General features: G+C 41.5%; 3 protein-coding genes and 1 long non-coding RNA gene across 7 annotated transcripts; 3 read left to right on the top strand and 1 right to left on the bottom strand.

Annotated features, from left to right (window-relative positions):
• Positions 1-17199: 17199 nt before the first annotated feature.
• LOC121394329 lies at positions 17200-19807 on the top strand. The gene is made up of 2 exons (XR_005961672.1): positions 17200-18170; positions 18206-19807. It is a non-coding gene; the product is annotated as an uncharacterized LOC121394329 (long non-coding RNA).
• Positions 19808-47632: 27825 nt separating this feature from the next.
• On the top strand, positions 47633-106299 carry LOC108718307. Its single transcript, XM_018266046.2, has 3 exons — positions 47633-48004; positions 104124-104617; positions 106002-106299. Exons 2-3 carry the CDS (start codon positions 104130-104132, stop codon positions 106156-106158), a joined length of 645 nt encoding a protein of 214 aa, XP_018121535.1. The 5' UTR covers positions 47633-48004; positions 104124-104129; the 3' UTR covers positions 106159-106299.
• A 34130-nt stretch (positions 106300-140429) lies between these two features.
• Positions 140430-190341, top strand: chrna2.S (cholinergic receptor, nicotinic alpha 2 S homeolog). Its single transcript, XM_018266045.2, has 7 exons — positions 140430-140780; positions 145787-146186; positions 171771-171922; positions 172821-172865; positions 176128-176237; positions 188020-189058; positions 189736-190341. Exons 2-7 carry the CDS (start codon positions 146117-146119, stop codon positions 189859-189861), a joined length of 1542 nt encoding a protein of 513 aa, XP_018121534.1. The 5' UTR covers positions 140430-140780; positions 145787-146116; the 3' UTR covers positions 189862-190341.
• Positions 190342-197212: 6871 nt separating this feature from the next.
• On the bottom strand, positions 197213-278131 carry ptk2b.S (protein tyrosine kinase 2 beta S homeolog). Of its 4 annotated transcripts, none has more exons than XM_018266041.2 (31): positions 277889-278126; positions 234366-234601; positions 230239-230417; positions 228817-228904; positions 228081-228160; positions 227225-227287; positions 226398-226452; positions 223380-223520; positions 222167-222241; positions 221974-222075; positions 221775-221892; positions 221616-221655; positions 220877-220923; positions 220173-220220; positions 219640-219737; positions 219094-219178; positions 217308-217408; positions 216592-216707; positions 216355-216455; positions 216168-216257; positions 214685-214889; positions 210635-210743; positions 208842-208907; positions 205932-206057; positions 205297-205458; positions 204201-204239; positions 203328-203355; positions 202896-202942; positions 200643-200786; positions 199997-200077; positions 197214-198386 (listed from the first exon to the last, which is right to left on the bottom strand). In XM_018266041.2, the coding sequence occupies exons 2-31, from the start codon at positions 234555-234557 to the stop codon at positions 198171-198173; spliced, it is 3042 nt and encodes a 1013-aa protein (XP_018121530.1). In that variant the 5' UTR covers positions 234558-234601; positions 277889-278126; the 3' UTR covers positions 197214-198170. The 4 variants fall into 4 exon arrangements, 3 of the variants coding, with proteins under 3 accessions (XP_041421055.1, XP_018121530.1, XP_018121532.1); XM_018266043.2 differs by lacking the exon at positions 277889-278126 and adding an exon at positions 268285-268380; XM_041565121.1 differs by lacking the exon at positions 205932-206057 and having other exon boundaries at positions 197213-198386; positions 277889-278131.
• Positions 278132-288358: the final 10227 nt, after the last annotated feature.

Raw genomic sequence — 288358 nt, 5'->3', positions numbered from 1 at the left:
AGCAAGCAGGCACTGATCCAAAAATATGGAATCCAGGAGCCAATGTTTTACGTTAAAATTTGATTTTTATTTCACCTTATGATTAAACTGATAACGGCTTACGCGTTTCTGATTTTTATGATTAAGGGGCACATTTACTAAGCTAGAGTGAAGGATTCGAATGAAAAAAACTTTTAATTTCGAAGTTTTTTTTTGGGTACTTCGACCATCGAATAGGCTACTTCGACCTTCGACTTTGAATCGACGATTCGAACTAAAAATCGTTCGACTATTCGACCATTCGATAGTTGAAGTACTGTCTCTTTAAAAAAAACTTAGAGACTACCTACTTCGCCACTTTAAACCTACCGAGCATCAATGTTAGCCTATGGGGCTAACCCCTTAATAAGCTTTCTAAGCTTTTTTTCATCTAAGGTACAGATGCAGCCACTTTGGTTTGTCTGTTTGACACAGAATAACTAAACACAGATATCCCATTTATCTCATTTAACACAGAAAACTGTGTCACAACATCCCATCTAATTAAAGCATTCACCATTGTGAACAATGGTGCTTTGGTATGCTAATGAAAAGGTTAAATGCATTAAATGAGTTAAGATGACTTTAGATAACCCAGTTTCTTCAATTAACCATGAGTCATGACGCATTTAACTCACAAATCCAAGTGGCTTCATCTGTATATCCTTCGATCGATGGATTAAAATCCGAAGTATTTGCGGTATTTGCGGTAAATCCTTCGACTTCGATATTCGAAGTCAAAGGATTTTACTTCGAGGGTCGAATATCGAGGGTTAATTAACCCTCGATATTCAACCCTTATTAAATGTGCCCCTAAGTGTTCCTGGTTGACACGAAACGAGTAAGGCAGTAATCTTTTTAATCATAACATAAAAATCTTTTATTTTACTATAAATTTTGGCTCCTGGATTCCACATTTTCGTTCAGATCAGTGCCTGCCTGCTATGACGCTAACAATTAAAATGGACTTAGAACCATATGACAGATTTTGGGTACATCAAAAATATAATCCTGCTATACATGTTGTAATAATCTGGAATCTTAAACAAAAACAATCAATTAAATAATTTCCATTTAGTATCAATACAAGAATGATTATATTTAATTAGAAAAGTTTAATTGGTGCCTAGATTGGGCCCAATCAATCAGGTTCTGAAGGGGGAACAGACACTTGTATGACCTAATGGAATAATACTTTGCTAAGGAAATACTAATCATTGTTGTTGTTATACGTAATCAGTAAATAACATGTGTATACTAAATCTTGTCCTGTTAAGTTTCTATTTAGGGGCATATTTACTAAGGTTCGAATGGTAAAATTCAAATATGAATTTTCAAATTTTTTTTGGTCAAAACTCAAAAATTCTAATTTGAATATGAGACTTATCACATCTCCACCCTGGAATTATTTCTAATTCGACTACATTGGAGAGAAAAAATTTATGCGCGTCAAAAAAAATGTTGGTTCTTTTTGGGTTGGGTAGGAACTATTTGATTGAATTTTAGACGTTCTGATTTTGGCATAAATAACATACCTTTCGAATTGTAAATAAAATCGAATTTATTAGAGTTTAAAAAAATTCATATTACTCTAAAATTCGACCATTGATAAATAACCCCCTTACTCTTTATCATGCCCCCCCCCCGTAAACTATGTGCATCCCCTATTCTCTTTGTAGGATAAAAAAAACGAAATGAATCAATTAAATAATGTAGCACATTTAATATACAGTTAATATACATTTATTTTACCTTTCTAGCATTTTTATTTGTAATTTGAGATTATTTTACATAATCTTACTGGATGCAGTTTTTAAAATTCTTTCGGAGAAACCAATATAAACCCAGGATTGATTGAAGAGTCCTGGGTTCTAATCTAATCGATTGTTTGATCTTCCACAGTAGGTGGAAGATCAAACAAAGTAAAATACTGTAAATTAAAGGGCAAATCCCTGCCAAAAATGCTTAAATGATTTGTTCAGTATGAAAATTAAAAATGGGTAAATAGATAGGTTGCACAAAATTAAACATGTTTTCAATATAGTTAGTTAGACTGAGTGACTGGATGTCTAATATAATAGCCAGAACTCTACTTCCTGCTTGGCCAGGCAGTAACCAATCAGAGACTTGAGGGAAGGTCATATGGGTCATAATTGTTGCTTTTGAATCTGAGCTAATTCCTGAGGATCAGTTGCCACTGACTAACTCTGCTGGTTATTTTAGCATAGTCATAAATTAAAATAATTATTGCTTTATCTTAAAAGCATAAAATTCCTAGGCTAGAAAAATGAAATGAAATAAAGCTTGTGTCCCTTACCCTGCCTTGCCACACCAATGTCACTTTCTCTAAGATGCCACTTATTAAGGATCACTGTTGGGGACAAAATTTATAAAATAACATTCTCATTTTTTCAAGAAACAACTGATATTCATACGCTTTATTTATAGCGATTCAATAACTCTTCCTACAGATGTGGGGCCGGTTATCCAGAATTCTCAGGACCTGGGGCTTTCCGGATAACAGCTCTTTCCGTAATTTGGATCTTCATACCTTAAAAGTCTACTAGAAAATAATTTAAACATTGAATAAACCCAATAGGCTGATTTTGCTTCCAATAAGGATTAATTATATCTTAGTTGGGATCAATTACAAAGTTCTGTTTATCATTACACAGAAAAGGGAAATCGTTTAAAAAATGTTGGAATAATTGAATAAAATGGAGTCTATGGGAGGCGGCCTTTCTGTAATTCAGATCTTTCTGGTTTCCCACGGATCCCATACCTGTATAATCAATTTGATAGTAATAATGTATATATATAAATAGGTATTGGAGATAAAAATACAATGCTATTTCATGTATGGCCCTGTTTGACTAGCAATGCCCCAGTGATGTCAGACCAAGTCTCTGTTAGGCCATAATTGTTGTTGGCTATAACATTATAGGATGACAAATAGAATGATTATTATAAAAATTAAGGCATAGTAAGCCTTTAAAATCATTCAGTACAAAGGAAAAAAAAAATTAAAAAAAGAAAATGTGAATTTTCTCTTGCCAGGAACATTATATAATCATCTGATTAATCCTCTTTTGCTTCCTTTATTCTTTATCGTGTTATTGAAATCCATTATATTGAAATAATTACTTACAGGTTGCACTAGTTTCTCACTGTCTTGCTTCGGTTCAATAGCATTTAATTACAATAAAAATTGTTCTCTAGCCTTGAGGAATGTATTTTCTGCACTCTTGTTAGTCCTTCAGCGAGTACAATGGACTTCACAGTTTATATGATGCTTTGTGCCGCAGAAATCCACTCTGAGATGATAAAGGGCAGGAGAAATAAAGACAATAGACTGAATGCAGCCTTCTAACATACTGGCATAATGGGTATTTCATATAATGAACAGCAAATAGTGTGAGTTCATGAAAACATTTCATCTGCAAACATTACAGAACTTTGCTTTAAAGAGGAATTTATATATCGGCAACTTGTACGGGGAGTTTTATGAGATAAAACAATGCCACCAGCAGACTTTACCTTTTTGGGTTTATGCTGTGAGCCTCAAACTGATTATTTTGGGTCTAGCAGAATGAAATGCAGTAGAATGAGTGAAGATTTCCTTCCTCTTCTGCTGAACAGTGTGAATGAGTTAAGAAACATTTGGCAAATATATATTAAAAAAAAAACCCTCAAACTTAAAATTGTCCTAACTGTACTTGTCTCCCATTTATTCAGACCCGTTTTATGTCATCAGCACCTGCGTACTGGAATCTAAAAGTTTATTCTGGAAATTATAGGGCTTACAAAGTACTTTGAGGCAGAAGGATCTAAGAATAAACATGATGACAAATACCTAATGTTCTATATTAATAATGAATATAAAACAATCCTGGTAATTCTAAAACATCACTACCATAGAGTCCTTGGCAGCATGACGATTCCTTATACAGGTGTGGAATCTGTTATTCAGAAACCCATTATTCAGAATTAAGGGAAGGCCATTACCCATAGAATCTGTTTTAATCAAATAGTAAAGTTCGAATTTTTAAAAATTATTTCCTTTTTCTCTGTAATAATAAAACAGTCCCTTGTACTTCAACCCTACTAAGATATTATTAATCCTTATTGAAGGTAAAAGAATCCCTTTCTGTTTCATACATGATTTTCTAGTAGACTTAATGTATGGAGATCCAAATTAAGGAAAGACCCCTTATCCTTATGCCCCAAGCATTCCGAATAACAAAGCCCCTTACCTGTACCTCCTGGCAGGAAATTCAATGTTTCAAGTGAATCATGTCTTGTGATGTACAATTTAAAAATGTTTCAGTGTTTTTAAAATGAATAAGGTGATGATACAACCTCTTAGGGACTGGAGAAGGTACTGTATTAAACCCTTACTATTACGTGTAACTTGTTTGCAATTTTAAAACAAGATAAAAAAGGTATGTGTGTTATGTCTCTGAGTTTTAAACAAGGGTCACAACAAATTGCAGGGCTCCCTTAAAAATATGCAAATAGTTTTGTTAGGATGTTTATTTCTCAGGCATGTTTCAGAGCAGAGTGTGTGTAGGGGAGTGCTTTGAATGGCTTGTTATTGTACTGCTACTATGCAATAGTGCAAAGATAATGACCTCTAGCCCCAGTGCAGTGAAGGGCTTCAGAAAATGCCAACGAGACAGAACTGATATGGATCAACTGTCAAAAAGAAATCTTGATTAGGTCACTTTGAAGTGACTTCTCCCACGCTGGAGAAAAAGAAATTCCCTGAGACTCTGTCCTAACACTATTAATTAATCCCAGACTGGAAGCAATGTGAAGAATATTTTGCTGTTATTTATGGCTAAGTGAACTGGACAGAGTTTAAGAGAAATATTGATGACAAGAAGTGTCAAGGCAAAGTCTGTGGCAGTAATGAAAGAACAGACCCCTGGCCTGTGTTTTATCAGATGCTCAAGTGGGAAGCCCTGAGCCACAAGTCCTTCAATAATTATATTTCACAAAAACAAAAAATGAAAGGGCCAAATGAAGGATAAATGTAAAGTGAAATACAAATAGAGACATGTCAATGGTCCCTGGAGACTACCAGTGTCTGCAGGCAAGACTGCTATAAATGGAAGCACAGAAGGATGGGGGGGGGGGGTTATAATGATGGGGAAGGAATGGAAATGAAGAAAAGAGCATATGGGTAAGTATGAAAAAAATGGAAAAATTGTGGAAAATTAGGGAATGGAAGATCTTAAGATGAAAGATGAACTGGGGGAATGGGAGATCAAAAGATGAACATTTGGTGGAGGAAAGAGACCCAATTCTCTCTGCCCCGCCCCAATGCTCTCTGCCCCGCCCCCGTTGTTTGGGTTTAGCAGGCAGCGAAAGTGACAACTAGCGTTTCCACCTTTTCTGGAAAAAAAATACTGGCTTTCCTATATATATTTATCTTTTTTCCCTTATTAATAACATTAGGGTCAACCATCATTTTTACCGTCAGGCCAATAAAATACCGGCCAGGTGACAACCCTAATTACCAACATTTGTCAAGCGCTAAGTGTATTTTTTCTCAGACCCACTGCAGAAATGATTCTCCTCTAGAATAAACCAAATTACAAAGTGTGTACTTGCTAGTGTTAATTCTGAGTAACAAACTCCTTCAGGAACTGTGGCCACATCTCCACATACACAGCTGTCTAAATGCACTACCCCCTTCCCCATAATGGTTGCACCCTAGGTAAGGGCCTTACAATAAGGGCACTGCCGAACAAACAAATGCGTATTGACGCTGACTAGTTTGCGACGCGTCCCGCGTGACGTCATGAAACCGAAGCTTGATAAGCGGCGGGCAACGCGGGAAAGCGGTAGTAGGCAGGGTACTCACCAGGGGAGGTGTGGGGAGTTTTTTTTGGCTGTTGGAAAGCCGATTGCGGTCCAGAGTGTTCTCTGGCAATGAGCAAACACTGATACTGATTACAGGGCTTGAGTAGTGAACTGGGAAATAATGGGGAGATGTGGGATTATTACCTGAAGGAGAAGCCTCGTTGTGTGAATCCAGGAGTGGGGCTAATGTCACACAGGCAGGGGAAGTGTGGGGGAAGGGTAGTGAACAAGATGAGGGCAATGACCTGCTGAAAGACTGGGATATTGGGAGAACTTGTGTTGGGGAGAAGTGGCACAATGTAAAACAAGGGGAGAATGTGGATAACTGGGAATCAAATGGGGGTCTGCAAGGGCCTGTTACAAAGGCTGGATGGGAATGTGTAAGGGGAATATTTGGGGGCACATTCTTCTGATAAAAGGGAACCAGAAGAAAATAACAGATGTTACGTACTTGTGTCCTGGAAAGGAAAGTTCAAATGGGAGAGGCGAGGGGCATTTTGTGTAATATGTACAATGAGAGAGATGTGGGCAGTGGTAATGTGCTGCATGTAATGTGCTGCATGTAAAGTGCTGCATGTAATGTGCTGTATGTAATGGGAACAATGGGCAGTAAGGAACTCGGAATGGGGGGGACAGTGTGCGTGTCCTGCTGGAAAGGAGAATTCTACAGCAAGACTAATAGATCTGGGGAGACTGCTGGTGTTCTGATAAAATGGAAACTGGGGAACAGTGTAATGGGTCGTGTTGAAGTTTTCATGGAAGGGATGAGTAAAGGTGAAATGTGGCTGATGTGTTTGTGTCCAAGCCTGGATTTGTGGAGATGCCACCAAGGCCCGGGCCTAGGGTGGCAGGATTTTAGGGGGGCTTAATGCTGCCCAACCACACCCACATTGGTTCATAAACACAGGGGATGCGCAGGTGATATGATAGGTTTTGAAATTTCCGATGCGCCAATCCCCATTGCTCTGGTCCCGGTGATGAAAATTTGAGCAAATAAAAGGGGGGCGATGAAGGCAGTGGGCCTAGGGGCACCCACTATGTAAATCCGGCCATGTTTGTGTCCTGCTGTAATGGGAAAAGAAATCTCAGCATGAAGGGTGTGAGGGAGGCAACATAAGAAACTTAATGATTTAAATGGTTAAAAGCTGGAGGAGAAAATTAGGCAGTGAGCACTTGGTCTGGCTGAAGGGGAATAAGAAAATGGGGAATGTGGAACCAGTAAGCAGGGTACTAAGCGCTGGCCTGTAGATAAGACCAAGCTAATACTAGTCAATGTACCAGCTTCATTTATACACTAGTTAAAACTCTTTTTATAAGAGAACGGTGCTAAATTGCAGTGCTAACAGTTGACTGGTCTGAGTCAATGAGTGCCCACAGCAGGGTTTGTGAATGAATGCTTCTGTTGGAGATGCTCGACTATAAACTTTTTCCAAAGTGGGACCCACATTAAAAGTTTTTTGTCGCCTTGGAATTCTGTGTCACGAAAGAGCTCTGTGTGCAGCCTTATAAATTAACAGTAGGGGCACTTTGTATAAGTATCACAATTCTGTTGCAGACATTTATAGGTGGTGTGCGGTTTCTGCAGGAAAGGGGGAATAAACAGTTATAGCAAAATCTGTGTAATGTGGATGTGTAGTCAGGGGTACTGCTGTAAGGGGGTGCAATATGGAAGGTTTAGACTCTAGGTTCTGCAAGAAACAATAAGGGAACTAATACATGAGTACCAGTCCTGCTGCAGGGGGGAATAAGGGCAGAACTGCAAGAATTCAGTCAGACTTTGACTGACAGGGCCTTGTCCTGCAAGAAGTGTGACTATTTTTGTATTGTATAAAATCTGATCTTCCAAACCTAATGTAGTGTAATATATGATCAGATTATTTTCTTCTCATGTGTCTACATTGGAAAGCATTAGAAAATCTGTTGTTTCACTGCTGGCTTTAGGTCTTAATAAAGTATTTTTAGAGCTGCAGAGTATCCAGTTAGGGTTGGAAGAGAAGGGAGCCAAAGGAGCCCTTCACAATGCAGTGTTCACATGCAACATGATAGGTTTTAACCTAGACATAGACATATCTATTTAACCCCATGGCCAGCTATACATTCAGAACCACTTGTTTAATAGCAATCATATGGCCTAACAATTCAAAATAATATATCCAGACTTGCAGAAAGCCTGGTTTTTTTTTTTGATTGAAGTGCAGGGTTTGTGCTTCAAGTTTTCCAAGTGAAAAAATTGTGCATTCAAAGGGAAGAGACTTTCCAAAATCTGAAAAAAATCTTAACCATCCTAGCCAAAGGACTTGTTAGGGGCAAAGGATTTTTAAAGGCTCATTTGTGGGCTATAAGGGCAAGGGCAGTCTGATCCAAAAGTTTCTGTACCCATGGGGAAAGGGGGAATGTTGGCCACACCCCCTCTAGATCTTTGGGGCCATGACACACGAGCCTGTGGCACCATTTCAACCAGAGCGGGAGGAAAAAATATAAGATGGTTACGTGACAAGTTATGAAATGGCTGAAGTTACATTAAAAAGTGGCATTGTGTGGACCCTGATAGATATCAATATCTGATATAGTATATCAGGATTATACTGATTGAGATATTGGAATATAACTTCTGAGGTGACAGGGCTTGGAGAGCAAGAAAGCACAGGAGGATAAGGATTAAAAGGAGCCAAAGCGCCCTCCATAATGCCAGACATGCGGCGAAGGCCTTCCAAAAAGAGGAGTTATTCACATGCTTTATTCTACACACATAGCACCACGTTAATACAAGAAATGAACAACCTTAGGAATTATGGGTGGAGACATTTAAAAAATTAAAAAACTAATTTTGACTTTGTAAAAAGCAATAAAAAGACCTCACTTAACCAGTTTGTTCTCTACAGATTTTTGTCTTCAGGATTTAAAAGGTTTTGTGAATGAGTTGTGGTGTTTCCCTTATTAATATCACGCTGTCAAACATAGATTATTATAATAAAAATTTGGATGTCGTACAAGAAAGGTAAAAAATACTGATATTTAAAGGGGGATTCTGTCATGGGAAGGTAACCAGATAACAGCTCCCTGGTAGAGATATAAGAACAGCATTCATTAGTAAAAATCCAGGTCCTACTGTAATCAGATACATTGAGTAGGAGAAACAATAGATCAGATCCCATTTGGAATTTTTTTTGGTTAAAACACATCACAATCATTTTTAAAATAACACCATGTACAGTACCACTGTCCGTGATACAGCGTCATTGTGATGGAAAAAGATCCACTAATATTCTTTTAAACAGAGAAGTTGTTAGAGCTGTTAAACTCTACAAGTCAGATGTCTAAGATTTGTATCTTATTTTATATGAGTCGTTCAGTAAGTGGTTACATGGGGTTTTGGAACTGTGAGAATGATGGTTAAAATCTAGTAAAACGAATATGATCCAAAGATAAAGTTACAATTTTCTCTCTGGGAAGTGGCACCTGATTTTGTGATGTACTTCTTATTTGTGTGACACTTAAACTATATAACAGGAATTTAAAATATTAATACAACTTCTCACACTTTTGAAAGCCTTTCCTCTGAGCATTGATTGAGATCCAAGATTTAACATTGTACATTACACTTTGAATTTTCAATGTTTGCTGCACATTCTGCAATTGTTAACACTGCCTAGTGGAAATAATGCAAATTCACATCAGACCTACTTCTCCTCAGTGTATTACCTGGTTAATGAAAAACTCTTGAGCTCAGATCTTGCCCAGTGGAGTTGCAAAATAGGAGGAGAATGGACAGAGCAGCAAAATAACGCATCAGATAAGGGTTATGATAGTTGATGTTTTATAATCATTCATGATCTTTGCTCAAGTACTGTTGGGCTTCTTAGTTGAATTAATAAAGGGTTCCTTCTTGATAGTCCCAATCCTAGTAATACAGATAATGTTGCATGGTTCACACATGAGGAAATTAAGGAGACTAGAACATGATAAAGGTGCGGGACCAGATGGTATTCAGATTAGAGTAAAAGAACTTTCATTTGAAGCAAAGTATAGGTGGTTCTTCACAGTAAAGTTGTGGAATGCACTGCCGGATGTAATTGTGATGGCTGATTCTGTTAATGACTTAAGAGGGGCATGGATGATTTCTTGCACAAGCAAAATGCCCAAGGCAATTGTGATTGTGTGTGTGTGTATGCTGGGTTTCATTTGGGGGGTTTGAACTTGATGGACTTTGGTCTTTTTTCAACAAGATCTAACTATGTAAAGGGTCTTGAAAAACATCCCTATCTTTGGTGCTTGTAAATGTCCAGTGTTTTGATCACACCATAATCATAATGAACTTCAATGGAGACAGATTCCCTGTAAGCATCCTGTGACACATTTAGTTTGAAGTACTGATGCACACAATCGAATATACAATCGAATATACCCATGAACGTTTGACATGACTGATACGTATTAGAGGAAAAGGTTAAAAACTGCCTGTAAGCAATTAAATAAATTTCTCAAATTGTGTTGGGCAAATTAATTAGAACACCTCAAAGAAACTAGACTTAATTTTGCAGCAACCACAAGTCTCTCAGATTCACACAATTTACTTCATGGGGTATGTCCTGCAAATAAAAAATGCTCTTGTGGACATTTTGTTTTCAATGTAATGTCTCTATCACCGCCATTCCATTCATATATTGAACTCCAGTGGACACAAGAACCCTTCAACGTTAAACTGTGAGCCTTCTAATATTCCATTAAGGTATTTGCAAGATTTTGAGGGAATTTGGAGGTTAGTGATAGATAGATAGATGTTTTGTAGAGCTTCATCTGTCGGCATTCTCAACTTCAGTTTAAGAGCAGACATACTTGCCCTATTGGCATAAGCCACTGATGTAGGTCAGAAATTCAATGTAACAACAAAAAATATGACCTTAAAGTTTCAGGATGTTGAAGTTCACCAGGGAACACTGACTTATTTTGGTGATGCTGTCTCCATTCCATCAGCAACCAGTTGGGCCTCTGCCTCCAGCAGATTATTTTTGCCAACACTAATATTTGCAGCTCCAATTTCCAAGGAAACATACTGTAGAACTTTGGGCAAGAAATTGCTGGCCAAATTGCTTAAAGATGAGTAGTTATACATCCCCCTCCCCTCTGTATATGCACAATTTGTAAATTTTTTAGAGGAAATAATCTTTTCAAGTGCTTGGAGAATGCTTGGCATGATTTGAGCAACAAGTTGAACAGCTTCAATGTTTGTACTCCACCTAGTGTCATTTAAGGCATACAGTGAACCAGCAACTCTACCAACTAGATGGGCTCAATGATTGTACCTTTGCCCTCTGCAATCTTTGAGGTTGATCTTATGCTTCCCCCATCTTGAGGTAATGATTTCTGTAATTTTGTCCAAACGTTGGGGCTTGTTGCCTTTTTCTACTCTGTATAGATAATTGGGTGGTATATTGATGTTTATCTGATATTACATTGTTGCAATTGCCACATTAACATTACCACCTTTGTCTGATGTGCATGCATTGTGTTCTTCAATTTTGTCACCAAAGTTTTTTCATTCGTAGTAGCAAAAAACAAATTCTCACTTGAAATACTGTTAAAGGTTAAGAAATATAGAAAGCACTCTGCTGATGATTCATATTCAATGGGTGTAAGCTACTGCAGCAGAAACTATATTTCTATCTTCACCTCTTTGGGGTATTATCAATTATGTCAAGAACCAGCCATTTCAATTGAGACTTCTGGTGTATTCTCATAAAAATGGCATGATAATGGGGTGTGTGAAGCTGTATACTTGTTTCTGATTTCTCCTAAATCCTTGGCAGAATGTTTGGCCTACATACTCTTTGCCGCAAGGGCATTTTAACACTATATATTGCATACTTGGTATTACAAGCTTGGTAGCTGAATATTAAATGCCCTCAGTAGGGTGCTGTCATTTTTATACTAGAAGAGCAGCATATGCAGCTGAAACAGGGAAAGTTGCAATTAAATTAGTTGGGTTACCTTAAAACAAACATGTTATGACTAAACAGAAGGCAAAGACTAAGGTGGTTATTTATCAAGGTCCGAATTTATCTCACTATTTCTAATATACAACTACGAGCAACTCTGAATTCCCGAATGGACCTTATGAAGAATAAAGCCCGAAAAAATAGGGTCGGGCAAAACCTCTGAGCTTTCCCTGAAAACTCAGAATTCAGTCTTCTGCAAATCCTATGATGTTTTCGAAGTTTTTGTGCCGAAACAACGAAATCATCGGATATCGGTACGGACATCAGCTCAGACACTGGAACTTTCCCCATTGACTTATAGAGGACCTCGAGAGCTTTTAGATGCCGGGGTTTCGTATTCAGAGTTTGTAGACCATCGGACTTTAATAAATCTCGAAAAATTTGTAGTTTTTTTTTGTGCTCCGAAAACTACGAATTATTCAAGGTTCAGATATTCGGAGCTTGATAAATAACCCCCTAAGTGTGAATAAATCTTGCAACACTATCTTCGTGTGTTGTATCCACAACCTTCACTACTTGAAATAATGTAATTAACATTTGAAACGGGATATTAAATTACCGTTACAATCTATACAGCTGTCCTTGATCAATATTTAAGATGTGTACAAGCCTCAAGCACTATGTGCATTCATGTAGCCATAAATTACATTAATATACATTGCATGCATGGACCCTATACATATCCCTACTCTCCCCCACATGGATCAGTTCTGCTCAGAATTGGTTTACTTGAACAAACTTTGTTGACATTTCATTAGCGTGGATTATCTGAAATGTTGTTTTTCTTCCATTGCTGTCTTGTCTCTTTCCACAACAATATAAATCAAATAATGTACATATTCATATAGATTGAATGAAAACAATATTGAATATTCATTATTCTAACACCTGCCCCATTTTATAGATGATTTATAAGATGGGACAGACCAGACTAGACCTCTGGTATTTTCCTCTCTGGAAGACCAAGCTTGAAGAACTGGTGTATATTGTTACTCCCAGTTGCTCCAAAATTTTAAATGGATCATCCTAGTTTATCACCGACTCAAAATAAGGATACATTATCTCATAGTTTGGATCAAGTACAAGCTACTGTTGTATTATTACAGAAAAAAGGGTAATCTGTTAAATTTGGATTATTTTGGAAAAATGGAGTCTATGAGAGAGACAGCCTTTCTGTAATTCAGTGCTTTCTGGATAACAGGCCCCATACCTGTACTTTCATTATATATATTGATTTAGCTCCGGCATTTCCTATTACTAATTTAGTTACTTTGTTTTTCATGTATACATGAAAATATTTTTCCACCCAAACTATTAGGAGGCAAGATCATTGCTTATTCAAAACTGTCATGTACAATTCTAAATGCCAGATCATGTACTTTTATGCAAGAGCAACACAAACCAGGTTATTAGTTCCAATGTACAGACCTTACATTACTTATAAATCTGTACAACCTTTGATCGGACCATTATTATAAATGATTGATGTTGGACGTAAGGCTTTTATTTACAGTTCTATGGATAAACCAGAGTTTAAATTATGTATAGCAAATTAAAACAATACAATGGACCTCACATATAAAACAAATCCCTGCAGATTATTCACATCATGTTTGTTTATTGATTTTTTTTTCTTAACAGTGAAACAAGTGAGGAGCTTGTTTCATACATATTTAAACACACAAAGGCTATAGACGACTGTTTTTAGACAAAATATAAGGTATTAAAATTCAGATTTTTTTAATGCTTTTCAATGTCCTTGGATTTTTTTGCCAAATCAATATTAAGCCGGACAACATATCCCATTCAGCTCTGGTTCATTATTCAAATCTTCATCTTAATGAGACCTAACAGTCATCTGTTTACCTTTTGTTTTATTGCCATGATGGACAAATCTATTTTCCTAAAAGAAAGTCTTTGAGAATTAAAATGGTAATTTGACACTGATTTATAAAAATATAATTTATTATAGAGGGACGCTGGGAGCTAGTGTTTTGCCTGTATGTGTATATTCATGCATTGTGCCCAGAGCTTTGCTTAATGTTGTGCAGCTCTTTATAGTGAGGATAAGAGAAGGATAAGAGAAGATGACTTGGTTGGCAGCAGTAGCCAAAAGGGTTGGGTGACCAGTCAAAAAAAAAAAAAAAAAAAGATACGGAGAAATGGGAAGTGATAAAAATAATTTCTATTGAATATTCTGTGCAGTAATATATTCTAAGGAAGCAGATAAACAGACCTAAAGCAAAACCAGTTAAACATATGCTAATACAGAATGATGTGAGAGACCTCCAAGAAAATGTACAGTTCAGCAAATTGAATGGAGATGAAGTCCAATGGAGGGTGGATGGACTCAAGTACTAAATTAATGCGTGCATTTGAAATTTGCATAGGTGACCTTATGTGACTGGCCAGACATTTTGGGGATTATCAAAATCCAAACATTTCTGATTTTTAGTAAAATAGTTTGACCAAATCAGCACAGGTTTTTCCCCTTACAGTATGTTTTTTTCTGAAAATGTCCTGTGAGTGAAAAAACTCAAACTCAACTTAAAAAAATAAAAGAAAAATTCGCATTGTATGAAAAAATTAATTGCATGAAACCCAGGGCAGATCCGGATATCTTCAGGACTTCTCCCATTGACTTCTACATGAACTCGGCAGGTCTGAGTTGGAGTACTTTTTTATTCAGACTTAACACCCTCTGGGTTTAAATTCCGAAAAAAAATTGGATTTTATTGTTAAAAATCAAAATTCGAGTTTTAGTGATGGGCGAATTTATTCGCCATGCGTGAATTCGCAGCGGATTTGCCGGCGTTGAAAATATAAAACGGCCGCCGGCATCAAAACGAGACGCTGGCGCTGTTTTGCGAATTTCTCGCTGTTTCGGGAATTTCACAAATTTTCCCGCGAAGCGAAACGGCGCAAATTCACCCATCACTATAAATAACCCCTTTATTGTTGACTTAGTGATAAATATTCCATTAGTGGTATTCCTGCAGTGTTCCTGTTATGAAATCTCTGATGCTGAAATCACAAGGAAAGGTAGGAAAAAAGAAAACAAGCAAACATTCCAATTTTCCCAAATAAAAAACAATTATAGAAGTATGTATATGTAAAATAGCCCCAAGTGCAGCCACACAAACCTGAGCATCGGAAAAATATACTACAAAGTAGATTTCATCTTCCTGGAAACCAGAGACATGTGACTTGTCTCCTTCTAAAGTTTTTTTTTTTTTTGTTTGTTTAAACCCTTTTCTTTGGGTCACCAGTCTTGGAATCTGTTTATAACACAAGAAAGTATTTAGAATATACAATGAGCTCATTTTAGAATTGAAATATTTATTATGGGAAGTAATTTTTTTCTATTAAAAGGGATCATGGACATCCATTTTTGTCCCGGGCCATATGTATAAGTGGGATGTCCCATATCTGTTTGGTTTAGGGATGCACCGAATCCACTATTTTGGATTCGGCCAAACCCCCGAATCCTTTGTGAAAAATTCAGCTGAATACTGAACCGAAACGGAACCGGCGTGGGAAGGATAAAAATTTTTTTTACTTCTTTGTTTTCTGACAAAAAGTCACGTGTCACAAATTAGGATTTGGATCGGCTGGGCAGAAGGACTCGGCTGAATCCAAATCCTGCTGAAAAAGGCAGAATCCCGAACCGAATCCTGGATTCGGTGCATCCCTAATTTGGGTAGCAGTGAGTTAAAAAATTAAGATAATTTAAAGGGACAGTAACATCAAAAAATTAAAGTGTTTTAAAGTAATGAAAATATAATGCCGTGTTGGCCTTCACTAGAACAACTTGCAATTGGATTTAATATCACGCCATCCCCAATTCATTCTGAAATTTTCCAACTGTATTGTATATGCCTTGATAGTCTCATGAACTCAATATGATTGGTTGTATTCAACATCACAATGCTCCCAAAGTGTAATTTTGATATGCAGGTGTTTGTAATTCATTAAAGGAGAAGGAAAACTCCAAGACAGTTTATTGCCAACAGATTAGCCACAATAGTGCAAGCTAGAACGCTATATTTATTCTGCAGAATGCTTTACCATACCTGAGTAACCAGCTCTAGAAGCTCTCTGTTTGTTTAGGATAGCAGCTGCCATATTAGCTTGGTGTGACATCACTTCCTGCCTGAGTCTCTCCCTGCTCACTCATAGCTCTGGGCTCAGATTACAGCAGGGAGGGAGAGGAGCAAACTGAGCATGCTCAAGCCCTAGCCCTGGAGGTTTAAGCTGAAAACAAGAAGTCTGATACAGAAGCCCATGAGTACACAATAGAAGGAAAGAAATGTGCTGTTTCTTTTGACAGAGGACTCAGAGCAACATTACTTTGAGGGGTTACTGGTGTATTTATATAGACCTTTCTGATAAAGTTTACTTAGTTTTAACCTTTCCTTCTCCTTTAAGTTTTCAAGGTTTTATTTTTACCCCATAAAACCCCATAAACATGAATGCATATTGTCACATTCAAGTTAGCTGAGACCATAGCCATGGCACAGTTTAAGCACAGAAATGCATTCCACCTTTAAGAGTTCAATGCAGCTTGGCTGGCTTTTATTTTTAACCAAAAATTGTCTTTAACAATCTTGCTTTACATATTAATCATCAGTCCAAATTCAGCACCCACATTGGTGTACAAAGTAACACAATACTTTCCAGCACTGACGGCCCTGATCTCTTCTCTGCATTTTTCATGTTAGACTGACTGTCCTATAAGTTGCACCTACATAATATGTCAGTCACAAGTCATCATTGCATAGTAAAGCCATACGCTATTTATAGAGGTATTTGACTGCTGGGTATTCCTATTTATTCCTTCATTCATTGGTCTCATACAAGTTGGCAATTATCTAAAAATCAAACCTTTCAACACTATCCATTGATGGGTGAAAACTCTTGCTAAGGTAGTGTTAGGGAATAATCCAAAGACCGGAGATCACCGAGGTAAAAGGAATAATCCAAGTTTATTATTTATATAATAAACATACACGAGCTCCGTGGGTTCTGATACACAAGTAGGTCAGAACTGAGAAACAAAAGATTGACCACACATTATATACCCTTCAGGAGAGGAACTTCAATGGGAAAAGGCCTCTCTAGGGAGAAAAGGGAGTATTGCCAAGTATCTATCATAGTGTCTCAGTGTACAATTATCTAGTGTTAGCTAGCTATGTGAACGAGAAGGGAGTAACATAGTGGGAGAGCTTCAAGGCCAGGGCACCTGCTAGAAGCAAAAGGATAACATAACATACTACTGATAAGGACCTTCTCAGATGGCACACTGTCTCCTGGGTAGTCTTGAAACAGTTCATAGAAGGGCCCCATGGGCACTTTGAAACTGCTCAGTCTACCTTGGAGGGGGGCTTAGGAATGCGAGGGGCCATCTAGGGCCTGCAAGACTTTTCCTTCCACAATCCCCCGTTTTGTCAGTTCTTCTGACAACCATAATACAAAACAAACAATTAAACATAGCATACCTTATAAATGCAATGCATACAACCTATATGAGAATACATCTGGTATATAATGTTCATACACTGTGGTGGTTCATTGAAGTCAATTTTTAGACTTTTAGTGTTCTTAAGATAGAACAGAACAGGTTTAGAAGAGCTTGCCTTTAGAAAAGAGTGAGACAATAAGGAGGTACAGCAAGAACAACAGCAACAAATGATGTTAGGTAGACAATAGATGACTAGAAGGATGACACCAACACAAACGAGGACATACAGAATGGTATGGGAAATCTTAGCACTGATATCTTGGAACCATGTGGATGGGTCCAACCAGGGGAAGATGGATTGTTCCTTGTGATTGGTTAAAAAGGTGTCCGTCCTCTGCTAAACCTTTACCAGGTGCTTGTCATCAATGTAATTACAACTGTACCTAACCCTCCTTGACTAGCTGGAAGATAATCTAACACTAAACAATGCGGCAGAACTTCCTTCTTCAATTGTTGGAGTTCATGACTTACTATCTTCAAACTGTTGTCATATTCATTAGTAATGTTATCAAGCAACAACATACTAGACATAAGGCTAAAGGCTTTCTTAATGCAACATCTATTTACCTTAGGGGAAGTTAAAGAGAGCTCTTGCCTTACCTTTAAAGATGCACGCTTCATTAGGAAGTGTGCTGGAATCTGAGCTATCTTAATATCTTTAGCTTCCATATACCAGGTGGGATGAAGCAATTTAGCAATCATACATACACCATGGGAGCCTTTTGGTAGCCACGGATAGGCACATTCACCACAAACAAAGTAATAAGGTGAAGGTAAAGTGTAAGGAGGTATAGATGATTAGCGGAACTGTTGATACAAAGGCCATCAGAACATAAGTGTACCAACTTACCAATATCCTTGGGCGACACCGTTTTATGAAACTGGAGAAGTGTCAAATTACCCCAAGGCCTGTTAACTATATCCTGACAGGATAGAGATTCTGCTACGTATTTTATACTGCGAGCTGACAAAGGATAATGTGTACATATCCATCAAGCAATAATAGTGTGGATGCTGCTATAACATACATTTTAACAAAAGCATTATCATTAGGCTCAAACAGTTATGCATATAAGTCTCTTTTGACAACCTTAACCTGATCGGTTGACGACATATTAGCCTCCGAAGTTGGTGAGGCTGCTGTTTGTTTACTTGTGAGTTGTCGTTGCCTGCAGGCTTTATGAGTGCTATCGTCAGCACAGCAACGAAGATAATGATGTGCAGTACGGAGACACAGATGATAAGTATTTTATCTGGCTTTGGGCCAAAGCATCTTGCACACAGAGACATGATGGTGCTGCTGAGGATCTTCACCCGATGGGGACCTACGTCTTTTGCACTGCACGTTAGGGTCCCTGGGACTTAGGTGGTGGAGGGAAAGAGGCGTTATTATGTCCTACAATTCCCCCCCACTTACACCGCAGGTGGAAGTTGAGATTTCGGTTTCCCTTCAACCTTTACAGCTGTTTCTGTGACCAGGAGTACCTGGAATGGTCATTTTCAGCGAGGTTGAAGATCTTTGGCACTGTGTCTCCTTATGAGGATCCAATCTCCTGGAATGAGAACATGTGGTTCCAGAACATCCGCTGGATCTGGTAATGAAGAATAAACTCGAGAACACAATTTGGTCAGTTCCTTATGTAACTGAGAAACATATTCAGTCATTCTTCCATAGTTCATGCAAAGAAGATGAGTAGAAGGAAAGTACGGAGCCATGCGTGCTTGTCTCCCAAACAATATTTCATATGGGGAGAGTTTACTTAGCCTTTGGGGAGTGTGCATGACAGACATAAGCACTATATCAAGGGCATCTGGCCACACAAGTTTAGTCTCTGCACAGACTTTACTTAGCCTGCTTTTAATAACACCCTTTAGACTTTCCCACTAGCTTGGGGATGAAATGGTGTGTAACATTTGATGAATCCCAATGTCTTTGTGCAGATTAATTACATAACCTGTCCCATGAAACGTGTACCTTGATCAGAGGATAATACCTCAGGCAGTCCATAACTGCCGACAATCTCTGCAATTAACTCATTAGCTATAGCTTCATCTGAAGCTTTTACAATGGACCCAGGGAATTGGTCAACACAAACAATTACATATTCATAGGTACAACATGTAGGTAACTGTAGGAAATCTATCTGCAATATCTGAAATTGTTACATTGGTTTAGGTCAGTGTTTGATAGGTGTTGGAATAGTCGTACCTAGATTATATTGCAAACAAATAAAACATAATTATACATACTTGGCTGCAATAGATGAGAACCCGGGGGCAAACCACATTCCTGACACTACATCACATATCCCCCCATAAAAAGTGTGGGTGAGATCATGTGAGGCAGCAACCAAATATGGTAACAGAGCACGGGGTGCAACAGGGCAATCACCTAAATGCCAAACAAAAACATCACCACTTGGAGTTTGTGTGCATCCGGCTTTAAGCCAATGTTCCTTCTCCTCAGGCTCTGCTTGGTCCTGAAGGGCTGCTAATACAGCGCTAGAGGGAACAGGAAGAGAAGGTTCTTTTACAACACATGCTTTAAACATTTTATAACACAATGCTGCTTGCTTTGCAGCTACATCAGCATAGGCATTATCTTGTGCTACAGGGTCAGAGGACGCAGTGTGGGCTTAGTACTTAATGACTGCAACCTGTTTTGGTAGCGGATTTGGCCCTACCGGATGGGCTGCAATAACAACTTCGTTAACTGCTCTGAGATCCTTAACAAAACGCCACTCATTCTTGCCGGGCTTTTTAATTGGCAAGATGGGCATATTTACAGGGCTAATCCTATGGTTTAACACTCCCTTATCAAGTAACCCTTGAATTACGGGGCAAATCCCCTATACCTTTGCCCTGGACAGTGGGTACTGTGAGATTTTGGGCGGGGGGGGGGCCCTTTGGGTCTACTTGTATGGACATCTGTTGGTGAGAAAGCCCACAAATCACTTAAAACACATTGTAATTTAGGAGGTACAGAATCTTCCTCCTCAGAAATTTCCTTTAGTGACAGAAGATTAGTAGTATCTAGTGCATTGGTCATCTCAGACACTTATGGAGGCAGGACAGGCACAAATACTGCATCCGGATTACAGTATATGGTGCACACTGGTTTAGAAAGGATGTTCCTACCTATGAAACTGTCAGGGATGGAGGCACTTAAAAGAAAGGCAGCTTTTGTGGATACAGGACCAATGGACACTTGCGATGGGCTTGTTTCTGCCATAGGGATAGGATTTCCTCCAACTCACACTGCCGTGACTACATTACCAGATAATGGCAGGTTTGAGTGAGTCTTTAAAACTGAGCGGGCAGCACCAGTATTCAGTAAACAAAGTTAGGGTCTTTTAATTAATAAACACTTCAATTAGGAGGTCTGGATGGTGATTAGAAGTGTTTGGAAATACTGGTACCGGGGCTGCGTCGCACCTTCAAGCAGGATTTATGAGGGATGCATTGGAATGTGAAGGGGCTGCATCTCCTGCAGGGAAAGGACTTTCTTTGGGGATATGCACTTATATGCATAATGCCCTTGATTATTACAATTAACACAAACAACTGTCTTTTTGTCACGGTTATCTGACCTGTTCTGCTGTCTGTTAGTTATTGTTTCTGGAGTTTTGGGAATTATCCTGGAAGTTGTTAGACTGTTGCTGAACGAGTAACACCTGCTGGGGCTTAAGAAAGGAGTTCTCAACTTGTGGCAACGGCAATTATCTTTTCTAACTTCTTATGCTTCCAGGCAAGACTATGTATGCTGAGGTTACTTTGAGGATCATTTAGTAGTCCTACCACAAAGGTAATAGCATACTGGACAGCAGACTCTTTGGCATCTTGGTTAAATTTGAAAACTATTTCCCAAGAAGCTTCTGAAAGAAAAAAAATTGGTGCTTATTGTACTTTTCAGAGCATGTAAACAGACTCCGACTTGGGCTGGGTCAACAGGGTTAGTATCTCAATACATTTTGTCTAACATTTGGTAATCCCCTGGACCACATGCTTATGAGCACCATTGACACACAAGAGTTCCTGTGCAAATTTGTGTGGATTAGTATGGGGCTGTGGAACATCTTGAAAAATCCTTCTAAGATCTGTGTGTTTTTAGTTAGACGCACTTCTGCAGCGTCCCCCGTCGCCCCCCTTTTTCTCTACTTTGTATTGTACGGGCGGGGTAGAGCTTAGCTGTGGGGCTGGGGACAGCCTGCTTGTCTGTATCTGAGCTATAACTTTCAGAGAACTTATTTCTGAGCTGTTTGTCTTTTTGGTGTAAATTTTTTTTTTTTTTCACTGTTCTCTATTATCTAACTTAACCCTTCTGCTATCAACTTTTCTTGTTCCTCTCTTTGCTTTCTAGCTTCCTTTGATTCTGAGGCACTTTCCTGACTTTCTAGGGCACATACTTGACCATTTACATCGTTTGCTGCCTCTCTCTTGCTCTTAGCTATTACGGGAAAACAACCCATCATAGAGTGGGGAGGCTGACGGCTCTATGTATGCCTTATGAGTTACAACCACTCAAGTCTGTGGGGCTAAAGCTTCTGATATATCACTGCTGTGCTGCGTATGTACTTAAATGCTTATACTCTTGTCTGGTGATCCCACGTATCGTTTGGGAGGAATGGCAAATGACTTACTCTCTGTAAGTGTACTCCACTTAGGCAAGTAAGCCACTACATCTTTGCCATATTCAACAGCAATCACACTACCTGGTGAATGCTCTACAGTCACTCTGCCTAGCGACTGTCTTGCGCTCACCCTCCTTGGTGAACGCGCAGAGGTGATCAGCCTCTGTTCACAATCCTCCCCGCTAGGGCGAGATGCTCCTAACGGAGTCTTACACTCATTCTGGCCAAATGCCTTAGTGAGCCTATTTCATCTCAACTAAAAAAATGCCCTCTTCCCTCAAGTACGCAGACTATCTTGGGGTATACTGGGGTCTGACCAGGTAAGTTAGTACAATTCTTATAAGCAGCAAGAGTATACAAAAGTTAGAACTTTTTCACTTTGCAATTAGTCCCCAATCACATGCACATTCATACAGGACACATGGTTAAGACAAACATAGATACCTCGAGTGATCACCTTGGGTCAGGCTGCTTGCACAGCAACACCCTGTCCGTTTGGAACCGGAGAAGAAAGGAGACAGAACAAGGTATGCTTACCCTGTGTGGCCACTCCTGTCCCGTTAGTTCTCCGGGTCCTCACTGTGGATGGGTGAAGTCAGCGTCTTGAGCCTGCCCGCATTATCTCCACCATTTGTTAGGGAATAATCCAAAGACCGGAGATCACCGAGGTAAAAGGAATAATCCAAGTTTATTATTTATATAATAAACATACACGAGCTCCGTGGGTTCTGATACACAAGTAGGTCAGAACTGAGAAACAAAAGATTGACCACACATTATATACCCTTCAGGAGAGGAACTTCAATGGGAAAAGGCCTCTCTAGGGAGAAAAGGGAGTATTGCCAAGTATCTATCATAGTGTCTCAGTGTACAATTATCTAGTGTTAGCTAGCTATGTGAACGAGAAGGGAGTAACATAGTGGGAGAGCTTCAAGGCCAGGGCACCTGCTAGAAGCAAAAGGATAACATAACATACTACTGATAAGGACCTTCTCAGATGGCACACTGTCTCCTGGGTAGTCTTGAAACAGTTCATAGAAGGGCCCCATGGGCACTTTGAAACTGCTCAGTCTACCTTGGAGGGGGGCTTAGGAATGCGAGGGGCCATCTAGGGCCTGCAAGACTTTTCCTTCCACAGTAGTGTTAACCCTTACTGCTAGTTTTCCCTTCCCTGCACCTTTCTCTCACTCTGTCCTATTTATTTAACCCCCTCTCTGCCCTGTTTGTTTTCCTCCTTTCACTGCTTGTTCCTTTATCTTGCCCTGCAATAATTGTGGAAAAGAAAGAACAGCAAATGTCTGTATAAATAATACCTAATCTGCTGCTAAAAGTATTTTATTCTTTTCTGGGGATAATGTGTATGATCAGTTAGTGTAAGTACCATAGTCATTTTATACCCAGTATTATGTTGTGTACAAACAGCAATCAACGTCTTTTGGGTTTTCCTTTGTAAAGTCCCCACATCTGTTATATGTTATACAATTCCACAACATCAGCTGCATTTATTCCCTTGAAACTCCCTGCACCTGATCAAAAACTGTTCCATAACAGCTGCATTTTACCTTGCAACTCCCTGCATCTGATCATAAATTGTCCCACAACAGCTGCATTTCCCCTTGCAACTCCCTGCACCTGATCATAAATTATCCCAGAACAGTTGCACTTATTCCCTTGCAACTCCCTGCACCTGAGTATAAACTGTTCCAGAACAGCTGCATTTTACCTTGCAACTCCCTGCACCTGATCATAAATTTGTTCCAGAACAGCTGCATTTTACCTTGCAACTCCCTGCACCTGATCATAAATTGTTCCACAACAGCTACATTTCCCCTTGCAACTCCCTGCACCTGATCATAAATTGTTCCACAACAGCTGCATTTCCCCTTGCAACTCCCTGCACCTGATCATAAATTGTTCCACAACAGCTGCATTTATTCCCTTGCAACTCCCTGCACCTGATCATAAATTGTTCCACAACAGCTACATTTCCCCTTGCAACTCCCTGCACCTGATCATAAATTGTTCCACAACAGCTGCATTTATTCCCATGCAACTCCCTGCACCTGATCATAAATTGTTCCACAACAGCTGCATTTATTCCCTTGCAACTCCCTGCACCTGATCACAAATTGTTCCAGAACAGCTGCATTTTACCTTGCAACTCCCTGCACCTGATCATAAATTGTTCCACAACAGCTACATTTCCCCTTGCAACTCCCTGCACCTGATCATAAATTGTTCCACAAAAGCTGCATTTCCCCTTGCAACTCCCTGCACCTGATCATAAATTGTTCCACAACAGCTGCATTTATTCCCTTGCAACTCTATTGTTCCACAACAGCTACATTTCCCCTTGCAACTCCCTGCACCTGATCATAAATTGTTCCACAACAGCTGCATTTATTCCCATGCAACTCCCTGCACCTGATCATATATCAGTATGCAGGAAAACAAACCTACAGCTGCTGTTCTGCAGTATCATAACATTAAATACTACAGACTGGACACACAGGGCAGAGGGTGGGAGGGGAGGGGTTTGGCTGCTACAGCTCCAGAGTTCAGCCTGTCAGTCATTGCTGTGACCACTTCCTGTGAGAGAATGAACAGACCCTCCCACTCTTCATTTCAGCCTAGACACTGAGCAGAGAGGTTCTCTGGTTGTAGGAGGTAAAATGCTTTCAAAACATTTTTCTTTCTGCATCATTACATGTTTTAAGGAAGGTCGAGTAATATGTCTGAATATGAAGGTTATATGAAATGTCCCCTTTAAATTACAACCTATCAAAATATTTGTAAATACCTCAAATTTAGTAGCTAAAAGGCTTAAAACCCTCCAAGTTTCATTAAAAATAATTTGCTTGAGGTAACCTCCATTATGGCAATGTAATTGGATAGTTTTACAGGGATGGGTTCTGTTAATCATACACACATTTTGGCTCCATATAACAGGAAGGCCACTTGTATTTGATCCCAACTAAGATATAATTATTGGAGGCACATCAAGCTTATTGGGTTTAATTAAATTGACATTGAAATGATTTTAGAGTAGCCTTAAAGGAGAAGGAAAGCTATGGAGGCATTTTATTGCCAATAGATTAGCTGCAATAGTGCAAGCTAGAATGCTATATTTATTCTGTAGAATGTTTTACCATACCTGAGTAATAACTCTAGAAGCTCTCTGTTTGTTTAGAATAGGAGCTGCAGTATTAATGTGGTGTGACATCACTTCCTTATTAAATGTCTGTATGTTCGCACACTCAACACAAAAATACAATTTAGAGAGAGCGTGGTTTGAAAAAATAGTTTTTACTTTACTTTTATACAGAAAAAAGCATTTTGCATAGATAACACCATACAAGGCAAAATTTATACAATGTTAAAAAACCACTCATTAGTAATACATAGCAAACAAGGAACAAGCAAGGAGCGGATACACCTACCAGGAAAATGAGAATGGCCCCAACGTTTCGGCACCAAGGCCTTTGTCAAGGGGATTCTGATGTTTACCAGGTTTAATGGAGGTATATATACCCTAATCAATTACTATCTGGGCGCTTCGTTAATGCGCGTCCTACACTTCCGGGTATGTGACGTCACTTCCGCCTACGTTACTTCCGCCGACATATCGTCTGACTTGGTGACGCGGCGCTATATTCTCATTGATGCAACCCGCATTCAAACAGGAAGCACGTGTATCTGTTTATCTCGTTACTAGGCAACACCTGCCGCATATAGCGCTATTGTTTACATCAGCCCAACAGATACCTTAATGTAGCGACCCAGAAAATCAACGGATCCTGGACAATATCGTTCGATATATTTCATAAACATATGTCTTATATGGCTCAAAAAGGTGCTATAGTGCAATATTAAATCACAAACAATGTGCAATTAAAAATCATATGACCAATATTAAAGATATATACACAGAGTCATGTGACGTTTCCCTATCATTTCTTATCACATGATATATCTAATAACCATGCACTTAAGTGGATTTAAAAATAGTCTACAATTAATAATATGCTATAATACATAGACCCATCATATGTGTAATTTAAAGTGACAACGTGCTCAACATCGTGTGTAATATCGTACCAAATTCTACCTCATAATTCATATGGTGGCCATGTTCAAGAATATCTTAGTGAATACAGAATATAAATAACAACATCAAAATATTTATATAAATAAATATAAATATGATATACTTAAAGTGACAGTGCCCATATTGTTCATATAGTTAAAAATCACCATGCCATATTTCTATAGATTAACATCTGTGTATGTATAAAATAATTTCAAGGAATAACTGCCATCAATATTGTCCCATAGGATCTGACAGAACAAAACACAAACTCATTTCACAACAGGCTGAGGTCATTCGAAAGATTATTGTATCTAATTAGTATCAAAAGAATAGAGATAGCTCCCTGTCCTCATTAAGACCATTGGGAGAAAGGGCCTGCAACTTATATATCCACTTCAATTCCCGTTGTTTGAGTAATGTTTCTCTATTGCCACCCCGAATTGGCATTTTCACTCTCTCAATCCCCATGAATCTCAGTTGGTTCACTTGATGGTGCGCTTCCATGAAGTGTCTCGCCAAGGGAGACGCAATTTTCCCAAGTCTCACATCACTTCTATGCTCCCCAATTCTGATACTTAGGGATCTGGTGGTCTCACCTATATACACTTTGCCACACGGGCACTTTACCATGTATACAACATGGTCTGATTGACAATTAATGTAGTCCATTACTTCAAAGCTTCTGCCAGTCATCGGGTGATAAAATGTATCTGTTCGCATCACAAAGTTGCAGTTGACACAATGCCCACACCTAAACATTCCTTTGGTGTTACTCAACCAGGTACCTTGTTTCTTCTGGGGTTCACTTAGTGCATGGACCAATTGATCCCTCAAATTGGTTGCTCTTTTGTACGCCATCATTGGTGGTTCGGCTACCCATGCTTCCAATTTCCGATCCATCTGCAAAATAAATGCCAGTGGCGGTTTATGATTTTTTTGACATGCCCTGATTGTCTAGAGTATGTAGTAACAAAGGGTAGCCTTTCTGACTTTCTACAAACTTTTTTAGATAAGAGGGTGTTTCTTGGTGTCCCTTTCACTTTCTCTCTCGCTCCATCCAACAGGTGAGTCTCATATCCTCTACTGGAGAAGTGAGCTACCATCTCATCTGCCCTTTCATCAAACTTAGCCTCCTCACTGACAATACGTCTAACTCGTAGAAGCTGGCTATATGGTAACCCCCTGACAGTAGAGGGTGGATGAAAACTGTTTGGGTCTAAGTATGTGACTCTATCAGTTGGTTTTCTATAAATATCTGTTGTCAGTTTCCCATCAGTCAGTCCAACTGTAACATCCAAAAAGTGTATTTTATTTCTGTCATATTCAAGAGTAAATTTAATTGTCGGAATTCTAGAGTTCAGATACTCCGCAAACAGTAACAGGGAATTCTCTGATCCTTGCCAAATAAAAAATAGGTCATCTATGTAGCGAAGCCACATCAATGTAGAAGGCCAAAATTCTTGGTTGCTATAGACAAAAGTATTTTCAAAGTGTGCCATAAATAAATTAGCATAAGCTGGAGCAACATTTGACCCCATTGATGTGCCTTGGCTCTGTTCATAGAATTTACCTTCAAAGAGAAAGTAGTTCTTCTTAAGGACCCATCCCAGGAACTGTAGAAGCAAATTCATCACTCCATCTGGTAACTCAAGGTTCTCCATTACCTCCGCAATGACCTCGATTCCCTGTTCGTGGGGAATGGAGGTATATAAGGAGGAAACATCCATTGTGCAGAGAAATACATCCGTTTCAATCAGTTCAATCTCATTCAATTTATTAATAAAGTGGGTAGTGTCCTTCACATATGACCTGGTACCTACCACTATGGGGTTAAGGACTGTGTCCAACAGGATTGATAGTGGTTGAAAAATAGACGACATCCCTGCAACAATGGGCCTCCCAGGTGGTTTTCGGAGGTCCTTGTGAATCTTTGGTAAAAGATAAAACACAGGTATAATAGGGTTATCAACTTGCAAGAACTTTCTCAATCTATTTGTAATGATGCCAGCTTCCTCACTGGTCTTTAGCAGGCCATCTATCATCTGTTTAAAATCCCTCGTTGGATCACTATCTAACAGTTTATAGTGTGATGTATTTTGAAGTTGAGACAACGCTTCAACCCTATAGGCTTCCATATCCATCACTACAATGGCTCCACCCTTATCAGCTGGTTTGATAATGATAGATGTATCACTCCTAAGGCACTGTAGGGCGTCACGTTCAATCCTGGATAGATTATTAGCTCTATTGCTGTCCCTTGTCCATTTAAGTTTGACATCACTTCCTGCCTGAGTCTCTCCCTGCTCTGGGCTCAGATTACAGTAGAGAAGGGAGGGGTGGGGGGAGAGATGCAAACTGAGCATGCTCTTGCCCAGGGCAATGAGGTTTAACCTGAAAACAGTTAGTCTGATACAGAAGCCCATGAGTACACAATAGAAGGAAAGAAATGCAGTATTTCTTTTGACAGGGAACTCAGAGCAACATTACTTTGGGGGTTTACTGGTATATTTAGATGGACCTTTCTGATAAGGCTTACTTAGTTTTAATCTTTCCTTCTCCTTTAAGGTATGGAGATCCAAATTATGGAGAGATCTAGAAAACTGAGCATTCTGGATAACAATACCTGTAGTTACTCTCCAGGGATAGTTATGACACCACTTCATAAGACATTATTTTGGGATTGGAATAAAATGATACTGATGAGTTTTAATGTAACTGACTGTAATATCTTTGCTAAACGTTTGGCTTCACCAACATCTGCTGCCGATAAAGTTGAGAAAAAATATATTCTGCGCTTATTTACATCACTTTATGGACTAGTTTGTCTGAAATATGACTCATGTTATAAATTATCCAGTGTTTTTGCTTCCAAGTGGCTGAGAGATGATTATGTTTGATGTATTTAGCAAATGACAGAGGAAGGTTTATTTATTTCAGAACTGTCTGCTCAGATAATGACTTATTACATAAACAGACCTGTTCAAAACATCAGTATTTCACTGGGGGGAAAAAATGAGTTAACCTGAATAAAATTGATCTTTGTATTTCCCAGCTCATGACTCATTATAACGATGATTTCAGTATATTGTCTCATTGCAAGGTCGAAAGGTGAAGCCTACTTGGTGTAATCCTGTTTTCTTATTATAAGAAAGTGGTAGACAAGGCTATTCATGGCCACCACTTGCTTGAAATTAAAATGTGTTTTGTTTTTCTAAAAGGTGATCACCAACCCGTGGCTTGTAAACAACATGTTACTCACCAACCCTTATTTTGCACCCCAGGAACATTAAGAAAAATAATTTAAATGTTAAAACTCAACAGGCTGGTTTAGCTTCCAATAAGGATTAATTATAAATTAATATTAGTTGGGATCAAGTACAAGTTACTGTTTTATTATTACAGGGAAAAAGGAAATCATTTTTTAAAGTTTTGGATAAAATGGAGTCTATGGGAGACAACCTTTCTGTAATTTGGAGCTTTCTGGATACCGGGTTTCCGGATAACTGGACCTATACCTGTACAATCATTTTGTGTATGAATGGTACTATAAACAATTGTATCAGACTTTTTTCTAAATTGATGGCATCATATACACATATAAATACTGTTAAATATAACATAGGAAGTTGAGTTGAAAAAAAGACATGTTCAACCTTTTAAGTCTATATATAACCTGCCTAACTGCCAGTTGATCCAGAGGAAGGTGAAAAAACCCATCCTATATATAACCTGCCTAACTGCCAGTTGATCCAGAGGAAGGTGAAAAAACCCATCTGAAGTCTCTCCAATTTGCCTCAGAGGGGGAAAAATTCCTTCCTGACTCCAAAATGGCAATGGGACCAGTCCCTGGATCAACTTGTACTATGAGCTATCTCCCATATCCCTGTATTCCCTCACTTGCTAAACACCATCCAACCCCTTCTTATACCTATCTAATGTATCAGCCTGTACCCCTGATTCACTTCCCAGCTCTCCCTGTAACACCCCTTTCCCTCCTCTAATCTCATTGGCTCCCTCCTGTCTGCTGGGAGGAGCTACTGGTGAATAAAGCATCCGACCCTTCCTTATACCTATCTAATGTATCAGCCTGTACCACTGATTCACTTCCCAGCTCTCCCTGTAACACCCCTTTCCCTCCTCTAATCTCATTGGCTCCCTCCTGTCTGCTGGGAGGAGCTACTGGTGAATAAAGCATCCGACCCTTCCTTATACCTATCTAATGTATCAGCCTGTACCACTGATTGAGGGAGACAATTCCACATCTTCACATCTCTCACTGTAACAAACCCCTTCCCAATATTTAGACGGAACCTCCTTTCTTCTAATCAGAATGGGTGATTTTTCTTTGAATGTAATTGTCAAGTGACTGTATTTAGAATCATAGTTTGTGGGGGAAATTGTTTTGGTGAGCTTGGGGATCAACAGGTGTTGCACAGGTTTTGATCAAAGGTACCGTATTTATTTTCAGACGCTGGCTCTGTGCCTATATTTTATTCATGCGCACAATCTAGCCAGCAATGATGTGCCAAAAGCATAGATAACAATACCTGCTCATCGGAGGTCTACCTTTTACATAGGATTACTTTCATCACTATAAAAGATTCCCCACCATTGGAACAAGGTTACCTTTAATAGTTAGGGGCAAATTCACTAAGATTCGTAGTTGCGCCAGGCGTAACTTCGCCGCACTTTGCCACACTTTGCCAGGCGTAGTTTCGCCAGCGCTTCGCAAATTCACTAAAATCCGAAGTTGCGCTCAGGGGTAGCGTAAGGTTGCGAAGTTGCGCTAGCGTTGATTCGCTAAGTAAAGCGAAGTTACGCTAGCGAAGGCTAATTTGCATACGGCGCCAAATTCAAATTTCAATGGAGGAATACGTATCAGCACTACAAATGGCTAGAAAAGCTTCAAAACATCAAATAAAAATTTTATTTTGCCCTACACATGTGCCCACTGTCTAGGTAAGTTGCCATGAGTCAGGAAATGTAGGGGGGAAGGAGGGGAGCCCCAAAATTTTTTTCGATCTTTTTCAGCCTATCACCCATAATGTAAAAAACACGCCAGCGTTTTTTGGGACTTAGAAAAATTTTTGGCTATTTTTGAAGCAATCCCTATCACCTCGCCTGGTCTGAGGTGGCGAAGGAAGTCTAGCGTAAAAGGTAGCGTTCAGTACACTGCGCGCGTTAGTGAATTTGCGTAGTTACGTCGCTAGCGAAACTTCGCCAGGCGTAAGGGTGCGACGTAACACTAGCGAAACTACGCCAGCGATCGTTAGTGAATTTTCGCAGTAACGAAAATGCCAAACGCTAGCGAAGTAACGCTAGCGTTCGGCGATTAGGGAAATTGCCCCTTAGTCTCTTAACACTGGACTTAAGCTCTTAGTCCTTGTTTGATTGACAATTGCTACTATTATGTGGTCTGGAAAGGATGAGAACAGGACTCTCTAAGTGTTCTTAAGTGTAACCCCTGGTGAAATATGTGACTTACCAAAGTTGTTGGACCCTTCAAATTGAATTGTGTAAACCTTAAATTCTCAGTAATTTAATTGTCTTGATATGCCTTAATCCAAATCAATTTTTGGAACCTTGCAGCTGCTACACATATTGAGCTTACAGTCAACAGTCCTGCTCTTCCTTTGTTCAAGTGTTAATTAAGATAACTATCACTTACTGCATTTCAATTCATGTTGGTGCCCTGCTTTTCAACTGTTAGGAATGAGAAATTACGGGAAACTGTTGATGTAGAATGTTGAGAATGACTCTCGAAGTGAATCTTTAATCACAGGCAACCGAGACAATGATTGACTACATAATAAAATATGTTTTCATGTTCGGCTAAGTTCTGGATGCCAAGTTAAGTAATGTTCTGCAGATGTCTGCACACTGCTACTGTCATTCAGTCTGGGTCACTTACAATCCAACACTCAAAGTGATGAGCCACTAGGCATGATTTTGTAATGAACTTCCACATTTCACCATTATAATTTTTTCTGGAAAAATTTGCTCAACGCTACTCCTAAATCCACAGTGCAATAACTATCTCACAATGGCTAAATGAACAGCTTTTCAAAATTGAGATGTCCCTTCAAATACCATCTCTATTTGCTATCAACAACCAGATCAGCTCATTACTGGATTGCAATACTTGCCTGGTAAGCAAACTCATGTTCCCTCTGCAGTTACTAATGTGCTTTTACAATTTGTCAAATTTAAAGGGATACTGTCATGGGAAAAAATTATTTTTTCAAAATGAATCAGTTAATAGTGCTGCTCCAGCAGAATTCTGCACTGAAATCCATTTCTCAAAAGAGCAAACAGATTTTTTTAAATTCAATTTTGAAATCTGACATGGGGCTAGACATTTTGTCAATTTCCCAGCTGCCCCAAGTCATGTGACTTGTGCTCTGATAAACTTCAATCACTCTTTACTGCTGTACTGCAAGTTGGAGTGATATCACCCCCCTCCCTTCCCCCCCCCAGCAGCCAAACAAAAAAACAATGGGAAGGTAACCAGATAACAGCTCCCTAACACAAGATAACAGCTGCCTGGTAGATCTAAGAACAACACTCAATAGTAAAAACCCATGTCCCACTGAGACACATTCAATTACATTGAGAAGGAAAAACAGCAGCCTGCCAGAAAGCATTTCTCTCCTGACGTGCAGGCACAAGTCACATGACATGGGGCAGCTGGGTAATTGACAAAATGTCTAGCCCCATGTCAGATTTCAAAATTGAATATAAAAAAATCTGTTTGCTCTTTTGAGAAATGGATTTCAGTGCAGAATTCTGCTGGAGCAGCACTATTAACTGATTCATTTTGAAAAAAAAATGTTTTCCCATGACAGTATCCCTTTAACCGTCTTTAAACGTTAGCCACCCTGTCCTCATGTACCCCCTATAAACTCAGACCTGGACACTTGGACGTATCCGTATGAAGGTCAAACCGTCACTGTATCTGACATTTTCTTTGCTTTGATCACTGCTGTTTGTTGACTATTTTACTTGGTGCCAGTTTCTTCTCCAGCTCAAATGCCTCCTCCCTTAATTAAATTCACTCCTGGTCTCTTTCAAAAAGTTTAATTTCAAGTTCATACTGTAGTTCAAACTTCTTCTGGATTGAATGATGCTTTACTGAATGATGCTTGGAAGTCAGGCCTTGCCACTGAATACTTCATAACAATCGCATGTAACCACAGAATAAATCATGCTTCCAGACCATCTCTTGCTAGCAACTGATTGTTGGAGCTTGATAGTCACTCTTTTTGATTTGAATAAATGACTTGATTACTCAAATCTAACCTGGCCCTGAAGATCCAACTAGGCTTGATCAGAACCATTCAGAGTATTGTAATACACAGTGTGACAAGCCGGCTGCCTGTACATGCAATTTCTGGGGGAATTAGTAAATGGTGGGCAGGGTAAGGTAAGCAGAGGATCCGGAGCATAAAGACACAAGCTTCTTCAGAGAAACACGCGTTTATTTTCCAGCTTTTAAATGACCCAGTCACTTAATCATACACAGGGGTGAGCATTGCAGCATACAAACAGAAATCATAAAATAAAACCCTACCCACTGGTCACTACCATCACACAATTGAAAAAGTCCCTAACTAGAGTGGGCCCCTTGTGGACTACCAGCCCAGGCTTGGGCTCACCCTGGTACTCAGGACCTTTCCTGATAGTTCAGCCTCCTGGCTGTGCTCACAGTCTTACCCAGACTCTCAATCCAGGACCTCGACCAGCTCACTGTCCCGGTCAACTACTGCTTTGTGCAGATGCAGGTGGCACCCCAGCTCCTCTGGGAGTTCCTAACACAGCCAGGTCTCCTACCTTCTGTGCCCTGCTGGGAGACACTCCCTAACACTCCAATTACCTTTAAATATGCTTTCCACAGGACAGCCTTCTTGTGGAAGGTGAGCTCCAATAACTACTGGATTTAGGCAATGGAGTGTCTGGCTCCTACCATCTTTAAACAGAGAAACCACTCTGTTTTCTGTTTATTAACTCCATTCCTGGAGCATACTGTATCTGTCACTGGGCAGGGGATGAAAGGCCAAACACACCGTTTTAACTGATTTCTGTGGTCACTCTACCACAAAAGTATTAATTAATAGCGCATGCATCAGGACAACGCCTTACAATCTTGGTGGGGGGAGGGGCATCTTTCACCAAACCATGGTACAATTTCTTCTTCCATGGGGGTTGGTCTGGGGGGTCCCTATGATGTATGAAATCTTCCAGTCTCTGTTTCTCTTGTGTACAAAATAGGAAGACCCTAGCAAATAGTGACAGGCAAGGGTCACTTTGCAATGAATCCGACAACGAGCATACTCGGGAATCTCAGAATATAGCTACGTTGGTAAATGGTTGTGGGTAGCGATGGGCGAATTTGCGCGATTCGCCGGCAGCGAATAAATTTGCGAAACGCCTGTGAAAATTCTTCCGAAAAAATTTGCGTGTGTAGAAAAAAACGGACGCCGGCGCCAAAAAAACTTGCGTCAGTGTAAAAAAAAAAACAGGCGCCGGCGTCAAAAACGAGACGCCGGTGCCTTTTTGCTAATTTTTCACGAATTTTCCGACAAATCGAAACGGCACAAATTTGCCCATCACTAGTTGTGGGTCCTTTGAATATTTGAATTTCATTCCAAGCAGGATGGCGTCTTGTGGTGTGCCAAATAAAACTAAAAAAGAGGAAGGATGTGGGCATTCCTGCAGGCCTCTCCGCACCCCTTCCCCTAGACCACCAGGACTAAATTAATATTCCAGGGGGCCTGGGAGTGACACTGGAGTCTGAGTCTTCTGAGACCTTGGAAGGTCTAAAAAAGTGATGTGGGAAGGAAGGATGTGGACATTCCTGCAGGCCTCTCCGCCCCCCCCCAGACCATCAGCTTCAAGGACTAAATTAAGATTCCAGAGTGCCTGGGAGTGACACTGGGGTCTGAGTCTTCTGAGACCTTGGAAGAATCTTCTGATTAATGGCTGTTGAGCCCATGGAAACTCTGAGGCATGGGGAATAGCAGATATTTGCCCTGTCAGCATAGAGTTACTTAACTTAAGGTTAACTCCTTTCTGGTGGAATTCTACCACCTCAGAGTATTTGAGAGGCTCATGCTCTGATTCCTTAGATCACTGCCTTCAATAGGTAGGGAACACAGATTGTGCTTAGATTGAGCATCAACATTTCAGTGCTTGAGCCATAGGCTTCTTCTTGCAAAAACTTGCAAAAAGAAAAAAAGAGAAACTCATGGATTTTCCAGCAAGCTTCAAGGACTCCATGGATGCTTCAGACACAAAGTCATTGATTATTTTGATATCCTGATGCAAGTCAGAGAGTTTCCCCTGGTCTTCTCTCTTAAAGGCTTCCTCTAATTATTGAAGCCAGATTATGTTGGCTCTGGACGCCAAAGCACTTTTTCTGCCTGCCTTAATTGGCAGCACTATTTAAGCATTACTTGATTTTGCTCCTGTATAGAGCATTCTCTGTTCTTCCTGTCAGGGAGACACCAACGCTGTAGGTGCCTCTTTGGTATGTATATAAGAGAAACAACCCACGGGCATCTCATTTGCTGAGATTTACTTTTTTTGAGTATGTGTGTCTTAAATAAATCTGGTACACTGTCACTTTGGCTTGACTCTTCTCCTTTCTGTTGTATCCTCTGTGATGACCATACACCCAGAGCTGATTATAAGAAATGCTCACTGTTAATTGTCTGTTTTTTCCTTTAGATATTATAGGCCATCACCCCAACTTTCCAATTCGTATTGCCTATAAACCATGATGTTCAAACTTTTTGCAAATTTTGGCAAAATTAACTTTTTTGAGGCATTTTTTCAAGAGGCCGGAGATGAATTTCATGCAACCACGTCAACCTGGGTATTACCTCAGACAATACTAAAACAGTAGTGAACCTGTGCCAAGTCTCATGGCCCTGATCAAATCAATTGTTCTGCCCTATATCGTTACCGCCCAAGTGTACAAAAATCACGGCTGGAAAACCCCACTTTGCCCTTATCTGCAGAATCACCGAAATGAAATCCAGCTATTTCAGGCCCATCCAGACCATATTCACGTTTATAAAAACCTAAACTAGTTGCGTAAGTAAGGGCAAAAGTTCGCATCCATCTTCGCCCGGGGCAGATATGAATAGCCGATCATCCAAATGAGGGGTGGGGACACTGCAAAAGAGATGATTATTGATCAACCAGGGCTGGCCTAACACAATTGAAAACACTTAGATGACCACCTAGCTAACTTTTTAATAGAAACATCACTGAAACCCAATAAAGCAGCCTGAGTAGCAGCCCCTATGTGAAATGAATGAGTTTTGTAATCCATGGACGACAAACCAATATGTTCCATGCAGCTGTGCAGCACCTTAGCAAATTGCTATTTGGTAAGATGCACCATCAGTATGAACGAATTGGAAAATCCTATCATACTTACTGTGATTTTTCTATAAATTACCTTCACCCCTCCCATACCGGCCTCCTTTTTATTTTCAGAACGGACTATAAGCTCTCTCCAGGGCAGTGAAAGTTGCCATAGGTTCAAGGCCTTTGTTAAGGCCTTAAGCACCAATACCAGATCCCAAGGCGGAACCTTATATCTTTTTCTTGGATAAATCCTCTGTACAGCCTGGAAAAATCTGATAATTAAAGAATCTTGAGTTCAAGATAAACCAAACAGAGCTGACAAGACAGAAACTTGTCCATTAAGCGTACATTAACTTAATCCTTTTCTAGCCCTTTTTGAAAGAATTCAACAATGTCTTCCAATGTAGCTTGATCAATTGGTCTGTCAAAACACCAGTTCAGGTATGTCTCCCAGATCTTATAATATTTATTTGAAATGGACAGCTTTCTGGCAGCAAGCAGTGTGTCAAAAGTCTTTTCTGAAAGACCTCTATTCCTCGTTCCTTCTGTCCCAGCGACGCAATTCACTGCTTCCATTGTCGCCACTATCTTCCCTATTAACTGCTGGCAAAGTAGGGCTGATGATGCTGGGAACCCGGAGAATCTCTTTACCAAGAACCAAATTTCTACGGCCTTCTTCTCTGGTAGCTGTATTAAGAATTTATTGGTGTCTAAAATAAACCCTAAGATTTATGATCCACCCATGTTCTCTTATAACCTTCAGGATGTTTTTGGTAGGAGTCTTAAGTGTCTCAACATGGGCACCAAGACTTTTGTAAATGTCCTGGGTGAAGTTGAAAGGCCAAAAGGGAGGGCCACAAATTGAAAATGTTGTCCTAGAAGAAAAAATCAGAGGAACTTCTGATGTGCAGCAGCTACTAGTATGTGGAGATAAGCATCCATCAAATCTATTTTTACCAGCCAATCTTGGCACCTTACTGACTGCACTGACTCCATTCGAAAAGATCTTACATGAAGAAATTGTTTGAGCTCAGAAATATTGGAGAATATACTCCCTTGCTCTGTTGGTCTGGGGGGACCACCGCAATGACATTTTTTTTTTTTAGTAACTTGTTTACAATTAGTTTTAATGCTATCAATGCTTCTGGTGTCTTTGGGGTTCTTGAAAGCAAAAATGTTTTGGTGGTGGTGGTTCTTTGAACTGTACGTAATAACCTTTTGACAAGATGTTTAGAACCCACGCATCCAAAGTATTTTGAGCCCAGGCAGCTTGGAAGTCTTCCCCCTACTTGAAGCTGCAGGGCTCATGTACCTTCACAAGGGCTTCTCACTTTTAACATCTTTTTTTCCAGACTGTAGTTCCATGTCTATAGGACTTGTCGTGTTTAAAGGACGGTCTGAAAGATGCTCTTCTATCTTTTCTGTCTTGGGGTAGAAAAGAAGATTCGCCAGCTGATGCTTTAGATATTATATTATCCAAATTGGAGCCAAATAGTAATTTTCTTTCCAAAGGCAGGGAATGCCCCCATCCAATGTTTAAGCCAAATGCATGCCTTTAGCTGCCAACATTACATTATCCATTGATGCCTCTGCAATGAAATCCTTTGTTGCTTTGATCTTTTCCAATGACTTGAGAATATATTCTCTGCTGGTCTTGACCCTTCTTCCACTTCCTGAATCCACAGTTTATTTACCATGGCCAGTGATGTAATAGCAATAGCTGGTTTACAAGCTACCCCAGCTGCCAGATACGATTTTCTTAGAGTAGCGTCCTGTCTCCTTTCTATTGCATCCCTTAAGGAGACCCCTTCATCCACCGGTAACGTGGTCTTCCTTGCTACTCTTGTGATAGAGACATCTACTTTGGGAGCTAAATCTAAATCCTTTACTCCTTCTTTCTTAAAGGGGTAGATCTTCTTGATTCTTTGACAGAATTTTTTATCTGGAGTTGACTATTCCTCTTTAACCGTATCCTTTGATTGGGAAGACCAAAGCCTTCTTAGTAGTGGATTTGAACATCAGGTCTGTATCTGTTTCCAAATTGAGGGTCTCCCTCATAGCTCTGATCAGTGGTTCTACCAGCTCCAGGTTAAAATTCCCCTCTTTATCAATCTGTTATTCCCAAAAGAAATCCGAATCGCTGGAGATAGGAGAATCTGATAGAGAAATTCCTTGGCTGGCTAACGTTGACGGCTGCGAAATCTCTCTTGACGTACTCAACTTAGATAAGACGTTTTCAGTGACTCTATCCACCATGGACCCCATAGACTTATCAAATGAAGCTTTCATTCAATATACTAGTGAAGACATCTGACCGGAGGCCAGATCCAAACATTCTTGACATAATTTCTTAGCGTGTAGAGCTGGATTGTTACAAGAAAAGCATTCCTTTCCAGACGACTTCTTCTGGAATCATCATCATCATCATCATCCCTTTGCCTGTTCAGGGGTACTTCTGTAATAATACACATTTATGAGTACAATTCCTATATCCAGAAATATGGGCTCATCACTGTCCACTCACCCCCTTGAACTTGAATGTTACCGTCTCCCAGAGCTCATAGGATAAGGATAAGGGGTGGGGGAGGGCAGCAAGTTAGAACGCTGCATACATAATGAACTCCCCATCCCTTCCTTGGGCTGTACTTACTGCAGTGCCTAATGTCCCATGAGAGGCCCAATCGTCTGCTCCTGAATTCAGCCAGAATAGCAGGGAGAGCTGAACGCCGAGGCGAAATTCAAACGTACCCGCGTGATGTCACTTTGCGTTACTTCCTCCAACCAAACAGCTGGTGCAGAGACATCTTACTACGAATGTGCCTTAGAGCAACCATATAGGGATTTTGTCTTCTTGTGTTACAGGCAAACGATGGCCATAGCCCAGGAACAGGATTCTGCTAGCACGCTCATAGCTTGTGCGCCGATCCTGCAGCTTCAGCGGGGTGCCCAGTCCGCCGGTACGGGGGTGAGTCTTCCTGACGAGGACAGGAAATAAAAAGGAGACCGGTATGGGGGCAGGGAAGGCAATTTATTTTTATTCATTTCCTGTCCTTCACGTGACGAGGGGGTTAACCCGTTAGTGCCCACTACCATGTAAAGGACCAGGAAAAAGCTCTAACAGGCATATACTGTATGAACAATATTGCTCTTACCCAGCCAGATGACCAAGCCTTTACCTGACTGATCCGTTTTGGATTTCCTAATCAGTAGCCTGATCTTACGCCTAACCACTGTAACATCACCACTCTGTAGACCTCCTGGGACCTTCTTGTTGCTAATCACTGCCTCGCTTACTCTTAATGCGGCAAAGAAAGAAAAACAGAACAGAACATGTTCAACTGAGATCTGTACTGTCCCTAAAGTCCCCTTGCCAAAACGTACAGCCATTAAACTCTGCTAGAAACTGATCCCAAATTGTTAAATCATCCTTCAACTCCATCAGGACTCTTAAATACCAGCTTGTATTTGACACACCAGCCATAATAGATACCAAATGCCTATTAAAAACTCGCCAATGGGAATAACTCTTGTTGCAAAGTTAAGATGACCAACTGAACAATGTACTTGTTTCAGTTTCACCTTTTTGGCAGCAATAGTGGCCGAAATCAGGCTTTTCAATTTTCCAAGTTTCACAGCTGGCAATCTAAACTCCCTCGTTTCTGAGTTGATTTCAATTTCCGAAGAATTGAATCACTGTTGTAGGCTGCACAGTTTTGGCAGCAGATGAAGGGGGTACCGATCAGCTAACTACATAAATCTGTGTAACAGGATGTAACACATCTCGGAACACACGGGGCCAACAAATAAAAAATCTCCAGGTAATACACCACTGTATTGCAACATGTCTGTAATTCAACTGCCCAATGCAGGAAACTTGCAAAGGCCTCAAAGTAAAAACAAGACAGTGAACATCCCATAGGGAGACATCGGTCAAAGTAAAACAAGCCATTGAAATGGAACCCTAGAATAAGGGTGATTGTCAGCAACCAGAATGCTGATTCTACATTACTTTTTGCCATCAATGCAACCCTGACCACATTGCTGTACTACTGATACAGCGCTGTCAAACGATGTATAGGATACCGTTGTTAGTTCACGGCCGATAACGCCATTGACCGAGTCTCCCAATGGAAAAGACAAGTGATGAATCAAGATACAAGCTTCCGGCTTCTTCTTAGGTACCTGATCTAATGGTGAAACTCTAAATTCTGCAAAGGGGACTTAAACAAAGGGATCCATGACCCTACCTAAAGACACTTGTTTTCTGATTTTTTCTGTGATCAATTGTAGATTGGCCCAGATAGATTTTAAGTTATCTGGGAAAGGTTGACCCTCTGGCTGGTCAGGAAAAGGAATCCAAAACCCAGATTCAAAACCCCTCTCGAGTAAGACTGGGTAAGACTGGGATTTTGGGTACAATCTTAAGAACGGGAGCACTGCGGTTAACTTCACTGGCGTTATTTGCTCTATTACCGGTTTCCTTAGATGCTGGTTTGGTCTGTCCCGACACAAATCACCTAATTCAATGAAAGGATGCCGATAAGTTTTTCATAATTGTGATTTTCGCAATTATATACAATACTATGGGAGATACATCGATGATGTTCTATTGATATGGTTGGGCACTTCAGAGCAGTTCATTCAATCATCTCAACTTAAAATACACCAGTGAATTCAACAAACAATCCATAATTTTTTTTAGATAACCTACATGGTGGAGTACTGTAGTTACTACTATATATCGAAAAGATTGTTCAGCAAATACGATCCTACAAACAACATCCTGTCACCCACAACATGTAATTGATGGTATTTTTAGTATTACCATCATCAGTAAAGGAAAACCTTTAGTAATACTCAGGTAATTTATTCAGTACAGAATACAACATAACAGTTTTGTCTGGGTAACCTGTTGGAGTAACACACAGAATGTCACCCAAGGACTTACCAAAGACCCACCTCTTGGTCCAGGCGTTATATAGCTTTCAGAAGGCATTTACAGTAATTGTGACATGGGGTACACGGAAATACCATACATGGTCTGGCGAGGAGACTTACTGACATATACATTTATACATCCCTGTACAATGTGCAGTTTTGCAACATAAGAGTTTTCTGGTCCCAAATGCCTGAGCTGATGTCTACTAATTTTAGACAGGATGGCGAAATCAGCTATTTAAGTAACACTTCTGCAAAAGGGCATACGAGACATGCTGACACTCTGGAATCTAAATAACAGAGTGGAGATCATTTATTTCTCTGGCCTGGTATCAATTATATGAGTGACCATTGTCCACAGTTGACCATTTGCCCTTATAGTCCACCCTGCCTTGGACCTTTTAGCGTTATTGCGTCATAGAGGGCGGGGGGTAATAGATATCGACCCTCTGACACTAGCCATTCATCTGTCAAAGGAAATAGACTGTTCCAGATATAAAAGAGATATAAAGAATACAAACTGACTCCGGCTTTACTACTTCGTGGGTCCAGGCTTGTGCCAGCCTCTTTCTTCCGGGGGTTCCTTAGCTGCTGGCTTGGTCTGTCCCGACACAAATCACTTAATTTAGTGAAATTGACACTTGATAGAGGGCCTGTGATGCCCGAAACATGTGTGGATTGCAACAAACTTGCACATTAGCAGTAATCCTGCATTTTGCCATTTTGTCCTCCACGTTGATGGCACTTAATTCAGTGAAAGGCAGATTGCCCGCCCTTGTAGTGTGCGCATTCGTACCTAAACACAATTCTCTTGAAACCGACAAACCGCCTCATTAAACGACCAACATGTCTTGTACTTAACTGTGACCTTTGCCCCTGGTGGAGGACCCTGAACCTGTAGTCTGGGAATTAACATGCCCATTCATAGGTCCATGTCCTTGGAGCCCCAAAGACTGGACCTCTGAATAGCCATCTTTTGCCTGAATTTGTCCTCATAAACAAACCAAACAATGCCCCCATAAGCCTTGTAGGCTTCCAGGATCATATTTATATGTTTAAATAGCCCAGGATCCAAATGTGGTTGCTTACTACATAGCATGTTCGCATAAATGCAGAACGATTGCAACCAATTCGAGAAGGTCCTGGCGACAGGCCTTCTATTTAATTACCCACCTGCTTATCCATCTCCGCCAGAAATTCCTTAGTCTCGGGCAGTAAAGAAAGAAGGTCCACATATTCCCACCCAGACAATTTTATACTTGGTAAACTGGGGAAGGTGAAGGCCTAAAAGGGTACAGTCGCATAAAAACTATAAACACAGTCTCAGAAACCCCTGCGCTTGGGGAAGGGGGGCATGGATGGCCAGCTTCAGGTTGCTGCTCCGGTGCCTGCCTCTCTTTGGAAGTCTGTACTCTCCGTGCTGGCGATTTCCTCTTGGCTGCTCTCTGCCGGCAGCACTGACTTGGTTGCCGTGGAAACCTGATGCGCTGGTGGTGGTGCTCCGCTGCTTGAACCTGGGTACCGACGTCTCTTCGCATGGGCCGACGTTGGCTTCCTCCCGATGGTGGGCTTGGGGAGTCCCTGCTCTGCGCAGTTGAAGACGCTGACTGCCATTGCTCCAGTAATGCTATAAGGTCTTCCTCCCCGGCCTTGTTCTGAATCCAGTGCAGGTGTCTCTAATGTATGCCCTTTTTATAACCAACTTTCCCAGGCTTTTCTTGTTACCATCTGTATACAAAACCTGCCCGCCAATCAACGTGCTTTGCTTCCCCAGCTCTTCTTAGTAAAACCCACCGGATGTTCTACCTACCACCAATATTAACGTGACTATATTGGATGTCACTTTCCCATGCCCCAGGTTCCAGGTAGTCTGAAAATTGTGTATGTATGTATCCACATCCAATGTTCATTCATCAAATGGTGTGAAAGTGTGTTCGCTAAGCCAGTCTGCTTTACTTTACAATAAATGTACATTTGGAAATCTCATTAAATGATAGTTTTATGGCAAACATCTGGGTGCAAGATAGATCTGCTGGGAGCCTTTAGACAACTGAGCTTCAGCTACGTTATTGCCATTTTATAGATTTCTGTATTATCTTCAGGCAAACAGCAATGAAAATAGCAGCTGTCGGCCAGTAGAAATGTTAAGTTAGAGATTGTCCCCATGAGGTCACTCCCAGCATGAAAAGCCCTAACCTCTTTGTTAGCATTGTTTTAGTAAAGGTCTGGTTACTTAAAATAAACAGGAACATGTGTTCTCCATTGTCCTGCTGTTCTCAACTTGTCATTTTGTAGGAGACGCAAGAGGGGCAATGCAAGAGTTGTACAGCCTAGGGGCAAGAACAATATAACTCCCTGTAGTATTCTTACTAAGGCACTTCATGACACTGCTGATCTTGTTGTTGTTACAGTGCAATTCTCTGTGTGTGTGTGTGTATACACATATATAAAATGCATATATAAAATGCATCTCGGCAAAATGTTCCTTCATTATACCAGCCAATAAACCATGTTAAAAGACACTGGTACCAAACCATGTTGCCCTGTACTATATCCCATGCTGTCCTGGGAGTAACCATACACAGTATTAATCATTTGCCCTTTTCTTTTATTATTCTTCCCTTGTCTATAAAGCTCACAATCTGAACTTAGTTACCTGTGCCCAGAAAGAATAATCACCAGGGATCAAATTCAAGCTTTCCATAGAAGGCCTCCAATTCTACCTCTTACTGTGATGTGCCTGCTTCTTACTCAGAAACTGATATGTTTAAGGTGCCAGATCATGAACAAACCAGATATGCAAAATAATCACCTTGAATCTGTTTCATTAATAGTGGGCTTGTATACAGGGGGATGTGGCTTTCACTGGTCACTTAGGCCAATTAACAAATTCTTCTTCCAGCCTCCTATTTTGTTAGCTACTCCCTGAACCCAAGTAGGTAAGATTTTAAGAGTTGGAGTGTAATGTATGGTATCCTAAAACCCCGAACAAATGCCAAGGTTCCGGTTGTGGCTCACACTTCGGTAGGAGTCCTCCACTACTCAGATGCTGCCATGCCTTAGAGTAAGAGAACCACGGCAAGAGTTCTGGGCAGACAAGGAAACCATAACATAACAGGAGGAACAGGGAACGTAGTTGAAGGACAGTACCAGGTCATTACCAATCAGAAAGTACAAATGGACTTGAATCAAGACCAGGAACTATCAGAAAATAGACCTACATTGGACAGTGAGTAATTGGCTGTGGCCCATATAAATATTTGAATTTAATGCAAAGCACGATGACGTCAGACACGGCGCACTGAATATAGCCAAAGATGCACAAGAGGCATGAGAAACTGGAAGGGGAGCAGAAGAATAAGTGAAGTTTGTGGTGGGCACATCATTACATGGAGTTTCCTTCTCTTGATATACTGTACCTACACCTACTGTACCTCTTGCTTTCATATTATACTCAAGGGTTCATCTCGATGGACAATTTTCTATTTCTCCAACCCACGTAAATAATGTAAGGCTTCCGTACACTATTTTGTGCTACTGCTGCTACGAGAGAATTTCCGAATGAAAATGTTTTCCTTTACTTTTGTTCTTTCTTTCTAACGTGCTCCAATCAGAAACTTTTAGATCTGAAACGTAAACTTCATAGGCACATGGTAATGAATTAATGGTGGAGGCTCACTGGCCTCAGTTGCTTGGAGGCCATGTCATACTTTTTCTTACAAGTGAAGGTTCCTTTTTCTGTTGAGAGTTAACCAGGAACAAACATTGTTTTCAAGAATGTTTTTATAGGGAAAACAAAAGATGTAGAGCAGAACCCCCATGTTATGTTTTTCAGGGGACTAGAACAAATGGTATAAAATCCTGGAAAATCACAGAAATGTATTGTGTGTTATTTAATGGTGGGATCTCAAAAGAACAATGTAAAATGGGGAAAGACTTAAAATCAGGTATGAAAAATTGACGTTTGGCTGTATACGCCATAGATTATTGTATGACCATTGCTACATGGGGTACATTGTTGGGGGACAATAACATATGGCGCAAATTGTCTCTTATGGATTGAGAATCACTGTCACCCAATTATCCCTGAAAGTAGGGAGATATGGACTTAGTAGGATTAGTATAAGTACTCTGCAACAGTCTGTGTAGGGGAGGAAAATTTGATATGAAGAAATACCCTGCTGTCTTTTCATGTCTCCAGTTCTAACAATGTTTCTCTGTTACTAAAGATAATCAAAGGGAAACGTTCCAGAAACTATTTGTGTTGAAATCATAATTTTTCCAATTCTCAAGCTCCCCCCCACACACTTGTCCCCAGACACGTTATGGTATGTAGCAGACATCTATCTGAAACCAATTAAGCTATTTTGGGGGAGTCCAGCCTCTCGGGAAAACGTGGAAACAGAATCTTAATTTACTCTGAATTTCTCTACTTTGTAGAACTGAACTCTCCGTGGTGCCTTTTTGTCAGACCATTGGAATTCAGCAGCCTATTCAGTACCCACGGCTGCATCTGCAGAGCGTTAACCTCCACCTCGGCCTGGCTCACAGTCTCTAATTTAGGAAAGCTAAACATCTTTTAAACCTAAAGCAAATCTTTTAAAATTACATGTTCTTGTGTGGTGCGTGTCATTATCTAGTACTCCTATCTAAACAGCAGTTCTGCTGATCATCCTATGGCTCTGTCTGACACAATGGAAAACTGGGTCAACTGAAGACCTTAACTGTGCCATATATAGTTCTACTGGCCGGCTTGGAAACACATGGACCATTCTGTATAACAATTGACTTACAGGATGAATAGAGCTTCGGTGACTTTTGACTTTGGTGACTTTTGGTGAGTTTAACTCGTTCCAAACATATACTGTATAAATTCTGTATTATATAGTATATATGAAGGTAAAATATTTTAATATATACTGTCTCTTCCTTTTGTGTGTCTAGATATGTTCTACACCCCCCCAAAACACACAGGCAACTAATAAAACTGACACTAGTGTGTGTGTGTGTGTGAGATTGAAAGCTCCAGTGGGGCAGAAACTAATGAGAATGTGATGGGTCCTTAGAGTGTGAACTCCACTTGGATAGGGATTGATGGGAATGATGGAGACATCTCTGTAAAGTGCTGTGGAATATGTTGGCACTATATAAGGATTGGTTAATAATTGGGGTTTTTATTAAAATAAATGCTTACAATAAAACAAAACAATACAATTCTTAATCTAACAGAATTAATGGCAGGATAAATAAGCTTTAGAGAATTCCACTTAAGATACCCACAACCAGAAGACTCCCTTCCCATTCCAACCTTATGAGGTGGCCAACTATCAAAGTCCACCCCATATTGACCACCTCCTGTCCCCACACCCTCACCAATCCCAACAACACCCAATGGATAGCCAGTTTCAAAGTCTTGTCTCTGTCCAATTTGACTTCCATTCCCCTCCACCAAACCAAAATATCCACAGCCCACAACCTCCCTAACCCCGTTCCCCCACCCGAAAGATGAAGACGACACTCAAAACAAGCGATAGGTTAGTAATAGGAGGAGCTACTCATCAGGTTTGGAATGCATTGACTCCAAAATGATTGAAATTAGCACAAATACCTTTTTCTATCCTTAACTTTATTTCCATATGCCGATTTGGGTTCAGCTGAATATTGAGTTTCCAGAGTCTGAATATTGCAAGAAGTATCTCAGATTTGTTTGCATCGCGAAGGATTAAACTACATGTGCCGGTAGTAGGGCAGAGTTGAGCAAGTCCAATGTAGTTCTATGGGTCAAAGAATAAAGCCACTGAAAGAAATCAACTGATCAGGTCTTTGTGTTCCCCGTCTTTATTTCATGCTTAAGGACTCACGGACGCCAACTCCCAGCACCTGCCCTGCTTTACACAGCTTTATAAATATTTCCCCAAGCTTTGCTCAAAGGGAATCTGAAAGATTTAGGACTTCAACAACATTAACATTTGGCCCTTTTCCAGTAACCTGCCAAAAACCTTGTGTATGAACTCATCCCCCAGATGTTTCCTTGCCCAGCTCCTGGCTGATATTGCTTTATATAAACGGGGGGGGGGGGGGATAGAGCGGCTCGGTGTGCCCCCTCATTACATCCTTTTATTATTGTTTAGCTTTGCTCCAGGCTCCTTCCTCCCAGGTGCCCCCCCCATATGTCAGTGTCTCTTTAACTGCACGTTTCATCTGTCACTCATTAGCATTCCACACATGTTAAGTACACTTAGAAAAATAAGTCCCATGTAGAGAAGAAAGAGGCACCATTCAGCCATTCATTTCTCTCCGGTGCAGCCGGCCAGCTGGAGCTCACAGACAAGTTTAGCTCCAGCCAAGCTCTCGCTCACACGTCTCTCTCTCTCTCCATAGTCCCAGGAATAAAAATCTCATCATGATCAAAAATATGGAAATGGCTGATTAAATGCAGACGCTTTGGGACGGCCGCTCTCTAAAGTTCCTGTTATCTGCCCTTTGATGTAATGTGCCAAGAGCTGGATCCTGTACCGGGACCTGGAACCTGTGACTTGTAAATTCTTCCAAGTCGGAGAAAAGAGAGGTAGGTAATATATAATGTGAACCCAAAGTTGTGTCCCATTATCCTCAGCAACGACATCTGGGTCTGGCATCACATGGAACTCTAAAGGCTCAGAATTGTGAAATGCCAACTAGAAACATAAGGGCAGCCCTGTGTGTGTGCCAAGGAAAATGTGTTCCTAAATGATCATTTTTAACAGATGAAGGGACAATAAAATAAAATAACATTTAATGTTAATGCATTAATTTGCACTGATCAATGAAGAATATTCAAGCCATACTCTGTAATACAAAATTATGGTGTATTTGCAGTGTAACAGTTTATGGGATTCCACATTATGTCACACACGTGGGACAGAATGTTCTGTTATACAGATAGCTAGAATCTCAGCTGCCATAAAGCAGGACAGGACTGCTGCTTACAATGGGGATCAGATAGGATCTGTGCAGCCACTGGGACAGAATGTTCTGTTATACAGATAGCTAGAATCTCAGCTGCCATAAAGCAGGACAGGACTGCTGCTTACAATGGGGATCAGATAGGATCTGTGCAGCCACTGGGACAGAATGTTCTGTTATACAGATAGCTAGAATATCAGCTGCCATAAAGCAGGACAGGACTGCTGCTTACAATGGGGATCAGATAGGATCTGTGCAGCCACTGGGACAGAATGTTCTGTTATACAGATAGCTAGAATCTCAGCTGCCATAAAGCAGGACAGGACTGCTGCTATTTCTGTATTTTGCATGCTGCTGCTGTGTAATCTAAACTTTCTTGACTCAGTTTTGTTGACATTCAATGTGAAAAGGATTGGGGGAAGTGGGTGGTTAAGTTCGCTGTGATTTGGTTTGATGTGGAAGTGTTGGAGTATGAAAAATTGGGGTTGTAATTTATAGGGGTCATTTATGTATTCAGCCTTAACTGTGGGTGCAATAAAATGGGCACAATAGAGGGTGCGTAATGATGTGATTAATTATAATAAATATAATAAATTAAGAGACTTTGGCCCAAACACACTCCCGCACTACTACCACTTGGCTGTGAATGTGTCTATTCTGCTGTTTCTGATGAATTGTGGGTAACTTCACCTGTCGACAGTGGGGAACCCTAGAGCAACTGCCACCCTGGACCCTGCGCTAGCTCCGCTGTTCCCATAGTGTCAATAGGCAAATAAGACCATGTCACCCTCCTCCCTTGTTGCTCGCGGTCGAAAAATAAAATTGGAGGGGCCTGATGTGCATTCTCTTTCCACTCTGCTGCTTGCGCCCCCCCTCAGGCCCGTGGTCCAGGCCCACCAGCGACCCAGGGGTCGGCTTTCTCTATAGTTACACAGTGTATGGGATATAAACGCAGTTTTGTACAATTGCTCCAAAAATTAAGTAACCCCCCCCACTCTGAAAATGCTCGACGCACCTGATTCATAAACACAATTGCATGGCAAATAGCAATCTACGTACAGCAGAGACAGTCACATGACTGCGTGGGAATTTCACCGCAAGAGCAAAATGCAACGACTTCTAAAATAAAAAAAACAAAAGTATTTCTGCAAATGGCCAAACCTTCAGCTAAAGTCGTGTGAGAACCAATGCTATTAAATCCCGTCCCTCAGGCCCCTATAACCAGCATGTGCTTTAAAGTTTTATTATGGCTTTAGGGGCCCCTGCTCTCACATCTCTTGCCTGTCCCAGGCTCTCCTTTGCTTTCAGCCTAAATATGACTTTTTTATTAGAATATATTATTTCCCCCCTGTATTTAGCTGAAGCATTGATAATATGGAGCTGAGCTCTTCCCTACAGATGCTTTGCTCCCAGCCCCTGGCTCTAATATTTATCTGGATCTCCCTGTGTTTCATTGCCGGGAGCAAGAAGTCGCCTGTCGGTAACATCCACTCGTCAGCCTGTTATATGGACTGGCTGAGATTTAAAGTCAAACTAGAAATATAAAATAACGGTATGGGACCTGTTATCCAGAACACTCTGGACCTGGGGTTTTCTGAATAACGAATCTCTCTGTAATTTGGATCTTCTTACCTTAAGTCTACTAGAAAATCATATAAACATGAAATAAACCCAATAGGCTGGTTTTGCCTCCAATAAGGATTAATTATATCTTAGTTGGGATCAAGTACAAGCGACTGTTTTATTATTACACTGAAAAAGGAAATCATTTTAAACAATTTGGTTTATTTGATTATAATAAAGTCTAATGGAGACGGCCTTTCCGTAATTCAGAGCTTTCTGGTTAACGGATCACATACCCGTACCAGGCAATTCCTATTTTTTTCATTAATTGCTCTCGGGTTAAGGTCAGTGACTTGCTATTTCTGCATTTGTTTAAAACAGGATTTCCACATTTAGAAAACCATAAATTCCACACATGTGAGACGTAACAGTTGATTATAGAATGAGCGGACTGTGTAGTTAGCATTAATTACTATCGGGAACACAACACTTTGGTTTTGAGCTCAATTCTAAACGGGGGGTCTTCCAGATAACAGATCTTTCTGTAATTTGGATCTTCATACCTTAAGTCTACTAGAAAATCATATAAACATGAAATAAACCCAATAGGCTGGTTTTGCTTCCAATAAGGATTAATTATATCTTAGTTGGGATCAAGTACAAGCGACTGTTTTATTATTACACAGAAAAAGGAAATAGTTTGTTGAAATTGGGATTATTTGATTTTGGGGTCTATGGGAGACGGCCTTTCATAATTCAGAGCTTTCTGGATAACGGATTCAGTGCCTGTATTTTAAATCAGCTAGTGATTTATAGTTAAAGAAGTAAACTTTTACAACCAACATTAATGGGAATTAGACCATTTGCTAATTGGCTTTTATTTTTATTTTAAATTTTTTTTGCAAAATGACAGACTGGGGGGGATGGAAAGGCGAAAGGGTTAATGAGAGACAAATATGCTTTCTTATTGATTGACGTCACTGACCCGGGCAACCAAGTAGCAAACTGTGTCCAGGTCTATGGGACTGACCCACTGCCAAACCTCTGATTCAAAGCATTGACTTTATATTTGGGATCAAGTTATAGCTTCTCTTCCCCATACTTGCCTTGTAGACCCAGAACTAAAGGCAGGAGATGGGATTAAAATATCCATATTCCTCTCTTAATTGGTCAGCCCTGGATTGAACTCACTTACAGAACATCCCCTATTTTTGGTGTAGAGAAAGAGACTTGGCAGTGGTTCATTGGTTAGCATAGGGAACTTGCATTTAGAATTGATCCATTTTGAAAGGCATTTTTATTGGTTCCTCCCTCTATATCCTAGGGTGTTATCTGTAGGCGATAGGGACCTTAGATGGTGAGCTCCCCTGGGAAAGAGAAGTTGTGTTGGATTGGGACTGACGTGGAATTAGTATTGCCTTTTTTTTGCTGTTTTATCTGATAATTAGTGATGAGTGAATCTGTCTGCAGATAAATTAGCGAAATGCATTGTCAATGGTCGTTTTTAAGCCTAACAATTTTTTTCTCATCACTGCGCATAATGACTTGGAGTGAGTGTAGGACTAGAGACACAACAATGCCCTGGGATACCTTCTCACACTTCCCTTTCCCATTTTCAGGAACCAGGCCAGGAGCCTAAAGAATCACAGTTTATTTAAACACAATATAAATATACACAGCGTCTCCCAGGACCTGCCGGATAAAGCTTCAAATAGTTCAGGCAGGGCTTTAAAACTGTCGGAAATGCAGACAATGGGCCAAATGTTTAAAAAGGCTGAAAGAGTCAAATAAATGTGGTGTTCCATCTGTACTTTAAACACTAGGTTTAATCCTGTGCTTCAGGGAGGCAAGATAACCATTAATTTAGAATATAAACACTGAAAATCTCTGTAGTGTCTCATGGGAACTGGCCTGTATATGTGTATAGTAAGGATTTTACACTTCCATAACCCTTCTCATTCACACACCCACACATGCTGTGCTGCAGGACAGTGACACTCATTGATTTAGGGGACCCAACAAGCAAAGCTGCACCCCCAAACCAAATTAGTATTATGTAGTTTTACAGGTGGTCAACAAAGTGTCTCAATGTCCTTTCTCTACTGCAATCTATATAGCATACTGCTGCTTCTTCTGGGCATGCTGGGAAAATATAAATGCTGTAGGTTCCCAATATATATTTTCAAATATCTCCTACCCTCTGCTTAGGGGAACTTAGTTTCTTCAACTTGGTCCAGTGTGTTCCTAGTACTTTGCTACAAAGTGGATGGTCAGTTTTCTTGCTTCCATGGCAAAGGGTACAGGTTGGACCTTGGTTTAACTTGAATATTCCAATATAGCGTACAGTATCTAGTGTTTTTCTTGAAAATGTTTCACCACTCATATGAGTGGCTTCTTCATTTCCTCTGAAGTTGTAGGGAATTCCCCGGCATTTAAACCCTTGAGGGTAGTAAAGTCATAGACATCCAATCACAATGGTCCAAAGATGAAAAATACATTTATTACAACAAATAAATATTACAAAAAACATAAAGGCCCCATAAGTGTAGGCCCTACGCGTTTTGAACCTTGAGGTCTTCATCAGGGGCAAAATTATAAAAAAAAACAAAAAAAGGCAGAAAGATTGTAATGTCTGTTGAGGTTTTATACCTTCATAAATCTGCACTGATGTGTCGGTCATGTCAGGAGCTTGGGCGTCTGACGTCACTTCCTGCCAACATGTGTTTACAGGCAGAAGAAATCCCCCACGATTTGGAACGCATATGTGTTTCAACAACCAGAAGTTTCGTCCTGGATGGAGCGCAATTGCATTTCAGTTTGTGCATACAATGTCTATGTATAACTGAGCGAGTCTATGCTCACGTATAATTTTTCTTATCCTGAATTGCACCATAGGGATAAATTATCAGGAGATATCCAGTAGCCCATCCCAAATATAAGGGTATCCATCGGTGCATATATATATATATATATATATATATATATATATATATATACAGGTGCAGGGTGGGACAGTACTCCAAGGATTTGAAGACAAGGATATAATGTCAAGAAAGTGAGCAGGTTTATTCAATCCGACGTTTCAGTTCCACACAGGAACTTTCTTCAGGGAAATACAGAACACAGTGCACAGTGCAGGGTTTAAAACAGCATAATGGCGCCAAGTCTGGTTGCTAGGCAACCGTATGTAACATGAAACATGCTGAGCTTAGTGAAAAACTAACTGGTGTAAAACATGGTGGTTTAAAACAACAGTACAGACCTCCTCGCTGGGTATAAGGCAGAAACAGAGAGTAGGGAGTAGTATAAGCGTAAATGAATGTACACAGAGCTAGGGGGCGTGTCCAGACGCCCAGGCAGTGATCAGTGGAGGTGGGGGCCCCTTGTGGCCAATCAGGAGACAGTGGGGCGGAGCGGAGTGTTCGGCCCGAAGGGAACACCCACAGGTAGTGACAACAGTCATTCCCTGGCAACCGCAGGCCGGAATTTGCATAGCAGGTACTCGGGTGTGTAGCAGCATGACAGTAACACACTCAAATGAGTGCGAATACTCTCAGGTCTGCGCATCACTCCCCACCTACATCCTGGCACCGGAACTTTATTCTGCTAAAGCAGCCGCACCACCTTCCTGTGTGCCCACGTACTGAAAACCTTGTGTCGCTCATGTGTAAGGAGCCAAACCTTCCGCTCCTTCGCCCGATACTCCCATAGGTCTGTACCTAAGCCCAAAAAGCGAGTCATGGATCTGACTGGGATTAAAAGCAACAAAGTTGCAACACTTAGCTGTGCCATGTATCCAGCTAGATTAGGTGGAAAAGGTTACTACAATATAAGGAGGGAAAAGACAACAGATGGATAATAACAAAAAGGGAAATGTTGCAAACGTAAAAGGGACATGACAAAGTCCAATGCATCGGATGTTCTAGATAAAACATCCAAGTGGCAATAGTTCATTAAGGCCACGTGGGGCCACAGTATCCAATGTGTAAATCCATCTGGATTCCTTCCTCAATAATGCTTGGTCCCGGTTGCCCCCCCTGGGCAAGGGTGGTTGGTAGTCAATGGCCATACATCTGAAAGTGGGCAAAGTGTGTCCCTCGGCTAGAAAATGTCTAGCCACCGGTTGAAGAGCCTTGCCTTCTTTGAGTGCTTTGCTAATAGATGAACGGTGGTTGGCTATGCGCTCCTTCAGAGTCATGGTGGTTTTACCAATATAATACAGGCCACAAGGGCACGTTATGAGGTACACGATGTAAGTTGAGCAACACCCGAGTCTACTCCGGATTTTGAACCTCTTCCCCGTATGTGGGTGAGGGAAGTCAGGTCCTGCATCTCTACTATATATATATATATATATATATATATATATATATATATATATATATATATATATAGATATATATATATATATATAGATATATATATATATATATATATATATATATATATAGATATATATATATATACACATATATATATATTTTTACTGTATAAATCTCATTATTCTGCACAATAGACAAAAGGTGCAATGTAATACGTTATTATTTTATATGTAGGTATGGCGTCATTAGTTTCAAGTGGTATCCACATCCAGAAACGGATACCCAAAGTAGACAATTAGATCCATAAGAATGAAGGGACATCAGAGGTAGTCAAATGGCTAAGGTCCTAAATGTATAAAGAAAAAAAAAAGGGGTGGGAACGAATTTATTAATAAAAAATAACTGTGAAAAAGAAAAGTAAATCCACAAACCTTATGATAGATGAGAAGTCTGATGATTTATGCAATCACAATGGTTCCATTGAACTTTAGTAAGGTGTTGGCTAAACTCACAGATGAGTGAAAGTGGGATCCAGTCACAATGGTACCATGATTCTCATTGAGTTAGGTGTTAATCTTTCAATGTAACAAACAATCACAGACACCCACCTTTGTTCAGGGATGGATTTTCCACGTTGACATAAATGGCCTCTTTCACACCTTTCATTCCATTGGTCCTTTCTATCCAAAATGTGCAAATTGATGTCCTCAAAGGAGTTTCCCTTTTCCTTGAGAGACTGCTGAGTCTAGTCCTGAGGAGGTAACCCTTCTATGTTGGGCCATTCTCTTACAAAGCAGTTGTTTTGTCTCCCCAATGTCGAGATCGGAGCACTCTTTACTACACTGGACAACGAAGATACTTTGCTCTATATGTGCTTTGATGTTGGGTCTTTAGGGTGCACCAACTTCTGTCTTATGGTGTTGCTGGGTTTGAAATATACATAAATGTGATCTTTCTTAAAGATTCTCCTAAGTTTTTCTGATGTTCCAGACACATATGGGATAACTGTTGTTTCAGCTGCTGTGCTCCTCTCGTTGATCCAACGCCTTACTGAAGTTCAATGGAACCGTTATGATTGGATGTCTGTAACTTTACTACCCTCTAGGATTTAAATGCTGGTATATTCCCTATCACTTCAGTTGAACTAAAGAAGCCACTCGGATGAGTGGTGAAATGTTTTCAAGAAAGACTCTAAATGTCTAGTTGCCTTTTACTTAATTCTACTAGATATAGTAAATAATGACCTGGATAAATTAATGGCCAATATGGTAATTAACCCAAGCATGCACCACAATCCCATATAAAATGGTTATTCATAGAGAGTCCCCACGCACTCAAATACCTAACCCACTTTTGGGTAAATTCAACTTTCTGGTGACTACGTGGTGGGATGATCCTAGAAAATTAAGTCTTATGGTTTCAGAATGTCATGACCCAAATTTTCCCTGAGACTGCCTCAACCATAGAGAGCACCTGTCCCAAAACATTCCACACAATCTTCCCTTCAATATCCCTTTCAGTACAACTGCATTGCAGCTATACAATAAGGCAGCAGAGCTCCACGGTCCTGTGTGCTGCCCATGTGGACTGATAAATGCAGTTGATTTTGGCAAGAACACCAATACACAGTTGTGTGCTTTTATCTTCCATAGTTGGTGGTCTCAGCCAGTATCTGGTTTCTTGGATTGTGACTCAACCTAAGTCTAAAATAAATGTTGACAGACCTCTGTGATCACAAAAATGTCACCCATTTCCCAAGATGAATTTGTAATTCAGATTATAAAACAAGAGCTTGTGTTTGATATAATGATATTAACACTTGAACTATTCTTATTATGCAGGGAAACGCTACCATATTTAAAAGGGTTGCACCCAATGATTTGTAAGAGTGTGGCCAACTTTGAAGTTAACTTGGATAGCACAAACCTCTAACTGATAAGAGCATCAAAGTTACAGACCAACCAATCAGAGCAGTGAAATGTTCTGGGCTGGACCAATCTCTAACCAGTTGTATCCCTTTAGAACGAGGGTCCCCATGTTTTTTTGTTTTTTTAATTTTGAGCAACATTCAGATGTAAAAATAGTTTGGAAGCAACACAAACATATTCCAGGGTGGTACAAAATAAGGGCTGTGATTGGCCATTTGGTAGCCCCTATGTGGACTAGCTGCTACAGGAAGGTTCTATTTGATAGGATACAGTTGAAGCCACTGGGAGCAACATCCAAGGGGTTGGTGAGCAACGTGTTGCACATGAGCCACTGGTTGGGGATCACTGCTGTATTAAAACATTAAATGGAATAATGAAATTAGCAGTTTGTTTCAGTACTTATTTTAGCATGATATCAGATTCAGACGGGCTCCTGTTTCTATGAAGTAATGGAGCTGTCTGCTGAGGTGATTCAGGATCTGAGCCTGCTCTGATTTTCTAATTTCTAAGAAAGTGTCCAAATTGGAACAAATTGGCTGTATCACATGTTTTATAAAAAAGGAAAGTGCAGGTTGGCTGGATGGTTGCTACACATGGCCGGTGATTGGAGCCAGAATCCGTTCAGACAAGGCTTTGATGCCAGATTTCTGTTCTGCATATGAAATCGGTTGATTCGCAGAGTCGTTCTGAATATTTATTCACAGCTCACTATCTGCATGACTCAATACTCCGGTGTGCCGCCACTGATGGTTTGCAGGTCTGTGTCACATCAGAACGTTCCTCTGGCAGAGCAATCAAAGACCCTTTCTGTAAAGCGCCACTTTGTGCAGAAACCTCCAGAGCGGTGTTAGCAGTTCAGTAGCACAACAGAATGTAGCCCGCAGCACAACAGAATGTAGCCTGCAGCTTTAAAGCTCAGCTAAATTCCTTCTTGGACCCAATGTGTGTACTTTTTATTATTTACAGAGAGGCAATGAGTGTGGTACTTCCCTTGCAGAAGGATCAAACTTTATCTAGACACTTTTTAAACTCTTGAATTTGAAATCAATCTTTATCATACTGTCACGGCCGATACCAGAACAAATGCCAAGCACCCTGGTCTCGGCTCGGCTTCACCAGTAGTGTGACTACCGTTGGGCTTCGGGAGGAGCCCTCCGCTTACTTGGGTGCCACCTGGACTTAACGAGGGGTGCAAGGCGAGATGTTCTGGCTGGCGAAGGGGCACGGCTGTTAGCAAAGTCTTTTTGGGCCGAAGGTGACAAAGTTCTATCACAGGCAAGGGGCTGAACACAGAATGGCCCTTAAATAGATTCAAATTTCGCGCCAAACGTGCGCCAAAAACGTGCTGGCGCAAATGCGCCAGCGTGCCTGTGCCTTTAAGAGGCACGCCGCGCGCGCCTTAGAATCCAAGGTGGCGCCGGCTCACGGACCATGCGGCAGGCGTCCCCGCCGATGGCGCGGCGGGCGACCCCGCCGATGGCGCGGCGGGCGACCCCGCCGATGGCGCGGCGGGCGACCCCGTCGCACAGGTAACGCCATACCCTTCACACAGGTAACGCCATACCCTTCACACAGGTAACGCCATACCCTTCACACAGGTAACGCCATACCCTTCACACATACCTTCTCTAATGAAATGAGCACTGGGCTAGATTGTATTAGGGTGTGCCATGTGATGCCAAAGCAAAGTCTGCTCCATGTTTCTCATACATGTGCTGTTTTCATATCTCCATCTCTACATATATGCAGTCCTTACTACCCCAGGCTGGCTTCCTCAATTACACCTGTAATTTGGTTACAGCATAATACTGAAGCTCTTTTATATCCCCTTGCCCCTTCGCTCACCCACCCAGATCACTTACCCCTGGGTATCACCCTGGTGCCCACTAACTACTTTTGAGACCTTTTCTATTTTTGATATGTACTTATTATGTAAGCTTATGGTACTATTGCCATGTTGGGGTGAAGGACTGCCTGTCTGTCACTGCTGCAGTGAGCAATTACACATGTTAGCCTGACACTTGCACCCTGACACTTGTTTCATGTGTCCACTGAGTCTTGAAACCAAGGATCCTGGAGTGTCTCTGTGGTGGCACCCTGTGGCCAAAGAGAATGTGACTGGTATAGACCTCTTGGGGGGGGACTAAAAGGTTTGAGCTGCAAGGACCCATTTAATGCTTCCTCCAAGGTATTTTTCCCCGCAATGAATTAAATTTTGCTATTTTGTCCCTTTCACATTCGGCACCTTGATTAGAATATCCAACATCCTCAGTCCATTTAAACATTGAGCACACTCCCAATTCATTTTTCAAATACTTACTTTTCCTTGTTCTTGAGAGACATTTCCATACCATTATTATGCTGGTAAAGGCACTATAAAGATGTCACCATATAAAACAATGAAAATATGTTTATGAAAAAGGCAAAGAATGGCATTTCATGACACACTTAGTATTAACTCAGCTCATTATTTGAAGGTACATTAGTGGTGCAAAACAATGTGAGCCAACCCGACCCTCTCCTTTGTATTCTTGAAACTTTCATAATCCATTTCCTTATATTGCCTCTAACTCTGGGTGTAAGGTATGTTGGCCCTAAGCTGGCCATAGATGCAAAGTTTTGATCGTACGAATATCCGTTTCGTACGACTTTCGGGCTGTGTGTGGAGTGTCCTGAGTGCTACAGATAATATCTCTGCATGTATTGCCGATCTCAGTGGGAGACTGTCACCAGCTTTTGTTGGACAAAACTTTCGTACGATTGCTGTCAGGGGCAGAACATTGTCTGATCTTTTCTACTTTATTTGATCTGAATGGTTACTGGCAGGTCTGGTGATGGCACCGAACGTCCGATATGATGGTAAATATGTACGTCTATGGCCAGCTTTAATCTTTAACCACCTCCATGTTCCCTTTATTCTCCCCAAGACACTCTGTCTCTAGAGCCTCTCCATGCAGTTTCCAGAAGTCTCATCTAGACTCCCCTCTTATGCTGGGTGAGTTCCAGTCTCAATAATCTGAAGGTAGCTGATCACCACCTTCACCCAAGCTCTCATGCTTGTAATAAAGGCCCATAAGGATTCTCTGCCATGCAGCCAACATGGCCAAACACCATTACAACCACTGATTGGTAGAAATGCAGCAGCCAATACAACACAATTTTGAATGGTATATTTCTGGCCTATGAAGTGTATGGACAGTCTCTATTCACAGAACACTAGAGATGCTGCTATTTAGCTTATAATATCACTTTTATACTTTGTTAAAGATGGTTTGTAGGTGGAGGAATGACCAATTCTGAGCCTATGAATTCTGCTACATGCCCCATTATTGTAAAGGATAGAAAATTTTATTTTTAGTGCTGTTATGTTCAGTTCTAGTATTTTCTCTTCTGGTTCAGGAGTGGGGCCCCAGGGTTCCTAGGGGAGTATAAGAACCACATGAGGGAATTTGTAAGTGCCTGGGTCACTCTATATACACACAATGTGACCTGCCATAAAATGCCCAAATGAGCTCACAAGCAGACTGCCTATTTGCAAACACTTAGAAGTTCTTTATGAGAATATTTACTTACTGGGCAACTGTGACGGCTTGTTAAAGAAAGAAAAACAGACTGAAGGAGGAATTTAGAACCACAAGTGTGTCCCAACCCTCTGTGTGTGTGTCTGACCTCAAACAAAAACAAAGTGATTATGCTTTCTGATATAGAGTAGAACTGAGCAACCTCTGTGTGACTAATACTTGGCTGGCTATGGAAAAAGGGGCTCTTGCTTCAGCAACTGGCCATGAATTGGACAACCCTGCCCTAGAGGATTCATGTTGCTTAGGCTCAAGTAACTATTTTTGTTAAGGTTTAATGATACTATATAGAATTTTGATTGGTGATATAATGAGAACATATAGAACTTTGATTGGTGATGATCTTTTTGAGATGTTAAACTGGAGTAAGGTAATGGCAGAGCTGGTCTTCAGAAATGTGAAAAGTCTTTTGTTGTTGGGCGATTGGGTGCAGATCTCAGATTCCCTTAGCTATATTCATATTTGGGCATAAATCTATTGTCCAGGTTAAGATCACCTTGTCGGGTATTGAATTGAGAAAATGGGCCGCACTTCTCCAAAATTAAAATCAGTCCTTTGTTTCTGGTATACAACCCTTAACCATTGGCTCATTAGGGGTTTTTATTTGTAAAATGTGCCAGGCTTTGTTTATTAAAAACATGGGTGGCTGCTGTGATACCAAATGGATGCTTTTAATTCTGGAGGAGTGTGTCCTTTTTTTCTTTTGTTGGTGCTGCAGAGTTTGACCTCCGCTTTGGATTGGCCTGCACTCTATCCTGGTTCCTTCACTGGTTACGCACAAGAGCGACGGAGTCTGTGCGGGTATTTTCCTTTATTTTATTTATACAGTGGTCAGCAATGCCCTGCTAGTGGGAGATTCATTTGACACAGTTGATATTGGATCTACGGGAAGACCTGTGCAGCTGTAGCCCTGTAGTTGGGCATTTCACACACAGCAGCAGGTACGATCACATTGTGTGACTTGCAGGAAAATTATCCCCTTTACTATGTGCTTCTACCAGCAGCGTGGGATACCCTGACTTGTGTAAATGTGGGTGCAGGGTTTACATCTTGCTTGCCGGCAGTGCTGTATTTACTAGTTCAGCTGGAACCTGCCTGAGGACAAGTTGTGGAGGTCAGCCCGACCCACAGGCTTCAGGCCGCCCACACATCACTAGTTTGAATGGATCTCATCAGTTTTGGGATCTAACTTTTTTTTTTTGCGCTCAAATCTCTGTGGAAGTAACATGAATTTTTTGTCAAGCTGATTTAATTTTTTTTTTAGTGGTGGTTCGCCCTTAAGTTATCATTTAGTTTGTTATAGAATGTCCTATTCCTGGCAACTTTGCAGTTGGCGTTCATTATTTATTTGCCTTGCTATTCTTCTACCTCTTAGAGCTTTCAAATAGGGGTCGCTGACCCTGGCTGCAAAAAACCATTGCTCTGTGAGGCGACAATTTTATTATTACTTTTTATTTCTTATCTTTCTATACAGTTCCCTCTCCTATTCATATTCCAGTTTATCATGTTTACCTGGTTGCTAAGGTAAACAACATCCTAGCAACCAAATAGCTGCTGAAATAGGTCAGAATGAGCCTGGGGAAGTGGTATATGACACCTATAATCTTTATAATCTTCCTCTATATAACACTGCTCCAGTCTGGAACCGATTATTGATTACAGAGCAGATTTCCTTGGGATTAAACTGTAGAGTTGAACCCATTAATATCCGACTGGTTCTGCCAGTAATGGACAAGTGCATCTTTATTTGTCCAGGGGCATCCAGTCCACTCGGCTGTTATGGGACAGTTATGGTGATAGTGGCCATCCTGATCTGTGCTTTTTGGCTTCATTTTTATTCATTTGTTTTATACAAAACTGCTTTTTTATTTGGGCAAATAAAATCTGGTGGCATCTGTAATCCCATAATGAGCCGACTTCCGAGTGTTGTTACAATAGAGACTTGCTGAAGGTTTATTCCCGGTATCTAATTATCTTTAAAAAGGGAATATTAAATGCTGTTGAGGTAGAAGCAGAATTTTAAACACAGACTTCGTTTGTTTTAAGAAACCAAATCATTACATCAAATCTGCATGCTAATGGAAAGCTAGTGGCACTTTTGAATTTAACTTCTTTCGTAAACTATTTTATTGCTTAAAGTGACACCATCATTTATGTAAAGTTTCTGGTATACTAGCATGTTAAAGGCGGTGAACTTTTTATCTGGACTAAAACAGTTATATGTAATGCTAATATGAATATCCTTCTCAATAATAATGGTTTCCGTAGTTTTTATACAACAGAATTTCTATAGTAATTCCCCAGATGGTAAAAAAATGGGCCTAGTAATGGCAACACCCAGAGGTAGTACTCACAAGTGAACTTGTCCCCAACACTAGCAGATCGGCACTCTGGTGTATTATGCCAATAATCTTTATTCTTATAGAGACCCTATACTGACAGTTGTGTACTATCCCCGCTGGTCTCCATGTTGGAGCCTGTGACTGCTTTACTAACTACCCAACCACCCACCCCAGCAACTGAGGTCCAAAAAGGCACCTAACACCTCTGGCCAGTCACAGCACTACTAGGTAAAACGTAAACTCACAATACCATGCAGCCGATTCTTCTTGTATTGTGAATTATACTGTTGAAGGAAAAGTAAACATTTAAAGGACAAGGAAAGTTAAACTAAAGAAGTAGCTAGAAATATTATACATGATGTTTTGTGCTTCTGTACCAGCCCAAGGCAACCACAGCCCTTGATCCAAAGATGCCCCAGTAGCTCCCCATCTTCTTTTCTGCTGATTCACTGCACATGCTCTGTGCTGCTGTCACTTACTGAGCTTACGGATCCAATCACAATATACAAATACAGTATAAAATTCCATATACAAGGCTGATTAGCCATCAGAATCATTAGCAGCATATAAACCAGTGCATCAGATTAAATGAGATGTAACCTTACTTTTTGATAATACCATTTCCAAAGACCCAAGCTTAGCTTCTCAACAGCAGCCCAGGTCCCACTGAGCATGTGCAGTGCCACTGACCCACACAAGATGCAAAACAAGATCCAAAATGGCAAGCTGCTGGGGGCAGATTTGAAAGCCTGAATGATTATTTTTATAGGGCTGCTGAACCTCAGGGCCGGTAGTAGCCTAGAATTTGTAGTCATATTCTTTGATGCTCTCATGTACAGTCTAATATACTGTATGAACATATTTTCTGATATGCAAACGTCCAAGTCCAACTAGTTCTGTTCAGTAAAGGATAAGTAAACCTTAAAAAGAAGTGAATGTAAAATTGATGAGGGGGCTATTCTATTCTAAGGAGAAAGAAAGAGGCTGATGTTCTTCTGCTTATGAAAAAAATGAGAAACCTCACATCTTTCCATAATTAGAAGCTTTTTGGATAAAGGGTTTCAGGAAAACGAATCCCATACCTGTACTAACAGTTTTTTCGGACAGAAAGTAAGGCTAGCGAAAGTTCGCTATGAATTGCTCGCGCTGACGAATTTTTGCTGGCGACACTTCCCAGCGTTCGTCTGCCGAGACGTAACTTTGCATTGTCATGAATAGGTGCATGCGCTGCGAATTAACGTATGATGAAGTTGCACCAAGTGTGGCGGAGCCTTCCAAGGTGAAAATTTGCCCTTTAGTAAATTTCTATAGAAAAGAAAAAGAATTGACCTAAGCAATAGTTCAATTCTTTTTCTTTTCTACATTGGTTTAATTATTTGAAATTGCACACCATGGGTTGTTTTCTATTTGTTGGTAGGTGCTCCCCAATACTCCTTACTTATTGATTTATAACTTTAGTAAATTTCCCCTAATGTCCTTAATATATTGATAATGGGTTTGGTGGAGAGGACCTCTTGTCTTTATCTGTATGGTTGAGACTCACAAGCTTTAATGCAAAATCACTGCTTCCCATACAGGTACAAGCATTTAGCAGCAGGCAGGAGAATGGCACATGGCCCCATGTAGAGACCTTGTATCTTCAGCCGACTGTGCCCCGATCTCCATTGAGTGATTGAGTAACAGGCCGGCTCCAGGATATAAAGTAGTTCCAGTTAGAGGAGCAGGTGCTCAACTCTCTGTGCCAAAAACACTAAGAGCGGAGAGAGATTCCTGTTGGCTCGGAGGCATTGTTCCAGCCGCATGGTATTGGCAGTGCAGCTACGGAATTCAGTGGGAGCTCATTAATTCTGCATTTTATATTAACAGACGTTTCCTGATGGTCGGTGCAGTTGTCAGGTCTCTGCTCCATGGAAGCGCTCCATCAGCTGCACCGTGTCCAGTTAGTAAAGCCTGTGAAAGTGCACGACTTTATCTCATTACAGTGTCCTTAAACCTCTTTTTTATCACTCCTCCAGATCCTTAAATTCTGTTTATCATTGTCCTTTTAATTGATTTTGCATTTGTTCCCTGATGATATTTAGATGGTATTTATTACACTTCTCCCGTTCACTTCCCCTTTCTCTTTATTTAGAATTCTCTATATCCCAGAGCAACATCTTCCTAGAGCCACCCTATAGGCAAGCATTTTAATTCTACATCTGCCCTAAATACTGCTGGGCCCCATGCCTGCTGCTGCTTCTGTTTCTACAGTGACCCCATGAAAAGAATTGATTTAATTTAAATGTAAAGGTTATAACCGGCATGAACAGGGATTGTTCTCCTTTAGATTAGCTTTTAGTATGATGTAGAGAGTGATATTCTGAGATAAGTTGCAGTTGGATTTAATTTTTTTATTTGTGGTTTTTGAGTTTTTTCGCTTTTTATTCAGCAGCTCTCCGGTTTGCAATTATAGCCATCTGGTTGCTAGGGTCCAAATTACCCTAGCAACCATTTACTGATTTGAATAAGAGACTGGAATGAATAGGAGAAGCCTGAATGAGTAATAAAATGCAATAATAAAAATAAATTTGCAAACAGAGGATTTGTTTTTAGATGGGGTCAGTGACCCTTGTTGGTAAGCTGGAATCAGAAGAAGAAGGCGAGTCATTAAACTGTAAAAAAAAGAAACAATGAAAGCCAATAGAAAAGTTGCTTAGAATTGTATGACATCCTAAAAGTTAACTTAAAGGTGAGCCATCCCTTTAAATTTGACTTGGGTACAGTCACTAGGTAAGTCCATTAAGTGACAACTCAATACAATATTTCCTTTACAGGCTCGACAAAAACCTTTGAATGAACGTTCATTTGTTTTTGAGGTTGAGCAAGCGGCGATTAAATGAACTTATTGATGTCGGCAGTTGTTGTGAGCGTTAATGAGGGAGAGTAAAATCAGACACAGTCACAATCTGACGTCTCCATTTGTCTCTGTTTGGAGAAGTGAGAAGATATTAGTGTCTAATAGCAGCCGTCAATACTGACCTGCACGGGCATCAATCTCATGCACAAAAATAGCCCAGGAGCTGCCTGTACACCCAGTCACATTGTTTGTTTTGTATGTATGACCACTGGGGAAAAATGGGCTTTAACACATAATAAATTATATTTATATTCCTGCATATATTATTTTTATCCCCTCTCTTACAAGGAAACTGTCTGTTAACGATTGTATGAGATCTGCCTGCGTCACATGATCTAGAACAATGAGCCCATTGGCTGTTCATAAACACAGGTATAAGACCTGTTATCCAGAAACCTGTTATCCAGAAAGATAAGAGTTACTGGAACATCATGTCCCATAAACGCCATGAAAATAAACACATTTTTAGAAATCATTTCCTTTTTCTGAGTAATATTAAAACAGTATTGTAACGAATCCTCACCCTGGTGGTCTAGTGGTGGTGCGGCGCCGTCTTGCTCCTTCCTTGGTGGGTTCCTAGTGCGTGCCGCGCGTGCACTTCCTTAATTTATAGGCGCATGCGCGCTGGCGGGAAATTCAAATAGCATTTAAAGGGACATTTTTTCTTTAATGATTGTCCATGATAGGATTTGTTCCTGGTGCTGTTAGCTGTTTCTATTCTGTTTGAACTTGATTCTGATTATCTGTTTTGACCCCTGCCTGGCTGTTTGACTACTCTGATCTCTGGAACCTGACCCTTGCCTGAAACCGACCTTGATTCTGCTTAACCCTCCTGTTTGATGTTCTGGTTTGACCTCTGCCTGTTATTTGACTCCGATTCTGCCTCATCCCATCTGTTTGATTACCTGGTTTGACTCTTGCCTGCCTGACCATTCTAGCTATCTGACTGCCTCGACCTGGCCAGTCTGACCACGAATCTGTCTTATGATGTTGTACCACGACCTTAGGCCTAACTGTCTTTAACAAATGTCGTGCCCCTTTGCTTGCCAGAACTCCTCGCCTTGCTCCTCTCAAAAAGTCCAGGTGGCATCTGAGTAAGCTGAGGGCTCCTCCCGAAGCCAAAGGCGGTCACACTACTGGTGAAGCCGAGCCGAGACCAGGGAGCTTGGCACTAGTTCTGGTTTAGGGTGCCGACCGTGACAAGTATCTTCTACTTGATCCTAACTAAGATATAATTAATCCTTATTGGAAGGAAAACCAGCCTATTGCATTATTTTTTTTGTACAGGTATGGGACCTGTTATCCAGAATGCACGGGACCTGGGGGTTTCCGTATAATGGAATCATTTGGATTTTGATCATGTAAACATTAAATAAAACCATATTTAACATTTTGGATTATTTGGCTAAAATTGAGTATGGGAGACGGCCTTTCCATAATTCTGAGCTTTCTGGATGACGGCTTTCCAGATAGACCTAAGGTATGGAGATCCAAATTAGGAAAATACTCCTTATCCAGAAGGTCGCAGGTCCCATAGCTGTCGTAAAGAAAGGAAAGACACATTTACATGAATAAACCAATAGAATGAATTAGTGAGCATTATGATGGCTTCCAGCTATTGAGACCACTAGACCAATACTTCAAACTCCAGGCCCAACCTCCTCAGGACTTAATTGCATTCATTACTCCGTGGGACTGGGTATAATATGATTTGTATTGGCACTATGCTGGTTTTGTATGTTACACTGATCTGCTTTCAAACAATTACAACGCCACTGAATTAAAATATTTGGAAGGAATTTGATTATACTCCAGAGCCTCAATCAGCCTCCATTGGGGAGGGGAGTATTTGGGGCATTTTTACCCTGTTAAATGGGAACTACAACCAATAAAGAAATTATCAACTGCATCCTGGTACTCAGTCCTGGCCTGGGAGCTAATGAGAATGTAAACAATGTTATCATCTTGTTGGCACCTCTTTCTTTACCTCTGTTTAAAAGGCACCAGTCACCCTAAAATATTTTCTCCGACCAAAGGCGTGGGCTAACTCCGGTTGGGGCTAACGGTAGTTTCTCTTTTTTTTTAAAAAAAACAAAAAAAAAAACAAAAAACACACAGCTGGAGGAAGCTCCTAGTTCGAGCGGCCATGTTGGGGCATGGGCATAATGAGTGAATGCCACAACTTGCCCATTTTGCACATGACGTCAGACGCTCATTATGGGCTGCACCGCATGGCGCTAGCACTGGGAGCTCCCTCCCGGTGTGAGTTTCCTGGTGCCGGCGTGGCCAATTAAAAAAATATATACCGTTACCCAACCAACCAGAGTGCGGGCACTATTAGCTTGCACCTTTGGTAGGGGAAAATATTTTAGGGTTACAGCTGCCCTTTTAATTCTTTCAGCATTGGTTCGCCACCCCAATAAAGAAAACCGCAGCAGGTCAGTATTACAATTTTTCTCTTAATATAAATTTGTGATAGCCTAATGTTCCCCTAGAAATTATCAAATATCATCCTCCTATCCTCATTACAACTGATTTGTCACTGATTTAACCCCAAGCCAGGAACTCAAAGTGCTAGGATATAGTTCACCTGCTTTGGTCTCCCTTCCCCTTTAATAAAAACAAGGTTTTAGATTTAATGTAATAGTGAAGTGACTTAAAATAACAGTATATAAAAATAGTTCTACGTGGCAGCCTCCTTGGAAGCTACAGTAGATTGTGGCACATTTTACACTCTGTGTAAAGCTCTGGAAATAAATCTCTATAACCTTCTCCAATAATACTTGGATGTCAGATCTGCAATGAATCATTTGTTCCAGTTGGGCAAGAAATGTTATACTGTAAAACCAAAACATGATTGCCATCTGTCAAAATCAGAGGCCAATTCAGTAATATAACTATCACTTCCAATCAGGGAAAGAGTTTGCACATAATCACAGGCATTTCCATGCAAATCCTCATGGGAACCCAACCAAGACGTGGTTTCATGGAATAGACGGGGGAAGATTTGTAGTGACCCATAACCTCTATCCATTAAGTGATTTATCCACCTGTCTTGGACCAACCAATTGAGACTTTCTGCACCCCGTTTTATGTAGAGCAAAGGGCGTTTCTGCCATAAGGCCAGGAGAGAACTTGACTTGTTGCATCTTTCAGGGCCGGAAAATGGTGTCTGAAGGTACCAACTCTCTACATACCCTTACTATTATCACCTCTATACCCAAACAGCGATGCATAGAGCTCAGGCCAGTGAGAAGGGTCTATATTGCAGCTAAACAATAGCATTTCTCATTTGTTACCTGCATTCTTGGGGGAAAGCTGACTTTTTGCTTATTCAAAGCAGAATATCCCAGCTATGTTTTTCTCAGTCATGTTTTTTGCCCCAATTACATACTTCCTTTATAGTTGTTTTTTCTTATCATGCAAAAACAAAATTAAAATCAAGAGATTGTAGAGTTAGTGACAACTTCACGTTCATATAGTGTAGACCTCTATCTTCTGACCCAGGTGGATGTGCCTGGTGTCAACAAGGTAGGTCCAGAAAAGTATTCTACCCTAGATAGACACCCCATCTAGAGAAAGTTGGGGAACAGGGTCCCTGTGAATGAGATTTTGTTAGATTACAGGTCTGGCAAATCTAGAAATAGCAACTTGTGCTCCAACAAGAATTGACAGCTGGAGGGAACCTCATAGGCATAACTGGCCTATCAAAAATAATACCTCAGTTGCTATGTGAGTAATAACTCTTTGATATGGTTTAATAATCCCTTTCATTTTATTTGCAAGAAGCCACCCTACTTTTATTTCTACACACCAAAAGGGAGGTGTAGCCGCACAACCCCTTCCCCCTTCTTCCTCCACAACACGAGGGCTCATCTGGGGAAGACTCCAGTTTGACCCATGTGTTTAAGACAAAAAATACCAAAAATTTTGGATAACTCAATTGAACTTTTTTTTGTCAGTAGTGTTTATTCGTAATAGAAATAGTTTAAAAAATATCTTTTTTTTCTTTTATGACAGTTTGAAATTTGGAAAGCAAAAATACAATAGCAGCAAAATAATCCGCTTGCCAGATGAATAAAAAAATGTTGGATTTTTTTTGTGCCAATTGACATTTTTTTTTGTGGTTTTTTTCTAATAAGACATAAATATTAAACTTTCGCATCTTTTTATTTGATATATTTCTTTAAGAAAAAAGCGACTGCCTCAAAAAATCACGATCAAGCAGATTTTTGCCACCACTTCATCTCTTTTAGTTTTTCTCTTAAATAAAAAATCATAGATAAACTCGCCACCTAAAGCCAACTGTCCGCTATCTACAAAAAAAAAATCAAAACGAAGCGTCAGAGGCAACTGAGCGCCAGGAGTTTATTAAAAGTTTTGTTTGGTGATTACAAAAGGTGTACTTTAGTATAATTAATGTCATTATTTAGACTTGCAATAAAGGCCTCATGCATTACAGTGGGCATAGACAAAATCCAGAAGCACACCAAAAAATAATTGCATGAAAATACGTGATTTATTTAGCCCATAAGCATTTCAGAAGCAAGGCAACGTTTCTGACACTTCCGGGCCCTTTATCAAGCCTGATGTATCAGAGTGGGCAGACACTCCATAAATGTGTATATTATCCAGGAAACCCCTTATTCTTATACAGACTCCCTCATCGGACATTGTTTGGTCTCACTCAAACTAGTTCTTCTTATCATTAAATGTTATGTGTAATAATTCTGGTTACGAGAGTTGTACTAAATCTGTCTCCTTTAGGATCCATAGATGTTGTCTATAGGGTTGCCACCTTTCCCCACTGGTAACTCTGGGCGGAGGGGGCGGGGTAGTGACCTTGTGGGGCGGGTCAGTGGGCAGAGCGATGACATGGCGGTTGATGATTACCCAACTGCCTCGTCATTCTTAGGGAATCTTGCCCAGTTTTCCAAATTAGGAAGACCAGGCAGTTTTGACTTTGACAGGTGGCAACCCTAGTTGTCTACATGGTGACTTTCTCCCAGACAGTTTGCAAAATGATCCAGCTTCCATAGGCAACAAATATTACTACCTAAATTTAAGTATTGAGAGAGAATGCTCCTAATTCCAACAGAGAGAGATCAATTTAAGCAGCTTCTGTGTTCTGTTATGTGAATTGGAGAGGATTAGAAGAACAAAAGTGTTGAATGTGCTAAATATATCACATCAGTTCAGCCAGAGCGTTTCTACATTAATAAATCCAATATAACAATCCCTTGACCAGCATTGTCTTCCACAACATGACATTCTAATGGAACCCCTGCAGCCCTAACGGCCAAAGCATTAACATTAAAGAGCGTTACATCAATTAAACCCTCCCCAAAATGAGCATGTGCTACACTTGCATCAAAGTTATAAATCCAAAAACCAATATCTACCTTGTTAAGCATCACCTGTAACGTCGGAGCCAGAGTAATGGCCAATCAATGCTTCACCCCAGGGCTTTTCCTTGGCAAATAATTGTAATGTCCTATTGATCAGCGGTGACTCTTTAATAAAGTTCACAAAATGTATTTGCGATATGCCATCAGATTTGCATGTAGTAATCCGTCTGAAGATAAAGAGCACGGGGCAGGTGCCTGGGTTACAAGGTCAGGCCTGATATTTTCTCTATAAGAGAGAACCACTGTTTCACATCAAATCATTCATTATAGTATCTAAGGAAGAACAAATGAGTAAAATTCTATTAACTTGGCTGTATCAAAGCCAATAAGTGTTTCTGTTGTATCATTAACAAGAACTGATACCTTTTTGTTCACTTGAGGTTCTCCAAGATGACGAATCTTGAGTTGCTTCTACATGAAGGAACTTTTTCTGCATCGTACATAGTTTATAGAATCAGGTCTGGCTGGGGAAGTTGTTTTAATATGCACTCAACCAATAGAAAGGGTAAGAATATCGGGTGGTCTAGTGGTGCAGGATGCCGACCGCGTCCTCTCTCCTTGTGCACCAATACATAATTGACGTGCGCATGCATTGATTCCGGATTTAACGTAGCCCTGCATCTGATTTTATTGCGCATAGGCGTGAAATTTCAATATTTAGAGGAGCCACAGCAGTAACACACTGCCCAACATAGGTCTGTTTTGCAGTAGCTCCTGGGTGCGATTCGGGGGGCCTTATTTATCAAAATTTAAATTTCTCGAAGTATTTTATTAAAAAAAAAGGTCAGACTAAGCTAGAGTCCATGATTTGACCTTATTTACTGTTTTATTAAAAAAGCACAATTTAATCCAATTGGGGGAAAACTCGATAAAATCCAGTCAAAATACGAATCGTACAATTTTTTTTTAGATTTTTTTCAAAATTGCTCACTTTTTTTCACGAAAAGTCTGAATTTTTCAGATTTTTCGGGCTAATTCAACCGCAGACCTCAGAAACCTACAAATAGGATAGGGACCTCTCCCATTGACTTCTATATGTTCTCGGCAGGTCTGAGATGTTGGACTTTCGGATTCTTACTTTTTGCAGCATTGGGCTTTAATAAATTCCCCCAAAAAAACTTTTCCCACAAAATTTTGATTTTAATAGTAAAATAAAACTAGAATTTTTAATTTTTGGCATTCAGACTTTAATATATAACCCCCATTAGTTTGTTGCTTGTCCTGACCCTAGCCTGTTTCTGACCACACTCTTGGATCATGGTTCTGTACTGCGCTACTGTTGTGTTTGACCCGGCCTGTGACCTCGACTACCCACTTGCCTCCTGATTTGGTACCACTGTCCAATTAGGATTGACCCGGCCTGCTCCACAACCAGGCTCCTTGTTCCCCATTCTTCCTGCTAACATTTGGTTTCTTGCCCAGAACCTTCTCCCTGATCCTCTCACTTTAAGGGTAGGACAACATGAACGTTTTCGGCACGATCCGACGTGTTGCGACAAAAGGAGCTGTGCCTCTCACTTTAAGGGTAGGACAACATGAACGTTTTCGGCACGATCCGACGTGTTGCGACAAAAGGAGCTGTGACAAAATGCATGCAGCAGAAACAAGGTAAGAGATAGAAATGTTGGATGAAGTCGCAGTGTTGATCATACGCAACACGACTGTTGGATGCTGCACGCTGCCTTACCTTATTTCTGTTACATGCGCTTTGTCGCATCGCATCGGATTGTGCAGAAAACGTCCATGTAGTCCTACCCTAAGACCCGAAGCGAAAGTCGCTGTTACAGGCTGAGCCGAGGCCAGGACGTTTGGGTTTGTTCTGGATCTGGAACACCATACATAACCGTTCTTAGAAGTTGCTCAAGCCTTCGTTTTAGCTTTCCATGTAACCAAAAATAAAAGTGCTCTATATGGACACAACCTATACAATGAGTAATTGTGGCAGCACCCAAAACACTGAAGGTAATAGGGCTCTGAGCAAATAAAGATAAGCTTTTATTGGAAGATTGGCTGCACCTGTCCGCATTCCATTTTTTATCACATCTTAAACTGAAAGTGAAGTCTTGAGGTGCAGCTGTTTCCCCCAATGTTCTGATGGACAGCACTACTTAACAGGCACATTTTTGTACCTTACCCCCCTATAATTCCATCTTTGCCTTGTATGTCAAGATGGCCGTATGCCACTTTAAAGGTCTGCAGGTACTACAGTATAGGGAGCTCTTTCTACTGCTGTTTTCAAAAGCCTGTAGAGATATGAGTAGATTTTGTCATATTGTTTGCACTGTCTATCCATAGACCTTACACGAAAATGTCCTACAAACAGCACAAGCCCCTGGTGAAATAGTTCTTTAGATTAAAGTTGCATGTTTGTGGAGAAGGATTTCAAGCTAAAACCCTCTGACTTTATAATTAAACCATACAAATGCTATAATGTGCTGCAAGTGGATTAGATTATAGGAGGAAAAGTGAAAATTAAAGCAATGAACAGTGTTTAATTAGAATGCTTGTGGTCCACCCAGGTCTCCTTTGATTCCATCATACTTAGTTTAGAGACGCAGGACAATTTATGCTTATGGGGAAAAATAACATTTCTCAGTCTTCCCCTAGAAAGTGTATATACGGTATATATAGAGGGAATGTGCCGGTACTTTGGGATGTAAATTAACGGCTCTGAGGGAGCAGGAACGCATTCAGGCTGCAGATGGAGAAGGTTACAGGGTGTAATGAATGTTTTCCTAGAGAAGTCTGCTGGGTGTCTCATCTCCAGATGCCGGAAATGTCATTAATAAGATCGGTGACACTAACAAAAATATACTATCGGTTCCTAGCAGCTGAAACCTTTCCTTGTGCTGGGTGGTCTTTGAGGGGTCGGTCATATCTATTACTCCAATTTCCCCAGACATGTTAGTAGGATGCGCCAAATGCATAACGCTTGGTTTCACACAAAAACCTAAGCCTCTGCTCATGATTCGACAGAGTCCAAGTTCATGAATAAGGAGAAACTCAAAATGATGGGAAGCTTTAGGCCCAGTTCCATAAAGATAAACTGTTTCTAACAAAACTAAACTGAAGAGAAGCAATTAGCCAGTGACTAAGGGGCCATGGGGCAAAATAATGGCTCACTGAAACCTACAGCCCCTGTGCATGCACCCCTTTACTTGCTCCCAACATAGCACATGACCCCTAGGCCTTTGCCTTTATTTATAATGCACAGTTGGCAACTGTCCTAATAATTTCACTTGATTAATGAGATCAGACAGTCTGGCTGAAATTCAGGGTGGGACATTTGCTTTTTTTCAGTTCAAGATGTGTAAATTATAAGAGAGCCGCTGAATATTTATTTCTTTTCAGTGGGGTTTATGAATATACCATGCCAATGAGATACACAGCTCAGAAGGCCTTGCACAATAGGCTCTGTAATGTATGGTACCTTTTATCCTATGGTAGAGCTGTTTGCGGAAGCGCATATGTGCAGACATCTGTTAATGCAGTGTGTGTAGCTGGGGGGGGGGGGCTAAATGGGGACACAGAGGCTGATATTTCTTCTCTACTAAAGTCCTAATATATTTACTTTGTTCCTAGGTCTGTCTGCCTCACCCTACCTTTTCTATTCTATTTAGTCCCCTGGATCTAGCCTACTGTACGAAGTCCTATAAAGTAGAGCTTCTGTACCTGCTGGTAGGAGTGATTGCTCTTTGGCATAAAATGTTATTGGGCTCTTTACATGTAGCCAGAGTCAGACTGGGGCACCAGGGCTGAAACTTCAAGGGCCCTCCATGCAGTCCTTCTGGCACCTGATGTCCAAACCCGCACTGCTTAACCTCTCCCGTGTGCATGACGTACTTCAATGCTTCTTGACTTTCCAGCTGTAATCAGGGTAGAGGGGAAGCATCAGCGGGGTCCTTTAAGGCCAGGACCCACCAGGGTTTTTCCCGGTGTCCCACTGGTCCAGCCCGGCACTGAATGTAGTGGCCAGACTGTCATAGCAGTCCTTCTTGGTCATCAGAAGTCAACCATATGCCTTGTGGGACACTGCAGTCTCTAAGATGAATGGGGTCCAGGTGGGATATGTAAGATCAGATGAGCCTACAAGTGGCATAACTAGTGTTCACCGGGCCACCTGTAAAAAAATCTTCCAGCCCATGGCAATCCCCAACCACCCCCTCCCAGGGTCCATCCACTCCCTGCCCCACGCCTCTCGCCCGCCATGGGGGGACTTCTTCCTCTATAGTTATGCCACTGGAGCCTACAATGTTCGCTACTTATAATTAATTGCATCAGTACAACAAAGAAACCAATTAAAAGCAACGGAAAAGGCATAAACCATATAATAGATCGGTTGCTGATATTTAGTGCAGTATTTATTGTGGCTGTCATATTCTATAGATAAAAGACTTTATTGCTGAGGGAGAGAAACCATTTTATAGGAATAATAGAAAAAATAGAGAAACACTTCAAGGCTCAAGCCATGCTTTAATTACATAAACAACTGAACAGATACTAATGGGGACATTGAGATATTTGGGGCTCCCTCTGGAACTGTAGAGGCTGCAGGAAGGTGTATGAGGACAATATCACATAACATGTGGGTGATGAGATAATAGATATTGTCATTCTGAATTCTTTTCCAGAGCAAATCATTTTGATGTATAGCCACACATACGGAGCAGATAAAATTAATTCTATGTTCATGGCTTGGCTGTGCAAGGGCTAGACCTCAGGGGATGCTCCAGAATATGATGCCCTTCACTTGAGGCATATGAGGAAAGGTACTGAGGCATGACATTCAGCAGGGATATAGAAAAAGGCAACTGAAATGGGCAGCATGGAAGAGAGATAATTCATTGCTCTGTGTAATGAGGTTTACAGTGAATTGTACCCTGCAATGGGTTCTTCTTAAAACAAAAAATCCATATCCCCAAAGGGATAGAGGCAGAGCACAACTGTAGATGCAGCAATGGCTCTATGTGGAGGGGAACTTAATAGAAAAGAGAACTTACAGTATTTGGATGTGAAATTCTAGTGTTTCTCTTGTCAAACACTTTTTAGAACCTCGTCAAGAAAGCAGATATTTTCTTTCTGGCTACCCAAGTTACATGATGAATCTGATTGTTAGCCCACCAACCAGGCAACATGGAGGGCTGTGCAGACCTGAGATATGAATCTGGAAGGGCATTCTCTTTGGCTCCATCCAAATGCCAATAGTTTTCTTTCTCGGGGACCATTTTGATTTGGGCATTCCGGAGTGAAGGCATTGTGGTGTGTTGGTGCCTTGACATCATGATTCAAGAGCCAGTCAACTGCACTAGACCCCAGGGTTTCTAGGAAAGACGTGAGGATATTGTATTTTGGGGCAAAATTCAAATAATCCAATGTCTTCTGTTAGGTCATCCTCCTGGTAGGTCACCTTACCTGTGAAGGTCCTCTACTACCCTAATATTCTGATATCGACCCTTGCCTTTCTGGCTGGCCTGCATGTTGCCTGGATTTATCTACCTGTCAGCCAAGTTCTCTCTGTGCTTCAGTATTTGCTCCTAACCCTATCTCCGTTATACTGAAGAAAAGCCATTTTCTTTTGTGTTCCCAGTCAGCCTCTTCCTTGATCCTCACTAAACCTCTTATAGGAACCAAGGAGCCCTGAAACTCCACTTTAACCCTGGGTTGTCTAATCTATTGAGCTGTGTGTATCCATCTTTAGACTTGCCAGATGGGGTACACCCCTTGAGATAACTTGAATTGAATGATTAAGAAGAGCCAGAGACTGTGATTGACTAGTTTATCCATCTGTCCATATGCATATATCTGTTTAAATGAAATGTACAAGACTTGTAACAGAACTGTTTCCCATACCCAGCATATGGAATAATCTTCCCTCCTCCAAAGTTTATTCCCTAAACAATGTCTAGCAATAGAGTTTTCTTGTCTTTTCTCCAACTCCGGGCGCCTGCAAGTGTCTTTACATGATGGATGGTTGGGGAGAATTTCATGACAGGCTCGGTGCCTCCTGGATACATCTGTCTAAACCCCATTCTGAACTCCTGACACTTTCACACTTACACCATCCGTAATATAAATTCTGCATTAAATTGCCTCTTCCGCAGGGCACAAGGAGCATTCTTCTCCCCATTCCATAACCATTTGCAAATGAGAGGAAATATATTCTTGGGTCAAGGAAATAGATAGGAAGCATTTAAGTGAAGCTTTAATGTAATATATTCTGGCATCATAGTGAAAGGGACACAAAAAACAGGGTAAAAGAGCAAACTTGCCAGCAACTGGCTGAGCAAAGAACATGCAACATTAGTGAAATAGATTCACCTAGTTGATTTTGTCAAGAGGCCACCATAAATATAAATTTTTTAAGTTTTTGGTAGGGATGCACCAAATCCAGGATTCGGTTCGGGATTCAGACTGGATTCAACCTTTTTCAGCAGGCTTCGGATTCGGCCAAATCCTTCTGCCTGGCCGAATACAGAATCCTAATTTGCATATGCAAATTAGGGGCGGGGAGGGAAATTGCGTGACTTTTTGTCACAAAACAAGGAAGTAAAAATGTTTTCCCCTTCCCACCCCTAATTTGCATATGCAAATTAGGATTCGGTATTCGGACGAATCTTTCGCAAAGGATTTGGAAGTTCGGCCAAATCCAAAATAGTGGATTTCAGCGCATCCCCTAGTTTTTGGGCTTAGAGGGTAAGGAAAGTGCTGGTTAACAGAGGTGAGGGGGGAAGAGGATTTTCCTCCTTTTCCACCAGGTTGATTGGTTATGACTACAAAAACCATTAACACATCTGTTTGTGTTATCAGTGAACATGAGGTGGATAGAATTTGTGCAAATTGGACCACAGAAGTGTTTCCTTGTGTTCCATTTCTGTTTCCTCACACCAATCAGATGTTGTCTATACCGGCTTCTAGCCAATCCCAACTGCCAGAAAGGGCTTCATCATATCTTCTATCATAACCCCCTCTCTCTTCTATGCTGTATGTATAAATGTTGATTCTTAATGTTCTTTAGAATAACAAATTAAGGCAATATGCTGCAACATTTGCTTTTCACCATTATTCAATATCAATTTCCCAATATACGTAAGTTCCAAAGTACATAATTGTTCTGTACCAGGAACCTCATTGGATTCAAGGATTAGCAAAAAAATATATTACTTGTATTATCCAAGGGAACCGTTTGACCTGCAGCTGGTCTTTTCCCAAATATATCTGCTTATCAGGGTACAGCCTCTAAACTTCTAATATAACAGTCACAGGGGCAAATAGTTATTGTTTTTGGATCAATCATATTCTTTGTTGACCAAGGACCATCTTCACAGAGATATGTGTTATCAGTTCCCTGGAGCAGTGGTTCCCAAACTTTGGCTGTCCTATTCTAGGGGTTTTAAAATCTTGAGGCCAGTTAGAGACATAGTTAAGTTGAAAGTCTTGGAAACAAATCAATATAGAGTTTGAGTGAACTCCTATCTCCAATTTGGGCTAAATGACTGATAAATCATTTTTTTAATATCGTTGTAACCTTGTTATGAGCTAAACGTGGCAGTGGCTAAATGTTGGCCTCAGAGATGCCCTAGAGATGTGCTCTGCCTGGCAAAGCATTTTCCTATCAATTGAATGGCAATAAGCTTTTTGTGCATTAACTGCAAATTATATCAGCCAATCATTGTTCTTTTGGCAGGCACTGCATCTGCCAAGGGCAGGAGAGACATTACCCTGTGAACAGCATTATTATTGCTAATCTCATTGGAACCGGATAGCTATTGGTTGCCCCACAAAGTATTACTGCAGATTGATTAAAAAATGGACATTGGAAATCAAACGAACTGCAACCCGATAAGACAGAAGGATCGATGTGTTGAACCTAACCCCTTCATATGCCCATATTGTTGTGCAATGCAGTCAAAATTAAAAACTCAATCACATCTGGGACTTGATGGTTTTCCGTTTATTTTCAATCAGTGTAAACATCTTTATGATTGAGTGGACAAGAGTCGATCTTTGGTTGGGTACTTTTATTACTGGTTTCAAATGTAGCGGTAGTGCTTACCATGGCCCCTTTATAGAAGAAAGAGTTCCGGAGTCCGTATAGCAAATTTAGAGGACTGAAGGGGTTTCCTGACAAGGTCAAAACAGAAAGTATAAAGTTAATGCCCATTATCCTAAATGTTGATGTTCAGTAAAGTTCCTATTTACGTTCAAGAACCACTTGTAACTTAAGGTATCCCAAAACCCAGAATTAACGGCAAGGTCACGGCTCACGATTCCGCCGCTGCCCTCCGCTACTCAGATGCCACCAGGTCTTATAGTGAGAAGACCAAGGAGAGAGTTTTGGGCAGACATTGGAACCCAACATATACTAGAAGGACGGGCAACAGGACATATAGTCAAAGGCCGGGTCGGTATCAATCGGGCAGTGCAGTATAAAATCAGGAATCAGAGACGAAGTCGAGATCGCAGGCCGGGGTCAGAAACAACAGTACAGCAATAGGAACGGCAGAGGTCAGGAGAGGCAGCAGACTAGGAATGGATCAGGGACAGGCAAGACAACTAGAAACACACCGAGGAACTAAGGAGATAGGCCTACATTGGGCAGTGAACTATCAGCTGTGGTCCTGTTAAATATTTAAATTTCACACCAAGCGCAAAGCCAGCAGAAACAGTGCTCAAGTCACATCCCGGAAGTGACATTTGTGCATTGGCCGTTCCCGCTCCACTAGACCCAAGGTATTCTTATACCACTGGCGCCCTGGTGAGTTATATAGTCCACTGCAATAACCTTCCTCCACCAGTACCACAAGGGCCCATTCTCAGTGTCTGCAGAAAGTTGCCCCTATACAAATAATAAAAGATGATTTGTAGACATCAGACAGACTTTTTAACAGAAAAAGAGACACATTTTTTTTCAAGCAACGTTATATTTACAGTAACTCTACTTGCTTTTTCATGCTGCAAAATGAAAGGCTTAATACTCCATTGGGACCACATATAAAACCTGCTGCCTCTGCTTGGTGCACAGCACCCACATAAAAACCCCTTGACCCCTTAAAGCAGATGCAGATTGGAACATAGAAATGCACTAAATTTAATCAGTGGTGAGTGTTGTCCTACATCGGCTACAAGTTCTAATCATCTCAAGTGTGGCCCAAATTGTTTGTTGTACTGGAAATCTGCTCAGCTCATCAGAAATAATACAGTCAGCAGGTTATAAATAATCTTCTTTAGAGGCAGTCACTTCAGGGCAACGGCCAAATAAGATTTCATTTTATTTGATTGGAAAATTGCAGATTTCTCTCTCTCTCCTGCCGTTTTTTTATGTTCCATTATGTCTGTGCCTCTTGACTAATCTTCTAAGGGAAAGGCAAAATTATTTTCTTAGCTTTACTTATAGCCCTGTTTATTAGGGGTGAATCTATGTTGTGAGCTCCAGGGTCCCACATTGGTGAGAGTCAATCAACACACTTGTGCCTAAAGCTTCATGTGGACGTCATTCTCATGATGGCAATGAAGACTTTTAATGACATTGCAGTCATCTTGCACATCTTCCTCTCACGACCACTGAAAGTATTGCTAAAAAATACTGCATTGTGGGAAAACACAGTGCAACTTGGGTGGGAAATTTTGTTATTTCTCACTTTATAGTTACATGGTTAGTTAAATCAGGTTGAAAAAAGACTCCAAGTTCAACCCCTCCAAATGAAAACCCAGCCCCATACACACACCCTTCCCTACTGTCACAAATGATATATACCCATATCTATACTAACTATAGAGTTTAGTATCACAATAGCCTTTGTATTATGTCTGTCCAAGAAATCATCCAAGTCCCTCTTATAGTCATTAACTGAATCATCACCCGGCAGTGCATTCCCCAACCTCACTGTCCTCACTGTGATGAACCCCCTACTCTGTTCCTTTAAATGAAACTTCTTTTCCTCTAGTCTGAAGGGGAGGCCTCTGGTACGTGATTCTCTTTATGGGTAAAAAGGTCCCCTGCTATTTGTCTATAATGTCCTCTAATGTACTTGTAAAGTCTAATCATGTCCCCTCACAAGCACCTTTTTTCCGGAGAAAACAACCCCAAGCTTGTCAGTCTCCCCTCATAATTTAACTCTTCCCTCCCTCTAACCAGTTTAGTTGCACTTAGTCTCTGCACTCTCTCCAGCTCATTTATATCCCTCTTAAGGACTGGAGTCCAAAACTGCCCCCATACTCCAGATGAGGCCTCACCAGGGACCTTCACTTGTGGTCGTAAGTCATATGTGACCCCCAGTATCTGGAGTCTATAAATCATTTTATCTCAGTAGCAACAAGACAGTCCTGCTTTTATTTCTTTAGAGAGGTTTCTACAAAATCTATATAGGTATATAGGTAAAATTAACCAGTTTATTAAAGCCAGGGGCTGGCGAGCAAACGTTGCAAGAACGGATACAGATGCAGACTATGGATTTCTAAGGATATCCCAGAAAGGAGATTGTTCCTGGATGGATTATAAGGACATAATTTGATTACAGGGCTCAACATATGTTGGCCTGGAATTTGTATCCCAAACAAGTCAATTTGATCTGCAGGCAGCTGAACAGTAATTAGCCTCCCTTGGCCAATAAGGGGATAACTGTGCTATTCAGGTAACTATGAATATACAGTAGGTGCCAGGACTAGGAGGTAGGAAATTGGGTATTTTTGGGTATTTTTTAAGTTATGAGGGAGATTAAACCTATGGATACCTACATAAGTAATGGACTGCGACAAAGGAGTAGCTGATACTGCTTTGTACCAGTGATTTATTGGCTAATAGAACAGTTATGATTCTTCTGCACAGGACATTTCTTGTTCATTGATTCTGAAAGGTCTGTGTATAATACCACTGGTAGCATGCAGAATAATTATTGTATTTTATGCATAGTAGGCTGCCAAGTGTCTCCACTGTGACTTCAATATCCTTATAAAAAATAAAAAAGTAGAGGTCTAGGGAACTTTTTTTGAAAGCACCTTCTCGCAGGTGTGTGCACACACAATAAAGGAGCTTCTCTAATACTTAAAGGCCAATGAACTCTATGAATGGTGAGAAGACCTTTTTTTCTGAATGTAGGGGTCTTGTAGACTGGTCTTGCAGTCAGTTAGAAAGTAGGTGAGATATTGCATGTGCCATGGCAGATTAAGTTAAATTGGTGGCAGAATTTTGGATCAAGTGATGCAGTTCTTTGTCAGACAGACCCTTATGGGAAGATTAGTGAATCCTTTAGGGGAGCTCCTTGTGAAAACAGATGTAAGGAATGTGGCTTCTTTAGGATTAGGTTGGCAGAAGAATGAAAGGGACAATGTTATTGATGTATATATGTGAATATCTAGATTGAACAATTCTCTCTGGTTGTTTCATCTTAGACTGGCTATTCAGTAGGCCTTGTCTAAGAGATGTGAAAAATTCTTTACATGAAGACTGAGCTCTAATTATTAGTCGTGAGACACCTTTGAAATGGGTGGATGGCTTTGTCTGAATGCTGTAAGTGTGGGATCCCTGATACCCCAACACAATGTTATGTGTGTATAGTAGAGCTGGGAAGCTTAAGAGAAGATCTCCAAGGAGATCAAAATGTCCCCTGTACGTTGAGAACAGGGACTTTTTTAAGACAGGCATGGAGTGAGGTTAGGTGGAACGTTTTTAGGTTTGGAATGGGCTTCAGCTGGCAGACAATTTCAAGTTGGGCTGGATTGTTAATTCTGTCCTGCTAATCAGATAGTCACTGACCGATGTAATATGGTAAATATAGGATGCTGTAAATGGAGCGTGATGTTTTAATGAACTCATCCTCGTTTCTACATTGTATGTTGGTGAGGCATAAAATCCTGCCCTCAGTAAAAGTCATACATAGGTCCTGCAGGCCTCTCGCTTCAAGCCTGTGCTTATACATGGGTGGATCATGGGTAGCTACAGTATGTGCCTGTCCTGTATAGAGCTTCCATGTGCTGATGATCTCCGTGACTCATCTCTGGTCTCAATAATGGAAATGTCATTCTATTCGCTTATAGCATTTAAATACATTTCTAAATATTTGCAGATGAGTTTATAGGTTGGCCCATTATCTCTAGCACTTTTTGCAAATTCTTCAACGTTCCATTCATGGTTATGAAGAGGGTTATATCAACAAGTTCACGTTACTTTCAATTTCAATGCCATGTAAGATCTGTCTATGGTCTACCGGTAGAATGGCCCAGTGAAACCATATTTACCATATATACTCGAGTATAAGCCGAGTTTTTCAGCCTCCAAAATATGCTGAAAAACTCTACCTCGGTTTATACTCGGGTCAAGCGCAAAAACAGTCGCCGGCGTCCAAGAATAGTCTCCAAGAATAGTCGCTGGCATCCAAGAATGGTCGTCGGCATCCAAAAACGAGACGCCGGCACCTCCGATGGGAGCAGAAACACTCAATTTTTTGATTGAAACTTACCAGAAGCTGCTGCATTTCTCTCCCTAGGCTTATACTCTGCTTATACTCGAGTCAATAAGCTTTCCCAGTTTTTGGAGGTAAAATTAGGTACCTTGGCTGATACTCGGGGCGGCTTATACTCGAGTATATACGGTATTAGCTCCAAAATGGATAAAATTTCAATACAGAGACTGCATTGTGCTAGTGGGTTATTCACTGCTCAGTTCAACTTTTTGGACACAGGCAGCTTTGGGGGGGGGGGGTGCAGAGGTAGTATAAAAAGGCAGGACATCTTTAAACCCAACACTAAGCCCTATTTCTTTAGTTCCATATTTTAGCCATATTATTGTATAGAGTTGAACTGTACTTGTTTCTTTCCATGGACCGGTGTCTTCTTGCTCGTGGCATGCTTGCTCGTGGCATGTTGTGCCAGTGTTTTAGATCCCTGGCAGTGCATCGATCCCACCCCCATGTTATTAATACTGTGTTTTTCCAGAGGCAGTGCATTTTACGGCTCCCATGGGTTTGCATTTACAGGAATATAACAAATCAAGCCTGCGTGCCATGCAAAGCAGCGTATTCTCTTTATAGGAGAGTTAAGTAACCTTCACAAACTAAATCTCTCAGTCACTGGGAAACAATTCTTATTCATCAAGAGCCAGCGGCTTCCCCTAGAGCATTTAGTAATAAGCCTGGCTTTTTAACCCTATGAGTGTGTAGTCAAACAAAGCTTGTGCCACGAGCGTTTCCAGTAGGCGGTTAGCTGTGGTTATTATCTTAGTCAATATGATAGATATATATATATATATATATATATATATATATATATATATATATATATATATATATATATATATATAAAGAGTAGTAGTGTTCTGTGCATATAGATGTATTTTATGACTCCATATCCAAAATAAGCCCTATGCTGCTATTTCAATGCCTTTTATTACTTTTGCAAAGAAACCCCTTGGAGCAGGAAAGTGTTGCCATGCAGTGGTTACTGTATCCATACAAAAACTTCTGTGGTTTATGGTCAGGAATGGCTTGAGCATCTCTATCCAAAGTCTGTGTTATTGTGCGACTGTAATTACCAAGCTGGTCTGGACGAGTCTCTGTGATTCAAGTCCCACGTTGGAGGTTTTGGGAGATTAGAGCCAGTCATGTGCTTCCAAACAGTTGGCCGGCCTTAAAACTGGGAAGTATCATTTTTAGTGAAGACTTTTTAGCTTTAATTTTAGTGAACACTTTTTAGGTTTATTGAAAGTTCTTTAAATGCCCCATGACTTGGACTAACACAGAGCTATGCGGAGGCCTATTAAATTAATCACGTCACCTTGTTAATTAGCACTAACAGTGTACATGGTTATTACCTGCTCATTTGTGAATGTGGTTTGAATGTGCCTGTATTCGATAGTGGAGGAGGCAAGCAACCATACAATTATCTGACTCCCTTTTCATGCACCTGACAGCCATATTGTTATTTGTTAAAGGTGGGCTGTGGTTGGCTGGTTAAATCTAGTCATATACTATTGCATACTTGGTCCAACTCCCATGTGACTGACATGAATATGTTGCATCACAGTTGCCTGAAATTGTAGGTATAAATGAGGCTTGTAGGAGATGGCTCGTAACTTTAAAAATACTGATCTAATGGAACACAACATCATCACCTGCTTTCAATACTAGTAAATGGAGTCCAAGTCCAAATCTGTGTCTATCAGTTTTAGGCTTCCTCCATCAGTGTGGGGCACAGTATTGCTGCCATGTGTGCCATTATCACATGCACACACTGACCCTTGTTTAATGTTTGCTCCATCTATATAGATCATTTAGGTGTGTTGGCATCCACACATTTATGTAGCACTTGTCACTGATGGGCAATGCCAAGATGTTACTACCAAGTACTGTACCCCTGCTCCATCTGTAAGTACTACTCTGTCTTTACTCTGAGAGTTCAAAAATGACACATACCTGATAGTTTGTTCATCGATGCTGTTCAAGATCAGACTGGGCCAGCCGGACACCGGAAAAAAACTCAGTGGGTCCCCCCAGGCTCAGACCTGCTCCCCGTGGCCTCCTGAACTGTAGCACTCCTGAACCTCCCAGGTACACACTAGCAGGTACATGCTAGCAGGGGTACCCAGCACTGCTTCCTATGGCCTCCTGAACTTTTGCGATCCCTAACCCCCCCCCCAGGTACACGCTAACTGGGGGGGGGGGTTTGTGGTTGGTGCAGGGGTCCTGTGGAGTTGGCTACATTGAGCCCAGCCCTCCCCCCCCCCTCTGATGCTGATGAGGGTTAGCTCCAATGTGGGGCCCTATACACCCTACATTACCCTGCTCCAGCCAACTGCACCCTTGTTCCTCTTGCAATAGATTGCAAGCCCTCTGTCTTTATCTTCTGCTCTTTATGTCTAGAATTCCATCCCTGAATTTATGCAGGAGAAACTCATCTTCAAATCTAAACTCTGATTTAGTCTTGGAAGGTCAACGGGTGCTCTGATTAACCTGCTGTTTGCGCCTGTAATTTACCTACCCAATTAGATTGTAAGCTGCCTGGGACTGGGACCCCTCCTTTATTCTCTGTTACCACAAAAGCTGTGACTGTACTTGTTATGTTTATTTACTCTGCCTACATATTAATATAATATATAATCATTTCTCAGACATGACTGTTTTAATGTTCATCAAGTGTGTATTGTTAGATGTAGCTTCTTCATTGTCCATCAGATATTTCCAGCCGTTGCATCATTTCTCATGTCTGGCTCTTTCATTGTCGGTAGGAAAAACAAAGATATTCCATCATTTTCCAAGTATGGCCGCTTGATTGCATCATCATTATTACATCACATCTCAGGCATGGCTTGTTGACCAGGAAAGAACAATTGTTCTATAATTTCTCATGCAGTTGTTTACAGCTTTATACTACTTTATATAAGGAATGTAGAGCAGAGAATAATGACAAAAGTCTTTCACAATCAAATCAATATAAATGGATCCTTGTGCTGATGTCAGCGCGCCTATGGCGGAGGTCACTTTGGTGACGTATTCTTTATTGACTCCCATAGACATTGTCATTCATTGAGTGGGGCCCCTTTTAGCCTCTGGTAGGTGCCACTATGCAGAATGATGGCAGGGTGCAAGGTTAATATACTCAACCATAACTAACAATGTTCTCAAAGAGATGGGTATACACTGACAACCTGTGTTTCTTACTAGCGGCCTAGTGATTTTAATATCCTCAGTATTGCAAAGATATATGAAATTAATCACAGTTCCCCAAATTAGTAAGAGCTACTTCTAGATCCATGTAGTTACAGAGGAGTTCTTGTTTAGTAATGCATTACGTCAATGTTACTTTTTCATGTGAAGCAAAATCCACTTGGTTAATGGAAGATACGTCTTTTGGAATATAGATTGAAAGTGGTAGGAGAGGGAATTAAGTCTCCGTGGAGAGGATATTATTTAGTCCCAATCTCCCTGTTGCTTTAGAAAAGGGAATTGTCATTTATGCAGATACTGAGAGCACAAGTAGCACAGGGCCATATAAGTCATTGCACTTTTTTTTTACACCTTCATTATTTGCTCTCCTGACTCACTGGATTACAGGGGGCAGTACTTCATTGTCCTGGCCAGTTCACATACTGTATATTAGGTACAAGGTAGAGTGTTCTAGAATCACAATTAGAAATGCAAAATCCAATTATTGTATCCATAATCCAATTATTGTATCCATAACCCAAAAGTCACAGGTGCTCTGCCTTGAGCCTTGTACATTGCAGCAGGAGCTCAATTAATAACCCATCAAAGGCAGAGGAGTAAAATTAAAGGATTTATTTGGTACCATAAAAAAGACAGCCGTACGCGTTTCATGTTAATAAACACATGTGGGCTTATTTATCAAAATTTTAATTTGTGAGGTTTAGGGGGTTATTTCTTAAAGCTCAAGAGTTTTTTCACAAAAAAAAAAATAGAAGTTTTAGAGACTTATTATGCCCCAAAGCTGCTAAAAGTCTGAATCCAAAAACACTATATCTAAAACCTGTCAAATTCATCTAAAAGTCAACGTCAGCTGTCTCCTTAACCCTTTGAAGGTTAGTTTTTTTTAACCTTCACAAATTTTGGGAGTTTTGGGGCATTTCACGCTGGTTTTCACTGGAAAACTCGATAAAGTAGAGGTATTTGAAAGTTTTAAACCTATAAACTCAATATAAGTGTATCAACTCAAAATATTCAAGATATTCATTAAAACTTGAACTTTTTTTTATAATTTTCAAGTATAAATATTAGTAAGTTAGCCAAATTTGTGAATGGGAGTTAGGTCAAGTTTGTTTCTGGTAAAATACAAGAAAAAAACTATTTTTAGTAAATAATCAGTTTTTTTTCTACTAATAAACCACAATTTAAAGTTAATTAAGTTTTTATTTATAAATGACACTGTTTACACTGCAAATAATTCACCATGTTAAATTTCATTACTAACCCAACAAGTGTATTTAGTTGTAATATTGGTGTGTAGGTGAATCTCAGGTCATTTTGCCTGGTCATGTGATTTCAGAAAGAGCCAGCACTTTAGGATGGAACTGCTTTCTGACAGGCTGTTGTTTCTCCTACTCAATGTAACTGAATGTGTCGCAGTGGGACATGGATTTTACTATTGAGTGTTGTTCTTAGATCTACCAGGCAGCTGTTATCTTGTGTTAGGGAGCTGCTATCTGGTTACCTTCCCATTGTACTGCTGATGGGGGGAAAAGGGAAGGGGGTGATATCACTCCAACTTGCAGTACAGCAGTAAAGAGTGATTGATATTTATCAGAGCACAAGTCACATGTCTGGGAGCAACTGGAAAACTGACAATATGTCTAGCCCCATGTCAGATTTTAAAATTAAATATAAAAAAATGTTTGCTCTTTTGAAAAATGGTTTACAGTGCAGACGGATGCTGGAGCAGCACTATTAACTGATTTTTGGGCGGGATTGTCTGTTTTCATAACCCTTTAAAAAGAACCCAAATATGTGTTAATTTATGATAACATTTGAATGTAAAAAAATTTGAATATAATTGTGAAAAAAACTTGAATACCTTACATTTTTCAAGTTTATAGGCTTAAAAAACTCAAATGTCAGTTTACAAACTCGAAAACTCGACTTAAAATTAAAAAAAAAAAACTTGATTAAAAACTAAAAAAGCTCAAAAATGGCTTGAATTTTGCCTATGACAACCCCATTGACTTCTACATGAACTCACCAGCTTTTAGATGCCAATCAATGTCCTGACTCCTAAAGATATCCAATATGAATGTAAAATCCCCGGTCTCAAAGAAATACTGCAAATATACATTTCTATCCGTTACCTGAAAAGAGTTTGGGAAATTGTAGTGAAATAATACAACATTCACTTTCAGATATAGTTTTTATAGACTCAAACTACTGTTACTGTTGCGGCTGCGAGGCACTTCCATGATGACCTTTTTCATGAATTAATTTGAAAAGGATGTAAAATTATCTTTTTCTTTGAAATGACATCAAACAGGAAAGGTTATCATCCCACACGTTATTAAAGTGAAGCTGTAACGTTCTACAATGGATTGAATGGAAATGCGCCTTCGGTAATGCCACTACTTGGATTCAGTTGGATTTGTTGGAACTGTCTCTTTATTGTAATACAGACTGGTTAACTGTGCCTCTCCCAGGGACCTGCTTCTTTATCAAACACTAACATACATAGTAACATAGTAAGTTAGGTTGAAAAAAAAAGTTCAACCTTATGTCTATATATAACCTGCCTAACTGCCAGTTGATCCAGAGGAAGGCAAATAACCCATTTAAAGCCTCTCCAATTTGCCTCAGAGGGGGAAACGATTCCTATCTGACTCAAAGAGGCAATGGGACCAGTCCCTGGATCAACTTGTACTATGAGCTCTCTCCCATATCCCTGTATTCCCTCACTTGCTAAACACCATCCAACCCCTTCTTATACCTATCTAATGTATCAGCCTGTACCCCTGATTCACTTCCCAGCTCTCCCTGTAACACCCCTTTCCCTCCTCTAATCTCATTGGCTCCCTCCTGTCTGCTGGGAGGAGCTACTGGTGAATAAAGCATCCGACCCTTCCTTATACCTATCTAATGTATCAGCCTGTACCACTGATTCACTTCCCAGCTCTCCCTGTAACACCCCTTTCCCTCCTCTAATCTCATTGGCTCCCTCCTGTCTGCTGGGAGGAGCTACTGGTGAATAAAGCATCCGACCCTTCCTTATACCTATCTAATGTATCAGCCTGTACCCCTGATTCACTTCCCAGCTCTCCCTGTAACACCCCTTTCCTCTAATCTCATTGGCTCCCTCCTGTCTGCTGGGAGGAGCTACTGGTGAATAAAGCATCCAACCCTTCCTTGTACCTATCTAATGTATCAGCCTGTACCACTGATTCACTTCCCAGCTCTCCCTGTAACACCCCTTTCCCTCCTCTAATCTCATTGGCTCCCTCCTGTCTGCTGGGAGGAGCTACTGGTGAATAAAGCATCCGACCCTTCCTTGTACCTATCTAATGTATCAGCCTGTACCACTGATTCACTTCCCAGCTCTCCCTGTAACACCCCTTTCCCTCCTCTAATCTCATTGGCTCCCTCCTGTCTGCTGGGAGGAGCTACTGGTGAATAAAGCATCCGACCCTTCCTTGTACCTATCTAATGTATCAGCCTGTACCACTGATTTACTTCCCAGCTCTCCCTGTAACACCCCTTTCCCTCCTCTAATCTCATTGGCTCCCTCCTGTCTGCTGGGAGGAGCTACTGGTGAATAAAGCATCTGACCCTTCCTTGTACCTATCTAATGTATCAGCCTGTACCACTGATTCACTTCCCAGCTCTCCCTGTAACACCCCTTTCCCTCCTTTAATCTCATTGGCTCCCTCCTGTCTGCTGGGAGGAGCTACTGGTGAATAAAGCATTCGACCCTTCCTTATACCTATCTAATGTATCAGCCTGTACCCCTGATTCACTTCCCAGCTCTCCCTGTAACACCCCTTTCCCTCCTCTAATCTCATTGGCTCCCTCCTGTCTGCTGGGAGGAGCTACTGGTGAATAAAGCATTCGACCCTTCCTTATACCTATCTAATGTATCAGCCTGTACCACTGATTCAGGGAGACAATTCTACATCTTCACAACTCTCTCTCTCTCGGCACTGTGTTTAGCGTGAATATTGTGTCAACCATTTTATGTTTATGGTTACAAATGAGGAGACAGCTGCTCTTTTAATATATCCGCCAATAGGACATGTTATCAACTCAATTTCTACTGATTGTGAGGGACCTGGGTGCTGTTACATAACATGGATTGCCAATAGACAGTTGTGATAGGATTTGGTGATGAGAAGACTGTTAGGGGACAGAATAATGGATTCCATAAGGTGAGTGAACATTGTGTATTAGGCATAATGACACTTTGCTAACAATTAAAGGAATGTCATTCCACAGGGAAAGGAATGAGGGAAAAGAAGCCTTTGGGGAAATTATTTTGGAATGAACAAAAACAGTGAGCATAAATAATTTAGATGTTATTAAAGTGTTATTAAGGTGACTTGTCTCTCTAGTGACCTATTTGTTGGGAGCAGTTCTGAGCTTTCTATAAAGATTTCAGTAAATCTCTTACCTTATCCCGCTTGCCTTCAATTTGATTGAGAAATATGTTTTTAATCAGGGCTGGAACGAGGGGCAGAGGCATGTGCCTTGGGAGTGATAAGAGGGGGATCACTCGGGTGGAGGGAGAGACAATGTGGCGGTTGGTGGGAGGGGGCAGCAGGGGAATAGAGGTGGGTGCAAATCAAACAGTGAACTGGGTAAAAGAGTAAGGCTTAAGGCCAAGTAGCATTTGTCTTGGGCACCAGCACTTCCTGGCTACCCCTCCTGCAATTTATAACATGTTTAATGGTAAATTATAGATCTTATAACAGTAATTGATCACCTGCTCTTTAAGATACAGCTCTCTCTATTGTGTATTTCCAATGGCTGAGATTTCTATCAATATCAAAATCTATTTTTTTCCCCTACAGATTGACTGAACTATTTTTTAAATATGTCTCCTCTTGTGCCAAGCCCATCTGCGGACACCTTCACTTCCCATTAAATGATATTTCACTCCTAACACAAAGCAGTCCCTCTCTGCACCACTGCTGTCACCTCCAAAGGCATAGTTGGGCAGTGGCATAACAACGCACCACTCGGCCCCTCTGCAAAAAATCCAGGGCCCAGTACAAACAGCCGCCCCTGACCCGGTCCCCTCCCACCTGTTAACCCAACTGCCCTCGGTTTGCCGTTCCCCACACACTGCTCATCGCTCCCTGACAGCTCACAATTAGGAGAGCGGCAGGGAGATTTCGCCGTAACTTTAGAGGAAGCAGACTCCGCGGTCCAGGCCCAGGCTTCGCCTATAGTTATGCCACTGCTAAGGGGGCTTGTGAAGTACAGCTGTAGACTGAATGATTATTCATACTCTGGGGGCTTAAATTGCTGTTCTAGTTACTCTAGGAACTATACATAGTAACATAGTAAGTTAGGTTGAAAAAAAAACACACGTCTTTCAAGTTCAACCTTTTTACTTTTTTAAACTGCCTAACTGCCAGTTGAGGAAGGAAAAAAACCCCATCTGAAGCCTCTCCAATTTGCCTCAGAGGGGGAAAAATTCCTTCCTGACTCCAAAATGGCAATGGGACCAGTCCCTGGATCAACTTGTACTATGAGCTATCTCCCATATCCCTGTATTCCCTCACTTGCTAAACACCATCCAACCCCTTCTTATACCTATCTAATGTATCAGCCTGTACCCCTGATTCACTTCCCAGCTCTCCCTGTAACACCCATTTCCCTCCTCTAATCTCATTGGCTCCCTCCTGTCTGCTGGGAGGAGCTACTGGTGAATAAAGCATCCGACCCTTCCTTGTACCTATCTAATGTATCAGCCTGTACCACTGATTCACTTCCCAGCTCTCCCTGTAACACCCCTTTCCCTCCTCTAATCTCATTGGCTGCCTCCTGTCTGCTGGGAGGAGCTACTGGTGAATAAAGCATCCGACCCTTCCTTTTACCTATCTAATGTATCAGCCTGTACCACTGATTCACTTCCCAGCTCTCCCTGTAACACCCCTTTCCCTCCTCTAATCTCATTGGATCCCTCCTGTCTGCTGGGAGGAGCTACTGGTGAATCAAGCATCCGACCCTTCCTTGTACCTATCTAATGTATCAGCCTGTACCACTGATTCAGGGAGACAATCCCACATCTTCACAGCTCTCACTGTAACAAACCCCTTCCCAATATTTAGCTGGAACCTCTTTTCTTCTAATCGGAATGGATGACCTTGTGTCAGCTGGAAAGACCTACTGGTAAATAAATCATTAGAGAGATTATTATATGATCCCCTTATATATTTATACATAGTCATCATATCACCCCTTAAAGGGATACTGTCATGAGAAAAAAAAAATATTTCAAAATGAATCAGTTAATATTGCTGTTCCAGCAGAATTCTGCACTGAAATCCATTTCTCAAAAGAGCAAACAGATTTTTATATTCAATTTTGAAATCTGACATGGGGCTAGACATATTGTCAATTTCCCAGCTGCCCCAAGTCATGTGACTTGTGCTCTGATAAACTTCAATCACTCTTTACTGCTGTACTGCAAGCTGGAGTGATATCGCCCCCCCCCCCAGTAGCCAAACAAAAGAACAGTGGGAAGCTCCCTAACACAAGATAACAGCTCCCTGGTAGATTTAAGAACAACACTCAATAGTAAAAACCCATGTCCCACTGAGACACATTCAGTTACATTGAGAAAGAAAAACAGCAGCCTGCCAGAAAGCATTTCTCTCCTAAAGTGCAGGCACAAGTCACATGACTTGGGGCAGCTTGACAATATGTCTAGCCCCATGTCAGATTTCAAAATTGAATATAAAAAAATCTGTTTGCTCTTTTGAGAAATGGATTTCAGTGCAGAATTCTGCTGGAGCAGCACTATTAACTGAGGCGTTTTGAAAAAAAAATGTTTTCCGATGACAGGATCCCTTTAAGTGCCTCTTCTCCAACGTGAACATCCCCAATTTGGCCAGTCTTTCCTCATAGCTAAGATTTTCCCTTTACCAGCTTAGTTGCCCTTCTCTGTCCCCTCTCTAATACAATAATGTCCTGTTTGAGTGATGGAGACCAAAACTGTAGGGCATATTCTAGATGGGGCCTTACCAGTGCTCTATACAGTGGGACCCCCTCCTCCCGTGACTCTCTGCCCCATTTAATACAAGTCAAGACCTTATTTGCCCTTGATGCTGCTGACTGGCATTGCTTGCTACAGACAAGTTTATTATCTACAAGGACTCCAAGCTCCGTCTCCATTATGGATTTGCCTAGTGCAGTCCCATTAAGGGTATAAGTGGATATTGTTACATCCCAGGTGCAGGACTTTACATTTATCAACATTGAATCTCATTTGCCACTTAGCTGCCCAGATTGCCAGTTAGTCAAGATCCTGTTGCAAGTGCCACATCCTGGATGGAATTTATTGGGCTGGATACTATACATTTGTTGTCCTAGTTGTGTAGGACTGTATACATCAAAGTAGAGCCTGCATATGAATTCCATTGCTCTACCATATTTATACTATTAGTTGCAAGACTCCAGTTTATTTTTAGGCTCTCCTATCATCTCTGGCCCCTAAGGCTAATGATACATATGACAGTCATAAACTTAACAGCTTTAATTCCCCCCCCCCCCTACTGCTCTCTCATTGTGTATTTCATAAGATCCACATGTCCTCCAGGATCTACTAACTAATCTTAAAAGCGTGAACAAAGTCGTCTTGCTATAGGCGGGAAAGGTTAATATTATTTGAGAGATACAGAATGCATTTGAGTGTATTCACATTACATCCGTGCTCTTGATACTTATTGAAATATTTTCCCATCATGTTTAATTCATTTAATTAAATTTCAGTTGAATTCACTGGACAGTAATGATATAATTATCATCCTCTGGTTGATTATGAAATGAAATAATCAGCTGGACGGTTTGTGCTTTACTTTCTAGCTGTGTGATTGGGTAATGGAAGGAAACTGCTCTTTATAGAATAAATGTTTATAGAAATGTTATGGCAGATACTAAATGGGATTCATGTTTATATTAAGATGATTGGTGCACGTGAATGCTTTCTGATTAAATTAAAGTCTTGTCAATGATTGTTTACTAAAAATTCTGCACCAGTGATTCCCTCCTTCCACTCAGATAATCATCGCGGTGCCTTCTTGCTTGTCATCTCAGTAATGATGCTCTTAGATTGCCCGTCTCTTACGTTTCCTAGATTACAAGCTCCTGGGGGTTGGAAAGATTTTTCTATTTTTACGACAGAGCAGAAGTATCAAAGAACAATGGTTTCTTTAACTTAAAATCCCAAGGTCACATTTGGGCACGGAGAACGATATCCCTGTGGTCATTGCCAACTTAATCTTATTAAAGCCGTGAGGAATGTCCCGTTTTTTTTATAGAGGAGGTGATTATCCGTGCACCAGTTAGCCTGAGCCCACTGGGCTACCTTGTAGCCAGCACAAAAGAATGAATAAAAGACTCATTGTTTTGCAGCTTTTGCATTATCTTCCTCTTGCAATGAGTGTTACATTCCCCCAATACTCTTTGTGAACTTAACCTGAACGCATTATAGTATTTCCTCTGTGCTCTGATAAACTTCAGTCACTCTTTATTGCTGCACTGCAAATTAGAATATCACCCCCTCCCCCCCATCAGCCCACCAGCACAACAATGGGAAGGTAACCAGATAACAGCTCCCTGGTAGATATAAGAACAGCACCCAATAGTAAAAATCCATGTCCCACTGCAACTCCTTCAGTTACATTGAGTAGGAAAAACAACAGCCTACCAGCACTGGCTCTTTCTAAAAGCACATGACTAGGCAAAATGGCCTGAGATGTCTCCTACACACCAATGCTACAACTAAAAAATACACTTGTTGGATTAGGAATACAATTTTAGATAGTAGGTTGAATTTTTTTTGCAAACTTAAAGTAAATACCGTATATACTCGAGTATAAGCCGACCCGAGTATAAGCCGAGGTACCTAATTTTACCTCTAAAAACTGGGAAACCTTATTGACTCGAGTATAAGCCTAGGGTGCATTCCAGTACACACTGTGTTGTGATGTCTGTACGTACTAAGGCCGCAGCTGTCATGTAAACAATATAAAAGCAGTGGATGGAAGGTAGGGAGATTTTATGGAGGGAAAACACCTTTGTGATTTGGAGAGAGAGAGAGAGAGAACACTGTAGTCCCCTATCAGCACAGTATTAAAGGACAAGGAAAGCCTATCAAAGATATTAAGTCATTGGACAGGCATACCTGTGCTGTGCAGTGCTGCACAATCCCTTCTGCATGAAGTCGTTTAGCTGTTTAATCCCATATGTTTAGAAAAAACATGGTTACTAGCAGGAAGACACACGCTGATGAGTGAGACGGTTAAATTCTTTGCATTCTTCTGTGCTGATAAGAGTGCCTGCCTGCTTCTCCCGGCTCATCTTTTTCATATAATACTGCAGCATTTGGCAAAGTGTATTCAAGGAACAGCGTAAGGAATGGATGTCACGCAAGGGAGGAAATATTGCTCATGCGCAGAAGCTTCTTTTGAAAGGAAGGAAAAAATGGCGCCTGCGTCGGAGCCCTCTTTTATAAAGGTATAAGATGAGACTGCAGTCAAAATACCCAGTTTTTGGTTAAATAAAGGTAGCGATTCAGTACAGCAGGGGATACTCTTTTACATATTTAAAACTTGTGTTGAAGTGTTTCCTTGTCCTTCAGGAGTATTTCATGAGCGTGGTTTGGGTGATTCTGTACATAGACCCGAGTATAAGCCGAGGTGCACTTTTTCAGCACATTTTGGCTGCTGAAAAACTCGGCTTATACTCGAGTATATACGGTAATGGCCAAAGAGTGGAGCAGGAGATCCGATAGGCAGGAGTCCTTTCCTCTCTCTGAAGACTGTATCCCAAATCTCTTCTGGTTACTCTTTTTTTTTGCCCCTATTGGCCCAGCCTACCAGCAAGTCGCCATTGCTCTCATGTATTTGAATGGAGACATACTGTGGCCTGGGTGATGGTATTATTTGCCCTTGCTGGCTCTGCTTATGTTGGAGCCACTGGGGTATCAGAACTTTATCCCCTTCCTTTATAGAGACCTTGGATAAGTCTTGAAATCTTTCAACTCTTTAGAAAGAGATCAGATCATCAGTAGTTTTCACATATACATCAGGGACACAATAAAAAGCAGGCCTGTTTTCTTATATAGACAGTTTAGTGTGGGGGGGGGGGAATAAATAAACTTTTATACTGAACAGCCTGCTATTTCAATATTACTTGTATTCATTTGGGGATCTGCCCCCTCAGTGAACACCACATATTTGAATGGGGAATCATTTAGGAGTGCACCACCAATTGTATGCTTTCTATTTTCCTAAAAGGCAGAACTTTTATTCACCTTTGTTTTATTCTTTTTATCCCTCCACCTTGACAACAAGTGTACACTATACATGGGATATAGTTCCTTGTCTCCAGAATATGAAGCCTCCTAGTACAAGCCTCTTTTAAACTGAACTAATCAAAATGTGTTAGTACAAGCCTCTTTTAAACTGAACTAATCAAAATGTGTTTTAAACAAATTCTTGTAGAGCTCTTGCTCACCGGACCCTCAAATCAGGTGCTCATTTTTGAATTCCTGGCTTGTTGACAAGTTTAAGAAACACAAAATTCTACAGACTACCTATCCATATGGTGCTATCAAATAGCCAATCACTGCCATTATTTGGCACTCCTTATGAGCTTATTCATGATGCTCCCCAACTGTTTTTAAATTTGAATGTGGCTCATCTGTAAAAAAGGTTGGCGATTTCTGCTCCAATACAAAAAAAATTCTGCCTCCCACCTGGCTCAACCAATTATAAAATATATATTTTTTTTTTCAACGTGTTGCTGAAATCTTACAACATCTGTTAGCATAAGTCATCCCTGTCTCATTATTTTTTTTATTACTATTTATATTATTTTCCATTCATGTTGGCTCCAATGTTGGTACAGAATATACTCCTGCTCATCGTGCCCACTATTAAACACACAATGCTCTCTGTACACTGTTTAAAAATTCCAGATGTGCACATTCTTATCCCTTTCATTCATTATAAGTTGATATCTTGAAGCCCAAAGTGATTTGACAGCTGGTTAAATGGCATAGGCTTAAGTGAAACATCTGTGAGCTGTGCACACCAGATGCATCTATAAAGACTGTTCTATTTATGTACTTGACAGCATGCATCGCCTTTTCACATCTTTACTGTGCACTTATTTTAGATGAAGTACTTAATAATGTCTTTGACTTAATGACTTACTTTGACTTAATGATTTTCTTCACCTAGAGTTTAGGAGGAAGCAGCATAATGAGCAATAGCAGCAGCCAAAACAAGTGTTGCCACCTGCAAAAAAGTTTAGCAATGGTTTCCTTGCCAGACTATTGTTGGCTGTGTTGACCCCTGGGATACAGAGACAGAAATGTTAGAAGAGGAACCACCTAAAGGTTCCAAGTAACTAAGGAGCGAACTGAGTTGAAGGTTTCAAGTAACTAAGAAACCAACTGACGTTTCCAAGTAACTATGAAACCAACTGACGGTTCCAAGCAACTATGAAACCAACTCAAGGTTCCAAGTAACTATGAAACCAACTTAAGGTTCCAAGTAACTATGAAACCAACTCAAGTTTCCAAGTAAGTATGGAAGCAACTCAAGGTTCCAAGTAACTATGAAACCAACTCAAGGTTCCAAGTAACTATGAAACCAACTCAAGTTTCCAAGTAAGTATGAAAGCAACTCAAGGTTCCAAGTAACTATGAAACCAACTCAAGGTTCCAAGTAACTATGGAAGCAACTCAAGGTTCCAAGTAACTATGGAAGCAACTCAAGGTTCCAAGTAACTATGGAAGCAACTCAAGGTTCCAAGTAACTATGAAACCAACTCAAGGTTCCAAGTAACTAAAGCCTGACCAGTCAGGTGATCAGAATCATCACCTGACTAGACCAATCTGAAATTAATGAATTGTATAGCAGGGAAAGGAAATTGATGGTGAGCCATTGGGCTGCAGATTTCCCTGAAGGAGACACATAGCTATTCTCATTACAGCCAGTGCTTAGTTGTACAACGGCTTCTGTTTCTTTAAATGCAGCTTAAAAAGGAGCGATAAATTCCAAGCAAAATTAATAAACTCTAGTTTCTGTACTTCTGCAAGGTCATTAAATCTTTTCTGCTTACAAATGCCGGCAATGTTCTGAAATTTAAAAACGTTAATAAAAAAGCAATGTTCTTTGATTTCAGTAAATGCAATATTCTACAATTCATGGAATATAAATAATGGCAATGTTCTGCGCTGTACAAGTTTGTTTTTTTTGTAACAACCTTTGTTCATAAGGACACATTTTACATTATTGACGTCCTTTTATATGCACCTACCAACATACTTTCATCACTTCTGCTCTAGAACATCCTTTTACTCTGCTGTTCATCATTCCGGAATATTATCTGACCCAACAGCCCTGCTTGAGAGCACCATGTTGCTCTTCCTTCATACTGTTATCTGTATTTTTAACCACCTTCTGATTCCCGCTATAAACTTTCCATTGTGCCGTCCATCTGTTCCATAGCTAAAGGGGTTACTATTTTCTCCTCTTTGTTTTGTGTGTTTTAAAATAGAATTCGTTTTGTAGCCCTGAAGCTTATGTTGTACATGGGGGTTCAACATCTTGCTCTTTGTTTATCATAAACACACAAGCATAGTTAACCAAAAAATTGTCTTGACGTCTCTTATACAGGTATTTGATCTGCTCTTTTTTAAAGCTGCTATTTAGTCTGTACCATAGGCTTTTTTGCTCCTAAATAACCACCAGTTGAAATGATAAAAAAAAAGCCATTTCCGAGTGCTGCTCTCTGTGATGCAGTATAGAGAATATATCGGGCTCATGCAAACCAAAGACATTCCCACTGGACTGCGGCAATGAATCAATTCAGAAGAACCACGGGCAAGGAGGAAAGCTAATAATTGCGGCACTATCAACAGCTGCTTCTAGCTGCGAAGAATCTGAGTTCCACATCCTCTCGATAATGTGTTTAGATTGGGTTTTTGTGAATCAGAAGAGCTGGCACTCGCATCTGACACCTTTTGTAAAGCCTATTTAGTTGTGTGGATATTTGCATTGGCTGTGATCCTTGCATATTAAGTGGCATAATGAATTGTGTCTACATCATCCAGTCCGGCCTTGTTCCAACTGGTCAGGGAGAGTGGGAATAGCAAACAATGACAATGTTATGGGAAAATAAATTAGAGAAACGTTTCACACCTGACCTTTTGTGTTTCATTAGAGTTAATCAGGCGGCGCGCTCTCGAGACGCACCTCAATTTGCAAATGCGAGGACATCGCTTACGCATGAGCCTGTCTTTTATTTGTTGCCTAAGTGACAGCACTTTTAATTTCTCAACCATTCCAGGTAGGGAAAATGGCAATTTCACCCTTTCCCCCTTCTGATCTCTGCGTACATAAGTTCTAATTTCATCTTTGTGGAATAAAACAAGGCTTCAGTTATCCAACAGATCTAGACGTTGTCAGTCATGGTGAGACGGATTGATAAAACCACTTAATTGCTAATTGAGAAGCGGAATCCTCTCTGCCAGAGCTATTAGCATCCCTCTTATAGTGTAAAGAATTGGAAAGACCCAGGGGCATAATTATTTGCCCTGTGATTGAAGGGAACACATTTCTTGCCTGTGATGTAGCAAAAGGCCAGATGAAAGGTGACAATTTGTATTCAAAGAAGCAGACGGTGTGCTACTGACGATTAAAAGTTGAATTTTGCTTTCAGATTTCAATACGTGAAAAAACTCCAAGATGGATGAGTTGTTCTGCACATAAAAAGTTCTAAAATATTCATAATCCCAGAGGATAGGGGAAGAGGGGTCCTGCGCTATTGCCCCAACCATATTGGTAATGGAGCAAAGGCTTCCAGAGTATTCCAGCAGGACTCGTGGGAAAGGACATATTCGTCTTGCACAATGTTGCCCTCATTTCATAAATAAATACTGAAACACAGTTACAACTTTCTGGTACACAGAAAATCAGCAGGACTGTTGATGCCCCCCAAATAGGCCTTTTGCCAGAGTCACCTTTATATCTGAATCAGTTACACTCATATCATGACTTGGCTTTTCCACCATCTGTTTCTGGGTTCTTCCTGCATATTTCACCAGTCTGTGTCCATCACAGTTCTGGAATTGTTCCATAGGTGTTGCTTATCCTTCACATTTCCATATCTTTTACCAATTAGAGTAAAAATATTGGGTCTGTGGATTTTCAATAGTCCAAATGGTTTAGTTCTTTAATTTAAGACTTGGTAATGACACATCATGTCATCTAGAAATGGTACAACTGACCCACTTTCCAAATCCTCTTTATGCAGATGCATACAGTAGATGCTAATTTATAGGAGCCTATTTTCTTATTCTGATTTGCAGTGGATTTATAGGGAATTGCAGTTGTAGCCTTCTTCTTGGTGTTCAAGGACACACCTCAAATGTCATCTCCACAGCTTCATCCCATGTAAATATTTGCTTGAATATCCACCTGGTTAATGAAAAGCATCAATAGCTGCAGGAGCCAACTTTGCAGTAAGGACATTTTCTTTCAGTATAATATTGTTTTAAACGGTGGTTGGTCACTTAATGAACCCCAGTAAGAGGCATATTCTCAGAGTTTTAGGGCATTCTGTAATTTTATCAAAAATCAATCTGCTAATGTCATATTAATGGCATTGATAACTGAAATCGGTCATTTGAGACTTTGCTTTTGAATTATTTAGCTTTTTGATCAGCAGCTCTACTATTTGGAATTTCAGAATTTCAGTTGCTATGGTCCCTATTACCCTAGCAACGAGGCAGTGGTTTGAATGAGATACGGGAGTATGAATAGGAGAGACCTGAATGGAAAGATAAGTAATAGAATGTAGAAATAACATTTTAGCCTCAAAGAGTTTTTTTTGCTGCGGGGGTCAGTGACCCCCATTTGAAAGCTGGAAAAAGTCAGAAGAAGAAGAAGACAAATAATTCAGAAACAATAAACTGTTTTGATGAATCTACAGAACTGGAAGTGGAATGACCGTGCCAATGGCATGTTCCAATCAGAAAAAATACCCCTCCAATTTTTAGTTCATGCCAGCTTTATTCTGTTCAAGTTACAATTTCATTCTGCGATTTTATTGTTTATTTAGGAGATCAAAGCCCTACAAACCTGATCCCTGTTCCTGACATCTTTTCTAGTTGAGTATCTATTTACCTTTGGGGCTGTGATGCCATTCACTAGACATATTGCTCTTTCCCTGTCTGTCACAGTAAGGAAGAGATGTAGCATAGTGCGAAATGACGAGGAATATGATGGAACAGATTGTCAGTATATTAGGAGCGGTTCCGGCTATTCTCCTGTATATATATATATATATATATATATATATATATGTGTATATATATATGTGTATATATATATATATATATATATATATATATATATATGTATATATATAGCATTGACATGTCCCCCAGCACTTTAAAGAAATCTGAAACATTCACATCAATGTCAGAGTCCAAGTGGAGTCAGTTCTTCCAACCTGTTTTTCCAAAGCTCAATATCTTTTTTTGCAGGGTTTCCAACTCCTAGCACCTATACCTAATCCAGTAATTTATACAGGTATGAGACCCGAATGCTCGGGACCTGGGGTTTTCCAGATAACTGATCTTTCAGTAATTTAGATCTAACCCAATAGACTGGTTTTGATTCCAATAAGGATTAATTATATCTTAGTTGGGATTAAGTACAAGCTACTGTTTTATTATTACACAGAAAAAGGAGATATTTAAAAAAAAATCTTAATTATTTGGATGAAATGGAGTCTATGGGAGCTGGCATTCCTGTAATTCTGAGTATTCTGAATAATGGATCCCACACCTGTACCTACTTTTTATGGGAAATGTTACATTGTTTGAAGGTCACGTCACCCAAAACAAATTACTATTCAACTATTATAAAGTGAAAACCTGATTGTTTGCTCTGATTTAATTAAGACTTGTGGCAAACTTTGTGATTTTAAGTATAAAACCACAGTAAAGGAGCTTATAAGGTTATCATTTACTCCAAAACTCATCGTTATTGGCCGTCAAGCCAAGACCCGGTTTACTTCTGTTAGACCATAAGGGGAGCATGTCACTCAGGTCTCAACCCAACCATATTCACAAGTTCTTTGTCACAATAACTATATTAGTGCTCTATAGATAACTCACTTGATAGAAAGAAATCCTTATTACCATATACAACGGCATATAAGGGGGAAATTTATCAAAATCTGAATTTATCTGATTTTTTAAAAGAAAAAAGTCAGACCAAACTAGAATCTACGATTTGAAATGATTAATTATTAAAAAAGCACAATTTAATCGGTTCGGGGAAAGACTCGATAAAATCTAGCAAAAATCTGAATCGTGCAATTTTTCGGGCTCTTTCCCAAAGTCCTAATTATTCAGATTTTTGCCCGAAATAGTCAAATTTTCGGGCTAATTCCAGCATAGACTACAGAAACTTCCAAATAACATAGGGACCTCTCCTATTAACTTATATAAAACCTCGGCAGGTCAGAGATGGCGGGTTTTTGGATTCTGACTTTTTGCATCTTTGGGGTATAAGAAGTCTCGAAAACTTTGAGGTTTTTTTCCCATTAAATTTTTGGATTTTATAGTCAAAAAAACTTGAATTTTTCAAGTTTTTAGCATTCAGACTTTAATAAATAACCCCCTTTTGTACCTTTTTTGTTACAAATCCCTCATCTTGGCACACAATTTATTCATGAGAAAATGAAAGGGAAACGCCAATAAAACAAAGACAGTGCTAAGTAAGTAGGAAAATGAGATTTTAAGCAACTTTCTTTTTATAATAATGAATTGAGTATTATATAGAGAATGTATTTGTTTTTCTTTAAACAGTGTGCGCCAGGGTTATACATGGGGACAATCAGTATAAATATCTCGGCTGAAACTATTATCATAGGGAAAGGTGTGGAACCATCGTGTCATCCCCTTGGCTTCCTTGAAATGTTTGCAATTTGTTAATCTTTACAAGAGCCTCCTGTGCCCATAGTATATGCGCATTAATACAAAGGGAAACTTACCATTTTGTGTGACCTTTTTGTGCAATGGACTATCAGTGGAAGCATTAGCAGTCCATTTCCAGCAATTAATTATCTCCTGACTTCTGAATCATTTCGTTTTCTACGCTGAATACAAATAGTTTTAAAAAGCCGTGAAATGAATTTGAAGTAAACAATATTTCATTTCATGGAAAGGTTATTGGTTGTGGCAAGCAAGGCTCTACTGTGGGATTTACTGGTCATCGAGAGCCTCCAGACTCCAGGTCTTATCGACAGTTCTGTATAGTAACATTTTTTTTTACCAGTTGTGGGGTCTTTGTTATATACAATATTGCTATTGAATTATTGATATTAAGGGTCCCTATGGCCCTGACCTAACTGAGCAGGAATAAGAATGTAAAGGGGAGGCACATTTATCAATGCTCGAATTTCAAATTCATGTGAAATTTTTTCTAACTCTAATAAATTCGAATATACTAGAAATTCTATTGGGAAGGGTTATTTCATAAAAAAATTGAATATCTCACTCGAACAAATATTACTGACTCGAAAACTCGAATCGAATTCGACTAAACTCTAATCGAATTCAACTAAACTCGAATCGAATTCAACTAAACTCGAATCGAATTCAACTAAACTCGATTCGAGTTTTTCTCCGGAAAAAAAACTTGAATGTCAGGAAGGCTACTAACATGTCCAAATTGGTCCCTGGACGTCTCCCATTGACTTATACATGAACTTGGCTGGTTTTAGGTGGTGAATATTCAGATTCTTAAAGGGCCAGAGAATGATAAATTGCAAAATTCGAATTAAAACTCTAATCGCGTTTGGATAATTCGCAATTCGAATTTGAGAGTTTTGACCATAAAAAAATATAAAAATCGAATTTGAATGTTCAATTTGACCCTTAATAAATTTGCTTCATAGTATAGTGCTGCTTCATATACCATTTCCAACAATATACTATTAAAAGCATGTATTTAAATTTTTATTTTTCCAGCTCAAAATGTGGCGCTGGTGGATGTTCAGCACAGTGTTGAAACTATGGATGGCAGTATCCATTAGCCTGTGCCAAAGTGGAGATGATGCACTAGCAGATTTGGGGTCGGGGTATATTATAGACACTCTACATGATCAGCCTACAGAGCCTAAAAGCCAACCTAGAAGCCATCCTCAAGACACAACCCACTGCCAACTTACTTTTACGGTCCCTCCTCAAGACCGATATGTGATGAAAGAGACACCTTCAGTTGTAAAGGAGGAGGCCACCCATCTACAGAACCTACTTCAGGACACCAACAGGGTGTTACAGAGCCTGCAGTACACCGTTAATGCTGATGCCCAGGATCTTGGCTACCAAGAGGTAATTGCTGAACACAACAAAGGAATTCGAGAGGACAACAAAGAATTCTATGGCACTTTAAGCAAAATAATGCAGGAGTTTCATACGCACATGGAGGATGATGCAGCTGATGTTCCAGATGAGAGAAAAATGTAAGGACACGCCAAAAGTTGGGTGATTTGTTTGTGTTTGCAGCAAGAATAGAAATGTTCTTCCTAAATGGTGGACAAGTCAATAGGTTGGGATGTTGAATGATCAATCGGCCATACCTGGTATAGAGTGATGGGAATGGATGTGGCTGCAGTTGAACCAGACTCATTACTGCAGAATCTATAGACTGATAATCTTTTTTTATGAATTTTAGATCCATATTTAGTTAGGCTTTGACAGCAACAGCAAGTGTATGAAAAGCATTTATTTTAATAAATGGAGACTTGTATTTCTATTGATTACATTTAGGGAGTCCTAACTTGACTTGCAATGGATCTTTAAGCCAGTCACCATATTGTATTCCCCTCAGTGAAGCTATCGGCACAGATTCCCTAGCTCAGAGATTCTTGCATTTCAACATCCAGCTAAGTGAATATTTACTGTATATCCAGAGGGAAGTTGACCAATACAAGACCCAGCAGTCAATTAACATATTTACTACAATGAATGGATCATTCTATTATTGCACATTGCAGAAATCATCCATCACCCAGACTGCAGCACAGAATTAGGAAAGTGTGGGAAATTAAATGACTTTGCTCTGCTCTCACAAAATCAAACCCTTAGGCTCTAAATCTGCTACATGACTGTCTCCAGCATATCCCAGCATGTGAAGGAATGCCAAGACCAAATAAATTGTAACCTACTCGCTTACCTTTCTTGACTGTTGGGTCATTGAAATGGTCTTATGAAAAGCGGGTTGGGTGTTGCCTTAATGTTAGGTAGGGGGTCATGCCCAAAAGGCTTGACAGACGCAAAGCTTGGAGAACAAGTTCATCTTCAGTATCATGATCCCCATTTGTATGAGGTACACATTAATATTTATTTATTACTAGTCACTTATAATAGTTCACTGTGGGTGTTGTGCAGAAATGTGCCCCAAACACTGCCATAATCCCTTGCAGCAATTAATCTTTTGGTGGTTATTCCAAATATTACCAGATGCCTAAACTACTCAGAAGATTTTGCTTGACCTCACATTTAGGATGGTACAGTTTCTAAGAGAAATAGAACCGATATTAAAATCTAATCTGCACTACTTGAAAGACTTATCCACCACAACAAGACTTTGGAAGGGAACACCACATGTCCATGTCACCAATGTCTCCGCTGTAGTTCTGTACTGAGTGGACTGATTATGTTTTTTAGTTAACTAGAACTTCCATGGGTGGCCAAATAGCTGACAATTTTGTTTAGTGGACAATTCAAAGCTTCCCAGCTCTTCCTGAAGACTGTTTTTGGAGTTTGGAGTTGTTGAGTAGGTAGGGTGGTTGAGTAGGTAGGGTATAAGAAAATGTAAAGCTCTGTTCTTATTTTTCCACTTAGGCTGAAAAGGAACTTCCAGATGATGGATAATCTGCTTCACACAACAACTCTCATAGCCGAAAAGCTTGACAGAAAGGCCGGAGATCTTGATGCTGCTTTCGAGAAGCAGATGGCAAGATGCACAACTTTAGCTTATCAAACTACCATGGGATCCTGACCGCATGATGGCGTCAATTTCACGGCAACTTTCTCAATGTCACTAATAAAATCAGTTCACCAACGATCTTTTTTTGTTTCTCTGTCTTAGAATTTAATTTCTGGAAAAATGTATGGGAAATTGAATAAATTGTACAACAAATATTTCCATTGTACAACGAATATTTCCTTTTGCTTATACTGTAAGTTTCAAATACAATTACTGAACGATGAAAACAGAAACCTGCAATCAAATACTTCTTTTACTCCTGCTTTTTTTTACATGTAACATTCTACCTTGGCATAAAAACTTGAAATGGTGATAATAAAAGGACAAGTATAATAGGTTAGCTTTGTTTTAAAGGGCATCTAAACATCAAATGGACTTTATGGTGTAAGGTGCAGAAATATGTTCTAATACCTCACACATAAAGCAATCCTACCAATGACACTTGCAAAATACACTAAAAATTGCTTGGTCTTTGTCACCAGAAGCTATTGTGGTTGAAATAACTCCCTAATGGGATTCATTTTTGCAAAAAGTTTATATCATGGTTTTGGGGACCTTTCTCCATTTACGCACTTATATCTAGTGGTTTGGTTCCTATTACAATACTGGCAGGGCACCAGTGTAAGTGATGGGTTGTGTCCCGTTCTTTTAGGGGTTGCTTCTCCTATTTTTGTAATTTTTTTCAGTTTGTGTGTATTTCCAAAGCACTACTTTTATTTACATTAAATCTGTTGGGACCTTAAATTGACTGAGTGGGTGTCAGTGGTAAGAATCAGGCTGACCCGAAAGTGAGGCCATTTAAAAGAGCTGGAACACTTGACAGGGATCAGGGCAATCGGGACCAGGGCAGGAGAGCGGAGCAGCCAGAGAGAATAGCGCATTGAATGAATCTACTGCACTCAGCAGGTAGTATACCTAATTTGAATATGATATTAAGCTCTCTATCTGGTTTAATAAATAGAGAAGCATCACATTCCTCTGGTGCACCTATGAGCACAGGGGTCAAATTACGCAATTGGGGGTGAACATGTCAAACTCCGTTAAAGAGAACATTTGGAAGGGGTAATATGTGGACTTATAGTCACTAATTCCCTCCTTTATACATTTTATAAAGTCAGACAAAAAGGCAGATACAGAGGAAGACAGGAGATGCCCAGTGGCAAGAACATCTAATAATTAGCTCCAAGCCTTTTGTATATTGGCCAGTTTTATTTGTGAGAAACAACCATGCCTTGCCCCCAGCAACATATTTATATCATATTTTTATATTTATATCATATTGGGGCGTCATGGATTCTATATGAAGAGCACTTTAGACAGAGGTTGGCTGTACAGGAGCATCTGATGTGGGGGAATAAAGACGTGGATCTGTGGCTTGGTATGCTGTGTTTTAGGCAACAGGTACCGGGCCCACAGACCAATACACCTCAAGTAAAGAACCCCAAAACTCCTCGTCCGAACATATAATAGCCAAACAATGAGTACGCTTTTCAAATGACAAGGATTTTGCTACAAATGCTACTTCTGCGCAGGGAATCACCCTGTTTTTTGATGCATCAGAAAGTTCACTAGTTCCACAGCAAAAGCAACCGCGGCCAACCCCAGAGATACTGTGGCCAGTCGTAGTCTCCAGTCTCCAGAAATGCTTCACTGGCTAAATTGCTTCCCAAATGAAACGAAGGGGCAGATAATAGAAGCTGGTTTTCATGAGGGGTTTTGGATCCCATAGGTCTCATAGGATAGGTCATGGTACCATTAAATGGCTTGGAAAATTTAATAACGCTAAACTGTGTCCAGTTAGGCTATTTGAGTCTTTTACATCAATTCGGCCCAAAATCTCAGGGCCGTTATTTATCCATGCAGATGGAACATTTTTGTCAGTTTTTCAACTTAATAGGGTGTTAGCAAAGTGCTTGGAAAAAGTAGGTCTTTCCTCAAGCGCATACAAATCACACTCCTTCCGGATAGAGGCAACAACACAGGCAGCTTTATGGGGGTGACTATATATGCCGGAGGTTTTGATTGGTTGGTCTGAGGTAATTCCTAGACCTTGTTGGCAAACAGCAGATTAGAGGCCATTGGAGAAAGTCAGAAGGAAACTGAACTACAAGATTTGTGAGAACCATAAACATGACAACCTATTAACATGTTCAACTGGAAGCACACGATCCAGGCCTTTTTTGCAGCGACAATGTACATTTAACAGACATTAGTCTTGATATTTTCAACATGGGACTGCAGGAGGCAATGGAAAAAACAATGGAAATTTGGGGGGAGGCCAAGACCTGAATTGGAGGAATAAGTTTAAGCTCTGAGGCCTGGTTGTTAAAGGCAGAGCTTATGAGGTAAAATTGCCATCTACTGAGACGTTAACAGAGGTGGGCTTATAATTGCTATGATTGCTTAAAAAATCGCTGTGGCCTATTTTTCTCCAACTAAGTTTGTTGTTTAGTTAATGAAATAAAGTGCTGTCTACCTAACCCATGGCAAGCAGAGCGGCGTTTAGCCATGAAGTAGGCATGGGGGGGGGGGTCGGCAGCCAATCGGGAGGCAAGATTGGGATTGGACTAATCAGCTTTGAGCAGGGTGTTGGCTCCGCCCACTCGCTTGGGATAGGTCAATTGGCCGGCAGAGGTGGGTATAAAAGGCAGCCACAAGTGCGGCTAGTGTCATTACCTCTTGCGGCGTAATCAAAGAAGGTTGAAGTGGAAAGAGCTCCAGCCCGCTCACCCACCCTATTCATTTGTTCTAACATCTCATTATTTTTAAAGGCAAACTGTGTGCTGGCAATTTTTCCTTTTCTTTTTGTGGCCCAAGAAACTGTAGCTGGATAAGGAATCTGAGCCTCCCATATCTGCAACCAGGATACTTTGGTGGAATAGCAGCCCTACTAACTGCCAAGTGTGCGACCAGATCTAGCAGACCTTTTCCTAGCATAGACTGTCTTCCCTCAGTAGTCTCCATGGCCTTCTTATACTGTCAGGGAACCCTACAGACCACCAGGGACCACTGGCCTCCTTTAAAGGACAAGAAACTAGAAATGTTGTACATTGTTTTGTGTTTCTGTACCAGCCTCAGGCAACCACAGCCCTTTAGCAGTAAAGATCTATCTCCAAAGATGCCCCAGTAGCTCCCCATCTTCTTTTCTGCTGATTCACTGATTCACATGCTCTGTGCTGCTGTCACTTACTGAGCTTAGGGAGCCACTCACAATACACAGTACACATAGAATAGAAATGTCACAATATAAGGCTGATTAGTAATTAATACACACAATTACTACATGGCAGCACAGAAACCAGTGCAATTAGCATCAGAATTGAATAATCAGCAAACCTGTAGCATCAGCTTATATTACAGCCAGGGAAGCTCATTTTCTGCTGGATAATTAATGACGAGCCCTAAGCTTAGCTTCTCAACAGCCAATCAGAGCCCACTGAGCATGTGAGTGTCACAGATACTTTCCAAGATGGTGACCCCCTGTGACAAGTTTGAAGTCCTGGATCATTGCTGCTATTGACAAGCTCAAACTTTAGCCTCCTGCAATAAGTTCACTATAGAAAATAGGACATTTTTATCGCTATTCATTTTTTAGTTCTCCTTTAAGGTTTAAAGAGGGTCAAGAAGGAATATGTACTCAGCAGGTGTTAACAAGGCTCAAATGTCAGGCATGGATTGAGTAACAGAAGAATACTCATGAGGCTTTGTCTCTGGAAGCCCTGGAGTCGACGGAGGTGACAACATCATTTGTAAGTGCCCAGACCAGAGAGTCCCCTTAAACATTTGCATTTACTACTTGGCTTAGTGGTCTCATTTAGCAGTGAGAATAGAAGAGATGAGCAGTCTGACTGAACGACAACAAACCAACCAACGGAATGATTTTTTTTAAAGTTTTAATTAGTTAACAAAATTCCATATATATTAAGACAAAAGGTACAATCTGGAATATAATGTAAATATACAGAATATAAATGTTTCTTATGTTCTGCTACAGTATTGTCTCCTTTAAGAATATAAGGTTCTGCACTTTTTATATTCAGACAATTAAATATCCAATATTGTGTATTCCAGCCCAGCGCAACTGTACCACTTATCAATATTCATTGGATGTTTCTTCCATTGTTTGGAAAAGGTCGATCTTGTGTGTAGAACAGGGACCTGCTCAGATGAACAGCGGGGAATTGTTTGCTTTTGCCTCCCACTGTCTTTCTGTTTAGTGAAATATAATCTCAGCGACTAGATGCAGAGACACAGGCCAAGACAATCTCCTTTCCAAAATGTAAGTAATATGTACAGAGAGAATGACTCATGCGCTAAAGGCACCCAAATCACTCACATGAGAGGGTCAAGAGATGCCTAATCAAGGGCTTGAATTAAGATATTAAATAGGAGTTGGTGCAGAAACAGCTCTGAATGTACAATGAGATATATGTAACTGTCAGACTGTGATCCCGTGAGCTCCCATAATAAAACCATGGGCTGATCCAGCACTAGAATGCATTTCACTGGCTCATATAGTGGCATAAACTCTTGCGTTCAAGCCCTTTCTGGTGCAACATTTGGTCAGGGCCCCGTTATCTGATATCAAGGTTACAACTATAGTTCCAGGGGTACCCAGGGCACAAATAAACACTCACCCAAAATCTCCCCCTAACTGACCTTCAGACTGGGCTCCCTTAGCTCATAACAAGGTTACAGTTATATAGAAACATTGGGGTTTCACCCTGCTATAGTTCCAGGGGTACCCAGGGTACAAATAAAAACTCACCCTAAATCTCCCCCTAACTGACCTTCAGACTGGGCCCCCTTAGCTCATAACAAGGTTACAGATATATAGAAACATTGGGGTAACAGTCACCCTGCTATAGTTCCAGGGGTACCCAGGGTACAAATAATCACTCACCCCAAATCTCCCCCTATCTGACCTTCAGACTGGGCTCCCTTAGCTCATAACAAGGTTACAGTTATATAGAAACATTGGGGTTTCACCCTGCTATAGTTCCAGGGGTACCCAGGGTACAAATAATCACTCACCCCAAATCTCCCCCTAACTGGCCTTCAGACTGGGTCCCCTTAGCTCATAACAAGGTTACAGATATATAGAAACATTGGGGTAACAGTCACCCTGCTATAGTTCCAGGGGTACCCAGGGTACAAATAAACACTCACCCCAAATCTCCCCTAACTGACCTTCAGGCTGGGCCCCCTTAGCTCATAACAAGGTTACAGATATATAGAAACATTGGGGTAACAGTCACCCTGCTATAGTTCCAGGGGTACCCAGGGTACAAATAAGCACTCACCCCAAATCTCCCCCTAACTGGCCTTCAGACTGGACCCCCTTAGCTCATAACAAGGTTACAGATATATAGAAACATTGGGGTGTCACCCTGCTATAGTTCCAGGGGTACCCAGGGTACAAATAATCACTCACCCCAAATCTCCCCCTAAATGGCCTTCAGACTGGGTCCCCTTAGCTCATAACAAGGTTACAGATATATAGAAACATTGGGGTAACAGTCACCCTGCTATAGTTCCAGGGGTACCCAGGGTACAAATAAGCACTCACCCCAAATCTCCCCTAACTGACCTTCAGGCTGGGCCCCCTTAGCTCATAACAAGGTTACAGATATATAGAAACATTGGGGTGTCACCCTGCTATAGTTCCAGGGGTACCCAGGGTACAAATAATCACTCACCCCAAATCTCCCCCTAAATGGCCTTCAGACTGGGTCCCCTTAGCTCATAACAAGGTTACAGATATATAGAAACATTGGGGTAACAGTCACCCTGCTATAGTTCCAGGGGTACCCAGGGTACAAATAAGCACTCACCCCAAATCTCCCCTAACTGACCTTCAGGCTGGGCCCCCTTAGCTCATAACAAGGTTACAGATATATAGAAACATTTTTGACCTCTTTCACTCACTACCTTACCTACCTCACCCTCCCACTCTTCTAGAGCTTTCTACAACCATCACCTGGTGTTGTACAATTGTTAATTTTACTCTATTTAATTGAATAATTTCCTCTAAAACTGCCCTTCTAAATATGTGGCAGGTTGTGGGGAGCTGTATGTCAGTGAGGGTTTGATCAGTAATACAGAACTACATACAGTAGAAAACATCCCAAGATATCTAGGGTCTCTAGAATGAGATCCCTCATCAAAATATGATGGGCAGTTGCTTAACTAGAGGCATGAGACCATGCAATTATGGTGGGGCCGGGAGAAGACCTGTCAAGGATCTCCAGTCAATGATCTGATAGAGTGCTTCATTTTTTTGCCTCGCAGTGGCCACTCGACATCTACAGAACAAATTACAACTTGAGGGCAGTTGGAAGGCAGAAAAAGAGTGATGGCAACTCCCACTGCCCAGACTCCTAGTTCTAGAACAACAACAATGTCGTTTGTCCAACACCAGCCTTTAGAGAACTGGTTGGAGCACCACATTGTCATCTGCATGTTCTGCTTCTCCACAAGCCCGACAGTAGCGGAGCTCAGGGGCTCCATGTTTGACGCTTCGTATTTTCCAGATCCTCTTATTTCTTTCCGATAATCTTGGAAGCTTTCCGACTCCAACTGCGCATGTGCCAATGGCTGAAGGTTTGGTGGTCATGTCACGAAGATACGGAAGCATCCGAACATGGGGGCCCTGAGCTCTGCTGGGGTATTCTGCAAATTTAGGTCAGCGTTGCTAATGGGGCATGTATTCTATTTGAACACTATGCAGGGAGGGGGGCCAGTGAAGGAGGTGAGTGGGGGCTTTTAGTTGTAGGGTGAGTTTAGTCCTCCTTTAAAGGGAGGTATCCTTGCTGAAAAATATCTGACATATTTCTGTCTTTGTCATAAACCCATTACAGTTGTTGGAAGTTGGAGTTCAATAACATCACCCACAGCCTGAACCATAAGAAGGACACATGGGTGCTACAGAGCCACATTTCTTTCACTGTTAATAGCAGACATTTGTGATCATACAACTCTTCTGTCTCCACTCTCCATAATAATCTAAGGGAAGCACATTGTCTAAAGCATAAACCTCCACTCATAAATGGCCAAGTGCTTCAATGGAGGTTCACCTGTCCCCACAAAATATGTTAGGCACAGTGTTTCCTATAGGTTACCATAGGAATCAGTCATAGGTGGAGTGTTGGCACTTGCTGACAAAATACCCAAACGTGCCATTATAAGAGGATGAAAATAAGATACACATCCATCTCATTCAATCTGTTGTCCAAGTGTTAGTGTCCATACATTAGTTAATTTCAGAAAATACAGGTAACTGTAACAAGCACCTTAAGATAGAACATCCTTTTCATATCAATGGTTAACCCCAATGCTTGTTAAAGGATCTGCTTTTTATTGTATGTTCCAGTTAAATTAAAATAAAAGCTGGGAGGGCAGTTGCTCCTCTAATCATGCACATACTGTGAAGCTGAACATTGTTTTATGTAGGAGGCCTGGCTAAGAATTTAGGCCCCTGCAAATCACTTAAAGGAGAACATGCCATATTTTATATAGTGAACTTATTGCACGAGGCTAAAGTTTCAGCTTGTCACTGTCAGGGAGCCGGGAGCTCCCTCCAGGGAGGTAGCCAGGATCTAGGAGGAAGCCCTCTTGAGGGAGCAAGGTCATGGTATCCAAAGGGTTAAGCAAGCGGATGGTCAGAGTCCAGGCAAGAGTTCAATGGCAGGCAGATCAGGATACACGGCCAGGGAGCAGGAATCAAGGCTGGAAACACAACAGGAACCCAGGCTCTATGGCAGCAAATCCTATTCTTGGGCGCCATTCTGGCATCCTGGGCGCCCTTTTATATTTGAATTTGGCGCCAAAACCAGCGTGGCACGCAGGTGATGTTGCGCCAGCGTGTTCACGCTGGCGTCATTACACTGACCTGTTTGCGCCTTCGACACTACCCACGTGGCGGCCATGGGTGCCGCCATTTTGGGAGCGACGCCGGAAGGATCGGGTGCACCGTCCGGAGCTCCTGGGACTGCTCCAGGCGGCGATCATGACAGTCAATAGCAGCAATGATCCAGGACTTCAAACTTGTCACAGGGGGTCACCATCTTGGAAAGTGTCTGTGACACTCACATGCTCAGTGGGCTCTGATTGGCTGTTGAGAAGCTAAGCTTAGGGCTCGTCACTAATTATCCAGCAGAAAATGAGCTTCCCTGGCTGTAATATAAGCTGATGCTACAGGTTTGCTGATTATTCAATTCTGATGCTAATTGCACTGGTTTCTGTGCTGCCATGTAGTAATTATGTGTATTAATTACTAATCAGCCTTATATTGTGACATTTCTATTCTATGTGTACTGTATATTGTGAGTGGCTCCCTAAGCTCAGTAAGTGACAGCAGCACAGAGCATGTGAATCAGTGAATCAGCAGAAAAGGAAATGGGGAGCTACTGGGGCATCTTTGGAGACACAGATCTTTACTGCTAAAGGGCTGTGGTTGCCTTGGGCTGGTACAGAAGCACAAAACATCATGTACAACTAGTTAGTCTTTAGTTCTCTTACTACTCTTTTATAATCCTACTACTCTCCTACATGTATTGCAATAATTACATTGAGTCTTGGCTTGAGGAGAGATTACTTCTGATACATTACAGTCCCACTTTGCCATGCAAAATTCTTTATTATGAATCAGTTGGTTTCACAAGTCAGAGCCAGCAGTGCAGAGAATAGCATGAAACTGATTTCAGTATCAATAACATTTAAAAATAACAATAAAAAAGCCCCTGAAAAGGTGTAATTAGTGTATATTGTAAAATTATTTAGAATACAGTTTCCTTTGTTATGGAAACAAAATTGGAGGTGAAATTCCCTTTCATGTTTTATTAAGGCTTATAGCTGGAGAAGCAACTTGTGTTTGAGACTGAGCAGAACTGTGATGCCAACAGTCGACCTTAAAACAAACTTAGAGACACGGGGGGCACTAGTGGCACAGGCCTGACCGTTTGGGAGAGTTGGGAATCAGAAATATATATACTGTATATATTGGTGTTGGGCAATAAAACCTACTGATTAGCAGGCAAATACGTAATGCTGAATAAATAAACCATAATAAAGACATCCTTAAGGGATCCTGTCATCGGAAAACATGTTTTTTCAAAACACATCAGTTAATAGTGCTGCTCCAGCAGAATTCTGCACTGAAATCAATTTCTCAAAAGAGCAAACAGATTTTTTTATATTTAATTTTGAAATCTGAGATGGGGCTACAAATATTGTCAGTTTCCCAGCTGCCCCTGGTCATGTTACTTGTGCTTTAGGATGGAACTACTTTATGGCAGGCTGTTGTTTCTCCTATTCAATGTAACTGAAAGTGTAAAATGTTACTATTGAGTGCCTGATCTACCAGGCAGCTGTTATCTTGTGTTAGGGAGCTGCTATCTGGTTACCTTCCCATTGTTCTTTTGTTTGGCTGCTGGGGGGAAAGGGAGGGGGTGATATCACTACAACTTGCAGTACAGCAGTAAAGAGTGATTGAAGTTTATCAGAGCACAAGTCACATGACTGGGGGCAGCTGGGAAACTGACAATATGTCTAGCCCCATGTCAGATTTCAAAATTGAATATAAAAAAAAATCAGTTTGCTCTTTTGAGAAATGGATTTCAGTGCAGAATTCTGCTGGAGCAGCACTATTAACTGATTCATTTTGAATTTTTTTTCCCCCATGACAGTATCCCTTTAACAAGAGTCAGAGAGAGAGCGAGACAAACGCACAGTCAAACCCCTAATGTAGAAGGATGAGTGTTAGTCTGGTTTAGGGAACAAAGGGCCCCAATCTGATCACTTGTGTGAGACACATTCACAGGGGCATTATGTCTGCCAAAATCCTTGCTATCTGCACCGAACAGCTTGAGGGATTGTGTCCAGGGGTTAGATGCCTTTTCACAAATATATTACAGAATTTATCCATTCAGACTTGTGACTGTATTTGTGTGACCAGGTTAATGTGTAGCCAACAAGCAGATTTCCACTTCTGCACTGACCAATAAGAGAAGCGGCAGTAAATCTGCTTTGTAGTGGTCACCTTGAAGAAAGAACAATTTTTACTTGCACCTCCATGTGACATCTCCCTGCACTCAGGTAGTTACAGTATTTGACTGGACGGCAACTTGCACCTCTCCTCTAAATGTCACCAGTGGTACAGGTGGGACCATGGGGTGGGAATAGCCGGAGAGACAAAATGTAATAGAAAAGGAGCAGAAGAAGACATGGTCAGATGGATCCCTAGTCAGGGCTGAAAAGGAACAGAAGAAGACATGGTCAGATGGATCGCTAGTCATGGCTGAAAAGGAACAGAAGAAGACATGGTCAGATGGATCCCTAGTCAGGGCTGAAAAGGAACAGAAGAAGACATGGTCAGATGGATCCCTAGTCATGGCTGAAAAGGAACAGAAGAAGACATGGTCAGATGGATCCCTAGTCAGGGCTGAAAAGGAACATAAGAAGACATGGTCAGATGGATCCCTAGTCAGAGCTGAAAAGGAACAGAAGAAGACATGGTCAGATGGATCCCTAGTCAGGGCTGAAAAGGAACAGAAGAAGACATGGTCAGATGGATCCCTAGTCAGGGCTGAAAAGGAACAGAAGAAGACATGGTCAGATGGATCCGTAGTCAGGGCTGAAAAGGAACAGAAGAAGACATGGTCAGATGGATCCCTAGTCAGGGCTGAAAAGGAACAGAAGAAGACATGGTCAGATGGATCGCTAGTCATGGCTGACAGCAGAGCGTCACAAAAGAAGGAACAGGTACAGGAATAAGATTGAGTCTCTGATTCCAGAAAGCACTTCCCAAGCATTTAATGTACTGTCCAGCCTGGGTACTATCTGCAAGAGTTTGTGTCCTCTCCATTTCTGCCGGGGTTTCCTCCGAGATGGTTCAACATAATCCACATGCTCTATGGAAATAACCATTAACCATGTTCTTTTATGGCTGTAAAGAAGTGTAACATGCATTATTGTAGTTAGGAGAGATCAATGATTCCTGAGCCGAGATAACATCAGTATCATGTGTATTATACACTGCTATATTGTCAGCAGCTATTACTAACTCACCCTCAAGGTTCATCTCATTCAAGGAACTACTTGTGGGGTTCTCATAACTTATTATGTGCTGGGGGGGGTACATTAAACCCTTCACCATGAATTAATACAGTAACGCCATAGGCGGAGGGTGACTATTTTTATTTGGGGAGGGTAAGGCTAATGTCACATGGCCAGTTTATTTGCCATAGATTTTGCATTGGCAGAGAAACATCTGATTAAGTCCCCTATTATGTGACATGGACAAACATTGTAATTCACAAAACTGAACACACAGGGTGGATTTTTGTCTCTAGCCATGACATATGACTCCAAGCCAAGAAACAGCCCCTCCACTTCACGCTTGGATGTGTCAGGCAAATTTTCGCTCTGGCGAACGGACGTAACTCCGCAAATTCACTAAGATGCGGATTTTACTGAACGTTACCTCTTTCACCAGACTTGTCTTCTCCAGCTCAGACCAGGTGAAGTGCATTAGAGTACATTGATCTTCCTCAATTTTTAGTGCCAAAAAACACTGGTGTCTTTTCCTTTTTTCAGAGTGATAGCCTGCCAAGGTCCATAAAAATTTTTTATAACCGGGTTCCCCCCTACATTTCCTAACATATGGAACATAAACTATACAGTGGACTCATGTGTAGGGCAATATAACAACTCTATTGTCTTTATTAAGGTTCCCTGGACTTGTGTAATGTATTTGCTGCAACATAAACAACCATGTAACTTCATCATTTCCCACCGTTTGCAAAGTAGGCAGTGTTAGCGCATCTGCTAGTTTGAGCTATTTTTCGTCTGGTCAAGTGTTGTGATGGCTGCGAAGCTTAGTAAATTTACCCCTTAGTGTGAGATGCTAAAATGAAATAAATACTATAAAATAAACAAATGGGAAACCCTTTAAGTAATTTCAAACAAACGGGAATAAATTTGAAAAGACAATGCCCCAACATGCAACAGAGGTAAACTTCCTGAGAAGTTTGAGAATTTTCTTTTCCGATAAATATTTCCATAAAGGGCAACATATGCGGCAGTCTATAACCAACTTACCTTGTTAAAAGCAACATAATATTGTTCAGAAGTCGTATGATCAGTACATGGCTGACACAGGCTTCACCCAATAAGATAAGAGTAACACGCAAAATTAACCATTTGTGTCCATGAGTTTAACTGATTAAAGCAAACTTGTCTCCAATGGCCCATAACAGAAAATAATTCTCAAAGCAGCAAAAAGTTTGTGTTTCTTTCTAACCAGATATAAATTGTCGTTGTATGCACTGGTCTGCATTATTGTAAAGGTTAATTGTATAGCAAAAGTAGAATTCACCGTTTGGACTGGATGTTGAGTTGGCTTTGAGTGTTTGCAGATGACACAAAACTATCAGCCCAATTAATTCCATCCAGGATGTGGCACTTGCAACAGGATCTTGACTAACTGGCAATCTGGGCAGCTAAGTGGCAAATGAGATTCAATGTTGATAAATGTAAAGTCCTGCACCTGGGATGTAACAATATCCACTTATACCCTTAATGGGACTGCACTAGGCAAATCCATAATGGAGACGGAGCTTGGAGTCCTTGTAGATAATAAACTTGTCTGTAGCAAGTAATGCCAGTCAGCAGCATCAAGGGCAAATAAGGGCTTGACTTGTATTAAATGGGGCAGAGAGTCACGGGAGGAGGGGGTCCCACTGTATAGAGCACTGGTAAGGCCCCATCTAGAATATGCCGTACAGTTTTGGTCTCCATCACTCAAACAGGACATTATTGTATTAGAGAGGGGACAGAGAAGGGCAACTAAGCTGGTAAAGGGAAAATCTTAGCTATGAGGAAAGACTGGCCAAGATAGAGTGTGAATGGATGCTAATGACTGTCTCTTTCGCTAGCGAATTGTCATCTGCTCCTGTTAGTCAATTGGTGATGTCCCTGCGGATGTGATATCTGGCGAAAAGTCGCTACAGTTAGCCACTTCACCCTTTAGTGAATCTGCCCCTTAGACTAGTTAATTCTAATTTCATGCCAAGCATCTTTTGAGCCTCTAAATAAATATTGTGTGTGAGAAAAAAATTTGTATAGATCCTCTAAAGTAAAAAAAACAAATCCTGCAGCAGTGCTGTTAACGTTGCAGGCCTCCACAAGGACGAGATGTAATTGATGTGCCATACAGAGCACGTATATTGCAGTGGGGTGATCATCAAGCATTTTTTTCTGTGCTCCATTGACATGACCTGCCAAGACAGCAGCTCCGTCATATCTCTGTGCAACAACAGGCAGTGATGAAATCCCCAATGTCTGTAGGAAATTCTTAATTTCTTGATAGATGCCCTCAGAATCACCACCTTTAGAACAGTTCACAAACCGTAGAAATCTTTTATTTTTAAATGTTCGGTGTATCTTACACAGAAAATGTTAATTCTTCTTGTTTATAACTGTGTGCGTCGTCAACAAGTTGGGTATAGAAGCCGTTTTCTTGAACTCTTTGTACAGTGGCACATTTCAAGCTGATTTCAAGCTGATTTCAAGCTGTCAGCCGCAATGCAACATCTCATTTTGAACTGAGTGCCTTGTCAGATTGAATGAACTCCTCCATTTTGCTGCAAAGGCCTCGTCATATCTTGCAAAAAGAGTGCAGGTTCCAAAAAAATGTCCTCTGTTTGTGGACACTTCCCTTTCATCATGTCCCAATTCCTTGCTTAGCCAAATAAGCAAATCAATAATCTTACCAACATATTGTGTTTTCCTTCACATTTGCTTTATGTGACTGATACTGCTGCCATTATAGAACCTCTTTCTTGTGACTCTTTATATAAAAGCCACATTTCAGCACTTTGTTTATGGATGCCAGACTCTACATGTTTCTGCTCCATATATTTTACACATTATATTTCCAGTCCCTTATGCCCTTTTTAACCTTTGATTCGGCAAGTGAAACAAAACACAGCATCTAACTGCTTGCTGCACTCCAAGAATGAAAAATTCTTATAATATTCTGAAGTAAATGACCTATTCTCTTTACCAAAAACAGTTTTGGGGTAAACAGTTAAATAAGGTTGTGATGGCCCTGTTACAGTTGTTCCGAGGTCGAGCATAGATGTTCTTCTGGCTTCTCTGGTGCTGCCAGAAACATAAGAATATACTCCCTGTGCTTGTTCCTGAACCTCACAGCTTTGAGCATCCCTTAGTAATGTCATCCTTAGTAATGTCACCCTTAGTAATGTCACCCTTAGTAATGTCACCCTTAGTAATGTCACCATTAGTAATGTCACCCTTAGTAATGTCTGACATCTTTGGACCTGAAGCACTGCCGTCCTCATGCGCTGGTAGTTTCTGTGCCTCACAACTTGGTGGTGTTTGCTCCTCTGAGCTCATTATTAAAGCCTCTGAGTCTGATGAACTCTTCACATAATACTGGGCTATCAGCTGCTGCTCTACTTGCAACAATTGTCTCACTTCTTTTATTTTTATTTTCTGTGCTGCTCTTCGCTGATGAAGTGCCAGAAAACTTTCTTATATCCATGTTCTCCGATTTATTGTTTCCTAATGCAAATAGAGAGATTTAAAATAACACACTATTGGGCAATATTCCTCAGCATTATTCTGTAATATTATGTATAAATTACATATGCTGCCCGGTATTGCTTCTAACTCTGAAAACAAAGTACACGTGTTGTATCCTGCAGAAACCATACATATTCTTTCATTAGTGTTAAGTAGCTTGCAACTAAACATTAATTCTTAAAATGCCATAAGCAGAATAAGTAGTACTTATCTGTTATCTACTGTGTATCCTGTGCTTGAATGGCTGCCCCCATGGCTACACAGCAGCTTGTTTATATAAACTATAGTAGTACTTATCTGTTATCTACTGTGTATCCTGTGCTTGAATGGCTGCCCCCATGGCTACACAGCAGCTTGTTTATATAAACTATAGTAGTACTTATCTGTTATCTACTGTGTATCCTGTGCTTGAATGGCTGCCCCCATGGCTACACAGCAGCTTGTTTACATAAACTATAGTAGTACTTATCTGTTATCTACTGTGTATCCTGTGCTTGAATGGCTGCCCCCATGGCTACACAGGAGTTTGTTTATATAAACTATAGTAGTACTTATCTGTTATCTACTGTGTATCCTGTGCTTGAATGGCTGCCCCCATGGCTACACAGCAGCTTGTTTATATAAACTATAGTAGTACTTATCTGTTATCTACTGTGTATCCTGAGCTTGAATGGCTGCCCCCATGGCTACACAGCAGCTTGTTTATATAAACTATAGTAGTACTTATCTGTTATCTACTGTGTATCCTGTGCTTGAATGGCTGCTCCCATGACTACACCTGAGCTTGTTTATATAAACTATAGTAGTACTTATCTGTTATCTACTGTGTATCCTGTGCTTGAATGGCTGCCCCCATGGCTACACAGGAGTTTGTTTATATAAACTATAGTAGTACTTATCTGTTATCTACGGTGTATCCTGTGCTTGAATGGCTGCCCCCATGGCTACACAGCAGCTTGTTTATATAAACTATAGTAGTACTTATCTGTTATCTACTGTGTATCCTGTGCTTGAATGGCTGCCCCATGGCTACACAGCAGCTTGTTTATATAAACTATAGTAGTACTTATCTGTTATCTACTGTGTATCCTGTGCTTGAATGACTGCCCCCATGGCTACACAGCAGCTTGTTTATATAATCTATAGTAGTACTTATCTGTTATCTACTGTGTATCCTGTGCTTGAATGGCTGCCCCATGGCTACACAGCAGCTTGTTTATATAAACTATAGTAGTACTTATCTGTTATCTACTGTGTATCCTGTGCTTGAATGGCTGCCCCCATGGCTACACAGCAGCTTGTTTATATAAACTATAGTAGTACTTATCTGTTATCTACTGTGTATCCTGTGCTTGAATGGCTGCCCCATGGCTACACAGCAGCTTGTTTATATAAACTATAGTAGTACTTATCTGTTATCTGAAGTAAACACACCAGTTGTACCAGTGCAGGGCAACACTACATTATATTGTCCTTCCTTTTAAACACTTTCATTTTTTGTTCTTGTTCCTCTAAACGTTCTACTTCCAGAACCTAAACTTTAATTCCTGGAGCCTACAAGGGGCTTTCTAGGTAGGGATCACGCTGCTCCCCAGCTGTCTCTCTTGGGCTTTGGTTCTAGAGGAGTATTTAAAACGTAAACTTTTGCGCTGCTTCTCAGTACTATGACTTTTGGCTACTTTGCCGCTTTTGAAGCCAAATTTCCCATTTACGTAGGCCAACTCTTTATTCTTTGGCCAGATTTTTGCAGCTTGATTTACAGACTCTGGACATTAGAACAACATTTTCCTTGTAGCTCTCGGTCGTTTCTTTTGCAGTGATTTCCTTTGCTTTCCATCAGGTTTAAGACGCTAAGTGGGCAGGCTTGACTTTTCCAAGGGGGATTATCAGTTTTTGGGGGCAACGTGGAAACTTCCCACATACTGGACAACAGGCACTGCTTGTGCACTTTTTTGTTTTGCTTTCTCTGTTCAGTTACAGATACATTGCAATTTCTCCTCTTCAATGTTCTTTGGCTATCCACTCAAGATAATCTCAATTTAGTACTTGAAAGTTCAACATTAGACCTATGCCCCAAAAACTGTTTTTTGTTTTTGCTTCCTGATACTCAAAGTTTATTTAAAGGTGAACAACCTCTTTAAACCTTGGCTCATCTTTGCAGAGGGGTTATTTCTACCTGAGAAAACAGGTCAATAGCAACCAATCAGCAACTTTCCATGACTAGATAGTGGGATATGAACATCCATTGTTACCTCATCCATTTCCTCTTCATTGGGCTTATTGGTTGCCATCGATAAGGGCTCTAGGCAAGTATAGAGTCTGTAGGTGCCCCTTGATGAATTGCCTACAGAAGCCAAGAGAACACTTAGCATGAGACACAAGCACTAGGGAAAGGGTAAGCCATGGTTAAAGGAAACCTGTCACTTTTTTGTTGACAGTAGGACTGTTATTAAATAGTTAACAAAACTTACATATTTCCGTCTTTTTCTAAATAAATGTAATTAAGGCAGGGTTTTAAAATTGTGCACGAGACTCCAAAGTCCCGACTTTCTGAAAGTCGGGCGCAAAGCCTCATGGGAAAAACTGTAGCTGGCTGAAATCTCGTGAGATTTTTGCTGCTCGTTGGTACTATACGATGCGTGCTAACCAGCTATACAAATAAAGTTTTGCTTGTTGCGGCGGGGCGCGGGGTATGATGGGTACCCTCCACTGCAGGGATTCCGTGTGGCGTAGCTATGACGCCTGTTAGTTACCCGGAAAGGAATCCTAAAGAAAGGCATGTGTTAGGGGACAGCGCTTGTTTTATTGCCACGCACCGGACGGCAAATGTTTATGGGTAAGTAGGGAGCTTAGTCTTTCTGTCCGGCCAGTGTCACTCAAGGCTCCATGCTGCTGGAGATGTGTCCCGGCTCCGGTGTATTGGCACTTCATGTTGTGTTTCTAGAGCCGGGGCTGTGCATACCTCCCAACTGTCCCTCCCTGTTCATCACGGAGGGAAATGCCTGTTGAATGCTGTGCGTGTGTGCTGGAACTGTGCGTGCACTGTGAGTAACTGCTTGGCTTGGAGGAGGGGTGGATTTAGGGAGGCTGCAGCCGGCAAACTCTACTGTGTCAGTTACAGATCGAGTGTGTGAGTTGTGTGTGTCTGTCTGTCTGTCTGTATGTGTGTCACTGTGTGTCTGTCTGTCTGTATATGTGTCACTGTGTGTCTGTATGTGTGTGTGTGTCTGTCTGTATATGTGTCACTGTGTGTCTGTATGTGTGTGTGTGTCTGTCTGTATATGTGTCACTGTGTGTCTGTATGTGTGTGTGTGTCTGTCTGTCTGTATATGTGTCACTGTGTGTGTGTATGTGTGTCACTGTGTGTCTGTCTGTATGTGTGTGTCTGTTTGTATATGTGTCACTGTGTCTGTTTGTATGTGTGTCACTGTGTGTGTCTCAGAAACGGAACTAGAGGGGGGCGGGCCCTGGCGCAGGACGCGCAGCTGGGCCCCCCGCCGTACACCCAGAACTGGCCGGGGAACATGCGGCGCGCGGACTGCCGGGGGGCCCTGAGGGGGTGCGGGTCCTGGCCCGCTCGCACCCCCTGCTCCCCCGGTAGTTCCGCCCCTAGTGTGTCTGTATGTGTGGACTTTGGCTTAATTGTTACAGTTGAATGTGCCTTTAATTAACTGGCCCAGCGGTTTCCCGCTGCTTTAGACTATCACTTTATTGTCACTACGGTGCGACTTGGTGCAAGGAATCGTGTACTAGACTCCCAGTAGGACCCTTCCATAATACCCCCTGTTAATTGCTGCAAGGCTAAAGTCATCCTTGGAAGCAAATGACAATACTCTCCCTGTCCTAGTTACTCTGCATCTCCTGCCTTTTGTTTATTATTCTGCCTTGCTATAGCATACCCCCCAGCAACTTGTAAGTGTCATTAGTGCATTGCATTGATGAACATGGTAATTAGGGGGTGTGGCCACAAAATGGGCGTGGCCACAAAAAATTTACCACGCTACGCGCGCCGCAACTTTTTGTCCCTCTTTTCATTTACAAAATGTTGGGAGGTATGTAGGACAGTGAGAGTGGATCTTAACGCAGGGGACTATGCAGTGTTTCAGTGGCCCCTGTCTGTACAATAAGCGTGCCACAGGTAGGTGCTTCAGGCCACAACTTTCATTTTGCTGCACTGTTGAACCTAAGACTTTGGCCTCTGTCAGTGTCATGCCCAAGGTCACCATGGCCTTTATTATGGCCTTTATTTGCATGTCAAGTGTTAATGGACAGGGTTTTTACAGGGAAGCCATAACAGCCTCTGAGGCATCAGTCATTCCTTCAGTGTAGCGTTTAATGGCCAGATAATAAGAATGGCCAGTACCTCAGTGTTAGGCCTCTCATATTAACAAGATAGGTGATGACTCTAGGACTCAGACTTAAATTGTTTTAGCAATTATGAATAAACTGCTTACTTCCCCCCAGGCATCTAATGTAGAAATAAAAAACATGCCAACCTCAGGTTATTTCAATCAGGTACCCTCTGTCAGGGACCATAAAAAAAATTGTGTAAAATCTAAGAAAATTGAAAATCATGGAAGTGCGTTATATATTGTGGGACCACAAAAAAATGGCTTGGAAAAGGAAAACTTAAAATCAGGACATGTAAAATTGAGCTTTTTCTGTATAATGAAATTAATTTGCCCTTTAAAGACTCTGACTGATTTTAAAATAGAATTATGCTTGAGAAGCCCTATTAACTGATGAGTTTTGAAAACAAAATGTCTGTGTAGCCTTTTTAATGTGGTGTAGGCAGGATCTGGGGGGGGGGCGGGATGGAGTGGGCAGGACCAGGGGGCCCAGAAAATTTTGATGTACGGGGCCCCGTGATTTCTGATGGCAGCCCTGCAGCCAAGCACTAATTTTACTCTACCTCCGTGACAGGTTTCTAATATGACTGATAGCACCGCACTGTTCCTCCCGCATATCGCTTGATTTCGCTTCTGAAGTTGAATGGCTCCATTTTGATTTGCGCATAGCCTTCTCTGACCTCCTGAATAGGAGCTGCAAACTTTCCCTTTGCATCCCCCTCACTGTCTCTTCTGATGGATGGTGAAGGCTTTCCCTTGCATCCCCCTCCATGTGCCTTTCCGAAGAAGTTATGTCTAAAGTTGAGAGCTTTGGTTTTCTTTGCGCATAACCCTTTATGAACCTTGCGAACAGAAGCTAAAAAGCTCTCCCTTCACATCCCCTTCACTGTCCCTTCCAAATGGAGTGTTACAGAGTAGAAGTTGAAGGCTCAGTTCCCCTCTACATATTACAGTAAGTAATGTGGAATGCGGTGGGTGAACGAGCAGGGAGAAATGAGGAAATTCTGTAAAGATATGGACTTTGAACATGGCATTGCAGAACAGAAGGATAAAAGGACATTGAGGGGTACTGGAAAGCAGTGTTTTGGGTAGTAGCATATAAATAATTTGCATTGCTGCACTTCCCCTCGGCATTTTTGACTTTTTTAACCCCCAGCAGCACAAAAATCTACCTCGGAGCAGCACATAGCTGTAACACTGCTGAGGGAACACCTATCCTGCTAAAACACGAAAAATTACAATGCAATATAATGGCTAGATTGATTAATACATACAGAAACACCAGTACGGAAAAACTTTATTCACCATCTGAATTTTTTTTTTAAAAAGTACCAACCAGGAGTTAAGCAAATACTATAACTTTCAAAGCACTGAACATCTTCAATAAATATATGTTGGAAAGTTGCTTAGAATGATGTTTTCTTTTATTAGGGACATTTTTATTTTGGGGTTGACTTTAAGCTAAAGGCAAATTTGCACTTGGGCAGTAACCCATAGCAACCAATCAGTGACTGGCTTTTTACAGGCAGCTGCAAGTTGAACAATGAAATCAAATTGGTTATTGCACAGTTGCAGATTTGCCCAGTGTTTATAAATGAGCCCCAAGGTCTACACATTCTTAGTAGGTTTTAACGTTTTGGTTTGAGATATTTAGTAGTAGCCCACACAATGTGCTAATACAGAAGGTGTTTCAAACAATCCTAATAGAATATCAAGTCCTGGTGTAACATGAGTGGTGCATAGCATGTCTATCACAGATACTCTACGACTTTAGCATGCATGAGATTTGGCAGTTTGGCTCAGCCCACACACAGAAAACAAAGGGGTCCTGTTTCAAGATGGCAGCACCTATGAAACACTTTTTGCATGTAGGATATTTTCTAATCCGTTTCAAATATAGACAAAAACAGTTGACTAAAGGGTTTAACTAAGGAGGGAAAGATATATATTACTCATGTCTCAAGGTGACAGGTCCTCTTTAAACAGATGGAGCTAGTAGGCAACCTTGAAAGCATTGATCTACACAATGATAGGATCTGAACAGTATTTTTCTTAGATTTTATACCCAGTCAGATATTTTTAATAAAATATTGAGAAGCTTTAGATTATGGCTAAATTGAACCCTCTGTAGAACGACAGGAGGTCCCTTCTATTTGCCGTCATCAATGTGGCTCTTCTGTGCTATCTGCCGCTTCTTGTGATGCCAATCTCTTCCTGAGAGATGAATCCAGAGAGAGTCTCCAACAGCAAGTGAGGAGGATTTATAGAAATGATAGAGATTTTGTGGCCTTTTTTCCCTCGGGGACATCTATTTATGTGGATTGTTGATAGCGGGGTAAGGAATATAAGCAGGAGTCAGTTTGACAAGGAATGAAGGTACAAAAAGCTATTTCCTATAGACATTAGCAGCGTTAATATTATAAGCAATGTTATATTGTTTGCGTTGACCAATGGCTTCTTCTTGGTGCAAATAACCCAAGGACACAATCTAGATTTTTCTCTCCTGCCTCACCACTTTCCTTGTCTACGTAGCAAATTACTGTATACAGGTATAGGATCTGTTACCCGGAAACCCGTTATCCAGAAAGCTCCAAATTATGGAAAGGCCTTCTCCCATAGACTCAATTTATCCAAATAATCTAAATTTTTCAAAAGGATTCCCTTTTTTTCTGTAATAATAAAACAGTAGCTTGTACTTGATCCCATCTAGATATAATTAATCCTTATTGGAAGAAAAAAACAGCCAATTGGGTTTATTTCATGTTTATATGATATTCTAGTAGACTTAAGGTAACTAGATCCAAATTATGGAAAGATCCTTTATCCGGAAAACCTCAGGTCCCGGGTATTATGCATAACAGGTCCCATATTCTACTGGGGAAAACATTGAACTCTGATTACATATATTACTGTCTGGTGTTACTTGCACATAAGGACCTAAAAAGACACCAGTGTTGGAGAACATCCTACCCTACTGTTCCATAAGGCAATGCTGAGAAACAATTTGATGGTGGCATCAACACTTTCCCATACCTTTCTTGATACGGTAAAGTCACTTTGACCTTGACCATGGCATGAACATGGGCTGTCACACACTACTGGTGTTCTACACAATTTGCATGGTCTTTGAGAGCCTGTCATGCGTGATTTCAATCTCTTTGGCACAGTCAGGAAAGAACGTGATGGCCGAGAGACAGCTGGGAAAGCAATATTTCCTTCTGAAGGTGAATATGTAATTATCTGTCAACATTGCCTCTATTTGGCATAAGGCGATCAAGCATATCTTTAGTGCAAGGGCATTTGACACCAAGCATAATATCTGAAACTTTACATTTTCTGCTGCAATCCCTTCATATGATCCTTGGACCCCAACAGCAAATTGTCTTCAAAGGCAAAAAAACACAAACATTAAAGGTCATGTCTTGACCTTTTTTCATATTCAGGAATTCTTGTAGGAAGAGTAAGAATGATGCCCCATCACCTGTTCTGCAGCCATGTGCATCGATGTGTCTCAGATATATGAGCCACACAATATTATCTTAGGAGTTGAAGCCATTTTTACCTTTACTTATTTATGGCCGGTTCTTCATGTGGCAGCCCAGAGTCCATTGTGAAGTGTTGCTAAAGTGAGCCTGGTCTGATGCAATAATCTCTTCTCTCTTTTTCTTCTTGCTTCATGTTCTTTCTGTTGGATGATTCTTTGTTACTTGCAATTCAAATAAAACTTCTTGTAGAATATATCCTCTTCATGTCTTAAGTCTACTAGAAAACCATGTCAACATTAAATAAACCCAATAGGCTGGTTTTGCCTCCAACATTAAATAAACCCAATAGGCTGGTTTTGCCTCCAACATTAAATAAACCCAATAGGCTGTTTTTGCCTCCAATTTTCTTTCTTCGTCCTGCCAATTCGGCACTGGAGGGATTTCACTTTCAGTTTTGCAGGTCCCGATTTGGAAGGTAAGTTAACTCATTGCGGTCTGGGTTGGGTAGCAATGTTGGGTGTATTGGGTGGTGGTTGTAAGTCAGGTTACTGGTCAGCAGACCGAGTGTTGGGCACAAGTCTGTCCAACTGGACCCATGCAGGATTCTACGTGGTGGTATGTTCCAAAGGTGCTATTCTTTATCACATGTGGTGTTGTCTGCTGTGTGTGCTAATACTGTAGATTTCGTAGCATGTTTACAAGGATTCAGTAGTTTTAGAGACATTTGTGCTGGGCGTCTAGCCATGTACAAAAGTAACTGCTGCTACATAGGACACTCCACTAGCTTTGTAGGAAGATCTGAGCCTGAAGGTGGAGGAGTAAAATGGATGAATAAATATAGAAAGTCACAAAGGCTGGGTCTTTACTGCTTATTCATTGTTCCGTGTTACACTCCCTGATCCAGATCATTTAATTTAGGTTTGCCTGCCACACGACCGTTGCACCAGAAAAGCAAACTGGCACGGAGTCTCCATCACTGGATGAGCAAAATATTTTACTGCGTTAAGCTTAAAGAGAACTATAGACCATAGAGGTCCCTGGACTTCAATGGATTTGGCAGATTTTTGACTGTTTTGTGAATTTTTGTTGAAGCAAAACAGGTCAGAGTAACTCAATACTGCTTACTTTGTCTACTAAGAGCCAATAAAAAAAGAATGATCTAACTTCAGATATATAAAAAATTGACTAAAAGGAGGGGATCTGACTTCCGTCAGTATTTAATTTTGTATAGGAGAAAAGCAGAAAATTATCCCTGTCTTCTTAATCAGAAAAATTACAAAAGAATATATATTATCACTGTGTGATCTGTTTTCAGTTAAACCATTAGATCACGTGATCCAATATCTATGAATTCCCTCTTTTTATTTAATTAATTGATCCCACAAAGTGCTAGTGCTTAACCTCAATAAGTTAACATTAAATAGAGTAAAACGAAAACACAATTAATTTTCCTTTTAATTATTGTGTATATTAGGTAAATTCTAACTCATGAATAATTCATTTAACATTAATTGATAATTTACTAACAACCCACTAAAACACCAATAAGGATGGTAAAGTGCCACCAAATGTGATCAATTCACATATAAATTACTTAAAGTGCAATTATGAACATCTCTGATTCCAAGAAAAAGTAGGAAAAGGAAATTGGTAGAAGGGTGGAGAAGTCCCGTATTGTCTAGCTGATTGTTTTACTAACTGCGGGACCCCACAAAGGAGGAGAAGTCAGTGCTTCTGGAACTGTGGTCTCAATTCTATTTTAACTGTCTAGATAGAGAAGCTGTCTTGTCTAAAAAACACACAAATTCCAGAGCACTTATAGTGAAAACAGTAAAACAAGAAAACAGATGAGGAATCTCCTATAATCTGAGCAGAGAGAAGTGCCCAGATCACTATAAAAAAACGTTTTTGTAAAAAGAACCCCCCAAGGTTTTATCTAAAATTGGTATAAACCAGTGAGAATGGCAAGCCAACGCGCGTTTCGCAAAATTGCTTTTTCAAGGCTGTGTGTGCTGCCACGGACGCCAAATATTTATTATCTTTCAAACATGCGCCGGCGTCTTTACGCATGCTTACGCTCAGCGCAATGACGCTGCCAAAATACGCCTGCGTCATTACGCATATCGTAATGACATCTTGTGTGTAATGATGCGTTCAGTGACAGCCTTGCTATAATCATTATAGAAAAACTTAGCCTGACTTCTAGGGAATATTATTAGTGGGAATTAATTCGACTGAACTGTTAAAATATATCTTTATTAATTGCATTACAAATGTTAAAAATTTAAAATGACCGTAATCTTAATTTGAACGAATTAACTCTCCGTTATTCATAATTTCTTATATTATGTGTCCAGCTGGTTTATACAGACTCCATTAAATCAATTCATACTCATGAACGCATCATTACACACAAGACGTCATTATGATATGCGTAATGACACGGGCGTATTTTAGCAGCGTCATTGCGCTGAGCGTAAGCATGCGTAAAGACGCCGGCGTAATGACGCCGGCGCATGTTTGAAAGATAATAAATATTTGGCGTCCATGGCAGCACACACAGCCTTGAAAAAGCAATTTTGCGAAACGCGCGTTGGCTTGCCATTCTCACTGGTTTATACCAATTTTAGATAAAACCTTGGGGGGTTCTTTTTACAAAAACGTTTTTTTATAGTGATCTGGGCACTTTCTGCTCAGATTATAGGAGATTCCTCATCTGTATTCTTCTTCACTGTTTTCACTATAAGTGCTCTGGAATTTGTGTGTTTTTTAGACAAGACAGCTTCTCTATCTAGACAGTTAAAATAGAATTGAGACCACAGTTCCAGAAGCACTGACTTCTCCTCCTTTGTGGGGTCCCGCAGTTAGTAAATCAATCAGCTAGACCAGGGGTCCCCAACCTTTTTTACCCGTGAGCCACATTCAAATGTAAAAACAGTTGGGGAGCAACACAAGCATGAAAAAGTCCCTTGGCGTGCCAAATAAGGGCTGTGATTGGCCATTTGGTAGCCCTGATGTGGACTGACAGCCTAGAAGAGGCTCTACCTGGCACTATACTTAGTTTTTATGCAAATAAAACTTGCTTTCAAGCCTGGAATCCGAAAATAAGCACCTGCTTTGAAGACCCTGAGAGCAACATCCAAGGGGTTGGAGAGCAACATGTTGCTCACGAGCTACTGGTTGGGGATCACTGAGCTAGACAATACGGGACTTCTCCACCCTTCTACCAATTTCCTTTTGTTACTTTTTCTTGGAATCAGAGATATTAATAATTGCACTTTAAGTAATTTATATGTGAATTGATCACATTTGGTGGCACTTTACCATCCTTATTGGTGTTTTAGCGGGTTGTTAGTAAATTATCAATTAATGTTAAATGAATTATTCATGAGTTAGAATTTACCTAATATACACAATAATTAAAAGGAAAATTAATTGTGTTTTAGTTTTACTCTATTTAATGTTAACTTATTGAGGTTAAGCACTAGCACTTTGTGGGATCAATTAATGAAATAAAAAGAGGGAATTCATAGATATTGGATCACGTGATCTAATGGTTTAACTGAAAACAGATCACACAGTGATAATATATATTCTTTTGTAATTTTTCTGGTTAAGAAGACGGGGATACTTTTCTTCTTTTCTCCTCTACTAAGAGCCAATAAATCACCTTTGCAATTAAACTGGATCAGTGTGCTACAGTTTCCTTGGATTTGCTAGATATCAAAAAACATGAGATTCAGACCACAGTTATGTATATTATGTATAGAATTAAATCTATGGAGCACCTTTTTGTCTCTCCTGTAGCTCTAGGTCATTCTCCTGTTCTTCATCCTAGGATATATTTCTTGCCCTCCCTTTTCTCTCCATCCCAAATGTACCATTCATTTGCTCTTCTGTCTCTCTCGTTACTGTCATTAAAGGGGTAGTTCACCTTTAATGTAATGATTAGTATATTATAGAATGCCCAATTCTTGGCAATTTTGCAATTGGTCTTCATTATTTATTTTTTATAATTTTTGAATTATTTGCATTCTTCTATATCTTTCCACCTTTCAGGTTGGGGGGTCACCGACGCTGGCAGTAGAGAAAACAATTTCTCTGTGAGCTTACAAGTTTATTATAATTGTCACTGTTTATTGCTTATCGGCCCATTCAGGCCTGGTTGCCTAGGTAAACAAGGTCCTAGCAACCAGACAGCTGCTGAAATTGCAAACTGGAGAGCTGCTGAAGAAAATGCTAAATAATGGACAAACTACAAAAAAATTAAAAATGAAAACCAACTGCAACTCGGCTCAGAAAATCACATTCTACATCATAGGTAGCTAGTTTAAAGGTGAACATCAATGTCTACATCAGGTGAACAACCCCTTTACTTTCCTTTCTTGGTTCTAGTTTGGTCTGAATTTAAAGCAGACCAAACTAGAAAGAAAAAAAAATGTCCCTAAAGAAAAAAAAATGTCAAGCATTTTAGTGGTTCCCCTGGACATTGCTTTAGAAGAAGCACCATATTGTGACATAAATTTGTCTAAGGGTGGACTTCCAGATTTAGCGTGGAACTTGAATGTTTTTCCTTGAAGATGTAGATAGGATACAGAGAGAGCAAAATTGATGGCTCACCAACTGTCAACTGGCTATTAGTCCCACCCAACAGCTCACCATATTGGCTGCCAAAAGGGTTCCTTCCCCTCAGAGACTAAATTACCCATGAACCCTCACAGTTGTCAACTGTCGTTTTTACATTATCTTTTATTGGAGAACCTTTCAAGCTGTTGGTATTTTCATGCAAACAAAGAAGTCTAGATATAGAAGCTTGTGTTCTGCAGGATAATTTCATTATTTTTTTGGCTTCCCATCTCTCACATTTTGTACTTATCCTGAGATAGAGCAGTTAATATAAATAATATTGAAGCTGACATCCATAACACTCCTATTTACATTAGTGTCTAGCCAGGGCAAGGGATGGAATTTTAGTAGTTTATGTATTTAGCCTCACAGTGCAGACAGGCGGGATGGATTTATGAATCTATGAAGTTAACCTCAAGCCTAGAAGCTGAGGTCCTGATTTACTCCCAAGATCCTGTGCATAATACAGAGATGACCTTGCGTAGGGTAATTTAATGAGGGTGTCCTACTGAGCAGCTCAATCCTGTATAGTCATACATTGTATCTTGGAGACTCCTAGTGCAACATACATGGAAGGACGTGATTTCTTCAGACCTTTCCCTTTCTCAAGGGCAAGCCAATGCAGGCTTTGATAATGTGGCTGTGCATCACAATACAACCCTATTATAGATAAGCAAGTAGGAACTTCTATATGTTCCACATCCTTTAGACCAGCATGACTAACCATGTTATTAAGGAAGATTATAGCCCAGCCAACCTGCTGCACTTCCCCTATCAATAGGCCTAGTCACGGTGTCTAAGTCACCAGAAAAAACTATTGGCTGGGCTGTAAAAAGAAAGGGCTTGATCCTGCTAAATCGTAGATAAACTCTGGAGAACCAATTTCTTCGTTCAGTAATTACTTTATTCAAAAATGCATGACATGTTTTGGATCGACTGATCCTTCCTCAGGTGCATTATACTTGATCCTGCTAAATGGCTCTTAAAAAGGACCGCCACTCCACTGTAGAGCACGGTTGCAAGAGACCAACAGGAAGGACCATGTGTCCATTCTTTTTAGGCTCTATGGAACACCTGTAAATTACATAATTTGATCTCTTGCAAAAATAAAATCTCTAAAAAGAAAAACTTACACTCGCACACCCTGGCTGTCCGAAGTCAAACGAACTCCAGGTGCTAGATGTTTAGAGGAATTGGACAACATCGGAAGCAGTATAGATACAAGACACACCAGCACAACATGGATAATTCCAGCAGGATTTGACCTTGCTCGTTTATTTGCGGATGCAACGTTTCGGGGCGTGACCCCTTTCTCAAGCATTGAGAAAGGGGTCACGGCCGGAAACGTTGCATCCGCAAATAAACGAGCAAGGTCAAATCCTGCTGGAATTATCCATGTTGTGCTGGTGTGTCTTGTAAAAATAAAATCTCTGCCTCAACTTGGGAGAGCAAAAAGAAGGCCGCCTTCCTTGCACCTACAGACTTAACGCTTGCGACATTAATGGTCACGACACGTATTGCAGGGGGTACAGCCATTTACAGGGTGATTAAGATGTGGAGGCTTCCGCCCTCCTTTTTGCCTTCCTATCATCATCAGAGCATTCCCTCTTGGCAGAGATACTAAATGGGAGCTTCTCTGCTTCAGCAGGATCAATATCTTCAAATTCAGAGGAGAAGTCAGCATTACAAGAACTTGATAGCTCCCTACTCAGTCACCTCTCCTCCTCTGCAAACTCCTGCTCCTCACTCTCTACCCTCTCACCCCAAGATAATGGACAAACCTATTTACAGATAGGGGAATTGAGACATCCCCTCCGCCTGAACACATGGATTGTCACTCTCTGCACTTTCCCCTGTATCCCCTTTCTTTCTGTGATTTCCCTCACTCACTGTCTTATAAGTCGCCTTATTGGCCTCCGCAGATTTCTCCACACTTGGCAGCTCAGAGGGGGGGGGTCTCCTGAACTACCCCTTGGGAGATTGGCACCCGACCACTAGGCTGCCCCCTAAAAGATATAGGAGGCTGTCGGGTTTGGGAAGGCTGTGGGGTTTTTGGAGGCTGTGGAGTTTTGGGAGGCTGAGATGGATTATGGGGGATGATTGAGTCAGGATCAGACAATAGGAGTCACAACAACAGCCTGACCAGGTGGGGCTCCCCCACTTCCATCGACGACATAGGACAGGAACCGTACGCATGGCCAAGCACTCCGCACAAGTTGCACCTTATACTTTTGGGACAGTGTTTGGCAACATGACCTACTCCAAGGCACATGGCTCAGTACATCGCAACTGATACTGAAATGCCTGGTGGAGCCAACATTGCTTGGGTTGGCCGGGATAAAAGCAGCAGACTAAATCCCGGCCAATGTATGCGGAGCTGGGGATGTGCTGGGGGACATTGCCTACAGTTCGCAGGCGGACTTTAGCTTGCTAGCTCCCTCCCATATCCGAAAAACACTTTGTAAGCGAGCTGAGGAACTCACCGCCACATTTCCCAGTGATCCTTTGCGGGTTCCCGGATGTTCCCACACGGCAAGGCTGTGTTCAACACATAATCTGTACTCTTTACCCGGAATCCACTGCAATCTCACAAAAGATTTCTTTAAAACGTCATTTCTTTATTTCATCAGATCAAAGTTCATAAAGTGCTACATGTTTAATGTCTACAAAACTGCGAACGCGTTTCGTAACCACAATGGTCACTTCCTCAGGGCATCCTGTCCATATCCCCCTGTACCCAAAAACCTTCTCCAACTCTATCACATCCCCATATCTTTTGAGCCAAACCTTGAGATCTGCAGGGGGGATGGACTCATTCTCTAGAAGGATGGTGACCTTACAGACCCCAGGTCTAGATACTGGAACGGCTCTGAATCCCTCCCACATGCCTGAGTCAGAAAACTCCCTGAACTTGTTCCAAAACTCGTCTAACTCCTGGACTCTCATGAAGCTGACAGAATAATCTTTGAAAACCTTATTATGTACGAAAGAATTCATGGTCATTAGCAGAGAAGCCTATATCACAGATCTTATCAATTATGATATTTCCATCAGGCAAGGGTCCCTCCCCCTCCCACTGCAATCGCACCACATTCTTACGGCGCCCAGAATCTGAGGGATACACGGGGAACCTGCGCCACTGCGGGTTGATCCCCACGCCCCACACGCACCCCAGTCATAGGCACATTTCTTTGTCTCACCCCATTCACTCCCCCAGACTCCCTGCCACGCACAACATTTGCAAAACTTTGGCCACTCCCACTCGCCCCTTCATTCACTGTACTCACACCCACCACTGCAACATTTGCTTCACCTGCACCCAAAGTACTTGTACTGACACCCACCTCTTGCACATGTGACACTTGCACAGCCTGACCCCCTGACACTTTAGCCCCACTCACATTCACAGATGCAACAACAGATTTTGTTTTCTCAGTGCACTCACCAGCCGAAACCTCAGGCATCCGCTCACTGATCTCCTCACTGCAGTCACTCCCACGCACACTCGCACCTCCAGAAACAACAACATCCAGATGAGATGCAGTAGGAATGGCTGAAGCATCCATTGCTGTGAGAGTTCCCCGGCAACAGCTGGGACTGCCTACTGCTCTGCGCTGTTATTTACAGCAGTGTGGCAAAGTGCTTCTCTTTCAGGCATTTCCCGTTCCATTGCTGCAGCCTCATTAGCTTTGGGTTTCTGTGCCCGTGCCAACTGCACCCTGGTGTTCTCAGCTGCTGCTGTACCCCCAGATTGTGGGGCTGCCTGGGAGACTCCCAGAGACACAGGCTGATTCTGGGCAGCAGAGCAGGGAAATCGTTTATGGAGATTCTGCTGCTCCGATCTCTCTGAGAAGACCCAGTGTGCCAGAGGGGGTACCAGTTGGGTTATTTATAGGTGGATCAGAGGGCTATGAGCAAACTTAGGGGCTGTTCCTGCTGAATTGTGCTTAGTACAGGGAATACCTATGTACCATAGTTTTATGGGATCTCTCTGTACAGACTATGAGCAAACTTAGGGACTGTTCCTGCTGAATTGTGCTTAGTACAGGGAATACCTATGTGCCATAGTTTTATGGGATCTCTCTGTACAGACTATGATACATAGGTTGAGCAAACTTAGGGGACTGTTCCTGCTGAATTGTGCTTAGTACAGGGAATACCTATGCTGTCATAGTTTTATGGGATCTCTCTGTACAGACTATGAGCAAACTTAGGGGACTGTTCCTGCTGAATTGTGCTTAGTACAGGGGGATACCTATACTGCCATAGTTTTATGGGATCTCTCTGTACAGACTATGAGCAAACTTAGGGGACTGTTCCTGCTGAATTGTGCTTAGTACAGGGGAATACCTATGCTGCCATAGTTTTATGGGATCTCTCTGTACAGACTATGAGCAAACTTAGGGGACTGTTCCTGCTGAATTGTGCTTAGTACAGGGAATACCTATGCTGCCATAGTTTTATGGGATCTCTCTGTACAGACTATGAGCAAATTTAGGGGACTGTTCCTGCTGAATTGTGCTTAGTACAGGGGAATACCTATGCTGCCATCGTTTTATGGGATCTCTCTGTACAGACTATGAGCAAACTTAGAGGACTGTTCCTGCTGAATTGTGCTTAGTACAGGGAATACCTATGCTGCCATAGTTTTATGGGATCTCTCTGTACAGACTATGAGCAAACTTAGGGGACTGTTCCTGCTGAATTGTGCTTAGTACAGGGGAATACCTATGCTGCCATAGTTTTATGGGATCTCTCTGTACAGACTATGAGCAAACTTAGGGGACTGTTCCTGCTGAATTGTGCTTAGTACAGGGAATACCTATGCTGCCATAGTTTTATGGGATCTCTCTGTACAGACTATGAGCAAACTTAGAGGACTGTTCCTGCTGAATTGTGCTTAGTACAGGGAATACCTATGCTGCCATAGTTTTATGGGATCTCTCTGTACAGACTATGAGCAAACTTAGAGGACTGTTCCTGCTGAATTGTGCTTAGTACAGGGAATACCTATGCTGCCATAGTTTTATGGGATCTCTCTGTACAGACTATGAGCAAACTTAGGGGACTGTTCCTGCTGAATTGTGCTTAGTACAGGGGAATACCTATGCTGCCATAGTTTTATGGGATCTCTCTGTACAGACTATGAGCAAACTTAGAGGACTGTTCCTGCTGAATTGTGCTTAGTACAGGGAATACCTATGCTGCCATAGTTTTATGGGATCTCTCTGTACAGACTATGAGCAAACTTAGGGGACTGTTCCTGCTGAATTGTGCTTAGTACAGGGGAATACCTATGCTGCCATATTTTTATGGGATCTCTCTGTACAGACTATGAGCAAACTTAGGGACTGTTCCTGCTGAATTGTGCTTAGTACAGGGAATACCTATGCTGCCATAGTTTTATGGGATCTCTCTGTACAGAGTATGAGCAAACTTAGGGGACTGTTCCTGCTGAATTGTGCTTAGTGGGAATACCTATGCTAGTGCCATAGTTTTATGGGATCTCTCTGTACAGACTATGAGCAAACTTAGGGGACTGTTCCTGCTGAATTGTGCTTAGTACAGGGAATACCTATGCTGCCATAGTTTTATGGGATCTCTCTGTACAGACTATGAGCAAACTTAGAGGACTGTTCCTGCTGAATTGTGCTTAGTACAGGGAATACCTATGCTGCCATAGTTTTATGGGATCTCTCTGTACAGACTATGAGCAAACTTAGAGGACTGTTCCTGCTGAATTGTGCTTAGTACAGGGAATACCTATGCTGCCATAGTTTTATGGGATCTCTCTGTACAGACTATGAGCAAACTTAGAGGACTGTTCCTGCTGAATTGTGCTTAGTACAGGGAATACCTATGCTGCCATAGTTTTATGGGATCTCTCTGTACAGACTATGAGCAAACTTAGAGGACTGTTCCTGCTGAATTGTGCTTAGTACAGGGAATACCTATGCTGCCATAGTTTTATGGGATCTCTCTGTACAGACTATGAGCAAACTTAGGGGACTGTTCCTGCTGAATTGTGCTTAGTACAGGGGAATACCTATGCTGCCATAGTTTTATGGGATCTCTCTGTACAGACTATGAGCAAACTTAGGGACTGTTCCTGCTGAATTGTGCTTAGTACAGGGAATACCTATGCTGCCATAGTTTTATGGGATCTCTCTGTACAGAGTATGAGCAAACTTAGGGGACTGTTCCTGCTGAATTGTGCTTAGTACAGGGAATACCTATGCTAGTGCCATAGTTTTATGGGATCTCTCTGTACAGACTATGAGCAAACTTAGGGGACTGTTCCTGCTGAATTGTGCTTAGTACAGGGAATACCTATGCTGCCATAGTTTTATGGGATCTCTCTGTACAGACTATGAGCAAACTTAGAGGACTGTTCCTGCTGAATTGTGCTTAGTACAGGGAATACCTATGCTGCCATAGTTTTATGGGATCTCTCTGTACAGACTATGAGCAAACTTAATCAACGTCATGTAAGTCTCAGGCATGGGATGGGATGGGATGAGCAGCCGGGGCAGAGAATGAGTTAGAGAGCCATGGGTCAGTCTCCTGGGATTTCATACAAATCAGTTACCTGAACTGGTACCAGAACACAAAGAGTTACACGTCCACCCTAGAAAGGAATTTTTAATAAATCTTTCCCAAACTGATTTATGTTTTATACTTCACTGTGTATTAAGCCATGCTTGTCAATAAAGTAAAATCAATAGTTTATTAACCACTGAGTTGTATTTCACAATTTCCAATATTAGTTTAGCCAGAAACCATCAAGCGAAACTCAACTGCTTAGTGTTCCAATGGCGCCCCCTAGTGTCTCTCAGCATCACCTGCTCACATCTGTACAGGAGCCATCGCTGCCTGTACTACAGGATCTGCCTTTCTCTCTCCCTGGCAGAAGAGCTAGCACTTTACATCTGTGGGACTTTCCTGTGTTTGCTTTACAGTCTCGGCTGCCAGGGTACTGAAGCGTTTTTACCAATGAAACGGCGAACAGGGTGGCTCCTATAGAAGATGAGCTCTTATAATTGTAAGTATAATATTTACTGATTATACTAAATCATTATCACATCCATAACTAGAGGGTTTGGTGAAGCCGGGGCTGGGATTGTGCAGATAAATCATATGAATGTACAGTTATGAGCCAGAATTGGTGGGTCTCTTCTTCCTCCCCCACCTTGAGTTGAAGCTGGAGCAGGTTGGACCAGTTTGCTCCTCCTCCTCCTCATTCAATCTATGGACAGAGCATTTCCAAGTCGGAGCCACTTTTATCAAGCTGCTCCCATTCCCTCCTGCTTTTATTCTGGATACAAACCTGCATGGATCGGGAATACCCACAACCAACACAGCCACAAAGTTTGGGCTTAAAATCTCTGGAGCCAAGGAATTGTGCTGGAGCCAACTCTTATGGACCTTGGGTGCTGTATTCTCCTAGGACTTTAATCAGGAGCTCCGTTTATTTGGCACCAACGGGATATAAATGCATTTTTGTCGGACCCCTCGGTCATAGAATGAACACGCACAACTGGAGTCTCTGGATTTACATATGAAACCGGTAAGTGCTTCTAATAAACCTGCATAAAGGGTTGGGAAAGGTAAGTTTGGACAGTTTCAACCTGTCCAGAAATGTAAAATAGGTTCCGGACCTCTGATTCCCATTACTATACTGTGTCCTGTATAAGTGACTATACTGTGACTATAAGTGACTATACTGTGTCCTCTATAAGTGACTATACTGTGACTATAAGTGACTATACTGTGTCCTCTATAAGTGACTATACTGTGACTATAAGTGACTATACTGTGTCCTCTATAATTGACTATACTGTGACTATAAGTGACTATACTGTGACTATAAGTGACTATACTGTGACTATAAGTGACTACTGTGTCCTGTATAAGTGACTATACTGTGACTATAAGTGACTATACTGTGTCCTGTATAAGTGACTATACTGTGACTATAAGTGACTATACTGTGTCCTGTATAAGTGACTATACTGTGACTATAAGTGACTATACTGTGACTATAAGTGACTATACTGTGACTATAAGTGACTATACTGTGACTATAAGTGACTATAAAATGTGGCTTTTAACAGCTGTGTAACTATGAGTGTATTTGGGTTTCTGAAGTCACACACTCTAGCACTGCTGATTATCCTAATTATATTAACTGTTCTAATTATATTAATCCTAATCATGTTAATCCTAATATTAACAGTCCTAATTATATTAATCCTGATTATATTAACAATCCTCCTAATATTAATACTACACACACACATTACAGTAGCAGCAGACACTGTGAATGTTTGATGTGTTTAACCCTTTCAGCCTGCCCTGATAGATACAGTCAGGAACCTTATTAATGAGGTGGATAAGAGAGTTTTATTATTTATCCCACTGCTGGTTCCTGGGACACAATCTTCCTCCTGATTGTGGAAGAAAAACTGACAAATATTAATCACACATTTCATGGAAGGATTTCGTATATTCTCTAGAGTTCGGGGGAACAGCATTTTATCATTGTGTCTGTCACTCCAGGCAAAGAGACAATGTAAATATGGGAATGATAAGGATTTGGCACATGTATTATCACATACCTTAACTTCTACAGGAACCTGTCATCCAGAATGCTTGGAGCTTTCTGGATAATGGATCTTTCCATAATTTGTATCTTCATACCTTAAGTCTACTAGAAAATCATTAAATTAACCCAATAGGCTGGTTTTGCCTCCAATAAGGATTAATTATATCTTAGTTGGGATCAAGTTCAAGCGACTGTTTTATTATTACACAGGAAAAAGAAATCCTTTTTTAAAATTTGGATAAAATGGAGTCTATGGGAGACGGCCTTTCTGTAATTCGGATCTATCTGGATAGCGGATACCATACCTGTATGATAATCATATACTTTTAGAACTTGAACAGATTCATAGGTTAAGTAATGAACAGCTTTAAGTGGAGTTCATTAATGAGGTATAAATAAAGGTTAATTATGGAGAGCGGTGCTGGGATTGAGCCCTGGTGCCACAAAGAGAACTAGTGATTCTCCTATTGAATTCTCCCAGCACTACCTGCCTCCACTCTCAGTATATATCTGTCATTATTCTATCTCTCTCTATGGGGCAAATTCACTGAGATTCGTAGTTGCCCCAGCGTCCGCTTCGCCCGCACTTCGCCAGGCGTATTTTCGCCAGCGCTACGCAAATTCACTACAGTCCAAAGTTGCGCTCAGGGGAAGAGTAAGGTTGCGAAGTTGCACTAGCGTTAATTCGCCAAGCAAAGCGAAGTTACGCTAGCGATGGTTAATTTGCACACGGCGCCAAATTGAAGTTACAATGGAGGAATATGTAGCATCACTACACAAGCCTGGGAAACCTTCAAAACAGCAAATAAAATTATTTTGCCCTACACATGTGCCCACTGTATAGTTAGGTGCCATGAGTTAGGAAATGTAGGGGGGAAGGAGGGGAGCCCCGAAAAAAATGTCGATCTTTTTCAGCCTATCACCCATAAAACAAGAAAAAACGCCAGCGTTTTTTGGGACTTTTTACCTTTTTTTGAAGCAATCCCTATCTACTCTATTGCGCTTCGCCTGGTCTGAGGTGGCGAAAGGAAGTCTGGCGTAAAAGGTAGCGTTCAGAAAAATGCGCGCGTTAGTGAATTTGCGCAGTTACGTTCTTTGCGCAAATTCGCCAGGCATAAGGGTGCGAAGTAACACTAGCGAATTTACGCCAGTGTCCGTTAGTGAATCGACAAACTTACGAAAATGCGCTACACTAGCGAATTAACGTTAGCGTTAGGCACTTCGTCCTTTAGTGAATTTGCCCCTCTATATCTCTCTATCTCTGAGCTATCTTTGTCTATCCATCTAGCTATCCTCTCTCTCTCTAGCATCTATCTCTCTATCATGTTGCTATCATTTCTCTATCATCTCTCTATCATCTATCTCTCTCTCTCTATCATCTCTCTATATATCTCTATCATATATCTTTCATCTGTCTATCCCTCTATATCTATCGCACTCTATCAATCTATCACTATTAATAGAGCCCTAGATTAAATACATTGTCAGTGAGTAACAGAACTCTGGAGCTGCCGGTGCCTCGGGTACAGATGTGACATGTGATTTCTATGGTATAAGTGTCACTGAGGAGCGGAGATGCAGCACAACTAGAAGCTGACACGTTGGATTTGGTTTAGAATTATCTTCTCAGTCATCTCGGGTATCACAGATATTGATGCAGCCGCTGTTGGGTATTAAAAGGTCTACTGAGCCTCATCATTAGTCTTATTACACATATGAATGGGCCCGTGGCTCCAGGGATAACTATGTGGCATAGCATGAGATATCACTTTTGGGTAACTCTGGCTGCTTTTGTTGCTTTAACTGTTTCAGTGCTGAGTGGATGCATTCCTCACCCCATCAGGGAGCTACAACTATCCCAGTAGCAATCTGGGTTTTTTTTTTGAGACATCTCACCCTAATTTCAGCGAGGAAGGCGGGTGAACAAATGGACTTTATTTCTGAGATATTAATAATATAGTTTTGGCTATGATGTGGATGCTATTCACCCCAATTGTTCAGTTAAATGGATGTTTAAAGCTCCAAAGTGCAGTCCCAGGTACCCCCAAAAAGAACGTGGGTTCTCCTGACTCAGCTGATTCTTTAACCCTTTCTGCTGCGCATGGATTCATTGCTCAGGTCAAATAGCAGTTCATAGGTTCCATTCATCAGAGCAGAAAGTGGAATTATGCTGTTGCACCTTTAAGATATCGGTGAACGAGTAAATTAATAGACTTTCTATGAGTTATTTACTTCTCAGAAGGGCCTGTATTGTGCAGCGAGTGATTCAGCAAAGGCGTGATGCTGGGGGGGGGGGGGGTTGCGTTTTGTGAAGATGAAATTACCCGCTCTTTTGATTACCAATCATTCGGTTTTTATGGCATCTCATGTGAGCCGATGATGAAGTTGATTTGAGGCCTGATTATTGTATTCTTTGGCGTTCTGAGAACATAAAAGGTTTTTATTTTTTTGCCATATTTACTGGAGTTTGCTGGTGAATTCGCACACGTTTCACACATTTGTGTTGTGTGAGATCCTGGCTGTGCACCTTGCGCTGTGATTCATATGACACATCAAAGCTTGAAACATGAAGCCTTTAATGTGAAAACAGGTAAAGCTATGGCCTCCACCTCTAGGGTAGGGTTAGTGGGAGTTGTAGTTTGCACCTCTAGAGGTACATAGTCTTCTAATATCCAGGGATGTCCGTTTTTCTAAGCATATTAAACTAAAGTAAGGCAATGAGAGTCTTCAGAGACGTGTTGTTATGGAATTCTCTCCTTGAAATGCTTGTACTGGCTGATACATTAGATAGATTCAAGTAAAGGCTGGATGTCTTCTCAGCAAGAGAGACCATACAAGGTTACTGGTATCTTCATATACCTATTAAAGGAGAATGGAACCCCTCCCCCAATAAGAAAAGCCTAGATATTCCCCCCTCCCTGCTTCCTCCCAGCATAGTACATTATTCCAAAAAGTGTCCCTGCGGAGCCCAACCTTCGTGTTGGAATTTCCTTACAGAAGAATATGCGGAAGATGGAGCATATGTGCTACACTGTGCTACTCTGCATAAAGTGAGCATAATATTCAGGGACACTTTTTAGAATAATGTGGGGAGAAAGCTAGGAGGGGGGACTGTCTACTGTAGTGGATGGGGTTTTTCTTATTGAGGGGTTTAGTTCTCCTTTAAAGGTGTGATTTCTCTATCAGTCAGTTATATGCATGGAGAGTTCTATGCACACCCAGAAGATGCACTGAGCAAGCACTGTTATCCAATCCACCCAATAGAGGGAGCTGAAATGCTTCCAAAAAGATACCAGAATCTTTACAGACCCTTACTGCTAAAGGGCTGTTGTTGCCTTGGGCTGGTACAGAAGCACAAAACATCATGTACAACATTTCTAGCTACTTCTTTAGTTAGGCTTTACTTCCCCTTTAAGGTCACCATTACACAATTGGCGACTGACACCAGATATAAACGGTTGTTGCAAGTTCACGCTCAGCAGCAGCTGCAAATGTAGAGGCACATTTATCAAGGGTCGAATTTCAAATTCATGTTAGTTTTTGTAAACTCCGATAACTTCTAAATGCGACTAGTCGAAATGTATTAATAAAATCGAACGAATTTAAACAATGCGAAAACTCAAAACGAATTTGATTCGAATTATAAAAACTTGATTTGAATTTAAAAAACTCGAATGTCAGGAAGGCTATAATAAACATTACCAAATTGATCCCTGGACCTCTCCCATTGACTTATACAGTAATTTGGCAGGTATTAGGTGTCAAATAGTTGAATTCGAGTATTTAAAGGGCCAGAGTATGATAAAACTCGAATCAAGTTTGGATAATTCACAATCTAATTTGATGGAATAGTGGTAAAGCGTCTCACTGTAGAAACAGAGTCGACTCATTTACAGAAAGGATGACTTGCAAGAGTTAATCTCCGAGGCACCTATTTATATATGAACACTCTTCCTTCTTTCTCGCAGGCATTCTTCCAAGAGAAAACAGGGTATAATAAAAGCAGATATATCCGGGTTCCCTGAGGAGGCTGATTGCACTGAACTCTTCAGCACCACGGACAGACACAATCTCCAGTTGTATCAGCTCCAGCACCACGGAGAGCTCCGCTCATTCAGACTAATGGACAGCAGCTCTCTCAGCACTTAACAAGCCTCCCTGCACCCTTATAAAAAATATAATGCACCCTGCCTGGCTAGTGCAGGCTTCCTCACGCTAGCGACCCCCAAGAGCTTGTTTTGGCCAACACATTTTCAAACAAATTACTTTGGAATAAATGTGCTGCATCTGGACACAGCATGAAGAACTGTGTGGGAGGAACGTTGTCAGTCAGGCACATTCTGTGCTGGATCATCACATGCACAACAGGTAAGTGTCTGCAGATTCCCTATGTGTTCCCTATGGCATTGTGTATTATAGGAATCATGATGCAGATGAGGGACATACAGTAAAGCAGGGGGACCTCATTAAAAGTGGCCGTTATAATCTAAATCAAGGATACCCAACATTTGGCCTTCACGCTGTTCGTTAGAGTTGCAGTTCAGCAAAGGCTAGGTAGCACATTATAAATTTACAGTATATCTCCTATGATATTGCCCACAGTGGGCCCCTCTGATGCTCTGCTAAAATTGTCTCTGCAAGTCTATAATCTCCCAGCGACCAATTGGATGTTTTCAGGCCAACTAATGTTGCCACGGATTGGCTGATATTGGTTACTAGACCTATAGCAAACATTATAGTCTACTATAAGCAGTGACATATCTTGGTAGGGTGGGCCCCCCATGCAAAACAATCTACAGAGAGGGCCCGACGTCAACAGTCCTCCTCCCCTGGCCCCCCTCCTGACCTGTCCTGCACCTCCCGGACCATGACGCTAATTTGAAGGTAAAAAACGGGTCGGGGGTCTATGATACAGCAGACGCCGGGCCCCTGCCCCTGTATAAGTAGTTATGCCAGTCACTATAGGGCTTTATCCAATCACCTCTAGGGTGGGCTTCATGCTAAAAATAACAGTTTGGTTGTAAAATCCGGACAACTAAGTGCAGATGGTGTGGCTGCCCCATGGCTATCGGTGGCCCATAAAGATGCCACAGGACACCTTCAGGCCCAATTAAGGCAAGTTATATGTTAAAAGCAGACCAGATCCCACTAATATCACAACAAACAGCACACAGTGTCCAGGTCTCACTTTCATATTGCCATTGAGTTGCATTCAGAATAGAGTATATTGGCTTCTGATTGGCTACGTCGGTCATAGCTACCAATTGGCTTTCGGGTGCTGCATCTGGAAAGGGAAAGTGAAGCAGAATGTGCGGACGTCAAAGCTTCAAGTAGAGGAAAGAACCTGGTAAATGAAGTGTGTGTCAGACTGAGCTCTCTCTGCATTATAGATGTGACTGTCTCTCCTATTCATTAGCTCCCTGACCTCTAGAGTTAGATGGTGTCTGTATATCTGTCAGGCAGTGACTAGAGATTAGCCCTGCTCACATGCTGTTAAGGGTCAGTCTCTGGGGCTAATTAATTACATTTCTGCTTTTATTGGTCAGTATCAGGCAAATGAACCTGCCTTCCAGATATAACATACTCAATGGCACATGATCTATAGCTTTATATACAATACACTGTATCTACATCCACAATTAACTCCAATATGACTATTAGCAATTCCAGGTTTACTGGCGGGGTACATTGCTGGTAAAACTGTAATCTTGGCCTTTACTGTAGTTTATCATGTATAGGTTAAGTACTATAAATAAATTGGATAGGGAGCACCTTCCACCATAGAGAAACAACAAATGTTGTGCAAGGTCAAATGGATTAATGTAAAGTAGGGTTTAAAGAGAAAAGTTGACTTTAGAAATTGCACCACCCCAATCAGTATTCCATAATAATCCCCTTGAACAGATTAAAGTAAAACATAACTTTTATTGGTATAATATAAGAATACGTCCAGAGTATAGGGAATTTTAAAATTACAAATAGGACTTTGGTTAGTATGGGCAACGTGTTGAAGTTGAACTGAAGGGTTAACCAAAACGGTATTGGCGAAATGCCTGAAACATACCCTCACCGGAATCAACTAAAGGCCTTTCAAAAATTCGGAGCAGTTTGTGCAGACAAACAGGATCAACCACCACCAACCCCAGGGGCTTGCATTCGGCTCGGCTTGATTGATACCCAATAAGGAGAATCGGAAGCGCATCCGCACTAAACCAGTGTGTCTTTAAACTAAGGAGTTCCGAAGTTCCCCACACAATGCCGGTTATGCCGTGCTTGTTACCCCGCGCCAGCCCCCATAAACAGCGAGTTAACCCCGCACAGTGTCAGTTCTGCTGTGCTTCCTAATCTGTAGCAGCCCCCACCATAAGCAAGTTGTCCCCGCATAAATCGGTATGAGCTTTGCATCAAGAAACCCTGCATAATTGATCTAAAAGAAATCGAGCACCTGACCCGCGTTTCGCTCGCTCAACGAATATGTCAAGGGCATGAAGCAGCGCGGTTTGGACTATGTGTATAAATAGGCGCCTCCAGAGCATCATATATCCCTATGAGCCAATGGGGAGAAAGGGAGAGGGTTAGCCACGCCCATTTATTGTTGCTGAGAAGCTACAGTGTTATGTAATCCTTATCATAAGTGAGTATTGTGCAACAATTGTATCAATATATATATATAATTATTCCATGATTTAAACAGACAAGAGTATGTAAATAGAAACTATATGTCCACGGTGAATGCGACATATCAGGTACACAGTTGGTCCCATATATGACCATAAGATATGTGTATAGGACAAATAAATATCTTACATACATTGATGTATGGAATTAGATATTGGCTTCAAATAAAAACATTCATGATGATACTTTCATTTAACTCATTGGGGCTCATGGTATTCATGTTGAAAATCCATTCACTCTCCTTGGCTAAGAGAGTGTTGATTCTAAGTCACCCCCTCTAATTTCTAAGGATATTTTAGATAAACCAGTAGCTTTCAATCCTCTACTGGAATTGTTGTGATGCTCAAAAAAGTGTCAACTAACTGGGGGCAATTTCTTCTTCCATTTGATCCATTCCAACTCATTCTCAATACTGGCTACGTGTTCTAAAATTCTTTTTTTGAGAGCCTGATTGGTCTGGCCAATATAGATCTTGTCACGAGTGCAACTGAGCATATAAATTACACGATCTGTGTTGCAGGTGAAACCATGGGTGATGTTATGGTCTCAGCTCGGCTTCACCAGTAGTGTGACCACAGTTGGGCTTCAGGAGGAGCCCTCGGCTTACTTGGGTGCCACCTGGCTGGCAAAGGGGCACGGCTGTTAGCAAAGTCTTTTGTGCCGTAGGTAACGGTGCAAAAGGATTAGGCTGAAGGATGGTCAGACAGGCTGGGTTGAGGCAGGTGGATATCAGAATCGTCAAGCAGGCAAGGGTCAAACCGGGTTGTCAATCAAGGGGTTATGCTGGAAGAGTTGTAGTAGGCAGGTGAGGGTCAGGATACAGAATGCAGAGTAGTCAGGAACAGGCTGGGTCAAACACGGGTAATCAAACAGACAGAATACAGATCAGATGCACAAGGCTACAGGGAACCACAAGAAACCAAGTTCTATCATGGGCATCTGTCTGCAGTCAGAATGGGCCTTTTATAGGGGAAAGAATTCACGCCAAAAACGTGCACATTCGCGACAAAACGCGCTGGTGCGAACACGCCAGCGTGTTTGCGCCTATAAACAGCGCGCGCCCTAAGGAAGGCAAGATGGCGCAGGAAGAGGACCACACGGCGGGCGTCCCCTCCGCCCCACTAGACCACCAGGGCAGGTAGGTTTTATTACAACTGGTTAGACATATAACTACATTTTCCACAGGGAAAGGTGCCACTCCGTATTGGTCTGACTTTTCACCAAACAATCCCGCAGATTGGGTGCCCTCCGGCAACATGTTTGTGGACAGGGGTCCTAGTGATGCAGCAGAGGTTGGCTCAGTGAGTAATATGTGCCAATGTTTCTGAAGTACTGAGTTAATCATTGGCCATTGTTTACAATAAGTACCAATGAAATATACTGGATGTGCATAAATGTTTTTAATGCCCTTGGGTTTATTGAACAGATTGGCCCCCGGAGTTGCAAGGGCTCTTGAATAGGCCCTACGAACCAGGGTGCGGAAATAACCCTTTGCATTTAGGCGTTCCGTGAGTTCCACAGAGAGTTTTTAAAAGTGGCCAGGTCAGAGCAATTACGTTGAAGTCTTATGAACTCACCCACTGCAATGCCTTTTTTGGTAGATGTTGAGTGATGGCTTTGAAAATGTAAAATAGAGTTAGTGGCCTGGCCTTGCGGAACCGATCTGTTGAGATTGTACCATTCTCATTTATTATGAGGGTAACATCCAAAAAATCAATATGATGATCACTTATACTGTGTGTTAACCTGACATTTAGATCATTGTCATTTAGTGATTTAAGAAATTCTCCAGTCCAGAGAAACACTAGATCATCAATGTAATGAGACCAGCCTGATATGTATTGGGTATAGTGAGACATCAAAAATCCAATAAGCTTCCCACCAACCCATAAAGAGGTTTGCATAAGTGGGTGCAAATGCAGCCCCCATTTCCACACCTCTCGTTTGTAGGTAGTATATTTCATTTAAGACAAAAAGTTATGGTTTAGACAAAAGTCAAGCAAATCCGCCATAAAATCTATAAATTGGCTACCCCAATCACTTTCCATGCAAAATGGATGAGTATAGTGATTCCACATCACAACTCACACTTTAATATGTTGTAGTTTGCATAGTAAATCCCCTGTGTCTCTTATGTATGAGGGAAGGATCAGCACAAATTTCCTTAGTTTCAAATCTATATATTGACTTGCCTTTTCACATAAATGTCCATTGCCTGATAACAATAGGGCGGCCAGGTGGTTTGGAAATATTCTTATGTATCGTAGGCAACATATAGAATGTTGGAGTAGTGGAAAATACATTCAAAGGGGCTTTGTGTTCGGTTTTACTAATAAAGCCAGTTTGATATCCATCAGTAATAAGTGTTGTATAGTGATCGGAAATTGGTTGTTGGGTCATGATGTAATTTTCTGTAACATTAAGGGGCAAATTTACATAGGGTCTAATATCGAGGGTTAATTAAACCTCAATATTCGACTACCGAATGTAAATCCTTTGAATATCGAAGTCGAAGGATTTACCGCAAATAGTTTGATCAAACGATTAAATCCTTTGATCGAACGATTTTTCTTCAACCTAAAAATTGTTACAAAGCCTATGGGGACCTTCCCCATAGGCTAACATGGCACCTCGGTAGGTTTTAAGTTGCGAACTAGGGGGGTCAGTTTTTTTTAAAGAGACAGTACTTCGACTATCGAATAGTCGAACGATTTTTAGTTTGAATCGTTCGATTCGAAGTCATAGTCAAAGGTCGAAGTAGCCAATTCGATGGTCATAGTAGCCAATTTTTTTTTCGAAATTCAAAGTTTTTTTTATTCTATTCCTTCACTCGAGTAAGTAAATGGGCCCCTAAGTGTCATTGAGTTGTTATAAGGCTTCTGTTAGATACATAACCCATGTCCAAATAACCACATTACCTCCCTTGTCTGATGGTTTAATAACTATATTGTCTTATTCTTTTATCTGCTGTACAGCTAATCTTTCTGATTTCCTTAAATTGTTCTGGTTAGACTTAGGTAAGTTCATACAATCTCTCATTACCAATTCTCCAAAGACATTAACCACAGGGCAAATGTTTCTTGTTGGCATAAACCAGCTTTTGGGTTTCATGATAGATATTGTTTCTGATTGTGGAGATAGTAACTCTTCTAGATCAAGAATAGCTGCACGATACTGCTCTTGTTCCGTGCTTTGATCTGAACATAGGGGAGTCACGTCATGTGGATTGGACGGATCAGACATTGAGGATAGGGGATTGACCATTGTCTATTCACTCGGGATATTGCCTGTATGGTATGTTTCTTAAGTAGGAGTTTCTTACAAAAAAGAAACAGCTCCTTATACAAGAAAAACGAGTTGATATCATAGCTGGGGGGAGAAGGATAGACCTAAAATTAGATTTTGGGCTTCCGTAAGGACATGGTCACTTAGATTGATCACATTTAATATCTCTGAGCTCTCCTGCTCTGTCCCCGTTCCCAGTAATTCTGGCGAGGATATGCCCAAACCTCTCGATTCCTTAGCTCTCTTTCCCCCTCTCTTGATCCTTTTCTGTTTCCCAACCCTAAAAAAGGTTCTATTACTGCTCATAGGGGTGGTATACTCCTCACATGATCTCTGAGATGCAGAGAGATCACGGTTAGGTCTGGTATTGGTAGCCTTCCAGCTCCATTTGAAAATTGGATATAAATATATCCCTCATATATTTCTGTTTCTTTTTGTTAATTCTCTCCTGCACCGATCAGTCAATTTCCAAGTTAACCCTGGACTTATGGAATAAAAATTGTTCGTTTTGGGAAAATTCGGAAATTTGTTTCTCTAATTCACCTATTTTACTGGTGAAATCATTCACATTACGATTCTCATATTCGCATGCCAGAGAGAGTAGTTGCAGTGAGCATTTATGTTGGACATACTCCTTTGTGGGAAGAATTTTAATACCCAAACCTCTTGGAACAATGACGTTTTCGATATATTTATAATATGTGTATACAGTCCAGCAAGACTTTGAAAGTTTAATCTGTTGTTGTTGGTAGTTTCTTAATAAGCCTTTCCAATCTCCCTCCTTCCCTGAGTTACTTCTAGTGGTAATGTTGTGGGCTGAAAATACATCAGAAAACTGCAGCACTAGATTGTCTATGGCAGCAAACGTAAGTATCTGTATCAAGGCTGGCACTAGTGGGCATACTGCTCGCTCCACAGGGAAATGGGACCCCCAATTCAGAGCTGAACCAGTTACTATCAGGACACAGTATGAGGATATAGCTTATTGTGTGCCCAGAACATTCCTTCTCTGTATATTTGTATTTATACATATGGGAGGAGGAGGTGCCATATTGATTCCCTTAGACAGTACAGTATGAGGGTATAGCTTATTGTGTGCCCAGAGCATTCCTTCTCTGTATATTTGTATTTATACATATGGGAGGAGGAGGTGCCATATTGATTCCCTTAGGGCTTAGACAGTACAGTATGAGGGTATAGCTTATTGTGTGCCCAGAACATTCCTTCTCTGTATATTTGTATTTATACATATGGGAGGAGGGAGGTGCCATATTGATTCCCTTAGACAGTACAGTATGAGGGTATAGCTTATTGTGTGCCCAGAACATTCCTTCTCTGTATATTTGTATTTATACATATGGGAGGAGGAGGTGCCATATTGATTCCCTTAGACAGTACAGTATGAGGGTATAGCTTATTGTGTGCCCAGAACATTCCTTCTCTGTATATTTGTATTTATACATATGGGAGGAGGAGGTGCCATATTGATTCCCTTAGACAGTACAGTATGAGGGTATAGCTTATTGTGTGCCCAGAACATTCCTTCTCTGTATATTTGTATTTATACATATGGGAGGAGGAGGTGCCATATTGATTCCCTTAGACAGTACAGTATGAGGGTATAGCTTATTGTGTGCCCAGAACATTCCTTCTCTGTATATTTGTATTTATACATATGGGAGGGATTTTATTTAAAATTTCCAATTACATTGTATCACAGAAGTACATTGTTATAATCATATACAAATGATCCATACAATACAATACAATACAATTCATTAAATGTTATCCCACATTTTCTTTAGAGTATTTGAATTATCACATTCTCTGGTCTTTATGAATATAATGTCTCTGTAAATGATCTTAGTTATTGTCTCAGTTGATAAATGAATTTGGCTGTTAGTCATCCTACATCTCATGTGCCATAAATGATACCGTATTATGAACAAAGTCATTTTGTTCTAGTTATTTGCTCTGCGGTTTTCAATGACTCCGTATGAAAATTCCGAAAAGTTGCAACACTTTCTCTTACTGCGCTAGAGACTACGCAATCTATCAGAAAATGCTCTTGTGTTTCTTCAGTATTACATCCCCACGGACATTCTCGGTCTGTTATATTTAGGTATTTTAGATTGCCTCTCACAAATATTTTGCCCTGTAAGGATAGCCATGTGACATCCCAAAAATTTTTTGGCATTCTTCTGTCAATAAGCATCTTTATACTTTCTTCTAACATTGCTTGTGTGCAGTCTTTAACGCATATAGGAAATACAAAATGAGCATCAACAATTTTCCAATACAAGATTTTTCTCTGTAAAACCTTCAGATCTTCAGAATTTATACTCCACTTTTTCAGAATTTTTATTACCTGACGTAGGTAGGTGGGTAAAAGGCCTCCTCTTATCCGAACTTCTTTCACTCTACCTCCAAGTAACCAATCCTTAATAAAAGGCAATGCCCAGTCTCTTATACTGACTTCCCACAGAGATTCTCTCTCCTGCACTACCCCCCCAAAGTTAAACTTCAGAAAGATAGTACAGAAGAAAACCACTGGACACGGCATGTCCAACCCTCCCCTTCTTTTCTGTAGGAATGTAATCCCCCTTTTTACCGGATTGAGCCTGCTCCCCCAAAGCATTTGGAAAAACAAGCTCTGGATTCGGGCATAGAGAGACTCTGGCAACAGAAAGACATATGAGATAAAGAGAAAAACCGGAATCAGAAAAGTCTTAATAATGTCAACCCTTTCCCTATAGGTCAGCTTCCATTGTTTCCATCGCTGAACCTTTGCTTGACCAGCATTCAATTTATCTTCCCAATTTACCTTAGCAAGATCTCCTCTCCCGAATTTGATTCCCAAGATTTTAACTAGGCCTGGGGCTATTGGAAATTTCTTTAGCTTAAAGCTTGGTTCCTCATCTAATGCCCAAAAAGCTTCTGACTTTTCATGGTTGATCTGAGACCCTGAGGCCTCAGAGTAACTTTTGATGCACTCCACAACCTTTTTTTCTTCTTTTGGGTTTGATATTATTAGAGTAACATCATCCGCGTAGGCTATGGACTTAAAGACTTGGCCTGCCGGAAACTGGACCCCCTCAAGTCCACATCTCTGTAATTCCCTTAAGAATGGATCTAACGAAAACACATACAGGAGTGGACTCAAAGGACATCCCTGTCTCACACCAGCCCTCACCTCAAAATCCTTGCCTTTCCAACCATTAATTAGTGGGAAGCTTTTTGCCCCTTCATACAAAGTTTTAATCCACTGTACAAATTCTACCGGAATGCCGTATCTAGTCAAAGTAGCCCATAGGTAATCGTGGTTGACTCTATCAAAGGCTTTAGCTTGATAAAGACAGAAAGTATTTTTCCCATTGCCTAGTTTTACACCTCTCCAGTGCTTCCCTTATTGAAAGAATTGCTCCAAATATGTTTCGTCCTTCTATCGAACAAAACCGAGATGTTGTAAGAAGAGATTCTACCACCTCACCCAACCTCTGTGAGAGTATCCTTGCCAGAATCTTTCTATCACAATTAAGAAGGGCTATTGGCCTCCAATTCTCAATGTGCCTCGAATCCTTCCCCTTTGATATCAGAACCAACGAGGAATAGCGCATGGATGGAGAGAGGTGTTTTTCCATCAAACAGGCGTTAAAAACTATAGCTAACACTGGAGCAAGATCTTCCTTGAAAGTGGTGTAAAATTCCGCAGTGAACCCATCTGGTCCAGGAGCTTCTTTTTCTGCTGTTTATCAATTGCCTGTAGCACCTCTTCCTCTGTTATTTCTGATATCAAAGGCGAACAGTCCAAATCTCTAGTATCCGTGACTGGGATTGCCCTTAGGAAAGCATGGATCTTTTCCCTTTCCAAAACTCTTTCTTTGTATAAATCAGCATATTATGCCTTCACCACTGCCCTCCCTAGAGACTTCTAAATTACCCTGGGAGTCATAAAGGCCCTCAACCAACTTTTTCTTAATGGTCTCCTTACAGTTTCGGCAAGGGTCCGGGGACCGTGAAGTCCCGTAGTCCCTCTCCAAAACCAGGGACCTAAGCCGGTCATACTGATGCTGCCTCAACAAGTACTTGAGTCGGTTCACTTTTTCTCCCCCCTCCCCTTTCGAAATACAGATCTCAAGTTTCTTTCTCAGGGATTGACTCTCTTTTTCTCTAACCCTCCCTTTCTTAATAGAGGCAGAAGCGAAAAAGGTCCGGAAAGAATCCTTAGCCGAATCCCACCAATCAAATAAATCCATCCTCGAGATTTGAAGTTTAAGAAAATTCCTAAACTTGCATTTAATATCTTCATCTTCAAGAACTTCTTTGCCTATTCTCCATAGGCCTTTTCCTGATCTTGCTTTTTCTGAAAAACCATAATGAAAAGAAAGAGCCAAATGATCTGAAAATTCTACTGCCCGCTCTTTAAAGTTTGAGAAAACGTCTCCTTTTTTTGTGAATATAAAATCGATTCTGCTGCTCCTGGGTCCACACCTATATGTATGACAGCTTTCTCTCCCCTTACATGTGGCTAGATCTTCTAGGCCAGTATCCTCAATCAGATGTTTAAAAAAATAGACTTTCATATTTATTTATTTTTCCTGTCCTTTTCTCCTAGAACCTGGTTGAAATCTCCTGCAAAAATGACAAAGTAAACAAATATGGTCTAATGTCATCCAATAATGTTCTCCTGTCAGAGATTGCTTGGGGGCCATATAAATTAATAAGTCTTATCAACTTTCCCTTTACCTCAATATCTAACATCAAACATCTGCCAATCTGAATATCTACTAATTGTTTAACTACAAAAGGTTTATCTCCCTTAAACAGGGTGCCGACTCCACCAGCTGGTTCTGTTGCTATGGACCAGAATGACATGCCCTCCCTCCATTCTCTTTTGGCATAGTTAATCTCGTTTAGGGATGTGAGTCTGGTCTCTTGTAAAAAGACAATATCTGCCGATGTTTCTTTTAAATACTCATAAACAACAAATCTCGTTTTCCCGTTCTTAATGCTGCAAGCATTGATGGTACAAAAGTTAATTGACATTAATTTTTTGTCTTTTTTATTGAGACCTCATTTTCTTCTCCTGATCTTTTAACTTGGACTCTGGGCCCTAATTCTACCTCCATTTCATCAAAAGATTCCCAATCAGGATCTAAGGACACATCTTCTTGTTCTCTTTTACTTTTTTCTACTTGTATCCTGGGATTGATTTTTTGGTTTTTCTCTTTCCTCTTCCTCTTCCATCCTTTCTATTTCTTCTGCCTCTTCTACTCTTTCTCCCCATGATCTCTCGCCTAGTACCTTATACCTGTTTTGGTTTTTGATGACTGGTTTTTCACTTATTTTTTTCCCTTTTTTTGTCTTTCCTTTCTTGTCCTCTCTTCTCACAGTCTCCCATTCTTTCTCTTTTTCTCCTTCGTTCTCTTCCACTCCAAGATTGTCCGCTCCTTTCTCTGTGGTTGAAACAGCCCCTTCTATTTGATTCTCTATCTGTCCCTGTGCCTGGGTATCAGTGGGCATGTCTTCTGTCAATTGTTCTTCTATATTTGGGACCATTTTTTTTTATATTCCTCCACGCTTCTGGGCAATTTCTATAGGCATGGCCAGTTTTTAAACACAAGTTGCATTTAATCTGTTTATCGCAGTCTTTACTTATGTGGCCAATTTCCCCGCAGAAAGCGCATTTCTTTATGTTGCATTTTCCTGCTAAATGTGTCTTAGCCCCACATTTAAAGCCTAGTTTAGGTTGCCCAACATAGTAGCAAACCCCTCTATCTTTTCCGATAAAAAAAGATGTTGGTAGGTGTTTCTGATAGTGACCTTCTGTGTGGAGTTTTACCTGAACTTTGTACCCACCTATCCAGAAATCTTCCTCATCATAAATCTTTGTTAAAGGTGACAGTAGAGTACACTGTCTTTTTAGCCAGAAGTATGTCTTCCGGATGTACTGTCTCATTTTTCATTATGATGGTTATATTTTTTAGTTCTAGTTTAGAGACACTCTGAAATTTTGCCATTCTTTAACTATATTTTCTCCAGAATTCTTCTAAACCATATGCTAATTTAAAGCTTAGGTCATATTCCGTGTCGGATATTCCGATCATGGCATAAACATCTTCTGCCGTAAAGCCTAGAACCTGTTTTACCAAATTCCTAGCTATGAACCTTCTGCCAGGAAATTCCTCTCTTTCGCCTTCCCATTTTATTTTTACCGCGTTTTTCCTTTTCCCGTATTCTTCCTCCTGTTCGTCTGGCTTTGTGCTCCCTATTCCCTCTGTACCTGTAGAAGGACCTTGTGTGTTATTTGTCCTTGTATTCCCTTTAACTGCCTGGCTATAAGAAACCCCTGTACTGGAAGTTCTCATAGGTGTACTACCAGGTTGCTCTGAAGTGTTAATAGTCTGTACAACAGATTGTTTAGAAGGGACAACAGGGTTTTTTACGAATTGTCTAAGAAGAACAACAGGATTTTTAGCAGAAGTATCAGGTTGAATAGAAGGCTCGACAGGTTTAGAAGAGTTTCCATAGTGTTTAGATGAATTAGAAGGGTTACCAGAATTAGAGGAACCACCAAGATTTTTTGTGGGAAAGTCAGACTGAGTAGAAGTATTATCAGATTGCTTAGAGGTGTTTGTATTATCAGGTTTCTTAGAGAGAGAAAGAGAATCACCAGTAAGAGAAGTACCTGATTGTTCAGAACACAGAGAAACCTCTCCCTGTTTAGAAGGATATTTAACCCTTCCATGTCCCATACTGAATCACCCACATTTTTACTAACAGATGCAATGGGAACATTTTCCTGTATAGGCGTAACCTCAGGTAATTCAGCAGAAACATTTTCATTTAACAATTGTGATATCACAGCAAGTCTTTCTGTTGCTATATTCCCACTTTTCATTTCGTCAAATCTTTTTCTGTTATAATACAGTTCTTTCCACGGCTCTATTGTATCAAGAATAGGTTTAATTTGTAGTTCCACATCTTCAAAGTCTTTGTTCAAGTAAGCCAAATTTCTTATGGCTTCAGTCCTTTTATCTCCCTTTAACACTCTCAGTTCTCTTATAAGTAAGTCTATGCCTTTAGTTAAAGGGACACTGTCAGCGGAGATGTTTTTTTCAAAACACATCAGTTAATAGTGCTACTCCAGCAGAATTCTGCACTGAAATCCATTTCTCAAAAGAGCAAACAGATTTTTTTATATTCCATTTTGAAATGGGGCTAGACATTTTGTCAATATCCCAGCTGCCCCTGGTCATGTGACTTGTGCCTGCACTTTAGGAGAGAAATGCTTTCTGGCAGGCTGCTGTTTTTCCTTCTCAATGTAACTGAATGTGTCTCAGTGGGACCAGGGTTTTTCCTATTGAGTGTTGTTCTAGGATTTGCCAGGCAGCTGTTATCTTGTGTTAGGGAGCTGTTATCTGGTTACCTTCCCATTGTTCTTTTGTTTGGCTGCTGGGGGGGAAAGGGAGGGGGTGATATCACTCCAACTTGCAGTACAGCAGTAAAGAGTGATTGAAGTTTATCAGAGCACAAGTCACATGACCAGGGGCAGCTGGGCTATTGACAATATGTCTAGCCCCATGTCAGATTTCAAAACTGAATATAAAAAAATCTGTTTGCTCTTTTGAGAAATGGATTTCAGTGCAGAATTCTGTTTGTTTGATCTTTTTCACACTTCTTGTGCGATCAGCGGTTACTGGGGATTTTTCTTCCATGGCTCTTCTGCTGCTTCCCACGCGGGTTCATCCACCCGTGGGGGCTGTATCTCCCTTCTTCCTCTGCCCCATTTAAGCAAGGGTGAGGAGGGGGGAACTTAGCAAAAAGGAGAAAATAAAGTGTCCTAGGGGGTATAACAAAGGGGGTCACGGAGGGATGAGGGACAGGTACTGGGACTAACTCCCCCAGGACCCACAAGGGCCTGGGAGAACACACGTTCTTGCAGCACACTCCAAACACGTCCTCTCAGTATGAGGGTATAGCTTATTGTGTGCCCAGGTTCCTCTGGGGGGCTAAAACGTTTGGCAGAGCCCCACAAGTGATAAGTCCCATGAACAACATTGGTTAAAAGAGAAGTGGAATCTGATAAAGAATAAGTCTTCAGTGGAGGCTGGATCCTTCCAAGTACCAGGAACCTTCACAATGTGTCTTAATAAACAACTTAGCAGAAACGCTGGGGGTCACAGGGGCGTAGAACGTAATGGGAGGAGCCAATGGTTACCATGGACACTAAACAAATGGAAATATTAATGAAAGCCAATTTTTGAAGGTTGTGACACTTGCGGGTTTTGTTCTACAGCATCTTTATTCATATTGTGTTTGTGTATCATTAAATCAGCAAAGATTCTTCTTATCTCCGAGGGTCGGTATTTGGCCATTGAGAAGCTGAGAATAGTGTTCTATGACTTGATCATTTGTACATTCCTTAAGGTTAAGAGAATCGACCGTAAAATAATGTGTCACGTTCCATAAAGAAAATAAACGAGATGAAGGATGAGCGTAGAAAGTCATTTCAGGCAGTGAGTGTGGGATTTGCTCTTATAGGAGACAATTACATGGTGCTGAGTAGGGTCTGAGGGCAAATAGTAGGTCTCTGCTCATCAGAACATAATGATCCCCTTGAGAGAGAAGCAGAATAGAGGCTGAAGAGCACTTTGGGGTGATTGGACTATTGAGGCTGGAAGGCTGGACAGAGAGCGCTGGAGTGGGGTCTTTAAGTGGCATCTAGAGAATAAGATGCGATTTAAAGTCTCGGCAGAGAATAATATTGACTTTCTGAACCACACCTACCTGAATCATTTTGAAAAATCTTTTTATGTAGTTATATTGTTATATGTTGGGTCCTGGCCGGCCAGGTTTTAAATAGAAATTTTTTTAAAGTAAAATAAAATTTGTATACATGCAGATTTAAGTTGTTTCAGACCAATTAAAGAGATTTTTTTCCTTAATGTCACATTACCATTAATTCTTGACTTTCTGAACCCCCATTAATCAAATCTTTCTCACTTATTATCTGGAACATGAAAATAAAATATTACGGTTTAACAGAAACGCTGCATCAGTTTGCCCCCTTTTTTATTTTTTACCAAAATGTATCGGCTTTTACCAAAATCCTCACTACTTTGCATGCACTGCTAAATGATGAATGATTATTGGCCCAGTTTGAAGTTCAGTTAGGGAAAGAATGAAGGTGTATTTTCTGTTTCTGGAAGGTTCATTATTCTCTATCATTTTCTGTCAAACACAAAGATTCAATAAAAATGGAGCCTATTCAATCTTTCAGCCATTTGTCTAGCCATGTATAAATTACACCACCAAGACCAAAAGTCTTCTGTCTAATACAAAAATAAGCTCTCCTGAGTACCTGTAGGTCTACTGCATCAGGCCCCAGATACTTGTTCTTGTTATCATTGCTCAAACACTACCATATCCTATGTCTGAGCCTTCTATACTACTACAGTGTGGGCCATGTAACACTTGCTCTTCCACCTTTTACAATTATGTTGAACATATTCCCTTCTATTTTTTATTTACCATCTACTTTTAAACAAGGTATAGCCATCTACTGTATGTTTACTGCACAGTTATGTGACTCTATCAGTCATGTTTCGGTTGCTGGAACTGAGTGATATCATATTGATCATCCAGTGCCAAAAATGTAGGCTCATCCATGCTTACCCAGTCTCATCTACATGTTCCTTTCCCCTAACTAACTTACCTTTCACTGCTTCCTCCCCAAGTCTACTTAAATATCTACACCAGCCTCGTTGATGTGCAAGGAGTTCCCATTGTCTTCTCCAGTAGATGACCTCCAATTACAATCAGTTCTGTGCACCACTTTTAGAGTATTCTCCTCTTATCCTAACTGACCTCTCACTGTTTGCCTTGATTGCAGAGGAAAGTCATGATTTATACATTTCTATGGAATTCCAATTTGCCTCTACATCCTATTTAATACTCTCTGCGCCAATTGACCTTTAAATCATTAAAAACCTCTTGTTTCTTCCTTTTGTGACTCTCCCCACATATATTTTATTTTCTCTGTTCACTAAAGCCTAATCATTGTGACATGAATTTTTTATGAAACTGACTCGCTATCCTAATAGCCTTTAAAACTAAGAAATGTATTGGCATTAGGATAGTTTATGTATTTGGATATTTGACAAAGTGCTGCTGAGAAGCCAATCGGAAAGAGGATGCAAACATTTCGCAATAACATTTCAGGACTTGCATTCCATAACACATTCATTATAAGTCTTCTGTTTCTAGACTATATGGTGCATCAAGAAACCAGTATTTCTCACGGCCGTACCAAAGGATAGGTTGTGGTCAAAGAGTGACTGTTTGCTATTCAATGAAGGATCTCCCAGAAAATTCAGGCCTCTTATTTTGTTCAGAATGGAGAGGTCTATAGCATATATGTTTGCAGAGACAGAGGTAATATTTTGAGAGGGTGCATATATAGGAATATATCTAAAGGTATCATGAACTGCAGAAATAGTATCAGTAGCCCTTAAGCTATTACTGGTGTCCAGTTCCCGTAACTCTAACCCCAAGTTGAGTTTGGAGACTTTTGCATTCATGATCATGACTTTGGAATTCAGAACTAGGCATTGTGCCCGGTCTCTTGGAAAGGCAGTGGGAGAGAACAAGCAAGGGTAACAAGCTGAATCTGTCACAGCACATTAGGCTGGAGAACGCTGATGAAGACTGAAGCCAGTTCTTAAAAACATGGCACATTCTCAGCAAAGAGTCCAGTTGGACGGAACAATATTATTCAGCTTTGGTTAATCTTTGTCAAGGGCAATTCATTTACCATCAGGTATGCTGGAAGCCAGGCTATAGCATATTCTAGTGAAAAATAGAAAATATAGAAATAGGTTTTGTAAATTAGTAGAGTTATTAAACTACCGTGCAAAGCAATGAGACACTATCAAGAATAAATAACAAGACTAATTGCAATGCTGCTAAACATCATTCCTCCAATGTTTTGTAACCTCCCCACAACGTTCCCTACCCTTGTCCATGGACTCCTATTTCTTCCTTTGCCAAACTCAACCTGTGGATCCTTCTCTTTGTTTTGTACATTGATTTTTTGGCATTCAAAGAAAAACTTTTTTTTTTAAAAAAAAGCCTTTTTTTTAATACCTCTTAAAAAATGTGATTCATGGACTTCTCCAAAACAATATTTTCTTATCTTCATCTGCTAATACACCATGTCAGACAGTTCATGATGCATCAGCAGATGAGGCACATCTCCTCTTCCTGTGCTCACTAACACTCACCGTCCTTTAAGCCTATGATTCAGTTGGGTGAAGAGCATAACCAATGGGCCCAAGTTTGGCCACCTTAAGCCTTTCCCTGTAAGGCAAACATACAGTTTAATCAGTCCTATGCTTCAAAACTAAGGAAGTAAACTGAACCAGCAAACACAAAAGCTGGTTGAAGACCTTCAGAAACATATCCCTCCATAATGCAAGGTTTGCAGGAGATTTGACAGTGTTAGATCAGTCTTTGAGGATTAGAAGAATAACACATTTGTTCAAGGAAGCTAGCTGCTTTTTATCTTAAAAACAATTGGTAAAAAAACATAAATCCTTTAAAATGTCTCAAAATTGCACATAAAATTCAATGGGTATCCCATATAGCCTAGGAACTTTGTTTCATTTAAAACTGTGGATAGTGTCATAGAATTAGATGTCTGTGATAAAATCATCAAGGATATCCGAATATAAGTCAAGAGTAAAGTCATTAAAGGCATCTTCCATGAAATCACAATTCATTTTCTTAGTGTCATACATTTTTGATAAAATGTAGACAACATATTTCTGGACAAGTTTATACTGAATAGATGTAGAGCAAGGGTAAGAAGTATGGCAAGAACAATGCAAGGGTTTTAGAACAAGCAACTCCAACCAAAGTGCAGTCCTCTGTAATGGTAGTAAGGATGTCTCCCATATTCCTGATTTGCTTTCAGTCAACCATTGCTGCATCAATATGGCCCATCTGACTGGGTTGTACTTAATGGCTTCAGCATAAGAGCCCAAGTGATTAGTAAGGACCCCACCACTTCAGAGATGCAGAGAAAAATATACAGAGCCATTATCGTAATCTTGCCCTCGCATATCTTAAATGTCAGCACCGAGGTCTTCTAGAATTTGAAAGAGGACATCGGTCATTCCAGATCCTGTGGTGACATCTACTTCAGTCAGTCCAAAAAAGTGTTTTTATATTGAAATTGACCCTGCTGTCATATGTTTCTTTTACTCTGACAAAGCTCACCATAAAAGTTTATTCTTTTTATGTTTCATGTCAGGGGTACTGTCCAGAAAGACCAAGGACTTCTTCTCTAATTGAAGCATCTTTAAAGACATTATCTTAGTTTATATTAGTGAGTTTCATTTTATATTGAAAATATTTTCCAAAATTCAAACCTACTCATTGCCTCCACACATTTAAAGAGGGTGCTCGTTTGGTACAAAGAACTTTGACTTTGCATGAAGGCCTGATTTTAAATGACCAGGGTTCTACCAAGCAAGACCAAATTACTGCATTTAAAACATTTTCTTTGGTGTTGAGTTTCAATGTCCTTGATACAGTTTTATAGTCTTGTCTCAAGTTCTTTCCATTTCCTAAATGCTGGTATTCTGCCTTGTCATGACTGGCCCAGTTTCTGGAATGGTTCCTCCAAACACTTTCAATGCAATGGAATAGAAGATGTTCTCATGAGTGATTCTCCTCCTGCTGCCTCCACACTCTGTAGTTGAACACAATGATGCTGGTGACAAAGGCTTTGTTTGCTTGAAACTTTGTGCAAGAACAATCCTATCATAGAACACATGGGCAGCTAGAGTCAGTTTTTGGAAGTTGGAGGAGGTGCATGGTGGTGCAAGTTAGGGGAAATGAATTATGATGGTGTTTCTGTTGCATCAGAGCAAGTGGTTAAGTGTAGTGTTATCATTTTTTGCATTCTGTCATAGGGAAACTGTTCTATTGCTATAAATAGAGGGTAAATTAACACAGGAATTAAAAAGCCAGGATAAATAGCTGAGTTATTTGAAGGTGCGGAAATGCTGGATAATTAGTGGAGATTGGGTTGCTCTGAAGATCCATCGACAAGGAGCATTAAAGAGAGAGTATACCTTGCCAGTAGATCTTATCTTCCTCTTGTCCTCTCTAAGGACATAGCTTATTGTTCTGTATATTTTATACACTATGCACTAGTGAAGTCACTGAATTAAACTTTAGATATGCCTATATGGTGTCCCCCGAATGCCTTCTGGTTTCCCAGGAGTTAGAGCTGGACAGGTTATTCCTTTTAGTTAAGTTGTCAACCACAATCATGTTTTTGGACTATAATATTTCTATGAAGGCTTTTTTTCTGTCAGGGGACAAGTGGGTGTTTAGGTCAAGTTCTGTTAGTAGTCGAGTTGATACCAGAATGTCTGATGACCTGAGTGAATGGGAAATATGGTCCGCGGTGAGGTGCCTGAACCAGTAAAGGAGACAGTAGGGGGACCCTGAATTAGTTGAAGTTAGCACAAAGGTACAGTACATATGGTGTAGTCTTGATGCCCAAGAAGAGGTGTTGAGGCCGTTAGAGTCCTGATAGGAGAAGCGACCGTTAGGCAACAGCTACATTTAATGCCTTCATTTAGATGGATCTGCTGCTCACATTTAAGGTCTTATTGTGACACTCCCCCTTGGAACACAGTCCAACATGTTTTTTTTAATATAGATCTAAATGCTCAAAAGTGTAATTGAATTCCAAATGTAAGCCTTCCTTTCCCCAACTTTTATCAGCTTCAGAACTGCTGCTACAGAGACACAAATGGCTTTAATCATTTCAGAGACGTTCCCTCAGTGCTTTTTAGCAGATTGCCATGATGTTCCGGGCCTGGGTCATTACATTTAAATTATTTATATATCAGCATTGCTTAGATTGGGGCTTTGCCGTGCACGATTGTGAAGCCAAAAATGCCTTCTGTTTGCGATTAATGGGATTATGTCCGGTACAGAAAGGCAGCGCAATAAGCAATTTTCTCATCTTAGATTAGCCTGTCTATGGGAAACAGCCTACGAGATCAGACAGTCACTTTTGCTTCTGAGCTATCGTCATCATTTATTTATATAGCGCCGACAAGATACGCAGTGCTTTACCTTAGTTATAACAAACATGGAATTAATGGAGGATAACAAACAAGGGATACAGAATACAATAGGATTAGAGGGCCCTACAAATTAGAGTTTACAAAGTAAAGGTTAGGGTACAATTGAGACATTAGGATTTTAGAAAGAATTTGTGATTTTTGATACAGCAATGACTGATTAATTAAGGTACATTGAATAAGCTTCTTTAAACAGTTGGGTCTTTAAGAAGCGCTTGAAAGTTTGGAAAGAAGGAGAAAGTCTGACAGCTTGTGGCAGAGAGTTCCAGAGAAAAGCAGAGGCCCGAGAGAAGTCTTGTAGATGAGAATGGGCAGAAGTGATGAGAGAGAAGTCTTGTAGATGAGAATGGGCAGAAGTGATGAGAGAGAAGTCTTGTAGATGAGAATGGGCAGAAGTGACCAGAGAAGTGAGGGAAGATCAGAAGCAGAGCGTAGGTTTTGTGAAGGAGAGTATTTTGAGATCAGAGATGAAATATAGGGAGGGGTTTCACTATTAAGGGCCTTGAAAGTGAGTGTTAGTAATTTGAATTTGATTCTAGAAGAGATTGGGAGCCAGTGAAGGGACATACATATGGGAGCAGCTGATGTTGAGCGGTGAGATAGATGAATGAGTCTAGCGGCCGCGTTTAGACCAGATTGGAGTTGTAAAAGGTGACTTGTTGGAATACCTGTGAGGAGTAAGTTGCAGTAATCAAGGCGGGAGATGATGAGAGACTGAATCAGTGTTTTAATTGATTCTGAACTGAGATAGGGTCGTATTTGGGCAATGTTGTGCAGCTGAATACGACAAGATTTTGCAAGTGTTTGAATGTGTGGTGAAACAGACAGATGTGAGTCTAGGATAACCCGTAGGCAGCGTGTCTGTGTGGTGGAATGAAAGGTGGTGTTGTTTACGGTGAGTGATATCTGAGGGAATATACAAGAATGGAGGAAGCTGAGGCGCAGAACTTCATGTTCCGGGCTCCCATGCCCTTTGTCAAGTGTACAATCACGAAACCTACAACCAAGTTAAATCACTTAACCAATTATCCATAGTCCCACCTCTCTGTGTCCATATGTGCATTATTAAATCCAAAAAAGTGTTCTAAAGTTCATTCCTGGGTAATTGCTCGAAGGCCTAGATTTAGGTGCTTTATTCAGAGCCTTAACCCAAAAGAACAAATCATTAGGCCACACATTAAGGAACTACCCCACATTAAATCAAGGGGGTCTACCCTAGAATCACTTAAAAGTGGCATATTACACAATAAGATAAATAGAGCATAACCTTTGTGTTGCTTTCATATTTTAAATATAACAGCATTATCTGTAAATGGAAAAAGACACATTTAATTTCAAATGAACCCAATGCAAAGTATCCTATTTCAGATAAGAAGATAAACAACCTGTTTGGTGTCACATGTTGCAAAACATTTTAGGGCTATTTTATAGCCTTTGGTGGGTAGGTTAAGACAAATCTCCTTTAATTACACACAATTTAAACATGGTGCTCTACCACACTTAGGTTTGTGAGCCCTTTACCCTTTTTGCGTTCTGCAGGGCATAGCTCATCTCTCAATGTTCTTCTTCTTTTATAGATAAACATGGGGGGGACTGAAAAGCATTTGCTAAACTCTTTGTCACTCTGGATAATCGGCCAATACTGTTTGACTATATTTTCTTTTTTCTTACTGAAGATTCCATACTGACTTATGAGCACTGGACGTCTTATTTGGTTTTTGTTTTTATTGTCTGTTTTAGGGTCTCCCAGTAACTGTTCTCTGGGAATTTCTCATGTATCTTTGTTAAATGATGTCTATTATAGCCTTTTTCTAGAAACCTTTTTTCTAGTAACTCAGCTGCTACGTTAAACGTTTCCATACTAGAGGAAATCCTGAGAGGAATTGACCTTGTGGGATTGCTGTAATTATCCATGGATTGTGGAAACTACGTACATCCAAAATGTTGTTACGATCAGTAGGTTTACGGTATAAACCATTGGCTATTCTATCCTCTAATAAATCGAGCTTGATGTCCAAAGAGTTAATACTTTTGCCACCAATGTCATATGTAAATTTAACTGTGGGGTGCTGTTTATTGGCATGATTAACCATTTCAATTAAGTTATCAGGGGTGCCATCCGAAAGAATTAATATATCATCCACATAACGTATATATTTGATGATGTTTTTTTACATTTGTATGATAGGAAATACTTCTGTTCTAAGGCATACACAAATATATTGGCATATGAGAGGGCCACTGCTGCCCCCATTGACGTGCTTTGCTTTTGCCAGAAATTGCTGTTAAATCTAAAGTAATTTCTGTGATATCTGAGGGACAGGGGAAGATATTGGAGTAAATATAATGAGTTCTGTTTTTGAAAGGTTCTGTTTAAGGTGGTGCTGTTACATCCAGGAGGAGACAGTAGAGAGACAGTCTGTGACTTGGGAAAGGACAGAATTAGAAAGATCAGGAGTAGACAAGTAGAGTTGGGTGTCATCGGCATAAAGGTGATACTGAAGTCCAAACGACTGAATAAATGTTCCTAGTGAAGTTGTATAGAGCGAGAACAGCAGGGGGCCAAGAACAGAGCCTTGAGGAACTCCAACAGAGAGTGGGAAAGTAGTAGAAGTAGAGTTAAAGGAATGGTCAGACAAATAAGATGTAGACCATGAAAGAGCAGTGAATGCCAGCTGAGTATAGAATGTCAAGGAGGAGTGTGTGGTCAACTGTGGCAAAGGCTGCAGAGAGATCTAGAAGGATTAGAATGGAATAGTGACCTTTAGACTTTGCCAGTAGAAGATCATTGGTTACTTTGGTGAGTGCAGTTTCAGTTGAGTGTGTTGGGCGGAAACCAGATTGCAGGGGGCCAAAAAGGGAGTTGTGAGCGAGATGCTGGATCAGGCATTTGTAAACAAGCCTTACTAGTAATTTGGATGTGAATGGAAGAAGAGAAAACGGTTGATAGTTAGCAGGAGAGCTGGGGTCAAGGGAAGGTTTTTTGAGGATAGGAGTGATTAGTACTTGTTTGTATAATGATGGAAAGGTACCAGTAGAGAGTGAAAGATTAAATAGGTGGGTAAGTGCAGGAGAGAGTGTATCAGAGATTGGATAGAGGAGGCGAGAGGGTATGGGGTCAAGGGAGTAGGTTGTGGGTTTTGAGAAGGCTAGAAGTTTAATAACTTCATCTAGTGTTGCAGGGGTGAAGGAGTGCAAAGTGGATGTGAGTGGACTGGTGGTGAGTCTTAGATTGTTGTCAGACGATATGCTCAGTGTAATGAGATCGATTTTTTTCATTAAAGAAATGAGCAAGATCTTGGGCAGTTACATTAATGGGTGGAGGGGGCATAGGAGTGAGTTAAATGTGGCAGTCACTGTGGTTTAGAGGACAGAGTGGAGACGAAAAGTCCTGTTCTTTAGCTAATGATAGCGCTTGATTGTAGCAGGAGAGCATGAATTTGAAGTGGATGAAGTGAGGATCAGTTTGTGACTTTCTCCACCATCGTTCAGCTGATCTACTACTGAGGTACCGAGTTACACTAGTGTGCCAGGGTTGGGGTTTAGCTGGTCAGCTGTGACGGGTGATAGAAGGAGCAAGGGAGTCAAGAGCTGTTGATAGAGCATCATTGTAGAGAGAAGCTGCCCTATTGGGACAGGAAAGATTGTTAATGTGAGAGATGGATTGTGCTGATACTGTTGATAATTGTTGTGGATCAAAGGCGTTAAGTTTTCTGTACGTGTGGGTAGAGAGAGAGAGAGATGGTTGTGATGGCGCAGATGAAAGTGTTATCTGAAAGGAGAGTAGGTGATGGTCAGAAAGGGGGGTAAGTAGAGTTAGTAAGGTTGGATGGCGGCACGAGTGGCAGAATATGTGGGTAGGTGAGTCAGTGCACTGAGAGAGACCAAATGAAGCTGTTAGAGAGAGGAGTTTAGAGGTGGCAGGAGAAGCAGAGTTGTCAATGGGGATGTTGAAGTCCCCTAAAATGAGAGCAGGTGTCTCACTGGAGAGAAAGTATGGAAGTCAAGCAGCAAAGTGATCCAAGAAAGTAGAGTAGGGACCAGGGGGGCGATCTATGACAGCAACATGCAGGGAGATTGGAGAAAACAAACGTATGCTGTGGACTTCAAAAGAAGTGAAGGAGAGAGAAGTTGGTTTGGTTAGATTTTGAAACCTACATTTGGGGGAGAGAAGAAATCCTACGGCCATCCGGTCTAGGGGTGTGAGAAGCCTCCAGGGCAGCCGTGTCTGAGGGGGAGAGCCATGTTTCAGTCATAGCCAGAAGGTGAAGGGATTTAGATATAAAGAGATCATGGACTGCTTTGAGTTTATTGCAGATTGACCAGAGGTACATGAGAGAGGCAGAGAGGGTAAAGGCTTTATGTGAATAAGGTTTGCAGGATTAGAAGTGCGTAAAAGTCTGAGAGACTGGAAACATTGTCAGGTGAGGGGAGGAATGAGTGCGTGGGTTTGGGGAGATGTCCCCAGCTGTAAGTAACAGTAATAATGAAAGTGAGACACGGTGTGACCTAGATTTGACAGTGCGAGTATTGTATTGTTTAAGGGTAAGGCCATACTGGGCGTTTTGGGGAGATTTGGTCGCCTGGCGACTAATCGCCTCGTCTTTGCGCCGACCAATCTTGACTTCGGAAAACGAATCAACGCGTGTGATTAGCGCCGGCGCAGACTGAGGGAAGGCGTTTGGGGAGATTGGTTGCCGCAAAGACGAGGCGATTAGTCGCCAGGCGACCAAAACGTCCAGTGTGGCCTTACCCTAATGGGTTGAGAGGGGATAAGAGATTTAACAATACAAGACAGTGTGCTTAGATTGAGAGAGGGTGATGGGAGCAGTGAAGGAGTACACAGTAGATAACAGATACATTCTGAAGAATCCCATTGTATACTACAGAGCTTATCTGTTATCAGCTTTGTTTCCTGTGGCTTTTCTTCTTTTTCAGCTTTGAATGGCTGAAGTTCTTCTATCTCTGTCTCCTTTATTACTTTTCTTTGAATTGCTTCTCACGGGCAGATCCTCTGCACCAGGAAATATAATTCTGCCTCCAGCTCCCCAAGTTTCTCATGGAGGGATCTGATCTCCTGATTTTTCTTAGGCCTGACCGTACTGTTCATCCTGGCATTTTCCTCCTTATTTGGACTTTGATGGACTTGGTCCCTTGCTTATTTTTATATGCCCTAGTGTAGGCAGCCATGATTGCTTGAAAGCCCCTTTCTCCTGGCTCCAATACAGACAAACTGAGGGTACCATTATCTGCTGGGCCTTTTTTGGACCCCCCCAATTCAAAACCCATAGGTGCCAGACCCAGATCTGCCTCACAGAGCAAGACCAGACTTGTTTTGCAGGAGGACATCTAGGGGCTAGTCAAGGTGTAGTAGCCCAAGCAGTGGTGTTCTTGTCTAGCCTCCTGCTTGAGTTACAGAATTTCAGCCTGAGAATGGAGATGGAGAGTGAGTCTGTGACTCAAGCAGTGGTTGGGACTAAAACACTCTGATGGCAGCTTGCAGGAGAAGAAAGACTTTTACCCTAGCAGTGGGGGGTGCTAAGAGTCTTTATCTAAAGCAGTGGATGGTTGAGAGCTCTGAGAAAGGGACAGGGGTAACTGAAAGTTCAGTCCAATGGCTCCATACAGAGCAATTACACGGGAGTCAATACGCTGACTATTATATCACATTAATGCTGATGACAGCAGAAAGGCAGGAGGCACCTTAAAGCCTTTAACCAAGTATTGGGTGATTTCTTAGCATCTCGTTTATAGCATGTTTGGTTACATCCAGCCCACTAACACAGATATGAGTCAACAGAGTGCATTGTCTTCTTCACAGTGTCGTGCATGGAGAGAACAAGAACGCACGCAGAGGAACGACTCTTCAAACGTCTGTTCACTGTCTACAACCGATGGTCCAGGCCCGTCCCAAATACCTCAGATGTCGTCATTGTCAAATTTGGCTTATCTATTGCCCAGCTGATAGACGTGGTAAGGGAACCAGCGCCTGTGAGTAGGATGCAGGGAGTTGCAGTTGCACAACAGCAGTCTGGGCATCATTGTTGCATATATTTATATCACATCACAGTTGTTCCACCTTATAACACCTTTTTGTTCTATTATAAGACTAGGGAGTCCTGGGATTCTGCACTGCTGGTTAAGATTCATGAAACACTAGAAACCAGCTCTCCTCCAGCTTCCATAATACCTGGCATGCTTCTTTACAGGTCTGGCTTCATTGTTTTGGGAGTCAGAACCAGCAGTGCAGACACTGCTTCCAATAGCGGTGACATTTACACATAACTATAGAACCAGTGATAATGGGGAATGAATGGATTTTGGGAATTGGGTTTCCATCCCCTTTAAAACTCACTTTGCACAAATCTGCTGATATAAATATTACAGCTCAGCAAAGCCGCACGTCTTCCATTGATCTGCTGTAAATATTAATGCCGGCGCCGCTGCCTTCAGCAATTTATTTATTATTGGCGCCTGCTGGATAATTACGGGGAGTTGCTGGGAATCCTCTTTCTCTGTACGTTTTGGAAGTCCGTTTGGATCTGATCCGCAGGGCTGCGGTGCCGGGAGTTGGTGCACATTTAAATTCTCCAGCAACTGATGGAACTTTCAGAGAAGCTGAAACAGCAAATTTCTTCTTTTCCCAGAGAATTTATGGGATTCCAGAACAAATGTGATTATTCTCTGGCCTTTGCTCTTTGTATAAGCGATGAGAGGCTGCACTGCCGACATGATCATGTGGGTGGGGGATTATAAGTGTTTAATGGGGCACCCGACTCTGGGTCCTTCATGGACTTGTTTAGAATTGATTTTTAGCTGCATCACAATATCTCTGCTTCTCTAAATATTCGTATTATTCTATTTGTAACAGGATGAAAAGAACCAAATGATGACAACAAATGTCTGGCTGAAACAGGTAATGTCCTCTCTTATTCTATTTCTCAGTCTTTCTGGGACAGAATGTTCTGTTATACAGATAGCTAGAATCTCAGCTGCCATAAAGCAGGACAGTACTGCTGCTTACAATGGGGATCAGATAGGATCTGTGCAGCCACTGGGACAGAATGTTCTGTTATACAGATAGCTAGAATCTCAGCTGCCATAAAGCAGGACAGGACTGTTGCTTACAATGGGGATCAGTTAGGATCTGTGCAGCCACTGGGACAGAATGTTCTGTTATACAGATAGCTAGAATCTCAGCTGCCATAAAGCAGGACAGGACTGCTGCTTACAATGGGGATCAGATCTGTGCAGCCACTGGGACAGAATGTTATGTTATACAGATAGCTAGAATCTAAGCTGCCATAAAGCAGGACAGGACTGTTGCTTACAATGGAGATCAGATAGGATCTGTGCAGTCACTGGGACAGAATGTTCTGTTATACAGATAGCTAGAATCTCAGCTGCCATAAAGCAGGACAGGACTGCTGCTTACAATGGGGATCAGATAGGATCTGTGCAGCCACTGGGACAGAATGTTCTGTTATACAGATAGCTAGAATCTCAGCTGCCATAAAGCAGGACAGGACTGCTGCTTACAATGGGGATCAGATAGGATCTGTGCAGCCACTGGGACAGAATGTTCTGTTATACAGATAGCTAGAATCTCAGCTGCCATAAAGCAGGACAGGACTGCTGCTTACAATGGGATCAGATAGGATCTGTGCAGCCACTGGGACAGAATGTTCTGTTATACAGATAGATAGAATCTCAGCTGCCATAAAGCAGGACAGGACTGCTGCTTACAATGGGGATCAGATCTGTGCAGCCACTGGGACAGAATGTTCTGTTATACAGATAGATAGAATCTCAGCTGCCATAAAGCAGGACAGTACTGCTGCTTACAATGGAGATCAGATAGGATCTGTGCAGTCACTGGGACAGAATGTTCTGTTATACAGATAGCTAGAATCTCAGCTGCCATAAAGCAGGACAGGACTGCTGCTTACAATGGGGATCAGATAGGATCTGTGCAGCCACTGGGACAGAATGTTCTGTTATACAGATAGCTAGAATCTCAGCTGCCATAAAGCAGGGCATGACTTTTGCTTACAATGGGGATCAGATAGGGATTTTTATTTAAAATAAAAAAACAATACAAAGCATAACAAAATCAAAGTATATCAAAATTGCATTATATTACAATATGTACATTATTTACAAAGAATTTGACCAAGAGAAATCAAAGTTCAACCAATTTTTTTCATTCAAGCTTTTTTTCTGAATCTCATTGACTTTAATAAACACAATTTCCCTTAAGATTTTCCTTATTGTTTGGTCTATTGATTGATTGTCTTTCCCAAAGGTTTTCATACATCGGATAGACCACAGATGATATCGAATGACTGACAGTATAATAAATAAAGTCTCTTGGTTATAGTGGTGCTTCCTATGAATGATCCCATAGGCTCTTTCTGCATAGTCATTAGCATATATATTATAAATACCCATCACCTTCAGTACACCCTCATATAAACTGTTTGACACCGAACAATCCACCAAAAAGTGCTCTTGACTCTCCTCCACCCCACACCCCCAGGGACACTCTTTTCTTACATGACTCAGATATTTCATGTTGCCCCGCACATACAACTTGCCCTGCAGTGTCAGCCAGGAGTTATCAAACAGTTTTGGGGGGAGTCTCACGCTGTTTAAATATTTTAGTATCTCCTCCAGGGTTTTGCTGGTACAGTCTCTTATAGCCAGTGGGACAGTAAAGAAGGAGGTTAGTACCCTGGCATAGATTTGCTTCCTTGGGGTTGATGTTATTTCTGCTGCCCCAATGTCCCACCTCTTTATCAGTTTAAGGGCATGGGCAATGTGTGGTGGGAAATAGCTCTGTTTTACACGGACCTCTTTCGCCCTACCGCCCTGCAGCCAGTCCACGATAAAAGACGATGCCCAAGACCTGATACAACTTTCCCACAGGGAGCTTGTTCCTTGAGTCAGACCCCCAAAGTTAAACTTTAGGAACATGACACCAAAGAAGGTCACAGGACAGACCATCCCCAAACCTCCCTCTTTCCTCTGCAGGAACGTTACCCCTCTTTTGACTGGGTTTAGCCTATTCCCCCAGATCATCTGGAAGAATAAGCTATAGACTCGAGCATAGAAAGATTCTGGCAAAGGGAACACACAGGACACATACAAGAACAACGGGATCAGAAAAGTCTTGATAAGGTTAACTCTTTCCCTATAGGTCAGCTTCCATCCTTTCTAACGCTGAACTTTTGCCAAACCGTTATCCAACTTCTCTTCCCAATTAAGCCTGACATTATCTTCCCTCCCAAATTTAACCCCTAGTATTTTAACTTGAGAGGCTGCAACAGGGAAAGTTCTTAACTCAAAACTGGGCTCATCCTCCAGACTTTTCACTATTAACCATAGACCCTGAGGCCTCTGAGTAACTTCTGATGCAACAGGAGACTCTCTCCACCTCTTCAGGCTTTAAGATAACCACTGTCACATCATCCGCGTAGGCCACCAACCTCAGGCGCTGACCACTGGGTGCACAGATACCCTCCAAGTTACCTTCCTGCAGCGACTTAATAAAGGGATCTAATGCAAACGCATACAGCAAAGGACTCAGAGGGCACCCCTGTCTTACTCCTGCCCCAACCTGGAAGTGTTCTAGCTATCTGTGTTTCCTGGGTGCTCCTGCAGGATTATCTAGGCAATCAGTGTAGTTCTCCCGTGCACCCTGAAATGACTTCTCCAGTCTGTAGATTGTTTCCCAGGTATAATAATAAGGAATAATGAGGCTCTGTCTTTAAGTCCATGATTACATTGATCTGTAGTGAGACCCAGGCTCCGATGACAGATGGGAAATTGGAAAATACATTATATGATTTAGAGGCTCTACTGGAGGCTCAGTAAGTTCAGCAGGTGCAACTGTCATACTGTATATCCCTTTGCTCCAATGTGGAAAGCAGAACCCTATAAAGAATATACTAAGGTGTAATTATTGCATTCTCAATGCACCAACTTCAACCAACTTGTGCAGTGAGATTGATATCCCCATGCCAAATGCCTATTAATAATATGCTGGGCCCCATCAGAGCACCATGGGCATCACAGTTAGACCTTTTCCAGTAACTGCAGCCCCCCACACATCTCTATCTTCAGCTTATGCATTTATCCACTTCATCTCATTTCTCTGCATTTTCTTTTCCTTCCAGGAGTGGAATGATTACAAACTGCGGTGGAACCCGGACGACTATGACAATGTCACCTCAATCCGAGTTCCTTCGGAGATGATCTGGATTCCTGACATTGTACTGTATAATAAGTAAGTCTCTAATGCAACACATGCAATGACTTAAACCTTATCACGTTGTAAGGATCTTTTGGTCTCCAGTTACCCCTATATGGTTCACACTGTGCAGATCTAAGGTTTTACACTTCTGACCCCTCACAAGGATGAGCTTTTGACACACAATGGAAGATGTTGTCCACTAGCCAGGATGGTCAAAAATCTCCCAGATGGGTTCTAGTGGTTCCCTAACCAATTAATAAAGCATTTCTTGACATAAATAGTAGAAATCTCTTGTGCCACGGTAGGGCACCATTTAGCAGACTACCAGAGGAACACACATTTACCCTAAGTCTACACACTTGAGTCCATAGATTGCTCAACTAGGATACTAATACCCACTTCTCGCACTACTCAGTGAAGATAGCATCATCATTTCATGCCCACAGGGAATATGACACATGTATGGTGTTGCCCTCCATTAACCAGTCAACAATCAAACAGCTTTGATCCCTAGATACAGTATATGTCTCCCACTAAGGACTTGCTATGGTCAAAGTACTGTTCATGCTCATCATTTTGTGGCACCTACAGTATATCATTCCTCAGAAGTAGTTGAAGTAGGGCCTCTGGGTAAATAGGAGCTGAAGAAGACTCTATGGATGAACTCCATGGATGTTACTTTCAAATTTCTTTCTACCTTTTGGGGCCTTGCACACCAAGCTCTGGGACCTAGAAAGGTTGACAGTCATCTTCTACCCCAGTGAAAAGCTACCCTATCTGTCCCATTCTCTCGAAAGGGATGCATGTCCTCTACAAGTCCTATAACCATATGAAATATGTCTGTTCATATTAGGATTGTTACGATAGATAGATAGATAGATAGATAGAGTCAGGAATAATGAAATAATCAGGCTCCATGACTCCATAAAAGTCTTGCTTGAGTCAAACTCCATCCCTTCTTTTCTATAGCTTTGCACCGTTTTCAGCATCAAGAAAATGGCTAACTGGTCTTCCTTATCACTTCTCTGTTAAAAATGTGATCTCTGTACTGGTTTCATCAGTCTTAACTGTCAGTTTAGAAGTTTAATGAATTCTTTGCACAATAGAGCCGTCATTGTAGCTGTCACTAAGTTGCCGAGTGTGCACTTTGCATAACAATGGGATTAATGGGCTGCGGTTTCCTGACGTTCTGCGCATTTTCATTTCTTCGTAAGATTGATGAGAATTTATTTACACCTGAGTGGGGCTCTTGTCAATGATCATTTGAATGTTGGGATGTAATTCTGCTACTCTACAATGAGTAAAAGCTTGTGTTAAAGTTGCAAAGGCTTGTAGTAACTCAAGTGTAATGTATTGGTAGTGTTCAAAGTGGAAAAAAAAGTTCAGCAGCACTGTAATTTAAAATTAAATGGGGTTATGGGGGAGGCACCTAGACCTCCTCCTCTCCTCTCTTGATGACAGAGAATTAAGGGGCATGCTGTGCACCCCTCAGGGTGACCTCCTTGGTCAGTAGTAAACGGTCGATATCTTAGTTGACAGCATCAAGGAAAAGAATCAAGACTTCCCATGATGTTAAGAACCCCTCCCCATCAATTCTTCTCCATCCCTCTCACAACATCTTTTTTTTTTGGTTCAAGTGAGATTTATTGAGAGAGAAAAAAAAAAAATAAACAGAATAGTTGTACAAACATTATCACAGTTCAGTGCACATACAAAAGGGAACATTACCCAATACGCAGATTGGGTTTAGATAACCTGCAATCTCAGAATCTTGACCAAATAGATACATACATGACACTCATAAGCATTGTACCTCAACTTACAGAAGAACTATAATAATTTTCGCTAGGAAAGGGATCCACTGAACACTGTAAACTCACATGGTTATGGACAGCAAAGACATAAACAAACTGCATTTCCCTGAAATGAACTGCATCCTATGATTTGACCTTAAGGCTGTTCGTATCTGAAAAAGTTGTGCGCTATCTTGTAGCGTAGGATAAGTGGGCTGTAACCTAATCAAGCGTTAGGTAATTACTACCGGCTCCCTAGGCGTAATCAGACATGTTCCAGGATCCAAAGCTGCCAAATAGCGATGTTAGCCTTAGTAGAACCCTTTCTCTTAGCAATCAAATCCTCCACTTTTTGTAAGTCCTGAACCGACTTCAACCACAGCTGATAGGAAGGAGGGTCTGGGGCTTTCCAGTGTTGGGCTATGATTTTACGTGCTAAGAATAGTAATTTGTGAACCATAGTGTGGGCTGGGTTCGTTAGAGGAGTTGGGGGGTCCATACCTAGTAAATACCACTTGGGATCCAATGGTATCTCAAACCCTAGCATCCTAGTGATACGGCTCTGAATCGCTACCCAGAAGGGTACAATTTCCGAGCAAGCCCAGAAAGTGTGTAGAATCGTGCCCTCGGCCGCACCACATCTCAAGCAAGCTGGCGAGATCTCTGGATTGATTTTATGTAGTACTGTTCTTGAGTAATAGGCCCTATGCACAAAGTACAGTTGTAATATCCTATACTTATAAATAGGAGAAATCCGAAGAGGTGTATGAAGTACCTGTTCCCATTGTTCATCAGTAAATGGTGAGAGATCTGCCTCCCAACGGTCTCTCACTTTTAGGGAGGATTTTTGCAGATTAGTGGTTTGCAGGGCTTTATAGAAACTAGAAATTTTGTGGCTAGGTTGATCCTGTCTAAACACCTCAGCCACAGGGGTATTCCGTAAATTAAAATTATCTGGTTTAAGTGCTTTCTTCACTGCCCATCTCATTTTGTGGTATGTCAGCCACTGGGATGAGGGGACGGAGAACTGTTCCTTAAGAGTATCAAATGGAATTATACCTTGTTCATCCCATATCTGATCTAGGCAACAGATCCCAGCCTCTAACCAGATTCTAGGAACTACAAGTTTATCCAACGGGGTCAATTTAGCATTATACCATAAGGTCGTAAACGGGTCTAGACCCTTCGGGTTGGTTAGATGGTGAACCCTTGAGACAATGTCTCTTTGCAATCGTAGAAGTGGGTTGGTTTTAGAAAGCATAGCATTTTTTGGATTTATGGCCGTTAGGGCGTAAAAGGGAGGCAGGTCACTTTGTAGTATCTCCTGCCACAGCTGATACACTGCTTCCCCTGGCCCAGCGAATTTCAAAGACCACAGTTGCGAGAGTTGTGCTGCCACATAGTACTGGTGCATGTCAGGGACCGCCAGGCCTCCCTCATCCTTCGGTCTACAGAGTGAGGCTAAGGACAGTCTGTTTCGGGAGGTACCCCATATATACCGCCTAAAGATAGCAGCCAGGTCAAGAAAGAAGCGGTTTTGTACTATAAGGGGGGTGTGCCACAGTACATACAATAGTTTAGGAGCTATAATCATTTTAATGGTCTGTATGCGGCCCATAGGACCCAGTGGCAAATTTTTCCAAACTTGAAATCTACGCTGAACCCATTGCAACAATGGAGCTATGTTAAGATCATAATAAGATGACACCGGCAATGCCACCGTCACCCCTAGATATGTGAATTGCCGAACTTTCAGTAATGGTATATCTGCCCTAATACCATCCCCCACCTCTGGGTCCACTGGAAATATAATTGACTTAGAGGGGTTAGTTTTTAGGCCAGAGATTTCTCCAAAAACCTTAGTTATGTCCAGAAGGGCAGTGAGAGAGGCATGGGTGTCCCCCAAGTAAATCAGCGTGTCATCTGCATATAGCTGTATTTTCTCTTCCCTTCCCCGTATCTGAAAGCCTGAAATCCGAGGACTCTGCCTGACTGCAAGGCCTAACGGTTCGATAGCCAAGGCAAACAATAATGGGGAGAGGGGACACCCCTGCCTCGTACCTCTGGTCAAGGCAAAAGCTGGGGTTAACAATGAATTAATTCGTAGGGCTGCCGTAGGGGCCGCATATAGTAACTGGACAAGGGAGATAAAGTAAGGACCAATCCCAAATGCGGACAATACCTTCCATAAGTAACTCCATTCTACAGTGTCGAATGCCTTGGCAATGTCCAAGGCTACTATTGCCCTCTGCCCCATATTGGAATGATCCATGGTAAGGTTAAGCATCAACCTTCTGATGTTATGCGCCGTTGTTTTCCCCGGAATAAATCCTGTCTGATCCTCCGTAACCATATGAGTAACCACTTTCCCCAACCTTCTAGCCAAGATTTTCGCCAAGATTTTTGTATCAGCAGTGAGAAGGGAAATAGGCCTATAAGCTTCAGGTAGAGTCGGGTCCTTCCCTGGTTTAGGAAGAAGGATTATGGAGGCTTCATACATGGAGGCCGGGAGACTGTTATGGTGGGAAGCATAGTTATAAGTTTTAAGGAGATGGGGGGCTAGTAGTGCAGAGTGAAGTTTATAGAATTCTATAGGGATTCCGTCCGCTCCAGGGGCTTTGCCTACCGGGAATGACCCTATAGCTTCCTGTATTTCCACCGTTGTGATGGGTTGATCTAAAAATTCCACACAGTCTGCTGGGAGCTCTGGGAAGCACAAGCCTGCAAGGAAAGACTCAGTTGCAGTACCCTCTGGGTCTAATTTAGATTGGTACAAATCGGCATAGAAAGCAACCATACGTTGCCTGATCTCTGCGGGGTCGTTAGTAAGGGTGCCATCCCCCACTTTAAGTTGTGTGATCATGGGAGGTGTTGATTGATCCCGAGTTAGCAAAGCCAACATCCTGCCTGCCTTTTCGCCCTGTTCCAATATCCTAGCCTTCGTGAATAGGTGGCTGTATTGAGATCTGTCCCACATGAGCTTAGCATATTTGTCCTGTAGCTGTTTTAGCTGAGCACAATTCTGGGGTGATGGATTAACCGTTAAAAGGGTCTCCGCCTGCGAGACCTCTAGCTCCACAGAAGTCTGGAGTTGCCTGGCCTGCCTTTTATGTGCAATAATTTCGCTATTCAGGTAACCCCTTAAAAACGCCTTAAAGGTGTCCCATAGTATAGTACTGTCAGCGGTATGAGCGTTATGAGAAAAGAATTCGGTTATAGCGGATTCATGCCCTTTCTGATTATCAAGTATCGATAGCCAAATAGGATTCAAGGCCCATCTCTTGGTGTGCTGTACTTGATCAACATTAAGCACCAGTTCAAGGGGGGCATGATCTGTTATTCCCCTGGGCAGATACTCAGCACCCTTCAGGTTTACTAAAGCAGAGCTATTGGCGAAAGCCAGGTCTATCCTAGAGAGAACAGAGTGAGATGCCGAGAAGCAAGAAAATTGTTTAGAATGGGGGTGGAAATGCCTCCAAACTTCAATGAGGCCTGTCCCTTTAGTTAGCTCGGCCAAATTAGACTGTGGATCAACCCCCTCATGATGTCGTACCCTGAGCCTATCCAACTTGATGTCTAGCAGAGTATTGAAGTCACCAGTGGCTATCACCTTAGCTCGTGGGTATTTCGCTATGAAGTGCAGTAGCTGTAGAACACAGGTGGAGTTGTAAGGTGGCGGAATATACAGGGTGGCAATAATAAACTCCTGGTGATGAATCATAGCGTGCAAAAACAGGAACCTGCCTTTACAATCAGATCGTAAGTCTAGAAGCTGAAAAGGCACTTGTTTAGAAACTATTATTGCCACCCCTGAGGAATATGTGCTATAAGTGGCATGAAAGTGCCAACCCACCCAGGGCTTTTTTACGGCTAGGATTTTGCTGCCTGTGAGGTGGGTTTCCTGAAGCAATGCAATACCTATCTTTTTGTGCTTGAGGTAATCCATAACTAGCCTACGTTTGATGGGGCAATTAAGTCCCCTGACATTCCAGCTTAGAAGTGTGGTGGTCATGGTGGATTATAGGAGGGGTAGGTCAGCACGGATAAGCAATCAAAAATTATACATCTCTCAATCAAAGCTCCCATAACCTGAGCAGTAAATTCACAAGAACCAATTACAATAATAACATTCCTGAACCCCCTGAAGTTCCCCCCTCCCCTTCTACCACCTCCCCAACTTGTAGGTAGAATTAATCCCAAAACAGTTTCAGTGAACATAACTGGGGTGGCCAGTGCAGTGCGCTAAAATGCGCGGTGAACTGAAACAACAACTGTAGAATGCTCCATGAGGTGCCCTCCCTTCGAGTCGTGCTGAAGCAGCCAGGAGTAGCCCCAATGATATTACGGCCTTCAATTACATACAGTCCCCCGGCTAGAGTTCAAATGCAAATATAGGGATAATATGCCATAGCTTTCCGGAAGCGGGTCTGGCCAGGAGTTCAGGGTAGAAAGTCCAAGTCCTGCAATACCCCTCCCGCTAGGCTGTATAAGGATAAAAGTACTTACAATGCATGCTGCTAGGAGGCTGTAGGAAAGTAGGGGCCTTTACCGGTGCATGGAGCGAAGAAGGGATCCGCAAAGGGCATCTCAGCGTCACTGGTGCTGAGCAGGGTTGTTATTCTCCCTCAGATTCCGTCCGTCCAGCCAGTCGCTAAGGTCTTTAGGCGATTGAAAGAAGTGCGTCGAACCATCCAGAGTGACGCGCATCTTTGCCGGGTACAACATTGCGTATTGTAGGTTTAGAGCCCGCATGCGTTTCTTGCATTCTGTAAACTGCATCCTCTGCTTCTGGACTTCTGCAGAAAAATCGGCGTATATTGAAATACGGTGAGCCTGAAAGGTCATGGCTTCCTTCTGCCTTGCCTGTTTAAGGATCCCATCACGGTCCTTTGCGTTGAGGAGTCGAGCTATGAGTGGCCTTGGAGGGGCACCTGGAGGTCCACGTCTCGTGGGGATCCGGTGGGCCCTCTCAATCGCAAAAGAGGCCGATAGGGACAAGTCCCCGAATATCTCTCTCAGCCATCCTTCCAGAAACTGTTCCGGCTCTCCCCCCTCTGCCTGCTCTGGAAAGCCCACAAAGCGCAAGTTGTTTCTGCGCAACCGATTTTCCATATCGTCTGCCTTGTGGTGAGCTAGTAGTAAGTCTCTTTGCAGTTGCTGCACTCGTTCAGGAAGAGGCAAACACACATCCTCCAGGTCGCCAATCCTCTGCTCCGCGGCCTTTGCTCTTTCCCGGATCTTTTGCATATCATGCCGGATGATGGATAAATCCACCTTAATCTCATCCGTTTTGGCGGTAATTAGCGTCGTACACGTATCCCGGGTGGCCCGGATCTCCGCCAGCAGGGTCCGACAGCGACGGCTCGGGCGGGTCGGAGCGGGAATCAGAGTGGTCTGCTGTCGGGGAGGTAGGCCTGGAACGGTCAGCGCCATCTTGCGCAGCCTTATCTTCGCGGGCATATTTACCCAGCTTCGCAGCCGCCTCAGATGCCCGTTTTTGTGCTCGGTTTTGCCCCATCAGAAGTCTAGGCGGCTCCTGCTCCTCACTCTGCTCCACTTTGGCCACTTCGTAGTCAGTTTTTTGGGCTAAATCAGGATTATTGGAAGGTCAGGCACCGGAGCTCCACACAAGTTTCTCACAACATCTTTAGTTGAACCCCTTCAACCTTGGCTCCCATTAGTACCCAGGTAGGGTTCCAGCAGGAACTCCCCATAGAGTTTTCCCCAGGCACACACAGCCAAACCCCAAGAGAACAAAGCCAAGAGATACAGCAAGAGTGTCCAGAGAGACCAGTCCGACAATTTTCCAACTGCAGGAACAAAGAGAAGATACTCTATGAGCAAGTCCTTAAATATCCCTAGTGAAACATTCCCATTGGGGGAACTTATGGAAACGGACACTTTATTGCAGCAGATAGTATTCCCTGAATGGCATAATCTCCTCACATGGGAATTTATAATCCGTCACAAAGTGACCTCACATTCCAAGTAAATTAGAGGACTTTAGGGGTGCACAGAGAACAAGAAATAAATCATAGGTAGTAGTAAGTTAAAATCCTTTAAGAAAAACAGTTGTACTAATCTAGGATCAATTCAAGATCCTTTGTCCATCAATTCCTCCCTGCAGAGTTCTCTCCTCAAGGCTTGAGATCTGATGAATTCTCAATCCCATACCAAGTTGCCAGTTCCAGGTACTTTGCACTATTTGGCTATTAATAGCCTCCTGAATAAATGTCTTCCCTCCGTGGGTCTGTAGAGTGCAGCAGATTACATGAAACATTGCCCTTGGAATTTCTTTCACCCTTGAGAACCTATTTGGAAATTGATTTTTTTATTCATTTTATTTCGGTACAGGACAGATATCTCTATCTTCCTTTCTTGCCACCGATTAATAAATTCTCAGGGAAAGAAAACTAATTTCTTTCCTTCCAACACAACTGTGATTTATGGAGCGGCGAAACCCTTGGTGTTTAGAATTGGTCGCCTAGAAATGCTTCCAGTAATAGTGTTTGGTAGATAACAAATGCTTTCCTAAAATAGCCCTGCTGTTATTTTTGTGATCGCTGTGGGGAATCTGCAGGAGATAAACCGAGAGGAGAATCATTACCCAACCTTGTGCCTTCAGTGAGTTTAAAATGTATTTTAAGCAATTTACTGCACTTGAATACAATGATTTAGTTATCTACCTGCATGGGGGAGGCCTGAGCATGGAATCCTTATCACTTGTCCATGTGTATAACGCTATATAATATCCCACTAGATGATCAAATTATTTTCCCATCTCCCATAGTTTTGGCCTGAAGAGACTTTTATTAAGGCAAAGCCCCAATATTGAAATGAAAATGTGGTCTCATCAGGGCAGCTAAAAATTAAGATTGGCAGGTTCAGCTAATATTTAAAGAAGAACAAAACCCTTAGTAATATCTGAGCCACCCTCCAGAACCCTCACTCTGCCCTCCCAAACACCACCATGTAGGACCCTCTAAATGCCCACCAACCCAACTTTGTTCCTTTGCTTTATAGAAGAACCTTCTTCTATAAAGCAAAGGAACAAAGTTGGATTGGTGGGCACCATCTTGCTTCACCTCTCAGCGACCTTCTAACAGCAGACTTGGGTTCAACTGTACATGTTTCAATCACAACAGAGAAGGTGCAACAAATAACTAGTGTTGATAAACTCACCACATTGAAACAGTTGTCCAGGTTCACCAGCCCCTCAGCGAGACTAACAACGGTCTCCTGACACTCGAGGACTACTTGTCGCCCTGTGGATTTCCTAGAGTGATTGGAGCCCTTTGGTAGTTCAAATGCACATTCTCAGTGCCGGCCGAGAAGAGGACCTGATGTGATCAGGATGGTGCCCTCCAACCCTTCTGTGCTACACTACTTTACAGAACAAGGTAAAAGAAAAGGCCCAGGTTTAGGGTGTCATAACTGTTGCTGCTCTGGAACGAGGGCCCGGTTATTACTAGGGGTCTCATTTTCCTTGACAACTGAAGAACTGTCCATAACATGCTAAGAGGATACATACTCTGATTCCATTACCCTGGTTGAATACAAATGTTACCTCTACAGGATAAGACCTTTGATTTCAAACAATAGTCTGGCTACCCTTGGTTGCTTGGCCAAGAGAACATTAACCCTGTTACCACACTCCCCTTTAATCCCTCGGTGTCCCTGTATATTTGCCCCCCCGCGGAGGAGAAGGCCTCTTTTTTGGTTCATGTTTTACCTTTTGTAGAAGAAGTGAAGCAACCGCTTTATGTTGTGATACAAAGTGTGTAATAGGACTAACTCTCATTGATGTTGCTCAGTTAAGAGGATATTAAAGATGAAGGGCAAAGTGAAGGAGCAAGACTAAATAAAAGAGGTTGAAGAACTGACTTTTCCTAGGACTTTGATGGAAACTGTATATGGTGACCCCGAGACGCTAGGCAGTTCTCCACTTATCAGTCTCTCCTGCAGTGAGTCAATTACTCAACACTAAGGAGCTGAACTTCATCTGTCACTGGGATGGGGAGATACTACTGGGTACAAACACAGAGCTGGTGCCTCTGGGAACACGTTTAGCGCTTGAAATCTTGATCCTTCATCTGTTAATCGCTCTCATGTTTCACTTGTTATTGGCCGGTTCAGAGGCTCCTTTTATGTCAAACCCGTTACTGATTATTTTTTTCCCCCTTTGCGTTAGTGTTTTAAAATCAAATGACCGGTATGTGGATAAGACCCTGCTTTGCACTTTGAAATATACTCCTAGGACTATTTCATCTGTTGTATTCTCGTCTCGTTGGGTTTTTGTCACATCTGGAATGAAGAATTTTCATTTGTCAAATAGGAACCTAAGAATTCATTTCTAAAAATGTAAAAACAATCCTTTAAAATCTACCAGCTTGATAAAATGACACTGTTTTGATGACCTTGAAATATAAATTTATCTACGTTGAAGAAACTTGCATTATATTTTCGGAAGTTCGATTATTGCGGTTGTGATGCATTGGCTGCAATTGCTGCATGTACAACTACACCTCACAGCAACAAATATGCTGAAATTGCAGGGAAAGGCTCTGTGTAAGATAAAATGAAGAATAATATCTGATATTTTGAGTACTGCACGTGTGTTCTAAAATAAGTTTATTTTCATATTGTTGAGCTTTTGAGCCATAAATAATTTAATTTAAGGTTTCATAGAAAATAATTAGAGATGCACCAAATTGTTGTTGTTTGTTTTATTTTGGCCAACAATATCAAATCCTCCATAAAAGATTATTTCATGAATAATAAAAAAAAAATTAGGAAAGCACAGAATCCAGGATTCAGTTAGGGATTTCGCCAGGATTTGCCTTTTTTTCAGCAGGATTAGGATTCAGCTGAATCCAAGGGGCAAATTCACTAAAGCGCGAAGCGCCGAACGCTAGCGTTAATTCGCTAGCGTTGGCCATTTTTGCTACTGCGCAAATTCACTAACGAACGCTGGCGTAGTTTCGCTAGTGTTACTTCGCAAACCTTACGCCAGGCGAATCTTCGCTAGCGACGAAACTACGCAAATTCACTAACTTGCGCAGTGTAGCGAACGCTACCTTTTACGCTAGACTTCCTTCGCCACCTCAGACCTGGCGAAGCGCAATAGAGTAGATAGGGATTGTTTCAAAAAAAGTCAAAAAATTTTCTAAGTCCCAAAAAACGCTGGCGTGTTTTCTACATGACGGGTGATAGGCTGAAAAAGATCGAAAAATTTTTGGGGCTCCCCTTCCTCCCCCCTACATTTCCTGACTCATGGCAACTTACCTAGACAGTGGGCACATGTGTAGGGCAAAATAAAAATTTTATTGGCTGATTTGAAGGTTTTCTAGGCATTTGTAGTGCAGATACGTATTCCTCCATTGAAATTTGAATTCCGCGCCGTATGCAAATTAGCCTTCGCTAGCGCAACTTCGCTTTATATAGCGAAACAACGCTAGCACAACTCCGCAACCTTTCGCTACCCCTGTGCGCAACTTCGCATTTTAGTGAATTTGCGGAGCGCTGGCGAAAATTCGCCTGGCGAAGAGCGGCGAAGTTGCGCCTGGCGCAACTTCGATTCTTAGTGAATTTGCCCCCAAGTGCTTGGCTGAACCAAATCCTAAAACTCATGTGACTTTTCACATGAAAAAACATTTGTAGCAGTGCAGTTGTCTTTCACCCCTCGTTTCGCTAATTGCATATGCAAATTAGGATTCGGTTTGGTATTCAGCCAAATCTTCTGTGAAGGATTTAGGATTCATGCTGAATCCTAAACTAGTGGATTGGGTACATCCCTGGTTCGGCCAGTCACTCTATTTTAGCTGAAACTAAATCATGGCGAGAAATGTTCAGATTCAACTGAAACTTGAATCTGAACATTTCTCGCCATGATTTAGTTTCAGCTAAAATAGAGTGACTGACCAAACCAGGGATGTGCAGCCAAAAAAGAGGTAAAAGTGTGTTTTGTTGTATACATTGTCCCCTGTATGCATTTAACCCATTCTATGTTTGGTCTCTTCCAGTGCAGATGGGGAATTTGCAATAACACATATGACTAAAGCTCATTTATTCCACACCGGTAAAGTGAAGTGGTTCCCGCCAGCCATCTACAAAAGCTCCTGCAGCATCGACGTCACCTTCTTTCCCTTCGACCAGCAGAGCTGTAAGATGAAGTTCGGCTCATGGACTTACGATAAAGCTTGGCTTGACTTGGAGAGCATGGAGAGGAATGTGGACCTGAAGGACTATTGGGAGAGTGGAGAGTGGGCCATAGTCAATGCAGTTGGAAAGTACAATTCTAAAAAATACGACTGTTGCACTGAAATCTACCCGGATATCACTTATTACTTTATCATCCGGAGGTTACCTCTGTTCTACACCATCAATTTAATCATCCCCTGCCTTCTGATTTCTTGCCTTACCGTGCTGGTCTTTTACCTTCCATCGGACTGTGGGGAGAAGATTACTCTCTGCATCTCAGTTCTTCTCTCACTGACTGTCTTCCTCTTGCTCATCACAGAAATCATCCCTTCCACTTCACTGGTTATCCCATTGATTGGGGAGTACCTCCTCTTCACTATGATATTCGTCACTCTCTCCATTGTTATCACGGTCTTTGTGCTCAATGTCCACCATCGATCCCCTAGTACTCACAAGATGCCACTTTGGGTACGTTCAGTGTTTCTGGATCATATACCCAGGTGGCTGTTTATGAAGCGGCCTCCTGCACCTGTAGAAGAAGTTATTAGTCAATATGACACACCAGAACTCAAGCTCAGCACATCCAAGTATTGGATGGAAACCAATGTGGATGACAAGTGGGGGGAGCCAGAGGCAGAGCTTCAGTCTTGCCATGTTCGTCATACGACCACCCATAACCAAAACCTCCAGAATCGAAATGATTATAATCATCATGTCTCTGCGGGGCAAAGTCAAACTCCTCGTCATAATAGCACAGAAACCACTGAATCCAGTTTCTTGTTGTCTCCAAGTGTCTTGAAAGCTTTAGAAGGAGTGCACTATATTGCAAATCACCTCCGAACTGAAGATGCTGACTTCTCTGTAAGTGTACCTGACGTTCTACCTGTATAAGACCAACTATAGTGACTTGGGCAGTACGTAGACTTTATTTTTGAACTTCTGGCCCAGAAGTTTGAAATAAAGGACTTTTCAAGATGTTGCTGTTGACCTATTGAATAGTTTGTGGAGGCACCGGGTATCAGCAAATATTAGAGAGAGTGGGACTTTTCACCTTCCCATCCCTTTCCACCCCACTCCTCTTCCTTCGCCTTCTCTGGTCATACCTCCCCTCCATTACCCACCTTTCTCCTCCTCTTCCCACCCTTCCTTTCATCACCCATCCTATCTTCACCATGCAAGCCATCTTAGTTGTGCCACCTCCAATATTATGAAGCTATGGGCCAATTTTGAAGGCTTTGGCTTTCAGAATCATAAAACTTACATAATTTCCAGCCAAATATTTGGGTTCATTTTAAATTCCCAGTAATGTAGAGACTGGACAGCAGACGGTAGAATCAATACCGTTATTTTTGTAAGCTCTACTGGAAAATGTATTCCCTCTTTAACATGATTCCTTCCATGGATAAAAGAAACTCATAAAGAAAGCTGTACTGGTTGGGTTTGAGCATCTAAAAAACATTTATCAGCTTCCAAATGTCTACCTGGAATCTGCTTATCTTCTTAATTCTCACCTTTCGTCTTCATTTTGTGTTTTTCAGGTGAAAGAGGACTGGAAGTATGTGGCGATGGTAATTGACAGAATATTCCTGTGGATGTTCATCATTGTCTGTCTGCTTGGGACAGTTGGACTTTTTCTTCCCCCTTTTTTGGCTGGAATGATATAGGACTCTACTACTAGTGTGCTAGACATCAGTCTTCTAGTTATGATCAGCAAGAAGACAGATGAAGCCATTGCTCTCATCATGGACACAGGGAGCATTAGAAATATGTGAAAACTCTCCCTTTGGATCCACCTTGGAGATGCAACCATTAGCACAGCTTTCCTTCATGAACACAAGAGAAGATTGATCTAATTTATGGATTATTCCTAATATTTTATTACAATTAAGTAGTTTTATGACATCCCTCATGTTAAAAGGTTTGGAATGTGGGAGCTACGGCGAAAGTAATTGATGCATCGAGAAAAGAATTGGGATTATTTTTGAATACCATGTTTCCTAGGACACAATGGAAACAAGTGTTTAAACTGGAGATACAGTATGCCATTTAGTAAAATTATATTCTCATTTGCACCCCAAAAATCAAAAGCAGGCTTGAATATACTGACATCAGGTATAGTTTATTAAACAATGTCCTTTATACGATGGCAGTGGGGGTTTTTTTGTAAGGGGCCCATTTTATTTTTTATATGGCAATAACTTCTCGCTTTATGGTAGCATCAGCTGAAATAACAATATGACTAAATAACTGCTTTATGTGCTGGAATCAACCCTCCTGCAGGGGGAAGTAGAGTTACTTTTTTTCTATGGTTTATTGTCTAACCTAGTAGGTGGCACACGGGTGGAACCCAAAGAGGGAAAAACCCAACCAAGCCTCTTGCCAATTGGTGTTCGTGGAAAAGGGGTCTTATTATTGTTTCCTGTAATCAATCTTATAGTATTACGATGTTCCCCTAGAAGGTGACAGGGCCCCTGTGCATCTGCTGCACTCATGGTACCTGGACTTAAAAACCTTCTTTCATATGGCTTACACAGTTGTATTTTCACAATGATGGCCGTACTCTTTAGCTGTTTGGCTTCTTCTCAGGATGCCTTTCAGCTTAGGGCTGTAAAGGAAAAGGGACTCTTATAGCTCCTATTCATATGAATGGGAAAGGCTGACTTCCTCAATAAGGGAGCAGAATATCTGGTAGCTACACATAGTCTATACAATCTTTAGTAATTTATGGTGTTTCAGAAAGAGAATTTCTAGGGTATAGAGTCCCCCCACCCACCCAATCTCCTGTGAGGTGAAATTAGCAGCTGGCCTCCTTGAAAATGGATTTGTGTTGAGTTCCTATAGAATGTAGCTGCAGTTAGAAAAATAACTATGGGGCCATATTAGTGTTCACCTCATTTCTCAACCTAGGTGACCTTCAAATTGGGATTCCTGATTATCTTGGAGAGCAAATAAGATGTCTTGGTACTGACTAGTCAAAGGGAAGGTCACAGAGCCAAACCCCATCCCATAATGAACCCACTGTAACCAATGCCTGCTAAATCCATTGATAATGCCATCAACAAGGCCATATATATTGTGCCTAACTGGGCAATAAGGAAAGTGGATTCCCTCCTTATTCTTCCACCAGTGGCCTGAGAGGAAAGGAAAGGCTCTACTTGAGGAATCAATGGTTGACCCTCTTAGTTAGTGCTTAACAGGCTAGGTCTATCAATGGCAATCGGACTAATCTCTGGATAAGCTTGTACTAAAATAGCTCATAGTACAAGTTGATCCAGGGACTGGTCCGATTGCCATTTTGGAGTCACGAAGGAATTGTTCCCCCTCAGGCAAATTGGAGAGGCTTCAGATGTTTTTTTTGTCTTCTTCTGGATCAAACAGGAATATGGAAGAAGGTAGATTCCGCACACCAGATCATCAGTAAAAAATCACCATCTTTATTCGACCATGTTAAAACACACGCTGCTTTCTTCTGGATCAACTGGCAGTTAGGCAGGTTAAAAAAAGAGTGAAAAGGTTGAACTTGATGGACGCGTGTCTTTTTTCAACCTAATTTACTATGTTACTATGTATCAGACCCTCTTCTTCCAAGTCCTCTATTATCTACCCCAGCCATTATTAACCCCGTTTCACCCAGTGCCCATGCTTATCATGCTCCACATTAAGCAGCACAATCAAAATTACAATAAAGTCTATATGTTCCCATTGCTTAGTGCAGGGGTCCCCAACCTTTTTTTACCCGTGAGCCACATTTAAATGAAAAAAGAGTTGGGGAGCAACACAAGCATGAACAAGTCCCTTGGGTGCCAAATAAGGGCTGTGATTGGCTATTTGGTAGCCCCTATGTGGACTGGCAGCCTACAAGAGGCTCTACTTGGCACTATACTTAATTTTATACAATTAAAACTCACTTCCAAGCCTGGAATTCAAAAATAAGCTCCTGCTTTGAGGCCAACGGGAGCAACATCCAAGGGGTTGGAGAGTAACATGTTACTCACGAGCTACTGGTTGGGGATCACTGGCTTAGTGTTTCACTTTAGAAATACAATATAACCGCTCCCCCATCCTTGAATCCATTATACAGTCTTGGGACAAAAGCCCCAACCCCTACTGGCCTTGCCTCCATCTCTAATACATGTGTTGTTGATAAAGAAGAAATATAAGAGGTAGAAAGGCAAAAGATCCAGATCTACTTGAGCAGTTGATTGGGTTTGTCCAGAACTGCAGTGGATTTTGGTGCCATTCCCCATTTACCCATAATGCATCATTAATGCCCAGAATTCTGCTCTATACAATCTATACATGTTCTGCCCTAATGCTTAGCTTTTTGTGTTCCTAGAATGGACTCCAAAGAACCGTGCCTTCCCTTAAATAAAGAGCTGCTGTATTTGTAGGAGGGCAACACAAGGGGGGCATTAGGGCTATAAGGTGAATGATTATTTTATGCACAATTAACGCAATTTACAGTTTTTGGATGAAGTTCCCCTTTAACCAGCAGAGGTTTATTAGAGCTGATATAAGTGGAAGCCCTTCCTACTTACACAATATACGTTCCCTTCCATTAAAAGCCAATTCACCCACAAGTGGCGGGTCATGGAGGGTCGTTAATCCATGTCCTGATGGAACCTCTCCATTTCTCTGGATTCCATTGGAAAAGCTTTTAGAGGAGACACAAAGGGATCGAGGGGCCTCCCGTTCCCCAATGTAGTTATTTTCCTTACGTCCGACTCATGAATTTTTCACCGCTGCCTTATTCCTGGCTCATCAAACATTAAGCAGTCGTAAAAACGATTTACATTTTCTTTAACTAATCGTGATTGACAGAAATAAGGGGTTTCAATTAAGAGTGGAAAGCTGGATTATTACTTGGTATCTTCAGCCTAAACTACAAATCCCAGCTCTGCCCTAGACATTGCAGAACCTGGCTGCACTGCTTACATTGTTTCAACAGTCACAACCAGCAGTTACGAATAGTGATGGGCGAATCTTTGCCATTTACCAAAAATTTGAGAAACGCATTGAAGTCAACAATTTTTATACGCGCGGCTATTTTGTCCAAATGCATTAAGGTCAATGGGCGTCCGAATAATTTTGACACGCGCCAATTATTTTTTTGTTGTGGTGAATTTTTCACTGGCTAAATTTTCGCCGTAGTTTCGTGAATTTATTAACTGGTGGCAAAACAAGGAAATTTGCTGCAAATTTGTGCCTGGCGAAATTTATTGGCCCATCGCTAGTTACAAAGGGGACACTGCTTAGCAATTCCAGCCGCACAACACGTGGGGATACAGTGATACAGGGAGGGAAGGTGATACCTTAGCACTTCGTTTAGTTTGTCCCAAAATTAACCTGATCCGCTGATTTATTTAGCAGTGTCTCCCAGTTACACCACTGGGGCATGGCTATCACTTTCACATCATCCAGGGAGCATTTTGTTCCTAATTAAACTTCTCTATTTAACAACGGGGCCTCAAACGCCACCAAAATTCTCTTTTTCGCTCCCCAAGTCTCAGTTTACACAAGTGAGTCCGGGAGGTTTATTTATACTGATACAGAAGCCACTAGTATAACAAGGTGCTACAGCGACACCCAGTGGCCAAACCTGATCACTTCTGTGTAGACTGCAGCACATGCAGCTTTTTTAGACTTTGGCTCTGCAACTCCCACCTGACTACTGCACTGCTGTTCTGACTCAAGAAACACTTGTTCATTGGTGTCTGACCTTGTGATGCAAGGGACAAGGGGTCGGCAGCAGAGGTAAGTGCCACCCAGTCAGAATTCCACTGTTCTAGTAGGTAAAACACTGCCATGGACAGAGACAGCTTTAAAAAAAATGTATTTGCCAGTAGTTTTGTAATACCCTCTTCTTCTCACACCCTGACTGACCAGATACAGGTATATGTTATTCACCCCTCTCAGATGGAAGACTTTGTTCATTATCAGTACCCCTTAAAGGGTAAGTAAACCTTAAAAATAAGTGAATATAAAACTGATGAGGGGGCTATTCTAAGCACTTCTGCAATGTACATTCATTATTTATTTTCTTTTAATTCCAAGATATTAAGGGATACATGTACTGTTAATATGAATGAATTGTGTTACAACAGCGCCACCTGCTGGTCAGTTTCCCACGAGTCTGACCAGCAAGTAGTCAAGGAAGTTGTCAGGAGAAAGAAAGAGGCTGATGTTCTTCTGCTTAGGAAAGATGTGAGAAACCTCAGATAACTTTTCTCACATCTTTCCCTAATTTGTGCAACAGTTTGGGGAAGTTCTTTTCTGTTTCAGCACAATAATATCCCATAAACAGAGCCAGAATGGGTTGAAGAACCTGACTGAGCCCTGACCCCAACTCTGATCCCCTATGGGAGGAATTGGAACCCCAACTGTGAGCCTGATCCCCAATATCACTGTCCAATATCACTAATGCTCTTGTTTCTGAATGGCAGCAACTCCCAGTAAGAACTCCCAGCAACAATGTCTCAACATCTATTGGGAACCCTTCCCAGAAGCACTGGGGCAGTTATAGCAGAAAAGAGAGGGGCGACTGTATATTCATCCCCTTATTTTGAGAATGAGATGTTGGACAGACGGGTTACGTTTGGTCCAAAAGTGTTTCGTTTTATATTTTGTTTCATCATTCTCTAGATCAAGATACCAGGCTTTACTGTAAGGGGATGATCTTGGTGGTTGTGTGTCATCCCTTATTGACTGTAAACCATCTGCCTAAACAATAGTAGTACAGGGATCTGTGACCTGGAAACCCGTTATCCAGAAAGCTCTGAATTACAGAAAGGCCGTCTCCCATAGACTTCATTTTATCGAAATGATCCAAATTTTTTAAAATGATTTCCTTTTTCTGTGTACTTGATCCCAACTGAGATATAATTAATCCTTATTGGAGGCAAAACCAGCCTATTGGGTTTATTTCATGTTTATATGATTTTCTAGTAGAATTAAGGTATGAAGATCCAAATTACGTAAAGACCCGTTATCCGCAAATACCCAGATCCTGAGCATTGTGTTTAATAGGTCCCCATTCCTGTACCACTTACATTCCCCTCTCTCTGGACAGGGTCCCCTGTGCCTACTCATTCAGCAAGTGCCTGGAGCAAGGATGGAGTCAGTGACTTGGAGGAGTGGGCCGGACTTAAAGGGATACTGTCATGGGGAAAAAAAAATTTTCAAAATGAATCAGTTAATAGTGCTCTTCCAGCAGAATTCTGTGCTGAAATCCATTTCTCAAAAGAGCAAACAGATTTTTTTATATTTAATTTTAAAATCTGACATGGGGCTAGACATTTTGTAAATTTCCCAGCTGCCCCAAGTCATGTGACGTGTGCCTGCACTTCAGGAGAGAAATGCTTTCTGGCAGGCTGCTGTTTTTCCTTCTCAATGTAACTGAATGTGTCTCAGTGGGACATGGGTTTTTACTATTGAGTGTTGTTCTTAGATCTACCAGGCAGCTGTTATCTTGTGTTAGGGAGCTGTTATCTGGCTGCTGGGGGGGAAAAGGGAGGGGGTGATATCACTCCAACTTGCAGTACAGCAGTAAAGAGTGATTGAAGTTTATCAGAGCACACGTCACATGAATTGGGGCAGCTGGGAAATTGACAGTATGTCTAGCCCCATGTCAGATTTCAAAATTGAATATAAAAAAATCTGTTTGCTCTTTTGAGAAATGGATTTCAGTGCAGAATTCTGCTGGAGCAGCACTATTAACTGATTCATTTTGAAAAAAAAACCTTTTTTCCCATGACAGTATCCCTTTAATGCAACATGGCTGCTTACAGAGTAGCAAAGAATTTTTAAATGGTCCACAATCTATAGAACACTGGAATGAGAATGAAGAGATGACTATGGATTGCTGATCACAATAGATTGCGCCATTTAATTCTACTGTGTATATCAACTGTGTCAGTAGCGAAATCATAGCACCATCAAAATCTTGTTAAATAATAAAAGCCTTTATTGGATTCCTGGCTCAAATCTCAAACAAACAACGTTTCAGGCCTGCATGGCCTTTTTACCACTTGAAAAAGTACAGTTTGGGTGAGTGCTGACTAATTGTTCTAATTATATGAACTATGTGCCTGAGAATGCCACTGTTTCTGCACAGATTTCTACAGAGCACCCCCTTAACAGCACGAGCACCCCTATATTAATAAATACAGCCTCGCATTCCGGCTCCACTTTACACTGAACTTTAAACACATTTAAATAACATTTTATTTTGCTTGAATCATTTCTTTTACACACAGACAGCAAAATACCGACATACATAACGTTTCCAAGACCCAACGTTGCGACCAGAGGAAAAGGGCGACGTCTAACCCCAACGGATGGAAAGAAAATAGACATAATAGTAAAATCCATTTCTATTAAAACATGGGAAGAAATCAGAGGAAAAAGCAAAGTATGTACAAAAGGGAAATGCTAAACGTGCAGACCTGCTCCATGTTGCTCAGGATCACTTGAGAGTAGGGATGGGCGAATTTGACCCATTTCGTTTCGCCGAAATGTCGCCGACGCCCATTAAAGTCTATGGGCGTCACAAAAATTTTGTCGCGCGGTGCGTCTTTTTATTTTGACGCACGCCACCATACAAGTCTATGGGCGTCATTTTTTCGGCAAAACAAGGCGAAAAAATTCGCCCATCCCTACTTGAGAGTAGAAAATGGGAAGATTTGTATTAGAAACTCATTAAAGGGGTTGTTTACGTTTAAATTAACTGTTAGTAGGATGTAGAGAGGGATGTTCTGAGACAATTTGCAATTGGTTTTAATTTTTTATTATTTGTGGTTTTTGGATTATTTAGCTTTTTATTCAGTAGCTCTCCAGTTTGTAATTTCAGCCATCTGGTTGCTAGGGTCCCCTAGCAACCATGCATTGATTTGAATAAAAGACTGGAATATGAATAGGAGAGGCCTGAATAGAAAGATGAGGAATAAAATGTAGCAATAACAATACATTTGTATACCCTAGCAACCAGACTGGTGAAATTACAAACTGGAGAGCTGCTGAATAAAAAGCTAAATAATTCAAAAACCACAAATAATAAAAAATAAAAACCAATTGCAAATTGTCTCAGAATATCCCTCTCTACATCATACAGTTAATTTAAAGGTGAACAACCCCTGTTAGCTTAGGCAATACCTTTGTGCAACTCCCCACAAATTATATTTCTGTTATATATTTCTGAAGCCATCATTTCTGTGGGGTTGGCGGGGCCCATGAGGTCCAGGAATCACGTCTCCACGCTGGGCTCTAGGGGTCTGTATAGGGATCCCATTCAGTCACACTGGGTGTGAATAGCAGCAGCAGAGTATATTACAAACTGTAGAGAAGTGAGAGGCTGCAGAGGCCACTGCTACAGCACAAGCCATTGTGACGTCTCCACACTGGGCTCTAGGGGTCTGTATAGGGGTCCCATTCAGTCACACTGGGTGTGAATAGCAGCAGCAGAGTATATTACAAGCTGCAGAGAAGTGAGAGGCTACAGAGGCCACTGCTGCAGGACAAACCATTGTGACGTCTCCACGCTGGGCTCTAGGGGTCTGTATAGGGGATCTCATTCAGTCACACTGGGTGTGAATGGCAGCAGCAGAGTATATTACAAACTGTAGAGAAGTAAAAGGCTGCAGAGGCCACTGCTACAGGACAAACCATTGTGACATCTCCACACTGGGCTCTAGGGGTCTGTATAGTGATCTCATTCAGTCACGGTGGGTGTGAATAGCAGCAGCAGAGTATATTACAAGCTGCAGAGAAGTGAGAGGCTACAGAGGCCACTGCTACAGGACAAGCCATTGTGACGTCTCCACGCTGGGCTCTAGGGGTCTGTATAGGGGTCCCATTCAGTCACACTGGGTGTGAATAGCAGCAGAATATATTACAAGCTGTTGGGAAGAATTCACCTTCTTGGGAACACCAAGAAGGGACACCCAAGTCTCTTTATGGCACTGGAGAGTCAACTCTGTCACTCGGTGGCCACCTTAGCCAGATTGGCCCTGACCCGCGCCTGGTCCACTGCATCCAGCAAATTTTTGCTGTCTACAGCCATGCTGTGCGACGCCGTCAGCATCTGCTTCTTACACTCCTCCCTCAGGGACGTCCCCGCATTCTGTTGGGCAAGTCGCATCTTGTTGATTAGATCGGCCAGGTCCTTACTCAGGAGCTTCTGCGTCCCCTCGATCTGCAAGGAAACAACTCATATATTACTCTACTCATTGCTATAAGGAGGGGACAATGCACATTACACAACTCCTCCTCCTCCTCCGCCGCACCATTACTAAGAATAACTATTCCCATCCTCCCTTCCCACTATCAATCCACCGTGTTAAAAGATTTAATTTGGTCAATTTCAGCAATCTCGTTGCTAGGGTCCAAATTGCCCTAGCAACCATGCATTGACTGGAATAAGGTAGAGTCCTGCGCGGGTCCATTTTTTGAAACCCGTACTTGACCCGTACCCGCAACCCGAACCTTCAATTTGTTCCCGCTAACCAACTCGCAGTAGGCCAACTAACCTTCCAACCCGAGGGACCGGCAAAACCGGAAGTGACATCACATTTGACCTGAAGTGACGTCACATTTGTTAAAAAACTGTAAGAATGACGTGGGAGGGATCAAACCCGTGTTACCCGTGGACTGCCCGCACCGCCAAGGAATCGGGTATTTTTTGCCCGAAACACGACCACTTTGCAGGTACCTGACCTAATGCAAGACTCTAGAATATGGGACTGGGATATGAATAGGAGAGATCTGAATAGAAAGACGAATAATAAAAAGTAGCAATAACAATACATTTGTAGCCTTACAGAGCATTTGTTTTTTAGATGGGGTCAGTGACCCCCATTTGAAAGCTGGAAAGAGTCAGAAGAAGAAGGCAAGTAATTGAAAAACTATAAAAAAAAGAAGAAAAGAAAGCCAATCAAAAAGTTGCTTACAATTAGCCATTTTATAACGTATTTAAGGGTGAACTACCCCTTTAAAACTCATTCCATGAGTATAAAATGTATTTTGTGGCCACAAAATAAAAATTTGCCAACACAACAAAAAGTCTATGAACACACAAAAAAAAACTTCAATAAACTAAATTAATTTAGTTATTTAGTCATTACGAATGTGTTTTTTCCGCAGAATTCATTTTATATTGACTACATTATGTTCAGGGAATTAATTCATGTGCCAAAAATAATCATTTTGTAATAAGACAACATACAGATTTTATTTGGATTACAATTCATTTTGTGCTTATGAAATATATTTTTATGGTCCCATGATACTGGGCTTGCATTTCTGGAGCATTCGATCGTTTGAGGCAGATAATAATCGACAATACCAAGCAGATAGTACAGGTGTGGGATCCATTATCTGGAAACCCGTTATCCAGAAAGCTCCAATTTATGGGAAGACCATTTTGAAAAATTTTTAAACAACGATTTCCTTTTTCTGTGTGATAATAAAACAGTAGCCTGTACTTGATCCCAACTGAGATATAATTAATCCTTATTGGAGGCAAAACCAGCCTATTGGGTTTATTTAATGTTTATATGATTTTCTAGTAGTCTTAAGGTATGAAGGTCCAAATTATGGAAAGATCCATTATCCGAAGATCCAAGATACAGAAAGAACCCCTTATCCAGAAAACCCCAGGTCCTGAGCATTCTGGATAACAGGTCCCATAACTGTACCTTGAGGAGTAATGGTTGGAAAGGAGGAATGAAAAGTTCAGAGACCAATTCAAGAGCCGTATTCTGAATTAGGCACTAAATAACATTGTATTCATATCCGGAATGTTACCTCAGTGCGGGAATTCTGTGGGAGAGAAGGAAGGATCTCATCGACACTTCCAATGAGTTTCCTAAGGGTCAGGCCCACGTTCTGCAAGTAAATAATAGAAAAATACTGTTGTTTTCCATTTTCCGTCCATTAAGGAGTTGCATATATTTGTGCTGAGCATTGGTTTCCCAAATGTGACTACTGGGGTGCATCATTGCACCTGTACTTAGGAACAGAAAAGGGGTGCCAAGTTGTTGGGCACCCTCCCAGTGATTCTTATTACTTACCTGATCCCCCCCCCAGTCCGACCCTGTCTGAGTTCCATGTCTCCATCTCATTCCCCTCTTCCAAGAGCCCCCCATCAAGCTAGTTAGGCAATTGGCACAGGGGACACTGGTGCTTAGAAAACATTACACAGGGCTGGGGGGCTCCAGTCTGGGGTAGAGGGTAAGTCACTTGAATCACAGGTGGGTGGAAGCAATTTTATCTTCTACTTGAGCAGCAGTTATAAGGCCCCCTTTATGTGTTGCACTCCAGTTGACTGGAACACAAATAACAATATTGGCACCACAAATTCTGGAACACCCTCATCAATGAGTGCAACCTGCAGTTATGCCAAAACTCTTCTCTGCAGGGGGTTTTTAGGAAATACTGGTCTATCTGTCACCTTCACAACTGCCACGTAACCTTCCGGGGGCAGCTGGTAGATGTCGTTCTTCAGTTGCAGCACTGCCTTCACCAGCTCCATCACACCTTGGTATACACTGTCGTCTGTCCGGTCAATGTTGGCCGTAGGCGTAGGCTGTAGAGACTAGAGACCACAAGTGAGAGACATGAGACACACGATCGGAGATTTAACTAATCACTAATCTGATCAATCACAGTTTTTGGTGGAAATGTTATTCTATATATGGCAAATAATCTACTAGTAGGTGTAGTAGAGTAATAGACAGGGGGCAAGGTGAGAATCTCAGGCGGCAATAAACGGGCAGTTAAAAGGGGCTGCAAAAAGATGCCTTTTGTAACTTTAACAGCCGAATTTCTGTTTTTTAAACCGGAAATTTCGGCTCTGCTAGTGCAGAGAGAGTTATAATGCTCATTGCTCTAGCGCTTCAGCTCCTTTTGACCCGCTCCGACGCTAAACTTTTAATCGCAGAGCGGGAGAGGGGAAACCGCGCATTAGATGAACCCAATAGGCTGATTTCGCCTCCAATAGGGATTAATTATATCTTAGTTGGGATCAAGTACAAGCGACTGTTTTATTATTACACAGAAAAAAGCACATTTAAAAATTTGATTATTTGGAAAAAAATGCAGTCTACGGGAGATGGTTTTTCCTTAATTTGGAGCTTTCTGGATAATGGGTTTCCAGATAACCGATCCAATACCGTTAATAGCAGTTTTCCAAATAATGAAAGTTTCTTCAAAATTATAACAGTGTGGGGTTCAATTAGTAAGCTCATTCATTCTGGGAATAAACGGGAGTCAATTCCGGAATTTATTTAATGAAGGAGCAAATGTTGTGCCGCAGGTTATAGTTCATTTCTCTCTGAAACTCTCACTCAAATGGCTCCTCCCACACATTGTTCAGAAGAACAGCCGACTTTGATTAAACAGTTGATTGGAGAGGGGAAAACATATAAAGAAGTGCAGAAAATGAGAGGCTGCTCAGCTGAAATGATCTCAAATGCTTTAAAATGGCACCAAAACCTGAAAGAGGTGGAAGAAAACGACCATTGGAATGGACAGAAGAACAGTCAAAATGGCTCAGCCAATGATCAGCTCCAGGAAGATGAAAGAAGGAGTAAAGTTGCCTGTGATACTGTTACAATTAGTGACAAGGTGAAGTCAAGCTATCAGCAAAAATATGCTGAAGAGCTTACAATTTACCAAAGAACACATTAACTGGCCTAAAGAGAAATGGAGCAACATTTTGGGGACTGCTGAAATCAAGATTCTTCTTTTTGGGTCTAGTGGCCACATACAGTTTGTCAGACTCCCCCAAACACTGAATTGAGGCCCCAGTACAGAGTGAAGCCGGGGGCACAAGCATCATGATATGGGGGTGTTTCTCATACTCTGGTGTTGGGACTATTTATCTCATACCAGGGATCATTGATCAGTTTCAATCCAAATACTTGAAGAGTTTATGTTGCCTTATGCCCAAGAGGAAATGTCCTTGAAATGGGGGATCAACAAGACAACGAGCCAAACTCACCAGTAACTGAGCAACATCTTGGTTCTACACAAACAAGATTGACCTTAAGGAGGGGCCCAACCCCCCAATCCAATAGAAAACTTGTGAGGGGGTGACATGGGTGTGAGACAAAAGCAAGAAATGCATTTGGAATTGTGGAAGAGGTTGTTGGGAGTTGGTGGAGTCCATACAACACAGATGTGCAGCACAAACACTGTTATACAACTCAATATTAGTTCCCTCATTCAAAGCAAAATGCTGACACGTTTCACTTTATACAGTGAATGAGAAGAATGTAGGGACTGTGCCTAATATTCCCTTTTCTTCACTTTCTCTAAAGGAATAACACAAATTTGCTCCATTTTTCTTAATGTTTTGGTTTGGAATATAATGTGCAGTGTTCCCAATGCATTTGCCTGGATGAAAATAAAACCTATTATAAGGATTTTGAGCGTTATTCACTTTTTTTAAACACACTGCTATAATTCTGAACTGTATATGTATATTTTGGTATTTTATTATTATGAATTATTATAATAATTAACTAAGGGCAGTTGTCAGTTCCCCAATATGGCAGACAATTTCTCATGTGCCAGTTCCCAGACAGATTTTGGTGCAGAAATAATCAAAGTATGTTTATTTATTAAATTAATTTTATTCTCCATTTACTCCAAGAATATGAAGTCAGTAGAAAGAACATGAGGAAGGATTCTTTCCCCTTACCTGTGCTCCTAACCTGGGAGGCTTCAGTGGGGGGGCTGTGAATTCAGCTAAAGAGAATAGAAATGATGACTATTATTAGCTCAGCTCTCGCTGTATCCATGAGAATAGAATAGAAAGTTTCTATATCAAGGGGAAAATATTTTATTTGCACAGTGAAGATTATCAGACCTGTGAAGAAGCAGACGAGGCAAAGGAAAGCATGGATGGGAGAGAGGTGACTTCTGCAACGTCGTTTCAATAGCCAGAACCAACATTGCAGAAAACCATAAACAAATACTGCTGGGTTCTTTTGATGTCACTGTCTGAACCGAAATAAAAGGTCAATATATTTTTTTTAACTAAAACTATAATCGGATTATATTTGTAACACAAGCCATTGGCCTCAGGCTGGTGGGATTGGTGGGAACTGGTAAATGATGTAAGTTTACTTACTGTAAGACAGTTCTTTTTCTGGAAGCGTCTGAAAGAGACAAAGACACCAGTTTAGAGAGTGGACATTACTGGTCTGGGGTAGAACATTCTGAGGGGGAGGGGCAGTGAGTCTGTGGCTCAAGCAGTGGGTGGGATCAGAGAGAAAAACAATATACAGCTTACAAATGCAGCCAATAAAAAATGTCAGTCTTTTAGATAATTTCTTGCCGACCCCTTCACAGAAGCCAGAAGCAAGGCACCACGAGGGAGTCTGGCAGAGTAAGCAGAACTACTACTCGCAACCCCATATGGACTTTTTATTGGATTGAATGCGCAAAACCCTGTCAGGGTAAATGTGAGTGTAATTTTTAATTGATTTTAAGTTGTTTTTAATAAAACGGTATTACACTATCACTGGTTTTTATCTCTGGCATTGGAACCTGGAAGGAATATCGTGACCCAAAGGAGGGACTAGAAAAGAGCTTTCTGTTACATGCATAACACCACTGCTGTGGTTTGTAAGTAGGCATTTTTATAGAAGGTGGAAGCACTCCTGGAGTATATTTAACTCTTCGCAGGGAAGCCATCATCTTCCTATCACCTCTATTGTTACCCTATCACCCCCCCCCCCACTAACAGCTATCTAAGGGAAAAAGGGGAGAAAACACGGACTTAATACTAAGTGCATGCACAGGGTGATATTACCTATTTGGAACGTATTACGCTATGCTTGTTTTTAATTTCTGTTGCCACAGGCGCTGATCTCTTCTCTTATATATATCCCTCTGGGATCAGAGAGGCTGCAGAAGGTCCGGCCAATGTATAATTCCATATAAAGGTACACAAGACACAGTTCTATCCCACAAATGTATATACAGGCATACTTGCGCTTACATCAGGAGGCTTGTTGTTATTTGCTTTTTGCTTTGAATCCTAGAGGTAAAGAAACACAGTGGTAAGTGGGTGCATAACTGTATGTCTCATATCACAACTAATCCCCTGTGCTATGGACCAGTACAGGGGGACAGGCTTGTCTCATGGACAAAACAGAGCTGCCTTCATGGGGATATGATATGGTATTAGTAGAACAAGAAGGAAAAACAAGGGAATGGTAGTAGTAGGACAAGATGGAAACACTAGGGTATGGCATTGGTAGGACAAGATAGAGACACCGAGGTATGGCATTGATAGGACATGATGAGGACATAAGGATATGGCATCTGTAGGACAATAAGAAGACACTACGGTATGGAATTGGTAGGACAAGATGTAGACTCTAGAGTATGGCATCAATAGGACAAAATGGAGACACTAGGGTGTGGCATTTTAGGACAAGATGGAGACACAAGAATATGGCATCTGTAGGACAAGATGGAGACACTAGGATATGGCAAAGGTAGGACAAGATGGAGACACTAGGGTATGGTGTCAGTAGGACAACACAAGATATTTAAAAATGGTGGTGAGTCATCTCCTAAAGCATTCAGGTGCTGCTGTGAGTTGTAGTTTAACAGCTAAAGGTCAATATGAATAACTGGACAGCAGACAGTTTGTTTTCTCCCGGACCTGGGCTAAGATAGCCCTGGGATAGAAGTTACAATTGCTCCAATGTCCATTATTTATTCTTCTTTTGCTTGTGTCAATGTACTGAGTAGGACCAGTGTGACTAAAACACTACTGGATGATCACCTGTTCCATTTAGAGTGGCAGTAGTTGTTGGACTTATTTCAGCTGAGCTTCATTTTTTCACTGACTTTCAGGTATATCTAGAAGAGCAAATAGACATTCTCTCCAGATCTTACCCTACTTGACCTTCAGGACGACCCCCCTCTCCACCACTGCTCCAAGGAAATCTAATTCCATAATTTTGGACTTATCCCAAGAAAGCTGATTTTCCCCAATGTATAAATTGATATTATAATCATTTAGGTAAATGACACCATCAAAACAAGGAAGCAGTTTGGAGAAGACATATGGCTGGACCCCTCACCTTGAGAGTATTGACAAGTGATCTCTCCTCCTGCTTTAACCACTTGCCGTCCTCCTCCATCTGTTGTTGCTGTCGGTTTAAGACTTGTAGCATTTTATCCCGTTCCTTTTCCCATAATTTCTGAGCTTCCTCTTTGCTGTTTGGCTTTACAAAGTCCTCTTCCTTATAATGGGGGGAAATAGAAAATAGGTTATTTTGATTGGTGGCTTTAGACGGTGTCAATAGTGGAGATGTAGCAAAGGTTTGAGATGACAGTACGGAGGAATAAAGATGCCTTTACAGACTTGGTGGGAACTTGAGAGCTGAGCAAATTTTTGGACTGATTCACACCAGTTGGTTAGTTATCCTAATGCAAATTCACCAGATAGGTAATTTCTTTATAAAAACTGCTATTTTGATGAAAAATTTCAAATTAATCGTGGTCCACCAAATAGATTTGCTCAGCTCCACCTACCAATATCACCGTGGGAAACGAGATACTGTATAAATCATCACCACCACCAACACAAGGACTGGCACATCTACTAATGCCACCAAAGGATCCATAGATAGATCTATGACATGTCAGCCAATGGCACCACAGAATAAAGAAAGAGGCCAGCAGATATCAGTGACACTCAGCATGCAAGTCTTACCCTCATGCTGCGCCGTTTGAAGATACTATGGCGCAGGAGAGGTGGGCTGTGTGTGGAATCCAGTGGAGACTGATAATCTGTTGGACTACAGAGAGTAGGAGAGCTTGCACATAGACTCTCTGGCACCTGTGCAGTAAGGGAGCCAAGCAAAACACACACAGACTAGCAATTAGCAACAAGACTAGTCAACATGAACAGTCAACAAAGTAACTACACGTTGTATGAAGCACATGGGACACAAGAAGCTCCAACAGGACTATCCACAAAAGCAACACAAAGTGTCAACAGATAAACATTGGTTTAGCAAATATAGCAAATACTGTAGGTCCATATTGGACTGCTCAAAATATGTTACTTGTCTACCTACATGTCAGTTTATTTGACTATAGAATCATAGCGACCAACGCACCACTGAATTCTAAGTGATGGACAGAGGCCCATATTTAGACCATTTTTAGACCATTATTAGACCAGATAATTACAGTGATTTCTTCAAGGACATAGCCCATTGCAGTCAGAAGGGACTGTGGGATAGCAGGTATAGAAGGGAGAGATGGTGTCTATAGTAACAGTGGATAATAGTCTCTGGGAAGGGAGTGTGACTGTGGGATAGCAGGTATAGTAGGGAGAGATGGTGTCTATAGTAACAGTGGGATAATAGTCTCTGGGAAGGGAGTGTGACTGTGGGATAGCAGGTATAGTAGGGAGAGATGGTGCCTATAGTAACAGTGGATAATAGTCTCTGGGAAGGGAGTGTGACTGTAGGATAGCAGGTATAGTAGGGAGAGATGGTGTCTATAGTAACAGTGGATAATAGTCTCTGGGAAGGGAGTGTGACTGTGGGATAGCAGGTATAGTAGGGAGAGATGTGTCTATAGTAACAGTGGATAATAATCTCTGGGAAGGGAGTGTGACTGTGGGATAGCAGATATAGTAGGGAGAGATGGTGTCTAATGCTAACAAATAGTATTTAATGACCTAGTAAACTAGGACTAGCTATTTACTAGTACTTGACATAGTTAAACAGAAATTCACTTTACCGCCAGAAACCATATCTCCCTTCTGTGTGTTCCTGACATTTAGAGATAATGAAAAGTGCCCCATTGCTCACGCCACTCTCTGTTATTGCATATAGTATATCTGAGGCCGGCATTCCCAGGGAACGTTGAGGGATTTGGGAAACATTCGCATTCTGTATGTTTTTTTTCCTTGCTGAGTATAATTATTCTGCAGTTATTGCTTTCTACAGCCAATTGATCATTTTGCCACTGTGCTGCTTTTCCCATTTCCAGATAAATTATATGACTTTCAAGATGAGGAATAAAAAGTAACAATAACAATACATTTGTAGCCTTACAGAGCATTTGTTTTTTAGATGGAAAGTCAGAAGAAAAAGAAGGCAAATAATTAAAAAAAAAAATAGCCATTCTATATAACATAATAAAAGTTAACTTAAAGGTGAACCACCCCTTTAAGACTGAGAATAAGAGTCCTGTTTGTAGATGGGGTCAGTGACCCCCATTTGAAAGCTGGAAAGAATCAGAAGGAAAAAGGCAAATCATTTAAAAAAAATTGGAAAAGTTGCTTAGAATTGGCTATTTAATAACATACACCTTTAAGATGTTTTTTGTCGCCCCCACCACCACCTCATGAGGAGGACAGCACCCGTGTTGCTTAAATCATCAAGTTTGTTTACAGTTCATGGGATGTTTCAAGACTGTTTATCGTTATCCTTATTTGTCATCACAGTTAGCCAATCATTGGTCATTCTCTGCATCTTCATCATCATCACCATCATACTCTTCAATACTCAGCCATCATCATCAGGTAACAGTCTTGAACTCCAAGGTTCAGTGGACCTTGTCCATCAGTTACTTTTCTCTTCATTGTTACTCAGACATCAGTCAACCAATGGTTTTCTTCATCATTGCTCCTTCACCGTTATCATTAGCCAATCATTAGACCTCTCCATTAATCATTATTACCCAGCATTCAGTAAAATAGTCCTGAGCTTCATCAGTTATAAACCATGATCATGATATTCACCAGCTTTATTGATGAACCCCCCATCTGTAAACTGTGTTGCAAAGTGGTACCAATAGAAACGCACAAGATTTGGTCCCACCAATGTCATGTCACAAGTATTGTTGCCCGGGGTTATGTTTGATCTAGGGGTCCATCCCTTCAGGATAAACCAGAGTATCAGCGGTTCCTGACCCAAACTTCTTTCCTGGTTCCCTCTAAAGCAGGGGGTGTCCAAAATGTAGATGGGGATCTACCAGTAGACCTTTAGCTGGAGATCAGTAGATCTCAAGACAAACAAACACCTTGTGTTACTCTCCTGTTTCATTCTTTTTATTCAGATATTTATTATGTTAAGGTTACATAAGAAATAGTTGTATGTAGATCATCATTAAAAATAGACCTCACATTAGAAAAGTAAGGGCAATCCTACACTAAGGCTAACGTTTTATATGAAGGATTGGGTAGAGAAGGGCTAGGGTTGCCACCATTCCATCACAGCCCCGCCCCTAACTGCATCATGGCGCCACCTCCCCCGAGAGTTCATCGGGGGAGGTGGCGCCATGATGCAGTTAGGGGCGGGGCTGTGATTTGGTGGGCGGGCCATGACATGGTAGGGGCGGGACTGTGGTGGAGGGCTATGATGTGGCAATTGGCCGATGGGTGTGTCAATCTCAAGAAATCCTGCCCAGTTTCCTAATTTGGAAAACCAGGCAGCCAGTTGGCAACGCTACAAAGGGCAGAGATCTCCATGACTGAAACTTATTGTATGACAGGAGGCTTGCTATTGGACAATACGAAGTTTACAAGATTATTGAAGTCGCAAGTATAACGAAAGAAATTTCTCTAGTCATCAGTACAACCAATGGAACCAGTTCTCTGTTTTACCTGAGTCAGTAGTTTAGGTGCCAGCAGATTTCCGGGGGCGGCTGCCTTGTATTTAGGCCGGTTGGGCTGAAGAAATAAAAGGAAAATCTATTTATTCACATGACCAATGACAAGTCACCTTAGTGTACCTGTGTGGTTTTATATAATTACTGCACCCGATTTGAGCTGATGTCAAATAAAGCAGTGCAGGCGCCATTTTTACACCATGGTTAATTCTCGGATCAGCGTGAAATACCGCTGTTACTCATCTGCTACAGCTACAGAATGAATTGCACCGATGGAAATATGTCTCACAGTTCATTTTGTTATTCTGAAATATCCCTCAGTGCCGTGGGAGACCAGGAGCATATTTGCTGGAGCTACATGACTCGCATTTATCTGTTTTAAATTAAAGTATAAAGGAAGTGCTGTGTATTGCATGATATTGCTGTGATTAATGTATTCCAAATTTACTTTGCATTGCCCTAAGGATTGGTCACAAAAGAGGCCCTTAGTCTGGGGAAGGGAGTAATTCCCCACTTCTTGCGTCAAAGCATGACCCAAATTATCCCAGGTTCCACCACTAGGTGGCACTATATAAGCTCTGAGCATGCAGGTGCTGAGGGTTCATTTTGTTAGTCCCCTTACCTGAGCAGGCAGGAAGGGTAAAGCAGAACCTAGAAATAGTCAGGTCTAGATATTGATAAGATATTCACTTTACTAAGTAACTCTAGGAGTGATAGATAGTCAGGGCTATTTATCCAAGCAGCTGAGGCTCTACCGAGGAGTGTTGAGTTGGATTAGGATCCCAGGTACTATTTGGCCAGAACTAGGGACTACGTGTTAGAGCTATGGTCAGTGATCACCAACTAGTGGCTCATGTTCAAAATGTTGCTCACCAACCCCTTGGATGTTGCTCCCAATGGCCTCAAAGCAGTTGTTTATTTTTTAATTTGAGGCTTGGACTGCCAAACAGAGTCTGTAGGCTGCCAGTCTGTAGGCTGCCAGTCCACATAGGGGCCACCAATAGTTACAGTTTGTATTTGGCACCCCCAAGAACTTTTTGTATGCTTATTTTACTCTCCAACCTCTTTTACATTTGAATGTGGCTCACAGGTAAAACATGTTGGGGATCCCTGGTATAGAGACACCCTTGAAGCTCCACTTAGGGTGAATGCTGGGAGTACCTCTGTTTACACTATGTATTATCTCTCTCTCTCTTACTCTACAGGGTCTACACTGACCATTGGTGCTTGTGAGTATATGCTTATCCACTGCTGTTCTATGTTCTCTCATTGAACTCCTATGTTTATTATGTTCTTTATGAATGAGTTCAATGGTTAAGTTGCTAGAACCACTTGTGCCCAAATATTGTGCATTTTCATACAGCTACAGTTAAACAACACCCTGCCTCCACACTAATGAGAGGTCTCATCCCCCTGAGAATACAAGGTCTCACCTGGAGTAAATATTGGGGTAAAGCTACTATTCAGAGTAAAGGTGCTGCTCATTTTACTATAATCTTACCATAACAATAATCATGGGAACACTCTTAGATGTTCCTATTCAGTGTCCAACCACCTTGTTATAATTACCATCGCCATCAGTTCAAAAATGACAGATTCCAACGTTTTCGCCCCCCTCATGATGCACAGTACAGCCTGCCAATATACCTGGACTAGTGGAGCCCAACAGGACCCACTGAACAGTTTCAATGGCTTTGATGTTGCTTTGACTTTGCTAGAGTTTTTTTTTTTAAACTTGGTTACCTCTCCTAAATGCCTGGAAGACCTGTAGTATCTTGGGGAACTTACCTTTGGGGGAGCTTCTTGCATGGGAGGAGGTTCAATGATTTTAGGAGGCCTTTGGCGGTTGTTCCTTTCTTTATCTTTGATGATCTCTTTCTCCATCTGATAGATATCACTGGGATAGATAAGGAAAATAAACAAATCAAGACATAGAAGACATGCTTGGTCACTCAGTCTGGATAACACCAGATTAGTCTTTATGTATATATTTTTGGTACAAAATATGAAAAATCCTTTTTATGAGAGATTTTGCTTAACATTTAAGGAAAGGCCAATGGAACAACAGTAAGAGCTCTTTAATAAAATCAAACCCCCTTGTGACATTTAAAAATAACTTCATCAGCCATAATGTAATCTGTTCATTTATTATAACAGTGATTTACTGCTGACTGCCTAGGTACACGTTTCCACAACTTTACCTTAAATAACAATCATTTGGAACTGGGGTCTCCAAGGTGTCCATACACTTGTAGCAGGATAAAGGTTTTGCTAACCTTTAATTCCTTTAAAACCAATCAGGGGTTTGGCCAGCTTGGGCCCTTATTATAGTTGGAACGGTGTGCTCCGCCTCTTTTGGTTGCTACTTGCTGGAGGAAGTGGTGTGGTACTGGAGGGCCTGGGACTGATGTAGGTTCCAGTGGAAGTAAGTGCCAACATATTTTTATAATAGAGGAATTTAGGAGTGAGAAGCTTAGGGTAGGGTAAGGATCAGGGTAGTTAGGAGAGCAGCCTAAAGCTCCAACAATGAAGTCAGTTATGTAAGTACCCTGCAGTATCAATGATGCCTTGTATAAGGGATGCAAGTGGTCAGGCTCAGGAATTTGGAGTGTGGGACCCCTCTGAGCTCTGTTTAGCACTGGGGTTTAAACCAAGGCCAACAATGCTACCCCTGGGTGTTGTGAATACTACAGCTGTGATTCAGTGAGTAACAACCCTTACGGATTGATGATCTTGTACCATGTGAACCAGCGCCCACCAACAAATTGTGTAACATCTGCCCGATAATACTTACATTTGTTTTTAAATAACCACTTTCTGCCAAGTTATATGAAAGGTCTGGTTTGTGGTGGGATACAGTGTGGTTAACCCTTCCTCCAACACCCACCTGAGAGAAGAGTTGCAATATAACTGGCAGTTGCCGGCAGTTGTGACCAATTTTTTTCACTTGATATATTAGCAAAGAGTAATTCATGATGAAATGCCCAGGTAGTAGTAGTAAATATTTATCTTATAAATAGATTTTTATCATTAGGAATACCTGCAAATAACTAAAAATAAAAACATATAAATGACAATATGATGGTAAAAATAAACTTCCCGTTTAAACTGCCAGATTAATGCGGAACATCAGAATCACCTTCAGTGGCAGAAATTGGTTTGGATCGGGCAGGAACCATCCATCTGTGCCGTGGCAGCTCAGAATCCAGTTGCAGACAATAAAACTTGCCAAGCCATCACAGTTACAGCCAAAATCATGGAGTGTTCCAGAAATATATCAGTTCAGCACTATAGTCACACACAGAATGGTTCATTTCAAGATTGTGGCCTTTGTTGGATGTCAAGCCAATCTCCTTGGACATTTCTCCAGATATCGTATTGTGATTGGCTGATTACAGACTGAATTGCAAGCAGTTAATCCCTCGTCTATGTGGCTCTATGAGGGCCTTGCATTTGTGTGTTAGTACTGAGTATCAGCTGTAGTGTAGCCACTTGCAGTATAAAAAGTGTGTGTTTATTTTGTGTAATTCAGCTTGACACCAATTCACACCAAATATACAAATCTTGAATTGTCTGTTTTGCCCAGTGTTTCCTAAACTGTGGGCTGTCAGGGCTGGAAGCAGTGGAGGGGGTGGATGGGTTCAGTCAGAATGCCAGTTAGTGGATACATTTGGGAAAATGGGCATTTGCTCTCCTAGATACAAATGAAATGCCATCTTGAGGGTCAGTTAGGGTGAGGAATGGGGTGAAAAAATACTGCTATCCTCAATATTTTTAGAACCATAAGTATAGGGAAAGCAGAGGGCCCTGGTGACAGTTTTAAAGAAATCCCCCCTCCCCAGTCACTCTCCTACCTGCGGGCAAGGAGCAGGGGACACAGGCAGGTGGGGGTGCTGACAGTGAGCAGGTGGGACGGTATTTCCGTGTGCCAGGAACCTTCAAAAAATATTTTTCTATGGCCAGCCTGGTGCCAACCAGTTATGGCACTGCTTGGAACTGTGATTGAATTACTGATACATCTATATTTGTCTATATTTGTAATCTTGTTATGGGCTAAGGGAGTCCTTGACCAAAGTTTGGACCTTTAAGGAGGTGTAACCCACCCCAACTGACGGGTGCAGGGAAAGGCGCTTCTGGCACACTCACTTCCAAGGGGATTCGCTGCACCCATGGTTGGACGCCACGTCACGGTGCAGTGCCAGGACATGGTGACATCATTAGAGAGCACCCAGTTTGTTATCATTGTAATTTTGTTCTCATTGGTTCCCTTCCTTGTCTATCAGGCTTTGCCCCTTCCCATTGGTTCCTTGCCCTTTAAATAAATTAGCTCCCTTTCCTATTCCTCCTTGCCCAAGATGGCTTCTGTTTAATCAGTTCCTGCCTAAACCTTGTTTTGATTGGTGTTCCAGTTTCTGACTCCTGTTTATTGACCTTGATCCTTGCCACTTGTCCGGATTTCTGCCTGGCCTTGACTATGTTTTTGCCTACTTTTTGTCTTTACCGCGTATATATATCTGAAGTGCTCAGGTTCCCTGCCGATCCAGCCGCACAAAGTTCTGGGTCGGTGAAGACCTGCTTTGTCAAGGGTGACCTTGTACACCGAAAGGTACTCATACCAGCAGTCTCCCTGGGATTCCTTGTTAACTAGCCATTACAGGAGGGCTTTAACTAGAAAAGTCTAAAGACCACCCCTTTGGACAATCTTTAGGGTAAAATATGGCTAATTTGAGACTGTTCTTTTCTTGATTATTGAATTGACCCTTCTTTTGATGGCACCGACACACATTGAGCCAGGTCACAACTAGAGAAGCTTGCTCCTAACCAAAGCAGAGCACGATGGGGTCATGTCAACATCAGAATTATTTTAGGGCAGCATAGATTCTATGATGTGATTCTAATGCAGTCTATGAAAAAAAACCTTTATTATATTAAAAAAAAGAGAAATTGCTGAAAGACAAACCCAAAATTTGGTGCCATCAAAAAAAAACGATTGACTGCCCCAGGCGGTTGGTACCCTTTATATAGCTTGCTGGGGAGAGTATGAGGCTTCTGTACAATGCAGATTAATATTTCATTGTCTGTTAATCATACAGAGAGAGAATACATTTGGCAACATAAAAGCAGAGCTAGCGTGTGGCTCGCAGAAGAGCTCAGAGGATGTCATTTAATCCATCGATCATGTCAGTGGGACCATTAATCATGGCGAGCAGTCTACATTGGCCTGCGGGTCGTGAGGTTCAGGAGGTCCTGCTGGTGGCACTCATGTAAAGTAAACTTGAAACCTACTCTAGGAAATGAGTTTCAGATCTTAAAATATAACTTTATTAGCTTGGGCGGCAATAGCCATCACTCAATTTCCTCAGTGATTTATAGAGCCGGGATTTATGCACGAGGGGACTTCATTATAGAGCTGAAGTCTATGGCTGTCAAGAGAATTATGCTGATAAATTAAAGGCAATTTACCATATAAATCACACTGTTCTTGGCAGCGGGAGCTTCATAAATAACCCTAATTATTCAAGAGCTGGTGTGATACTCTTAGATACTTGTAGGAGTTTAATTGTGTTAGAAAGGTGAAGAACAAGGCTCATTGAAGAAGCAAGTGCCATGTGCAAATTGACTGTGGGCACCCTTTAAATAGTTTGCACCACAATTGCTCAAAATTCACCAATTCATTCGCTTCTAGCTCATTGGACGCAAGCGGCTGAGGGAACGTTGTAACTCCCAGCAGCTCAGGGTTGACTACATTCCCCATAGAGCACCGTTGGCTCCATCTGTAGTTGGAAGCAACAGTGGTAGGATGATCTACTCTTTAATACACAAAGAAATCCGCTTTACCTCAGGCTGTAAACAAGCTCAGTAAATTTGGGCCTCTCAAAAGGGTCATAAGTCCAACATCTCGTCATCAGGGTGTAGAGGGTTGGCGGGCACGTTTCGGGTTTGGGAAGACGATCTCCTTTCTCGATGACGCTGATCACGTCTTTGTTCTCCAGCCAGAAAAATGGCTGCTTTCCAAATGAGAGTATCTCCCACATGCAGACCCCTGGAAGAAACACATGGGGACGTTCATATGAAATACCCCAACAATGAACAAGGATGTGTCGTAATCTTCTATGGAAGGAGCAGTAACACCAGGAAATGAAATGCCCTAAAAGTCTTTATACATCACTTTCTTTTAGTCTAGAAATGTCTACTTCCCGTATTTGTAAGTATGGAAATAAATACTTTTGGGTGCATATAATGATTGTATATCATGTAAGTAGGAGTAATTCAACCGGCAAAGAGATGCCCAAAATTGCTTCCCAATAGCAGGCTGTGTCAATGGAAGTGGCACTAGAAATTTTGGGCATTTTCTACCAACATTAATACACTGCATGCCATTAGCCTGAAGCAAGCCACTCACATAAAGCCAGTCAATGCAGTCCTTGCCCAAAAGGATTTTCTAAGATGGCCAACAGATATCTGGTCAATATTGGGCAGATTGCAGGGTATGTAAAGTGTTAACCATCCCTACTGTGAGTAGGTGTTACCTATTGCCTGGGGGACAGATATATACTATAGTTTCTGTTCCCTAGTCTATAAATGGGGAGGGATCTGGTTTGGACTCTATGGAGGCCTTTTAAACCCCAAGGTAACTGAATCATTTAGAAGATTTAGATATAGAGGGTGACCTAGTAAGAACAGTGGTGTGCTCTTACTAGCTTGAGTAAGGGTTGAGTTGAGATTTTGGATTCAGTACCAGATACTGTTTAACTGAGAAAAAGGAAATCACTGGGAAAAAAAATTTGCTTAATGGACTCTATCGGACAGTGATCCCCAACCAGAAGTTTGTGATCCAACCCCTTGGATGTTGCTCTCAGGGTATTTAAAGCAGGTGCCTATTTTTGGATTTCAAGCTTGAAAGCTAATTTTAATTGCATAAAAACTAAGTAAAGTGCCAGGGAGAGCCTCCTGTAGCTGCCAGTCCACATAGGGGCTACCAAATAACCAATCACAGCCCTTATTTGGCACCCCAAAGGGACCTTTTCATGCTTGGGTTGCTCCCCAACTCTTTTTACATTTGAATGTGGCTTACTGATTAAAAAGGTTGGGGACCCCTGCTATAGGAGATGGTCTTTCCCTAATTCTGAGCTTTCTGGATAATGGGTTTCCAGATAAAGGAAACCCAGCAGAAAAAAACATCAAACGTTATTTGTAGTTCAAGAGCAGTTAGAGGGTCACAATAATTTTTTCCCTTAGTTTAGGGGCCCTGCCTAGACCCCCCCCTAACTCCGCTACTATCACTTTGAGACATAAGTTCATCCAAAACCAACGCACTCACCAAACATCCAGACATCGCTGGCTGACGTAAACCGTCGGAAATTGATGGACTCTGGAGCCATCCACTTGATTGGGAGCCGGGTGACTGAAGCTGGGGAGAGAGGGAGAATTGTGGGTAAGTATCCCCCATATATGTATCCCATGGAGTTAGCAAAGTTCTGCAGTAATCTGGACTTATTGGTACCCACCTTTATAATACTCTTCTTCCTCTAGGTACCGAGAAAGGCCAAAGTCTCCCAGTTTCACACACTCATGAGAGGCCACCAGAATGTTTCGGACGGCAATGTCCCTGTCATATAGACAACAGGAAAGGTGTGAAGCCCAGAACTGGGTCACATTTTTAAAAGAATTTTTGTCCCCAGCCAGGCTGAGCTATTCCCCTAGGCCTATCCAAGAAAGGCCTCCCATGCAGGTGTTATAGTTACCTGTGGACACAGTTTATTCCCTCTAAATAGGCGAGGGCTTTGCAGATCTGCAGTGAGTAGAGGATCAGGCTGAGAACCTGCAGGGAGTTCTTATGTTTCTCTAGGTACTGCCCGAGCTGCAGAAAGACCAGTCACATAGTGAGTATGTGGTTTCGTTTCCCCTTTCCTTCTATTACCCCCATATTCCCATTCCCAGTCCTACTTAATTGTTGTGACCTGCAGGGAAAATAAAGGTTCATAGCCAGATTCTGCATGAGTAAAGCCCTGACGAAGCTGTGCTAGAGTTCTCATTTGGGGTTCAGTGCAAGTTCTCTGTAAGTAAGAATTAAGGTGTCTTAAATTACCCCTTAAAGGGCAAATTGATGAGGGGGCTATTCTAAGCACTTCTACAATGTACATTCATTATTTATTTTCTTTTAATTGCAAGATATTAAGGGATACATGTGCTGTTACTATGAATGTATTGTTTTACAACAGCGCCACCTGCTGGTCATTTTCCCACCAGTCTGACCAGCAAGTAGTCAAGGAAGTTGTCAGGAGAAAGAAAGAGGCTGATGTTCTTCTGCTTAGGAATAAAATGAGAAACCTCAGATATCTTTTCGCACATCTTTCCTAAGACTGTACCCCCAACAGATAAGTGCCCAAAAATTGTCCATATATATCAGATTAAAAGAACAATGTTCCCATTTCAAAATCGAAAGTGACTGAGGCATTACCTCTCCGTATGGGTACAGCTCCATCACAATCCATATTGGGTCTTCTTCAATAATGCCAATAAGCTTGACTATATGTGGGTGGTCCAAATTCCTCATCAGATCTAAAGAGAAGCAGATGGGGGTTGCAGGGGATCCCCATGTTAATGGATGATATAACAAACACTGCCAATATGAAGCATCCGGGAAAGTCTTGCTGCAGCCAGAGTGGTACTGAGTTCTGATTCTTTACTGGTTCTGCAGCAGTAGAGTTTCATGAGCAAAACTTGCCATAGTCTAGTAACCCATAGCAACCAATGAATGTTTGTTTCTGATACAAGTATGGGACCTGTTATCCAGAATGCTTGGGTCCTGGGGTTTTCTGGATTATGGATCTTTCCTTAATTTGGATCTTCATACTTTAAATCTACTAGAAAATCATATAAACATGAAATAAACCCAATAGGCTGGTTTTGCCTCCAATAAGGATTAATTATATCTCAGTTGGGATCAAGTACAAGGTACTGTTTTATTATTATTACTATAGGGGAAAAGGAATTCATTTTTAAAAATTTAGATTATTAGGATAAAATGGTGTCCATGGGAGACAACCGTTACGTAAATCGGAGCTTTCTGGATAACGGATTTCCAGATAACAGATCCCATACCTGTAATGTAACTGCTGATTCATTGTTATGAGTCACAATTAACCATTCCAGATTTGTACAAGCTGACTGCTGATTGGTTCATATTAATTACTGGACTGAACCTAATTTGGCCTGTCCCCTGTCCCTCTTATTTTTTAAGGCTTAGAAATGTATTTAGGCTTATGACACAATCTAATTTATAGGTGTGACATCAGAGGGTGTAACCAAACCCTTTACTCTACAGTCACACAATACTGGGCCTCTCTTTTGCCTCTGTATAATGTTCCCCTCTTGAGTTTTATTGATGACATAACTGACTGTCTCTATGATGTCATCCCTGTGTAAGTGCCAGTTACCCCTGGGTAGTCTCCCCCTATACACACGCACTACTTAACAGACCCTTTCATTGTAGCAGCCTGGGACCTTGGTTTTAATCCAATCCTTGGTTTTAATAATACGAAAGTCCACTCAGCAGAATATATTGTAATCATTATTATAGGGAGAACGATGGCCCCTCCATCATTCCTTGGCCACCGAGGTGCTGCCGCACGGCATGCACAATAAACCCGTGTATTTGTGTGTATTAGAGTTACAGCTTCCATTAATATTGGATTCCAGGGCTTCCGTATGCCACAAGGCACTGAGTACAGTAGCACTTACTATGGGCAGGGGAGCAAATGGGCTATAAGGGCCCCAGCACTTGCCCCCCTACCTGTAGTTAAATGAGTGATCAAGTGTTAAAGGAGAAGGAAAGGCTAAAACTAAGTAAGCTTTATCAGAAAGATCTATATAAATACACCAGTAACCCCTCAAAGTAATGCTGCTCTGAGTCCTCTGTCAAACATCACATTTCTTTCCTTCTATTGTGTACTCATGGGCTTCTGTATCAGACTAAATGTTTTCAGCTTAAACCTCCAGGGCTAGGGCTTGAGCATGCTCAGTTTGATCCTCTCTCCCTCCCTGCTGTAATCTGAGCCCAGAGCTATGAGTGAGCAGGGAGAGACAGGCAGGAAGTGATGTCACACCAAGCTAATATGGCAGCTGCTATCCTAAACAAACAGAGAACTTCTAGAGCTGTATGATAACACATTCTACAGAATAAATATAGTGTTATAGCTTGTACTATATCTATTGGCAATAAACTGCTTTGGTAGTCCACTTACACGCTTCGCTCATGAACTTCTCCTTGACGTCGGCGGCGCAGTCGTTCTTGCAGGTCTTCACTGCCACATTGATCTTCTCACCCCTCTGCAGAGGGAACCCCATGTACAATGTTTAGCCCCCTAATAAACAAACCCACCCCATATATAGCCCATACAGATAAAATGACGGGTAGTGGGTGTGGCCTGTATTTTATACTAATGCTGACTCCTCCCTGATGGAGAACACTGCCCCCTGCTGTTACTCTGCATAATCTGCCCCTTTATTCTACATTGTGTCTATTGGCTCTTCTTCATCTTTGTATCTACAGTAACAGCCTTGGTCAGGAAAGTAACTACAGAGGGGGCTCAGGGGGTATAGGGGGCCCCACGAGATCCAAATAATGAGCAATTTCAATATCTATTGGTAGAACAGCCTCTGGATATATATGGGGCCCTACAATGAATTTGCTGTGGGGTCCATTAAACTCTGGTTACTCCACTGGCCTTGGTGGAATATGGCTGTTATCTTTCTCCTTATATTCCCCCGCTGGTCATGTGATTCGTTACCGGTTTCATAAAGACGCCGTCGTACACTTCCCCGAAAAAGCCTTCACCCAGGATCCTCCCCAGCGAAACGTCACTGCGACTGATGGTGAAACGGTTGTCTGTGAATAAATCAAATGATAGGCCGGTGCTGATCACACTGTGGCCCTACAGCTGTTGTTCTACTACAACTCCCAGCAGCCCCCACGGCTGTTCAAGTGCTAAAAGCTGCACATCCCCAATGTACATATTGAAAATACGATTTTATCTTCATTCTGAACTGGCCCCCTGAGATACTGAGGAGCCACATCAAATCACCTCCCCAAACTATATATAGGCAGGAACAGCCCAGGAGGGGAAACAAAACAGCCATATTGTTCTGTCACTTCAGTAAAGGTTAAATCTCAGTTTGACCCAAATAAGATGATTTATACATAAGAAATATGAGATATACAAGGGCTGCGGGAGCTGCCACTATGCACAACTAATACCTGCTGAGTAGAGAATGATTTGATCCCATGATGCACCGCGTTTGATTTAAAGAAACAGGCACCTACTTGTTAGCTTTGTCTCCTCCTCTGTAATCTCCGCGTAAATGTCAGACTCTAGAAAACAATGTGTATAGTCAGATAGTGTATAGTGTCTCTACTAATTATTTCTCTACTATGCACCATCCAACATTAGGGCACTGACTGAAGAAAAGTGGATATAAAAATCTATTGGATGACAGAGGGATACCATAGCATAGGTATTCCCTGTACTAAGCACAATTCAGCAGGAACAGTCCCCTAAGTTTGCTCATAGTCTGTACAGAGACATCCCATAAAACTATGGCAGCATAGGTATTCCCTGTACTAAGCACAATTCAGCAGGAACAGCCCCTAAGTTTGCTCATAGTCTGTACAGAGAGATCCCATAAAACTATGACAGTATAGGTATTCCCTGTACTAAGCACAATTCAGCAGGAACAGCCCCTAAGTTTGCTCATAGTCTGTACAGAGAGATCCCATAAAACTATGGCAGCATAGGTATTCCCTGTACTAAGCACAATTCAGCAGGAACAGTCCCTAAGTTTGCTCATAGTCTGTACAGAGAGATCCCATAAAACTATGGCAGCATAGGTATTCCCTGTACTAAGCACAATTCAGCAGGAACAGCCCCCTAAGTTTTACATTGCCAGTAAATTTGTAATACTGGCCCCGGCCTTGGCAGGTGTTTTACTGATAATATATAATGATGATGAAGAAGAAGACAAACTCACCCATGCTGTTCCCCTCTGTTAGCCTGGATCGCCGCACTTGTACTTCCCTAAAGGACAAAAAAGTGAGTGTCAGTGATCCCTGGTGTTTGGGGGGACAGATCCACAGATGAGTAGAATAGAAAGATCCAGCATTGGCCTCTAGGATCCTGTATTTTATTATGTCCATTATATTCACCAGCAGATTTCCCTTGCCTGCACTGCCATCTAGAGGATGATCCCTGACTAGCGCCTTACTGCCTCAGTTCTTCTCGTCTGTATCCCACACATCAACTAATGTCAGGGTCTCCTCTCAGCGGCACCAGCTGATCCGAATGATTCATACAATTATTGATTCCGGATGCCCTAAAAGCGGGCGATGTGGGAAGGGCAAAGATTAGGTCTGAGCCCCTTTCATGTACAGTATGTGGGCTGCTTCTTAATGAAGCTGAGTTACAGCTAAACCAAGGGCAGAAAGGAATTTAGTGAGGCTGGGGATGAATGAACAGACTTGACTGCAAAGTGGCAAGAGTAATTGACTATAAGCTCTGTGGACAAGCATCTCCTTCTATTGTATACATGTAAAGCCTATCTAACTAGCTGTCCAGGCTCCATTCATGGGTGAGATCACTAGGGACAAAGCAGATATGTAAAGTACAAGGAATGGAGCCTGATTGGAGAAGATCAGCACTGATAGATCAAACAGGAGCCTTTAGAATAATGGTTACAAGAAGGGCAATAAGGGTAAGAATGTTGCACTTACTCTGTTGGAATCTGAGGCAGACTGATCCTTTTCTCATTATCTATGGTGGGAGAAAACAAACAGTAAAATTAGGGTTTAAAAATGGGCTAAGTCCAGGGGCAGGTGCTGGGAGTTGCACCTCAATACAGTTCTATGTGCCACTTCCAGCTGCTTTTTCACCTTTCTTGGGGTTGACAATGAGCGACTTCTTTGACTCGTTTTGCAGTCGGCAGTAACCATCGATCAGGTCGGCCATGTTTTCCACCACTGCCATCGACAACGTTTTTATGGCTAAAGGCTGGGAATGGGAAATAGGAAATATGTTCATTAAACAGTTAATGAGCTTCACATGACACCATGTAACTGCCACTATGTCTACCTGTGGGGCGCCCGATATTCCTAATAACAGCAAGGACCAGCCATCTTCTAAGAACGAGCACTTGATGGACTTTATCTGCTTGAATTCGGCAAAGCAAGTCGGCTGTGGGAATAGGGTGGAACACTCTGTAACTCACTCCCATGTTGGTTCACGAGAAACACACGGATATACAGAATTAAACGTGGCTTCTTACCTTGGAGTCCTTGGTATTCAGTTGCCTAATGCCTTTGGGGCCTATAACCAAGTCAACGGTGATGCTCCATCCTTGCTGAGAGAAGATAATTCAAGGTCATTATCAGATAAGATCTGTGCAGCCACTGGGACAGAATGTTCTGTTATACAGATAGCTAGAATCTCAGCTGCCATAAAGCAGGACAGGACTGCTGCTTACAATGGGGATCAGATAGGATCTGTGCAGCCACTGGGACAGAATGTTCTGTTATACAGATAGCTAGAATCTCAGCTGCCATAAAGCAGGCCAGGACTGCTGCTTACAATGGGGATCAGATAGGATCTGTGCAGCCACTGGGACAGAATATTCTGTTATACAGATAGCTAGAATCTCAGCTGCCATAAAGCAGGACAGGACTGCTGCTTACAATGGGGATCAGATAGGATCTGTGCAGCCACTGGGACAGAATGTTCTGTTATACAGATAGCTAGAATCTCAGCTGCCATAAAGCAGGACAGGACTGCTGCTTACAATGGGGATCAGATAGGATCTGTGCAGCCACTCGGACAGAATGTTCTGTTATACAGATAGCTAGAATCTCAGCTGCCATAAAGCAGGACAGGACTGCTGCTTACAATGGGGATCAGATAGGATCTGTGCAGCCACTGGGACAGAATGTTCTGTTATACAGATAGCTAGAATCTCAGCTGCCATAAAGCAGGACAGGACTGCTGCTTACAATGGGGATCAGATAGGATCTGTGCAGCCACTGGGACAGAATGTTCTGTTATACAGATAGCTAGAATCTCAGCTGCCATAAAGCAGGACAGGACTGCTGCTTACAATGGGGATCAGATAGGATCTGTGCAGCCACTGGGACAGAATGTTCTGTTATACAGATAGCTAGAATCTCAGCTGCCATAAAGCAGGACAGGACTGCTGCTTACAATGGGGATCAGATAGGATCTGTGCAGCCACTGGGACAGAATGTTCTGTTATACAGATAGCTAGAATCTCAGCTGCCATAAAGCAGGACAGGACTGCTGCTTACAATGGGGATCAGATAGGATCTGTGCAGCCACTGGGACAGAATGTTCTGTTATACAGATAGCTAGAATCTCAGCTGCCATAAAGCAGGACAGGACTGCTGCTTTAGAAGAAGTGCCCTATCATGCTCAGTGGACAGGTAAGTAAAACACCATTTCAATTCAAGAATAACTGAAACAGGACCCACTGCTAATTCACATCTGTAGGTTTCCTGATCGATGGAGGTGAAGGTGGAGAGGGTGTTCATAAAGCGCGTGATACATTCCTCTTCCTTGAGGGATCCGTATTGCTGGAATGTCTGCTGGATCATCTTGCGGAATTGCTTGGGCTGCAAGAAATGCAAAACAGCGTGAGACGCCAGTCATTCCCTTCCAATCCCATTCCTAAAGTAACACAGTAAAGAAATCTGATAAAATAAACACACAAACTGATGAAGTTGAACCTCGCTGGGGCCCTAATTATAATTATAGGGGCAGCCAATGAGATATGAGCCAACCAAACTGCCAGAGAATGGAATGATTACGGAGCCAGTATGGATGTGGGTGATTTACCTTGGGCAAAGTCTGTGCCAAAAAACCTATTTACATTGTATCCACAAAAACCTTCGTTATCACCATCACTACCGCCAGCACAGGAAATGATTGGCCCTGTCATTCAAAGCCCCGTCCTTTCCTGATGCTCAAATTTCCTTTCCTCCAATCACAAGGAATGGTTACCGAGATTTCCCATGAGCAATGTTTATAATAATAACCAGTAGGGGAACAAATACAGATTTCAGCTGTCACTTGAGTATTACAGGAAGGCAAATATCAGTGTGCGACTGCAAGACCTTCCCCGTGGAGCCTGAACTCACTGAAATGGGATTATCCGTCCTGTACTGAAGGGTCACATCTTCTGCTTTCACTTCTGACTCAGGGTCATGTTTGTGGTTCATTCGGGTTTACTAAACTAAACCTGCCCCGGGGCACAGCCGAGCCCCTTCTTTAACGTGAAATGGGGAATTCCATGGTGCCACTGAAACAGCGTCATACTAAATGCTGAATTAGGGAAAGCTTGATTTGACCAAAAAACCACAAAGAAGTGCAGCGGCATAACTAGATATTACTGGGCCTCACAGCAAATGATATATCAAAAATGTCTAGAGGTTGACCAGTTTTACCAATATTTTTTGAAATTGTATATAAATGAGGGCCCTCTGCAGCCGCAGGGTCTGCTTCCACTGGAGTTACGCCCCTGAAGAAGTGCTTTCATTATCAATGTCTTTATTTCATGCTTCAACTGTTGTTTTCAATCATTATTAAGAAATTTGGTTTCCCTTTTTTGGCAGAAAAATATCACTTCTCAGACCTGGTCTGTTATTTTCTAATAGGGAGGCACCAGGTTCGGTTCAGGATTCAGCCCGGCTGATCTTAATCCTAATTGGCATATGCAAATTTGGGCCAACTTTTTATCACAAAAGTAAAAAAATATTTTTTGTCCTTTTCCATTCCCAACCGTGATTTGCATATGCAAATTAGGATTTGGATTCGGTGACCGAATCTTTCACAAAAGTTTTGTGGGTTCAACCGAATCCCAAAAAGTGGATTCGGTGCATTCTATTTGCAAAGGGAGGAAGGGAGAAAAAAAATTACATTTTAAATAAATAATAAATTGGAAAAAAATAAGGGAAACATGCTAAAAAAACATCCCTAGTTGTTGAATTCTGTTTTGTGGAATCCCTGGAAATTGAATTCAAATTTTTTAAAAATGATATATATTATTTATTGATTGTACAAAATTACAAAACATTTTTACTATTTTGATTCCCTTTTTAGTCTAGCACTGAGAACATTGTTCCATCGAAATTCAACGGAAACTTGTTGAAGCTTGATTAATGAATGAATTGATTAATGAATGAATATATTTATTTGTTGTAAAATTCCCATAAAAAAACATGCATTTGAAAATAAAAATGCTTTACATTATATATTAATGTAAACTTACAAAATTGCAATTAAACATTTAGATTTTTTCTGGATTCAATGTTTTCTATATAGGGGTGATATATGAGATTCTGGGATCTAGCATGCAGTAAATCAGTGATGCCGATGGCAAACTTTTGCCAACATTTCTGATTAAAAAAATGTGACATGATTTGCACAGCCCTGGCCTGATTCACTGCGACACCTTCCAGTAGGACATGCCTGTTTTTACCCCCCCCCAATAAACTGGAACAGTTCTATCCTCATAGAAAATTTAGGGGGTCTCAGTTAAAATTGAAACTCAAGTTTTTGGCATGATTTCAGAAATACACAACCAAAGAAATCACAAATTCAAAATTTCCTTACTCAAATTTTAGAGATTTGTCAGTTGAAAAAAAGAATGGGAGGTACATTTTCAAAATTCAAGTTATAATTAAATTTGCTCCAAAAACTTGTTCCATTTATATAAGTGACTGAAATAATGTGAGTTTTCAAGGAGATTTTATTGTTGTGGTTTTTTTTCATGTTTTTGAATTTTTTCATAAATGTGCAGCATTTTTTCTGCAATTGAGGAAAACTAAATTGTAGAGTTCTTTTAGAGCTCTCTGCAACATTTGACACAGTTGACCACCCACTCCTCGTTGACATTGGTTACACTGCTCATTCATCTTATCTTTCGAATCGTTCCTTTAAAATTGTTTGTCCTTATATTACCTATACCCCATTGACTCTCTCTCTGTTGGAATTCCTCAAGGCTCTGTCTTAGGCCCTCTGCTGTTCTCCCTCTATACAACTTCTCTAGGAGAACATATTCAGTAGATCATCAGATCTACATGTCTACTCTTGACCTCTCTCCTTCGGTCCTTTCCCAAGTGACAGACTAAATGATGATCAGCAGGTTTGAATGGAAATCTTACAATCGCTCCACTTAATCGAGAACTCTGAAGGATTGTCCAGAATTCTCAAATTGCTCTATCTGCGGGCAACTCTCTAAAAAGACATGCATGCTCAAAAAGCGAAAGATTCAACATTTTTCTTGTTTAAAATCTGACAAGACAAGAACATTTTTAAAATACATGAAAATCTCATCCGCTATTTCTTTGCTTTTACTCATATCTGAACATGTAAATTCCTATGATTCCGTTTAGTCGTTGATGGACATACAACGACAAATAGGGCCACTCAAATCTATATTTTGCCATTTAAAGCCAAGTACAACATTTTGGAATACAAAAAGTTCTCACCTTCAAACTCTCCTGCATCTGTTTGGGGAAAAATAAATCCAGTCCCACTTCCTTCCTGCAAAAACACATGGAGAACGGTTAGGCCTAAAACGCATTGAACTCAAGACCCAGACATATTGAAGGAGTAAGCTGGTTCCACCAGTAGAATGTTGCTAAATGTGATTACTCTGGTGCAACCAACTGGTTCCAGAAGAAGTCAGCCAGTGCCTACAGTGCCAAAAGGCTTGAACCATTATATTTTAATTGTCCTATGCTTTAGATGCCCCTGAGATGCCTTCAGCCTACCCTTAAATTAACCTTGGGTAGATATTTCATAAACAACTATCTGAAAATGATAAAAATTGCACAATAAAGGATATACCAAACCAAAGGAACTGGCCCAGAGAGCTTACAACTATAAATAGAGAGCAGGCTGATATGTACATCAGGCCACTTACAATAAAGATAGGAAGTCACTCGCTTACAGAAAGTGAGGAGAGAGTCCCATGGATAAACCACACACCAGAATAACAGACCACACACCAAGAAATGACTATTCTTAGCAACGTTCTAATATACAAACAAATTATAATTTGCAGAAGCGATGACTTCTGCTACAGTGTATCAAAAGTCAGGTCCAGAGAATATTAGATGACAGAACCATGACAGAACCATGACATTCGTACATAACTTTCATACAATGACTTTCGTTCAGCAAAAACATAATTTTTAGCTCCCCTTTGTAGTTTTCATTGATAGGGCTGAAAGAGGAGGAGATTTCTATGCCCCACAAAGTAAAAAATAACTGAAATTTTTGTACAGGAAAATGGTTTTGGTTCTTTACTTACTCTAAAAATTCAAAGTTGGATTTCTTCTCAAGAGCGTTCTGGGGCATGTCTTTATAAAACCTCCTGGGAAGAACAAAAGGGCAGGTTATCCTGGATACAAAATACATATAATCTGATGAATTGGGGATCTGAAATAACACAGGGCTGCACAATGCAGGCATAGCCAACCCTTGATTTTCCCTCTTCATCTACATTAAAAAGCTTAAGATTCCATGGCTGTAATGGGAGATGATCAGTATCTGTCATAATCCTCATAAGGGCAAACTATAACCCTTTAAATCAGGATCGTGCTTTGCCCGGGGCAAGGAGCAGAGATGGTTGCAGACATGTGGTGGAGTAGAAACCTCAGCGGTGGGAATTGTTTCTGCTGTAGCATTCTCTTTGTATACATAAAGGGATCAATACTGTAGGAATTGTGTGGGCACTGGACCAGACAAACTTCTTCTGAAATGGGGCCATAAAGAAAACTGCATAGGGTCATTGTACACAGTATTTTATTTCAGAGGCTGAGCAGTCTGGTGCACAACCCCAACAATGTCTCCATAAGGGGAGGTGGGAGGCCAGACCAGAGTCATCTAAATTGAAGACTGGAGAGGAGGGTGTGGGGTTGATATGAGAATCTCATGCAAACTAACAAGAGAAGTTCTTATAGAGTATGTCTATGCAGATTTTCATTTATCCAATTCATGATATACAGTATCTAGTACAATAAGAACTTGAGTATTCTTGAAAACTGTTTTCCAATCATCTGAGCAACTATGGAAACCTTTTAAGAGGTTTAGTAGTCTGCATGTTTTGCACATACATTAAGATATTAATACACATGTGGTTCTGCCATTAAACAGAATAACAATACCTGAGTTCCAGGCATCCCAGCTGCAAGGCCATGCCTTCACTCACTTTTGTTGCGTATTGTTGCATGTAGTCATTTCTGAGCTAGAAGAAACACAGACCATGAATATGTATTTTGGAGGTGTCCATCATGACTTTGTGGATATGTTCTAGATTTGCACATCATTCAGGCTCTGATTCAGTTGCAAACCCAATCTTGTATACAGTATGAATGCTGTTGCTGCTTATAATGTGACTGCCCTCCTTCTTCTCCTTCTCCTCTTCTCCTTCTCTATAATTTGGTGCTACTTCTGCATTGCACCTTTCTACCTGCTAAAAACACCAACTACTTCTCAGTGCAACAGAAGAGAGAGCAAGCACCACTAACAGGAATAAGTCCTGAGTCACTTAATATTGATATTGCAACGAGATTCCACATATATAGACTTCATAACCAGGGGCCAGGGACGGCCATGGGTCCTTGGGAAATGACTAAAAAATTAAACACAAGTTATTAAACCCATGATTGAATGCACTCTTGTTATAATTGGTATACGGTCCACCAATAGGCTCGATGGTTTACAGTGTAATAATCTGGCATTTTGGGTGTTGGCTTGTCTGCTTGATATTGAAGGCGTTAAACACTTTCCTTCTCCTCTAGGGTAGACACGCTATTATATTGCACAAGCATGCCTGCTAAAGCTCAGTATCCATTAATAAATTTCCTATTTTACATTAAAAACCAAGAAAAAAAAAGTTACCTGTTGATAGAAATATAGTAATGTAGTTTTATCCTTTTTAAAACTTTCATAGAAGTCTTCAGGCAGGTAACGTATCCGCAGGTCATACCTGCGAGGGGACAAAGAAGATCAGGTAATTCAGTGCTGAAAGGACAGTGGGTAATTTACAATGTCTGCAATGGGATAGATTGTATTTTTGCATTGCAAGTGATGGATAGGGAAATTTAATACTGGAGTCCCTTGGCTTAAGAAAGTCTTAATGGTTTCCCCAATGATGGACAAGATTCTTAGTACTGAACCCTTCAACAAACTCTTTAAGCCAAATCAATATGATGATGTTATTACTTTAATAAACCCTTTTCTCTCTAATTCACATCTCTGTATCACTGCTTAAATTAAGCCATCCAAGGTTTAACAAGTGAAGGTCTCTTGCTTCCTCGCCATGAACCACTTACTGAAATAACACTGTTTGAATTATCACAGTGGTGCCACTTGCTTTATTTACACGCAAGATACCAATCCAGAAGGTGTAAATGAGTCACCTAAGCGCATATTTCATGCTGATCTGGTACAAATGTTCTTTTAAATAATCTGCATGGCAACAGCAGGTTCTCTCAAACTCTTCAAAAGAAGAAGCCATAATACAATCCAATAGTATATCCAAGCTCTGGTGTTCTAACTATTCATGTTCTACAGAGGTACAACTGCCTATATGACTATTGGCCTTGTAGAAAAGCATAGGAGACCACCTGAAGACTGTGGAAGCTGTAGTGTACTCGTTGCAGAGGCTTAAGAAATACTTATGTATGTCAACTCCAAGCTCCTAATGGTCCAAGTATAAATCCAAGTCGTTCAAGTGAAGATCTACCAGGTTGCACAACAAGCGGATCTTTGACTTATTTCACCTCCCAAGTGTTGGATCAGATTGGGCATATCTGATCACGTTGGATACCCATCCACTGACAAATGTGGACCTTGGGTAAAATAATTTTTCTCCTAGCCCATACCCAAGTGACTAGCAACCAGGTCATGGACTGAATTAGAGGCTGGAGGGCCTCATAGAAAGGTATGTAATACAAACATCTGTAACTGAAAAATAACCCTTGCAAATATTCTACTCTTTGGTTGGGAGGGTATAATTAAGCCCCCAAATCAAATAACATTTTTAATTTTAGACCTTTATTTTAAATTTTCAATAGACAGCCTTTAGACAGTTCTGTTTTGCATTACAATGAGTGCTGTTTGGCTTCAGAAGCCAACCTTCTCCAAACATACTGGCATCAATGTCCTCAGTGGAAAGTTTTAGCCAACCTTCTTCAAACATATAGTCATCGTCGTGTTCAGTGAAAAGATTTGAAGGATTTTGTGACTAACCATGGAATTATCCATTCAATAATAAAGAACTAAATGACTCAGATGTAATGCCCATGGTTGGCGCCTTACCTCCACTCAGCCTCCAGATGGAGGCCTTCATACTTCTCCTGGACTTCTCCTACAGTTAGGTCAGGGTGCAACCAATGGATCTCATCAGATTTCAGATGCTTCAGCCGTAGACCATAACACTCAATGTGATTAATGTCTGCCCCTATTCGACCACTCAGTAATATTGAGCTGATGATCTCCTGAAAAAAGAGACACAATAAGTCAGTTTTTGATGATGTCCCATTGACTCAAAGCTTTAAGAACAAATGACCTGTATATAACAATAACTGCATTTTTTTCTGTGTTATATGGGGGGGGGGCATAACAAACACCACTTCATAAGGCACCTAAATATTTAAAAATAAATAAATAGATAAATAATAATATAAAAAGAAGACTGTATAAAAAAACATGCTCTACTGAAATCCCATTCCAATGACTTCACTCAGTGTTGGACTGGCCCAGGATATCAGCAAAAGCTTCAGTGGACTCCTACCCAATCAATTGACCCATTGGATTTTTTTCATTTCTCTTTATTGAACAATAAAGACAAGGTAAGTGGAGAGGAGGAAGGGAAATGAGGGAGTGAGTGCAAGGAAAATAAAACCTAAATATTATCACAATGTTGTCTATTGTCCAAGTTGCCCATTTGGTGTTCAGGGTTGGACTGGGTCAGGGTACCAGAAGATATGCCAATGGGCCTAGGTGGGCTTTGGTGGAATCTCTAGTCTACCCAGCCAGTTGGAGTAAAATCCTTACTAGCAGCAAGACTCCACCATAATATACAGTAGGCTACTTCAAAAAAGAAAGAGGTGGGATGAGAAAATGTATAAGAGAGGAGAAGTCAAAGGGGTTAGTCAGTATAGAGAGAAAGAGAGAAGGGGAATGAAAATGAAGTGTGGTTAGTGGGCCTTACATCTGGTGGCACCCCTCCTCCCCATTCCTGCACTGTCCTTGTCAATGACAACACAGTAAATACAAATTCACAGATTCAATAAAAAATTCAAATCTCCATGGGACCAACTACTGCTTAGTTCTCACTGTCTGCTACATAGGATAGAAGCTACAGACACCGAAGGACTTCCCTTACTATCTCTGCTTTTTCTTTTTACTCCCTGCAATCTTTTTTTCTGTATTTTCTCTTTATATTTATTTTTGCATATTATTGTGTTCTTTTGTTAAAAAACTCTTTTTCGAGTTTCCTTTCCCATCTTTCCTTCACCTGCATCTTTAAGCTTTCCCATTGATGAGCCCAACAACATTTGGTAACAGACTTAGACTTACAACTCCCTCTTACAGAGATGCCCATTGCCAACGAATACCTGAACTAATTTATTCCTATGCCACTTTATACCAGAAATAACAGATTAAAGGTGAGTCTCACTCATGCAGTGGGCTAGCATAGAACACTCTACTGGTAGCTTCAAGGGTTTTTGAAAGGGAGTCAGTGACTTAAGCAGTGGGCGGGACCCAGACAACCTACAGGGTGATAGCAAGTGACTATGTGACTAGAACAGGCAGCTTTCAGTGGGAGTGGAAGGTGGTCTTGCACATTGAGGGATGTTTATATTAATAGTTAATAATTCGGTTACATGGCAGAGATAAAAGCAGGGTTCTCTACAAGTGAATCAAGTTAAAAACATACATTATAGAATGAAGTTCCACTGTGTGGCCAGAATCCTCGATGTTACTGCAGCTCTTGCTGGAATGGTCCCAGGAAAATATGATCATAAGGCAATTGGCAGAGGATCCTTTGGGTTGACTGAACAATAATATGAGAAGGAGATGAAAGGATTTGCTCACATTCGTTACTGGCTGAGCGAAACGAGAAAGTGTGGGAGGAAGCGACGTTGCTGGGAACGTCGACCAGCGCTAAGTGGCTACAACTAGAACACGGTGGGCAGGGTCCTTTAAATCAGACCTCTTCTTGCTGGGTCTATTTATCTGATAAATAACATCCTCTGTGTCATCTGCCTCCCATTCATTCTTTTATCCCAAAGATAGTCATGGGGGGCATCTTGAACACCCACCTACCAGCAGCTACATCTCATTACAAAGATATCATACAACTCCATAGTTCCCTGGTCTCAGTTTTTAGACTGCTGTGGGTACTAGTACTAGGGCCGCCTGTTTATAAATCAGCCCTACATATGGCATCTCTCCAGTAGGTTGTGCACTACTTTACTTATTTTATAGGCTTATAACACTGTTGTAGTTTCAGTCTTTTACAAGCATCCATTGTTTGTCAGCTGGCTGTCTACATCCATTTAAAAACCTTCTGCGTAGAGAGACCTCCATCCCACCAATGTCCGTTCTTTATATTGCGCTCTGGAGGGATGGAGCAGCAACTCAAAGCACAGAAGGAGTTTAGGGAGCGGATATGTTATTGCCAGTGATGTGACAGAGACGAGGTAGTCACATTAAGGTGGATCATTTGTATCCTATCCTATTGATTCTCCGGGGAGCACATGCTGCACAGCTACTAAATTTTACCAATTTAGTTCCCCTTTAATTTTTCATTTTGTTGCTTTGGGCTTCTCAAATCATGTAGTTTGATCTGCATTGAAGGGGAACTATTGTGAAATTTTAAATTTAATGCAAGCTTTATCATACTAAAATAATTAATTTTATAAATATTATCCATTACAAATGTTTACCCGTTTCTGAAATAATCTATTTAATTTTTGCTCTCCCTATTCCTCTCTTCATTGTCTCTACTTGTAGGAGTAAGGAGTCTGATTCTGAATGACAGTTTGCTCCAATGTGGCCTGCTGCAATTGGGGCCAGGGGGGACCACAATGAGGTGTCGGCGCGGGCTGTAGGCGGGTGCAGGTCTGAATGGCCAGGGCCCCCCTGCCCACAAGTCGACCCTCACTGGCAGGACCGCCATCAGAAATCGCAGGGCCCCATATGACAAAATTTCCTGGGCCCCCTGGGCTGCACCCACCGCAAGCCCCACCTACAGGTCGGCCCCCCCACAACACAGTAAAAAAAAAAATATTGGGTTCCCACATGTTAATAAAAAATAAAAAGATATTGGTGGTTGGTCAGGGCCCCCCATAAAAAAAATTTGTGGCCTGCCCCACCCCCCCCATTATAAATATTGGTGGCTAGGACCCCACATGAGAAAAAAATTGGTGGCCGGCCAGGCCCCCCCCCCCCCCACATTATGAGAAAATTGGTGGCCAGGCCCCTTAAACGTCCATGCCTTCCCGAAGTCAGCAGCTCTCAGAAAGATGGGGGGCCCGGCTAATCAAGCAAGTGTGGTATGGCCGGCCCCCCTTACCCTCAGGCCCCTACAACTCTCCCCTCGTCCCCCCCTGATGGCTGCCCTGCTCACTGGTAACTGGAATCCCCCCTAAAATATATTGGATCTGTCAAAATCTGACATCCAACTCCTACAAGAAGATAGATGAAAGTTTAGATATCTAACATGTCGATAACTAGAGGCCAGCAGTATGATATTTAATGTTTGGGATATGGTCCCATGAGTTCAAGGATTGTATCAGATACTATGCGAGTGCTCCAACAGGTAGGATCTAAGTTTAGCTTGCAATAGAACAAATCAGATATGGAGAACTATGAAGAACAGAACAAAAAAAGTGGATGTGATGATGAAATGTATGTGGCTCAGTCCAGAATATGCAGATTCCTCCGTGAGCCCCCGGACTTGGATGGATTCTGTTCTCAAGCCAGTCATGGTCACTTGTACCCTGGCCTTGAAGGCAGAGCCACCTGCGTGCCTGTAAGAGCAGCTCTTTGTTTTTCTCTGCTGTGGAGTGATTTCTCAATCCTTTTTTACAAGTCATTGGGGGTCATTTATCAACACTGGGCAAATTTGCCCATGTGCAGTAACCCATGGCAACCAATCAAATAGCAGCATTCATTGTTCTACTTGCAGCTGGCTTTAAAAAGCTGATCACTGATTGGTTGCTATAGGTAACTGCCCATGGGCTAATTTGCCCAGGGTTTATAAATGAGCCCCATTGTCTTTTATCTCAAGTAATATCCAGTTCCTGACTTTCCACAGCAGAGTAAACAACCAGGAGCATAGTATTATGAGATCCAGATGCCATTGCTTGACCTAGACTTGATTGATTTCTGAGAATAGAAGCAGGCCTATATGCTATATATATAATATAGCTCACCTGTATATCCGTGTAGATGCTGCATTTCACCAGCTTAAAGTTCTTGACCAGGTTGGAGCTGTTACTGTGAAAGCAAACTTTCAGGATTCTCGTCTCTTCCTTACTGATCTCCACTTCTGCGGGTGCCTCCACTGGTCCATCTGGCCGGTTAAATGTGCCACCCTTGGCTCGGTTGGCATGGTCCAGCGACATCCTGGGACCACCAATCAGGAGACTATGAGCAGCACATTACTTATCTGTGAAGTACAAACGTACAGTTGAGTAAGATTACACCCTTGGAGCATCCAACCAATTTCTTGGTTGGGCTATCTCACTTAGATATTTTAGGATATGCTATATGTAGAGATATCAGAATGTTCTGCACTATCAATATAAAAAAAGTAATATTATCGGTTATTATAAGTTGTCTTAAGGTAGCTGGTTCTGTTCTGTCTTTAGCATATAAAATAAAACATAGCAAATCCCAGCCTTTATAAGTCATTTCTTGCAGGGGCTCCCCTTCCGTCATGAGAAATTCTATTCTAACCCACAGTAAATCAGTAGTATCCCCAACAACATCCCCATGCTTTATACAATAGAACACTCATCTGGGGCTCTGTCTGTACAAACAAGGGACCCTTTGCTATATATAAACCATATATAAACCATATATAAACCATTCTGGCACAAGATACAGTGACAGACCTCCTTCTGACTCTTTATTTGCTTCCTCCTCCCCATTCGCTTCTACAGTTGTACGGCCTTACTCTCTTATATTTAGATTTCGCTTCTCACACGTGAAGACTTGCTGATACATCTATTGTCCACTTCCTCAATATGGCAACATAGCAAGTGCTATTTTAATTATCACATTCATTACACTGATCCTTTTTGTTACAATAACGTTGAGAAATACCTTAAGTTAAACAGGAAATGTTTATTTATATTTACAGTAGTTATCCAGATTCTAACTAAACTTTACTTTTCTCCCACGGAAACTATTAGAGACTCCAGAAGATAAGTAATTTTAAGGTGCTGATAATAAGCTCTGGGAAGGGAGTGTGACTGTGGGATAGCAGGTATAGTAGGGAGAGATGGTGTCTATAGTAACAGTGGATAATAGTCTCTGGGAAGGGAGTGTGACTGTGGGATAGCAGGTATAGTAGGGAGAGATGTGTCTATAGTAACAGTGGATAATAGTCTCTGGAAGGGAGTGTGACTGTGGGATAGCAGGTATAGTAGGGAGAGATGGTTCTATAGTAACAGTGGGATAATAGTCTCTGGGAAGGGAGTGTGACTGTGGGATAGCAGGTATAGTAGGGAGAGATGGTGCCTATATGTAACAGTGGATAATAGTCTCTGGAAGGAGTGTGACTGTGGGATAGCAGGTATAGTAGGGAGAGATGGTGCCTATAGTAACAGCGGATAATAGTCTTGGGAAGGGAGTGTGACTGTGGGATAGCAGGTATATAGTAGGGAGAAGATGGTGCCTATAGAACAGTGGATAATAGTCTCTGGAAGGGAGTGTGACTTTGGGATAGCAGGTATAGTAGGAGAGATGGTGCCATAGTAACAGTTGGATAATATCTCTGGGAAGGAGTGTGACTGTGGGATAAGCAGGTATAGTAGGGAGAGATGGCCTATAGTAACAGTGGATAATAGTTTCTGGGAAGGGAGTGTGACTGTGGGATAGCAGGTATAGTAGGGAGAGATGGTGGCCTATAGTAACAGTGGATATAGTCTCTGGGAAGGGAGTGTGACTGTGGGATAGCAGGTATAGTAGGGAGAGATGGTGTCTATAGTAACAGTGGATAATAGTCCTCTGGGAGGGAGTGTTGACTGTGGGATAGCAGGTATAGTAGGGAGAGATGGTGCCTATAGTAACAGTGGATAATAGTCTCTGGGAAGGGAGTGTGACTGTGGGATAGCAGGTATAGTAGGGAGAGATGGTGCCTATAGTAACAGTGGATAATAGTCTCTGGGAAGGGAGTGTGACTGTGGGATAGCAGGTATAGTAGGGAGAGATGGTGCCTAATAGTAACAGTGGGATAATAGTCTCTGGGAAGGAGTGTGACTGTGGGGATAGCAGGTATAGTAGGGAGAGATGGTGCCTATAGTAACAGCGGATAATAGTCTCTGGGAAGGGAGTGTGACTGTGGGATAGCAGGTATAGTAGGGAGAGATGGTGCCTATAGTAACAGTGGAAATAGTCTTCTGGGAAGGAGTGTGACTTTGGGATAGCAGGGTAATAGTAGGCGGAGAGATGGTGCCATAGAACAGTGGGATAAAAGTCTCTGGGAAGGAGGTGACTGTGGGGATAGCAGTTATAGTAAGGAGAGATGGTTACCTATTAGTAACAAGTGGAAATAGTTCTGGGTAAGGAGGTGACGTGCGATAAGCAGGCATAGTAGGAGAGATGTGCCTATAGTAACAGTGGGATAATAGTCCTCTGGAAGGGATGTGTGACTGTGGATAAGCAGGTATAGTTAGGTACAAATGTATGGTCTATAGTAACAGTGGATAATAGTTCTCTGGGAAGGGAGTTGTGACTGTGGGATTAGCAGGTTATAGTAGGCGAGAGATGGTGCCTATAGTAAACAGTGATAATAGTCTCTGGGAAGGGAGTGTGAGTGGATGGAAGCAGGTATAGTAGGGAGAGCAGTGGTGCACCTATAGTAACAGTGGATAAATAGTCTCTGCGGAAGGAGTGTGACTTCGGACTAGCAGGTATAGTAGGGAGAGATGGTGCTATAGTAACAGTGGATAATAGTCTCTGGGAAGGGAGTGTGACTGTGGGATAGCAGGTATAGTAGGAGAGATGGGCCTATAGTAACAGTGGATAATAGGTCTCTGGGAAGGGAGTTGAACTTTGATAAGCAGGTATAGTAGGGAGAGATGGTGCCTATAGAATAACAATGGGATCAATAGTATCTGGGCAAGGAGTTGACTTGTGGGATAAGCAGATAGTAGGAGAGAGGTGCCTATAGTAACAGTGATAATAGTCTCTGGGAAGAGTGTGACTGTGGGATAGCAGGTATAGTAGGGAAGATGACCTATAGTAACAGTGGATAAATAGTCTCTGGAAGGGAGTGTGACTGTGGGAAGCAGGTATAGTAGGCGAGAGATGTGTGCCTATAGTAACAGTGGATATAGTCTCTGGGAAGAGTAGTGACTTTGGGATAGCAGTATAAGTAGGGAGAGATGGTGCCTATAGTAACAGTGGGATAATAGTCTCTGGAAGGAGTGTTATGACTGTGGATAGCAGGTATAGTAGGGAGAGATGGTACTATAAACATGTGATAATAGTCCTCTGGAAGGGAGTGTGACTGTGGATAGCAGGTATAGTAGGAGAGATAGGTGGCTATAGTAACAGTGGATAAACTAGTTTCTGGGAAGGGAGGGTTACTCTGCGATAAGGACAGTATATAGGAGAGAGTGGCGCCTATATAACAGTGGATAAGTACAGTCCTGGGAACAGGACGTGTGACTTGGCGATAGCAGGCTAAATCAAGCTAGCGGAGAGATGGTGCCTATAGTAACAGTGGATAATAGTCTCTGGGAAGGGAGTGTGACTGTGGGATAGCAAGGTATAGTAGGGAGAGATGGTGGCCTATAGTAACAGTGGATATAGTCTCTGGGAAGGGAGTGTGACTGTGGGATAGCAGGTATAGTAGGGAGAGATGGTGTCTATAGTAACAGTGGATAATAGTCCTCTGGGAAGGGAGTGTGACTGTGGGATAGCAGGTATAGTAGGGAGAGATGGTGCCTATAGTAACAGTGGATAATAGTCTCTGGGAAGGGAGTGTGACTGTGGGATAGCAGGTTATAGGTAGGGAGAGATGGTGCCTATAGTAACAGTGGATAATAGTCTCTGGGAAGGGAGTGTGACTGTGGGATAGCAGGTATAAGTAGGGAGAGATGGTGGCCTATAGTAACAGTGGATAATAGTCTCTGGGAAGGGAGTGTGACTGTGGGATAGCAGGTATAGTAGGGAGAGATGGTGCCTATAGTAACAGTGGATAATAGTCTCTGGGAAGGGAGTGTGACTGTGGATGCAGGTATAGTAGGGAGAGATGGTGCCTATAGTAACAGTGGGATAATAGTCTCTGGGAAGGGAGGTGTGACTGTGGGATAGCAGGTATAGTAGGGAGAGATGGTGCCTATAGTAACAGTGGATAATAGTCTCTGGGAAGGGAGTGTGGACTGTGGGATTAGCAGGTATAGTAGGGAGAGATGGTGTCTATAGTAACAGTGGATAATAGTCTCTGGGAAGGGAGTGTGACTGTGGGATAGCAGGTATAGTAGGAGAGATGTGTCTATAGTAACAGTGGATAATAGTCTCTGGGAAGGGAGTGTGACTGTGGATAGGCAGGTATAGTAGGGAAGATGGTGCCATAGTAACAGTGGATAATAGTCTCTGGGAAGGGAGTGTGACTGTGGGATAGCAGGTATAGTAGGCGAGAGATGGTGCCTATAGTAACAGTGGATAATAGTCTCTGGGAAGGGAGTGTGACTGTGGGATAGCAGGTATAGTAGGGAGAGATGGTGTCTATAGTAACAGTGGATTAATAGTCCCGGGAGGGAGTGTGACTGTGATAGCAGGTATAGTAGGTAGAGATGGTGTTCGATAGAACAGTGGATAATAGTCGCTGCGCAAGGAGTTGACTGTGATAGCAGGTATATAGGAGAGGATGGTGCTATAGTAACGAGTGGATAATAGTCTCTGGAAGGGAGTGTGACCTGTGGGATAGCAGCTATAAGTAGGCGAGAGATGTTGCCATAGTAACAGTGGATAATAGTCTCTGGGAAGGGAGTGTGACTGTGGTATAGCCAGCAATAGTAGGGAGAGATGGTGCCTATAGTAAACAGTGATAATAGTCTCTGGAAGGGATGAGACTGTTGGATAGCAGGTATAGTAGGGAGAGATCGTGCCTATAGTAACAGTGGAATAGTCTCGTGAAGTGAAGTGTGACTGTGGACGATAGCAGGTATAGTAGAGAGATGCGGCCTATAGTAACAAGTGGATAATAGTCCTGGGAAGGAGTGTGACTGTGGATAGCAGGTATAGTAGGAGAGATGGGTCCTATAGTAACAGTGGATAATAGTCTCTAAGGAGTGTGATCTGGATAGCAGTCAGTATGGAGAGATGGTTGTCTATAGTAACAGTTGAGATATAGTCTCTGGAAGGAGTGTGACTGTGTATAGCAGGCTATAGTAGGGAGAGTGGTCTATGAGTAGACTGAGTGGATAATAGTCTCTGGAAGGGAGTGTACTTGTGATAGCAGTATAGTAGGGAGATCCTATAAACTAATAGATAGTCTCTGGGAAGGCAGTTGTGACTGGGATAGCAGTATAGTAGGGAGAGATGGTGTCTAATAGTAACAGGGATAATAGTCTCTGCGGTAAGGAGTGTGGAACTTGATAGCAGTATTATTAGGGAGAGATCTCTATATATATCATGATTAATAGTCTCTGTAAAGGAGTGCTACTGTGGGGAATAGCAGTATGATGGAGGGAGGAGAGATGGCGTGCCTATAGTAACAGTGGGATAATTAGTTCTCTGAGGAGTGTGACTGTGGGATAGCAGTTATAGTAGGGAGAGATGGTTCTTATGAGAACAGTTGATAATAGGTTCTCTGAGGGAGTTGACTGCATATGCAGTAATAGCGAAAGATGGTGTTTGTCTATAGTAACAGTGATAATAGTCTCTGGAAGGAGTTGACGGGAAACAGTTATAGTAGGGAGAGATGGGGTCTTTGAAGAACAGTGGATAATAGTCTGGAAGGGAGTGTGACTGTGGGATAGCAGGTATAGTAGGGAGAGCATCGTTGTCTATAGTAACAGTGGATAATAGTCTCTGGGAAGGGAGTGGACCTGTGAGAAGCAGTATAGTAGGGAAGATGGTGCCTATAGAACAAGTGGATTAATGTCTTCTGGGAAGGGAGTGTGCACTGTGGGATAGCAGGTATAGTAGGAGAGACGTCCTATAGTAACAGTGGATAATAGTCTCTGGAAGGGAGTTTGACTGTGGGATAGCAGTATAGTAGGGAAGATGGTGCCTATAGTAACAGTGGATAATAGTCTGCGGAAGGGGTGTGACTGTGGGATAGCAGGTATAGTAGGGAGAGATGGTGTCTATAGTAACAGTGGATAATAGTCTCTGGGAAGGGAGTGGGACTGCTGGGTATAGAAAGGAGACACATTGCTGACAAATGCAGTACAACAATAGTGGAAGTGCTATAAATTATATAACCCCATCAATCACGTCTGACACCCTCCAGTAAAATGCACATTTAAACAAAGCTGTTGGCTTAACAAAGAACATTTTGGTCAAATTATGAAGTGCAATTGTTTTAAAACCCTGGTGCCACAATGTTGTTTCTCGCTCAATATCTCATGTGAAGAGGGATCTGAAAATATTCTGCATTTATTTCTCTTCCAAAGACTCAGTGGGCAGATGCCGTGCCGCTCGCGTGGGCAGAACACACGTTAATCACAGAATTCTCCTACATTTAGAAGCCCAAATTTAATTTATCATTCTTTCTTAGCATCCGTCTGACCAACTAATTAGCAGGAACCAAAAAAGTGGGAAAAAAAACCTGGAACTTCTGGGATTGTTAACATTAACAGAGAACCATATCAGTTATATGTGCTACAATAAAGTGTCTTCATGTCATTTCTAGTCTGTAGAAGTAATACAAATATATACTTACAAACATTTGGTGCAAATACACAATATAAGATGTTTCCACTTACAGGGGAAACTCATGTCAGGGGGACTCATTAACAAACAATGGAGTGATCCCCATTGTAAGCAGCAGTCCTGTCCTGCTTTATGGCAGCTGAGATTCTAGCTATCTGTATAACAGATTCTGTCCCATGCTGCACAGATCCTATCTATCCCCATTGTAAGCAACAGTCCTGTCCTGCTTTAATGGCAGCTGAGATCTAGCTATCTGTATAACAGAACATTCTGTCCCAGTGACTGCACAGATCCTATCTGATCCCATTGTAAGCAGCAGTCCTGTCCTGCTTATGGCAGCTGAGATTTTGCTATCTGTATAACGAAAATTCTGTCCCAGTGACTGCACAGATCCTATCTGAATACCCATTGTCACCAGAGCCCAGTCTGTCCCCCTGCTTTATGGCACTGAGATTCTAGCTATCTGTATAACAGAACATTCTGTCCCAGTGATGCACAGATCCTATCTGATCCCATTGTAAGCCCCCCCCCCGCACCCACTCCTGTCCTGCTTTAAATGTGAAGGTGCATTTCTATCTATCTGCTATAACAGTAACATTCTGTCCCAGTGGGCTGCACAGAATCCTTATCGTGATCCCCATTGTAAGGGCAAGCCAGTCCTGTCCTGCCTTTATGGCAGCTGATGATTCTGAGCTATCTGCTATAACAGAGCATTCTGTCCCAGTGGCTGCACAAGGATCCTATCTTGATCCCCATTGTAAGGCAGCAGTCCTGTCCTGCTTATGATGGCAAGCTGAGAGTTCTAGCTATCTGTATAACAGAACATTATCTGTCCCAGTGGCTGTCCAGACTCCTATCTGATCCACAAAGTGAAGCAGACGTGTTTTTGTGGAGCTCCTGGTGTGGTGCAATTTCCCCTGGCCCTCTAAGGGTCTGGGGGCAGCTTTTTCCCTGTTTTTGGGAACTTATTTCCAGCCCTTTCCTACTTTTTTATAAAATGGAAAGAAGAGTTTCTCCCGTGTGAAGAAAGAAAAGTAGTTGCAGAAAGAGGAAAGGATTGAGACAGAAAAATGGAGGTGGGAGAAAAGTACAAGCAAAGCTAAAAGCAGCAGGAATAAGGTGGAATACAAGAGAGACAGTGAAAGTAGTGTGGAAGAGGAACTGATGGAAACAACTCTCAAGCCATGTCAGATGATTTGGAAAGAACTCCAGTTTTATTGTCTGATATGGATGTTTCACAAACAAGCACAAGTATCCCTTTAAGCATGCCCCCTTTACTTTTATCTGGCTCCGAACCTCTCAGAATGCCCCTAACAGTTTGATGCCTGTTACTGATGTCCCTGCGGAAGTTTCCTCTGAGACAGCGTTGGTGGGCGACAGTGGAGAATCTGAGACCCATGAGAGGAGCGGGACTTTCAGTGTTGGTGTGGAGAAGGCGGCAGTAATGGCGGCAGGTGAGACAGAGCAGACCTGTGATGTGAGTGCGGCGCTTACCAGTGAGTCCCTAAAGCATTGCAAGGCTAGCAGTGCATGCTGGGAGAGAGACCCGGAGAAGGGAACACGTGATGCGGAAGTGGCTGCAGAGAATGCTGCGGATTGTGCCTGTGGAAGCCTTGCTGTGCAAATGGCTGAGGGGGCCTTGGACTGTGCAGAGGAGCCCAGAGTTAAGGTAGGGGCAAAGGGTGCTGTGCAAATACATGGAGACTGTGTTACTGCAGAGAGTAAAGACATTGATTCTTGTGTTGATTCCACACGGATTGTTGCAGCTTTAAAAGCTATGGACTCGCTTAGAAAGAGAAAAGTAAACTAGAAAAAGACATTGAGCTGGAAATTGCAAACCTTACATTTACTAAAGGATTGTTAAGGACATTACGAATAAGAAAGCTGGCAGAGAAAAATAAAGAGTTGGAGGAGATTAATGAAGAAATAGGAAAAATTATGACAATTATTAAACCCTGGGAAGAGACTTTTCAAAATAAAGATCGTTTTGATGAAATGAAAAGAACTGCAGAAAAAGTGAAATCTGTTGCAGCTGCGCATTTGGACTCTGTGCATATGGGGGAGGGGAGGGAGCAGAGAAAACACAAACTGTTGTTGTTGTTTCTACACCTGTCCCTTCTGTTTCCAACCCTAATTGCTCTGACTCTAACCTTGTTTGCTTCAAATCAAGGTGCTTCTAATTCTATTGCTAAAACACCAACTTTTCCAACTTAAATTCTAATGTTTCTGCTACTGGTGGATTGCTCAGCTTATACCTTCTGGCAATGGAATGGTTTAATGCAGTGAGTGGGGGAGGTGCGGGAGTTAATTCTGCTGAGCAAAATCAAAGGGCTGCACAGGTAAATGATGCAGGTGATGTGCAACAGGGAAGCAAAAGTTTTTGGGAGAAGAGAAGATTTTTTGTGAGGCAGGAGGAACCCATGTATGATGGCACTGTGTTTAAACGAAGGAATGTTGTTAAAATTAAATGGGAAGGAGAAAAGGAAAAGTGCCCAGGCAGTAGATTTGTCTGTAGAAATCTGATAAAGGAATCTATGGGGTTTACTCCTGTTGATGTGAATGCCTTTATTGGGGTTTCAGATGTGGAATTTGAGTTCAGTTTCAAGTTGTCGCAAGGTTTGGACAGATTTTGGAATCTATATCAGGAAAGAGAACATCCTCAGTGTGGGAAGGTTTCATAGCAATCCCAGTTTCAAAACCTGATGTTAAGACGGTGACTATATTTTTTAAAAATGAATCTATTCCTCCTGAGGATGTTCTGGTTTGGGTTAAGAAGACAATGCACTGTCCAAACACCTTTAAAACCAATTTATAATGAGGAGGGATTTTGGGTAGTGGGATGGAAGGTTCAAGTTAAATTGAATGTTGATAACAATGTGACTCAGCATCTCCCAAATTCCTTTTTCATTGGGAAAGAGAGGGGGGTTTGTTTTTATCCAGGGCAGCCCCGTCAGTGTTACAAGTGCGGCTCAAGAAGACATTTGGCAGGAGACTGTACAGTGAAACTGTGTGCGTTGTGTGGGGCCCAGGGGCATCTTAGCAAAGAATGTGATAAAGTAAGATGTAACCTTTGTGCAGAACTGGGCCATACACATCGTGACTGTCCTGAGGCCTGGCATAATATTGTCAGAAGTTGTCCTAGGGTGGAGCAGGAGTTTTTGCAAGAAGACATGACTATAGAGGTGGGCCAGGATATAGGAAAAAAGCAGGTGGGAGAAGGAGGTGGAGAGGACTGTGCTTCTCAGGCTGCACATGGGAATGGGGGAAATGATGAAGGGACTTCAAAAGGAAGGAAGGAGGATTGGAAGGTGGTGGGAAAAAGGTCCGGTAAGGCTGTGGGGAAAATGGTTGTGGGAAGTAACATAACAATTTCAAATAGGTTTGAATTACCTTCTGGGAAGTCTTGGGGAGATTTGGCAGAGGAAGAAGAGGAAGTGAGAAGGATAAGAAAGGAAGATGGTAAGAATGATAAAAATAAAAGGAGGTTAAAAAAAAAGGGAAAGTATTTTAAAAAAGAATGAACCATTACCATTAAAAAAATCAAAAGAAGGAAGAGAAAAAGGAAAGGTCTCAGAAATTTTAAATCCTTCCCCTATGGAGACAGAGATAATGGAAGGAACAAGGGAAAAAGAGGAAAGGAAGGAATGATAGTGAGGAGGAGTGGGAGTCAGTGGAATGAAGAGGATTTGTTTGTTGAGGACAATTTTTTGGGTGCTTCAGAGAAGCCTCAATCCAAAAGGCACGAGAGAAGTTAAAATGGGAAGGCTGGCTAAATCCCCAAGATGCCTGAACAAATAATTTCAATTAGCACCATTAATGTGTGCAGCATAAAGAATGTAAATAAGAGAAGGGAGGTTTATGATTTCTTAAGTAAAACAGAATCAGACATTTATTTTTTACAAGAAACCAGATTATCAAACAATGTGGATGTATTTAATGCAAAAAGGGACTGGCAATTAGGACCATCTTTTTGGTCAATTGCAGAGGAATCAGCAGGGGGAATAGGAATCCTTTTTAAAGGCTTTTCTAATCTTAAGATAAAGAGACGTTTGGACATTAGTTTTGGGGAGGTGTATTCTACTTGATGTGGATATTAAAGGGGAAATTTTCAGATTCATAAATGTTTATGCCCCTCACACAATTGCAGAAAGAAAAGATTGTTAGAAGAGGTAAAGCAGTACCTTTATGTTTCTTACCCAGTGGTGTTAGCTGGAGACTTCAACCAGACATTAAATCCAGGTGATAGGACTGGGAAATTTAATAAATATGAAGGAGTCTTTTTATCAAACATGATTAAACAGGCTGGATTAATCGATGTAGCAGTGTGGGGAGGAAGGAAGGGCATACATACATATTTCCTGTGCAAATAGGAGCAGCCGTATAGATTTAATTTTTGTTAAAGAAAAAGAGACTTTTCTGAAGTTAAAGAATCTGTAGTAGAATTTTCAGATCATCTCATGGTTTCTTGTAAATTGGACTGTCAAACCTTCCTAGGAGGGGGAGGGGTTTGTGGAGACTAGGAATTAATTCCTTAAAAGATGCAGCTGAGAATGGTTCCTTCAAAAGATTTTTGAGGCCCAATGGTCTAAGTTGGATTTTTTTGATTCTGTTGTACACTGGTGGGAGGAAGCAAAAAAAGAAATCCGAACCTTCTTCACAAAACTATCTGTTAAACGGGAGGGTTTAAGATCTAAAACATACCAGTCTCTGAGGAAGAAGTTGGAACCTTAATTTCGGCCGGGGTGGTGGGGGAGAAAATTGGCCCGGTTGAAATATCTGATTAGACAGCATCAGTACAGTCGCAAGGACTCTATGATTCTGGAGAGAGATTTTGGGGGCAAAAAACTCCCCTGATCCTTTTCAGAATTGTAGAGAGACCTTTAAGAAAAAGCAGGTGACTGGCCTTATTGACTCCGAGGGAGTTATGCAGAAATCCAGGGAGGGTATCCTCGGGGTTGTAAGGTCGTACTATGCTGATCTGTTCAGAAGTAAAACTTTGGAGAGGGAAAGGACTGAGAATTTCTTAAAAGCGACCCCAGGACCTGATACAGTAAATTTGGACTTTTCCCCATTGACAGCAAATATTGAGGAAGAAGAGGTGGCGGGTGCGATTGATAAAATGCACAACAAGAAAGCTCCAGGGCCTGATGGGCTAACAGCAGAGTTTTATAAGACCTTTAAATCGCTGTTAGTCCCGGTGTTAGTTAAGATCTTTAATGAATGTTTGGAGAGGGGTATGCCTGAGTCAATGAGGTGTTCTTCTTTAATTTGCTGTCAAAGGGGAAGGATGATGAGAAGGTTGAGAACTGGAGGCCGATTGCCCTTCTCAATTCTGACAGAAAGATTCTGGCGAGGATTCTTTTTTCACGTTTGATTTTGTTTCTGGCACTTTATTATCGTCCTGTCAGTTCTGCACGGTGAAGGGGCGGAGCATCTTTGGGGCCCTCCTTACTTTAAGGGAAGCCTTGGAGTCATGCAAAGCTCATGGCTGGGGCAAATACCTGTTGTCTTTGGATCAAACGAAAGCTTTTGATAAGGTTAACCATGACTATCTAATGGGCTGTTTTGTCTAAATACGGCATCCCGGGTAAATTTATTAGATGGTTAAGGAATTTGTATGAAGGGGCAAAAAGCTTCCCACTGATTAATGGCTGGCAAGGTGAAACCTTTGATGTTGGGGCCGGGGGTGCGGCAGGGCTGCCCGCTGAGTCCTCTTCTCTATGTATTTGCTCTGGATCCCTTCCTGAGGATGCTGGAGGAGAAGGGCTTGGAGGGGGTCTGTGTGCCCGGCGGGCAGCCACTCAGGTTTGTAGCCTACGCGGATGATGTGTCAGTGGTCATTTCTAAGCAGGCGGAGGTTGAGGTGATCACTGATTGCATCAGAAGCTACTCAAGGGCCTCTGGATCCTCAGTTAATCATGAAAAGTCGGAAGCTTTTTGGACTCTAGGAGGGGAACCGGATTTTCAGGCCGGAAATTTCCCAGTGGCCCCAGAGCAGGTTAAAATCTTGGGAGTGAAATTTGGAAGGGATGATAATAGCAGATTAAATTGGGAAGAGAAAGTGGATGCTGGTTTAGCGAAAGTTCAGCGTTGGAGATCTTGGAAGCTGACCTATAGAGAAAGGGTTAATCTGATCAAGACCTTTTTGATCCCGTTGTTTCTTTTTATTGCTTATGTGTTTCCCTTGCCAGAATCTCTCTATGCTCGGGTCTACAGTCTGTTCTTCCAGATGCTTTGGGGGAACAGACTGAACCCAGTAAAAAGAGGGGTAACATTCCTGCAGAGGAAAGAGGGAGGTTTAGGGATGGTTTGTCCAATCGCTTTCTTTGGCACCATTTTCCTGAAATTCAACTTTGGTAACCTGGGTCAAAGGACGTGTTCTCTGTGGGAAAACTGTGTCAGGTCCTGGGTTTCGCCTTTTATCAGAGACTGGGTGGAGGGCGGTAGAGTGAAGGGGGTCCGGATAAGGGAGGGTGGGTTTCCGCAGCACATTCTTCTGGGGTTAAAACTTCTTAAGAAATGGAACTTGAGTTTTAGGGACATGGAAAATCTCCCTAGAAAGGAATTATATAGATTGGTGCTTAATTCTTTTTTACTTCTGCACCGATTTTGAAAGATTGCCCTACGATAAGTATGGGGGATTGCATTAAATTTTTGAATGGCCACAGGCTACCTGGGAAGCTTTTCGACAATGCATGGCTGGCGTTACAGGGAAAACTTTTCTTGAGAGGAAACGTGAGCTTTCTCAATATTGTTGAAAGATTCTGTCCTTGGGGATGTGGAGAAGAAGAAACTACAGACCATTTTTTGATAAACTGCTCCGTTTCCCGTAATCTTTATGATCATATCCTGACAATACTGGGTATTAAGGGCCTTTGTAGGGGAACTTATGAGGAAAGGGGCCTATGGTATCATTAGCAGAAAACATTCATTGGAGAAAGAAACACTTTTTATTATTTTTTCTGTAATTCGGTATCACTTATGGATGAGTAGGTGTGGCAAAACCTTTGGGAGGGAGGAAGGAACCATGGATTTGACTGTTAAGAAAAATTCTCAAGGATTTGTATTTTATCAGATTTAAAGAAATTAGTAAAAATAAAGAAAATATAAATTGGTGGAGGGGAATTAACTTTACATGGGAAATTTCTTTTGATGATATTTAATTTGCTTTATGTAAAAATTGTTCATTCATAATCTGTCTATGATTTGAAAATTTGAACGTTAGTGTATTTTGTTTTTGCTAATGTTTTTATTTAAATTATTTAATAAAAATCCCTATCTGATCCCCATTGTAAGCAGCAGTCCTGCCCTGCTTTATGGCAGCTGAGATTCTAGCTATCTGTATAACAGAACATTCTGTCCCAGTGGCTGCACAGATCCTATCTGATCCCCATTGTAAGCAGCAGTCCTGTCCTGCTTTATGGCAGCTGAGATTCTAGCTATCTGTATAACAGAACATTCTGCCACATAGTGAAATAGTTAAAACAGGTTAAAAAAGGTTTAACCACTCCAAATGAAACCCAGCATCCATACATACACAAACACACCAACCCCTCCATACTCTCACATAAATGATATATACCCATATCTATACTAACTATAGAGTTTAGTATCACAATAGCCTTTGTATTATGTCTGTCCAAGAAATCATCCAAGTCCCTCTTATAGTCATTAACTGAATCATCACCCGGCAGTGCATTCCCCAACCTCACTGTCCTCACTGTGATGAACCCCCTACTCTGTTCCTTTAAATGAAACTTCTTTTCCTCTAGTCTGAAGGGGAGGCCTCTGGTACGTGATTCTCTTTATGGGTAAAAAGGTCCCCTGCTATTTGTCTATAATGTCCTCTAATGTACTTGTAAAGTCTAATCATGTCCCCTCACAAGCGCCTTTTTTCCCCCAGAGAAAACAACCCCAACCTTGTCAGTCTCCCCTCATAATTTAACTCTTCCCTCCCTCTAACCAGTTTAGTTGCACTTAGTCTCTGCACTCTCTCCAGCTCATTTATATCCCTCTTAAGGACTGGAGTCCAAAACTGCCCCCATACTCCAGATGAGGCCTCACCAGGGACCTATAAAGAGACATAATTATGTTTCATCCCTTGAGTTAATGCCCTTTTTTATACAAGAACTTTATTTGCTTTAGTAGCCACAGAATGACACTGCCCAGAATTAGACAACTTGTTATCTACAAAGACCCCAAGATCCTTCTCATTTAAGGAAACTCCCAACACACTGCCATTTAGTGTATAACTTGCATTTATATTATTTTTGCCAAAGTGCATAACCTGCATTTATCAACATTGAACCTCATTTTCCAGTTTGCTGCCCAGTTTTCCAGTTTAGACAAATCACTGTGCAAAGTGGCAGCATCCTGCATGGAACCTATAGTTCTGCACAATTTAGTCTCATCTGCACAAATAGAAACAGTACTTTCAATGGCCACCTCCAGGTCATTAATAAACAAGTTGAAAAGCAAGGGACCTAGTACAGAGCCCTGCGGTACTCCACTAACAACACTGGTCCAATTAGAAAATGTTCCATTTACCACCACTCTTTGTAGTCTATCTTTTAGCCAGTTCTCTATCCAGGTACAAATACTATGTTCAAGGCCAACATTCCTTAATTTAACCAGTAAACTTCTGTGTGGCACTGTATCAAATGCTTTAGCAAAGTCTAAGTAAATCACATCCACTGCCATCCCAGAATCGAGGTCCCTGCTCACCTTCTCATAAAAAGAAATTAAATTAGTCTGGCAAAATCTATTATGCATAAAACTGGCACAAACTCATAGTATTATGATTTGCAATGAAGTCAAGTATCTTATCCCTTAATACGTCTTCCAAACACTTTCCTACCACTAATGTCAGACTAACTGGCCTATAGTTTTGAGGCTGAGAAAGGGATCCCCTTTAATAGCGGCACCACATTAGCAATACGCCAGTCTCTCTACACCATGCCAGACCTCAATGAATCCTGAAAAATGAAGTAAGAGGTTTGGCAATCACAGAGCTAAGCTCGATAAGTACCCTGGGATGAAAACCATCTGGCCTTGGACCCTTGTTTATCTTAACATGTTCGTGTCTCTTTTGAATTTCCTCATGTGTGAACCATACATCATTGGTTGTATTATTATAATTGGGACAATTGAGAAGGAAACCTTCATTAACTGGTTCCTTATTTGTGTAGACAGATAAAAATAACAGTTCAGAATCTCAGCTTTTTCTCTGTTCTCATCAACCAACTGATCCCCCTCTGATATTAAGGGTCCCACCCCTTCTTGCTTCATTTTTGTACTATTTACATTTTTAAAAAATAATTTAATAATAATTACTTTTTACTGCTTGATGCAATACCCTTTTCCATATGGATTAGCTTGTCTGATATTTTGCATGATTTATTGGCCTTCTTGTACCTTATAAATGATTTGGCTGTCCCAGCTAACTTGAAAGCCTTAAAAGCAGGTCTTTTCTTACCCACCTCAACACCAACGCTTCTATTGAACCAAAAAGGTTTCGCTTTGCAACGACGTTCCTTGCTTACAAGAGGAATATACTGACAAGTATATTTATTAAGCAGCATTTTAAAGACCATTTTTGTTCTGTGTTTAACCCTTTGAAAAGCATTTCCCACTTAATACTGTCAAAGTTAGCATGTCTAAAATGTAGTCACAGTGAGTACACGGATGATACCAGGTGCTGATACAGAGCAGGCCCCACCATTGCCCCCAGCAAAAGGATTCTGTAATATGTGTAAATCAGACCCTCAGTAGCAAGTACTTGACACTAGCAGGCTCTTATTCCTAATCCCGTCAGCATTTATATTTGTCATTAATTATCAGCCAACCTCACAGCTGCCCTTTTTGGCACTGGATAAAAAGCTCCCATCTGACACTCAAACTAACGAGACTAATTGTGCCCATGCAATGTGGCACTTTATTTCCTCATAATTGGCAGCCAAATGTCTTCAGGAAAACATGGCAAGCGCTGCCCCTCTCTGAGCAGGTCCTTAAAGCGCCGGAAAGAGCCGGCCACGATGCTGAGAGAAGCAGGTACAGCTGAGAAGATCATAGATAATGAAAAGCAGCAGCTGAGAAGAATTGACACAACCTGACAAAAGCTCAATAGACATGAACAGCTTGTTCTTTCACAGAGAAGAATGACAAGTGGCATCCGTGTTCTTTTTTAGTTCGCGCCTTTGGGACATTCAGAAATACGCTACAAATTACAGTGTTTTTTTATCGTTTACTTGTAAATCTGTCATATTCCTGCACTGTTGGGTCTGACTACTGAAACAATTTAGCAGAATCCAGCTTAAAGGATAAGTAAACCTTAAAAATAAGTGAATGTAAAATTGATGAGGGGGCTATTCTAAGCACTTCTGCAATGTACATTCATTATTTATTTTTATTTATTTGCAAGATATTAAGGGATACACATGTGCTGTTACTATGAATGAATTTTGTTACAACAGCGCCACCTGCTGGTCATTTTCCCACCAGTCTGACCAGCAAGTAGTCAAGGAAGTTGTCAGGAGAAAGAAAGAGGCTGATGTTCTTCTGCTAAGGAATAAAATGAGAAACCTCAGATAAATTTTTTCACTGCTCTGGATGCATAAACATGCTCAAGTTCACCTCCCAAACTCATTGTTCATAGGGAAAGACAGGGGGGGTCTCTTTTACGTAGGGCAGCCAAGAAGGTGCTTTAGGTGTGGGAACCTTGGACACTTTGCTGCTCAATGTGCAGTTAAGAGTGGGTGGGTCACGAGGCAAGATCATGTGACAAAGTGATGTGTAATTTATGTGGAGAGGCAGATCATGTACATGATGACATACCCATGGCTTGGCATAATGTCACTAGTGAACTCCTTGAAATGGAAACTGCGCTGCTTACTGGAAATGACACCAAACAAACTAGTGGCCCGACCCAAACTAGACTGTGAGTGACATTCAATCAGCAGTTGCACCTGCTCCATCATCTATGCCAGAGCTTGCTTCAGTATGTACTGGTTCTCATGGCTCTACATCCTTGGCCACTGTCAGTTTGTGCTCCTGTAGAAGCTGTCCCTCAACTGTCATCCCCTACAGGTCAGTCTCTTGTTGCTCCTAAGACTGCTTTAAATGGGGTTTCCTGTACAGTGACAGAAGTGCAGAATAACATTGTTCGGAATCATGATGCTCCACAGTCAAACCATAGTCTGGGCTCTGTACAGTCAGGAGTCTTCTCAGGCCGCTCTTTCTCAACCATCAAATGAGGTCTCTGAGGCCTCCTCTACTTCCCATGTTTCCCCTTCTTTAACAATTCTCTTGGGACAAGGCTAGGGGGCTTTACCAAAGCTTTCTCAAGAACTTGATCCCTCACAGGCGTTGCAAAATGCTGATGAGGAGATTCACCTCAGGGCTATACCAAATTTAGAAATTTCAGCCCTCATCAGACCTTGTCTGGGAGACACAGACTCCAAAAGGTATAAAGAGATGCCATCCAGGAAAATCTGTTTTGTCTTCCTCCAATAGGTGCCAGGTCCTAGCCAACCTTGGCAACAAGTCGAGCCACAGGAGCCAGATGAACTTCCAGAGGAAGCCATAGGTAACTGGGGTGACTCAGTAGACCCAGGTGAAGTTGACAGTCAGGCATTGTTGCATGTCAGTGAGACTCCTCAGACTTGTCAGTCCTTAGAGGAATCCAATATTGAATCCTCTGGCAGCTCCTCGGTTGTTAAAAAAAGAGGAGAAGGAGGAGCTTAAGGAGATACATAAATATGGCCAGCGAACACTACTCCCATACAGTGTAGTAAGGTGCAAGTAGGTAGGAATATGTATGAATTTCTTAGGCTATATGGTAAGGGAGGGCTCTGAATCCATTTTCTCCAGTGATCTGACTGGCATGTCTGGGGTTAATATAGTTCTTCAGGACAACCAAAACTTTCAAAATATGCTGGAATTTTTAAAATTCCACTTCTTTAAAAAGATGGAGGTTTCTAAATGTCTTAAATATAGAAAAAAAATAATTTTAAAAAGTTTTTTTTAATGCATGAAGATACAACTGATTTGTAAAGTCCCATGTCTCTTGAACACGTCAATAACAAACGTAAAGTTTTATGCAGAATTCTGACTTGTATGGGACTTAATGATACTTAAATCAGCATTCTTTAGATTTGAAGACCAAAAATGTTACTAACAGTAAGTTTACCCAGAGAACCCTACATTATATAAAGTATATACCTTCTCCCAAATCCACAATGGGCAAATATTCTTTTCTATTGATAACTAGCAAAATGCAAAGCTTTCCTGAAGTTAGCGGATTTGAGAACATTTTAGAAAATCACCCAATTTGCAAAATCTTATGTCCCACATGTCATTTAGTACCAAGATAAAACATCCTAAATTTAAAGGTGAGGGGTAAGCTGCCTCAGGTCTACTGAACAGTTTGATCCCCACTGTGTATAGTTTACCTAACGTGCAGGAGCCCCAAAATGTACCGTGTATATACAAACTTCATGGCTTTCATTTCAATGAATTCCACAGCCACACTGCATGTTTTAGGTGGGGTAAAAAGTACAAAAAAACAATACTGATCCCTGAAAATGACCTAAAATTGGTAATTCTTTATCTCAGAGCAAAACCTCCCAAATTCCCAAAAAATTCAGTTATTTTTAAACACACACACACACTGGCCCAAGCTCTCTGAGCAATACTGTGCCTGTCACAGGGATACTATGAAAAAGGGGGCTAAATTCTGAGCGTATTTTATATCTTTAATGGATTTATGTCCCATGTAATGAATCTACCGGCAACTATTATAAAACATTTTACAGTCAGAATTGGATGAAAAACAACAGGATTTATACTGTGGCACCAGATCCCGTAATAGATAGTCACTGACTTACTCAGCCGTGTGTTTATATGTTCAATAGTGTGTGATATTCCTGCCTCTTTCCAACTGCTTAATAATCTGGAGAGAAATTGTGAGTCATTCACCTAAAGATAAAGCTTCTTATATTCTCATATCACTACAGTCAGTACAGTAACTACTCTGCATCAAATGACATGTATCTGTGTATAATACACAAAAGCCATGAATATCATGTAAATTATATCCTTATAAACAGTGAGTACTGATGTCATCAGTCATAAACGGTGAGTTCTGATGTCATTTCTGTCACATGACTCACTGAAATTTGTGTATTATAATAAATAAAGTACCCCCAGTTGTAAAATATGAGGATATTAGAAGTTACCTCGGAGTTCCATGACCTGTATAAAAACACTCGGCCTTCGGCCTCGTACTTTTATATGGTCATGAAACTCCTCGGTAACTTATAATATCCTTATATTTTACAAGAGGGGGTACTTTATTCACTATATACTGTATTATGTGTGTGTGTGTGTGTGTGTGTGTGTGTGTGTGTGTGTGTGTGTGTATGTATATGTATATATATATATATATATATATATATATATATATATATATATATATATATGTGTGTGTACAATATAAGGGCAAAAATTGGAACAGATCCAGATACTCAATGTAAGCAGCAGTCCTGCCCTGCTTTATGGCAGCTGAGATTCTAGCTATCTGTATAACAGAACATTCTGTCCCAGTGGCTGCACAGATCCTATCTGATCCCCATTGTAAGCAGCAGTCCTGTCCAGCTTTATGGTAGCTGAGATTCTAGCTATCTCTATGGCTGAGATTCTAGATACATTCAGTTCTGCCCAGCAACAAGGGAAAAAGGAAGTGTAGGGATTTAAAAATATTGGGGAGCATTAATCCTATGGGTCCTATGGGACATTATTAAATTAGAGAGGCTACAGAGAAGGGCAATTAAGCTGGTAAAGGGAAAATCTTAGCTATGAGGAAAGACTGGCCAAATTGGGGATGTTCACACTGGAGAAGAGGCGCTTAAGGGGCGATATGATAACTATGTATAATATATAAGGGGATCATATAATAATCTCTCTAATGATTTATTTACCAGTAGGTCTTTCCCAGCTGACACAAGGTCACCCATTCCGATTAGAAGAAAAGAGGTTCCAGCTAAATATTGGGAAGGGGTTTGTTACAGTGAGAGCTGTGAAGATGTGGAATTGTCTCCCTGAATCAGTGGTACAGGCTGATACATTAGATAGGTACAAGGAAGGGTCGGATGCTTTATTCACCAGTAGCTCCTCCCAGCAGACAGGAGGGATCCAATGAGATTAGAGGAGGGAAAGGGGTGTTACAGGGAGAGCTGGGAAGTGAATCAGGGGTACAGGCTGATACATTAGATTGGTACAAGGAAGGGTCGGATGCTTTATTCACCAGTAGCTCTCCCAGCAGACAGGAGGGAGCCAATGAGATTAGAGGAGGGAAAGGGGTGTTACAGGGAGAGCTGGGAAGTGAATCAGTGGGTACAGGCTGATACATTAGATAGGTACAAGGAAGGGTCGGATGCTTTATTCCCAGTAGCTCCTCCCAGCAGACAGGAGGGAGCCAATGAGATTAGAGGAGGGAAAGGGGTGTTACAGGGAGAGCTGGGAAGTGAATCAGGGGTAAGGCTGATACATTAGATTGGTACAAGGAAGGGTCGGATGCTTATTCACCAGTAGCTCCTCCCAGCAGACAGGAGGGAGCCATGAGATTAGAGGAGGGAAAGGGGTGTTACAGGGAGAGCTGGGAAGTGAATCAGGGGTACAGGCTGATACATTAGATAGGTATAAGAAGGGGTTGGATGGTGTTTAGCAAGTGAGGGAATACAGGGATATGGGAGATAGCTCATAGTACAAGTTGATCCAGGGACTGGTCCCATTACTATTTTGGAGTCAGGAAGGAATTGGAGTAGGGTCAGGAGGGTTTTTCACCTTCCTCTGGATCAACTGGCAGTTAGGCAGGTTATATATAAACTTAAAAGGCTGAACTTGATGGATGTGTCTTTTTTTTAACCCAAGTTACTATGTTACATGTAATTATATTTGTGACACACTTCCACTGGTGGGTATATGGCTTTACATCACTATCTATACATGAGCCGCCATGCAAGGTAATTGCAAAGAATCAGGGAAAACAAGATTAACAAATCCCAGTTGTGTAACACCAGCACCAGACGAAATGACAACATGTTACAATAGTTCACTGACTTATCACTTTCAGTTGTCCCTGTGTAACCGTCGTGGAGACAAGAGGAAGTTCCTGGCAATGACCTAAACCTGCAAATGTCCAGACTAAGGGCGGCATTGGGTGGAGGGGGTCACTATATTGGTTTCCAGTGTGGATCATGGCAACCATGTCATTAATAGAACTGTAATACGCGATCAATGGGAAACTTTGCACCCTATTGGGCATAACAACTGGGGACCATTTAATAACAATACAAACCTATGAGGCTGTTCCTGCTGAATTGTGCTAAGTACAGTGAAATACATACAGTAAATTGTCATAGTTTTGTGGTATTTCTCTGTACAGGGCTCATTTATATACATCTATTTTTTTTGTAGTTGGTTTCCATGATTTTACTTCTATGTGTATATGATTGAGTAACAATTGTTCTCTAACTGTCTTACATTGTGTAACCTCCCCCAGACTGTGGGGGATAACTTTCCCTTAAACTATTCAAGTCTGTTTCTCTGCATGACTCCCACTGAGATCCACATACAGCCCACGTACCCCCACACTGAGCTTTTCCCCAAGTGCACAAATGTGATAACTTCTATAGTACAGAGAGGTTAAAACTGTGGTACACAGAGAAACTGATACCATTCCTCCATGTGGTATTTGTTTATATGTTCTTCATGTTTTAAACCAGAGCTGTCTCTATGATGTGAGATGTTATACATTATGGGATGAGAATGAGATAATAGTCTCTGGGAAGGGAGTGTGACTGTGGGATAGCAGGTATAGTAGGGAGAGATGTGTCTATAGTAACAGTGGATAATAGTCTCTGGGAAGGGAGTGTGACTGTGGGATAGCAGGTATAGTAGGGAGAGATGGTGTCTATAGTAACAGTGGATAATAGTCTCTGGGAAGGGAGTGTGACTGTGGGATAGCAGGTATAGTAGAGAGAGATGGTGCCTATAGTAACAGTGGATAATAGTCTCTGGAAGGGAGTGTGACTGTGGATAGCAGGTATAGTAGGGAGAGATGGTGCCTATAGTAACAGTGGGATAATAGTCTCTGGGAAGGGAGTGTGACTGTGGGATAGCAGGTATAGTAGGGAGAGATGGTGTCTATAGTAACAGTGGATAATAGTCTCTGGGAAGGGAGTGTGACTGTGGGATAGCAGGTATAGTAGGGAGAGATGTGTCTATAGTAACAGTGGATAATAGTCTCTGGGAAGGGAGTGTGACTGTGGGATAGCAGGTATAGTAGGGAGAGATGGTGTCTATAGTAACAGTGGATAATAGTCTCTGGGAAGGGAGTGTGACTGTGGGATAGCAGGTATAGTAGAGAGAGATGGTGCCTATAGTAACAGTGGATAATAGTCTCTGGGAAGGGAGTGTGACTGTGGGATAGCAGGTATAGTAGGGAGATGGTGCCTATAGTAACAGTGGGATAATAGTCTCTGGGAAGGGAGTGTGACTGTGGGATAGCAGGTATAGTAGGGAGAGATGGTGTCTATACTAACAGTGGATAATAGTCTCTGGGAAGGGAGTGTGACTGTGGGATAGCAGGTATAGTAGGGAGAGATGGTGTCTATAGTAACAGTGGATAATAGTCTCTGGAAGGGAGTGTGACTGTGGGATAGCAGGTATAGTAGGGAGAGAAGGTGCCTATAATAACAGTGGATAATAGTCTCTGGGAAGGGAGTGTGACTGTGAAACAGTGGTAATAGTCTCTGGGAAGGGAGTGTGACTGTGGGATAGCAGGTATAGTAGGGAGAGATGGTGTCTATAGTAACAGTGGGATAATAGTCCTTGGGAAGGGAGTGTGACTGTGAGATAGCAGGTATAGTAGGGAGAGATGGTGTCTATAGTAACAGTGGATAATAGTCTCTGGGAAGGGAGTGTGACTGTGAGGATAGCAGGTATAGTAGGGAGAGATGATGCTATAGTAACAGTGGATAGTCTCTGGGAAGGGAAGTGTGACTGTGGGATAGCAGGTATATAGTAGGGGAAGAGATGATGTCTTAGTAACAGTGGGATATAGTCTCTGGGAAGGGAGTGTGACTGTGGATAGCAGGTATAGTAGGGAGAGATGGTGTCTATAGTAACAGTGGATATAGTCTCTGGAAGGGAGTGTGACTGTGGATAGCAGGTAAAGTAGGGAGAGATGGTGCCTATAGTAACAGTGGATAATAGTCTCTGGGAAGGAGTGTGACTGTGGGATAGCAGGTATAGTAGGGAGAGATGTGTTCTATAGTAACAGTGGATAATAGTCTCTGGGAAGGGAGTGTGACTGTGGGATAGCAGGTAGTAGGGAGAGGATGGTGTCTATAGTAACAGTGGATAATAAGTCTCTGGAAGGGAGTGTGACTGTGGGATAGCAGGTAAAGTAGGGAGAGATGGTGTCTATAGTAACAGTGGATAATAGTCTTCTGGGAAGGGAGTGTGACTGTGGGATAGCAGGTATAGTAGGGAGAGATGGTGTCTATAGTAACAGTGGATAATAGTCTCTGGGAAGGGAGTGTGACTGTGGGATAGCAGGTAAAGTAGGGAGAGATGGTGTCTATAGTAACAGTGGATAATAGTCTCTGGAAGGGAGTGTGACTGTGGATAGCAGGTATAGTAGGGAGAGATGGTGTCATAAGTAACAGTGGATAATAGTCTTGGGAAGGGAGTGTGACTGGTGGGATAGCAGGTTATGTAGGGAGAGATGGGTGTCTATAGTAAACAGTGGGAATAATAGTACTCTGGAAGGGATGTGACTGGGAATAGCAGGTATAGTAGGGAGAGATGGTGTCTATAGTAAACAGTGGATAATAGTCTCTGGGAAGGGGAGTGTGACTGTGGAGATAGCAGGTATAGTAGGGAGAGATGGTGTCATAGTAACAGTGAATAGTCTCTGGGAAGGGAGTGTGACTGTGGATAGCAAGGTATAGTAGGGAGAGATGGTGCCATAGTAACGTGGATAATAGTCTCTGGGAAGGGAGTGTGACTGTGAGATAGCAGGTTAGTAGGGAGAGAGGTGTCCTATAGTAACAGTGGTATAATAGTCTTGGGAAGGGAGTGTGACTGTGGGAAAGCGAGGTTAGTAGGGAGAGATGATGTCTATTAGTAACAGTGGTATAGTCTCTGGGAAGGGAGTGGTGACTGTGGATAGCAGGTATAGTAGGGAGAGATGGTGCCTTATAGTAACAGTGGATAATAGTCCTCTGGAAAGGGAGTGTGACTGTGGGGATAGCAGGTAATGTAGGGAGAGATTGTGTCTATAGTAACAGTGGATAATAGTCTCTGGGAAGGGAGTGTGACTGTGGGATAGCAGGTATAGTAGGGAGAGATGGGTCTAAGTACAGTGGATAAAATCTCTGGGAAGGGTGATTGGTTGGGAAGCAGGGAGTAAGGAAATTTTATAGTCCTTGCTGGGAAGGGAGTGTGACTGTGGGATAGCAGGTAATAGTAGGGGAGAGATGGTGTCTATAGTAACAGTGGGATAATAGTCTCTGGGGAGGGAGGTGACTGGTGGGGATAGCAGGTATAGTAGGGAGAGATGGTGTCTATAGTAACATGGATAATATTCGGGAAGGGGTGTGCTGGGATAGCAGGTATGTAGGGAGAGATGTGCCTATGTACAGTGGGATAGTCCTGGGAGGATGTGCTGTGGGATAGCAGGTAGTAGGGAGAGATGGTGTCTATAGTAACAGTGGATAATAGTCTCTGGGAAGGGAGTTGTGGGAGCAGTGTAGGGAGATGTGTCTATGTAACAGTGGTATTCTCGGGAGGGGTGACTGGGTAGGATAGAGGGAGAATGGTGTCTATAGTAACAGTGGATAATAGTCTCTGGGAAGGGAGTGTGACTGTGGGATGCAGGTATAGTAGGGAGAGATGTGTCTAAGTAAACAGTGGATAATAGTCTCTGGGAAGGGAGTGTGACTGTGGGGATAGCAGGTATAGTAGGGAGAGATGGTGTCTATAGTAACAGTGGATAATAGTTCTCTGGGAAGGGAGTGTGACTGTGGGATAGCAGGTAAAGTAGGGAGAGATGGTGTTCTATAGTAACAGTGGATAATAGTCTCTGGAAGGGAGTGTGACTGTGAGATAGCAGGTATAGTAGGGGAGAGATGGTGTCTATAGTAACAGTGGATAATAGTCTCTGGAAGGGAGTTGTGACTGTGGGATAGCAGGTATAGTAGGGAGAGATGGGTGTCTATAGTTAAAGTTGGAAAATAGTTCTGGGAGGGAGTGTGGGCTGTTGGGATAGCAAGGTATAGTAGGGAGAGATGGGTGTTATAGTAACAGTGGGATAATAGTCTCTGGGAATGGGAGTGTGACTGTGGGATAGCAGGTATAGTAGGGAGAGATGGTGTCTATAGTAACAGTGGATAATAGTCTCTGGGAAGGGAGTGTGACTATGGGATAGCAGGTATAGTAGGGAGAGATGTACTTACTATTTGGCCTGTGACTAGGGTGGGAGCTTTAACCGGTCAGACTATGGGTACCAACTGGTAAGTATAAAAATTGGTTAAATAAAACCTCCCCAATCTGCTGGATACTTACAGAACAATCATATTCCTGGTGGAAACTCTGTTCATGACGGTTCCTACTTGATCGCACCACTGGAAACACCTGATCAGACTTAATGCCAAAGATTATATGGGGGGGGTGAGGGTAATGGAAATATGTGGCTTAATTGGAGGCAGTTGTCACTAATTCATACTAAACGTATAGATTTCTAGAGATTCCTGCCCCCTCCGCTCATTCCCACGTGACAGCTCCACAAAACTTGAGCAGTTCCCAAGCTATTTCTGTCCATTGTTCTCCTACCCGCGTGTGAGATCTCAGCCCCCTCTCTCTCTCTCTGTAGGTGCTGCACATAAAAATAGGAATAAGTAAATCTCTTTGCTCCAAAAATGTAATCTGTAACTAAGGGCCTCTCTATATTGGGACTTATTCAGGCAGGAGCAGCCCCTGATATGTGTCAGTTGAAGCGCTAAGAGAACACTGCCCTATATCTCATTGTATATTTATATATATGTGTCTCATGTTTGTGCTCTCATTGTGTACCTAGTGGCGGAAAATGATCCCGAAATCTGACCCTTGATAAATCTGCCCCTAAGTGTCTATGCCGCGGGACCCATACAATTCTATATAGCACCCCTTGTTATAATGGCTATTTGCCTGAGATTCCTGCACTTAAAGGATAAGTAAACCTTAAAAATAAGTGAATGTAAAATTGATGAGGGGTCTATTCTAAGCACTTCTGCAATGTACATTCATTATTTATTTTCTTTTAATTGCAAGATATTAAGGGATACATGTACTGTTAATATGAATGAATTTTGTTACAACAGCGCCACCTGCTGGTCATTTTCCCACCAGTCTGACCAGTAACAGCAGGAGTGAGTCGCTTGCAGCAGGGACAATTGGGACAACCCAGAGACTGATAAAGAGTTACACAAATAAAGACCACCTATATATATTCCCCACCTTTCTTTCATCCTATTGGTTCAGGTGCACAGAAAGGGTTTTGGGGGGGGGGGGCGCTGTGACTCCCAGACCCATTTTCGCACCCAATTAACACAAAGCACCAGTTTAATTATCTCAGTCTGATCGACGGCCCATGTGGAATTACATTACTTCTCTTAATTAACAAGAATGAGATTTATGGGCAGGTGTCGGTCTGTATAATCAGTGAGACCCCCAGTTCTTACCTATATTGCACTGCTGTTGCGACTTCTGCGATCCCTCTGCATTGGGCTACTCACAGCAGTGCAGGGGTTAAACACCCACAGAACCATTGCACTCATACAGTGTCCCCCTTTGTCTTTACTCCTATTAACCCCTCAATGCAGCCCCTGTAATCTGGCCCAGTCTGTGGACAAAGTTCCCCAATAGGCACAAAACGCGTCAGTCCTCCTCTTTATGTCTTAATACATGAATTTAATTCTCTTTTATTTGGAATATTTGGAAAATCTCACTACATGTTTTCATTTTTCTTTTGACACGGCTGCTGCTTTATCCAGTTCACATGAGAGATATGAAGTCGGCAAACCGACTTTGCAATTTGCATATTGCATAGCTGCATGATAATCGGTGCAGTCTGCAGCAGGAAACATAATTCAAGCCTAATGAGCAGGATGTAGATTAGAGTTAATTAAAGTCTATCCTCTAGTTCACCTTTCAGTTAACATTTAGAATGATGCAAAGAGTGATATTCTGAGACAATTTGCAATTGGTTTTTATTATTTGTGTTTTTTGAGTTATTTAGCTAATTATTCAGCAGCTCTCCAGTTTGCAGTTTCAGTAATCTGGTTGCTATGGTCCAAATTCCCCTAGCAACCATGCATGGATTTGAATAAGAGACTGGAATATGAGTAGGAGAGGTCTGAATAGAAAGATGAGGAATAAAAAGTAGCAATAACAATATGTTTGTAGCCTTACAGAGTATTTGTTTTTAAATGGGGTCAGTGACCCTCTTTTAAAAGTCGGAAAAAGTCAGCGGGAAAAAGGCAAATATTGAAAACACTAAAATGAAGACCAATTGAAAAGTTGCTTAGAACTGGCCATTTTATAACATACTAAGGGAAGAGAAACACGCTCAGATTTGGGGAGATTTCAGTCACCCGGCAATGAATCGCCTCTTCTTCGGGGCGACTAATCTCCCCAAAATGCCTAGAATGTAAATCTCCGTCTGGATGGCCCTTGGAGCGCTTCGTCTTTAAACGGGTGGTTCACCTTTAAGTTAACTTTTAGTATGTTATAGACTTGCTAGTTCTAAGCAACTTTTCAATTGGTCTTCATTTTTTATAGTGTTTTCAATATTTGTCTTTTTCCTCTGACTCTTTCCAGCTTTTAAGGGCAGAGACACACGCTCAGATTCGGGAGTTTTCCGAAGTCGCCTGAACTTCAACTTTAGACGACTTCGGAAAACAAGCGATCTGTGTGCTTCCCGCCGGCGATGTACATTCTAGCCGGCGGGAGGCAGTTTAGAGATTAGTCGCCCCAAAGAAGAGACGATTTATCGCCTTGCGACTGAAATCTCCCCGAATCTGAGCGTGTCTCTCTGCCGTTAAAAGCTGGAAAGAGTCAGAGGAAAAAGTCAAATATTGAAAAAACTATAAAAAATAAATAATGAAGACCAATTGAAAAGTTGCTTAGAACTGGCAATTCTATAACATACTAAAAGTTAACTTAAAGGTGAATAGCTACAAACAACCCCCAGGGTAATTCTAGATGTAGCTGCAGGCTGCACTGGTTTCTATGCTGCCATGCAGGATGCAGTTAAATAAATGCTGTTTAGCAGAGAGACTGCTGTGAATGTAAAGTGAGGAAGTGTGACAGCACCAATGTGCTCAGCTAGCGGGGGTGTGATGCAACATGAGCGAATAGAGACGACTCTGTCACTGCCTGAGCCGGATGCCGAGTCAGAACTCCCCACAGTTTCAGGCTGACGTGTGATATACAATATAACGGCCTACGGATATAGCACTATACACACTATAAGCACTGGGGTGGGGGCAGGGTACAATGTGCTGCAATGAATCTGGCGTCTGCCCTTATACAGTATATGCCCTGCTCTGCGCCCTAATCATAGACAGTCACCCCTCCACCCAATTTCCAACAACTAATGCACCTCTTACCAACCCTTAAAGGAGTTGTTCACTTTTGCGCCAACTTTTAGTATAACGTAGAGAGGGATATTCCAAGACAATTTGCAATTAGTTTTCATTTTTTATTATTTGTGGTTTTTGAGATATTTAGCTTTTTATTCAGCAGTTTTCCTGTTTGCAATTTCAGCCATATTGTTCCTAGGATTCCAATTATAATAGCAACCATGCACTGATTTGAATGTGAGACTGGAATATGAATAGGAGAGGCCTGCATAGAAAGAGGAGGAATAAAAAGTAGCAATAACTATACATTTGTAGCCTTACAGAGCTTTTGGTTTTTTGTTTTTTTTGACGGGGTCAGTGACCCCCATTTCAAAGCAAAAAAACAAATACTTTTTAAGTCTACAAATGTATTGTTATTGCTACTTTTTATTACTCCTCTTTCTATTCAGGCCTCTCCTATTCATATTCCAGTCTCACATTCAAATCAGTGCAGGGTTGCTAGGGGAATTGGGACCCTAGGAACAATATGTCTGAAATTACAAACTGGAGAGCTGCTGAATAAAAAGCTAAATATCTCAAAAACCACAAATAATAAAAAATTAAAACCAATTGCAAATTGTCTTGGAATATCCCTCTCTACGTTATACTAAAAGTTGGCGTAAAAGTGAACAACTCCTTTAAGGGATGGTAGGAGGTGCAATAGTTGTAGGAAAGAGTCAGAAGAAGGCAGTAAATAATTCTAAAACTATATAAAAAAAGAAAAAATGGAGACCAATTGAAAATTGCTTAGAATTAGCCATTCTATAACATACCAAAAGATAACTTAATGGTGAACCACCCCTTTAATCTCCTGCAGTGGGGGTGGGTGGGGGGTGTATGTAGATTGAACAATGATACAGAAAGGGAAAGTGCTGTATAACATATAACATATTTACCCTAAAAACTGCTGTTCTCTCTAGAGCTATTGCACAACAGTATTGATTGCTTTGTCAGCTGCAGTACCGCTTCTCACCAGAGACGGCAGCATTTTCCATTGGCTCCAATGCAAAACCACCACTGACTTGTTCATTTACAGTAAAATGCTGCAGACAAAAAGACTGAATCGAAATAAATATTGAACAAAACAGTCAGGGCAACATAATCCCCTATTTTAACATATTTAAGTAAGAAAAATAGAATTATTTTGTAGACGTTAGCTGATAAACCAAATTCTGATCATAACACAGCCCAAAAGCCATCAAGGTGGTCGGCAAAACTCGCTCAGTACAATCATCTGGCCCCCCAGGTCAACTTCAACTTTGTAGGAATTTTCAGGCATGTTCTATAAATCTATAGTATATATATGTATATTTCTATATTCTGTATATATATATACAGTGTAACTGTCTGTGCAACATGTAGCAGCTCAGTACATAATGCAGCTCAATGTCTGTTATCCCTCCTGCCCGTCACTCCTGCAGGCTGATCTAAGAAACAAGTTGGTATTATGGTGCCACTTCCTCTGGTCGGTGATTAAACATTGTTTATAATGACTGAGTAACTCCCGGCCAGCATTCTGCAGCCTCCCATATCAGCACAAACATTTACTGACTCCACTGGTCATACACAGATTCCATCAGCTGACGCATTCCACCGCCAACAGCTCATACCCTTCATATGTTCTACATTCCCCACTGACTTTTCCTCTGCTGCCAAAATGTGCCCTTTTTATCATTTTATAATTGTCATCAATGGACCAAAAAAGAAATGGGAATTGCACTGGGGCCTCTCTAGGACAGACAGGGGCAATCCCTTAATTATCTCAGCCTGTAGATAAATGTCATGAAATCCCATAGGTATTCCCTGCACTAAGCACAATTCAGCAGGAACAGTCCCCTAAGTTTGCTCATAGTCTGTACAGAGAGATCCCATAAAACTATGGTACATAGGTATTCCCTGTACTAAGCACAATTCAGCAGGAACAGTCCCTAAGTTTGCTCATAGTCTGTACAGAGAGATCCCATAAACTATGGCAGCATAGGTATTCCCTGTACTAAGCACAATTCAGCAGGAACAGTCTCCTAAGTTTGCTCATAGTCTGTACAGAGAGATCCCATAAAACTATGGCAGCATAGGTATTCCCTGTACTAAGCACAATTCAGCAGGAACAGTCCCCTAAGTTTGCTCATAGTCTGTACAGAGAGATCCCATAAAACTATGGCAGCATAGGTATTCCCTGTACTAAGCACAATTCAGCAGGAACAGTCCCTAAGTTTGCTCATAGTCTGTACAGAGAGATCCCATAAAACTATGGCAGCATAGGTATTCCCTGTACTAAGCACAATTCAGCAGGAACAGTCCCCTAAGTTTGCTCATAGTCTGTACAGAGAGATCCCATAAAACTATGGCAGCATAGGTATTCCCTGTACTAAGCACAATTCAGCAGGAACAGTCCCTAAGTTTGCTCATAGTCTGTACAGAGAGATCCCATAAAAGTATGGCAGCATAGGTATTCCCTGTACTAAGCACAATTCAGCAGGAACAGTCCCCTAAGTTTGCTCATAGTCTGTACAGAGAGATCCCATAAAACTATGGCAGCATAGGTATCCCCTGTACTAAGCAAAATTCAGCAGGAACAGCCCCTAAGTTTGCTCATAGTCTGTACAGAGAGATCCCATGAAACTATGGCAGCATAGGTATTGCCTGTACTAAGCACAATTCAGCAGGAACAGTCCCCAAAGTTTGCTCATAGTCTGTACAGAGAGATCCCATAAAACTATGGCAGCATAGGTATTCCCTATACTAAGCACAATTCAGCAGGAACAGTCCCTAAGTTTGCTCATAGTCTGTACAGAGAGATCCCATAAAACTATGTCAGCATAGGTATTCCCTGTACTAAGCACAATTCAGCAGGAACAGCCCCCTAAGTTTGCTCATAGTCTGTACAGAGAGATCCCATAAAACTATGTCAGCATAGGTATTCCCTGTACTAAGCACAATTCAGCAGGAACAGTCCCTAAGTTTGCTCATAGTCTGTACAGAGAGATCCCATAAAACTATGGCAGCATAGGTATTCCCTGTACTAAGCACAATTCAGCAGGAACAGTCCCTAAGTTTACTCATAGTCTGTACAGAGAGATCCCATAAAACTATGGCAGCATAGGTATTCCCTGTACTAAGCACAATTCAGCAGGAACAGTCCCCTAAGTTTGCTCATAGTCTGTACAGAGAGATCCCATAAAACTATAGCAGCATAGGTATTCCCCTGTACTAAGCACAATTCAGCAGGAACAGTCCCTAAATTTGCTCATAGTCTGTACAGAGAGATCCCATAAAACTATAGCAGCATAGGTATTCCCTGTACTAAGCACAATTCAGCAGGAACAGCCCCTTTAGTTGAATGCTTCCTACTAGTGATGGCCCTACCCAAAATGCCCCTGGGCCTCACATGGGTGTATTCAGAAGTCCAGAGACTGATCATTACAGCTACTGAATTCCCCTCTGATGGTGAGTTCCATGTATAACATACACTGCTTCTCCTGTGCCTCCCAACAGGCCCTTGGGGCCCCTTCCTATTGTCTGTCAGTGTCTGTACCATTAGGTATTTATCAGGAGAGTGAGGGCAATGCTTAAAGGTTTGTGGAATCTGTATAAAAACAATTACAAATCCTTTCGCACTTCTCTAGCACAAGGTGGGCACTGCCAGTATTCCCGCGGCACCTCTCTGGGGTCATAACCAGCTGCATTTATTGGGCACAAAAGGACCTCCAGCTATTGGTGCTTATGTTTATTGTGTGAGGGCACCCGCACTGTGATCAACTAATACAAGAGAGAAAGAAGGCCCTGCCCAGAAGAGCTTGCGCTTTGATAGAGACAATGAGATAAGCCGCAGTCCCTGACAGATACAATTCATTCACACGCACACTGGACCGGCAGTTCTACTGTTGCTCTTGAAGAGGAAAGCTGCTTTTAAAGGGACAGTACGCCTACTGTATATGAGAGCGACCGTAAGGCTGAAGTACATGTCGTATCTGGAATCGTACTGAGGTGCATCACCCACATTTTAGAAAAATATTTCATATATTATTATTAGCATCTCTCCACTGCAAACTCAGCGAGAGCTCTGACGTTTTATTTCATTCGGAGGAAAGAGCAGGGTTTTTAAATCAGTTCCTGCACCGGTAGAGCTTACAATCGAATACCCCACTTGCTGCAGACACTTACTAGCGTAGTAGGAGCTTTTGGACTGATGGAGAAACCAGAGCATCTAGAACAAAACTCCAGAGAGAGGTGAGAATGTACAAACTCCAGGCAGGCCGTTCTCTGGTCAGAATCAAACCCATGAGCCCAGTATTGGGGTGCAGCAAGGCTACAGTAACCCCGTACAGTCCAATCAGTTTCCCTGCACTTTACAGAACCAGCTCAGTGCTGGGAATTCACATAGTGCAGCTTATATACTGTACTTTATACAGCCCAGTCCTGAACTGGAGGGGAATTCCCTTGTTGTGCCACCCTGTGCCAGGCTGGAGTGCAGCAACCAATAGCAATGCAGGATAAATACGAGAGAGATTACCTGGGCAGAGGTGAGTTCCAGCCGAGGATGAGCCTGTTACACCCTGGGTTCCTGCAGTGTTTGCACCAGCCTCACAGGCAGCAGAATGGGGGTGGGAGTTTTTGGAATTTGCCCTCTGGCTATGAGAATATGCTAAAGAGCTGACATACCTGGAGCCGCCAGGAATCCACAGTCGCTGCACTTTCACTTTATGTTAATGTAGGGAGGGGAGATCACTCGCCACGGCGGGATTTTATGTGGGATTTATTTTAAAAAAAAAAGTTAAAAAATGAAGGGAAATTTCAGGGAAAAAAAAGAGTTGTCCTTGTTAAAAAAAAAAAGCAAAACATGTTTTTTCCAGGTTTTCCAGGAATGTGAAAAATAATTGTAACAGTAGAATGGGAGGGAAAAAACAACTGCTCATAAATCTGCCCCTATATTCTGACATTTTGGGGCTCTTACGCCCTGTACTTAACTCCACTGGCAACTCCCTGGAGTAATTCACAAGCCAGCGCTGTTACTCGAGGTGCCCACCTGCAGTGGCATAACTAGATGATACTGGGCCCCACAGCAAATACATTTTAGGGCCCCCTACATACCCACAGGTTGTCCAACATATGTTGAAATTGCTCATTAATTAGGGCCTCATGGGGCCCCCTGCCAGACCAGTTCCTGCCCCTGTATATTTAAGTCATTATTACCCCTGATGCCCCAATGCAGACACAATGAGATGCAGGTATGGGATCCTTTATCTGGAAACCCGTTATCCAGAAAGCTCAGAATTATGGAAAGGCCGTCTCCCATTGACTCCGTTTCATACATATTATTAAAAAGTAATTTCCTTTTTCTGTGTAATAATAAATCAGTCGCTTGTACTTGATCCCAACTAAGATATAATTAATCCTTATTGGAGGCAAAACCAGCCTATTGGGTTTATTTCATGTTTATATGATTTTCTAGTAGACTTAAGGTATGAAGATCCAAATTATGGAACAGTTCCCATACCTGTACTTGATCCCAACTAAGATAAAATGAATCCTTATTGGAGGCAAAACAAATCTATTGGGTTTATTTCATGTTTATATGATTTTCTAGTAGACCTAAAGGGATTCTGACATGATTTTTATGATGTAGTTTTTATTTCTAAGTTAAACTGTTTACACTCTAAATAATTCACTGTACAATATAAAATGTCATTCCTGAAGCAGCAAGTGTATTTAGTTGTAATATTGGTGTGTAGGTGCATCTCAGCTCATTTTGCCTGGTCATGTGATTTCAGAAAGAGCCAGCACTTTAGGATGGAACTGCTTTCTGGCAGGCTGTTGTTTCTCCTACTCAATGTAACTGAATGTGTCTCAGTGGGACCTGGATTTTACTATTGAGTGCTGTTCTTAGATCTACCAGGCAGCTGTTATATTGTGTTAGGGAGCTGTTATCTGGTTACCTTCCCATTGTTCTGTTGTTTGGCTGCTGGGGGGAAGGGAGGGGGTGATATCACTCCAACTTGCAGTACAGCAGTAAAGAGTGACTGAAGTTTATCAGAGCACAAGTCACATGACTGGGGCAGCTGGGAAACTGACAATATGTCTAGACCCGTGTCAGATTTAAAAATTGAATATAAAAAAATCTGTTTACTCTTTTGGGAATTGGATTTCAGTGCAGAATTTTGCTGGAGCAGCACTATTAACTGATGCGGAGACCCCATGACAGTATCCCTTTAAGAAGATCCATATTACAGAAAGATCTGTTATCCGGAACCCCCCATGTCCCATACCTGTACAGAATTCCTGCCCACTTTTTTAAGTGACGTTTGAATTCTTAACCATTTAAGTCTAGTAACCCCCGGCAAACAGTTAGCAGGTAACATTTACGGGTCACCTGTTTGACAACAAACATCTGATTGGTTGTTAGAGCTTGGCTGCCTTCAGAAGAGAGCAGGAAGGGATTTGCCCCTGACCCGGTCTCAGAGGGACCCCTGATCAAAACAATTGCCTTGACAAAAGTGATATTGGAGCACTGACAGCTGGAGGCAGCCGGCCAGTTGTGGTTGAAATACAATTCCCAGCATCCCCTGATAACCAGAGAGATTTAAGTGCAAGGATAAAGGCAGTCTCCCTGCTTCCTTCCCACTGCTCTCAGTACAAATGATCTTGACTGTGTAGAAAGTCAAAGAGCCAACATTGGGCCTCTCTCACCCGGAATCAATATTTACTGTGTCTCTCTCTCAGTTTGCTGCCCAACATATAACTCCCAGCTCCAGGGAACACAGAGGGTTAATGGACTCATACAGTTCTCATTGTAGGTAAGGGCAAGTTCAGTCAGGAGCTGCACCACCGAATATTTGTATCTGTCGCTCACGGCCACAATATCCTTCTCTTCCACGTAATCAGTTTTAAAGGGGAACTACATCCAAAAACATTAAAGGGATTGTTCACCTTCCAACACTTTTTTTTTTTCAGTTCAGCTGTTTTCAGACGGTTCAGCAGAAATAGTGACTTTTTTTCAAATTACTTTTTATTTGTGGCTTTTTTTCTAATATTCAAGCCTAAAGTTTCATTTTTTTTTACCTTCTTGTGTCTTTCTAATACAGCTCTGGGGGGGTCAGCGACTCTGTAACTGTTCTAACTGGTCCATTTAATTGATACGTTTCTTGTTTTTGTCCCTGCTGAGCAGAATCCCTGAGTTTCATCAAAAGCAGCTGTTGGAATTGATACAATAGTTGCACTTATATTCCACAAAGATCCTACTGAGAAATGGACCAACTAATGGAACTGCCAATTGGAACCGAATCTGCACCCGGATCATTGAGCTGCCAGACTCACACACCAGAGACACCGACATTCAACTTTAAACTTCAATTTTGCTAAAACAAAAAAGAAGGAAAGCAAAATTTAATTTTTTTTTTTTTCTGGTGAATATTCCGAAAACAACTAAACGTTTCAGTAGCTTTAAGGCATAAAATGTCTCAATGTCCTTGATGTAATGAGTGCATTGTCTCTGTTTAATCTCTTTGTACTCCTTGTTCTGACTCCTGAAACAATGTAGCAGATAAAAGCTGATTTTCAGACCTGGAGGGGAACTGACCTGCTACTTTGTTTCCAGACAGGTATAGACAGATACCATGTTCAATCACACTCAATATATAGAGGGCTAACCATACGGAGTGCCCCACTCATGTACATCATATAATATCAGCACCCCAAAAATGACCGTTTCTGCTGCCCTCTTGATTGATGTCACCCCTACACCCCCCATTTATGACAATGTTTTTGCTATGAACCTACAGTCAGATGATCCAATTTTGAGAATGAAAATGTGAAAGGGAAAAATTGCAGTGTGCGGAGACAATAAACCACTCCCCATTTTTCAGATACACCCTCCGGAAATATATAAATATATACATGAACACAGTGACTATTTCATGTATAAATACCCCCAAAACTCAAAGCAGGATGGCACAGAGGCAATTTCATGTTTAGATTCACCAGAACTCATATCAGGATGTTACTGAGGCAATTTCACGTATAAATACCCCCAGAACTCATAGCAAGATGGAACATAGGCAATTTCATATATAAATACCCCAGAACTAATAGCAGGATGGCACAGATTCTATTTCATATATAAATACCCCAGAACTAATAGCAGGATGGTACAGAGTCTATTTCATATATAAATACCCCAGAACTAATAGCAAGATGGTACAGAGTCTATTTCATATATAAATACCCCCAAAGCGCTTGCAGGATGGCACAGAGGCAATTTCGTATATAAATACCAGAACTCATAGTAGGATGGCACAGAGGCAATTTCCCATATAAATACCCCAGAACTCATAACATGATGGCACAGTGACTAATTTATATATAAATACCCCAGAATTCATAGCAGGATGGCACAGAGATTATTTCATATATAAATATACCCAAAACTCATAGCAGGATGGCACAGAGGCAATTTCATATATAAATACCCCCAGAATTCATAGCAGGCTATTTTTACTAGTTAATGCAAGGAAATAGTTAAAGGTGTCACAGAGGGAGAAAGGAGGAGAACCAGCCAGCAAACTGCAAAAATCTTGGAAGAGAACTGAACTAATTACTGGCAACTTAGAAAAATGTAAATAAATAAAACCGGGTTCACGTAGGGGCCCAGGCATGTACCTACACAAAGGAACGCAGACACTATCTGGAACCCCCTACCCCCCTCAGTTTGCCACTGGTTTTAGCCATAAATGTGGGGCAGTCCCACAAAACAACAGAAAAGAAGAAAAAAACAAGCGCCTTGCTGTGCCGTTTCTTAGACCCTTCCAACTAAATGCCTCCTGGAAGATACAGCCCTGACTTATTACAGAGAAATGAGATGCCAGACAAACTCTTGGGTTGAAATACACGGGAGGTTTTGATCAGATTTTGTGGGTCAGATTTTATCTGATCTTGTTACATGAACAAGCAGCATCCTATAAAATCGGACCCCACAGCCGTATTACTTGGATCAGATAAAGTCAGACGTGGGGGATAGTTTGATGCATCTACATCCGACATTCAGTGCATTTCAGTAATATAATATAAGTTGTCTGACACCACCAGATTTTATCATGTCGGATGAAAACGTAGCGTGTAGCGTTCCCTTCCCTCCATGCAGTTTAAACATCAGATTTTTGTATCAGTCCCATTATATTTTGACCCATACAACTCTATCCGGTTTGCAGAATCTGTTCTGTGGATTCGACACCGTCTTTAAAAATCTCACATGGAGTTTAGCCCTTAGTTCAGCCAAGTTTATTATGGGGTCCAAACTATTATCCAGGGTCGGACTGGGCCAGTGGGAAGCCGGGAAAAAACCTGGTGGGCCCCACTGGCTCAGACCCGCTTCCTGCAATCACTGCTGCTCTCCGGACCTCCCTCCTTGACCAGCCATCTGGTTGCTAGGGTCCAAATTTCTCTAGCAACCATTCTAGGTTAGTGTCAGAGGCAAATATCCAAAGTCTGTGCAATTTAAAGGGATACTGTCATGGGAAAAAAATTTTTTTCAAAATGAATCAGTTAATAGTGCTGTTCCAGCAGAATTCTGTGCTGAAATCCATTTCTCAAAAGAGCAAACAGATTTTTTTTATATTTAATTTTAAAATCTGACATGGGGCTAGACATATTGTCAATTTCCCAGCTGCCCCAAGTCATTTGACGTGTGCCTGCACTTCAGGAGAGAAATGCTTTCTGGCAGGCTGCTGTTTTTCCGACTCAATGTAACTGAATGTGTCTCAGTGGGACCTGAATTTTACTATTGAGTGTTGTTCTTAGATCTACCAGGCAGCTGTTATCTTGTGTTAGGGAGCTGCTATCTGGTTACCTTCCCATTGTTCTTTTGTTTGGCTGCTGGGGGGGAAAAGGGAGGGGGTTGATATCACTCCAACTTGCAGTACAGCAGTAAAGAGTGATTGAAGTTTATCAGAGCACAAGTCACATGACTCGGCGCAGCTGGGAAATTGACAATATGTCTAGCCCCATGTCAGATTTCAAAATTGAATATAAAATTAGTAATTATTTTAGTAGTTGGAGTGCACATGTAATTAATGATCACCTTGAGCACACAAGTGTGACATCACATGAACCCCAATAATCAGCCTCAACAATAAGATTTAATTAATACAGTTACTCCCCAAACCCTTGAAAGTTGCTCCTGGTGGCCTCAAAGCAGATACTTATGTTTTAATTTCATGCCTGGAGGCAAGTTTTTTCTTACGTAAAAACCCTAAGTCCTGCCAATCAGAGCCTCCTGCCAAATAAGGGCTACCAATAGCCAATCACAGCCCTTATTTCGCACCCCCAGGGCTCCTTATGTCCATTGTGTTGCTCCCCAACTCTTTTTACATTTGAAAGTCCATTGTGTTGCTCCCCAACTCTTTTTACATTTGAAAGTGGCTCACGGATAAAAGAATCCCAATTTGACAACTCCCATACCCAGGGCTGCTGGGATTCCTTGCCGGGAGTTATGTGAATTCCAAGCAAAGTAAACAGCCGATAAGAATCTGTATATCCCAATAAAGAATACCTGAGAAGCCAGGGCAGAAAGCACAAGATTCAGGTTTGGCCCAACCAAATCCAACCCCTTGATGTTATGTGACATTGCAGGCTGAATTATCAAAATCGGGACTGTCTCACGAAAAACGGGATAGTTGGGAGGTATGACTGAGAGGGCACTGTGCCAGCCCTGGGAAAGAAACACAGAATGGTTTCCAGCACAAATGTAAGTTTTCACATAATCTGCTTTGTGTGTATGTACCCAGGCCGACACTGTGCCTGTCAATGAAGAGGCAAAAACAGGCAGTTTTGACCCAGGCAGCCCTTCAAAAACAACTAACTGTCAGGGTCAAAAACAGACAGTTGGTAAGTGCAAGTGTGTAAGTAAGAAAAACTAAGGTTACTGATAAGTGTGAGCCCAAGGCATTGATTCACTTGTAAGGTGGATAAAAGGGCCACATTGGCTCAGAGTTATATAATTTCCTCTGCACAGAATTTCTTTTCACCATCAGGTTATTTACCCCACAAGCAATTTAGCTGTCCAATAGTTCTCTCTTTGACATGTATTAACAATTCCACTCCGAGATTTATGTCTTTGTACCTACTTGCCCCACCCTGAAACATTTTCTGTGGAGGCCCATGCGCACAAGTGACATGCAACTGTCGGTTTGTAACCAGCACCTACGGGAGTCCCACTGTGTTGAGCCCCTTTATATTAATAGGAGTTAATTGCAATGTTCCCGGATCCCGGCAGGGAAAGGGTCGGAGCTGTTTGCTGAAGGCGGTGGATAATCAGCAGTTATATTTAGGTTTGTGTGAGAGGCGAGCGTTGTGTTACACAGGAAGTATAAGTATGGCAATATCCAGCCATTAACATTGTGTGTATGAGAGAGACAAGGAGGAGGAGGGGAGGCCTATAGGCCCTGTGTTTGAAAACAAATAGTTCCTGGGACTAAGGTGATGGGGGAGAGTGTGGCTATGCTCAAGCAGTTGTTATATATTGGTCTCTGGGGACTGAGATAATAACTTCAATATTGCCGGGTCTCACATCTCTGCCTGACACCCATATGTTGGCACAGAGATTCTGTAGCTGTAGAGGGGAGCAAATCTGGACTAGAATCTTGAACAGGCACCTGCCCAGCACCCCCACATCATTGCGCCCTAGGCAGGTGCCTCTTCTGCCTACCCCTAGTTCTGGCCCTGGTAGCATGTATAATAGGGCAAGATGGAGACAGTAGGACAAGATGGAGACAGTAGGACAAGATGGAGACAGTACAGCAAGATGGAGACAGTACAGCAAGATGGAGACAAAAGAGCAATATGGGGGACAGTAGGCCAAGATGGAGACAGTAGGGCAAGATGGAGACAGTGGGACAAGATGGAGACAGATAAAGACAGTACGTCAAGATGGAGACAGTAGAACAAGATGGAGGACAGTAGGTCAAGATGGAGACAGTAGAACAAGATGGAGACAGTAGGACAAGATGGGAACAGTAGGGCAAGATAAAGACAATAGGACAAGACGGGGATAGTAGGGCAAGATAAAGACAGTAGGACAAGACGGGGATAGTAGGGCAAGATAAAGACAGTAGGACAAGATGGAGACAGTAGGACAAGATGGAGACAGTAGGACAAGATGGAGTCAGTAGGACAAGATGGAGTCAGTAGGACAAGATGGAGACAGTAGGACAAGATGGAGACAGTAGGACAAGATGGAGTCAGTAGGACAAGATGGAGACAGTAGGACAAGATGGAGACAGTAGGACAAGATGGAGACAGTAGGACAAGATGGAGTCAGTAGGACAAGATGGAGACAGTAGGACAAGATGGAGACAGTAGGACAAGATGGAGACAGCAGGACAAGATGGAGACAGTAGGACAAGATGGAGACAGTAGGACAAGATGGAGTCAGTAGGACAAGATGGAGTCAGTAGGACAAGATGGAGACAGTAGGACAAGATTGGAGCTGCAGGACAAGGAGGGCAGCAGAGCAAGGTGGTGATAGTAACTCATGATATCAGTGTTGTTGAAGCTTCAGTTGTTGTTGATGTAGTAGTACAGCTCCCAGTAAAAATCCAGGCAAAACTGTAGATGTTCAACAACATTTGTAGGGCCGTACGTATTACTAAATTTATTGTAGGCCTGATATCTACTCAAAGTACTTGATATCCAGTGTACTACAACTATGTTGTCTATGTACTTCCAGCTAAAGCTGCCACGCTTTTTGTTGCACAACCATGGGACTAAAACGTGCAATTCTACCCTACAGAATGCACATGCTTTGTTCAGAAGGGATGCTGGAGCAGTTCTAGAGTGGTACTGAGTCTCCCGCACATGTAGCATTCCATCGCATTATAAGTACTGACACACGTGCACGGCAGCAGCATGGGCGCAACTCTCTGCCACACTCAGTGGCGTAACTAGATATTACTGGGCCCCACAGCAAATTATTTTTCAGGCCCCCAAAATTTTTAGCAGTTGACTTGTTTTACCAATATTTATTGAAACTGTATATGAATTAGGGCCTCGTATATGAATACCTCCTGGGCCCCCCTGCAGGTGCAGGATCTACTTTCTCTATAGTTACGCCCCTGGCCACACTGACATCTTTGGGGTATAATATTCACTTTATAATATATATCCGGGTGCCTTTGTGTTACTGAATTAGCCCACTTGTGTTTTTGCCTCCTAGATTGTAAGCTCTCTGACTCAGGGTCCTGTATTAGCCCTAACTCTCCATTCTGGTACTTACAGTGTTACTGAATCTTTATTGTGTAGGAACAGGTTACTAGCTCAGAGATACCAGTGGATGTTATGGAATAAAGGAGGAGGAGGAGGAGGACTGGCAGCAGAGAGAGGGGGAGCAGTTACCTGTGTGTTTATATAATTAGTCTGCAGCTCAGTCCAAGCCCCAGGGCAACTACTCACATTATACTCCTGCGAGGAGGGAGAGTCCTGCAATGGAATTCCAACCCTTACACAGTGTGCACAAAGCTCCCGTATCCCTTGTTATACACAGCAGCCACAGCTCCTTTATTCACTGTCAAACTACAAATCCCAGCATCCTCTATCAATTCTCCACATTACACAGCAGAGAAACTTACCACGTTTTAAAGTAAAGAATTCCCTGCCCGACAGAGCTGACAATAATGCAGCACATGCACTGAAACTCAACTACAGCTCCCAGCAGCCCCTGAGAGTCTCCTGTTACTATTTCATAGGCAATGGGAGTCACAATGCATTCAACTGTCTACAAATTCCACAACTCCCAGCAGACTTCTCTTTGGTATTCAGCACAAAAGTATTTAAATCTCTAACAGAAACTCCCAGACTCCCTCGTTCTCCAATGAAGGGTGTCACAGGCTGGGGATCCCTTTAAAAAAAATGAGAGAGAAATAAAGCTCATTCCCAGAGCAGACAAAAGGGCACAGGGGTTCCCCAGCTTCCTCATTGAATCTGTCGGAAAGTCACACTCTGAGACAGCTTCAACTCCCAGCAACCCTCTTCCATCCCTCAAATACCCCATGTAAGCCAGCACCTTATATAACCCAGCACCCTCTTTCTATGTCAACCAACAGCAAAATAAAAGGCAAATCAGCACTTACCTGTGGCCCTCCTGACTGCCCGCTGGTGCTACTGTGGCTCAGGAATGTGGCACTTGCAGGTACGAGCCGAGACTCCTCCTCCTCTCAGTGATGTTTTATACTGGAGGCTGGTAATTCTCTCTCTACTAAACACACCTCCTAATGCTCACTTCTCCCCAGCACTTCCTTATCTCAAGCTCCTCTATTGAGCCCAGCACCCACTGCTTAACCCTAGCACCCACTGCTCAGCCCCAGCACCCACTGCTCAACTCCAACACCCACTGCTCAGCCCCAACACCGATTGCTCAGCCACAGCACCCACTGCTCAGCCCGAGCACCCACTGCTCAGCCCCAACACCGATTGCTCAGCCCCAGCACCCACTGCTGAGCCACAGCACCCATTGCTCAGCCCCAGCACCCACTGCTCAGCCCCAACACCGATTGCTCAGCCCCAGCACCCACTGCTGAGCCACAGCACCCATTGCTCAGCCACAGCACCCACTGCTCAACCCCAACACCGATTGCTCAGCCCCAGCACCCACTGCTCAGCCACAGCACCCACTGCTCAGCCCCAGCACCCACTGCTTAACCCCAGCACCCACTGCTCCGCCCCAGCACCCATTGCTGAACCCCAGCACCCACTGCTCAACCCCAGCACCCACTGCTCAACCCCAGCACCCACTGCTCAGCCCCAGCACCCACTGCTCAACCCCAGCACCCTCTGCTCAGCCCCAGCACCCACTGTTCAACCCCAGCACCCACTGCTCAGCCCTTGCACCCACTGTTCAACCCCAACACCCACTGCTCAGCACCAGCACCCACTGCTCTCAGCACAAGCATTGCTTAGGCAACCAACAATCCAAATATATAATATTCATTCTATCTCACCTGTCCTTTCTTTTCTCTCTTCTCAAGACTACACCTTCCTGCACAGTCACCCCCACACTGCCTACAGGGGCCACATGGGCCTTAACCTTGTTATGAGCTAAGGGGGCCCATTCTGAAGGTCAGTTAGGGGGAGATTTGGGGTGAGTGCTTATTTGTACCCTGGGTACCCCTGGAACTATAGCAGGGTGACTGTTACCCCAATGTTTCTATATATCTGTAACCTTGTTATGAGCTAAGGGGGCCCAGTCTGAAGGCCAGTTAGGGGGAGATTTGGGGTGAGTGCTTATTTGTACCCTGGGTACCCCTGGAACTATAGCAGGGTGACACCCCAATGTTTCTATATATCTGTAACCTTGTTATGAGCTAATGGGGCCCAGTCTGAAGGTCAGTTAGGGGGAGATTTGGAGTGATTTCTTATTTTATATATATATGATATTCACCCATCAAGGTTTTGAATAGGGGAGACTGGAATCAAACAGAGCTCAGCACATTCACAAAATCTGGAGCCAATCAGAGAATTAGAACCATTGCAGACCTAGGCTACTGTATACATTTAATTTACATTAAGGATTTATTTTAGACCATCCAACCAGTGTCCAATAACATTATAAGTGCCTGCAAAAACACTGCAAGATGTACAGTATATCATTGATACATATCCCTTCTATACTCTATCCCTGCTATACAAACACAATATTATAGCTGACCCTGAAAAAAAAACACAATTGCCTAAAAGCAATATTGTGTTATTACTGCTATACAGTGCCCTCTGTCTGCTGATGGGGGTATTACAGCAGTTATACTCACTGTATTACACTAAAGATGATTATCGGGGGCAGATTAGCTTCCCTTAAAGGGATCCTGTCATCGGAAAACATGTTTTTTTTAAAACACATAAGTTTAATAGTACTAATCCAGCAGAATTCTGCACTGAAATCCATTTCTCAAAAGAGCAAACAGATTTTTTTATATTCAATTTTGAAATCTGACATGGGGCTAGACATATTGTCAATTTCCCAGCTGCCCCATGTCATGTGACTTGTGCCTGCACTTTAGGAGAGAAATGCTTTCTGGCAGGCTGCTGTTTTTCCTTCTCAATGTAACTGAAGGAGTCTCAGTGGGACATGGGTTTTTACTATTGAGTGTTGTTCTTAGATCTACCAGGCAGCTGTTATCTTGTGTTAGGGAGCTGCTATCTGGTTACCTTCCCATTGTTCTTTTGTTTGGCTGCTGAGGGGAAAAAGGGTGATATCACTCCAACTTGCAGTACAGCAGTAAAGAGTGATTGAAGTTTATGAGAGCACAAGTCACATGACTGGGGGCAGCTGGGAAATTGACAACATGTCTAGCCCCATGTCAGATTTCAAAATTGAATATAAAAAAATCTGTTTGCTCTTTTGAGAAACGGATTTCAGTGCAGAATTCTGCTGGAGCAGCACTATTAACTGATTCATTTTGGAAAAAAAATTCCCCCATGACAGTATCCCTTTAAGACAAAATTGGCAGTTTATCTGTACGGGCCCTTCCTAACTGTCTCCCAGACATAACTGAGTGGATAGATTTTTTTTTAAAAAAAAATGGGCAAGAACCTCATTGGTCCACTGTTGAGACTTCTGTAATGAACCAATAGTAGGTCAGACAATCACATGATCACTGTTTAGTACATAGAGGGAACATTACACCTTTACTTTACTCAGGGGTGTCCCAGTGTAACCCCCATTCTCTATTCCTCCAGGGAACGCAGATAAACATGTAAAATGTGGGGGAAATGGAAATTCATCGCAAGTATCTCTGGTGTGGGAGTAAAGCAGACACAAGATAATTCTCCCACCCACCCTACACCCACCCAAGCCGAGAAACTGGGAGACAAGGGAAGGATTTGGGCACAGAACAGTGAGAAGAGATTTACTGATACTGATTAGCGAATAAGCAATCGCTGCCCCCAGTGAGTGTTGCTCTGGGGCTCCCGGGAGGCACATTGTTCCTTTAAATGCACTACATGTCTCTGCCTGCACTTCCAATAGATCTTCAAGATAATGTCCTACATTCCCTTTAATCCTTTGTTTGTCACACAAGCTCTAGGAGAGGAGTGCCATGCTCTGGGCCTCGGGGCTTTGCCTTCAGGGGGCCCTCCAGTTCCCAGACAGGCAACATCTACTGGTGTTTAGAGAGGGCTGGGACACTCGCCACAGGGTAACCCAAACCTTTTCATTTAATGCGAGCCTGACAGTTACATTTAAGGGAAACTCAAACTACATCAGAGCAGCCTCTTTCTTTCTCCTGACAACTTCCTTGACTACTTGTTGGTCAGACTGGTGGGAAACTGACCAGCAGGTGGCGCTGTTGTAACAAAATTCATTCATATTAACAGCACATGTATCCCTTAATATCTTGGAATTAAAAGAAAATAAATAATGAAGGAAAATTTCAACAGTGCTTTGAATAGCCCCCCATCAATTTTAAATTCAGTTCTTTTTAAGGTTTACTTATCCTTTAATGTTAATTATCCTTCCAATGCAAATATAAAATAAAATGCAGCGGAAAATGCCCTCCCATGTATATAGATACAGATATACAGGGAAGGAATGTCTTCATACTCTATTGTCTGTAAGGGAAACAGTATGGCAGCTCTAACCCTATAATATATTATATAATATACAGGGAAGGAATGTCTTCATACTCTATTGTCTGTAAGGGAAACAGTATGGCAGCTCTAACCCTATAATATATTATATAATATACAAGGAAGGAATGTCTTCATACTCTATTGTCTGTAAGGGAAACAGTATGGCAGCTCTAACCCTATAATATATAATATAATATACAGGGAAGGAATGTCTTCATACTCTATTGTCTGTAAGGGAAACAGTATGGCAGCTCTAACCCTATAATATATTATATAATATACAGGGAAGGAATGTCTTCATACTCTATTGTCTGTAAGGGAAACAGTATGGCAGCTCTAACCCTATAATATATTATATAATATACAAGGAAGGAATGTCTTCATACTCTATTGTCTGTAAGGGAAACAGTATGGCAGCTCTAACCCTATAATATATAATATAATATACAGGGAAGGAATGTCTTCATTCTCTATTGTCTGTAAGGGAAACAGTATGGCAGCTCTAACCCTATAATATATTATATAATATACAGGGAAGGAATGTCTTCATACTCTATTGTCTTTAAGGGAAACAGTATGGCAGCTCTAACCCTATAATATATTATATAATATACAGGGAAGGAATGTCTTCATACTCTATTGTTTGTAAGGGAAACAGTATGGCAGCTATAACCCTATAATAAATTATATAACATACAGGGAAGGAATGTCTTCATACTCTATTGTCTGTAAGGGAAACAGTATGGCAGCTGTAACCCTATAATATATTATATGATATACAGGGAAGGAATGTCTTCATACTCTATTGTCTTTAAGGGAAACAGTATGGCAGCTCTAACCCTATAATATATTATATAATATACAGGGAAGGAATGTCTTCATACTCTATTGTCTGTAAGGGAAACAGTATGGCAGCTATAACCCTATAATAAATTATATAACATACAGGGAAGGAATGTCTTCATACTCTATTGTCTGTAAGGGAAACAGTATGGCAGCTCTAACCCTATAATATATTATATGATATACAGGGAAGGAATGTCTTCATACTCTATTGTCTTTAAGGGAAACAGTATGGCAGCTCTAACCCTATAATATATTATATAATATACAGGGAAGGAATGTCTTCATACTCTGTTGTCTGTAAGGAAAACAGTATGGCACCTCTAACCCTATAATATATTATATAATATACAGGGAAGGAATGTCTTCATACTCTATTGTCTGTAAGGGAAACAGTATGGCAGCTCTAACCCTATAATATATTATATAATATACAGGGAAGGAATGTCTTCATACTCTATTGTCTGTAAGGGAAACAGTATGGCAGCTCTAACCCTATAATATATTATATGATATACAGGGAAGGAATGTCTTCATACTCTATTGTCTGTAAGGGTAACAGTATGGCAGCTCTAACCCTAATATATTATATAATATATTATATAATATACAGGAATGAATGTCTTCATACTCTATTGTCTGGAAGGGAAACAGTATGGCAGCTCTAACCCTATAATATATTATATAATATACAGGGAAGGAATGTCTTCATACTCTATTGTCTTTAAGGGAAACAGTATGGCAGCTCTAACCCTATAATATATTATATGATATACAGGGAAGGAATGTCTTGATACTCTATTGTCTGTAAGGAAAACAGTATGGCAGCTCTAACCCTATAATATATTATATAATATACAGGGAAGGAATGTCTTGATACTCTATTGTCTGTAAGGGAAACAGTATGGCAGCTCTAACCCTATAATATATTATATAATATACAGGGAAGGAATGTCTTCATACTCTATTGTCTGTAAGGGTAACAGTATGGCAGTTCTAACCCTAATATATTATATTATATAATATACAGGGAATGAATGTCTTCATACTCTATTGTCTGTAAGGGAAACAGTATGGCAGCTCTAACCCTATAATATATAATATAATATACAGGGAATGAATGTCTTCATACTCTATTGTCTGTAAGGGAAACAGTATGGCAGCTCTTACCCTATAATATATTATATAATATACAGGGAAGGAATGTCTTCATACTCTATTGTCTGTAAGGGAAACAGTATGGCAGCTCTAACCCTATAATATATTATATAATATACAGGGAAGGAATGTCTTCATACTCTATTGTCTGTAAGGGAAACAGTATGGCAGCTATAACCCTATAATAAATTATATAATATACAGGGAAGGAATGTCTTCATACTCTATTGTCTGTAAGGGAAACAGTATGGCAGCTGTAACCCTATAATATATTATATGATATACAGGGAAGGAATGTCTTCATACTCTATTGTCTTTAAGGGAAACAGTATGGCAGCTCTAACCCTATAATATATTATATAATATACAGGGAAGGAATGTCTTCATACTCTATTGTCTGTAAGGAAAACAGTATGGCACCTCTAACCCTATAATATATTATATAATATACAGGGAAGGAATGTCTTCATACTCTATTGTCTGTAAGGGAAACAGTATGGCAGCTCTAACCCTATAATATATTATATGATATACAGGGAAGGAATGTCTTCATACTCTATTGTCTGTAAGGGTAACAGTATGGCAGTTCTAACCCTAATATATTATATAATATATTATATAAATATACAGGGAATGAATGTCTTCATACTCTATTGTCTGTAAGGGAAACAGTATGGCAGCTCTAACCCTATAATATATTATATAATATACAGGGAAGGAATGTCTTCATACTCTATTGTCTGGAAGGGAAACAGTATGGCAGCTCTAACCCTATAATATATTATATAATATACAGGGAAGGAATGTCTTCATACTCTATTGTCTTTAAGGGAAACAGTATGGCAGCTCTAACCCTATAATATATAATATAATATACAGAGAAGGAATGTCTTCATACTCTATTGTTTGTTAGGGAAACAGTATGGCAGCTCTAACCCTATAATATATTATATAATATACAGGGAAGGAATGTCTTCATACTCTATTGTTTGTTAGGGAAACAGTATGGCAGCTCTAACCCTATAATATATTATATAATATACAGGGAAGGAATGTCTTTATACTCTATTGTCTTTAAGGGAAACAGTATGGCAGCTCTAACCCTATAATATATTATATAATATACAGGGAAGGAATGTCTTCATACTCTATTGTCTGTAAGGGAAACAGTATGGCAGCTTTAACCCTATAATAAATGATATAATATACAGGGAAGGAATGTCTTCATACTCTATTGTCTGTAAGGGAAACAGTATGGCAGCTATAACCCTATAATATATTATATAATATACAGGGAAGGAATGTCTTCATACTCTATTGTCTGTAAGGGAAACAGTATGGCAGCTCTAACCCTATAATATATTATATAATATACAGGGAAGGAATGTCTTCATACTCTATTGTCTGTAAGGAAAACAGTATGGCAGCTCTAACCCTATAATATATATATAATATACAGGGAAGGAATGTCTTCATACTCTATTGTCTGTAAGGAAAACAGTATGGCAGCTCTAACCCTATAATATATTATATAATATGCAGGGAAGGAATGTCTTCATACTCTATTGTCTGTAAGGAAAACAGTATGGCAGCTCTAACCCTATAATATATTATATAATATGCAGGGAAGGAATGTCTTCATACTCTATCGTCTGTAAGGGAAACAGTATGGCAGCTCTAACCCTATAATATATTATTTAATATACAGGGAAGGAATGTCTTCATACTCTATTGTCTGTAAGTGAAACAGTATGGCAGCTCTAACCCTATAATATATTATATAATATACAGGGAAGGAATGTCTTCATACTCTATTGTCTGTAAGGGAAACAGTATGGCAGCTCTAACCCTATAATATATTATATAATATACAAGGAAGGAATGTCTTCATACTCTATTGTCTGTAAGGAAAACAGTATGGCAGCTCTAACCCTATAATATATAATATAATATACAGGGAAGGAATGTCTTCATACTCTATTGTCTGTAAGGAAAACAGTATGGCAGCTCTAACCCTATAATATATTATATAATATGCAGGGAAGGAATGTCTTCATACTCTATTGTCTGTAAGGAAAACAGTATGGCAGCTCTAACCCTATAATATATTATATAATATGCAGGGAAGGAATGTCTTCATACTCTATCGTCTGTAAGGGAAACAGTATGGCAGCTCTAACCCTATAATATATTATTTAATATACAGGGAAGGAATGTCTTCATACTCTATTGTCTGTAAGTGAAACAGTATGGCAGCTCTAACCCTATAATATATTATATAATATACAGGGAAGGAATGTCTTCATACTCTATTGTCTGTAAGGGAAACAGTATGGCAGCTCTAACCCTATAATATATTATTTAATATACAGGGAAGGAATGTCTTCATACTCTATTGTCTGTAAGGGAAACAGTATGGCAGCTCTAACCCTATAATATATTATATAATATACAGGGAAGGAATGTCTTCATACTCTATTGTCTGTAAGGGAAACAGTATGGCAGCTCTAACCCTATAATATATTATTTAATATACAGGGAAGGAATGTCTTCATACTCTATTGTCTGTAAGGGAAACGGTATGGCAGCTCTAACCCTATAATATATTATATAATATACAGGGAAGGAATGTCTTCATACTCTATTGCCTGTAAGGGAAACGGTATGGCAGCTCTAACCCTATAATATATTATATAATATACAGGGAAGGAATGTCTTCATACTCTATTGTCTGTAAGGGAAACAGTATGGCAGCTCTAACCCTATAATATATTATATAATATACAGGGAAGGAATGTCTTCATACTCTAGACTGCCGGAAGTTGATATTATCTCTGCCACTGGCCACATCCTCTGCTACTGGAACATTCTACTCGGCCAGAATGCGTTTGGTTTTTTTTTCTTTTCCCCTTCCTCACTGTTTGGGTTATTAGAAAAATGAAGGAATCGAAAGTGCAGACGTTTCTCGGAAATCTTTTTATTCCCTATTTCCACCAGTGCCTTATGTGCAGCACAAATCAGATGGTGGCGCTGTTTTGCTGCAGTCCAATAGAAAACAAAGGGTGCTGGTGTAAGTGGTGAGATGTGGTACTGCAGTCTATACAGATATGTCTTTTCATTTATTTTAATCAGTTTTTTTTTTTTTCCTCTCATCTTGTGTAACTCTGCCTTGTTTCTTGGTATGAAGACACAAACCAGCACAATTCAGCAGGAACATAGGGGCACATTTACTTAGGTACGAATTTTCGCTTTGGAAAGCATCGCCATACTTTGTGCAATTACATCAGACCTTAATTCGCTACGACTATACGTATTCAATATAATGTGAACATTCATAACGGCAAATTTGCTCATGAAAATTCCTCAGCGCCAAAGTTTGTTAGCGAATTTTTTCTAGCGTCACTTTCTTCCGAGCGAAACTTCTTTAACATACTTACATTTCATTTAAATATGGCGGCTACATACAGGTGATATGTAGGTATTTATTAGAGGGTGCAAGTGCTGGAATTAGCCAGTTATTATTACACTTGTCCAAGGAAGCACAATAAAGACAAACGAGACCCTCTAATGCCCTAGACATGAGCCCACCCTAAAACTAATGTGGCATGCCCCTGAAATGGTTAAAAAAAGAGTAAACAACATATATTTAACAGTTACAATGTAATCCTACATTAATATATTTAAGAAAAACGCAAACATTTTGATAAATTTGCAGACTGACAAACATTCGCCAGAGCAAAATTAACCTGGCAAAATGGCACAACCTAACGATTACGTTTTCACAGGTACCACAATTCAGCAGCAACAGTCCCTAAGTTTGCTCATAGTCTGTACAGAGAGATCCCATAAAACTATGGCAGCATAGGTATTCCTCTGTACTAAGCACAATTCAGCAGGAACAGTCCCTAAGTTTGCTCATAGTCTGTACAGAGAGATCCCATAAAACTATGGCAGCATAGGTATTCCCCTGTACTAAGCACAATTCAGCAGGAACAGTCCCCTAAGTTTGCTCATAGTCTGTACAGAGAGATCCCATAAAACTATGGCAGCATAGGTATTCCCTGTACTAAGCACAATTCAGCAGGAACAGTCCCCTAAGTTTGCTCATAGTCTGTACAGAGAGATCCCATAAAACTATGGCAGCATAGGTATTCCTCTGTACTAAGCACAATTCAGCAGGAACAGTCCCTAAGTTTGCTCATAGTCTGTACAGAGAGATCCCATAAAACTATGGCAGCATAGGTATTCCCTGTACTAAGCACAATTCAGCAGGAACAGTCCCCTAAGTTTGCTCATAGTCTGTACAGAGAGATCCCATAAAACTATGGCAGCATAGGTATTCCTCTGTACTAAGCACAATTCAGCAGGAACAGTCCCTAAGTTTGCTCATAGTCTGTACAGAGAGATCCCATAAAACTATGGCAGCATAGGTATTCCCCTGTACTAAGCACAATTCAGCAGGAACAGTCCCCTAAGTTTGCTCATAGTCTGTACAGAGAGATCCCATAAAACTATGGCAGCATAGGCATGGGCGTCCACAGAGGGGGGCAAGAGGGGGCAGTGCCCCCCCCTGGGACTGTGCACATAAGTTTCCACCTGTTCGTGCATTGGCCCCAGCTTACTGTGGTTTCTGTCGCGATCCCTCGAAGATTTTTCTTCTGTGCAGCAGAGTTTTCTTTTAGCTCCTTTCCTAGGTGCTCGCTCCCCCCTCCCTTGTCACGGTGCTGCCGGATCGTATTACTTCAGCTGTGACAGAGAGAGAGATCAGCCAGGGAGCATCTGATTGGCCAGTAGCACAGATTGCAGCGCGGGAGAAAACGAAGGAAGGAAAGCCCTATCTATTGCAGTCTGCAGCCTTGTACTTGTGAGTTCGGGGGGTATTTATACAATTACTTGCCCCTGTGCCATCTGTTTGTGTGTTCTGCTGGTATTTATGTATGTACTTGCCCCTGTACCATCTGTTTGTGAGTTCTGGG

Source organism: Xenopus laevis, chromosome 5S (assembly GCF_017654675.1).
Source record: "Xenopus laevis strain J_2021 chromosome 5S, Xenopus_laevis_v10.1, whole genome shotgun sequence".
Lineage (NCBI taxonomy): Eukaryota > Metazoa > Chordata > Amphibia > Anura > Pipidae > Xenopus > Xenopus laevis.
Note: the sequence above shows the minus strand (reverse complement) of the source record. Positions and strands in the feature narration are given on the sequence as shown.

What these genes read in the sequence shown, in the direction of transcription:
- LOC108718307 (XM_018266046.2), top strand. Translation starts at nt 104,130, where the DNA reads ATGTGGCGCTGGTGGATGTTCAGCACAGTGTTGAAACTATGGATGGCA. An exon ending in GTTCCAGATGAGAGAAAAAT is followed by an intron (nt 104,618 to 106,001) that starts GTAAGGACACGC and finishes TTTTCCACTTAG; the next exon opens with GCTGAAAAGGAACTTCCAGA.
- chrna2.S (XM_018266045.2), top strand. Translation starts at nt 146,117, where the DNA reads ATGAAGAACTGTGTGGGAGGAACGTTGTCAGTCAGGCACATTCTGTGC. An exon ending in GACATTGTACTGTATAATAA is followed by an intron (nt 176,238 to 188,019) that starts GTAAGTCTCTAA and finishes GGTCTCTTCCAG; the next exon opens with TGCAGATGGGGAATTTGCAA. An exon ending in CTGAAGATGCTGACTTCTCT is followed by an intron (nt 189,059 to 189,735) that starts GTAAGTGTACCT and finishes TGTGTTTTTCAG; the next exon opens with GTGAAAGAGGACTGGAAGTA.
- ptk2b.S (XM_018266041.2), bottom strand. Translation starts at nt 234,557, where the DNA reads ATGTCGCTGGACCATGCCAACCGAGCCAAGGGTGGCACATTTAACCGG. An exon ending in TGAATACCAAGGACTCCAAG is followed by an intron (nt 222,076 to 222,166) that starts GTAAGAAGCCAC and finishes CTATTCCCACAG; the next exon opens with CCGACTTGCTTTGCCGAATT. An exon ending in TCAAACGGCGCAGCATGAGG is followed by an intron (nt 205,459 to 205,931) that starts GTAAGACTTGCA and finishes CCCCATTATAAG; the next exon opens with GAAGAGGACTTTGTAAAGCC.